General features: G+C 34.2%; 13 protein-coding genes across 19 annotated transcripts in view; 7 read left to right on the forward strand and 6 right to left on the reverse strand.

The window, feature by feature from the left end:
- Positions 1–8,165: 8,165 nt before the first annotated feature.
- Positions 8,166–20,449, forward strand: LOC111043613 (prostaglandin E synthase 3). 2 transcript variants are annotated; one of them, XM_022328606.2, is made up of 4 exons: positions 8,166–8,425; positions 14,037–14,223; positions 17,140–17,331; positions 18,814–20,449. In XM_022328606.2, the coding sequence occupies exons 1-4, from the start codon at positions 8,409–8,411 to the stop codon at positions 18,925–18,927; spliced, it is 510 nt and encodes a 169-aa protein (XP_022184298.1). In that variant the 5' UTR covers positions 8,166–8,408; the 3' UTR covers positions 18,928–20,449. The 2 variants fall into 2 exon arrangements, with proteins under 2 accessions (XP_022184298.1, XP_022184296.1); XM_022328604.2 differs by lacking the exon at positions 8,166–8,425 and adding an exon at positions 8,529–8,883.
- A 17,574-nt stretch (positions 20,450–38,023) lies between these two features.
- LOC120350568 lies at positions 38,024–38,631 on the forward strand. Its single transcript, XM_039424514.1, has one exon. The coding sequence runs from the start codon at positions 38,216–38,218 to the stop codon at positions 38,570–38,572; it is 357 nt and encodes a 118-aa protein (XP_039280448.1). The 5' UTR covers positions 38,024–38,215; the 3' UTR covers positions 38,573–38,631.
- Positions 38,632–43,332: 4,701 nt separating this feature from the next.
- On the reverse strand, positions 43,333–72,450 carry LOC111043612 (protein FAN). Its single transcript, XM_039422888.1, has 17 exons — positions 72,011–72,450; positions 69,023–69,259; positions 68,558–68,654; positions 67,960–68,073; positions 66,807–66,992; positions 65,962–66,033; positions 64,929–65,137; positions 62,544–62,706; positions 62,045–62,199; positions 60,998–61,176; positions 60,736–60,867; positions 58,941–59,123; positions 57,168–57,441; positions 48,130–48,368; positions 45,848–46,119; positions 44,603–44,762; positions 43,333–43,608 (listed from the first exon to the last, which is right to left on the reverse strand). The coding sequence occupies exons 1-17, from the start codon at positions 72,022–72,024 to the stop codon at positions 43,514–43,516; spliced, it is 2,781 nt and encodes a 926-aa protein (XP_039278822.1). The 5' UTR covers positions 72,025–72,450; the 3' UTR covers positions 43,333–43,513.
- Positions 72,451–74,554: 2,104 nt separating this feature from the next.
- LOC111043621 (protein EFR3 homolog cmp44E) lies at positions 74,555–108,406 on the reverse strand. Its single transcript, XM_039424515.1, has 17 exons — positions 108,155–108,406; positions 107,856–107,929; positions 106,749–106,876; positions 105,763–105,913; positions 105,180–105,332; positions 103,734–103,840; positions 103,196–103,339; positions 102,406–102,484; positions 101,869–102,004; positions 92,463–92,743; positions 91,528–91,700; positions 89,766–89,997; positions 88,727–88,858; positions 86,023–86,240; positions 84,316–84,418; positions 77,475–77,633; positions 74,555–76,188 (listed from the first exon to the last, which is right to left on the reverse strand). The coding sequence occupies exons 1-17, from the start codon at positions 108,162–108,164 to the stop codon at positions 76,000–76,002; spliced, it is 2,469 nt and encodes an 822-aa protein (XP_039280449.1). The 5' UTR covers positions 108,165–108,406; the 3' UTR covers positions 74,555–75,999.
- Positions 108,407–108,699: 293 nt separating this feature from the next.
- LOC111043611 (TBC1 domain family member 20) lies at positions 108,700–120,432 on the forward strand. The gene is made up of 7 exons (XM_039424522.1): positions 108,700–109,198; positions 111,130–111,258; positions 112,648–112,892; positions 113,394–113,587; positions 115,152–115,368; positions 116,228–116,337; positions 118,216–120,432. Exons 1-7 carry the CDS (start codon positions 109,141–109,143, stop codon positions 118,439–118,441), a joined length of 1,179 nt encoding a protein of 392 aa, XP_039280456.1. The 5' UTR covers positions 108,700–109,140; the 3' UTR covers positions 118,442–120,432.
- A 306-nt stretch (positions 120,433–120,738) lies between these two features.
- Positions 120,739–160,771, reverse strand: LOC111043608 (tubulin-specific chaperone E). 2 transcript variants are annotated; one of them, XM_022328598.2, is made up of 11 exons: positions 160,550–160,771; positions 134,633–134,822; positions 132,976–133,173; positions 131,893–132,081; positions 129,815–129,968; positions 128,905–129,035; positions 123,814–123,928; positions 123,321–123,446; positions 122,777–122,933; positions 121,569–121,768; positions 120,739–121,222 (listed from the first exon to the last, which is right to left on the reverse strand). In XM_022328598.2, the coding sequence occupies exons 2-11, from the start codon at positions 134,815–134,817 to the stop codon at positions 121,133–121,135; spliced, it is 1,545 nt and encodes a 514-aa protein (XP_022184290.2). In that variant the 5' UTR covers positions 134,818–134,822; positions 160,550–160,771; the 3' UTR covers positions 120,739–121,132. The 2 variants fall into 2 exon arrangements, with proteins under 2 accessions (XP_022184290.2, XP_022184291.2); XM_022328599.2 differs by lacking the exon at positions 160,550–160,771 and adding an exon at positions 135,749–135,768.
- LOC111043609 (glycerol kinase) lies at positions 135,852–148,033 on the forward strand. The gene is made up of 11 exons (XM_022328600.2): positions 135,852–136,294; positions 138,928–139,021; positions 139,655–139,913; positions 141,344–141,561; positions 142,052–142,161; positions 142,357–142,459; positions 142,843–142,953; positions 143,890–144,143; positions 146,485–146,690; positions 147,419–147,556; positions 147,676–148,033. Exons 2-11 carry the CDS (start codon positions 138,947–138,949, stop codon positions 147,738–147,740), a joined length of 1,539 nt encoding a protein of 512 aa, XP_022184292.2. The 5' UTR covers positions 135,852–136,294; positions 138,928–138,946; the 3' UTR covers positions 147,741–148,033.
- Positions 160,772–176,313: 15,542 nt separating the features above from the next.
- LOC111043625 lies at positions 176,314–190,206 on the forward strand. Of its 2 annotated transcripts, none has more exons than XM_039424525.1 (7): positions 176,314–176,577; positions 183,164–183,264; positions 183,718–183,770; positions 185,581–185,670; positions 186,324–186,459; positions 188,053–188,255; positions 189,962–190,181. In XM_039424525.1, the coding sequence occupies exons 1-7, from the start codon at positions 176,498–176,500 to the stop codon at positions 190,061–190,063; spliced, it is 765 nt and encodes a 254-aa protein (XP_039280459.1). In that variant the 5' UTR covers positions 176,314–176,497; the 3' UTR covers positions 190,064–190,181. The 2 variants fall into 2 exon arrangements, with proteins under 2 accessions (XP_039280459.1, XP_022184313.2); XM_022328621.2 differs by lacking the exon at positions 176,314–176,577 and adding an exon at positions 178,232–178,507 and having other exon boundaries at positions 189,962–190,206.
- A 3,918-nt stretch (positions 190,207–194,124) lies between these two features.
- LOC120350570 (sentrin-specific protease 1-like) lies at positions 194,125–203,491 on the forward strand. Its single transcript, XM_039424524.1, has 7 exons — positions 194,125–194,303; positions 194,544–194,754; positions 195,546–195,668; positions 197,555–197,692; positions 198,271–198,408; positions 199,694–199,780; positions 201,540–203,491. Exons 1-7 carry the CDS (start codon positions 194,140–194,142, stop codon positions 201,699–201,701), a joined length of 1,023 nt encoding a protein of 340 aa, XP_039280458.1. The 5' UTR covers positions 194,125–194,139; the 3' UTR covers positions 201,702–203,491.
- LOC111046878 lies at positions 202,218–206,886 on the reverse strand. The gene is made up of 5 exons (XM_022332519.2): positions 206,656–206,886; positions 205,696–205,887; positions 204,959–205,177; positions 203,670–203,933; positions 202,218–202,920 (listed from the first exon to the last, which is right to left on the reverse strand). The coding sequence occupies exons 1-5, from the start codon at positions 206,858–206,860 to the stop codon at positions 202,571–202,573; spliced, it is 1,230 nt and encodes a 409-aa protein (XP_022188211.2). The 5' UTR covers positions 206,861–206,886; the 3' UTR covers positions 202,218–202,570.
- A 2,530-nt stretch (positions 206,887–209,416) lies between these two features.
- On the reverse strand, positions 209,417–218,980 carry LOC120350569. The gene is made up of 2 exons (XM_039424516.1): positions 217,839–218,980; positions 209,417–211,935 (listed from the first exon to the last, which is right to left on the reverse strand). Exons 1-2 carry the CDS (start codon positions 217,903–217,905, stop codon positions 210,080–210,082), a joined length of 1,923 nt encoding a protein of 640 aa, XP_039280450.1. The 5' UTR covers positions 217,906–218,980; the 3' UTR covers positions 209,417–210,079.
- A 3,900-nt stretch (positions 218,981–222,880) lies between these two features.
- Positions 222,881–277,315, reverse strand: LOC111046877 (gastrula zinc finger protein XlCGF57.1-like). 4 transcript variants are annotated; one of them, XR_005570897.1, is made up of 6 exons: positions 277,150–277,315; positions 274,917–274,994; positions 274,429–274,530; positions 272,830–272,977; positions 227,405–227,482; positions 226,980–227,000 (listed from the first exon to the last, which is right to left on the reverse strand). XR_005570897.1 is itself a non-coding variant. In XM_039424519.1 (5 exons), the coding sequence occupies exons 1-5, from the start codon at positions 277,159–277,161 to the stop codon at positions 223,758–223,760; spliced, it is 1,365 nt and encodes a 454-aa protein (XP_039280453.1). In that variant the 5' UTR covers positions 277,162–277,315; the 3' UTR covers positions 222,881–223,757. The 4 variants fall into 4 exon arrangements, 3 of the variants coding, with proteins under 3 accessions (XP_039280453.1, XP_039280454.1, XP_039280455.1); XM_039424519.1 differs by lacking the exons at positions 226,980–227,000; positions 227,405–227,482 and adding an exon at positions 222,881–224,782; XM_039424521.1 differs by lacking the exons at positions 226,980–227,000; positions 227,405–227,482 and adding an exon at positions 262,018–263,473.
- A 4,080-nt stretch (positions 277,316–281,395) lies between these two features.
- LOC111046892 (cyclin-D1-binding protein 1 homolog) overlaps positions 281,396–288,358 on the forward strand; it is a 14,622-nt gene continuing 7,659 nt past the window's right edge. Inside the window, exons 1-4 of the mRNA XM_022332536.2 lie at positions 281,396–281,579; positions 283,490–283,552; positions 283,879–284,140; positions 285,688–285,841. Of these exons, the coding sequence (XP_022188228.2) occupies positions 281,507–281,579; positions 283,490–283,552; positions 283,879–284,140; positions 285,688–285,841 (552 nt within the window). The 5' untranslated portion in view covers positions 281,396–281,506. The remainder of the gene's footprint in view (positions 281,580–283,489; positions 283,553–283,878; positions 284,141–285,687; positions 285,842–288,358) is intronic.

The following is a 288,358-nucleotide window of genomic DNA, read 5'->3' on the forward strand; positions in this document are numbered from 1 at the left end:
GAGAAAACCTTTGATGGTTGATGAAAACCCATCTTTCAAAACATTTGAAAGATGAAAACCCATGCTAAAAAACGCTGGAAAATTGCGTTTTTGGGCGTATCTTTGACGAAATATCTATGTCCTTCTATCACAAAATTCCTAGATCCTACCTAAACCTCTGCACCAAGTTTGAATGTTGTCAGTCTTTTCTCGAAAAAGCATAAAAACACATATTTTGACGGATGTTTTGCGTTATTTTAAAGCTATTTCAATACAATATTTGTATTTGAACAGATGAACCTGATCCGGACACCCCCCATCATGGGGTCTGCGGGGGTGTATGCTACGCCACTGACATGTTGACGTCTATGAAAATGGAAAAATTAATAAAAAACCTAATCACATTAGTGGCTAAGAATATGCTTACCTGGATGGAACAATTTATCAACAGGATTTCGCGCAATTCACAAACAACAGATAAGACTTGACTCGGTGACAAGACACATTCCGCACACAATGTAAATATAACGGTTTTTTATGTAAAAACAGTAAATTTGGAAACGTTTTTTACGTAAAATTCATATAAAAGTGAAAAAGTCTTGAAATAATTCATAACGATTTTCAAAATAAAAGAGATGATCGTCACAAAAAGGGTTTGCTGATTTCGGTTGATGCCATCAATAGAATTTCAGATAGTGTATTTGAGGTTAAGTGCGATACTAAAGAGGGAATAAAATTATTATGTTACTAGGCTTTCCCCAATATGCACTCTAACTGACCATTGTTACTACAGGTGTAGTAATTTGTCTTGCGCAGGCCTCTGCTCACACCTTTTCAAGTGCTCTTGCAACGATGCTTTTAGTTTGTGCAAACACGTACATAGGGTCTATTCACTGAGCATGCTCAATGTTCATTGTGAAGTGGGTATTGTTAAAAATAATAACTGTAATAGTAATAATAATAGTAGTAATAATAATAACAGTGTAATATGCAATAGAAACGAGCACAAAGTTCCATTCATGACACCCATATTTTCACCCAACCAAAAGATGACTTGTCAACCAAGACTGTTCAAGACACTTAAAAATAAAAGTAGAAAGAGAAGTCTCGAATTGAAAAAAACAGACATTCTTGAACATTTAGATTTGAAGAGAAAATGGTTAGGAGTTATTTCAGAAGATGAAATACTCATGGATGTAGGATATAAGAGTAGTATTAATCGCGTCCAGTCGGTGACTCTGACACCAACCGCACATGAGAATACTAGCTTCACTGAACCTATTTCAAATTTTGAGAGACCCCAAAAACCCCTCAGTGTAGATAATAAGAGTAGTATTAATCGCGTCCAGTCGGTGACCCCGACACCAACCGCACCTGAGAATACTAGTTTTACTGAACCTATTTCAAATTTTGAGAGAGCCCAAAAACCCCTTAGTGTAGATAATTTTTATGTTACTCCACTGGAAATGAAATCCATTAATTTAAATATTTCAGTAGATGAAGAGAAAACATTAAAGGAGATCGACCCATTATTCGTTAAAGGATGGTTATTTGATTCAGTTATTGATATGTTTATATACATTCAAGTGAAAAATAATAGTAATAGTTTCTTGGTAAGTAGTTTATATTCTCAGATAGTTGCAGAACAATTAAAAGTTGCATCCGATTCTCAAATTAACATTGAAATGTGTGTTGAGAGGTTCCCCAAATTAAACTATAAGAGTTACAGTAATATTTTAATTCCTTGCTGTATTGGTTCACATTGGATTCTTATTCTTGTAAAAGTAATTGAGAAGAGAATTCTTTTCTTTGATCCATACAACACAACTATTAACGATGTACAAAGGCGTCTCTTGGAACTTTGGATGAAAGTATTGAGTAGTAAGCAGATTTTAAATGAAAACATTTCTCACTGGGCTCCCCCGTTCTCTCCACCACATACACTCCAACCTAGAGAAGATGCCGTCAATTGTGGCCCTTTAATTTGTTTTTATGCCTACAAAATTTTATTGGGGGAAAGTCTTGAAAGTCCTTTTGATGCTAATTTTTTTAGGAAATTCATCTTTCACACAATTAATTCACATCTCTAAATTCTTAGAAAATCACTGTAAAATATATGTGAAAAGTGCCCCTATGTAATGCTGTTTTCGTTATCATAGGAAATTATTATTGATCCCCAGGGTCAAAATAATTATTGGGATTCATCCTTGGACTATGAGGAACTTGGCCTTAATTTTGTAATTTAAAGATTTCACATAACTGCTGTTCAAAAAATGATTATATCTCATCATTCATATTGCAAATTATTTTAAAAACTCCTTGTTCAGTACTTACAAAAAAAGTTTTAATTTTACTTTCATATGGATTTATATAACTCCTACAATTAAATATTTATCTACAATTTGTAGAATTTATGCAAGTTTTAATTATCATTGTAAGATATTGTTTGAATTCCTTCAATATATAAATTGGGTTGAGAACTCGTTGATTTGTTTCATTTTTCCGCTGTTGAATTATATTTGTCTCCAATAGTAAACGTATTACTGTGGCCAGTACTGCAACGATGGACTACCGCAGAACGGCAATTAAAATATTAATGTAGACAGCATTCACTAACGTGTCAATTAATAAATTATTTGCTTTGAAATACAATTCCCAAGTTGAAAATTATGTTACTAAAATTTGAAATTCCAAATCAATTACTTTATATAGAACGTTAAGGAAGGTGCTATATAGGATGGAAAATATTTTTGAAAAATTATTAGAGCAGTGCCCGGGCTGCACCGCAACATGAGATTTATAATAATCAATTATTAAAAACATACCCGACTTGAAATTTTCTTCATCATTTGGTCACTTGTAATCTAGTAAACTCTTACAAGCTATTTTTTTATAATTGCCAATCATTCGTCTTCCTCACCACCAACCACGTGCCAACCAACCACCTACAGGTGGATTCGTCATCATAATTGTTATAATAGTTCTTTTTCCAATTTATCTTGCTTTATTGATATCCCTTTATTCGAACCAGCTTTCTATATATCATGAACAAAATTTTATTGTTTCATTAATACATGCGAAAAAATAGTGTTAAGAATGCTCTTGTATTGGGAGAGAGCAGATTGCAATAATGTGTAGCTGAGGTGTTACATTCCATTATTAACGCATTCATTGTTTGATAGCAGGGGTGCCCACAAGGGGGGGGGGCATGGCGCAATTTGCGCCATCAACATTTTTGGGGGGGGCATGATTTTTTTATATTTTATGTAAACATTTTGAATCATGGCTAAAAAATCAAGGTATTAAATAGAAATATTATCCTAATGTAGTTAATTTTAATACTTTTTCCCACCTTTACAATGTTATATTTTACTAAGTGTAACTCAATATACAGCATAAAAAATACAATTGATAATATTTTGTATGCAGGAATTTTAGTAATTCTAAGCCTATGAGTTTGAAGGTAAATCTTTGACAAAAATAAATTATAACTTCAACATCCACTATTATTCTGATTTCCTATGCTTAATTAATTTTCAATGGTCCTTTGAGTTTCCTTGCTGTTGCAACTTAATTTTCTTAAAAGCACAATGATAAGTTAAATTGTAATGTACATCTCAATCTAATAATTATTTTAATCTCGAAGGCGTTTCATGATGATATTAATGTCTCTGAAATGGGAATGCAATTATAAACATCGCAAACTCTAGTGAATTTGACAGGAGAAAAAACTTCTCTTGTCAAAAATTTGTGGAAAATATCAAATGAAGCAAATTTCAATCTTTCAAATTTACACCCTATTTACAATTTGCTGACACGCCAGAGGGCGGCTTCACCCTCAAAATTTTGGACTTATTTAAGTTTTCCATTTAATCTCGAGAACCTTGAATTTTTCGAGAAAAAGCATTCTCTATATAACATTAAAGATAATTGAATTTATATTTAAAATAGAAAACATAATAAAATTTTCAATAAATTGAGTGGTCGCGCAGGACTCCACGATTTTTGATTCCAGAGCTAAGAGTTTTCAAAAAAGGGGTATTTTTTTAAGGGGTTTCCAAAATTATGCAAACCTACCACTTCTACCCTATACAACTAGGATCTTTTTCTAGTAATGATAGAAATCCACACATCACGTGAATTAACAATATTAATTCTGAACAGAATTCCTTAGGTATTTTTGAATTTAGTAGTGGTGGGAGGGGGAATAACCCAAAAATAAAAAATCATGTCCTACATCCAAAATTCAAATTTTCATTATAATACTTTTTCATGGCCTTCCTAACAAAAAAGAAACACATTTCGGCTGAAATCACCTTACGAGGGTTATGTTCTATGAGAATCACTCGTAAGATTTCAGTATTTCCTAGTGGGGGGCACACATAAGGATACGTCCAGGATCAAAACTTTAATCACTTATGACTTTTGACTGAATGATCACATCTCCTCGTACTACAGCTCGTTCATATCAGCACGTCAAGGCGGTTAAAAATCATGTATCATGTCACTAAAATTTGTTAAGAGAATAGGAAATTCCTCCTTTAGTGTATTTCAGCCCATATTTCAATGCATAGAAAAATGACCGATTTCTATACTCAAAACTGTGTGTCTCGGTAACTCAAAATGATACTTGGTCTTGATTTGAAGAAAAGAATCTCCTCTTTTATGGGATGTGAATGATTTTTGTAAAAATATAATCGTGAAGTAAGATACGTTTGTTTCAAAAATCAAGAAATTTGCGATATTTTTCTTATTTTCACAGTCTTGACAGTTTTTCGATATAAACAATAATAATTATTATTGAACGAAAATCCCAAATAAATGCTGCAAATCACCCCGAAGACCTCTGCTACTGCAGACATTGACAACAGGGCTAACAGCTAGATGGAAAAATAAATGCATTCTCTATTTAATTCCATCTAAACAATAATTCAAGATCAATTTAAGACAACTCAGCTTATAGAGCATGAAATTTTCTCTCATTTAAGACCAATCGCAAGTTTCTATCATGTATTGTACTCATTTTAGAGACTCTTTAATAACAGTAAAATCGCAAGAAAAATTAGAAGATAAAGATACCTAATCATTCAATTGGCTGTAACTTTTTAACGGTATTGGAAACAGAAGTATAATTTATGGGAGTGAAAAGAGGAGAAAATTCATCACAACATCGACTACTTTTTGGATTTTTTATCTGATGTGTTCCACAAGATACGCACCGTTGCATATGCGAAACTGTGAAAATGGGGGAAATATCACAGATTTCTAGCACATTTAAAGTTGCGTATCTTGGAACACTTCAGATAAAAAATCCAAGAAGTAGTCCTGCGCTACCACTCAATTCATTGGAAATTTAATTATCTTTAATGTTATATAGAGAATGCTTTTTCTCGAAAAATTCAAGGTTCTCGAGATTAAATGGAAAACTTAAAAAAGTCCAAAATTTTGGGGGTGAAGTCGCCCTCTTGCGTGTCAGCAAATTTCAGATTAGAATTCAGCGCCCCAAAATACATATAGAACCTTAGAAAAAAATCCTTTCGGGGCTGGTTCCTGAAAAACGACCATTTGACTGGACTATATAAGTTGTTATCCTATTATATTAAGCGAGCAATTTATTGGGAGATGAGATATCGTGTACACAGACGCACATACACTCATACACACACACATACAGACCAGCAATACCCAAAAACCACTTTTTTGGACTCAGGGGACCTTGAAACGTATAGAAATTTAGAAATTAGGGTACCTTATTTTTTCGAAAAGCAATACTTCCCTTACCTATGGTAATAGGACAAGGAAAGTAAAAAATATATGACCAACCTATGTAACACTATTTATAGCATTATGTGTTATATATAGCACTTTATAAGTGTTATATATATAATAACACTATATAACACTATTTATAGCATTATTGGCTCTTTTAAACTTTTATTTAAAAATGTTTTTACATTCAAACTTCGTTGTGAACCTAGTAGGTAGTTTAATAGATTTTTTTTAATGAAAATCTCTGATTGTGTTGAAAAAAGGCGTGTGAATGACCATTGCCAATATAGCCTAAGCCTAGGTAATAACACCCAATCCATGAAATTTAAGCTTACATTCTACACTCAACTTCAGGTAGGATTTATAATATTATGCTGATATTTTGTAGATGGATACATGATTTTGATGACTATGTCGTCAAGAACGTTAATAATTATTACAGAAATTAAAAAGATTAAATCATTGTTCATACATTTTCTTATTTTCAGAAATGTCAACACAGTAGTAGGCTATTTATAGGCCGTTTACGGTATGGTATTTTATTTGAATATTAAGGTACTGTACACACCTCACCAAGTATCGATCAAAAATGTGCTATAAGACAAGAATAGAACGTATCCAACAATCAAAACTCAAGCATCATTTGCATGTGAAAATATTACCGGTAATCAATTTTTAATGTGAAATACTGAAACAATCTTATTCGAAGTGAAGTTCATAATTGGCGGTTAACGTGTGCAGTGCATGTCATGGTTGGAAACCTTATAAATAGCTAAGGTATGTTACACCAGGTCTGGTGTTTTTTTCAAAAATCATAACGAAATAAAAGTTAATTTATTTATTCAAGTGAGTAAATCTTTGCTTTATAGTTATTGGTTCTAGTATAGACGATAGCATCGTTGCATTTACTTGATATTGGGTAGGATATGTGGTAGCAATAAAAATACGTAAAAGATAGACATTTTAACTGTAAATATTATATAAATATCATAAAAATATTATAAAATAGATTTTATCAAGAATAATAGGATTATAATCGAATAATTTATTTTCATAACCTGAAAATAGCTAAGCCGTTGGGTTGGTCAAGCTGGTTACGAATGGTCTATTTGGTTTTTCTCTATATTTAGGTAATGTCAACGAAAGGAGAACGACGAACGATGATGATTGAGGTGATGATGATGATGATGATGATGGTTTCCTTCCAAACCATGCAGATGACAATGCTTGTTAAGACTATCAAGATGGCATTACTGAGGTGTGCCCAGTGAACTCTAAACTAACTGGAACGGGCTGTCCAATGCTTAGCTACAACCAAATGTATATTTATCATAATATTTGTATACGGTATATTATGTAGGTACAGTAGGCGTATCATACATTTTATGTATAATGTATAATATAAATTTAGTGTAAGTAGCAGCATATAATACTAATAGAATCTGATAGTATGATACTATAATCTAATAGAATCTATAAGTACGAAAAAATAAACATATAATGAATTTTGTGTAAACACAGCTTTACAATAATGATTAATAATTCTGTGTTATCATCATGAGATGACATAATTTATTTTAGGTACCTACTTTTATTTTGAAAAATATGATATTGCTATCAGCTGAATTGTAATTAATTTTTGAAATCTTCCCATTTCAAATAAATTTAATAATCGTTCAATTTACAATTATAAAATAATTCTATGTGTATTATTGTTTATATAATTTATAATTATAAAATAATTATTATTTAGCATATTTTACTGTTGGCTTATCATATGGTCATAATTATAATAAAATTGATATAATGTTTCTTCATAGATTTCTTTGCATCATTTCTGAAACTCCCACACTGATTTGAAATGTTATCAGAATACCTAGTATGTTGCTATCATTACATAATTTAATAATCCTGTGTTATTGAATCATCATAATTTATTTTATTTACCTACTTTTATTGTGAAAAATATGAGATTGGACTATGAGCCTGTTTTTTTATTCCCAATCATTTCATGACAGTTTATATTTGTCCTTTTTAAATAAATAAAAATAAATCAATAATACGCTTCTCTTAAATCTGGCCCAAAGTTATTCCCGTGCTTGTGAAAAGTTAACAATACTAAAACTACTGCAGTCACAAATAAAAAAATTCTTCTCTCTATTAATATTCAACCTATATCATTATTTTTGCTCTCAAAAAGTTAACAATGAACTGCTTAATGAAGGAAAAATAACGCTTTCGTGGAATAAGACATACAATATAGAAATAAAATAGAAATTGAGATTGTGCAATGCATTTTCCCATAAGAGCCAATGCGTAACAAAATGAACGAATCCCACAGCAATGCGGGTTGCCTATCTTTACCAGCTGCCTCACTTTTTTTGTGTTGCTAGTCCAATCCAGTTAGTTTAGAGTTCACTGGGTGTGCCAAGTTTAGTTTTCAATTTTGTAAGTTAAAAACAATCAAAATTGGAAAAATACTATTTTGAATTATATCTTTTGATAATTTGAATATAAATCAATATTGATTGAATCTTATTATAATTCTAAGCATGAATATCCAAAGCAGGGATATTTTATTATCTGATTATGGCAATGGCCGGTAAACCCTGCACTTTCAGCATTTAGTTTTTTGGAATTATTGTTGTTTTCACGGAATCATGTCAGGCGATAATAAGTAAGTATATTTCTATTGTTTTTGTTTCTAACATAATTTCATTGTGAAATGTATTACACTTATTTATTTAACTATTCCTAAGAACCTTGAATTACATAATTTTTGTTATTTCATCCACCCGTTCCTACCAATACTATTCGCCGCCATCTTGTGATTTGATACTTCTCATATTGATTTACCGAAATAATAATTAAAATCTTCTTTATAATTTGATAAAGAGTGCCAGATAACATTATTTAATCATGTTATTTCTTGAGATTGATAAATAAGCATCCTACCCTCTATTAGTTTGATTTCAAACTGTCGAACTAGCCAACCTCCTCAGTAGCGTGTTCCTTGCTGTTGAAATCGGTTCATTTTATATTCTTTTTCTGAGAAAATAATTGAATAATAAGTTAGTCTTTACGTTAATTGTAATTTCACTTTTTACATTTTATAATGGTGCAACTACACAATATGTAAGTCTCAAGTTTATTTTCTTTGTTCTCGTATAATGTTAGTGTGCTTTGCAAATTCAAACCGTTACTTAGATTTATTTCTCTTCACTGATTAAACGTGTAATTTTCTTTTCCATTCTAATTAAACTTCATCCAATTTTTATTTGAAATTTAGGATTTTAAATTAGATTCTTGAAATTGATCATGCATTCGCCACGTGCGTACCTATTTTTTTCTTTAGTTTTAGAGCTTGCCGAGATCAATTGAAATTTAACTAGATACCGTTTATTTACGTCTCAATTCAATTATTTTGTATTTTTGACTAGAATTAATTTGACACAATTAGTCAAAATAATATGTTCATATCAGTCACTTACTGATATTTTTATATCGTTCTCAACACGTTCTAATACATTATTTTATTTCATTTTTAGTTGGGAAATACTTGAAACCTGAATTTTGATACTATTGATTTTGTTGCTAAGAGCTAGGGTTTAAAGATCGGCAGCTATGCTAGTTACTAGTTTGTAAATTAGATTTAGTTATTCCAGTTTTATATTTTTGATATTCATCTATCTATCTATATATATATATATATATATATATATATGTGTGTATATATTATATATATATAAGCGAAATGGCCCTGACTCACTCACTCACTCGCAGAACTAAAAATCTACCGGACCAAAAACGTTCAAATTTGGTAGGTATGTTCAGTTGGCCCTTTAGAGGCGCACTAAGAAATCTTTTGACAATATTTTAACTCTAAGGGTGGTTTTTAAGGGTTAATCAGAGCTATTCCTGGGAATATTATATTACTAGCCGTCAGGCTCGCCATATCCGTTTAGCCAGACGTTTAGTCCGGGGCGGAGCCCCCTGGCTAGACGGATATGGCGAGCGAAGCGAGCCTGACGGCTAGTGACTACTATAAATTTTAAATAGGTATTGCTAGAACTGTTACACTTGTACTAAATCTTGAAGTCTTAGACACTTGAAGTCTCCAAAATGTTTTACAAATATACTTTACTTTTACTCCCGATGTAATGATTATTAGACTTAAAAGCTGTGATAACTCTTGAATAGGCTTCTATGTTAGGCAATCTTCTGGGTGCCAGTGGGAGATTGGATACCAACCACAATTGATGGTCAACTTTGAAGCAGGCTACCAGAATCTGTAGTTGTAGATGGCAACTCTAGTGTAATGAGCGCCAGAAGAACTAATGTGTTTTGCTCGGACACTTGGTCCTTGTTCTACTATTCTATAATATAGATATTGCTATATATTGCCATCTACAACTACAGATTCTGGTAGCCTGCTTCAAAGTTGACCATCAATTGTGGTTGGTATCCAATCTCCCACTGGCACCCAGAAGATTGCCTAACATAGAAGCCTATTCAAGAGTTATCACAGCTTTTAAGTCTAATAATCATTACATCGGGAGTAAAAGTAAAGTATATTTGTAAAACATTTTGGAGACTTCAAGTGTCTAAGACTTCAAGATTTAGTACAAGTGTAACAGTTCTAGCGATACCTATTTAAAATTTATAGTAGTCACTAGCCGTCAGGCTCGCTTCGCTCGCCATATCCGTCTAGCCAGGGGGCTCCGCCCCGGACTAAACGTCTGGCTAAACGGATATGGCGAGCCTGACGGCTAGTAATATAATATTCCCAGGAATAGCTCTGATTAACCCTTAAAAACCACCCTTAGAGTTAAAATATTGTCAAAAGATTTCTTAGTGGAAGGCTTAATCGGACACTTGGTCTATGTACCACTATTCTACATGAGGAAGGCTCAATAATATTTTGGAAGATTAGTATTTTTTCTTGGAGTACAGTTTCTTATATTGGGCATCACTTGATAACATCTATTTGCCTCCTTAACCTCCTTAATTTTTTACTTGAAGTGTTACGGGGGATTACAAGTAGAAAAACTTATCTACATTCAGCAAGCTTTAAAGCTAGTAAAGAGCTAGTGATATGTGTGCCCTGTAGTTCTGTTGAGTCTAGTTCTAACGATTTTGTTATTATTACTTTAAGACCTATTACTAAAGATAAATTACTACAATTTAATCGGTCTCTAAATTTAGTGAATTGCTGTGCTGTCATGGAAAAGTCAGATGCAAGTGATATGTTCGAATCCTTTCTCAATACAGTTTTATATTATTTCAATCTAACTATCCCTAGAAAGACCTGTAGAAAAAAAGTTTCCCAAGTTAATAATAGAAATAATTTCAAATGTAAGACTGACTGGTACACACTTGAACTTAGTAAGATTAAGATTCTACTCACTCTCTTACATGAAAACTTCAAAAAACCGAACATTCGAAAACACTTAATTTTAGATGCAGAGCACTGTACAGAAATTCATTAGATGAAGCCAAGAGGGATTCTGTCGCATCAATCATTGAATTTCTAATTACAAATGCAAGAAAGCATGGAAAATTATCAAAACTTTTTCCTCCAACAAGAATGTTGTAAACTTATCTACTCCTGAACCAAACAAACTGAATAATTATTCCATTAAGTGGTTTATAATCTTGAAGTTTCGAAGAGTGAAGATTTCTATGGTTTATCAAGCTGTCTTCTCAAAAATATTGCTCATTCTGTAGTGCCAGTACTGACCATTTGTATAAATAGGTGTATTACACAGGGTGTTTTCCCCAATGTATTAAAAGTCTCAAAAGTTGTTCCCGTTCATAAGAAGGGCTCAAAAGAGGAACCTTCCAATTATAGACCCATCCAAATAGTACCTGTCTTCTCCAAGGTTCTAGAGATTGTCATGTATAAACAGGTTTATGAATACTTGGTAATCTTGGGTTACTGTCGGAGCATAAATTTGGTTTTGTGAAGAGAAGATCCACTTCTGACGCCTTTGATGCACTAATAAAATTTGTAATTGAGTCTTTTGAAAACAGGTGCTTTGCTCAGGCCGCCTTCTGTGACCTGAGCAAGGCATTTGACTGAGTGAAACATGATATTTTGCTTGACAAATTAGCTCATTAAGGAGCCTTAGTCTTTTTAGATCGTACCTTGGCGATCGCCAGCAAGTTTTTTGTGTAGGAAATAAGAGAACCGATCTTGTTAAAGTAAAGTACGGCGTCCCCCAAGGATCAATATTGCGACCACTCCTCTTTGTATTGATGATAAATTATCTTCCTCTCACAATCAACAGCACTGATGACACCACTTTTCTTAATTCTCATTCAGATGCACACACTTTACATAATATGACAGTTGATACCTTGGCGGAAGCTTCCAAGTGGTTCACAGCGAATGGCTTTAAATTGAACGAGGATAAAACTCAGCTAGTTACATTTTAGTATCAGGGATTACACACACAACAATAACAATAGTTTGAAGTTTTTGGGCTTAATATTTGATCACAGGTTGACCTGGGAACCCCACATAAATTTCGTTTCTGCTAGGTTATCTAGGGTTATCTATTTGTTGAGGCAGTTGAAGAATCTTGTACCGGGAAAATACCTGAGAAACTCATATTTTGTTTTTTTTCCAAAGCATAATTGCATATGGAATTTTAGTATATATGGAAACAGCTGCCACATCAATAAGGTCTTTGTTTTGCAGAAAAAGGCTATCAGAATATTGACAGGTGTAGGGTATCTAGATCACTGTCGACCTCTTTTCAAAAAACAAAAATATTGATGGTCATAAATCTCTATATATTTCAAGTAATCATGCACACTAGAAAGAATCTCCATAACTTGAATAAAAGATCCAATAGTCGTGCTTATGACACTAGGAAAAAAACACCACATTGATATTCCATATCAACGTCTTGTCATAAGTATGAAACACTATGACAGCATAGGCTTGAGAATGTACAATAATTTGCTATTGGATAAAAATATTTTTTAAAAAATACTTTTTGAGTGGCTGGTTTTGAGACCTTTCTATGGTTTGACGGAGTTTTTCGATTCTACTTGATGTAATTCTACTTTGTGACTTTAAACTATTGCTTTGACGTTAGTATTTTGTAATTGTATTACCATGACTTTGTCAATCACCTATATTGGTCTACGACAATAAAATCTGTTTATTTATTTAGTGAGACTGGTCCAGAGATCATGAAGATTGTCTCTTGATAAAAAGCAACTTATCTGAGCATTTTTAAATAAAAAATGGATAATACAAAGCAAAAAATTTAGTTAATAATTAAATTTAAGAATTATAAAGTGATTAAATAATGATTTCCGGTTATATAAAATGTTAAGCTTTCCTTTAGGTTTAGTCAAATTACATGTCCCTTCTGCTAATCATAGATGATTCAGTATAATTTATGCCCTAAGACAGTTTTCAGAGATCGACCGACCGTCAGTGCTCTAGCGGAACACTGACTATATAGACAGCTCTGATCTATCCACAAAATATACGCAAAATGATAATCAGCCAGGCTTTGTAACTGGCCTAAACATATGCTAGGTGGTTGTTTACTGTCAAGTAACATTGAGTTTTCCAACTGAATTAAACTGCGTTAACACCAAAGTTATTAACAAAATGTTTTTTTCGTCCTTATAGATTCTATTAGATTGACATACGGTAACTTATCATACACATGATGTGAATATATATATTATGTATGTGAAGATCGTTTTAATCTGATAGAATCTAGAAGGACGGAAAAATAAACATATTGTTTAAACTTAATCCTTATAGACTCTATTAGATTGAACTTAACTTATCATACACATGATGAACATATAATATGTGTTTGTCAAGTTCCGTTCAATCTAATAGAATCTATAAGGATTAAGTTATTATAATTTTGTTAATAACTTTGGTGTAAACGCAGCTTTAGAGTACCTTATGTAGCGTCTGGTTTTTGCATCTCGTTAATTTGATAATATATCATTTTATCAACCAAATGCTTTGTATTAATATTTAAAACAAATCAAAATCAACTTTAGACTGAAATAACTTTATTGATTTCGAATGTGAACAGATTCATATAGATAAACATTCCAACTACACTAATTATACAGGCTCTTTATCACTCCACATGTTCATGTGCATTTATATGCTCTCAGCTAAACATTCCTTACTCTATAGAAAAGAGATAGTTCTTAAAAATGCATTAATTAGTTGAAAGATGATATATTTTAATTCTTCAGACGTTTACCAAAAAAATCAACTTGAATGTTTTACTTTTCAGTGCGATACCTCCGCCCGTGCTGTGGGCTCAGCGAACGAACTGTGTATTCCTGACTATTTGTTTGGAAGATTGTAAAAACCCCGATATAAAGATGGAAAACGACAAAGTAATTTTTAATGGGGTGGGTGGAACCGAAAAGAAACCTCACGAGTTAACCATAAATTTGTTTAAGGAAATCGACCCAGAGGTGAGTCAGTTTTACAATTTGTCAATAAATCTGATTTATTTCATGAATCAAAATACATGACTGTAATCAATACAAAATTAGTTTCGACTTTGAGGGATATGCGGAGCAGAGAAATGAAGGGAGATCAGCCAATTACAGTGATGAATAGAGTCATAGGAAGAAGCGCAGTTGCCAATTTGTCGATTAGACTCGGTCGTCTTAGTGCTTTCAAAAAGGAAATTCATATGCGTATTAAGAGCAGTTGAACACTCACTATATTAGATTAGATATAAGGGCAAATCAAATATGAACGGTAATTTTGCTATTGACTGTACCAAACTTGTTTGGACGTGATGTGGCTGTGTGTGATTAACAGGAGTGGGGGGAACTGCTCGCATCACAGTAGCATTGTGTTCTGCCTTCAGTACAGCCATGACCGAGCAAAAGGTGCATTCATCTGTTGCGCAACACATTGTCATACAATTTTTAACAAACGAAGGTGTTAAGCCGTCGGAAATTTTCACACTCGATTTTGGACAGAGTAGTGTTTCCAAACTATGCCTGCAAAAGAGTAAAAATTTCCGACGGCTCAACACCTTCATTTGTTAAAAATTTTATGTCTATGCCGTTGCGCAACGGAAGGATGCAACTTTTGCTCGGTCATGGCTGTACTGAAGGCAGAACACAATGCTACTGTGATGCGAGCAGTTCTCCTCACTCCTGTTAAGCAAAACAACAATCACACACAGCCACATCACGTCCAAACAAGTTTGGTACAGTCAATAGCAAAATTACCGTTCATATTTGATTTGCCCTCGTAGATTAGAGAACGCTGGCCGCTTTAGCACGGCAACATCACCGCCGCTGTATCCCTACTTTTCTCTGCTTTGCATATCCATCCAAGTCGGAACTAATTTTGTATTGACTTATAATAAGTAGTATTATTGTAATTATTCAAGGAGTTTGAAACATAACTTTTCCTTGTTTGTCGGATGTAGTATAATATTTTCTCAGATGAAAGGTCCTCACAATCTTTCAATTGAACAAACTTGTTCAGTTATCTCTGTATTTATGAGGCAACAAATTTCTGATTAACATTATTTTGAAATAAGATGGATGATATCTTCTGGTTCTATTGTTGTATTTATGTGAGATCTGTGTAAAATATAAGGTTCGCTTATTTTATAGTTGTAAGGCGTTTTTTATTTAAATAGAAAAATACATCATTGGAAATCTTCTTTTTTATCTATTTTCAACATAATCTCCAGATTTTTCCACGCATTTTTGTTGACGACTAATCCACTTTTGAAATCTCGCTTCAAAGAAGTCCGCCGCCAGTCCGTGGTGGAATTTGGTGACCGCTTCTTGCAATTCTTCATCAGTCTTGAAACGTTGTCCACCCAAGTGTTGCTTTAATTTTGAAAACAAGTGAAAATCATTCGGAGCAAAATCAGTTCTCCAGGGAGTATGTTCAACAAGATCTCAGTCAAAACTGTCGTCGATTAACTCGTTGGTTTGGTTGGTGCGTGCGGGCGCGCGCATTGTTACGGTGCTGTCTAACGCCTTTTGTCAATCTTCCTCTCCGGCGATTTTGGATGCTTCTTTTGAGTTTTTTCACGGTCTCGCAATAATTTTCTGAATTTATTGTGGTCCCTCGAGGAATTCAATCAACAAGCAGGACGCCCCTACGGTCCCAAAAGATCGTAGCCATCACTTTCCCTGCGGACAGCGTCTGCTTGAATTCCTTCGGTTTAGGCGATCCAGTATGGCGCCATTGTCGCGATTGTTGTTTTTTTCGGTATAACATAATGACACCACGTTTCATCACCATGAACTTCACACAACTGTCTATGAATATCAACCAGTGGTAGCTTTTCAGCGTGCAAAAATCGGATTACTGCAACTTGGCACATGGTGGTGACGGTGATTGTAGGTTCCATCGCAGATGGCTGTCAGCCCGGCATTGACTGAACGTCGCAGCGATCTCTACAATGGCGGGATCTAGAAGGGGAAAACCAGCGCACAAGGCGGTGTTGCCGCATTTCGTCGAACGTACAGCGTATGGAACCTTATTTTTTTACACAATTCTCGTACAAAAGTCATCTCTATATGAGAGAGATATAAACATTTCCTATTCGAATATTTCGATAGTTATTGGAAAGTATTTGGTTACATAGTAAGTCACATATTAATTACCATATTATGTTGAAATTAGGGGTTTGATTATGGTATGTTACACCGATGAATTTAATATCAGTATAAGTAAATCAGTCATTTCTTTAATGGCAATTCTTCTTCAAAACCTGTTTTCCAAACACCATATCAAAAGAAAACTTGAAAAAACACTTCATGTAGAAAAGGATTACGAACGAGCACACTACGATGAAATCTTGCAATCAATGCTTGAAAAGATAGTATAAGAAGATATGTCATGGAATAGGGCGTTTTTGTTGCAAATTGCTGTGTTAACTCTAGCCGATAGTCGTAGTAAGTTAGTTGTTTCTTGTAAAGCTATGTGTCGCTGGTAGTCTCTCATACTGTGCCGTTCTCACACTCTGTCCCCAACAAAACAGTAATAATAGACAGTAGTCGTCAGTTATCGGCTTCACTTGGAACAAAAATCTCGACTTGAATTTGAAACACAAGCGACCTATACCATGGCATATCTTCTTATGCCATCTTTTCTCTATGCTATAATACTGTATCATGTTTGTATGCTATGGATATAATAAATAATAACTACGAGAGGGAAAAGTCACAAGGAATATTTTAGAGCGATTCTAACCGGATATTCCAAGAGAAGAGCTGAAAGAATATCGGCGCCACTTTCAGCGAATATTTTAGCCGGGGGGTTTCCTAGTAAGATAATTTTTCATATGAGGAAGTGTGTATAATCTATTCAAATTCAATTATTAAATCATTCCAACTTCTTTCCAGAAATCTGCCAAATTTGTTAGAGATAGGAACATAGAAATCATCTTGAAGAAGAAAGAAGAAGGACCATACTGGCCCCATCTGACGAAAGAAAAGGAGAAGCATCATTGGTTGAAAGTGGACTTTGACAAGTGGAAAGATGAGGATGACAGTGATGATGAATTTGGAAGCGGCCAACCAGATGACCTTGATGAGGTAACAAATTTAAGTTTCTAATCTCATATTCATCTATTACATTAAAACTAACCACCACTTCCCTCATTATTAGACGAACTGGTTGAAAATTATACGAAACTCAACGTAAATACATTTTACTGTAATGGAATTCTCGCTTAATGCTAGAGTTATCTTGAAAAGAACCTGTCTGATTGATAAAAGGGCAATTTAAAAGCTGTCTTTTAAACTACTGTACTGTTTAACAAGTTCACAAGTAAATTTTAATCACCTAACTCTAACTTGTACATTCAATATCAGTTATGTCTTATGTAACACTATTATAGTGAGGTCCACGTTATAATGGCAGTGGATAAAGATAGGAGAATAGCGATGCCGATTTTCTGCAATAATTATATTTCTACACTGTCAAAAACATAATTGGCATCGTTGTGGACCTAGAAAAGGATAGTACCACCGGCTTTGTCGAATAATAGACAAGGATAGCAAAACCAAAGTTGATCAAATACTGTCATTATAACGTGGGCCTCACTATAGGCCAATTCAATCTTGTACAGGGACTGTTCCGAAAGTAATGTCAATTATTTTTTTCCGAAACGACTTTACATTGCTGAGTGCTGCGTCTGTGTATATTGCATTGCATGCCGCAGCTGACAGTTATGACCTTGATGAATTTAGATCACGTTGTCAACTCGTTGGGCATATAAAAGGCCGTTGTTTGTAGTAATTATTAACTGGAAATGATATATATCTAGTATTAGTAGATAATTTCCAACTACAGAAAGTCTGTACTCACACTACCGCGACTCAAATTGTATGACTCCAGTCGCGAGTACATTTATATGACTTATTTAAAATTGTCTAATTAAAGGCTTTATTTTAATTAACCTTTTTTAATGGTAGGCCTATAGCATAAGAAATGCTACTACTTTTTTAAAAAAATCGAGCGTTTTCTCGTTTATATTCAATCTATTTCACTTCATAACTTCACTTTATTGTACATGTAGGATACTCAAGTCTCACTTCTCTTGGCGACCAGCCTGTCGAGTCGGTGAGAGACGTGCGACTATCCTATATGTTCAAAAAGTGAGGTTAGGATTTGAAGTGAAATAGCGTGAATATGAACGAGAACTCGTTGAAATTTGTTGAAAAGTGGTGAAATTTATCATTTTATGTAATTGAAATTAATTGATTGAAATAAGCCTTTCATTACAAAATGTTGAATAAGAAAAGTTGGAAGGTCTGAAAAACTGGTACTCGCGACTAGAGTGGTGTGATTTGAGCCGCGGTAGTAGTGCCAAAGATTCACTTTAAACTCTTAGTGCTGGTTGCACAACAAAATTTTAACCGTGATTAATTCCACGAGAACCAATCAGAGAAGCCGTCTTATAAAAACCGCGTTCTCTAATTGGTTCTCGTAAAATATTAATCACGGTTAAAATTTAACCGGCTGTTGTGCAACCGGGCCTTAGTATTGAATGTAATACTGTAATTATTGCGTAGATGGTGCGATCGATGGGTGGACTGGGCGGCGGCGCAGGCATGGGCAAGGAGTCGTTAGACGACCTGGACGTGGAGGAGCCAGACTCGGACGACGATCTGCCCGACCTCGAGTGAACACTCCCAGCCGACCGCGATACTATGGTCTTCGAAAGACATTCTATTATGTGTTTCCACGATTAGGTTCGACATTGTGTTTTTTTTATTATAGCTCTTCAATTCAACAAGGACGATATTATTATTATTCACGATTTAGTGATCATCCCAAAGGTCTGTCAGAAAGGATTTCTTCTTTCAAACGCAGAAATTGAGCATTCATTCCAAAGTGATGTGACTTTATCCCTTTTACTATCTGAAATCACCTTAACGGTTCTGTCTCAACTAATCACATTATTGAAGCTATTTTTATTCGATAGAAATAAATTTACTTTGAGTGTCTTGAGAGTCGTAGTGTAGCAAGCGTTTTTGATATTATCCGCCATTTGCATTCCCTACAAATAAAATGAATTGTGGCCTTTTTTGGATTGCTGGATAAATTCATATTTAATTGTCTCCATTGCTCTATATGATATTAAAAGCATAGCAATATTATTAATTTTATTTACTTGTATGAGTATTAGTACCGAAAATACGATATTAGGCAACTTATAATGTAACCTTTCGCATCACAATCTAAGTATATTATGGAGTTTTTTAAGTCACCGAATCAAATATCAAAATATCTAACCCTTACTACTTTTGTGGTTTGTCTATTTATTTTTTTAGTTTTACTAGTTAAATTTATCCCCTGAGATATTACATTTTGTACCTCAAAATATTCACAGTTATTAATGAAGTAAGTTTCAATGAAATTCTTTTTTAGTAGGGAGATAATCTGCAAGTTATTTGCAAGGATGGTCAGGTCTCCCTGTTCTCTGGTTACTTTTTGAAGCTCATGACATCTGTTATTATATTTTAATGAATTGAGTATAATTGTTAATTTAGTTCAATTCTATGATTTGCAGTAAGTTTCTAATTTGGAGCTTTTTTGTACAATCAATAAAAATATTATAATTCTCGATTGGTTGGTTCTCATTTTATAAATCTTGATATTAAAGAATTTCTCAAATTTATTAAATTAAATATAATTTGTAGATTGTTCACCGACATTTAGAACCTGCACCATTAGGAATTTGTGATAATATATGATCATTTATCGCTTTTGTAGGAAATTCGAAAAAGCATAATCTGGTGTAATAGTTTTTGAATGATTGAATCTGTTCAACTTCTAGTAAAAAACATGAAAAATATCTATAATTTTATAGGTGACATTCCATAGTTTACTCTTTCTTGATTAAGTATTACGTTGTTTAAAACTCGTGATATTTTTATATTCATATAATTGAAGGAATGTTTGAAGTAAAATAATCAAGAAATTGAACAATAATCGGATATTGATTCAATCATAATATTTATATCACATCTATGATGTGTTGTTACATTCATATTTATCCAGTAATGCAATAGTGTTAAGCGATTCTAACGCAAAATATTTAAAAGCAATACATCCTTTTAAACTCTGTTATTCTCATGTATATATCCTGTCTTGATTTTGTAATTGAATTAATTTTTGAGAATAAAAATGTGATTCGCATTTAGACCAATAGTTATTCAACCTCTACTGAGTAGAACAATTCTTCCTTTTTTCCGAGTGCCAAGTTGTTTTCTTCATCACTTCATTCATAGATTTTCAATTTACAAAATTGAACTTACTTATTGGTTGTGATGCTCCTCGGTGAATTAATTATGCGATTATAAATGAGTTTTAATAGAATAAGGATTATCAGTAAACTAATTTAATTAGGTACTGTCAATCATCATATCACATATTTTATTACAGTAGAATTAACCGTTTTGAGTGCAATAAAACTTGAGTATCTATTAATTGATTTAGTCCAATCAACAAAGGTTTTTGGAAAGAATAGTTTGGAAAAAAAATTTCACCCCGCAGTTCTGTTAGGAAAGTAGGGAGCTAAACATAAATCAAAAGTCCCCTACCCGCTAAGGGGTTGGTTCAAAGGAGTACGCGACTAGGTGCCACCCCGACTACTTGTCCCCTTTTAAAACTTGCCCGTCTACTTGTCTCCTTTCTGAGGAGGTGACAACTAGTCGGGGGGACACCCTGTCGCGAGGTGTCAAGTAGTCGTCTACGGTCACAACAACCTATCCCCTCGACTCCACTCCACAAGAAATCACCATTCCGGCTGGCTCTTCATTTGAAAGTTGGAAAATGAAGCCAAACTATCAAGTTATTATATGAAAAGACATTAAGATTCCTAATTTTGATATAATATAGTTATTTGTGCAACTAGTGCGCAAAGTGACAGTTTGCTGCACCGAAAGAAACGTTTACGCCCGAGCCGTAGGCGAGGGCGGAATGGTTTGTTGAGTGCAGCAGAGGAACTTTGCGCACGTATTTCACATTAAGTTTTTCCTACAGTTACCATTGAATATGAAAAGTGGGTAATTATGGGTAAAATTCCCTGAAATGCATCAAATGTATATCTGTGTAATTTTATTTTTAATAAATAAAATAGAATGTAGTATGTGTGTTTGAATGGCTGTGTGTTGTGTGCTGTCATCTACTGTTGTCCACCACTTCAAGATTCTTATAACGTGCACCACAGTTACTGTTACCAACTGTAATGGAATTGATTAATTGAAAGGTTGAACTAATTTGATTTATCATGTAATTTAAAATTTGTAACAAAATAATTAATATTGATTGTATTCAACAAGAATTACAGGTCCTAACTCTCTAGGAGTTGGATACAGAAATTAATAAAAGATAATGCTGTTATATTATAATTGATAAATAAGATGTACTGATCAAATAAATGAGGGGTTAAATATCGCTTGGCTAACGAGAGGTTAAATTTGGATCTTACTCTTTATCTCATGAGAAAGGTTTTAATTGTAAAATAATTAAATGTAGAATGAATATATAATATTTATTGATAATTAAAAAGAATCATTTTCAAAAGATAAAATATGATTTCAAATAATATTGACAAGATATACCCTCAGATAAAAATAATATAATTAATTTGGCACTCACTCTACCCAAATGGGAGACCCTCTCAGTAGGGAGAAGTCGGGCTGGTTGATCTGCTGTAGATGTTTCCAGGTCCCGTCCTTACCACCGACTGCCAGAGCCTCTCATTTTTTCCATAATTTTACTTGTCATGAATTTTCACCGTCGTCAGCAATTTATCTATTCATTGTGAAAATTCATGGCAAATAATAAAAATTATGTAGTTCTATTACATCCCCGGGTCCCCCTAACTTCGGCCCGAAGTTATCGAAAAAACGGCATCTCTCTAAGTTAATTTTTACACATTTCAATAATATTTCAAAATTAAAGTCAAAATTACCGCAAGCTAAAATTATTATTATTATTATTATTCACAATATTATTCTAATTGGATATTTATATGTAACATAACTTTCAATGAATACCTTAAATCTATGTGAGTGCCAATTCATAAGCTAAATGCAAGTGATATAAATTACATTATAGTGAACTAATTCATAAAAAATCAAACTTAGCCTAACACATCAATCAACTTCAAATCAACAATTCAATACATTCATATCTGAATAAGAATTGAATGGAAAAAATTTCAATTATATTGATGAATAAAATTAAACCTACAAAATCTACGAAAGTAATAAAATTGAATCATAATGCAAAAATTAAACATCAAGTCCGAATAGTATTCGAGTAAGCAAAATAATATTGTGGAACCCTTGAAAATAAGAATAATAATAATAATTGAAATAGTTTATCTTCTAATCTGGGAAAATATTTGAATCGATAGCATAAAAGAGTAAATGGATATAATAATAGTGAATAAGTAATTATTATTTGCATAGTTTCCTATATCCTAACCCATTATTTTAATGATTTCATTACATACTACTTTACTAAAACACAATTATATTCTTAAAGATCCTGTGGGTAGTCCACAATTGGAGTACGTTTCGGGACTCTCAGTTGATTTGCTTTCTTCTTAATATAATTTTGAAGACATAAATACAAGAATATAACAGTTATCAGTGTTTGTCAGACAATAATAATATAAAATTTATATTTATATCATTTAATGATCAGTTTATTGTTCACCCCTAACAAATCAAAGTTATTTGGCATTTCAACATGATGGAAAATGTCTTCTGAGAATGAGTTGTGCTCTTCAAATTTTGAAAAATTCAAGTGCCAATTTTCATTTAAGATTTCTGAAAGGTTTAAGTACTGGGGCAGAGTCTCATGTTTAAAAATTGGGATGCTCAATTTAGATAAATTTGTCCACATGTGAGGAATTAAGTTATTAATAGCTGGAGAAGGATGGGAACGGGAGTCGCAAGGATAAAGAGTGCTTATTAGTACGTCGCCGTTGTCGTCTTGAAGTTCGCAGTTGCAAGGGATGTGGAGTGATAGGGTTCCTGGACTGTTGCTTGGGACCTCAGTTGTTGAGTTTTTACAGCGAATTGTCGTCTTTTTGCCGGTGTTGTGGAATAGGAAGGTGTCTTCTCGTAGGCGAGTGATTAGGGTTTGATTGTCAGTTGCTTTACAATCAAATTTGCAGACTTCTCGTAGCTCCGATACGTCTGCTTCTGATGTTAGAAGGTGGAGACAAGTGGCTTGGGTGGCGGAGTTCGACATCTTTTTCCTCGGAATCAAGCAGAGGCCTTTCTGCTTGAACTGGCAATCGTCTTCTTCGTCATCTGACAGGATTTGCAGTTTATTTTCTTCTCTAAGTATCAGGTGATGTTGGGAGGTCAAACGGCAGGTATGACCATTCCAATGAAGCGGGATAGATTGCAGGTGGAATAATGAAATAGTTGAATTTTTCTTCTTTATTGGTATTTTGAGGGTAACCAATAGTTCGTTGTCGGATTTTCTGCAGGATGTTAGTTTCAAGTTTCGAATTTTATCGTTGTCTTTTGTTGATATGGTGAAGTTTCTCTTGTTTATTTTCTTTTCGAGTTCTTGAAGTCGATTGTTTAGGTCTTCTTTTGAAATGACGTGATGAGAAAGTTGTTGATTGTAGCATCTCATGTCGATTTCATTGTAGTTGTTAGATAGAGTCATCATATACATGAAAATAGTAGTCCTCAGTTGTGTTTTCAGTACATCGGTTGTAGTATTCCCTTTCTGAAACTTATTCTGTTGGGTGAATGATTCTTGCCAAAGAATAAGGTCATGCTTCATGTTGTTCAATACTTTCTTCACGTTCTCTGCCATGCCGTTCATCTTGCGTGTGTTGTCTATCAATTCGACATGTTCAGCGTGAACGAAGTCTTGAAGATTACTGAGATGAGAAGTGATGTCGGTTTCGGTTTTCACGTATGCGCCCAATTCTTCGTCGGTAGCTACTCCGCAACACCAGTTTAGGACCGCCCCGATCGTATCGATAGAGCGTTCGCGGCGTGGTAGTCGATTTTCGCTCTCAGCTGGAGTGTTGTCGTCATCGCTGCCAATGTAAATGCCGTCTTGTAGTTGTAGAAGTTGCAGCTCCGTTCGATGAATCTGATCAAATACTGCACACTCCGATGGGAAGGGAAAGGACATGAGTCAATTTTTAAAGGAGTACTCAGAAGGTTCCTCATAACAAATAAAGGATTTGACCTAGGAATACTGAATGTTATTGGAACTGTGGACTCGTAAAATACTACATTGTGAATTTCTTTAAATAGAGCTCCGTGAAAAAGAGAAATTTCTTGAGACAATACCGTACAACATATTTCTACAAATGCTAAGGAACAAAGTATTATGGTATTCATTTTAAAAATATTATATCAGTTAGTACTCTATATTAATCTATCAATGAACAGTTCGTATAAGATATCAATTTTATAAACAATAATTACTAGTAAAATCCCCAAAAACCCTACAAATAGATTATGTAAATGGTCAAATTAATAGCTATTTCTTATATTCCAATCGTAATCACCTACTGGAATTGATTATTTCATTAACATCAATACAGATAATATTGTTATTAAAATATACGTTTTCACATAAATAATCTTATAAATAAATAAATTATTATATCAAGAATCATCCGTTTCTGAAAAAGAGAAACATTTTATTACATACGAGTCAAGAAAATAATATTCAAGCATAAATCGTATTTGATGATTTTCAAATAGCATTCATTCATAAACAAAAACGTGAGAACAATTCACATCTTTTAATAATGAATCATCGTTAGAATGTCTAGTAAAATTGTCTATCAGAGCTCAATTATATTTCATTGTTTCATCGAAGTAGAAATCCAATTAATATTTTGATTGATTGAAAACTGCATACTATTGTGATTTGAGAATCATCTCGATATCTAGTCGTGAGAAAATGGATTTGATCGCTTCACAAGTCAATACTGATCTCGCAAACAAAATTCTCTAAAAATTCAGTTGTAAGCATGATATTGTTTTTCAATGATTTGGAAAATAAATAATTACATGAATGTTTCATCTCGATTTCTTCTCATCAATTGTCTTTTTATTAATGTTAATTCTATTTATTTTATTTAAATAATTTTATTTATTGTTAATTCTTTTAAATTAATGAAAGGCAAAGATTTAGGATGAGCGAGGTGTAATTGCTAGCATAAAGAAAAGTGCTGGAATAAAGAATACAGTTAGACAATAAAACAATAAACACTTAATTGATGGGATCTCGTATGAAATATTTTTTCAATTTATCTACATGAAAAGCTACATTTTTATAAGTACCTCGTAGCGGAAAAAATATCTCATAGACTTCATCTGTTACTTTCTTTACTACTTCATATGGGCCTGAATATTTTTTGACTAATTTCCTAGACTGTCCTTGTCTTACATCAGGATCGTGGACCATAACTAAATCTCCTGGTTCAAAAATGCAATCTGTTCTATTCCTATCGTAATAGTATTTCTGTTTTTCTTGTGCATCTGATAAGATTGATGGTATCTGTTCTCGCACTTCTTTAAGATTTGCTAATCTCGCGTCTAAATGATAAGTGACGTCGTCATTTTCGGGAAAGATTTTCAAATCTAAAGGAGTAGTGGCTTCAAAACCGTGCAATAAGAAAAAAGGTGTATATTTCAAAGAGCATTGTTTCGAAGTATTGTATGCGAATAAAACTTTCGGCAGCATTTGTACCCACAATTTCCTATTATCGGCTACGTAAGCTGTTAGCATCTCTTGAATTGTCCGGTTGGCTCTTTCGGCCAGACCTTGACTTTGGTGGTGACTTGATGATCCTAATATGTGTTTGATTCCAAGCTCAACCATAAGGTCATCGACTTTTTTATTTACAAAATGTGTACCTCTATCGGATCGAATTTCTTTTGGAACGCCAAATCGGTATATTAATTTCCATAAGCATTTAGTGGTATTATTTGCGTCGGCGTGTTTACAAGGTTCAGCTAAAATATATCGGGTCGTTAAGTCAACAATCGTTAGAATGTATGAATAGCCCATTGAGCTCTCTAACGGACCGATGTAGTCCATCATGATACTTGAGAAAGGCTTACTATCACACTTGATGGGTGATAAGAAACCTTGAGGCTTCGTAGTAGGGGTTTTTCTCTCTTGGCAATTTTTACATGATCTTACATAATTCGCAATGTTTTCATACATATTTTCCCAATAATATTTCGATGATATTTTCTCATGGGTTTTATAAATGCCGGTATGTCCACCTGTTAAGGAATCATCATGGAATGTTTCAAGGATTTTATTGATAAGAGATCGGGGTACGAGAAGTTTCAATTGATTGGTATGCCCATCAAATTTCTTCAGATAGACAATGTCTTTTTCGATCGTGTATTTTCTCGCCTTTCTAATCGTAGCTGTATCACTATGATTAGGGTTTCGTATTGCATCATATATTTTTCTTATACTCTCATCATTTTTCTGTAAAGTCTTTATGTCTATTGTGAGATCAGTTATATCCTTCTCTAGTGGATATCTACTCAGGGCATCAGGTACGTGCATTTGGGCTCCTGGTTTATATTTCAAATCGAACGTGAACTCCGTTAATTTCATAAGTAACTTACTGACTCGAATACTGGGGTTTTTCCAAGTTTTATAGTATTGCAAACTAGCATGATCTGTGTAGATTGTAAACAATCGGCCAATTAAGTATTGTCTGAAATAATTTACACAATACACTATTGATAGAAGTTCAATCTCTCCTACTGCCCAATTTTCTTCATGTTTTGTCAGTTTTCTGGAAACAAAAGCTACTGGATGTAATTTTCCATTGTCATCTGGCTGCGAGATAATGCCCCCTATTCCAACTCGAGAAGCATCTGTGTGTACCACTACCTCCTTATCATTATTAAAATGATGAAGTACGGGTTGTGATAAAAGTTTGCTTTTTATTTCCGAGAATGCGTTCTGCTGATCTTCTTCCCAAGTGATTGGTTTATTCTCGTTATTTTTAGATATCAGATTTGTTAAGGGTCTTGCAATTATAGCGTAGTTTTGAATGAATTTTCGGTAAAATCCACTAAGACCAAGAAATGCTCTGACATCTTTGACAGTTTTGGGTATAGGGTATTTTTCGATAGCTTCCAAGGTTTCGGAAGCGGGTTGTATCCCTTCCTTTGAGACAGTGTGTCCAAGTACTTTAATTTTTCGGTAGAAGAAGTGACATTTAGATGTATTCAATTTTAGTCCTACGTCTTGCAATCTTTTCAAGGTTTTCTCGAGCTGTTGATATTGCTTATCAAATGATTCTCCATAGCTAATGATATCGTCCAAGTAAATCAAAACTCCTCTATACAAATAATCATTGAATACTTGGTTGATTGCTCGTTGGAAAGCATTTGGAGATGTTCTAAGACCAAAAGGTAGTCTTTTGAACGTGTACAGCCCTTTATGAGTTGCAAATGCTACATATTTTCGACAATCTTCGTGTAATGGCTGTTGGAAAAATGCTTGTCTGATATCTAGGGTGGAAAAGTAATCCGAATTGTCAAGAGAATCAAAAATTGTTTGAAGAAGGGGAAGGGGATATCTATCCGGTAATATTTTCTCGTTCAACATTTTATAGTCTACAACCAATCTGAATCCACCGTCTTTTTTAGTAACTAAAAATGCGGGAGAAGCATAATGACTCTGGGTTTCACAAACTATTCCTGCTTTTATCAATAACTCTACTTGTCTGTCTATTTCTGTTCTTTGAGCGATAGGTAATCTGTACGGTGACTTAGCAATGGGTGTGTAATCTGTAAGTTTGAACTTGTATTCGGGTAATTTCGCTTCCTCGAAATCAATTTCGTTTGTTGAAAATAGGTGTTTGTATTTATTGATGAGTCTTTTCGCTTTGGAATTTTGCTCTGGTGTAAGATCTTTATTAATATCTATTTCACAACCTCCTCCATCGAATAGTACAGAGTCTACTAATGAAACAGATTCGTCGTAATTACAAACTTCTCCTTCAATTTCACCAATAATAGTTTCATGCAACAATCTTATATCTTGCCTTCCTAGATTCAAAATTCTAATTTCACTCATGTTTGTTTCAAAATCATCCTCATTCCAAAGCACATGCAATTTTTTATTATGTAATAACGATTCATTTGGAGTAAAATGGGATACTTTGAGCAATTTTTGTGTTAGATTGACTTTGACATTCACGTCTTTTTGAGCGGGGATTATTGTTTCAAGAGCACATTTGACGAAATTTACGGGATTGGGTATGCAGACTTCTTTTGTAATATTTGTTTCAGAATCGTTGTGTAATCTATTTAATGTACAAATCCACTCTTTATCCATGTCTAATTCGACTATTTTACCATTATCGTTCATTGAAATGATGTTATTCTCATAATCTAATTTCATTTTATATTTTGAGAAGAAGGAATTTCCAACAATAATATCGGCCTGTAAGTCTTCAGAAATTACTAAATTTACTTCGAATTTCCTGTCATGTATTTGAATTTCACTCGAGATCATTCCTGTGATCGGCATTAATGAACCATTAGCTACCGATAAAGCAATACTACTATTTTTCAAATGTTTTAGATCATCGCTACTTAAAAGATTTTTTTGAACTATGTTTACGTTCGTACCGGTGTCAATGGTAATTGATACATCTTTTCCTTTGAATTTTCCATTAATAGTAAGTACTGGGACTTGAATTCTTCTCTCTTTAGTCAATGATCCATTCATTCCAAGTTCGTGCTGAGCATGCATTTCGGAAGACAATAGCTGTTTGAAGTTGGTTTCACTTTCTATTTCGTTAGAGCAATTGTTTTCACTTTCATTTGAGTATAACTGATTATTATTGGCATTGAGAAAAAACTGCCTGACAAATTCTATCGCTTTGGATTGTTCATCTTTCATTGATACAGAAGATATTATATTACATGTGATTTCTTCTTTATCAATTGAATTTGGAGAATAATTATCAAATGGAAATTCAGCGCTTTGTTTTTCAAATCCGGATCCCAAGTTCATATCCGATTCGTCTAGGCTTTGATAAGAAAAAACAATCATCTTTCCAGTGATTATTCCTCTTACAGTATGTACAGAATCTAGTCCTATTAGGGTTGATTGGTGTCCTGTAATTGACTGATGTTGATTGTGTGTAATTATTGTTTGTATAAGGTTGTCTTTGGAAATTGTTCTGATTTGTTTCGTGTGGGAAGACGTTTCCGCTCCTATTTCCAAACTGTCTATTAGGATTAGGATTATGTGATTGTGTGTTTCTGTCGCGATCATTGTAATTATTATTGTTTGAATAAGGTTGTCTTTGGAAGTTGTTCTGATTTGTTTCGTGTGGGGAAAAGTTTCCGCTCCTATTTCCAAACTGTCTATTAGGATTGGGAGTTTGTGATTGACCTACATTTCTACTCAATTTTTTCACAACAATACTCAGATCGTTCAATTTCTTTTCTAAAGTATCTACTACATTTATTTTTTGGACAGGCTGTTCGATTGAAGCATTATGCATTCCTAACTTTTTGTCTAGAAGGAAGCGAGATCTTTCATATTTGGCAAGATTTTTCTCTAAATCTTCAACTGATGCATTGTCCATGAAAGCAACATGTTGCAATGCTCCGACGTCTAAGCCTCTCAAAACATATCCTACTATTCTTTTCTCTGACATTTGAGGCTCAAGAATGTGACAAAGTTTTATTATATCTGCTGTGTATTCTGTGTATGTTTCTGTTGGTAATTTGTTTCTGTTTTCGAGTTTTTGTCTGGTTGTCTCTTCATGAACAGGGTCTACAAGTTTACTTTTTAAGTGGCCTACTGCATCAAGAAATGTCGCGTTTTCATTTTTATCCGAAAATATGTCGAAAATTGCCAATGCTGTTTTCTTGAGGTAGAGGGGTAAATACAAGATTTTATCATCCTCATCCCACTTATTTATTTTTGCTGCCCTATTGAAGGTTTTCAACCACTCGTTGAAGTCTTCACTCTTTGTACCCCTATAGCTTTCGGGTTTCGCAAAGGGTCTTTTATCATTCCCTGCCATATTTTTTCTGGAATTGGGATTTTTGCTAAGTTATCGGGAGCTACTGTGTCGTAGATGGGTTCTTGATTTCTGCCTAGCTTGCCTACTATTCGCTCGTAATCGGCTAGCATAGGGAAGATAATACGATCGCGTTGAGACAGGGACCCTAACTTAAGTAATCGACTTAGAGCATCTCTAGCTCCTGAATCGTGGTCCACATAAATACAAACTTTTTTTGCCAAGTCAACAGCGAATCTCAAGTATTCAATACTAACAGATTGAGGGATGTGAATACCTAACTGTTTGCCTAGCTCTAATAATTCTGATTTATCCAGAGATTTTACTTTTAAATCAATAGGTAAACGTAATAATGAAACCTCGAATTCACTAGGTGATTGTTCAGAGTCACTAGAACTAGAGCTACTCATCTCAATATAACAATAATAACAATTATCATATTTACCCTGTACGTTGAGAGAATAGAGGACATAATTATACGAGATCAAACACAGAATATAATAATTATGATAATGACCTGAAATGAAAATGTCAATAGATAATTTGAAGGCTAATCTTGTCAATTAATAAACTCTTTCTCATGAGAACGACGCCCAACACCATGTAATGGAATTGATTAATTGAAAGGTTGAACTAATTTGATTTATCATGTAATTTAAAATTTGTAACAAAATAATTAATATTGATTGTATTCAACAAGAATTACAGGTCCTAACTCTCTAGGAGTTGGATACAGAAATTAATAAAAGATAATGCTGTTATATTATAATTGATAAATAAGATGTACTGATCAAATAAATGAGGGGTTAAATATCGCTTGGCTAACGAGAGGTTAAATTTGGATCTTACTCTTTATCTCATGAGAAAGGTTTTAATTGTAAAATAATTAAATGTAGAATGAATAATATAATATTTATTGATAATTAAAAAGAATCATTTTCAAAAGATAAAATATGATTTCAAATAATATTGACAAGATATACCCTCAGATAAAAATAATATAATTAATTTGGCACTCACTCTACCCAAATGGGAGACCCTCTCAGTAGGGAGAAGTCGGGCTGGTTGATCTGCTGTAGATGTTTCCAGGTCCCGTCCTTACCACCGACTGCCAGAGCCTCTCATTTTTTCCATAATTTTACTTGTCATGAATTTTCACCGTCGTCAGCAATTTATCTATTCATTGTGAAAATTCATGGCAAATAATAAAAATTATGTAGTTCTATTACACCAACTTAATTTTGATTTTCCTGCACTGGTGCTCCATATAACCTACTAACTATTTTGCGTTGTCAAGCTGCAAATCTGGAGTACGCAAAGTAATACTTCGCACACTAGAGCGGAAAGGTGATTCTTTGCAGCTTGCAATCAGTGCAGAAATGGTCCCTTTTCAAGGTATCTGTAGGAAATAGTTATTTTCAACATCATGTCTTTGTGAGTGAGCCTCAATTTCTATCTCATATTTACTCTCATTGCCACTTATTATTTACTATAATATGCCCAGGAATTCGAGAAATAATTTCTTCGTTTCTTCAGAATTTGCAGTGATAGATATGGCAACACGTTACTCTCCTTAATAATCATATTCATATAATTTGTTTGAACAGTGTCTGTGAGTGTAGAAGACACAGACACAACTTGAAGATTCTCATTGGCCTTCTTATGGTCTGATTGCAATCTGAGCACAAGTGTATATAAATAATTATTTATCCTCATATCAATTACCAGACTTCATGTAATACCTCAGTTGATAACCAGACTGATAGCTTCATCTGCCATATCATTGATGGATGGAAATTTGACTGTCCTAGCATCAGGCTCAATTTACTCGTAAACGGTGCGTCTGACGGGAAAATATAACTAAACAAGATGTGTTTAGAATTATTTTCTAAAAGCCCAGATCGGTCATCAAAAGGGCTTATTGAACCAAAAGTGCTTAGAATTCAATTCCACATCATAACCAGTAATAAAAATTGCTTGATCCCTCCTCCCTACGCCGCAGGGGCGTAAGTTGTACCAACTGGTGCTCTGTGGGTGACAAGTAATCGGGGTGACACCTAGACGCCAGTGTGCAAGGTGTCATGTAGACGTGAGCCATCCCCTTGTCTCCTTTCTAAGAAGGTGACAACTAGTCGGGGGGACACCCTAACGCGAGGTTACGAGGTGTCAAGTTGACGTTTACGGTCATGACTAGTTGGCACCTTTGGTCCAGTAGGTGTCAAGTAGTCGGGGTGACAACTAGACGGCTACCCGTTCAAAGTTACCATCTTTTGGTTTCTCGCATGTAACTCGAAAACTATAGGACTATTCCATACAAAATTATAGCTTACATGATTTTCAACAATATTGCTGGTTGCTATCTAACAACTTCAATCAATCAAATCAGATTTATTTTGCCAAAACATTAATAAATCAAATTACATACAATAAATCCAGAACAAGAAAAAAAATCTGGTGTGGCACACTCACACAACTTTCCTTGCCGTTAAGAAAATTGATCACCTAACGCTAGTGTACTCGCGCATCTCAAGACTACTATTCAAAAGATATGAGACAGCTGGTGATAGGTCAATATCGCTGGAAACACACTATATCTGCTATCTCTTCGTAGTGAATGATTTAATAGAACCAACAGTTTGCAATTTAATAATCACATTTTCTCGGATTTCAAGCTTATTTTCAATAATTCTAGGTGGAAATGTTACTGGACATTAATTGCAGAGATTTTCATGCTCAATCTTTTCCACTTGAAATTTTTTGTTTAAATTGTATATGAAGGCTGATAATTGAGAATCTAAAATCAAACTTTGCATAGATGGGGCAAAGCTCCTGAAATTTTTACAGATATAGGACTAGTTGCAGTTGATAGTGCTTATCAATGACTATTCCAGGTTCAAATTTGATCAAAATCGTTGGAGCCGTTTTCGAGAAAATCGCGAAAAACCCTGTTTTTGGCAACATTTTAGCCGCCATCTTGGATTGCATTTGATCGAAATTGTTCGTGTCGGATCCTTATAGTGTAAGGACCTTACGTTCCAAATTTCAAGTCATTCCGTTAACTGGGAGATGAGATATCGTGTACACAGACGCACATACAATCATACACACACATACAGACCAATACCCAAAAACATCTTTTTCGGACTCAGGGGACCTTGAAACGTATTGAAATTTAGAAATTGGGGTCCTTAATTTTTTTCGGAAAGCAATACTTTCCTTACCTATGGTAATAGGGCAAGGAAAGTAATATAAAATTTCACTTACTAATTATAATACTGGATTAAATGAAATCTTTACTCTGAAAGAAACAAAAGCACCACTTGCTGAATTGAAACTAATTCGTATACAAGTGGGAGCATTAGAAAAATATTTGGAGATGCTTCATTTACACAGTTTTGTTTGAATTAATTTTTAATTTAACAAAATAATATCAAACAAACTCTCAATTTATTGTTAAAGGTGTTAATGTCAAAAGCCACTCTAAAACTTGTTTCTTGAAAGTGTTTGCTTTTCCAATTTCTCTAGAAAACTTTTGGGCCAAGGAAAACTTTTTTATATCATATATAGTTTTCGAGATACCTATCCACTCTGGGATATCTTTTTATCCATGGAATTCTCAGTTCGAACTGCTCAAGAAAATACCGCAATACAATAAGAATAGAGTACCTTCTTAGAATAAGAATATTCTCCCCCACTATGGTAATGATTGCAGATATGGTAGAATTTTCTTTTTTTCTACTTGGAATTTAATGAATAAGCAGTTCAGTACGTTATTTTAAGGTCTCTTACAGTTAATAATAAAAGGCCTTGCCCATGGCCATCTAGAGAATATACTGTAACTAAAAATATAAATCTGAGTACCCTTTTAAATTATTTTGTCACAAGTTTCGGCTACTAATCCCATATTCTAAAAAGGCACCAACTAGAGAACTATAGATGGTCGTGCCTATTGCCACGCCAGTACCGTTGACGATATAGTGATAGTGAGCTAGTGGAAGTCTTTTGGCAAGCATTTCACACTGAGCTCGCGCCTGCGCCTGTACTCTCGAGTAGTTGGAGAAGCAGATTGGCTCACTCACTGGCTGAAGGTAAGAGCACGGAATAAGCATAAACAGAATTATGACGGCTAGATTCTCAAGCTTCTCGATAGAGCGCGCTTGTGTTCAGATTTTGATCACATAATATTATGATACAGGCGCAGACAGTTGACACACTAACACCACCTTAGCACTATTACATACTCAGGCGCGTTAGTGGTCTTTCGCGTACAATCATCGCATGCTTGGATGCTTGCCAAGACGTGCACTGTTGCCAAGCTGCCCTGTTGCCAAGTCACAAGTGGAATGTTTTTAATTTTCCAACTCGATTCTGTCCACTGGTGCGGTGTTCAATCACTATATTAGCGTGCATTCATAGTTCAGCAGCAACAGCAGGCCTCTGCTCCCGGCATCCTTCAGTCTCCCTTCTCGGCTTTAGGGGTTGAATTTTCCAGCGCTCTCTAAAAGTTGTTGAGTAGTTATTTTTAAATACTGGATAATTTATAAATAAAAATATTTTAAAAGTACTGCAGTTATTTTTAATGAGAATTTTGTTATGAAAATACTTAAATTGAGGATTTGGGTGGAAAAATGACCTGAGTCAAGGAATCAAATTTTGTGTAAATTGAGTTTGAAATATTTAGTACACATCTTCATTATTTCATCAGAATGCAATATTCTTGCAAGTATTTGAACTTTATTGATCTTTTTATACTATTTTCAATGCTATTATTCAGAATTAGCCAGTATTTCAAGGCTAACTGATATTAATTGATATAAGGTGTGTTGTCTCAGGTCGTTTTTCCATAACCCTGGTCGTTACATGTTCAGAGGTTCAATAAAATGATGAAAAACCTGTATCAAGAGTAGTGATAATGATAATATATTGCTCATGATATTGGATACGGTAATTAATAAGTAGGTAATAAAGATCTAAAAAATGTCATTTGGAAGTGAACAATTAAAGATGATATTTTCTTCTTGAACACATTTCTTCCCATAATCAAGACTCTGGAATGTTACATGGTACTGTTCTGATTTTCGGGAAATTCATACATCACCCCAATGTTTTTAGCATCGGATTCTTCTTCAGGGGTGTCTTCTTCATTATTTCCATCATCTAGAGGATAATTGGTTCCCTTGGATGTATTAATGATCTTCTTATACCATTCATTTGGTAGAGAGTTAGTTGGGAGGATATTTTTAATATTCTTTCCGAAGAATGGACATTGATATGTCCAAAGCTTCGCCAATTTATGTAGATGCATTACAATATAATCTTGCATAGTTATTCCAAATTGTTTTTTTCATATCATATACAGTTCAATAATTATTTTCTTAGTCTATATTATGTAAGTTCGTCTATAATTTTGCTGTATTGTAAGCTATTGTATATAAGTGTATAAGCCAGTATATACCGTAATCTACATAAATAAATTACTCAATCAATTAGCTTCTTCTCTTGTAAGAAAACAAAATAAGTATTTCACTGGCTGCTGGCTCACTGCTTGTCAGCTGAATAATTTCAGGTTTGCCACACAAACAAAAAATTTTCACAACTCAATCATTTTTCAAGATACAACAACATTTTATGTACCAATCTGTTCAGAATTTAATGGCGGATAGAATAAAGCGTGTTGCGGAAAAACGACACGAGTGGCCTCGGGTCGTTTTTCTACCCAGCTCCTCAATTCTGAATAAGATTATGAAAATTTTTTAATTTAAATGAAATAAATTATATTTTTAATCCAATTGAAAGTTATTTTAGTTATTATAGCTTAGTCATTGATTTTCAAAGATTTATTAACTTTAATTATGTAGGCTTCCCAGAATTTGAACACACTTTGAATAATTATTATAGTAACTAGTTTAATTAAAATAAAATAGAAAATCATGTCGGGAAATAGATGCACATTGTTTCTTTCCTCTGTGGTAAGAGCGACTAGCGAAGGACTCAACAAAACGTAGCTGCATGCATGCGCTTGTTATGAAAATCTCTTTCCTTATATTCAAATATGAAAATGAGTCACACCGCTACAGTATGTGAGCAAGAAAAATCTCTCAGCAAATATGGTAGTGCGCGGTACTCCTACCTGCTAAGTGAGCTCTGTGTGACCTGTAGGCTATATGGTAACACAGGGAGAGATTTTAAAACTGCTTCCGCGGCGGTAGCGAAGTCGGTGTGACAGGGCCTTTATTAATAAAAATCACACTAAAGTCCGGGCTACCTTTATTATACATGAAGAAAGAGCTTTCCAATTTGATCACATAATCAGTGATGACAACAGCCTGTAACTGTGCATGGTACACATCCGTCATAATAATAATTACCAAGTGACCTGGCTGGTTCAGGTCTCTACTGCTTTATTTTAGACAGCCGGGACCGACGGTTCAACATGTTCATCCGAAATACGGGAGTGGCTCAAAAAAAATTACAAGCCCAGCCAAGCCTGGATTATGAAGCCAGCATCTAATAATCTACTCGACTACGGCAACTCCATAATGTCCGTCATGTGATCACGTCATCAGTCTTTGTAACCTTTGAAAAGACTTCTCTTGGATTAAAAAAATGCATATTTAGAGTCATGGCTAGTAAAGAAGTAGCCTACCCGCCCTAATAATTGAAATGTGAGCTTATTGTTCTATTGCTCACTGTTCAACATGCGTCTGCTATAGTTCTATAATTAGCGTATAATTCTATTTACTACAACAAACCACCTTTTATTATGGTGAACTTTCCTCAGATCAGCCAGATTTTAATTTGTCTCCCCTGTAACATTTTTTTTATTGCAAATGATGCCCACGAGAGCTTTTTGCTTTTGCTTGTGTGTGGGTATAATAGGAAGTGCGAGGGTGAATTATGAGATGATCAAACGTCCATGCCCATATCGATGGGATTCGGCGGGACTTGAACCCGCGAGCAGGTAGCACTAGCAGACTGCAACGCCTCAGTTGACCAACTCGGCTATTATATCTGGCCGACATTTCATGAACATAGCCTAAGGTTATTGCTTTTAAATTGCATTACGTTGATATCATATCATTTGAAATGTTTTGATGATTTCAAATAATAAACACAAATAAAAGAAAGTTACAATACTAATGTGCGAGATAAATTACTTTCAACATGAAGAGGAGAAACCCAATTCTCTCTCCACAGTTTGTAGCATAGTCACAGACGGACATCCTGCGCACAATTGGATGCGCCGTGTCATTTCGCTTCAGGTTCTTGTGATGAACACATCTCCATAACATACACAAACATATCACTTTGGAACATTGCCAGTGGAGGGGAGCGAAGCGTTACAAAACAAAGCTCTCTCACACAGACACGAAAGAAGGAGAATGCTGCTAGGTAGTGGGAGAGATTAGTGGAGGATAGAGCATCGGACCTCTCCGTCTTTGAGAAAGAGCCGTGTTAAAATAAATTTATCTCGCACTTTAGACAATGTTAAGTACATCAATATTATTCCTATTCCTTACAATATTGGTTATTCATGTAAAGTACATTTTTCGAACAACTGATGAATTTGCAACTTTCTAATATCGATCAATTTAACCTTCAATATTTTGCATACAGACAGGACACACTCTATCGCAATCTACAGTACTGAAGAGTAGACATCGATGTTTGTAGGAGGAAATTATCGATGTATCGAGAGTCGACAGTCAAGAATCGAAACTGAGTTTTGGATTTGGAGTATAATAAAATATGATAATTTAGGTTAGAATTAGACCTGTGAAAGTGTAAAAGTGAATAAGTAAAAAGTGAATTCCAAAACAAATAATATTTACTAGTAAGTGAAATTCTTAATTCAAATATTTAACAAAAATTTATCTTAGCTCGCCATGAAAAATACAGCGACTGTTCTTAAAAGAATCAACTATCCGACAACTCCTGTGCCGTTTGAACAATATCTTCCCTTGAAACTAAAAAACTACGTATCTGGTAAAGGAGAAAAATCTGAATCACGGAAATGTACTAATGAAATGTTTATTCTACTTGGCTGTTTGAGGAAAAACGAATTTGAAAATAAAGAATGTCTGAAGGAGGCCAAGCAGTTTCAAGATTGTGTAAATTTTTTTGCTGAAGAAAAAAAGAAGCACATCGAACTAGTCAGGACTGGATCTTTGACTCCTGGTGCCAAGAAACTAACCCATAAGCAACTTAATATCCTACTAAAGAGATACCCAAATCCGCAATGAAAAATTGTAATATATTGTTAGTGTTGTTTCTTCATTAAAACAGAGGATTATTGTAGTAGCGTTTCTGTCTTGCTTTGTTGTTTGAAACCGGTACGGGGCTCAAGTTGAGGGCCTAATGATATTTGTTATATAATATACATATTATGTATATGTAATGATAATTATATGGGAATCTAGACCCTACAATATCTTGACTTATAGAATGATTTAATAATAATTAATGTTCTTTAACTGACTGCACTCAATATATGGGCCGCGGAATCAATGAGACAAAAATCTGGTGTGGCGCATCACACAACAGTTCTTTCCGTTATGATAATTGATCACCTGACGCTATAGTGTTCACGCGCATCTAAAGTCTACTTTTAAACAAAGATCTGAGCCAGCTGGTGACAGGACAATAACGCTGGAGACACACGAGGTCTGCCATCTCTTCATAGTGAATCATTTACAGTAATAGAATCAACAGTCGCCAACAATATTTGCAATTGGATAATCACATTAATTTTTTTCGAATTTCAAGCTTATTTTCAATTGTAGGTGAAAATGTTACTGAACTTGTAGAAAAAATTGTAGAGATTTTCATGCTCAATCTTTTCCACTCGATTTTTTTTTTGTTTGTTTAAATTGTATCTAAAGCCTGATAATTGGGAATCTAAAATCAAACTTTGCATAGATGGGGCGGAGCTCCTGAAATTTTTACAAATATGGGACTTGTGGCAGTTGATAGAGCTTATCAATGACTATTTTAGGTATAAATTTAATCAAAATCGTTGGAGCCGTTTTCGAGAAAATGGCAAAATCTCTGTTTTGACAACATTTTCTCCATTTTAGCCGCCATCTTGAATTGCATTTGATCGAAATTGTTCGTGTCGGATCTTTATTGTAAGTATCTTAAGTTCCAAATTTCAAGTCATTCCGTTAATTGGGAGATGGGATATCGTGTACACAGACGCACATACACTCATACACATAAAGACCAATACCCAAAAACCACTTTTTTGGACTCAGAGGGGACGTTGAAACGTATAGAAATATATGGGGTATCTTATTTTTTTTCGGAAAGCAATACTTTCCTTACCTATGGTAATAGGGCAAGGAAAGTAAAAAGTGATTACATGGTTGAACCCGTCTTAACCTCCTTTATTGATCTTGATCTATGTATCGTAGGTCCCAATGCTGGATTCCGCGGCCCATATAAAGTAGCCCTATTCAACATCTGAATGTGTTAGAAAGATTAATGACAAACATCAGGTTGGTATTTTAGCCTATTATACAACCCGTTCAGCTATAGTGTGGTCTACGTTATAATGGCAGTGGATAAAGATAGAAGAATATCGATGCCGATTCTCTTCATTAATTAATTATATTTCAACACTGTCAAAAACATAACTCGTATCGTTGTGGACCTAGAAAAGTATAGTACTACCGACTTTGTCGAATGATAGACAAGGATAGCAAAACCAAAGTTGATCAAATACTGTCATTATAACGTGGAACTCACTATAGCACAGCCTTCTCTTAAGACATATTCCCACATACCGTACCTGGATTCCATTCTCGCAAACAATGCTAGATTGGTATGGCATTGTAATATTCTATGTCACGTCATACATGCTATATTCCCATATATCAGTGAAAGTGGCCGGCACAGTAAAAATATAATTTCTATGGCCCGGTTGCACAAAAGCCGGTTAAATTCTAACCGTAATTAAATATACGAGAGCCAATCAGAGAAGGCCTTTTTGTTAAGACGGCTTCTCTGATTGGTTCTCGTGGAATTAATCACGATTAAAATTTAACCGGCACTATGAGTTTTAATTGGACTATTCCTACTCAAGCAGGATGAGCAAGTATGAATAGTCTAATTAGATCTTATGGGAATAATAATGAGTAGGTTCTGGGAGGACCAGATCCACTGCCCCTGGTGCACCACAAAATGGCTGCCAAACCAGCTTTTTATGGTGCACCAATGGTGTTCCCATGGGATGGCTGACATGAATCGATCCATGCAGTTTGGCGAGCACTTTTGAAATCTATTTTATTGTGTGTAAACACTGGAGCTTGTTTGGTCTCACACAAATGTATGCTATGTCTTACAAAACACAAACATGCTTATGCTCTCAAACAAACTTAGCCTATGCTCTCTTCTATTCTACAATTAGTGTGAGTAAATTAATTTATTTTATGTTCATGTCCTTATGTAATATTAACAAAGCGTTAATATTTACAATTTCCCAATCAACGCCAAGGCATTTTTGGATAGATCCCGTAATGAACACATACATAACTTATTTTAATAAGATAGTCATACCAAACTGAGAGTTAATTATCGATAATTTCATACAAAATAAACTTACCCGCCAATAATGAATTTTCTTCCTCGTTCTTTATAATGGGATATAATATATTTTCAAAAGAATAAAGTACCTCATATTTCCTTTGTTCCTCCATTCTTACTTTTACCTTTTTCGTAGGCACCTACTGTTCACTTCCTATGACGCTAAAACTTTTGACCAATAGGAGCTCTCCGGTTCCGGTTAGCTTTTTGTGGATCATATGTTTCCGACCGGTCCATGAATTCTGCACCGGTGCAGGATAATCAAAGATGGCGACCGGTTTATGAACTGTCAAAAGCTCCCATGGAACGCGGTTAGTCTGCCCCGGTGCACCAGGGGCAGTGGATCAGGTCCTCCCAGATCGTACTCTCTCACGGTACCGGTGACTGATACTGATAGAGGTTGTGAGAGTCTGCCTTAATTCAACGCCATGCCTACCTAACCAGTTGGCAACAGCGTAAACTTAGGTCTTAGTTTGTTATGGCAAAACGAGTAGCAAACTACCGCATCAATTCAGCAGCGGATTGCAGTGACAGAAAACGCCGCACATGCAGCAAATTGCAGCGGCAGTCTAACGTTGCAGATACGGACTTTCGCTACAGTATGCAGCATGTGAAGTCACGTATCGGCAGTGAAAATGAGCAATAGAAGAATACTGTCATTCATTCTATTTCAATTAGCCTATTCTGCCGCATGGCACGGCGTAATTCTGCTGCAGTTACGTGCCCGTCAGGAAGGACTTACCAGCTAAACTCATTTTAACCCTAAAATGAAGAAACAATGGAAAAATGTCTGAAGCAATTTTAAACTATTTTGGACTTCTTAACTTCTCGCTTTTCACTGTTTCTTTCAACTCTCGCTGGCAGTTGACTGAATCAACATTACTACGGTGGATATAATGTCCTCATGCGATGCCTTCCTGGGCAGGACATTCTTTTTGAGGTGGCTATGTTAAATAGACTTGTAGATTATTACTTCGCTGTTACTAGTTTCCAATAATATCAAATTTAAATGTACCAATAATCATTATTCAAACATGTGTAAATTTCAAATTTGCTCATGAATGAGCATGTTTTATTGTCAGATCCGACTGATTTATAACAGAAATGAGGCCCATTAACGGGTTAAGGTGTAATTTCTTAGATTTTATATTCACGTGATGACTCTAAACACGCGTCTCAAAACGCTTGACCACACGTCTGTTTTAGCAGCGCGTCTAGTCACGCCTCTAAGGAATTGCATCTTTAAATTGTATATACGGGTGAGGTGGAACTTCCGTCTGGGACTCCCAATCAATAAACGCCATACGAATATTATTAATGGATCATGATAGAATAATACTCTATGATAAAACATTCAAGTTTTCAGTTTTGAAAAAATTAAACACCATCAATACAAAAAAATTAAGGATCAAATTATAGTAGCGGAGCGGAGAATATTGAAAAATAATGGATGTATTCATAGTGGAGTGGCGAAGAAAGAAGGAGGCAAAACACTAGGGTATGTGAACGCAGAGTGCGGTCAGGTGTTCTGAGTTCCGCGTTCTTGGAAACTGAGTAGGCCTATTTGAATTAGTACGAATGAGAGATAGAGAAACACTTATCACATTATTAAATTGATACTAAAGCTACAGATACTAGCTCTCTGTCTAATAGTATCTTGTTTATCTTCAATTATTGAGAAATCAACCTAAAACGCTTTAATTTGACCACCGTCATGTTGTTCATATAAAGAACTTGGACCGCAGAACTCGGAACTCCTAACCATTCTCAATGTGCACACACCCTTGGATGCATTATTTTGAACACTGTCAGCTATCTTTTCCGCTCCATTATGCTTTGACCCTACGGTCCCAACCACAGGCCAGAAGTCTCAGTTGGCACGTCAGAACAGGAAGCTCTCCGATTGGCTGATTGGGTCGTCGAATCAAGAGAAAGTTGTCGACTCGTGTGGCTTGGCCCTAAGTGTTAGGATGAACACGATGACAGGGTGTGACTGAACTAATACAGTTTGAATAAAAACGTGTGACCTATTCCAGACAAATATTATTAGCGTGTCTTTATTCGGATGTGTCTCAAGGTGCAATTCCTTAGCGGCGTCTGGAGACGCGTGTCTAGATCCGCCGCGGCTACAGTGCATAACCTATAAATTTAACCATATAGGTTGAGAATCTAACCATAATAGATTCTATGATTCATTAGATATGAATCGTAAAAGCAATATAGTAGCCAACACTTCTTGTTCATTTGCTGCCATAACGTTTGTAAAACATAAAAATCCAATTAATCATAGAATCTAATGAATTTATCAGTTATGTGCTCTAGCCGTGGCGGCTCTAACTGCGCGTCTCGAGACGACGCTATTGAATTGCACCTTTACAGTAAATACCAAAGAAGTAAAAGTAGAAAAAATTATTCATGGTTTAATATTGAACATTTTATTAAATAACTGAGAAACAAACGTCTCGATAAAATTAAAATCTTCAAGATGATAACGTGTACATTATAAAAAATATAATATCAACATAATTTAAAAAATCAACAGTAGATATTTCATTTAAAATACGATATGCCTAATGTTAAACTTTCAGATGGCCTTCGAATTAGTTCTGCCATAAGATTAGCCTGCGATCATTGCTTCCAGTAATTATATTAACATTTTCGCCTTTATCAAACACTGCCACTGCAGAAATTGCATCTGCAAAAAGTAAATCAAAAGTTTCAAAAACTAACTCTGAAACATCACAAAAATGTTTTTAAGCTCGGTATGTTATGTTAGTCATTGTTGTTCATATACACAACATTCACATGAAATTGGTAATTTAATCAATTCTCATTGTTACCTTACTATATGAATTTTGGTGATAGAATATCACTTCTCAACCAGCCCTATCTTCATAAACATTTTTGTGCTTGTGCTAAAGGCCGCCAGAGTTCAAGACAGAAAGAGGTAGATGATAATGCAATTTCATTTCTTGAGAACATTACTGTTTAAATGGAGAGCGTTCTTGAGACCGTTTAACTGGAGAGTCAGCTCCTGAGTTTAAGTTCTAGTCTGCTATAGGAGGTCCACGTTATAATGGCAGTGTTTGATTATTTGATATAATTGATTATTTTAAACGAGAATGAACCGTTAATATTAAATCAATAAACCTCTATTAGCCACCGTATATAGAAGGCATTGCCAAGACAGAGGATCGGTAACGTTTTTCTCCTATCTTTCTCCACTGCCATTGTGACGTGGACCTCACTATAGTTTGTAGGTTCTTTTTCCAGACAATCAAAAAAGAAGTTGAATTTGAGACAATTTGCTACTTCTGGAACGAGTTTAAAATAGTGATGAGATGAATATGAAAATTATGAAAAACCAAATTGATGTTGTCACTAAGGCTGGCCACCAACGACAGGACATGCATGATGAACATGTGTGTACATCATGCATGTCTTGTCGTTTCTGGCCAGCCTAACACTTTTTAGTAGCAATGAATAATTGCTAAAAAGTGTGACACACATTTAACCTTAAGTATAACTGATAATATAGCTATTGAAATAGAAAACTTCTCAAGTTTTATTAAAAACTTATTGGAAACAAATTGATTAAACCCTGAAAAAACAATCTATAATAGGCCTGGATACCAAATTAATCTTCAATAGAAGATTTAAATAAACCCTTGTCAAATACGATTGCTTACCTTTATGGGCATCGATTTGCTGCATTAATGACATCCTTACAAAATCCCAAACAAATAGTCTTCCCCTGCTTCCACCAACAACGAATATGCTCTCACTTAGACAAAGGCACCTGAGAAAGTTCAAAAAACGGTTACAACTCTGTGAAGATTGAAGTGAACAAATTCAAGGTTGACATCAAAATACACGTAGTAAATAAATACAGAGGAACGAACATAAGATGAACTCGAGCTTTTCAATGGATTTTCGCGAAAGAGAAACGTTTATTGAATTATCACCCCCTGGGAAGGTTGCTTCCCTTGAAGTTTCCAAGTTACAATTCAGGGTTAGTCCTGAAGGCATGCATTGATGATGCAGCTGAAAACTTATAACTTTCATTTCACTCACGTTGTAGAAAAACTGAAGAAATACACAAATAATATTGGATTATACAACAAATCGGGGAGTCCGATCTCACTATGCAACAAACCTGCAAAACTATAGAAATCAATCTAAAAATACAGGAACATTATAAATTTCTAGTTTTTATAATGTAAGTCATAATTGATGATAAAATGTAAATAATTGATTGTGCAAATGAATAGAAACAATGACCAATCTAGAATCATTTTTACATAATTTTTGGATAGTAATAATAAAAAGTAGGCAGAAGAGACCTCATTTCTGCCACGTTATTTGAATCACTCAATAGATTTTTTACAAAAGACCAATCTATTCCGACAGGTTTGCTATCGAATTCAGCATTTTAAATAAGTGGAAAGCTGCTTCAAGTTGAAGCATAACTTGACGCGACAGAATCTCTGAAGTAAAAAATCTCTTATTCTAATAATAATAATACCTTTATTTGAACAAATAGACAAGTTAGAACACATCTAAATATACGAAATAATAGTAGGTTTTTAACGTGCAGAATGACAGCTCAAGGCCTTTGTAAGTTGCACAAGTCAAAAATGAAAAGAGAAAAAGTTCAGGTACATTGAAATAAATGTCGTTGAGTTGCTCAAAATAACAAATAACTTTGTGTCGTGAAATTGTGACGTGCAAATGAACAGTATAGCAATTTTCCAGCATTAAAAAATATACTCTGTAAGAGACTTAAGATTTGCTTTAAAAATCTTCACTGGCACGTAAAAGTCCATTCTTTTAGAAAGTTTATTTGCACTTCCAATGCTTCTTTCTACTGGCGCTGTGTAGCTTCGTATAACGAGTTTGAACACATGAAACCGTCTAAAATGTCGAGTCGGTACAATCAAGTCGGTTCCACGTTCACCAACGGTAATTTGACCATGGAGGCAAGCATGTATAAACATGGCATCGATCTTCTTCCTCCGCCATTCCAAGTTTTCCAAGTCTATGGCCAAGCACAGCTCCCTGTAGGATAAGTCTTCTGAGCCTGGAATGAAGTGTCGCATCGAGTACTTAACGAATTTCCTCTGTATCCCTTCCAGCATGACAGATTTGCAAAGTCTATCCCGGTTCCAGATCACCGAGACGTATTCCAGATGACTTCTCACAAGTGCTGTGAGACACATCAGTGTATTGGCATTTTGGAAATCCACTCGAAATCCACCTCATGATGCCAAGCTTCTTTCTAGCCTTGGCCACAACTGTGAAGTGAACAGTAACTTGGGATCAAATTGAACTCCCAGATCCTGAACACTATTTACTCTTCTGACATCTTCCCCTTCAATCTTGTATGTAGTATAAGTGGGACAGTTTTTCTGGTGAATGTCATTGCCAATGTCTTTTTAGTATTCATGGACATTGAATTTTCCCTTGACCATTTGATCACCTGATCAATATCCTGCTGAAGACGTTGTTGATCTTCACTAGAGTTTATATTCCAGAAGACTTTCAGATCATCTGCATACAGGAGGGTTTCACATTTTATATCATCCACTATATCATCTATGAAGAGATTGAAGAGCAGGGGTCCAAGATTAGAGCCTTGGGGAACACCAGATAAGGACTCAAACTCAGTAGACTTGCAACCGTTGTATTTTACATGAAATTTCCTGCAGTTGAGGTAAGATGAAATCCATGTTGTGAGAGCATGGTTAAATCCAAAACCAGCCAGTTTATTGATGAGACGATCATGTGGCATCTTATAAAATGCTTTTTCCATACGAGATAGATTACGATAACCTGCCCACGTTGTTCAACAAAAGGGCCAGCACTTGAAAGAAAATTCGCCAAATTGGTCACTGTTGAACGGCCTGATATAAAACCATGCTGATGTATACTTATGAGTCCCTCAACATTCCGATAAATGTGTCCATGAACTATCATTTCCATAATTTTGGCAAAATTATCCAAAACTGAGATTGGCCGAAAATTTGAGATATCATTGGAATTTCAGACGATGGCACAATAACAGCAGATATAACACATAGAACAACATCTGCATGGAACAGATGGCGCGAGCTAACAGGTGTCCTTTGTGATCCAAGAATGCCCATTAGAACAAAAGGCAGGGTCTACAAAATATGCATACGACCGGTTCTACTCTATGGAGGCGAAACATGGGCTTCATTGAAAACACATGAGCAAAAGCTTCATATCACGGAAATGCGCATGCTGCGGTGGTCAGGAGGAGTTGGCAGGGTGATGCACTCTCGGCAGTTATATTTAACCTGGCACTTGATGTTATTCTTAAAGCATTGCAGACAAGCGGCAGTATTGTAACAAAGTCCAAGCAAGGATATGCGTACGCAGATGATGTGGTGCTTATATCAAGAAGCGAAGCTGGTGTGGTTGACTTGCTCCAAACTCTAAATAATGAAGGTAAGAAGTTGGTAAGGCGTATCATGGGATCAGTCAGAGCAGAATATGGGTGGCGCATTAGAAATAATGAAGAGATTGCCAATTTAAAGGGACCAGAAGATATAGTACGAGTTATCAAGGCGCAACGGTTGAGATTGTTGGGGCATGTCCAGAGAATGGATAATAATTTGTTAAAAAGTAATATGATTAGTACGCGTAGAAGAGGAAGGCCCAGGAGGAGATGGCTGGAGGATGTGAGGGCCTATTTGCGTGTTTTGGGCGTCAGAGGATGGGAGAATGTGGCGGAGAGGAGAGACGATTGGAGGCGAATTGTGCAGGAGGCCAAGGTCCACATTGGACTTCAGCGCCAATGAAAGTGAAGTAAGTAAGATGAATATAGGACTGAGTTTATATATCTAATCGTATATCAACACAATAGGCTTATTTATATGAACATATAAAAGTTTATCATGCACATTCCTTATTATTTTGTCAGTTTGTGCATTAAAACATTAGCTATTTATCAATACTGTAACTAAAAGATTGTTTGAAATCACTATGAAATGGATGTCAAATTCAAAACACATTACATCTACTAAATCAATTTTCTAAAGTATTGCTTGGTTTCAATTAGTAGTCTCCATATATTTTTTCAAAGGCACAAAAAACGAATTTTCATACATCATAATCCTTGATGAATTAGAATTTGAATGATTGTTTACTGAATGTTCAAGATTAAAGCACGTTATAAAATAGATTAAATCTTACCAAGAAACTGCTACTGCAGTAACTTTGGAGTCATGCTCGAGCTGAGCTACTAGAGCTGAAGCTGGCTTAAGCGTTTTATATGGATTGATGTCGGCAATATGCCAGATTCTCACGCAGCAGTCCCACGACGCTGAGATTAGATAGTTATTGCGCTCGCACCACAGCAGACAACTGATTGCATCCTCATGCCCGTTCACCTGGTCGATGGTTCTACCACATTCGAAGTCGTACACCAAACTGCAAAAATTTTACATTCACTAAGAGATTCCAATAAAATTATCATTATCGGATTGATTCAATTAATTTTAACACATACATTTGAAAAAAACAATTACAAAATGGAAGTCATAGTGTGTTCCAAAAAGGATTGGGTTTCAAATAACTATATTTTCTCTATTTCTAGTTAAATTCTATAACTTCAATTTTCAACATAGCTCTTTTTTACATGACTAAGTTTGTCAAGTTAAACTTAAGATGGCGTCATATTTAATACAAGTAGTACAATAAAGATCAAGGTCTATGCATGAATCAAGCCACCTTATAGAAAGTTCGAGACTCAATCAAGATTTACAACAGGTTGGCACAGAGAATCAGGGATTTAGAAGCAGGCAAATTTGCAAGGACCATGAAGACATGGCTGGAAGAGAATCGTCTCTATTCCTTTGATGAGTTCCTGGGAAGCTCATTTGAGGACTTGATATAACACTAGCAAGATGTGACACTACCAATCCAGGATCCTGGTCATAGTCAAAGCGAGGGGTAATAAAGCACCGATGATTGATATAGTCTTCACTTTTGTGAATTTTTTCACTGTGAATAGTAATTGACTGGGGTGTCTTATGAACACACCCAGTTGTAATGACACTGTTAATGTTAATTGTCAGATTTTCATACAACGACAGAATATTAAATCAAGTACTGGTCCTTTTCTAGTACTTACAAGTTCGACGATTATTCTTAAGATATTATTAAAATATTTTGGTGAAAAAACCAGCTATTTAGGTGAATCGATATTGAATAGAAAGAATAGAAAGAGTCCCTATGCAGAGGAGAAAGAATATTATCATCCCAATTCATAAGAAGGGTCCCACCACTCAATGTGATAACTATAAATCTGTATGCTTAACCCAGGTGGTCATGAAAATGTATACAAGCATACTTGAGAAAAGGCTGCGCAAAGTGGTGGAAGAAGATTTGGAAGATGAACAGGCGGCATTTAGACCAGGCAAACAAACTCAGGAGCATATCTCCTCCCTTAGAAGTATATGTTCAAAATTTTGGAGAAGGGAAGGAATGTGTATTTGACCTTTCTGGATTTGAAGGCTGCCTTTGACACAGTTCCAAGGAAGCTAATATGGAATGTGCTCAATAAGAAGAGAGTACCACGAAGCTAATTAAAGCAGCTATTATTAGTGTGAATGAGGGAATGGTGGCAAGGGTCCGCACGGGTGGAGGAATGTCGGAAGAGTTTGCAGGGTGACAGCCTCAGCCCACTGCTATTCATACTGGTAATGGATGAAATACACAAAATATGTAAGAGAAGGACACAAAATATGTTGGTGAGATACTGGAATATGATGCCAATTGGAACAATTCTCCTGACATGCTAATGATATTGTCCTTATTTGCGACACAAGAGAAAACTTACAGCTGTCTGTAACTGAATGGGCAGAGGAGTTGAAATTGAGGCAAATGATTCTCAATGTAAAGAAAAGCAAGGTCATGGATTCGTCAAAGGGAATGAGAGATAATGTGTAAGTTATGGTGGGGAGGATATGGAACAGGTAGTGAAATATGAATACCTTGGTACAGTTTTTTCAGAGGGTGGGAAAATACATAGGGAGGTTCTCAACAGAGTGAGAAGGGAACTGCCGCCTATTATGCAACAAAAGATTGTTTATTTGAAAAAGAAAACTTGATAGAAAGATTGAGAATCAAATAAATCGGACAGTTATTGAACCTATCTTGCTTTATGGAAGCTGGCCAATGAAATCATCTCATGAAAACAAGATAAGGACAGTGGAAATGAAGTGCCATAGAAAAACTGTTGGAAAGACAAGATTCAAATTTTCAAATTCAAATTTATTTTTTATTTTTTCAAATTCATTTTGTCAATAAAAACAATTAAAATTTCAAAGAAAATAGTATACATCACAGAAAATATAATCAGAAAAATCCTTAATAAACAAAAAATGAGAATTAATCATATAACATGAGCTTAGTTTATCAAGAATGTATAAATAGGAAAATATATATAAATGTATACAATAATACTTATAATTTAAAAAATGATTTGAGAAATTTTACTAAGCGCAAAAAAATATAATATTTTCGTCCGCGCTCAGGAGTTAAGATAAGTCTTTATGCAGTGTTATAAAGAGTGCCCATGGGAGTGTTAAAATCCCAATAACCAAAAAAAAAGGAAATGAAATTATTATTAAGAAGAGAAATAAAGAATAATAGAAACTGAGAATTTCTGTTTGTAAAGGAAAAGAAAAAAATCTGGTGTGGCGCACTCACACAACTTTCCTTGCCGTTATGAAAATTGATCACCTGGCGCTAGTGTTCCCGCGCATCTCAAGTCTACTATTCAAAGAACTGAGCCAGCTGGTGACAGGACAATAACGCTGTAGACACACGAGGTCTGCTATCTCTTCATAGTGAATGATTTAATAGAATCAACAGTTTGCAATTGAATAATCACATTTTCTCAAATTTTTAGCTTATTATCAATTTTAGGTGGAAATGTTATTGAACATTAATTGTAGAGATTTTCATGATCAATCTCTTTTGTTTAAATTGCATCTGAAGCCTGATAATTGGGAATCTAAAATCAAACTTAGCATAGATGGGGCGGAGCTCCTGAAATTTTTACAGATATGGGACTTATGGCAGTTGATAGAGCTTTCCAATTACTATTTTAGGCATGAATTTGATCAAAATCGTTGGAGCCGTTTTCGAGAAAATCACGAAAAACCCTGTTTTTGACAACATTTTCGCCATTTTAGCCGCCATCTTGAATTGCATTTGATCGAAATTGTTCGTCTCGGATCCTCATAGTGTGAGAACCTTAAGTTCCAAATTTCAAGTTATTCCGTTAAATCGGAGATGAGATATCGTGTACACAGACGCACATACACTCATACACATACACACACACGCATACAGACCAATACCCAAAAACCACTTTTTTGGACTCAGGGGACCTTGAAACGTATAGAAATTTAGAAATTGGGGTACCTTAATTTTTTTCGGAAAGCAATACTTTCCTTACCCAAGGAAAGAAAAAAACAGCAATGAATGATACATTAAGTAGTTAGTTACTCATCATTATCCAGACAACAATCAATCAACCACCCTATACCAACCCTCAATCTCATCAATACAATGAGTAAGCAAAACCCTCCTAAGATTGATTTTGAAACGATGCCTCAGGAATGCTGAATCAATGATGTCTCGAGGCAACCTGCTGTAAAATCTGCCTTGCAAGAAGAGGGAAGATTTTTGGAAAAATGTCAAAAACGGCCTTGGAGTGCATAGCCTCTCCATTACTCTTGTACTGTAATGCCTTTCTGTTGGATGAACGCGCCGCGCCATCTTCAGAACCACTCAACAACTGAGTGATTACTTTGAAGACATACAAGTATCTTAGAGGCATCACATCCAATGATGACAATGATTCAACAAGTCCCCACGTCTACATCCTCCATCAATGAGGCAGATCATAGACTTCTGAAGACTGATGAGTGATTTCAGGTGAGTCATATATGTGCTGCCCCAGCACACCAGTCCATAAGAGAGACGAGATTGAGACAATGCAAAATAGATATTCCTTAAAACGAACCTTGGACACAATCTTTTCAAATGATGCAATCTGTGTAGTAGGCATCGAGAATATTTCTTCATAGAATCAATATCATATTATCATCAACCGATAGGCCAAGATATTTGATTACCTGGGATATCTTTATCCCACATCCATAATGATCATCAGCACATCCAACCCTGTGGAATTTCAGGGCGCTGAGAAGTCTAAAAGGACAAGTTATTCCAAAGTTCAGATATGAAATCTTCTCGATATTGAGACTTAATTTGTTGAGACTGAACCATAGAGACAATAGTTTTAAATCATGGGACATGTCTCCATATAGCTCAACATCTGATCCAGCTCCATAGGATAGGGCTCATATGCAAATACTGTGAATTTCCCCTTGAAGGGGCCTGAGTAGAGGTCATTGATGTAAATAAAAAACAAAATCGGCCCCAAAACTGATCCCTGGGGAACTCCACAGGTCATTTCCTGAAAAGAGTTCATTTTGAAGCCCACCTTCACAGCTTGAGAACGTCCATGTAGATACGAATGGAACCACGCCAAGGGCAAGCCACGCACGCCAGCCAGCTTCAGTTTTCGCAGCAGAATCTCATAATTCACAGTATCGAATGCCTTCCGGATGTCCAAGAACATTCCAGCAACTCTTTTCATATCCTTTCTGTTGATGTTGTTTGAAATATCTGAAATGAATTTTCTCAGAGCCAGCTCAGTGCCCAAGCCCTCTCTGAAACCAAACTTGTTCTTTGAGAAAAAATTAAATGAATTCAAAAAGCACATCATTCGAACCTTTATTAACTTTTCGAACAGAATTGCAAAAATGGATAACAGTGATATGGATCTATAATTCTGAACATCCTTAGAGTTTCCCTTCTTTGGAATTGGTATAACCTTAGCCATCTTTAGTTTACTTGGCAAAGTGCCCTCAGAGAGACTCAAGTTGAATATGTGAGCAAGAACTGGACTATTGATATGGCAGATATTTTTCAGATATGAAATCTTCTCGATATTGAGACTTAATTTGTTGAAACTGAACCATAGAGACAATAGTTTTAAATCATGGGACATGTCTCCATATAGCTCAACATCTGATCCAGCTCCATAGGATAGGGCTGTGTCATATGCAAATACTGTGAATTTCCCCAATGAATTTTATCCCAATGATTTTTTTTATCTGAGCTATATCCATCAATGCCTGGGGATTTTGAGTTCTTCAAACTACGAATAATTACATCAATTTCCATGGAGTGAATTGGAGACCAGTACAATGAATACAGCGATCATCCCTGAATGATACAATGGTACAGCGATCATCCCTGAATGAGTTGTAGTAATCATCAATTGATGATGATGGGAAAGGTGGTGGGGCAACTGACTTGGGAGAATCAATAAAATAATTATTGAATAAATCAGCAATTTCCTGTTCATCCTCTACTACTTCATTGTTGTTTACAACTTTTGAAACACTTTGCTTTGATGAACCTCTACCTACCAACACATTTATCAGTCTCCATTGCTTTTTGGAATCCCCCTTTGTGCGTTCAAAACAATCAAAGTAGTACTTCTCTTTGGTATTTCTTATCCACTGCTTAATCTTACATCTGAGTTTAACAAATTCATGTCTCAGCCTAACATTACTTGGATCATTTTTAAGCCTCCTATATAACCTATCCCTCGATGCTATCGCCTCACACAGACCCTCCCTCATCCAAGGCTTCAAAAGTCTACCCCTGTGATTTTTAAAGTTGATTTGATGCTTGGATGTCCGAATAGCATCATCTAATATAGAGCAGAAGCTGTCATAAGCCATGTCGGTGTGAACAGATTCATAGATGGCCGACCAACTCTCATGCTCTAGTACACTATTAGACGTTCCCAGTCGATCCTCTCAAATATTTTTTGCTCGGAATTGGCCTTTGGCTTGGCGAGAGCAGTAGAGAGATCAATTGCTCTATGATCACTTATAGCAGCCTCAACAACTGCAGACCGCACAGATGAAGATGGCATACCTTTGAACAGGATATGATCGATGCATGTTGCAGAACGCACAGTCACACGAGTATCAATATTGATTAAATTTTCAAGACCTACCGAGGCTATTATTGAATGAAAAAGACTAAGAAATTGTCAAAAACCACAGATTTATTGATACTTAGAAAGACCGGTTTTGGTTATTACACCATTGTCATGTCTCTGTTTATCAGAGATTGACAATGGTGTAATAACCGAAACCGGTCTTTCTAAGTATCAATAAATCTGTGGTTTTTGTCAATTTTTCAGTCTTTTTCATTCAATATTAGCCTCGGTAGGTCTTGAAAATGTAATCAATATTGATACTCGTGTGACTATGCGTTTTTGACAATTTCTTAGTCTTTTTCATTCAATATGAATAATTGCCACAATATCAACTTCTCAACTACACAAAAAGCGAGGCTATTATCTCAAGATATTTTTCCGCAACCCTATCAGGCCTATTAGGATCGATGTTGAAATCACCAAGACATATCAATATATCACTGTTTATGTCCTGCAGAAATGTATCATAGCTATCTAAAAACGGTCAACTGCGACTCTATGCCATCTATAAATTCCAACAACAGTAAATTTAACATCATTGTAAGCACAATTTAAGACCAAGGAACCAGATCCTTCAACATTACTCTATACTAGGTTACAAGAAAACTCATTTTGTTTATGATAAATTATTTTGCCACCGCATCCATCATCTGCACAAGCAGACACAGAGGCATAGCCCTCAATTTCAACACATCAATATTCTGATCTGGCTGAATCCAAGCTTCGGAGAGAATTATAAAGTCCGGTTTCCTTGACATATTATTCAAATATAATAATAACTCGTCATAGTTTCTATTCACACTATGGATATTCATATGGAAGAAAGTAACTCCATCTTTACTACACATGTATTCATTATACTCATCCACTGATGAAATATATTTACATTCAAAATCGGGATTCATGATTTAGTATTTGACATAAAAAGAGTTTGCGCTCTATGACAAAAAGATTAATGAGAAATGGGTGAATACGCTGAAAATGGAAAAGGAAGGCAACATATTTTTGTTGTGTTACAAATGAGACGAGTCAAGTTTAAGTGAAACGTTAAGAGTTGTATAGAATCTTGAACACATAAAAGATTGAAAGAGAGCAAAATTGGATTACAATACTCTAAAGAAGAGAGTCCTAGAAAAATGATAAGAACAAAATAAGCAGGTACCGTCCCTACGGTTAGGAAAAAATAAGATACAATCAATGAAGATATTGATATTAAGAAAACATTATTGACAAAGAACACAGCATCTTATCGTTCACATATCAAGTAAATAAGTATTAAGTAAGTAATCACATATAAGTAATCAAGTAAGTAGAATAAATAATTAAGTGAAGAGTCAAAGAATTCAGAAAAATAAAATACTTGTATAGAGAAATTTAAATTCAATGCTATAAGGAAGAAAAAACTTCATACAGAAATGAGAGAACAAAATAAAGCAAGGAAATGATAAAAATATAATATTAATAAAAATAAAGATATCAAAGAAACGACATTGTAAAAGAAAGCATCATATAATTATTAATAGTCCAGTCACTGAGTCCTCACTGTTTATTCAATGAACATCCTCAACGAAACCTCGAACGGTAGATCTTCTAGCTCCGTCCCCATCAATGTAATGGATAACACCGTCCAAAGTCCAGACTTTATTTCGACCGAACATTTGAATAGCCTGCCGATATACGTTCATTCTTTATTTAGTGAGATCCTCCCTAACAACGATTGAGGTACCGCTTAGTAATTTTTATTTGCAAATATATCTTTCCGATGGCGATAGCTAGAGAAGCGGACGATGATCGGTCGCGGACGAGTCAAGGGATTGGTGTCACCAGATACAGGCATTGGGCTTTCTCCCAAGTCGATGTGAACGCTCAATATGAGATTCATTGATATTGAGCTTCAATTTCCGCTTAATAATGCTAATAACAACGTTGTCGGTGGACTCCCCCTCTCCTTCCTCTCTCAGGAACGCCGAATATTTTCAAATTATTACGGCGGTTGTACTGTTCATAGTTATCCAATCTTTCGTGAAGAATCGAATCACTTTCCTCGATGCGCTTTTTCAAAGTCACCACTTCCTCCTTCTAATCATTAATAGTTTTATTAGCAGCTTGGAGTGAGGCCGATAACCCACCAGTGAATTCGTTGATCATTGTTTTAACAAGAGCAGATACCCTTTCCAACAATTTGTCACTTTCAAAATACGATGCTAAAGATAGATCGATAGACTTCAATATCGCCGGGCTGATATCGGCTGTTTCCGAGATATTACTCAGGAAGAGGAGTAGAAGCAGAAGAAAAAGAATTCGATCTGAGCTTTCTGTCCACGACCTTATCTTTAATAACAGCCTGTACTTGTGTCAACCGAACCTGTTTGCTTTGGTGTAGTAATTTCAGCAACGAAAAATTGAAATAGTAAACTATTAAAAATACCTACTGAGTTCAGAGTAAGGTTGAATAATACAGAACCACAAAATCCTACAGATTGCCAAAATTCAGGAAGATACTCTGCGAAATCACCACTAGAAACTGTAAACTTTGCAGAGCACAAACTGTCGTGTCTTTCACTCACAATTCATCTTATCGCAACGAAGGGATAGAGTAAGGAATACTAGAATAAGGGAAGAAATGGGCTTGAAAGATGTCAATGAAAGGATAGAAATGAGGCAGTTGGGCAGGTATGAACATTTACAGCGAATGGGGGATGATTGCAAAGCAAAACAGTATGTGAATGAGAGTGTGCAAGGAAGGAGAGCAGTGGGACGTCAAAGATGAGAACCGGATTGCGGAGATAAGACGGAGAAGAGGAAATACTGTTCCAGAGATGAAGAGAATGGCGATGGATAGGGAATCATGGAAGAAATGGACTGAGGCTACCCCAACGCTTTAAAGGCACACTCGGGAGTGACAAAGAAGAAGATATTGAATACACAACATTCTTCAAGTTGAATGATCAAAGCTGACATATTATTATACATGTCAAGATTTAACTTATCAAAACCGTACTACTTAAAAATGTAAGATATAAATGTCAAGTTATAACTCATCAAAGCCGTACTACTTATAATTTCACCATACCAACGTAATTTTATACGGTATAAAACGTGAATTAAAATGGTATGGAAGTAATAGTTACATTGACGAATCCCAGGATCCAAGAGCCAAAGAGCTGGTACCATGCAGAAGGGCAATGGAAGAGAGAGCCATACTCGACATAGAGAGAGCAGCCGACATCAGTGCGTGGCTCTCTCCGTCTGCAGTCAGCGAATGTATCTTCAGAATGGCATCTCTACCAGCAGAGAACACATTCAACGTTGAATCATCCTGTTTCGATACCAACACAGCAGTCACTGCATCTTTATGTGTACATATCCTCTGTTTCAAATCGAAATTTAGAGTTCTTCTTACAACTGAAAAAATATACGGTAATTAATTGTACATGAGTACCTAAACATTAACTAATTGAGTTTGTTTATTAAATGATTCGAAAATACTCATCAATTAATTTCAATAATACATTACAAAATTTGAATGGCAGTTATGAATAAGTTTGCTATTGTACAAAACTTAGCCATACTCCACATCAATATTTAGACTATTTGATGAGTGGATATGAGATGAACATGGAAACTTCAATACTCAAGGCAGAGTTGAATGGATTATTGTTTAAAACGAGATCAAAAAACTCTAACAATCATCCAACACGGCGTTTACATCATTTGGATGATAACACAATAACTTATTACACTGTACGAAAACTTTGTTCAAAAACAAAGATTTGTTCAACTGTCGCCCCTTATTAACAGCATCTACCACTCGAACCGTTATTTTAAAAAGCCACCATTAATTTTCACCCAATTAACGTAATTTTATTAAACACGCAAATAAAACTGTACATCCGCAAACTTATGAGACCACTAACATTTGTTTTGTAACAAACAGCATTTTAATTCGTCTAGTATAAAATTTGCAAAACTGAACATTGGCTTTTCATAAGTCGTGTGATACATTTATGAACCTTTCCAGATTAACTATTTACTTGAAAATTACAACTCTCCTCAGTCTATTTTCACTGTCTCTATTCCAAAATGTCCAGTTCGCCTCATTTGCCAGCTTTTAATGAAGTTGAGATGTCCTCACTTTGACCATTGAATTTATTTATTATTGATATTTAATATAAACTACAGAAAAATATACTCCTTAAGGATGTGCAAAGGCTAAAAAAAACTTCCTACTGGTGACATTTTTCGAAGTTTTTCGATTTGTATACCGTACTATCAAGCTATCAAAATGAAAAAGTTTTCACATGAAATTTTTTTTCTCCAATCATTACTTTTTGAGATATGAGCGCATAAAATTTAAATTTTTGGGACAGGTCATTTCAAATTCGGTAAGAAATAAATCTATGAAATTTTGAGGATAAATTCTTCTTGGTAGGCTATTGTTGATTGAATCAAATTTTTTTTGAAAATATCAATTTTTGAGAAAGTTATTCAATTTACCAAAAATGAACAAAAATAACTTTCTCAAAAATTGATATTCTTGGAATATTTTTGTTTTATTCGATCAACAATACAATGGAGAATCTATTCTCAAAATTTCATGGATTTATTTCTTACCGAATTTGAAATGACCTGTCCCAAAAATTTAAACTTTATGCACTCATATCTCAAAAAGTAATGATTGGAGAAAAAAAATTCATGTGAAAACTTTTCCATTTTGATAGCTTGACAGTATACAATTCGAAAAACTTCGAAAAATGTCACCAGTAGAGAGTTTTTTCTAGCCTTTGCACAGCCTCAATGAATACTACTTCATGGTAGTCTAAAACAAAACATATATAAATACAAAATGTCTGGAGAATAATATGTTGGCTAGCTAATTGTTAAAGGATCTAATGGAAGCTCACCTTTGTTTTCTGCTAAAGGTTTCGGAATTCCACTTTTCGGATTCCTTTGCGGGTGAGGCTTATCAAATATTTGCTTAGGAATTTGTCCAAATTCCATAATTTGAACTTCCAATGAATGTTTCTCATTACAGTCAGTTACTGAGTCCAAGTCAACGGCTCCTTCATAGCAAAGATAATAGAACACTGTAAATTGAATTGGCATTATAGACAAGTTATACAGACATACCATACTAAACATAACTAACAAGGTCAATGTTAGTTCATAAACTTAATACTTATGCATATAAACTCAATCGATCATATTCATGAGCTTATTATACCAGTTAGATGGAAAGTAAGGAAATTACTTATAAAACAATGAAATACAGGGTGTGGTAGCGAAACTTTAAAAAGTAAATAAAACTCTTTGTATGGATCAGAAAGTTTGTATCTATTTTTTGTAATGTAGACATATATAAAGTTTTGCTTCAATTAGTTTTGAATATCAAATCAGGTAGATGACGTCCCCCATTCTCCATAAAACCTATTTTTGGCGTTTGTCATGACTCCTGCCAGCATTGCAGGCGTTATGTTAGCAATTTCTTCCCTGACATCAGTTTTCAAATCTTGTAGGGTCCTTGGACGGTTCAAATAAACAAGGGATTTCAAAAATCCCCATAGAAAAAAATCACAAGGGTTCAAATCGGAAGATCGGGCTGGCCACTCCAAATCGCTCCTAATTGAGATGAGGCGTCCTGGAAAGTGTTCCCTCAATAATTTAAGTCACATTCTTATGTTCCTGCACAATTGTCATCTTGTATGGGTGGAAATTAAGATCATCATGAAGAATTCGTCTCACAGAGCGATCGGAAAGTCCAAGATCAGACGCATGTCTGCGCTTAATACGCTGTAGTGATCGCAACATTGAAACTCTCACTGTTTCAATGTTCTCAGGTGACCTTAACGGGCCGAGGGACTCCAGTTCTTCGTCTTGTCACACTTGCAGTTTGTCTAAACGTAGTAACCCACGTAACAATTGATTTTGGGTCCGGGACAGTAGCCAAATGGGCTGAATTGAGTAATTTCGAGAAATGCGCGATGGGTTGTGATCACAGAACATCCGCTCGAAAAATCAGTCTCAACGGCAAATGCACGCTTCTCATTGTTCTAATGTATGATGGAGACTAAACATGTCGGGAAGAAAAATTTATGATCTGACCTCTCTAACAAGACCAAATTTGCTCTACTATGACATCAGTTGACTGAATGGCGTTCACTTTAAAAAAGGAAGTTTTGCTGCAGCACCCGGTATAAATAAACATATAAACATAATTAAATAATCTTTGTGGACCAATATGTAAAAAAATTTAATCCTTCAATGTTGTTTTTCATCACGAACTGCTTATTATTGAATCATTTTTTTGCTATTAAAATGAACGACTAGCATTCTATTTTTTTCAATAAATGAATTTATTGACTTACTTATGACAACGAGATTTTTCTCTGGTTGTCTACTACCAGGAAGATGGCTGACCTGCCGAAAGATTTCGTTGTCATTAGTAAGAAATGAAATTTATTGTCATAATAAGACAATAAATTCATTTATTGAAAAAAATCAGACTGCTAGTCGTTCATTTTAATAGCAAAAAAAAAAACATTTAATCATTTAAAATTCAATTCCAAACTTCAATGACTGAGCTTGTTTACGATTGAGAAGCGTTCAAGCTTCAATGGAATACCCTATCACATTTTCAAACTAAATTCAAGTTAAATTTGGGGCACGATAGAAACATAGTATTGTTAAATACCACCTTACAATTATCCGCTTCTTCTGCATTCTTTCCAGATTGTTTGTATCCAAATATAAGGTCAATCCAATGGTGCAAGTTCTTGGAAACGTAGTCCGACTCCAGAGCATCTCGTAATTTGCAAACAAAATCCTTCGAATCTGTAAACACATCAAAGTTACACGAAATCAAAGATAATAATAATCTAAATATTTGACCAACATCGATTGAAATAAGCAAAGGATTAGAATAATATTAACTAATATAACTGGAAAAATATAGGAAACATACCTTTAGCCCAAGGAGGTAGGACAACGTCACCAACCCTTGATCCATTTGACATGGTTCCAAAGTTGACGCCAAATGCATTTAGCAGGAAATCACCATTAGTATTAGTGTCATAAAACTCAGGAACAAGTTCTTTGAAATCGGAAGAATTTGACAATACGTTGCGCCAAACACTCGCTACACTGCAAAAGTAATTTTAAAATAATTTATGGAAACAACATATTTCCACCCAATTACTCATTACATTATAAAAACTTGAAAGCTATAAACGATTAAAACCGTATAATTGTTTCAAGAATGAAAATTAGTAATAATTCAAGAAGTAGTTGATAACACACAATAAATCTACGCAAACACTTGATGACTATCAATTGCAAAAAAACGATTGCTGGTTCAGAAAAGAATAGTTTACAGAATAGGAATCGAGTGGATCATGGACCACTATTTCTAATGCAAACTGATTAAATTATCACTTATTAAAAAACCTCAAGAGGGAAAGGTTAGAATAATTATCCAATTTCATAGTAGGATTATAAATTACCTTTTTTGTTAGGGCTACTCTTAATGATGAAGAATCAAAGATAAAAATCTATAAATGATGATTACAAAAAGTAATAGTTTTCTACACTGGCTAACCAACAGCTAAGTCGAATGATGAAAATCCATCAAACCTCCACCTTTAAATTATCATTGAAAAAATTTCAATTATATTTGATTCACTCATATGATATAACAAACATATAACATATAACAAAATAAGAGTTTTGAAATTTTAGCCCACTTAACATTTTCAGAAGACAAGAGGTTGTAACAAAGCCTAATCAAGAGTTCACAAATCAAATGAGAAACCTCAAACACTAAATAATTCATTTTCAATCTATGCAGGGTTCACCAAAGTCGTAATGAAACGATCTAATAGTAACACAGTAGCTCGTTGAATATTTCTATGTAATTACTGAATTTATAGATAATCAATTGAAAAATAAAATTAAAAGGAATCTGAAAGGATATTAATGATAGATGAAGCCTAATAATACATGCTAAACGTACCAGTTGAACATTCTGTCTGGATGATCAAATCGTCCATTCTGTAAGCACAGCATGAAATGAGGATATTTTCTGACCAAATAAAAAAGGACAAATCCTGGGGTAGAGTAGTGAGATCCGTACAAAAACCTCGGATGCGGCATATCCTTGAAGCGGTCCTGTCATTGGAAAAAGCAAAAAAATAGGTTGGAATAAAACAATTCAAACTGTAGTTTAAATTTTACTATTTAAAAATAAAGAGTATAGATGTGTTAGTGGCTCGAATTCAAAGATAAAATTATCACACCTAAGAGGCAGATTTCCAATATTTATTATAGATTTTTCGGTATTGATGATTATTTAAAGTCCTAATCGTATAATCAAAATTTGGTATGTTGAATAGGTCAACAACATGACCCCTGGATAGGGAGGTTGCAGGTTGAAATCCCACGGCATTAGCCCACTGGTCCAACCTTGACAACCAATAGCTGTTCACCAAATATACTGATTCAATTGCACCAACCTTGAGCCGACCCAATCTTTCTTCATTCAAAGCTCCAACAGGTTTTCTCAAATCTCGATAAAGGCTTTCATCATTCAAGTCCAAGAATTCTTTACTGTAATCAGCAATCACCCAAGGAAACACTGGATATTGGGTCAAATCGTTGAAGGTTCTGTCAGCTAGACTAGAAAACGAATAAAAAATAAACATTAATGGAAGTATTGTAATCATTATGCTGCAATCAGATAAGATTCATACTTGATTATGATGAATGAGAGGGTTGAATAAAGCTGGTTCATAACAAATAGAAATTATAGGGGTATTCATAATGTTGTTTTAGCCAGCTTAAGTGCTATTTGATAACTCTGGATTGTGAACGCCGCATCTAAAACCAACTGCTATAAATAATCTAAGGTCTATAAATACAGGTCATGACACTCATGTTCCTTATGGAGCGGCCATTTTATGGGGTCTTTATGGCGGTACATTTGAAAACCCAATCTAATTCAATTTGCTCGTAACAAAATTGTGCATTTTAAAAACAATATTCTAGTTCAGATAAGTGAATTCAGGTTTCCAATTTTCTAATAATGAAATTTCAATCATAATCCTTGAGTTACAAGAATAAGAACAATTTTTAATAATAAATAAATGGATAATTGAAGCATTTATTATTGAAATTTCATTATTAAAAGATTGAAAACCTGAATTCATATATTATCTGAACTAGAATATTGTTTTTAAAAAGCATAATGCATGATTTTGTTATGAGCAGATTGGAATATTTCAAATGTACCGCTATAAAGACCCCACATAATGGCCGCTCCATAAGGAACACGAGTGTCATGACCTGTATTTATAGACCTTGAGTTAGTGGACTCAAACCAGAGCTATCTGCTATCTCGTCTGCTATTTTTTTCTAACGTACTACTATAGCATTGAGTTAACACAGACTTAGCAAATAGCAGGAGTTAGCGAATAACTCGACTTAGCCAGCTAACTCCAACATTGTGAATAGGTACCCCTAATATATAATACTATGTAGGGTATTGAAGATACAAATTCAGCTTAACATGCAAGTATTTGTATACATTATCTATATATTTAAATTAATGTATGTTTGTGTGTTTGTTTGTTCCCCATAGACTGGAAAACTACTTGACAGAACTGCATGAAACTTTGGGAATATGTTGTGTCAATATTGGGAATGGTTTCTGACCAGACATTTTTATAGGAGAGCTAATAATAATGATTTATTAATCCATTTTACAAACCTATGTTTTCGAAATTTGGGCCGAGCGGCTACCGAATATCGGAAAGATGATCATGATTCAAGATCATATTGTGTTAATATGATTTATCATCTAAAGTTACCAGCTGTATAATAAACATGTCACCCTGTGATAAATTGCGTACTGGTATTTAAACGGTAGTTTGGAGTTGAAGTTAGTGTAGTTGATTGGTACCAGCTGTAGATATAATCGTTCCTTAGAAGACCTATACAAATAATTATCAAAATCACTTCCCTATCATTGAGAAACTGGAAAATGTTGGAAAAAAATTATTCACCTCATGAAAGAGAGTTGTTCATATCGCATTCATTAAAATACTGAAGAATGAAAAAAGACCTTAAAGACCTTTATGGTCTTTGAGAATGACAGACTAATAAATAATTAACATTATGTTTTGAATTTATATTAGCTTATATTCATCCTAAAATGAGAGACGGAAAGAATATGGAATTCTGTGTAATTCATCGTACATCACATATTTCCTGAACCATCTATTGACAATAAACAACTATGAAAACATTAAATTCATCTTTCAAACACTGATTTAACCTATCTATTTTCTTTTTATTTCAACACTTTACTGATAGATATTACTACCAATTGATGCATGACTAAGCACATAGGAAGTCCGTATTGAGATGTAAATAAAAATATTGATTGTCAGATAAATTTTATGATTCACAAAATAAAGTCGAGTGTGACATGAGATACATTGACTTTTTGGCGGTACGAAGTTCGCCGGGTAAGCTAGTTTTAAATAAATTGTTGTATTATTTTTTTGCAATTGAAGTAGCTGTTCTAGATCTTTATTTACAAAAATGCAAGAAATTTTTAATCAGATGAGTAAAACTAAGTCTAATCGGTTGAATGGTAGGAAACGCACAAAATTCAACTCTCGTTTCAAATTTCTAGTTTTACACAATCAATAACAATAATTTGACAATCCAGTGTTTTATACTAATCAACCAACTACTGTATAAATGTAACAACTAGCACATTACCGGATGAAAAATTAATTTTGTATTTGAAACACAAAAGCTTCGAAATACTTATCAAAATCAATCAACACTGGATTAAGATTCCTATTCAAGAATCGAGTTCAGTTGATCCCTACCTATTCAGGAACAGAAGATAATCATAGTTTGATAAAACACCATTCTGCCACAACAAGGTCATTCTGCCTTGATCTGAATCATCCAAATTAAGGCATGGCTGGTTCATAAGAACTTCATAGAGCCTGTCTCTTTCTATGGGTGTATTGAGAGCCAAGTACAAAACTTCCAACCCAGAAGGAACTGCATCTTTACAACATAATTCCAGTCCCTGAAAAAAAATCGTTCCAAGTAAATGTGAAATTATTTATTAAATTATTTGATTTATTATGGAAGTTATTCCATGCGTTGAGCTAGAAAAATTATTATTTTTTATCAAATCATTTTACAAATTTAATGGACTAATTATATTGATGAATAACATTGATAGTTATTGTTAATTATAAAATACGACAAACATCTAGCTCAAGTAAGCACTAACCAGATTCGGATTTGGAGTTCTCTCCAGGTTCAATTAGATTAATAAAACTTGACATATTTCTGAAGTAGTAGTAATGAAATGAATATCGTAGGTGGTTTATTCATTTTTTAATCTGTTACTAACAAAACTGCAGTGTAACGCAACTTTATATTGCAGGTTAAAAGCTAAATAAATAGCTCACGGTATTAATTCAAGTGTAATAATCGCATATAACATGACATATATAGAAATGAATTAGTAAAGAAAGAGCTTAATCTAAGATAAGAAAAAATACATTTTATAAATATTGAATGAGTTTGCTAAATTTCATCATTACCGAAATAGGCTGAATATACAGGTAAAGAATTGTTCCATTTGGTAAGGGAATGATGACTCACAATGAACACAGAGTATAGTTGAAAACGGAGTACAATAATGCTTAGCTAGTGGAAAGAATAAAAAGAATAGATTGAATAGTAGTTAAAAAGTCAATATTTTTATATTCAATTTATATTTTTTTTATATCCATGAACATTCTTACCTCATAACATGAGGAATAAGATTGGTATTTTTTCATATGATAAAATATCGAAAAATATTCTGTGGTGTGGGTTATTTTTATGAGTAATACTCACCACCTGACGAAGTAGAAATCTTCGTTTCGTTATTGATTTTATTCCTTTCAGAGGTATTTTCAGAAAAAGATGCTGAAAAAGAAAAGAAATACTTGTTTATCGTCCCCATACTATACTAGCAGTTCTGTGATCAGTATACCTCGCGCAGTTATAACTCACATACTCCTCTTATACTGTCCATCAGAATAAATCCAGTCTGTATGTCGTGTCGGCGAGATATCGGTGTGAAAACGGCTAATGGCTGTTGGGGTTGGTGTATCAAAAATGCTAACATCAAAAGCTAATCTCCTTCAAGACATACTGGCAACAGGACAGCCCGAGTTCAAAGCAGAGAAATTTCGAGAGACAATACTATGTTATTTTAGTTATTAATTGCATGCAATCAATAGTTCATTTAATAGTGCATAAAAATTGCATTTAATGAGGCATGCAATTAATAGTCCAGACAGCAGCCGATTTCTCACCAAGTTACATTGAGATATTGAATTGCATGCGTCATGGCATGCAATTTATAATCCACTCGACAGCTGATTTATGATGAATATTTCTAAAGACTGATTTTTACTCTGATATTGGCGTATGAAGGAGGCTCCTTTTCCTTGTATATTATTCTTGAAATTAAAAATTTCCAAAAACCTTGTATATACGTCGACGCGCAATTTAAAAAGGAACATACCTGTCAAATTTCATGAAAAAATATTGCTGCGTTTCGCCGTAAATGCGCAACATATAAACATTTAAACATAAAGAGAAATGCTGTTTACGTGGTCGCACTGATAAGTTATCGATAAGTTACGATCAAAAATTAGAATAGCGTCGAATAATTTTAAAGGCATCATACATACCGGTTCAATTTTGTTGAAAGGCTGAAAGTATAGATTCAGATTTGAAAGAATTATTCTTCCTGGATTCACAACCAATGGAGTGATTCTATTCCCAATTATTTCTAATACAATTTTTTCAGATAAGTCTTCAAACCACAAGGGATTGAACTCAATCAACAGTTGTCTCCCTCTCTCAATAGCTGCTATCTGGAAAATGATAAGTAATGAATTTATTTATTCATTTTTATAAAATCAATTATCATAAAATTTAATGATAATATTTATTCAAGGATTGTTATGAATCGACATAATTTATAATATAAGGGTTGAATTAATTGAAACAATGGGACAATCTCCTTTGTCTTATGAGTAATTTTGTTGTGTGCTCTCTCTAATCTCTCTCTCTCTTTCTCTCTGTTCCTCACATCTTTTAGACATGCTTTTGACCGCCAAAATAGACTTGATTGGTAGTATTTGAACATTGAAAAACTGTTTGAGCAACTAGTAATTATACATTGAATGAAGGGTGAATCTATTGAATGATTTTTTATCTTGTTATCATCATTATTGTTCATGTTAAAACACAGTTCGTTCATAGAGGAAGAGTGTCAGTAATAATTTAAAGCATTGACATGCTCTATTTTATGATAGATCGTTTATCAATAAAAATTTTACTTAATGCCGGTACCGCATAAATAAACCAGTAACACGTATTGCACGTTTAAAATGACTACACGAATGATTGGAAATACAATTCACTTTTATTTAGTGGAAGCAAACATGTTATAATTGAAATGTGGAGGAAGGGAGGCTTCGTCTCATTATTATACTGAAAAGAACAGCACGGCCGCGCAACCTCTTATTGCCTGCAAGCTTAGTTGCCAACCTGGATATTAAATTTATTATAGAAAATTATAAATTCCAACAAAAAACCATCAAATAATTTATACTGTTGTTGGTTAATCTCTAATTCACATTTGAATGTAAAAAATCATACCGTTCATAAAAAGAAATTTGCTAACAATTATTAAGAACATGAAATATATAATAGATGTTGAGAAAGTACAAAATTGATTCAATGTGTACTATTATTATCATAATTGGATAAATGATTAGTATCTTATAAATAATGAACAATAATTGATGAGAAATTCAAATATTTGAAGTTACAAACCATTTGGTTCTGCTCAGCAAGCGGTAATGTAGATGCACTATGAAGTTGCGATATTTGACGAACACACACATCAACATTTGTATAATTCAGGAGAAATATAAATATCCGTTTAACCTGTAACAAAAAGAAATTTAATATTGAATAACAACTAATTGTACAAAGCATGTTGAATACTCAATCTAAAGTTAAAAACATACTAACTAAAATCAGGTGTGTTTAATATCTCAGAGGATACGTCGTTTTATGAATGAATTTTGGTTAATTAATTACAATATAATCTTGAACTTGGGTAAATTTGTAGTTCTATTGATTTTCTATGCAATATCTTTTCTCAATCGATTCAATCTCATTCATGCAAATATCACAAATCAATTGATTTTAAATCTACAACAATGAAAAGAAGAGAGTCCTTGCAAGTACAAGAAAGAGGAATATGAATACTTTTTTGATAAAAAATGTATGATTCGCGGCTCCAATCGAATTTCAACATATTATTTACATTGTATCTAAGATACATATCACACCATTACAAGAATTACTATATATGATGATGTAAGAATTGAATTATTTTTTAAATCTGCACATGAAGAATACTTACGTTTCTGAATTTATAAGGAGCTAGAGTATTGCCCTCGAGCATCTCAATATATTGATTACACGTTATGGTTAACGCATTTTGTCCTCTTGATGTAAGCCTAAAAAAGAAAATAGAAAGATTTTCAATTGAATATTTTGTTGTGTGCTACTTCAGAGTTCAAAATATATTTGCAATTATTAGGAATATTATTAAAGTTAGATTAATGGAAAGTTGTATTCAACAATGAAAAGAGATTTTCCAGAATCTCATGCATTAATGGAATCATAATGTTGTTTATTAAGTTACCCCTACCTCCCATTCAATAAATTTACAAACGTATTTTTTTCGTAAAAATAGCACTATAAAATAAAGTAATGCTTTTTAGTGTAATTGATAGGTAACCTGGATTTGAAAATAATCTACTCTATATAATGTACCTGTAAATCCATAAGATACTGCATGCAGAAAAATAGCAAAATAAATTACCACTTGTAATGGCTCTCATTGTGTTTCTTTATATCAGAACAATCTTTCAACGGAAGTTTAATCAACGGCTTGGTCAAGTCCTTTGATTCAAAAACGAGTGATTTGGAGCACACCTTCAGCCTTCCAAGTTGATTTTTCTCGTCATCAATCAATTTGTTAGTGGTAGTTTCAGAGCAGAGGAATACACTCACATCTTCAAAATACACCTCTCCAGGTTCTAATAGCAACAACGAAAATCTGTAGAACATAATTTTATTGTATTAATAAGAAATTACACCTTTGCAGTTTGTGAATTGAAATATTTTGGAATTTGAAATTACATTCACCAATAATAATAAACTTCATTCTAAACTTCTTTCAAGTTGCCACTACTTATAAAATATAAATACGAGGGTGATCTTTCAAGTTTCCAATACTTGTAAAATATAAATACTAGGGTAAAAGGTTTCCGACCAACCATAATCATGAGAAATGACAACTCTCCTAAACAAGATTTGTAACTTGATACCTAAGGCCCGGTAGCACAGCAGCCGGTTAAATTTTAACCGTGATTAATTCCACGAGAACCAATCATAGAAGGCCTTTCTGATAAGACGGCTTCTCTGATTGGTTCTCGAGGAATTAATCACGGTTAAAATATAGCCGGCTGCTGTGCAACCGGCACTAAGTCTGTCAATTGAATTTCTCGCTACAACATCTTTCTGTGTTATCTAAGATGAAAGTTATTGAAACGTTTTTCATGTTTTCATACTTTCCTCAAAAATGTTATACAGAAATTACTTTTTTTGTCTTAATTTAGCAGTCACTCACTACAATTTCTGCCAATTTGGACTTGTGGTATAAACTACTTAGAGTGGTTTGAATAACTTGTTGTCTAGTGTTGAGTGCTGCTTCTGCTCACGTCAGACAAACACCAGATGGCGTGAAACCAGCTAAAACTTCTTTGCTTTTTTTAAGGCGCCCCCCTCAACAATTCATTGAATTTTTAGTTGTGAGTGGTTGATAATTTAGCCTATCAAAATATAATCTTGAGTGATTAATTAGTGCTGAAAATTTAATTATTTGCGCCAAAACTGTAGCATTGGTATTGAACAAGTTTTGGTGTGACTTGCGCAGCCGCGGCACTCGGTATCCGACATCGACTTACTTAAACGACTCTAACATACATATTACATAGCACTCAACTAAATGGATAAAATTCTAGTACATTTTAAAATATGACCAAAATGATAAACCAGCTCTTGTCCACAGAATTGTCATCTTCACGGTAAGGTCGGAAACTTTCCAGACTGCCGTCATATTTTTGTTATTGCGGATAATGCCCACAGGAGCACAGGGTAAGGGTAAGAACGGCGGTGATTGATGAGATGATCAAACATTCATGCCTGACGGCGAAATTTGAGCCCATGAACAACTTAGCAGACGCATCTGGGGTGCAACGCCTAGTCGTCTTGGCTAACCTGGCTGACCATATAGATGCACTTGGTAATTGAAATTAATGTTATTAGTTGAATTGAAAGATATTTCAACCTTGATTCCTGAGTCTGTCAATTGAATTCAACGATATACTACCTTATTTTGTTATCTAAGAATTAAGTTACTTATTGAAATGATTTTTATGTTTTCATACTTCCCTTATACAGTTGGTACAAAGAATACTTGAAAAAAAAAATATGTACGACAAATATTATTAAAGTACGGGTATTGAAAGATAGACTGAAAAATGTCATCACGGTAAATGATAACACATCAACGCTTCAACGAGCTTATCTACTTCAATCAAATGCAAGATACAAAATGTTTATTGACAGAGCGAAGTGACGTCTAAAGCTGCGTACACATATACGCTCTTCCAACCCGCACCGAGCACGCTCCTCCCTCGTACCGCCCTCGTTCCTCCATCGAACTACAGTCGCGCCGCCCAAGCACCCATCATGAACGTTACGGAAGATGTTAGATCTTCTCGCGTTCCCCGGTCGAACCATTGTTGCTCCCCGGTCGATCATCAATCGCTCTGCTGGAGTGACGTTCGGTTGCGGAGCAGAGCGAAAGTCTGTACGCACCTTAAGATTCAAGTCGACGATTTGGCATTTCTCTTAATGTTTATATGTTGCGCATTTACGGCGAAACGCGGTAATAGATTTTCATGAAATTTGACAGGTTTGTTCCTTTTTTAATTGAGCGTCGACGTATATACAAGGGTTTTGAAAATTTTGCATTTCAAGGATAATATAAAAGGAAAAAGGAGCCTCCTTCATAAGCCAATATTGGGGTAAAAATCAGACTATAGAATAATTATTCATCATAAATCAGCTGACAAGTGATTACACAGATGTGTGGAGAAGCCAGTCTATTGCAGTATTAATTTCTATAAGGTCTATAGTTTTAATCAGGTACTTGTGGATGAGAATACTGCGTGAGGTCTACTGTTCACAGAACTACTAGTACAGTATTATTTGAGTTTTTGTAAATAAAGTTAAAAATTTATTATTTTTAAATGTTTTATATTTAGCCTTTATGCTATGTTTGTCCAAGTTAACAAAAGTAAAAAATTGTAATTTATTGAAATAGTTTATATGACAACCATACGACAAGGACAAATTCAAGTACCATCCTGACACACTTGACAGTCAATCCAGGTATCTTATCATGACTAAGGAGAGAAGTATGAAGAAACAAGAAGAAAAGATAAAATGATATTAGCATGCTAAAAATGATCTAATTTAAATTACGGACCAATGGTTTTATTTGAATAAAAACCTCAACACTCAACATCAAAAACCCTGAATGATTCATTCATTGCAACATTGAATTTTTTGCAATCCATTTTTCTACAAGAAAATAAGCAAGGGAACAAACCCTAAAAAACAAGGTGTAGGTTATCGTATTGCTGTTTTCAAAGCTTATCAATTAATTTATGCTTATTGATGTTATAATAAATTGAACTGCAACTAAACTAAAATTTATTGATTAGATTATTAGATTTACCTTTCCTTGTTCATGTTGAATGTTTTCAAAATATAGTTTTCTTTCAATCTAAAAAATTCATAAGCTTACTTTTGCAATATTACGAAACATTTCTCTAAAGGTTTGGAAATGAGTGACCACTTTACGAGCCTATGCAAAGATGTAATTAAGTTTTTTTTAAACATTAGGGCCACATAATAATTATTATGAATTATGATTAAATAGCAGTACAGTAATCAGTTATGAATACAATAATATGTTTATAAGTAATGCAAAAAATGCACCTATTTTAACAAATAATCTAATTTTTAAAGATTGGACAAGATTTACTAATTACAATGCAATCAATTAGAACAATTTTAATGACAGTCATTCACTAGCAAGATAAAAAAATATTTGACATTTCACTTTCACACTTCCCGATCAAAATACCGTAGCGTAGTAGAACTACACATAACCTCAATATGCATTTTTATTTTTTAGAACAGTACTGTCTAACGGCCGCAACTGTGCACTCGTAGTGAGCATGTGCTGGAAACGTTTTCGTTGGAGCAGTTCCTTTTTGTGTGATAACTGATACTGGAGCTGATACATTTGTTTTGGCGACATTAATATTTTTATGGTTGAGTTTTGCTTTTAAAATTGCAATCTTCTCATAATATTTTGAGTTTTTAATCTTTGTCATTGAAGTGCTGAATTTGAATTTGTGTAAAATTGTGTGTGTGTGTGTGTGTTTTTAAGAGGGGTCATATGGGGTGCATTGTGCTCAAGCACAACACGAAACGGGGAGCGGTAACGAAACGGGATGCACCCGTTTCGTACCTCAGTGTAATAGCCTACTATAGATAGAAGGCCGAAACATGTTCAATATGGCAACATGTGGTTCAGGCCGACCATGCTTTATTTGATATGCATAGTGAGGTCCACGTTATAATGACAGTATTTGATCAACTTTGATGTTGCTATCCTTGTCTATCATTCAACAAATCAGGTAGTACTATCATTTTCTAGCTCCACAACGATGCCAATTCTGTGTTCGACAGTGAAGAAATATAATTTATTAAGGCAGAGAATAGGCAACGCTGTTCTTCTATCTTTATCCACTGCCATTATAACGTGGACCTCACTATAGATTCATTACACCATTAGAAAAATTGTATTTTGTAGAATCATTTGTATTATGTTATACTGTGAAATCATTTGTATTTGTTAGTACGGATAGTAATTATTTGATTCATGTCAATAATGTGATTATAAACCCACAGAGATATGTAAAGATAGATTAAACTATTGCTATTGATATCAATTCTTCTGTGAATTTTGTTGTATACTATTATGCCTAGATATAATCGAGTTATTGAACAAAGTTGAATGAATTATCATTATTCCAACAATTTATTCTTTCAATAACCTATTAATTCATTATTAATAATATGAATTATCACTACTCTTTATAAGGCTACTTTGAAATTATTAAGACATGATATAAATCTTCAATACCGTACTCTTTGTATTTTTCTTCCAAAACACGACTAGTTCCAACTCATTTAAAGCCATTTTTCCTTAGTAAAAAAAGATGAGTTGAAAAAAGTCTTGTTTTAAAAGAAAAAATAATAATAAAGGGTAGGGTACTTGATGATGTGTTTTAATATAAATTGACGGATATTATTACGAACAAAAACTAAATGGTAGTAGAATATATTCCCTTTGATAGATATTATTGAACTATCGCGATTATCATTACCGGTGTATAGTTAGTTATGGATGCACAAAAAGCGAATGCATTAAATTCAGAAGTTTCTTAAATAGAAGACAATATGTCAATATTCGACCTTCATATTTTTATTTTACATTTAGAAGGTACTAATCAATACTTTCATCTATTAATGAAATACATTTGATCATTAAAATTTCTCGTAGGAAATACAGACACAGAGAGTAGGTACAGTAAAATATATTGCCAAGCTAGGCATTATACTTGAAACTCCTAGAGCTAAAGTTGAAATTAGTCTATCAGTTAATATTTTATATTTTGTTACTATCATTGAATTGAATTTCTCAGTATTGGTATTTGATAAAGGGCATAAAGCTGGTAGTTAATCGGGATGAGTCTACCCAAGTGAATTCAATTTGATCGGCCTGAAGCTGAGCTTGACTGCGACGTTGCCAAGTTGTGCGCTCCAGTCTTTATCTAAAGTAAGCCATGTCAGTGTGCATTCACTTGAAACGACTTCTAGGACTGTTCTGAATCCGAATTACTACTTTACACACTTTTTCCAAAATCGCCCCATTTCGCATCAGTTCACCCCATTTCATGAGTTCACATACTTACGCTTACAGAAAAATTCACAGAATCTGATTGTAAACGGTTCACAACGTTTAAATAAAACTTCTTCGCGAGGATAATGAGAACTGGAAGGGTTGAGAATTGTGCACCGGCTGTAATTTAAAGTAACTAAATAGAAAATTTGAAATAATTACAAGCTAGTTGAGCGGTATGGTGGGTGAAATAAGGGAAGTTTTATAATACTAATAATAGAAAAATAGATAGCCCATAACCACTTGAATGGTTTCCAAATTCATGATTTATTAATCTGAATATAACAATCGAAAACAAAACAATATATTATGGCTATATTTTTGCCAAATATTTCAAACAGTATGCATAACTAGTTCAACATGTGTTATGTATAACTATAGATAAATAGTTCAACAATAATGATACATAACATTTATACAACAAATCATAAAGTATAGGTACAGTAGCCTGGTGCTAGTTGATAAACACCATTCACCAATCCCAAATTGATCAATATGGTATTTGAGCTTCAATCTAGAAAAAAACCAACATACAAAAATACACCCAATAATCAAAAATATTGTCAGGTATGGCAAGACCTGACATTGCTGCCTAGCCAAAATTTGAAAACTTGGCTGCTGCGAACAAACTAAATTTCAGGTGATAATAATATTATTGCTATTCTTCAATGATCACATTTTTGTAAAAATCATACAAAATCGAGAAGTATAATATACATGCAATTCAGGTCAAATTTTAAAAGTTTGCTATTTTTCAATTCAATAAAGAATTGATAGTTGAATATAATATTTTCTAATAGTTAAGTATCTCATAGATGGTAAATGCTCCGTCAAATTTCACGATACAAGATTTCTAGAACATTTAGGGTGATGAGAACGCTAGGCTATTCTCCTAATGTCAACCCATTCTAATATACTGCAATCGGAATGAAGGGTCTAGTAAAGTAGAGATATTTGTTCCAATACAAATTTACTTGAAGGAGTGGTTCTCTAGTTGTCAATAAACATAAACTATCAATTAATTAGGTCTATTGTCAGACCTAATATCTCACATATCATCAATCAGACTTCGTTTCTAGATAGTTGAGATTTCAAAGACCTCCTTTTTCCTTATAAATATTCTACTTCTTACAGAAGCACTGTAAGAACGTGTAATAAACACGAAAACCTTTTTTGGTTACTTGGATCCCTGTCATACTCGGAAACCTAACAATTAAATGCAACAATGAATTGATAGATTTGATTTTAGTTTCGAGTTATAATGGTCTAACTAACTGAAAAATATCATTTCAACAATTTCCCATTGAAAATTATGAAAACTATTCCATGTTATCCTGAAAAAACCAAGAACTAAATGCAACCATGAATTGACAGATTTGATTTTAGTTTTGAGTTATGATGGTCCAACTAACTGAACAACGTTTCATTTCAATGATTTCCCATTAATAAGTATGTAAACTGTTCTGGTTATCCCTATAAAACCCCACAACTAAATGCAACAATAAATTGATAATACTTTTGGTTTCAGCTTGGAATTATCAAGGCCCAACTAACTGTAAAACATTCTATTTGAATGATTACCAAACAGTCGAGCATAGTTTTGAATGATTCAAGACAATCCTAGTGAAATAAATGCTAAGCTTGGTAGAGAGTTGACTATGTAGCAACGGATAGATAGCAGGAGATATTGGTTAGTAGGCGAATAATTCGGGGAACAGGAGCTCGTAGACGGGCACAGGGGTCGCTCCCTGCTGATGCGGGTGCTGGTGTGTGTGCGTGGAGGAGTGACTGGAGGCGGGGGAGGGAGTCATGGGTGTCGAGAGGCCACTCGCCATGCGCGAGAACAGATCGTTCAGCTTCGCCTGCAAACTCTCCTCCTCCTGCAATACAGTTGCGCCGTTTATGTATTAAATTCTTAACAATACATAAAAAAACAACCTAAAAGATTAACAAATAAAGCAATCTGAAATGGCAATGAAATAATAATTATAATCCTGCAGACTGTCCTATTACTGAAACAACACATCCAACGAGTTGCGTTTCGGGCACTCAGTACTATACATCACAACTAAACAGTCTTGTAGATTGTAATTATTGGAAAAGCAATATAAAATGTGATTTAATATTGAAATAATAATCAATAACATGTATTGAAAAGTACTATAATAAAATCATAGTCCTGATCGTACTGAAAATTGATGAGACCTTCATTTTATTTGGTATAACGCTAAAATTTGAACTTTTAAGCACTACAGAAGTGTTATACACTAATCTAGATGATAGTGACCAAGGACCAGTTCTGTCAGTGTAAACTGTCGTACATAATTCTTATATACCGATAAATTGAATGATATGGTATGACAAAGGGATATCATTTGAAATGATTCACAATAAAACAAGAAAACGTTTTGAATGGCTTCATTGATATAGAGACCGAGAACTGTGTTCTACCTAACAGTAGAACAAAACACATGCACATAAATTATTGAAGATTGACCTCGAAGCTCAAGGCATGAGCCTTGAGGCTCATTATTAGCAAAAACCATGTTCTACTAAAAGCTAACAGAAATTTAATAGTATTGAGCTCAGTCTTGAATTCTATTTACTTTATTATATGAAACCTACTTGATAATACACCGTTTATAACCACTGGTTTATTAGAATAATTTGAGGTAATAGTTTCGTTTGTTACACCATTATCAATCTCTAGTAAACTGAGATTACTAGAGATGAAACCAGTGGTTTTGACAATATCAAGTCGTTTTCATTTGATATGGATATTTACAACAACTCAGAAAGTCTAATTAAAATTCAATTAATGTATGCCCAAAGGTATTCAAAAATATTTATGTAAATCTAATGTAAAATATTAGCCTTCCAAATCTTTGCCTGTGTACAGACTTAAGCGCCACGAACACGCGCATTTCGCTTCTCATCAACTGATGCTATGCTTATAATATCTGTATTTGTACAGAAACAGTGATAATTATAGCAACAGCTGATGGGAAGCAAAATGTGCGTATTCGTGGCGCATGACTGTACGCACCTTTATGTAGAGACTTTATTTAGCCTCACATGAAATAAATGCATAGAAGAGAGTTATGAAAAATGAATAGCTACTGTGAATTGGGATTTGACAGTTGTGTGGCCTTGCTTTATCACTTACCGAAGTTGTGTTATTGGTTATCAACTCAGAGAAGGTGGTGGCTCGGAATGCCTCGTTCAGCTGCTTCTGACGAAGCGCTTCAGCTTCGCGCTTCACCTCGCTGCTCTCAGCCAGCACGCGCTTCATCGCCTCAAATGTCAACTCTTCTTCAGGGTATTTCTGCCAACAAAAATGTAAAATCAACAATAGTTGATGCCTGCGTACGATCATCATTTTATCATCTTGAAGTAGAATAGAAGTCATACTATACTGAATATAGAGTAAATAGTAAATTTGTATGGCGTTTGTTGGTGGGGAGTCCTTTGCGGGAAGGTCCCACCGACTGAATATACAATTTATATTATATTAGTTTGTCATAATAATACAAAGATAATATTTTAATCGTTTACAATAATTTTAATCTTTCCATTTCATTCCATGTAAAATTATCTTTCTTATATTCTATAATGAATTTGTTTAATAATAGATTAAATTTATCACATTGTTCCATTTTACATATAGAATCCAGGTTCAGTCGAATACGTTATGAGTTTTGATCTTGTGAAGAAATGCATCAATTATGTAATGTACACAATACGCAAAATAATATGCAATAAGTCTTTTTAGACGCACAACACAGTTTGACTTCCGTTCAACAACTGTGAATTTTACAAAAGATTGATTAAGAACAATGATTAGCATATTATACATATGATATGATTGATTTCTCTATTGGTATTGAAATCGTGGAACATTATTTAAGGACCTGAAACTATAAACTTATATTATATTCCATAACTTTTAGGGTCGTTTGCACAGTCAAAGCTTAAACTGAATTTAATCAGATGGTGGTTTGAACTATTTTCCTATCCCGTACGTGTATAAGCCAACTCTTTATTTTATTATAGATATGGTTAACAACTGCAAGAGATAAGAGTGTGGAACAGAATAGTTGTGTAACTATGATAGCGCCAGAAGTGTCTGAAACAAAATAGTAGGTACTACTTGAACTTTTTGAAAGTGATTTGAAAACAAAATGTTAAAACAACAGAACTGAAAGTTTTCAACCTTATCATTCCACCTCGATTTAGAGAGGCTTTTTTTTGAGCCGAATGGAATCTTTTATCTTATATATATATATATATATATATATATATATATATATATATATATATATATATATGAATGTCTGTTTGTGTGTTTGTTCCCTATGACATGAAAAATACTTATAAAAAGACATAACGGCATGAAACTTTGGGCATATGTTGTGTGAATATTGGTGATGGTTTCTGACCAGAAATTTTAATAGGGTGGCTAATAATGATTATTTATTAATCCATTTTACAGACCTATGTATTCGAAATTGTCGTCCTAGCGGCTACCGAAGAACGGAAAGATGATCATGATTCAAGATCATATTGGGATAATAGGCCTATGATTTAGCATCTAAAGTTACCAGCTGTAATAAACACGTCACCCTATGATAAATTGTGCTGAATCACAATAAATTGCGCTGAATCACTTTATGACAAATATTTATAATAGTTTGAATACTCGTGGTAAGATGAAAGTTTCAGGGCTCTTCCTTGATATTGAAAAAGCTTTTGACACTGTTGATCATGATATATTGATAAATAAGTTGTTCATGTCTGGGGTTCGTGGAATCCCCTTAAAGTGGTTTAAATCTTATTTAGAGAATAGGAGCCAATGTGTTAGTATAAATGGTATTAATAGTGAATTGGTTGTAAACAGCAATTGTGGAGTCCCTCAGGGTTCAGTCCTGGGGCCTCTCTTATTTTCAGTATATATAAATGACTTATTCTCATTGAATTTTCATGGATCTGTAACATCATTTGCTGACGATACTGCACTGGCCTATTCAGCTAATAGTATAAATGAATTACAAATGATGTTACAGTCAGACTTGAGCAATTTGAGACTCTGGTTTGATGGGAGCAAAATAGTGTTAAATGCTTCTAAAACTAACTTCATTAATTTCTCCCTATCAACGGTTTTTGAATTCTTAGTCCCTTTAAAGTACCACGAGATAGATTGTCAAGCAGAGTCATGTAAATGTAATAGTATTTATCAAGCTAATTCCTTGAAGTATCTTGGTATGACTTTGGATGACAGATTAATTTGGACAAATCACATAACAAATTTGAAATGTAGACTTCTTTTTTTAATTAGGAAATTTTATAATCTTCAACAATTCTTACCTAGATATATTCTCCGTCAATTGTATTTTGCATTTTTTCACTCAAAACTAGATTATGGATTATCTTGCTGGATGTCAACATATGCTTGTCACTATAATCCAGTTGTAATTCTACAGAAAGCCATAATACGCATCATTTGTGGTGTTAAAAGAAGGATTCACTCGTTCCCTTATTTCAAAATTTTGCAAGTTCTGCCCTTGAGAAGCATGTATGTGTTCAAGGTGCTGTCGTTGTTCTTTAAAATGAGTGGAAACCGAAATATGGGGATTGCGCCTGAAACTCATCCAATGGGTGAAGTGGTAACACGGCAAAGAACAAGAGAGTTGCTAGCAACACCAAGGCCTTATTGTACCAGGTATAAAAAGAGTTTTGTATTTTTAGGATGCAAATATTACAACTTGCTCCCTACTGACATAAGGAGAATCAATTCTTTGACACAATTCAAAGTGAAAGTAAAGAAATGGCTTTTGAGTTTATCATTTGAAGATTTGATGATGTTTAATGAACTATAATACTTTTATTTTTTACCTTTATTAATTTATTTTTTATTTGTTGTACTCATTGATGAGTTCTACGACTTTGTCTATAATTAAACACCATCTCAGTGGTGTTGATGAACTTAAATATTTTTGTGTACTCATTAATTAGGTTTTTTTTTATATACAACCTTGTCTTTGATTTGATATTATTATTATTATTGCAATTTTTTCACAATTTTGTCTGTACTGTGATACTGTTGTTGTAATGTCTTACTTCTAAGTGAGGAATTTATTTTTCCTTGTTGACAGTCTGTATGTTATTTTTAAAGCTAGTGTTTATTATTTTTTGCTTTTTTCTTCATAATGTCATCTATACTTGAGCAATCTAAGCCTTGTTTTATTACCATGGAATGAATAGTTTAATCAAGAATTAGTTGTTGGTTGTGACTATTTATTATTGAATTGTATGGTAAAGCTCAAATTGATTCCCATATGCATGTGTGAGAGTGTGTGTGTCTGCGTGTGTGAAAGTACATTTTGATAAAAATTAGCAGTGTTGTCAGCTCCTACTAACGGGCAAAAGACTTTGTTCTTTTTTGTTAGTAGTAATTTTATTTTGCTCTGTGAAAATCATGTTTTTTTTCTTTTCTCTTATTATATTTATTTTTTAGTTTTAAATTACAGTATGTTATTATACTCAAGAGAAGGAACTTGTACTATAATATGTTGTATTTGTTTTGATGCAAAATAAAAATTATTTGATTTGATTTGATTTGTGTAGGCTACTGGTATTACAACGGTAGTTTGGAGTTGAAGTGTAGTTGATTGATACCAGCTGTAGATAATGGTTCCTTAGAAGACCTATACAAATAATTATCACTCACCTATCAATGAGTAACCGGAGAATGTTGGAAAAAAAATTATTCACCTCATGAAAGAGAGTTGTTCATATTGCATTCATTAATGGCAGAATAATTTACAATTTTTTTTTTATTTAGCTTAGTTTATATTCATCCTAAAATGGAAGATGGAAAGAATATGTAATTCTGTGTGATTCATTGTAAATCGCATATTTCCTGGATCATCTATTGACAATCAACAACTATGGACTGCATGACTAAGCACATAGGAAGTCCGTATTCAGATGTAAATGAAAATATTGATTGTCAGATAAATTTCATGATTCATCAAATAAAGTGAAGTGTGACATGAGATACATTGATTTTTTGGCGGTACGAAGTTCCTAGGTAAGCTAGTTGTGAATAAAGCTTTATTATTAATAGTCAACGCTGAACAAAGTCAGGCTCAATCACCAGGAATACTATAAATTCTATGAAGGACCAGTAAGCCATTAATTTTGAGTAGTTCAATCACTTCCATTATGGACACTGGGATACATTATGGACAATCAATACGTATGAAATTTATTAGCTACAAAATAAAAAACTTTGATTGAAGTGACCTCGACTACTACAATATTAATAACCATTTGGATCAAATATAAGAAATTACTCACATCTCTCATCAACTCGTACTTTTTGTTCACAAAATATTAACACAAAAATATAAGTTATATTGAATGAACTCACGGCTTGTGCCGTACTCAAGTTTGTCCTTTTCTGGCCGTGCTATAAATAAATGTAGGTTTATGTTTGGCATCTCGTTTTTGTAATCTTGTTGTTTATTAAGAAATTTTTCAATGTGTGATTTTTGTTTGCAATAAAATTTAAATTTGAAAAAAGAATTATCAACAAACTCCTAACCAAAGAAAATCTCTGTGCTCTGGTCTAATCGGAATGTAACAATGGAACAAACACGTAGCAAGCTCGCGCTTTCGATCCAAAGAAAATTAAATTCGATCAGCTGCTGATTGATAAAATTATTTTAAGCTTTCCAATGATTACAACATATGTTAGAATATCATGTGTCAATTTATCTCAGTTACATAATATGGCATTCACCTTACCATGTTCATAACCTTACTAAATAGGATCCTTTTTCATCCTTTGAAACCCTTACGGGCAAAATATCTCAAAATCCGTTCTTAGTGTGCGTCTAGCATGTTTGAAGAATATTTGTGCAAATTTTCAAATCTGTAGGACAATTAGTTTGAGCTGTAGTGTGATTTCACATCAAAATTTTCGAAAAATGCCCTCTCCTGAACCCCCCTGTGCTCCTGATCGAAATTTTTCTGCATAGATCTAATTTTTTTTTCGTAGCTAAACAAAAAAGTTCCTCATGACTTTGCTGTGCAATGAGCGGTTAAAAAGTACAAAATTTTTGGGGGGCCCAGCTCCCTCAGGGGGGTAAATTTCTGAAAATCCTTTCTTAGTGGATGTTTTCAGGCTACCATAAACAATTGTGCAAAATTTCAAGTTTTTAGGCTCAGTAGTTTGGGCTGTGGTGTGATTTCAGTCTGTCAGGGCTTAGCCTTTTATAGATATAGAGAGAGAAGAGAAGAGAAGAAGATAATTACCTAGCAGGCCTATTTTAAAACCAGTCCTGACCGGGTTATGCCATTGCAATGTGCATACAGACGTTTCAATTGGACGGCATAATTATATGGATAATTGAAAATTTAAAATAAATTGGTTAATTTATTCAAACAACTACCGTATTGAAAATCCCTAGAAATAAGCATAAAATTATACCATAAAATTATACACTGTGTCCCACGAAGAGGTTTACACGTTTGATTTTATATTACGTGGCCATTCATGCACCGATCTTTTTCAAATTTAAAACAGTTTACAAAGTAGGTTCTAAAATATTCAGGGAAAATTTCAACTCCCTAACCTTTGTAAAAACAAAATGGCGGCATATTAAAAAACGATACTTTAAGAATATTAAAAAGGTGTTTTCTGGTTTTATTAATTATGTTTATTGTTGAACTTTAGAGCAATATGACTTTTGAATAAAAAACTAGAACATAGCCTAATGAAAAACCTAGCCAAAGTCCAAAATTATTCAAATTGAAATCCATCAACAGCAACACACTGATAATAGCGCTTAAGAAATGATTTGTAAGCTTTTACAAAGAAAATGTTTTTGAAGGGACGGATTCAAAGATCCAAATGTTCAGAGAGAGAACCTCACACGTCCATCGAAGCTTATTGTGTGTCCCAAAGCATGTTAGTTAGGCAAACCAACTCCCGTGTCCTTTACAAGGTCCAGGAGTTTTTTTCTCTATACCAACATCCCATTCCTCACCAGGTTGCTTACAGCCAAACAGAGCCCTTTTTCTAGCTCCGAGACTTTCGCAATCCAGTATGATATGCTTAGCAGTCTCTTCAGACTGATTACAAAGCCTACACATCTGACTTTCATTTCTGAGTCCAATTGTGTGGAGATGTTTCCTGAAGTGGCCATGTCCAGTAATCAGGGCAATCACCTGCTTGACCTGACCTCTACCCTGAGTCATCTGGTGAAGCGAGGGCTTGCGTCTGCCAGCAGCCTTTTGCCAAGTGCTTGACCAGGGTGACCCTGCCATTGCTGGTGGTGTAGGTCCCTGGACCATTTACTTATTAATTGATCGTTTTAGTTCCTCATAATTATTAAAGCTATGGGTATAAACTTTTTCTTTCAAATAACCCCATAAAAAGAAATCACAAACAGTTAAATTTGGTGATCGGGGTGGCCAATCTAAGAAAAATCACTTCCACAACCAATCCAACGGCTATAAAGTTTGTCATTTAGTAATATTGCTAGACATGATTTGCGGAATGAGGTGGAGCACCATTTTGTTGGAAGGTTGCTTGATCCATTTCTGGTACCATCAAATGAGTCAAGACTCAACGAAGTAAACAAATCATGAAAGTAGTTTTCATAGGGAGCGAATTGGTAAAATTTTCAATATGCCGCCATTTTGTTTCTATGAAGGTTTTCTAAGGAAGGAAGCTGAAATTTTTCCAGAATATTTTCAGAACCTACTTTGTAAACTGTTTAAAATTTAAAAAAGTTCGGTACATGATTGGGCACGTAATATAAAATTAAACGTGTAAACCTCTTCGTGGGACACTATATATGTATTGGAATAGTAGAGAATATTATAATAGCCGACAAACTGTACACTGTACAAAATAAGCTTCAATCGACAGGAGCTAATAGATGAATAATATTATAGATAAGTGCATGACATAGTATATTTGAGTGAAAATAATTTACCCGTTGGATGCCTGGAGTTGAAGATGCACTATCCAATTCCATATTAGTGAGGTCGGTGACACTACCTTTCAAAGTAACACCTGCACTTTCCACCCAGCTGTGCCTGAAAAAAGAAAAACCTCTCAACGATAATTTTCAACAATAATTCTATAAACCTTATACAATAAAGAAGTTTGTGTTTCGAATGTTTCATTTATTATCCTCGAACATGATACAGTAATATTATCTATTTATTAATGGAAGACTTTGATTGACAAAGGCTATCGGTATTGACAAATACAAAGACGGGTAAACCAAACTGACTAATACTGACGAGTAAACCAACTGATAAAACGATACGGTCAAATAGAACAATTCAAACATATTTGAGGACCAGAGTAGAAATAAGAAGAGTAATCCAATATTGTAAAAATTGTTGAGTTTTGAAATATATAATAATATTGATAAGTGAATGAGTTTCAGCTTTCTAGAATATAAGCTACTCAAAACTTGACCCGGCACAGCTTTAACTTGGGGATTGCTTAATTTTTTTCCAAGCTTCATAGTGATTTTTGATACCGATTATGTTTTGTTTATTTCGAAAAATGAATTATTCTATATTCTTCAGCTAATAAAGAGATAACATATATTTAAGTAAAAATATTTGCAAATCAAGTAATCCGTTGTTAGATGGAAGTATTATAAGTTAACTGTATAGGAAAGATAGCGAATAACTATAATTGAAGAATAGGTACAACGTGTTGCCTCTCTTAGTATTAAACCTATAGTGAGGTCCACATTATAATGATAGTAGAGAAAGATAGAACAACGTTGCCGATCCTTTGTCTTGTCAATGCCTTCTATGGAGGGTAACTGATACCGATTAATTGATGTAATATTAAATGTTCATTCTCGTTCAAAATAATCAATTATATTTTATCAAGCAAAAAATTATATTTTTCAATGATTTCATAATGAATTTTTATAATCAAGATTAAATATTTTGTTAATTAATTATATTTCTACATTTTTAGAAAACGATCTGGCAACAGAGCAAAGCGAGAGAGAGATAGCGCTATCCGCTTTGTTGAATGATAGACAAGGATAGCAATACAATTGATAATCAAACATTGTCATTATAACGTGGACCTCACTATAGAAGTCAATCTTCAAAAGTAAAAGTGAGTAGGCAGATTCATTCAACAGAGCTGTAGACAGAGCAATGATAATCCATTACGACAGGTCTTCGGTGAGTCATTGTGGGTCCATAATAAGTTTCACATAGAAAACGAAGCTTCCAGAACTCCATACAGAATAGAACATAAGAAATAAATTTATTATCAACTTCTCAATTCTGTGAATAGCACGATCTGAATGGACTCCATATGGAATGAAAACTGAATTTAGTGAAATATCACAAATTATACGGACAAAATCCTTCAATTCAACAGTTTTTTGAATTGTAAACAAAAGAGTGGAATGTGTTCAACTGAGAAGTCGACTCAATGTGGTAATCAAGTGAAGTTGATACCGTAGGTCCAGTAGGACGTTAAATTTCAAAAATACAGAAGATATGGAGCAAGGCTACAACAGAACCTGTAGGAAAAGTTTCTCAAAATGGTGCAGTGTACATAGAATAGGAATCACCATTCCTCAACTCTTCCAATTCTTGTGAATTTTATGAATAATATTTGAATTGTTGAATATGGTGATTGGTGGATGACAGACCTGTGAGGCGCGACACTAGCGCTGGTGATGTGACCCGAGTCGAGGCCAGCGTCCTTGAGACAGTCGGCGAGCGCCTGGCGGTCGATGAGCGCCGCCTGAGGCACGGGCGAGCGAGCCGCGGCTGCATCGCTCATTGGCGGCGGCTGCTTCACCTCGTAGTGGACCAATAACTCGGGCAACAGGTGCGTCAGGTCTTGCTCTTGTCGAGCTGTCACCACCTACAGCACAAGTTTATCATCAGACCATGGTCTCAATTCAATCCCATTGGATAGTGTTATATCCTTACAGTTGTGTTGTGAGTGATGTTTGGTACATTTCCATAATGAAAACACAAATTTGAAATTGTCAACCACTTTTTATTATTATAAATGATTATAATATATACAGAACCAGGTTTCGTAGCTTTACCAGCCACATCTAGTTGTAAACAAACAGCTGAAGATGTGGCTGGTAAAGCCACGAAACCTGGTTCTGTATATATTATTATAATCATTAATAATAATAAAAAGTGGTTGACAATTTCAAATTTGTGTTTTCAAGTGTTATATCCATAAATCTTAATATGAAAACAACGACTTTCACTTGAGGGAGGAGAAAATATTTTCCCAAGTTCACTATCAGACCATTAGACGATTCTTTGATCTCCTTGATTCTTTCAACGAGAGAGGAGAAAATATGTTCAAAATCAGTGGCCTATTACAAGAGAGAATACAAACTAATAATATTACAACTCAGCTGGTTATTAGAATAGGAAATTACAAAAATATTAGCTTGTATTTTCCCATGCGACAGGGCCAAAATAGTACGTTATTGCTAGTCATGGTCATGAGAATTTATTGTTTAACTTCGTTCGTGCGTGTCAGGTGATAGATGATTAAATGCCTAAATTAAAATAAAAATCCACTGTTTCAACATCTTCGTCATTGAATATAAAGAGGTCTTGTCGAGTACATACTGGTGCAAGACAGCATTTTAGGAGGTGATCATCTGACTGGATATCGCCACAGTCGCAGTGCGGGTCCTCAATCTGCCTCCAACTTGTGCGATTTTCTTTCGTGCAGGCACACTCTGCTCTAAGGCGGTTCAGAGTTTTCCATTAGCCATATGACAGCTCTGCTCCTGTTGGAAGTTGCTCCCTCAACACCAAGTCAGTGGCATCTGTACTCTTATGCCATAATCTCATTCTTTCCTGTGGTGCCGAGGAGCCCAGCTCCTGTGTGTCAGAAAGCTGCGTCGAGACTTCAGCCGGTGATTTGCAGGGGTGTGGCCAAACATTGGGTGTCTGTTGTCATTAACCTGTCGAGTTCACTCAGCCCTAACAGCTATCTCTCTTCGGATTGATGGAGATTGTTCAACCATCCTAAAACAAATAATTCTCCATTCTCATTGTTTTTGTTGTATTAAATTTTCGGTTTGAGAAAACCTCTTCACGAAAATCAAAATCACATCAGAACAACTTCCACTTGAGGAAGTTGTAGACTTCAATCAAAACAACAACTTCCTCTTGAGGGAGGAGAAATATATAAGAAAATATATTCACAATAAGGGGTCTATTACATGATAAAATGCAAACTAATAGTATTAAAAGTCAGCTAAAATATTAGCTATTTTCTCATGCAACAGGGTCCAGATAGTACGTCATTGCTAGTCATAGTCATGAGAATTCATTGTCTATCTTGAAACAAATAATTCTTAATTCTCATAGTTTGTATTACATTTTTTGTTTGAAGAGAACCTCTTTACGAAAAAGTGCAGTGTTGAATTAATAACGATTCTCATCTCATGTTTAAACTAATTCTCATCTCATCTTTAAACAGTTTTATTACTTACTAATAGATGATTTAGCTCAATGGAGAAACATCCAGTGGCGTCTACAGCAGGGAGGCAGTCCAGTGGCGGATCTAGAATTTTATTTTGGGGGGGGGAGCTGAACAGGGGAAAAGGGGGGGAACCAGCGCCGACGCCTCTAGGGGAAACCGCTAAGTCACTGTATGTGCGTCCTCTATAGTGCGCGTTTGTTTCAATGAAACCAGATAAACAGAGCGGGCAGGCAATGTAAATGTAACTAAGATATTATACAAAGTATTAAAACGTTAACGGATATCATACAATTGAAGACGTAGTAGTGGAATTAGGTCATTCTTGCCAATGAATATACTTTACCAGCTTCAAACTAATTATATTTGTATAAAATTTACATTCTTACAAAAAAAAATTTTAGGCGTTTTGGGGGGGGGGGGCTTGAGCCCGAAAGCCCCCCCCGTAGATCCGCAACTGGGAGGCACTAGGACACTGTCCTCCCAGTAATTTTAAAAGAAATTCAATAACTAAAAATATTCAATATGTTTCATATTGCTATATTTTATAACTATTTTCAATAGTAAAAAGTCAAGACAAAAGATATCAAACGGGTGAAGCTATACGATCGATCAGCTGAGCGAGCATCGACATGGTTCGAGCAGAGTTGATAGCGCGAGAAATAAGTGAATTATTCTAGTGAATATTACAATCTAGTGTATTATCATGAGTGAGTAATTATTTTCACTATAATAATTAATATAAATAACACCATGGAGTTCTCTAATTCTATTATTATAGGAATAATTCTTCTAAGGTCATACATAATCAAATTAATAAAAAAAGCACTCTTATTATTGATTAATTTTATACTGATGTCTATGTATAAATTGAATATATAAATTACCTTTTCGGCATATTCGCTAAGAGGCGATATGATGACAACGTGAGGCAGCAGCACCAAGAGGCTGATGGCAACTGCATGCAGGCTGTAGCGTTGAGCAGCTGCCAGTCCAGTCGTTTTGTCCAGAGCACTTGACTGCAACACCACCCACACAATTATTCGTGTTGAACAAAAAATCGACATTGCGTCCGATGATGCACGTGATATAATTATTGTATTATGAAAAAAACTTTATCATTGTCAAAAAAAATTCTAGAATTTGTCTTAGCATTTTGAAAGTCAGCAATACTCATACCTAAGACTGAGGTACTTACACTGGCAAGTCAGGATGGTGTTACCAATACTAAATACTTTGTAGCACGGTGATGAATTATGTTTGTTTAGTGTTTGTCTTAGTCATGTTGCATAAAATAATCTATAGTTCGTTTTTAGTCATTTTTATACAAACAATATAGAGAAATAAATGTGATTGTGCTTAATATCGACCATAGAGTGTAAACACTAAAACGAGATTAATCGATCAAAAACAAAAATAAAAACTGATCCCCAAAATATAAAAACTGACTCGATGAACTTTAAAAGAATATTCTGGAGAAATTAAAAATAAATTTATTTTTTCTTCATATTAATTAAATCATCATATTATGAAAACATTTTAAAACAACGATTATAGTACGATATACAGCTAAGCAAAAGCGATTAGAGCGTCATATTGTAGTTTGCAAATTCGTCCTGCAAATTTGATAACAAAAAACATCAAACTCTGAGTCGTGGGATCGATTTTTATAGTATCATCTCTCATCTTATTACTCAAGCATGTCACTAACCTAAGTCATAAGAATAATATCAAACACTACACTGGACTGTGAGAGTGTACTAAAATCTACGTTCGGGAGCTTAGCCGTCTTTTTAGATTTTTCTAAACTTTATGCCTTGCCAGAGTAAGTTCGAACTTGTGTTTGGGTGGACAGTAAAATTTAACCCTAGAACAGAGTTGAGAGAATATTCGCACCTGAACCTCGTATTGAGAGGGAATTCGTACCTGAATATCGAGTATCATGTTGAGGAAGTCGGGAAGCACGTCATCGCAAGCGAGCTCAATGGCGATGAGTGCCAGGGTAGTGTAGACAGCTTCGACGTTCTCGACCGAGTTGTTCTCGAGCCGCAGACCCTCGACCAGGCAGTGGAACAACTCGGGCACATTCTTGCGAGCGAATATCGCGTCCGGGCGAGAGCACTTCTCAACCACCAACTCAAGGTCACTCACGCAAACACTGTAAATTAAGCCAAACACCGAATTAGTAAATGCGACAGTCAGTTTTTAGACATTCAATCTTTGATGGTAATGTAAAATATTGGGCGACATTCATATATTCTACTTTTAAAAGTGGAAACTGGAAAGACGATATGTAGTTATTTGAACCCTATGAGGCAATAACGTTTGAATCCTAGCCCCAACAATGTGTACTTCGAAAACCAGTACATTCTTATTAAACCATTTCAGTGAAAAAATTATAAGATTGCTACATCCTGCTACATTGCTAAATTATAAGATGTTACATCCCAGGATTATTGAGATTTTAACCTGTTTTTATTTTATAAATACAGGAGAGACCCACAACCTGTTACAAAAAATGTGGACTAGAAGAGGTCGAGTTATAGGATTGGCTTATTTGTTAGGAAAGAGGGCGAAAATGGTAGTCCAAGCGTTAAAATAACTAGAAAGCATAAAATAAGAGATCAGTATATTACACGAGAATTACTTCAATTACTTTCTAAAACATCCGAATGTAACCTTCAAAAGAGATTTTCCATAAGGGTGACCAAAAACTCCTGTCTTCAAAGTTTCGAAGTCCGGTTTTCAAGACACTACTTCAATCACTGTGTGATTACACTTCAATCACATGTTAAATATTTGTTGTTCTTATACAATGACGATTAGTACACTACTTGGGCCAGTCACTAACGTAACGTTTCACTTTCAACGGAGACCATTGTTAATACTGTATGTCGAAGCAACTGGCACTAACGTTCAGTTTACGTTGCTTTACACTCGAAAATGCATGGTGAAACGGTAGTGGCTAAACTTAATAGGACGTAAACCCTGTAATGTTTTATATGCCCGGTTTCTAGGACACTTATTAAATCATTCATTAGCTAATGGACATTTAAATATAATCCTCCACTAAGATTCAAGTGCTTCTAGGACCATTCTAATGCCCAATTGGTTAATAAAAGCATTAGAAGGGGAAAACGAAGATGAATTCAATCTCTGATGTAATATATATTTGGCAATTTCTGGAAATGTGTTCAAGTTGAAAATTTCCATTCACTGTTGAAATTTGTGCATCAGTAGCATAATAGCATAAGAACTTATGCTATCTTTTCTCTGTCAATAGTTTCTCAACATGGCCGCCAGTGCTCTTCTCGTGATGAACTGACTATAGGCTTAGTTACAGAGTACCTAAAAACCACCTACTGTTTATAACCAAATTTTTAGTATGGCATTAGAAATTTAATGAACCCGAGTCGGTTCATTAGTCTAATGAACGATTTAAAGCCCATTTAATGGATGGTGAAGGTGGTCTAGAAATTGTAATGGAATAATAACTGTGATATTTATTAAAACTAGTTAATAATCGTTCTAAAAACTGTAGTAGAGTTTTAGTTGTAGTAGTTGGTCAGTGGAGTTTTCAGTTGGAGTTTAATAGAACTATAACTGTGAGTTTTATTAAATCTAGTTTATAGTAGAAAATAGAGTTGTTTTAGATGGGAGTTTTTATGTTAATGTTGGCATCACTGACGTGGGCTTGGTGAGTTTGTGGCGGTTGTCGTGGCGGTCGAGCAGCGTGTGTAGGATGCGCTGCACGAGCAGACGCAGATCTGCGTCGCGCGCCACGGACATGCGCATCAGCGGCTCCAGGAACGACGCCGGGAATGTCGTGTTCATCGACACCGAGTTGTAGCGACGCCCCACCTACACACAATTATAATAATACATTGAACAGCATTACAATTATGAATCATTACAAAACGCTTCTTGTTGCTGATGTACTGTGTAATTTTGTATTTCAAGCGAGTTCTAAAATTTATTTTATAAATATTTCAATTTATAGAAGGCATACTACTTCTTTTTGTTGATATACGATACAAATGACACTGATGTAATAACAGTGGTAGATGGATTAATAAGGTTGTCCTTGTGCTATTTTTCTATTTATATACTATTTTCAATTTTTTATTTCACGCGTGTTCTTAAATTTATGTTATAACTATTTCAATTTAGCATAAATAATTTCAGTTAATAGAAACAAGAACAATTTAATACAAGACCTACTTCTTCTTTTTGTTCATACTCTGTTTTTAAATTATGCATTTCATGCGAGTCCTTAAAATTTGTTTTATAGATGTCTTGTTTTGTTTAGTTGAACAAGCCCACTAATTTATTCATTTATTGACATCTGTACTTCTAACAGTATAAACGAAGACTTATTCTTTTTTTTTTTAGTTATCAAAATTGAGTGACTTTCTCGTTAATAATTATAATTAAGTACAATAGTGTAGAACTTCAACCACAGCTATTAAGCTACTGAACTTCTTTTTTCCATATTTTTGATATTCATTATCAAAATTTGGGAGTAGAATAGTTCCTGTTGTTCTTTCCCAATCATATTCATATGATCTGCAATTATTAACGTATTCACAAGTAAATGAATAAAAGGAGTGTAGGCCTACTAACAGTGAGCAGAGACTTGAGCAGCATGTGTTGTAGGAGACAGTCGTCCATGGCCCTGCCGCCATGCTGCTTGATGTAGGGCACTTTGCTCATGATGAACATCATGATCTCGATCTTCTGGTAGTCGGGCAGGTGGGCGGCGAACTCGCCCAGTGCGTTGATCAGCGCCTCCTGGTAGGCCTGCTCTTCACCGCCCCCACCGCCTCCAGGCTCACCCGCCCCCCGCCCCACCGACGTCCGCAGCTGTGTCAGCAGCGAGTTGATGATCTCCAGCACTGATGGACCTGCACCAAACACCAATACAGAACAATATTAACATAGCATTGCAGAAACAAACCAGTAAACCAATTAACTGATCATCTCTATTGCCAAAAACCAAAACATTAAATTTCAAAATAACATTGCAACAAAACTATTTCAACAAATCACATGACTCTTGAAAATCACATGGCCATGGAATTGAATCGATTCACACTCATATCATTTCTTCAATTTCTCTTCTTTCTCTTTTTTAGAATTGAATAAGCTTTTATTTCATTTTTCCTTATTCTTTCTCATCTCTCTTATTCTTCTCCTTATTTCAATTCTGTCCTCTCTCTTTTTCATAACATTATCTTTATTACGGTATCAACTTATAATTAATTATCTTAATTTATATCTAATTCAATTATATTTTTACTTTTCACAGTTAACTGTTTTTATTTGAAATACTTATATCTTGTTTGAAGGTACGATGTGTTTATTTTGTTAATTTGAATACTGTAAATGAGATAAAGATTAAAATATTTAAAAACCATTGAAGAAGTGATGATATCATAATTTTAATGAAACTTTTATAAACGATTTATTATATAGCACGAGATTTATGCTAATGGGAGTCGAGAAAAGATGTCGAGAGTTCAGTCGTCAATAATAATTGCTAATAAGAAATTTGATGGGAATTTGTACATAAATGTAAACAGTATTGACTCGTGAATAGTTCTTAAAGTGAAATGTGAGGAAAATATCGGGAAGAATTAAGCTCTGTTGAAAAATGATAGTAGTTTACTAAAAGTAGAATGGAAAGTTAATTGAAAAATCGTATATAGGCTAACAAATTTTAAGAATTTATATTACAATGTTTGAAAATATTAAAAACGATAGTTAAAAATAAAAATTGAAACTCTCAGTGTATTCGGTTTCTATTGAAAAGCAAAAGGCAAACGTTGAATTGAAAGAGGAAAGCTTGAGACAATTCAGTAAATTAATCTATTCAAAATATGTTTTGTTTACTTCCTACAAAAAAACGATGACGCTGTTTGTGTATACACCATTTAGATTGAGCAACAGCAAGTACTCATCATAATAATACAGAACTATTCCACTTGATTCCCTTCATGTTATCGTTGTCTTTCATTATCTGAAGATATTAAGATGATTTTCAATAAATTGTGTAAAAATTGAATGTTGATAGTATATGTATAAAAAATTGACATCATTCGATTACATAGGTAGTCTTGAAAAGAACAATAATATAAAAATCATAATAACAGTGATTTTCCCACTCCATTCCCTAACTTGGGAAAAATCATTGTCAAACTAAAAAACCTTCTTCGGGGAGTATACGTATTTACTTTGACAATACACAATTATGAGAGAACTGGGTTTTTCACAGTCGATTCCATGTAACTTACAAGTGATCTCACAAACTTGTTCGAATCAATTCATGATTTTTTTTGAGTAAAATATTTGTTTGGATTCCTATTGTTGCATTTTTTAATCAAACAACTGCTAGCATGAATGAATGAACTTGAACTTAGGATAGAATTGAATTACATCTTGAATGTTTAAGATGTAAACATTTTCGATGATAAACTCATCCACATTATCAAATTGTTAAGATTTTAGATTAATTATTAATCTTCTGTCTGTAGTAGTTCACTCAATTGAATTCTCAAAAATCGAATTGAAATCATACTCTAAAAACCAGCCCAGACAACACAGCCATTATGAACATGCTGAAGAATATTCAGGATCAAATTGAGGCGAATAAGAAGGAATCTGCTAATAACTTTGCATCCCTTCAGTTGACGCTGACGGCGCTGAAAACAACATTCGACGGCTTTGAGAAAAGATTATCTCGGGTGGAGAGCGACAATTCGGAACTCAAGGCACGGTGTAACAAGCTGGAGGAGGCGAACCTGAAGGTGAACAAGGAAATGAGCGAATGGAAATGGGTGAATATGGAAGCTGAACAATACTCCAAATTACGCAACATCGTGATCCAGGGAATCCCTGAAACGAAGGGAGAAGACATTTATTCTCTACTGGACGCAGTCGCCAAAGCCCTGAAAGTGACCTATCAGCAGGGAGAAATATCGAATGCCCACCGATTAGCGCCCTCGAGAAACAACTATCCAACAGCTATAGTTGTTGCGTTTGTTCGTCGTCCAGTAAGGGCCGAGTGGCTGCAGGCAGCTCGAACAATTAAAATGAAGGCGTCTGACGTGAATGCCTCCTTTGGTGCGACTCCGGTATTCATAAACGAACACTTGTCCAAGCACAACAGTTATCTTCTAAAGCAGGCGAAGAATAGAGTGAAGGCAGGGGAGCTGTCACACGCGTGGGTGCGAGAGGGCAAGGTGTTCGTGAGGAAGACGCCGGACGCGAGAGCACGTCGAGTCTACTGGGCGCTTGACGACCTGCCGACGCCCTCCCCTACGCCACTCAGTGAAAGTGCTAACTTAAACGCAAATAAGTGAAGGTACTGTAATCCATATCCTTTCGTTTTCTTATTCATTTGTTATCTCTGAACTATCTTATCTGAAATTTATTGAACTGATTTGAATTTATTTAAATTTATTTATAATTTATTTGAGTGTATTGATTTTTTTTTTTTTTAAAGTCTTATTTGAATTGGTGATTTCTTATATTGGATAGTAGAATGCAACAGAGTCCCGCTTGATCGAAATTTTAATTGTATAAATACTGTTCCAAAAATCTAATTAGATCTATGAGTTGAAATAATTATGATTTAATACTGTACAAAATTATTGCTCATAATATCTGCTCTAATCATTTATCACCAGCCAATTGAATACGAATATAATTATTATTCGATTATACGATTATTATACAATTATTTTTGCGTACCATAAATTTGCTTAAAATCAATATTATCCCTTTGATTAATCTTCATATTTAAAAGGGAGGTACCTGAAGTATGAAGCTTTGTTCAATTTAAAACTTAAAATAATTAAGCCATTTTCCGTTTATCGTCTCAGTTGATTAGTTATTCGGCTACAAATTCTTCTGCTTGGTTTTTAATAATTAACTTCAGCCTCTTCTGTTAATAACTAGAGCTATAACATTGTTTCTTCATAGATACTCCAGTAAAATTTTCGCACTTATATTAGGATATGTTTACTTTATCCTCCATTCTATGTATTGCTTTCATCTGGATTTCAGGAACCTATTTCAGGTACCTATCTCATTTGATCACGATTTATTGTCACTTTACTTTTATAGGATAATTAAATCATTCATTTCATATGACAGTAAAAAGATCATAATTAATTGAATATAGTATTAATATGAACACTAGATTAATTTATGTGATTTTCTTATGGTTTTCAGTCCACAAGCTATAATAATTTCTAGTATGGTAATAAACTATAATAATAATTTATTAATCTCAGGTAGAACGGTTTTCATTATTTATCTAGACAATATATCATTACTCATAGTATCTCTTTTTCTATTTTATTTTCCAAATTGATAGTCATGAGAGAGGATAATATTTCTTAATAAGTTGTAATAGTAATAGTTTATTAATGAATTGATTAGTATGATTAAGTGAAAAATTGATGAAAACTTTCTTCAAGAACTATTTTACAATGAAGTGTATATTCAGTAGAATACGGTAATTGATAGGGTTTGTGACACGATTATCTCTGCTGTAACTGTTCCAAGAATTGAAGTGTCTCTAGAATTGATAACAAGAAATGTAATACCGAATCGACAACAAAAACTCTTTTGAAATTTATCTTATTAGTAGCGATAATAAACAATATAATCTAATTTTGAAACTAGCTGTTAATACAGCAATATCATTATAACGATATGTCGATCCTTCGCAATGGCATTCTGTTTATTCGGTATGTGGGTTCTTTTTTCTCAATTCATTGTATGTAATAACTAGATAATCTGATCTCTTAGATACTATATACTAAAATTAATTAATTCAAATTGATGCTGGTCTCCACTTCTCTTTCCCTTATTATTTCTTTATAATTATGTTATTCTGTTCAAATGAGATTGAGCACGGCTTATGTGCATGAACTATATCTAAAATTGAGTAGGTTTTAGGCTGCAAAGAAATACATACGGCTTTCTTTTTAAATTGAGTCGGTGGGCTGGCCATGTCTTGATTCTCTCTTATTTTTCTTTTCTCGGAGAACCGATAATTTTTTTTTCTTTCTTTTTTAGTTTTTTCCTTTTCAATTTAATTTTTCTTATACTTTCATAATTACTGTATATTCCATTTTTTTTCCTTTATAGTTTAGGTTGATGGATGATTTCATTGACAATGTTGTTGACCTGAGAAATGTAAATACTAGTGTTTATAATGATATAAGTTTATTTGATTTTTTCATTGGAGAGCAGGGTGAGATTGATAACATTAGTTTTTTGAGCTTGAATATAAGAAGCTATAATAAGCATATCGATGAATTGATGGTAATATTAAACAGTTACAAGAAAAAATTTGATATAATAGTACTTACTGAAACGTGGACGGATGATTGTTGTATACCTGTGTGTATGAATGGATATGATGTTTTTTTAAATAAGAATAGTCGAAATCAGAACGATGGTGTGATTGTATATGTAAATGAATGTTTTGTTGTGAGTCAAGGTGATGTAAGTTTGTATGGCGCCTCAAGTGTCAAATTAGACATTTCTTTGGGTGCAGAACGATTGTGCTTAGTCGCAATTTACAGAAGCCCTTCTGCTGATATGGAACAATTTATTGATGATCTTGAAGTTCATCTCACTCATAGAGATCGAGATCGTATTCATTATATTTTGGGTGATATTAATTGTTGTATTTTGCCTCATATAATTCTTGATCATGCAGCTCAACGATACCTTGATGTTCTGTATGCAACTGGTTTCGTCAGTTGCATAAACGTGCCTACCAGAATTACTGACACATCTGCCACCTGCTTAGATCATATTTTCACAGATATTAAAAATACTAATATTCTAAAGGCAGCCGTGATAAGATGTAGCATAACTGATCATGACCTTACAGTTTGTCAAATCCAGTCGGTTAAGAGCGTACGCTCACAAATTAATCACAGCAAGCAGATAATGTTTTTGGATCGAGTACTAGCAACTCAGCTCATTTCAGAGTGTGACTGGTCAGATGTAACCTCCGCACAAGATGCGAGTTCCAGTTGCGAAATTTTTACCGACAAACTTAAAATGATTATTTCTCAATCCACAAAGTCGAAAACAATCTCTTCCAAAAACATTAAATTAAAACCATGGATCTCCAGTGGTCTTTTAAAATCTATTCGACATAGAGATAATTTAAGTAAAAAAGTGAAACAACAGCCTTTTAATGCCACTCTAAGAAACCAATACAAGCTATACAGAAATCAACTTACTAAATTATTAAAGACATCCAAAGAATCTTATTTTAAAAACAAAATAACCAACGCTGGTAGTAATAGTAAAAAACTTTGGTGTTGTATCAAGGAAATCACTGGTTTATCTAAAAATTCTGACAGTTTCCCTTTCCAAAATTTCATTAATAGAGGTAATTACACTATTGAGCCGGATGGTGTAGAGGATGTGGCTGATAAATTTAATCAATATTATGTGAGTGTAGGTGCTAACCTTGCTGGGGCTTTACCAAATATCACTGAAGGACCAGTTAATGATGCAGATTTCAGTGTGGACTCACACTTTGAACTGCTGCCAATTACTGATGCTGAATTAACTAGTATCACAGGTGACCTTAAGGGAGGATCCGCGCCTGGAATTGATAAAATTCCAGCTCTTCTAATAAAAGAAAATATTGATTCATTGAAAGTACCATTACTACATATTATCAACTGCAGCTTTTTGCAAGGAGTATTCCCTGATACCTTAAAAGTAGGAAAAGTTATCCCCATATACAAGGCTGGCCCCAAAAATGAATTCGTTAGTTACAGACCCATAAATTTAGTCAGTACCATATCTAAGATTATTGAAAAAGCAGTTAGAATTCAGTTAGAAAAATATTTAATAAACAATAGCATACTGTTCGAAAACCAATTTGGCTTCAGAAAAGACAAAAACCTTAATGACAACCTCTTTCTTCTCACTAATCAAATACATAGTTCTATTTCTGATAACAAAAAAGTACTTCTCTCATTCATAGATTTATCCAAAGCTTTTGACTCGATTGACAGAGGACTGCTTTTGAAAAAACTGGAATATATTGGTATTAGGGGTACTGCCCTGAAGTGGTTTGAGAACTATTTCTGTGGAAGGTACCAAGTTGTCTCTATCTTGGATAAGGAGAGTGTACCACGGTGTAACCACTTTGGCGTGATTCAGGGAAGCACTCTGGGCCCAATACTGTTTTTAATTTATATAAATAATCTAAGCAGGGTGGATATTGAAAATGGTCGTCTATATCTTTATGCAGACGATACAGCTTTGTTGTTTGAGGGGAAGAGCTGGGATGACGTGTTCCGTTCGGCTGAGCTCGGTTTGGGTGTTGTAAAGGATTGGTTCGACTTCAACCGACTTACTATCAATATCAGTAAAACAAAATACCTCCCTATTTCTATCAGAGCCAATGGTGACCCAATTGGTCTAGAGCTGAGGTTACACACCTGTGGCGCACCGAATGTTAGTAGGACAATGCAATGCCAATGTGAGCATATTGAGCGGGTGCAGGAGTACAAATACCTGGGTGTAATATTTGATAGTCGGCTAAAGTGGATAAACCATGTAAATTATACGAGAAACAAGCTCAGAAAATTTATTTATGTGTTCTCTTCCTTGAGTGGGATACTCACACAGAATATAATAAAACAAGTATATTTTGCCTACATCCAATCAATCTTACAGTACGGTATCATAGCATGGGGAGGTGCGTTTAAAACTATTTTATCTCCTCTATCTATAGTACAGAAACTTATAATGAAAAGTGCCCTATGCAAGCCAAGAACATTCCCATCAGACGCACTATTTGAAGAATTTAAGGTATTCAATTATATATAAGAACTCTAATCCTGTACATCTTTAAACAAGATCCAGCTTTATTTCCATATATTCAACACAATTATAATACACGAACAGCATCAAACGTAGGTATTGGTAACCCTAGACTCACTTCAACTTTCTCTTCCACTTCCACATTTTATAAAATGCATTTCCTCTTCCAAAAATTACCAGTGCACTTGAAAACACCTGGCAACAGGAGAATAAGCCATTATAAAAAGATGGTCAACAATTGGGTGTCTTCTCTGAACATTGAAGAACAGGAAAGAATCCTAGTGTCACCCTACTCTCATTGAAATCTGAGTCACATATTATTATTCATGACATTCTGCACAAATGAAGATATTCTTTTGTGTGTGTGTGTGTGTGTGTGTGTGTGTGCGCGCGTGTGAGTGTTGGAATGGATAGTTTTTTCTACCACAGTCTAGTAGCCTGTTAGTTTATCGCCTTTTTTTACATGATTAGCCATCGTTCATCCTTATCAATCTCATTATGCTGCCCATAATATATTTTTCTTTTCTCATATGTATATAATTTTTAGTTTTCATTTTCCACGTAGATTTACTTATTCATGTGAAATTAACTTGTATTATTTTACTTTTTATTCGGTTTTATACTTTTCTTTAAGTTGGTTTAAAATAAGATTTTTCACAACTCGCTTCTCTATCACAGGCATGTGCCCATAAGAGAAGCCTCCAAAATTGTTTACCATATGTACTATTTTTTGTATTGTAAATTTTGGAGAATAAAGAATTTCAATTTCAATTTCAATTTCAATTAATATCTAATTTAATTATATTTTTACTTTTCACAGTTAACTGTTTTTATTTGAAATACTCATATCTTGTTTAAAGGTACGATGTGTTTATTTTGTTAATTTGAATACTGTAAATAAAATAAAGATTAAAATATTTAAAAACCATTGAAGAAGTGATATTATAATTTCAATTAAACTTTTATAAACGATTTATTATATAGCACGAGATATATGCTAATGGGAGTCGAGAAAAGATGTCGAGAGTTCAGTCGTCAATAATAATTGCTAATAAGAAATTTGATGGGAATTTGTACATAAATGTAAACAGTATTGACTCGTGAATAGTTCTTAAAGTGAAATGTGAGGAAAATATCGGGAAGAATTGAGCTCTGTTGAAAAATGATAGTAGTTTACTAAAAGTAGAATGGGAAGTTAATTAACGTAAATGAAAAATTGTATATAGGCTAACAAATTTTAAGAATTTATATTACAAAGTTTGAAAATATTAAAAACGATAGTTAAAAATAAAAATTGAAACTCTCAGTGTATTCGGTTTCTATTGAAAAGCAAAAGACAAACGTTGAATTGAAAGCGGAAAGCTTGAGACAATTCAGTAAATTAATCTATTCAAAATATGTTTTGTTTACTTCCTACAAAAAAACGATGACGCTGTTTGTGTATACACCATTTAGATTGAGCAACAGCAAGTACTCATCATAATAATACAGAACTATTCCACTTAATTCCCTTCATGTTATCGTTGGCTTTCATTATCTGAAAATATTAAGATGATTTTCAATAAATTGTGTAAAAATTGGATGTTGATAGTATATGTATAAAAAATTGACATCATTCGATTACATAGGTAGTCTTGAAGAGAACAATAATATAAAAATCATAATAACAGTGATTTTCCCACTCCATTCCCTAACTTGGGAAAAATCATTGTCAAACTAAAAAACCTTCTTCAGGGAGTATACGTATTTACTTTGACAATACACAATTATGAGAGAACTGGGTTTTTCACAGTCGATTCCATGTAACTTACAAGTGATCTCACAAACTTGTTCGAATCAATTCATGATTTTTTTTGAGTAAAATATTTGTTTGGATTCCTATTGTTGCATTTTTTAATCAAACAACTGCTAGCATGAATGAATGAACTTGAACTTAGGATAGAATTGAATTACATCTTGAATGTTTAAGATGTAAACATTTTCGATGATAAACTCATCCACATTATCAAATTGTTAAGATTTTAGATTAATTATTAATCTTCTGTCTGTAGTAGTTCACTCAATTGAATTCTCAAAAATCGAATTGAAATCATACTCTAAAAAATACGTCTATTAGTGCTTCAATGGGGAACATATAATATACTAATAGACTTACCGACACTTTCTTCAGCAGCTATGGCGATTATTTTTGAAAGTACATCAGCAATACTCGTTCGAATCTTCGGCTCTGCTTTTGAATTTTCATCCAGATGCAGCATGAGGCTTTCAACCACAGCATAAGAGTATTGAGACTGAAAAGAAAAACAAGTACAGATTATAATGCAGTATAACAATAAATAGTTTTGAAGCAGCAATAAATACATGAAAAATGAGACTGGAACTACAAACCAGTATAGAATGTATAAACAATTTATAGTATTAAAATCGCAATACAAGATATTATGAGAAACAAAAAATCACATGAAGAAGTAAAATTTAACTTTACACGATTGAAAAGATGAAATAATGGACTGCGTTGTGATATTGCACAAAATTGATAGCACATGATTACAGTACTTATAATAATTATTATAATATGCTTAATAAATAATAGCACAGATTAAATAAGTAATATACTTCCTTTATGATAATAGTAAACTAAGGTACAAAGTAACTAACGATAAAAAATACTGAACATGTTCAAGATTATTACCTGGATTGAAAACATGATTATTCTGAAAGTGTGAATCGCAAACTGGTTTGGAGCCCACAAATTGTGAAGATCAAGGTGCCTGAAAAATGGGAGGTGAACAAATATTGAAAGGATAGAATATCACAGAATTCACTAAAATAATGTAACTATAAACCACCAATTCAATATGAAAAATCCTCAGATAGAAACTCTCAGCCTTATCTTACCAAGAGATTATTATTTATCTGCTGGTGGAAGATAAGTGAACCGTTATCAAAAAGGTATAATTTGATAGTGTTTTGACAAGGTAATAATATTGAAAATTCAACATTTTGAAGATGAATATTGTTTATCTGGAGATATCTAGTTTATCCGTGGAATTATAATATTTCTCAAATTATCAAAAACAACATCAGTCAAGATATGGAGTTCTTCATTATTTCGCTACACTGCCTAATGAAACAATAATTTGTAAATCTTCTTATACGTAGGAAAATATTCACTTTTAATCACAGGCATCACAAGAGTAGTCTCTTTACACCAAGGTAAATCTCGTGAATAACAATCTTTATTCAATTAATTCATTTTTTCAAATGAATAAGCAATCACACAAATACGTCCCAAATAGCAATTATACAGGGAAATAATATCGTGACAAACTAGTGGTTGAATATTTAACTTCTTATAAGTTCTGTACATGAAGTGTTCATAAGTATGTTTGTATATTTAGGCCTATGACATTCGATTATAAATCATCTCATTTGTTAATATTGAATAACTAATGTTCGGAATTGAATAGATGTTTACTGACCTGAGCACAGGTTTCAAAACAGATCGGACGTGTCCGAAAGAGGCCCGCCCAACCAGTTCACGGATGCACGTCTCGGCCAGCTGAGGTGGTGAATTCTTCTCCTCGCCCGGTTCAGGGCTGTGCGGCTCCATGCCCTTCAAGTACCTACAATTACAAAAATTACATATAATACCTAAATATTATAGAAATGACATTCTGAATAACAGGGAATATTGGGGACTGATGAGCTGCTACACAATGACAATCTCTCAGTTGTATTAAATGTTTTTAGCAAATCGAATTTTTATAGATGGAAAATGAAATTATTGATGCTTTAACCACCAGTTGGTGGTTTCGATTGCTACTCTTTGAATAAAATCGTATTTATTTCATCGATTTATCTACAAATCCGTTTGTACAATTTACATTTAATCCGTTTTAAAAGTTACCGAATAGAATTACAAAAAAATCAGGGTGTATGAGTCATAATCAACTATTATTTATAATAAGAATTCAGTTTTCAAGAAATTGAAAAAACTTGTGTTTTTATATTAATTACCTTGAATCTTGCATATTGTAGAGAAGTGAAGGAACAATTTTGTCCATATGCACAGGCTCCCAAATATTCTCCACAAGATCATCTGATACTGTTTTCCGGATTACACCCTGAAATTTATTAGAAATAAATCCATTGAAATGCAATACAAAAGTAATTGAGTTTTGACATGGACTACACAGCCATCAATTACATAGGATTTGAACTTGTGATTTATGATTAATCTCAACAGATCAATAGTTTATTTACACAGTATTAGTAGCTTTGAAGAGAATAACTGCTATGTTATTTCAGTAAAAAGCATATCACTGTTTTATCCTAGCTAAACTAGGCTGTAAAGCGTAATGTTTTGACTATCTCGAAAATAGAACTGGTCAATTACCTAAACGTCACAACCCAGCCACGACAATGATCATCAGACAAAAATCCTTACACTTATATAGGCTAATTGAAATAGTTTTCCTAAGCTAATGACAGCCGCTAAGACTGTTATATTGAGCCAATTTAAATGCGTTTTATTTCATTCCACAATCACAATATCGAATTAACGTTTGGGAGAGAATCAACAGGATAAACCCAAAACTATTTCTCTCCCTAATTTTGATTGAAATATTCCAAATGAGGATTTTGTGTCAGAGCAGAGGTTAGCGGTTCGATAAAACGTTACTTTTTTCCATACAATTAATATTAGGATGGCAGAATGAATTTTCGCACAAATATGAGCTTATCAATCTAAGCTGACCTTGTGTGGAACTCTCAATTCCTAAGCTGAGACCCAACCATGGAGGAGGTATTTATTTATTTATCTATTTCTTATTTTTCATCACATTACATCATAAATTGGGAATACCCCCTATTGATTTGTCGAATAATTGCATCCTTAGAACTAAGTAAGATTTTTAACACTATCGTGCCCTAACACTATCATGCACTAACACTATCATATTCAACACTGTCGTGCGTCCCCAGAATGGATATGATACTCCATGTAGGAGGCGTTGGGCACTATTATGTGTCCTCGGAATAGACACTCTCAACACTGGATTAGTGTTCCCCGAAAGAAGAATTACCATAGAGAATCATGCTGCAGCCTACTCATGGTATACGCCATCTTGAGTACAGATAGCCTGCATCCTCCAACCTTGGTGAGTCACCATGGAGAAGAGGTATCTCTCCTACCCATAAGGCTGTGCACAAGGCTTCCGGAAACCCTCCACCATTGATCAAATCCACTCCTACAAACTCAACTCAAATCAGCTCAATTCAAATAAAATCAAACCACTAATACATCACTTGGATCAAAACAATTGCTTCTAGTTTTAATAAATTGATTTTTTATTAATATTCTTCGAGAATATGATTGTCAGCGTTCCTATATAGGTGATCAAAACATAAAAAAGTTATTTTTATATAGTTCTCAGGTCTTTATTGAACTGATATTATACAGACCTGCAATCCTCTTATTCCTGCCAGCCGTATCATATCCTTTGTGGCATCATCTCCGTGGTTGTTGTGGCACATTGACGAAAACTTCGATACGAAAAAGTCGTATCGACGATGATAGGATGGCGTGTCCTCTTCTATATTGGCAAATCTGACGAACTGGAATTTTACAAATTATTTGTCAGTTTTTCTTATAAAATTGAATAATAAAAATTCAGAAGAGTCGCTATCAGAGCGTATAGGGTATTTCAAGTAACGGGATTTTTTGATAATTCACTAGAGAAGGCCAGGAAAGCAAAACATATCTCATGGTAAACTGAAAAAACTTCAATAAATAAATATAAACTTTATTCCTAGGCTTAAACTTAATTTAATCTCACACAATAGAAAAATTAATAATTCAATAAAAAATAAATTTCAATTGGTGGAAATGCATGTAGTTGTTCCAAATATACGATTTCAAGCTTAGCAATGTAACTTTTAACAGCCTTGGATGTCAGCCGAAGCGCATTTCCATCCCCAGTGGCATATCAACAAAGATTAATTGAATGACATTATAGCGCAATATTAATGGATGATGGTTACTCACACTCTGAGTGGCTAGAACTTGCAGATCTGGTTCGGTTGATTCCAACAGTTTCTGCACAATCTTGAGAAAACTCTCGACGAAGAGATTCAGAGTCTGTGCGTGACAAGCCACAAGCAATTGATCCATTGCTTCCATTGCAATAAGTACAAACCTATGGAGAAAAGATGAATAAAAATCACATCAACGCAATTTAAAAAAAATATACTTAATACTAAGTACCAGAAATGTCAAACTATTGACGAGATAAGAGTGAGACATCTAAGTTGAGTGACTCAGGAGACGTAAAAAAGGTCTTCAGAAACAACCCATGAGGGAGAAGGCAGAGAGGAGGTCTGCGTAAGCGTAGGCTGGAGGATAATATTAGGAAGCTGGGTGTCAGAATATGGCTGCCGATAGAGACGAGTGGAGAGGCTTTTTGAAGAAGGCCAAAGCTCTGAATGAGATGTAGCGCCAAGGAGTAAGATATAAGTTAGTACGTAACCCTCAACAGGGTTAGAACTGCCACGGGAGATTTGGGGCTTCTCTTAATGACTGGGGCTTCCCTTCTTGTGATTGTGGAGAGGCTAGACAGACGATGAAGCACATCATCAGAAATTGCAATATACATGCGTACCAAGGCGATTTAAATTATTTTATCTCAGCTTCTCCACACTGACTACACTACATTGACAACCTCGACATCAAAATTTATTGTATTAAATCGACAGTATTTTATTAACCTGACAACGGTCTCATAACCAGATTTTTCTTTAACTATGTATTTGTGTGCGTCTATAAATGCCATACGCTAATAATAATAATGATGAATGAGGATGAATGTTTGTTTTCAAATTATTTGGTTAGTTCATGAAGCACAAATCATTGAAATGTATTGACAATACGAATAGAAACTCTGTATCGATAATAGGTTCCAAAAATAATGTATTGCTTTATTCCTTACAAACTGTTAATACCTTACAAAAATTAATCTATGAAAATGATCTAACCCATTGCGCTTTCTTGAGAGATCACGGCACGCTCGCTGGTAGAGATATTCACCAATACGGTCTAGCTTCTCTGGCGAAGAGAGTGAGTAGAATGTCAACTGCTCCATATTATTTTTTACAAGCCCATCCTGGAAAAAAGTTATGTTAAAGAATATTTAATAAGAAATTTCTCTACAAAAATTATATAGAAAAAAAAACAATTTAGATTCTCTTATAAATAGAAATATATTATTTATTGATTTCTAAAGTTGGCTTTACGGGAGTTAGGTACTGTCATTATTCAAGAGTAAAACAGCTTTCAAATAAATTACAAATGGACAGTTGTTCGATAGTAGAGTCAAATCCAGTTGAATCAAGCATCTACACAATCAAAGGCGAAAATTCGGAGCTACAATTTGAAACCAATTACAATTTTCTATCGTAAAGGGTTTCCGAGATGGACATTATTTAAAAATTGTCATTTTGAATGGGTAGATTTGCAAGTGCATGTCAGATCATGCATAAGCGAAAAAACAAAATTTGAAAAGCGAAGCTGCTCACACTGAACTTAACCAGCAAGTGCAAGCGTTAAGTGTGAGTTTTCCTATTGTCATTTCTAGATTTACTTTCTTATCTGTACACTTGATCATGCATAGCCAAGCTTGCACTTGCATACATAGGCCTTAAATGTGATCACATCCTCAACTTAATTTAGCACTAATTTAAGATAGTGAGATGTATTTGGGCTCATTTTCTTTGAAAATTTATCAACTAAAGTGGAGGTACAAATAGGCATCCTGCCTGATAAATGTATTTCACAAAAAACTAACAGAAATGTTTTTTCTCATCTTTTACTTTTCGGGGTAAAGCAAGCCTCTGGCGTTTTAGGAATTTGGATTTTAAAATTCAGAAAAAATATTCCTCGTGATAATTCTTTCAGGACTCTTTGCTAAAAATTTATCATTTGACTGGATTATTGAACCAACAAAAACATTTTATGATCAACAAAAAACTTTTAGACTATCAAATATTATGAACTCTAGGCCTTCACCATTTCACATTATTAATGTAAACAATACAGATAACTATATTTGAATTGTTAATGATGCTTATTTTTAAGCATCTTACCTGAGGATTGGGAGGGAAAATGTTGTCTACTAGGCGCTTGTAGCGCGGACGCATACAAGCACATGTGAAGCAACCTGCAACAAAAAGAATGGTAATGGTATTGCCTTTGAAAGCAGCAAATTGAAAAATATGAAAAACTAGAAGGAATAAACTATTTTCAATTACTGATGTACATCTTAAACATACTTCTTTAAACACTTAAATCCTCACAATTGATTAAATTGGAATAGCAATATCATTTAATTTTAAAAAAGAAACATATTTAATTAACAAATTAATAGTTATGCTTAGTCACTTACTCATACACATCTTTTGCTGAAATGTGGAAACCGATCCTCAATTTAGAGTTTGATAATGGCACGTAATAAGCCTGGATTCAATCCTTATATTGAAAAAGAGATACATGAGATAATACAATTGTATAGAAACAATTCTTAACGATATCAATAGCCAAATAACACAAAACCTTGATCAATATTAAATGCTTACGATTTTTGACATTTGACAAATTAACCTCAATTTCATAAAATCAGCTGTTTTTGAAGCAGCTGACATTGACAGAAAGCAAGTTAGCCAACCTGATCCTGAACTATTTTTTAGGTTTGACAAGGCTCTCCCAAAACTTTTATATGCTTATAAGTTACTGAGATTTCGATAAAATTTTTTTATAGGATATGATGAATGAATTCATAGTCGCACAACTGAACGAGTCATTAAAATTCTCATGAGAAAGAACCGCTTGTATTATTATTATTATCTTGAGTATCTCTAGTATTCTTATACTCGAAGCAAGGGAACAGCTGAGAAAGATAACGTGATAACGCCACTACGTCGTCTTGTCGTCTGTCATCCACAAACTCGCACCTCAAACGAGAACTGTTTGCTGTAATGCTTTGATAAATTTCAGTAAATTTCATTATTTCAAGTGTTGATAGTAGTAAAATGTCAGTTGATGTAAATAGTTTCGTGATCTTGAATTGAATAATGTGTGTTCAGGGTTTATACAATTAATAGTGCTAGTAAATGTAACGAAAATTGCATTGCCTTGCGTAAATAATGCTTTTTAAAGTATTAATTCTACAAATTAATCATTAATATAAATCTACTCAATTTTAATTAAAGTTCATTCATTCTTCTCTATCAATTAATTCTTGAAGTTGAAGAAAATGTGATCTTTTGTAAATTCAGTTCATAGTATTCTGTCATTTAGGTTAGGTTGCTTGAAAATAGACTATCATTATCATAATCAAACAAACCTAGTTATATAAAACATTCATAGTTCATCATGCCTGGATTGGACGATATAGCTAATGAAGAGGAGAATGAATTACTTTTTATTGATGGTGAGTCACAACATTGAATCAAGATAACAAAAATATTATGTTTATTTTATCAGATAGGATAAGTTTTGTAAAAATACTTGGAGCTTTGGATGCAATTTTAGAGTACTATTTTTGTTTGTCCAATAATAACACAATTATCAGTTTTATTATCTTTGATAGATTTCTGATGAGTCTAATGGGCCAAAGTGCAGTCTAGGGGTGACTGCTTATTGTTTTTCATATAGCCTACCGCAATACCGTTATATGGAAATATGGGTTATTTTCTCCAAGGTTATTATGCTCAAATTATAATTTCCATTGCTGTAATCATTTTTGAAACTTTAAATGTGTTAAGTAACTGTTTCAATTTTGAAAGTGTTAGGAGCCAAGTTTATCAGCTGTGCCAGTAACTGGGCCTACGTGTGGGCTATGCATGAAATTAAATTAATGTGAAATCAACCAAATTAAATCCTTAGTATGGGTTGAACGGCTTATGTACATTTCCTGAGTTTTTATGCTTTAAGCTTACCAACAATCGTAAAATATTTATCAAGTTTATGATCAACTATAGTGATACTTACGTTTTAACGTCACCATCCTATTAACATTGGTTAATATTCTGTGACATTGTTTGATGATATCCTTGTCTGACGTTTGACATATTGACAAAACAGATAGATTTATTCATTTCTAGCTGAGAACCGCTTTCCTAGCTTGCCATATTGTTTGCAGGCTATGAAGAAATGTAATGAACTACCTACCAGACTATTTAATCTCAATCATGAAAAGATTATATTTTCTTTGTGAATGTGATATGTTTGAGATATAATTGACATTAACTAAAATCAATAATTAATATTACATCAGATATACCAGGATGACTTGAATCACAGCTATAATATAATAATATATATAATAACAGCTATCTACTATAACTTGAAAGGCAATCGAAAATAAACTATAGTGACGTGCACGTTGTAATTGCAGTAAAAGAAAGGAGAACAGCGATTCTCTGTCTTGCCACTGACTCCTATAGAGGATAGCTGATACCGGTAGGCCTATATCTCATGTAATATTAACTGTTCATTCTTGTTTAAAATACCGGTAGTCAATAATATTTTATTCGTCAAGAAATTATGTTTTTAAATTATTAAATAATAAATTTTCATCATTGAAATTAGATATTTTGTTAATTAATTTTATTTATACATTGTTAAAAAAGGTTTGGCAGAGCTAGAAAAGAATAGCGCTATCTGCTTTGTCCAGTGATAGACAAGGATGGCTACACCAATATTAACCAAATACTGCCATTATAACGTAGTTCTCACTATAGCAACTATGTCGTCCTATCATTTCACTGACTTCATAACGTGAATATTATTTATAGTTCAATATTCTGATTTCCACAATAATGGTAAATTGTATTTTTCACCAATTACATCATTTATGTACTTTCATAACTCCATGCTATTGCTATTATTACATTTTTAAATCTCAACTTCATAGTAAGTTTTTATTTTTTGCCGAGGGTGATGCTGAAATGAACTCCAGGCTTGTGCTTGGGTAATGAGCTTTGGGTGGGTTACGAACCACCAGGAATTGTTTTTATATTTAATTATATTTGTTTTTTTATTTTTCATATTCTATACTATTTAGAGTACCTAGTCAGCTCTTAGTTATCCTTTCAACGGGAGCAGCACGCTCTGGAATCTCAATTTATCTGATCTTATCAGCTCGACGACGTTATTTTATTTTCCAATATTATCTTACTCTTAAGCTAATCTGAAAGGCGATGATCAGTTCATTTTTTCATCTAAAGTTGATTTTATTTATCATGAGTTATATCTAACTCATACCAGCGTCACACCTTTTTATAGGCAAGATTTTGATGACTTGCACACTTCGACCAGACGACCTTATGAAAATGTTTCTAATCCAAGGTATCTTTTCAGAAATATTGACCGATGATTTACTCGAGAAGGTTACAAATATTGAGAAAGTCTTGGATAGCTCAATAAGCGATGAGGAAAAATTTGATGCATTGACAAACTTTGCTAAAACAGATGGAGGACTTGTTAAGGGTAAGTACATTCTCAGGTTATTAAAAGTACTTCTCCTCCAGTTAGTTGAGTTGTATACCATCAATACAGTCCGAATGTTGAAAAAGATGAAAAAAATGTAGAATATGGTTTTCGAGTTTTTTCAAATGATTTCGGGTAACGGCAAATAACTGGCTGTTGAGAGTGAACGCAATATTAAAAATTGGTATAATTTTTCATACATCGCGATAGAGATATTTTCCATTCAATGCATTGGCCTAATTTGGGAAATCATCGACAACTAGGCACAGTGAATGGATTTGAATTTTAATTGTTATTAAACGAAAGAAGTGAGATAGATCACATTGATGAATTGACTTTCCCAAAGGTTGAATTTCAGTTCAAAAAACTTATGTTTTAAATCAGTGGATTAATTGAATTTTATCCTCATGAAGGCGGTCAAGATCATCGAGTACATCGCTTGCATTATGTCGAATTATATTTGACCTCCTAATTTTACACGTAGCCTAGCGTCAAATTTCATGTTACCAAAATTTGGTAACATATTATAAGTATTGTCTATGAAATAGTTATATGCAGGATATTCAACTGTTTATAATAAACTATCTTTAATTTTTCTTCCTTTTTATATAATGTATTTTTTTCTTATAATTCTATGCTGACCAAATAAAATGATGACATTGCGCATTCCTGATGTAAAAGGAAGACAAAAACATGAAAAGTAATTTATACTACTAATCCTGTGAAACCATTATAATTCAAAAATTTCGAAACATTTCTCCATTTATTTCTTTTATTCTGAGTAATTCATGTCTTTCTTAAAATCTATGTACAGGTGCGGGATTATAACTTTTTTTCAAATTGATAGAATACATTGTATGAGTCACAAAAATTTATATTGGCTTTTCAATGTAACTACGTACATAAGTTTTGTTTTACGTAGTTTTCAAGGGTGAATCATGTATAGGTGAAGCATCCCACTCTGGAAGCATAGAGTATACAGATTTCTGGTGTTCGTACGAAGCTGGATTCCTACATATCATATCAGTATCAGTGAACTGTTTGGCACAGTGAAAATATTATTTTACTGATTTCTAATGGAACTATTTATACTCGATTGGCGGGGATGAGTGGGATTAATCCCATTAAATTCTCTTCAAACTACGCTACGCTGAAATTCGTTTTCGTAACACGTAGCCGTCCTATCTTACAAAATTAAAAGCTATGCTACGCTGGTGGATTTAACTTTCCCCACGGTCCCTTGAGATTTGATCAGTAACGTCTCACTTCAGTTTTATCGTCATATTTATTGATTTTTTGTATAGTTACCTACTTGATTGATTCTACTCACCAGTTTTCTACTACTAATGCCTTCATTTATTTGGTATGGTCATTATCTATTGATTTCAGATTCGGTTCGTAAAAAGGTTTGGCCGAAATTGCTGGGCGTGGATACGTCGAAGATAGAGCCCTTCCGCGACCACTCGTCACTGGTCGAGCACGCGGAGTACGAGCAAGTTGTCTTGGACGTCAAGCGCTCGCTCAAACGGTTCCCACCCTCCATTCCCTATGAGGAAAGACTTGCCCTGCAAGATCAGCTCACACAGCTGATTATGCGAGTAATCATCGAATATCCTCATCTCAGGTATTACCAGGTGTGTATACAATTCACATTGTCTTGGTTTATTGGGCAAATTATCATTGAAATACAAAAAAAATCAATTCAGTTTAAATTCAATTAATTTCATTCAAACACCATAAAAAACAAAATTACAAAACAATACAATAAGCAATTGCATAATGACATACTATACAAAAACAACATGCTTCATGGTGTGGTGAAGAAAATGAATTGAATTGAATAGCTGCCTTTATTTAAATCGTAGGAGGGCGAAGTGAGTTCGCAAATAAAGAGAATGAAAGAGGAAAAATAACTAGTCAACTATAGCTTTAGACAAAATTTCATTAGTTATGTTATAAGAGAATTGAACAAAATAACCCTGAAAGCATTGTCGTTGCATTAGCAAAGTATTTATACAGACACATACTTTCGTTTGCCGCTATGAAAATCATAGAGAAAAGAAGTTTTTGAAGTGGTATTTTTTCAAGTTTCTTGTTAGTTATTGTGATGATTTGACAATTGAATGTTGCACCAGGGCTACCATGATGTGGCTGTGACAATACTGCTGGTGGTTGGCGAGGATGCGGCCTTCCAGATCATGAAGGTGCTCTCCACAAACCATCTCAAAGACTTCATGGAGCGAACCATGGAGAAGACACAATACCTGCTCAATCACATCTATCCCCTTATCAAGAGACGCAGTCCCAAGCTCTACGAGTTTCTTGAAAAGTAAGAAATTTTGATTCATTCATTGATAGAATTTTCAGCCTGTAGCTTGATATTCTGAAATGTAAAGCATATATTAATGGCTAGGCAGTCGTGCAGAAGGAGAGAAGGACAGAATGAGCAGTAATTTTCTGCATTTTACCATCAATAATAGACATACTTTGCATGGTTGGTATCCTTAATTAGGTAATGATTTGATTATCTCAAAGTAGAAATATTCAACTTGGACGTTTCAACTTTGGTTGGCTTGTCTTTGGGGTAAATTTCAATTGAAAATTTGAATATTTATTCACATCGTTTATTTTCTGTACATATATACTTTTTTTATTTTATTTATTTATAATTTTTACAAAGTAGCACTGATTGGGAGAGAAAAACTAAGGATACTCCTTGTACTATTTCTCTCCCAAATTTAGATAAAATTTTAAAAGTTCGAGATAGGGACCATAACCCTATCTTTTCTAAAATATAATCCATATTCACTGAAAAAACAACGAAAACTAAGAATTTTAAATTTTGATGGTTAAAAACAGAATAAAAAAAAACAAAAAATATCACACTCAAATCACCATTAATTGGAACATTTTTGTGTAATTTGACAAAATTTAGAGCCAGAAAAAACACAACTCACTATTCAGAACAGCTCTTCCAACTAACATCGAGTAATAAATAACTATTTATCAATCATATATTAATCACATATTTGTTTACATAAATATTTTTTGTTATTTCATCAGCTTTTGAAATACCAATAGTAATGACATCATACAAGAAGTTTTAAAATACAGTTTCATAGTTTTTATTTACTAAAGTTTCATAGTGGGTTATTTAAGAATTTTACTTTTTGAATTGATCAATATTAGCAAACTTTTAATAGAAGATTTGGGCAATAGCCTGTTTTTACTTTATTACTATTGTATTGTTGTTCTATCCAATAAATAAGCAAATACAATTTTTACATAGACTGCATATCATCGAAAATCTTTCAAGTGTTTAGCCTTCACAATCTCAGTTGTAAACATTTATTATTATTATTATTATTATTACTTCCATTAAAACTAGTCACTAGGACTAACCATTAATTTTGTTCTCTTATTTCTTATCCTAAAATATTAATTGTTAATACCTAGTTGTAACCTATTGATCTAATTTTGTTGAAAATTGAGTCTGAATCAGAAAGTCGGTTGGCTTTTCCATCTATTTTGGGAAATAATATACCTAATAATTTTTCTTATTTACCCTATTTCATTGTATATTTGTTTTGGAAAAATACAAGATTTTTGTTAATTAATATAAGTGAACAGGTTATCTTGAAGACCACTCTCCATCGGGGGTTAAGTGGAAGGGGGGGCTCTTATTGCCTCAATTTCGCCCACATCACTTCTTATATTGTAAAGTGTAAATAAAATACACTATTTTATTGTAAATAAATAGGCATTTATCTATCTATCTATCTATCATCATTTATCACTTTTATGAGATACTTTGTACACCTTGGTGCACATGTTTGTATGAAGCGTTTTGGAACGTTTTATTTCAAGTTTGTTACAACTGGCATTGGTGTTAGGGCCGAATTAGGAACGATGTTCTGCCTGCCTTGGTTCCTGACGTGGTACGGCCACGACTTGAAGCACTACCGAGATGTTGTGCGCCTCTACGACTTCTTCCTCGCCTCCCCGCCACTCATGTCATTGTACCTGGCTGCCGCCATTGTGCTCTACAGGCAGCAAGACATCCTCTCAGTTGAATGTGATATGGCTGCTATACACTCCTTGCTTGCTCAGGTAACATTACTTCTATCTTACCTATCACAAACTCTAGTATTTACACTACCGTATTTACTCAAGTTTCATAGTGGGTTATCTAAGAAATTTACTTTTTTAATCGATCAATATTAGAAAAACGTTTTATTTTTCGTTAATTATTATTGATGCTATTATCGGGGAGTCCGATCTCCCTAAGCATCATTGTAGAAATCAATCTGCTTTCTATTGTTTGTTTTATATGTTTTCTATTCCAAACAATTATATTATGTTTTTCCTCGCTTGCTCAGGTAACATAATTTATGTTTCCTGTTATAACCTTTAGGATAAAGATTATATAATCTATTTAATAATTCCTATTTAAATAATCAAAAAGTTTCACAGTGGTTTATTTTATAATTGTACTTTTTGAATTGATCAAAACTAGTAGACTATTAATTTTTTGCCAATTATTGATGCAATTTATCTGTTTTTCCTCAATAATTTTAGATTATTTCTTCTGACGATGTTTAACCATCTAAACTGGCCAATTATTTTTAGATTTATTTGATAGTGAGTTTTGTGTCTAGTTCTTACTCAACCATTATTGGCTGAGTTTCTTAGACCACCTTATCTTGGCTGAGTTCATATGCAGTCTACAAACCCAGAGAAGAAAGATTCTTACCCAGAAATCAATTGTCTTGAAACCAAACAAATGATATCTGTAATAGTAGAGGAGGAAGAATGAATCCCTAGCCAATTGTTTCTCTGATTAATAATGGTGATTTAATGAACTTGTAATCTTGCTCCTCTAGCCAATGATCAACTTTCTGAGAATTAATGAGTTTAATGTTACATGTTTCTGATTGCAATGTCAAATAATTGTTTTATAATTTCATAGCTTCCTGATGAAATGCCGTTCGATAAGTTGCTGTCGGAAGCATCGAAATTATATTCCGAGTATCCTCCAAAGAGTTTAGAAAAAGAAGTGGAAGAACGATTTCAATTAGAGTAAGTATAAGTTGAACTATTTCGTACTATTACTGCAATATTTGTTTATACAAAACTATTGAAGAATTAAACTTAGAGATTAAAGTATGTTCCTTAAAGATCATTGGATCATTTTTATATTAATGATCCAATCAGTAGTTCCTAACAGATGGTCCGCAGAAGCTTTAGAAGTGGTCCTTGGCTGGTCGAGGGAAATAAAAGAAAAAATATGGAATTGACAATAAACCATGCCAAGTTTAATGTCAAGAAAAATTTTGTATAGTAAAACTGCTGAAAGTGGAACTTGAATGTGGTAGAAACTCGCCCAATCCGTTTCTACTCAATGAAGAGTCAAAAATGCGGCTTGACAATATTCTTCTCAAAAATCTCTTAACTTGATAGCCTAAACTTTTTTCATAAGGAGCCTTTCAAAAGGAAATTTCATGCTAGAATGATTTTTTAGTTGATCGTTTTTTCATACACTTTCGTATCTAGTATTATGAACATTCTTGAACATTTAAATGTAAACCACCTCAATATTCAAGAGATGAAAAGTGGGAAGGTCGATAATAATCATCCAATTTTAGAAGATAAACGTCGTATAATATATATATTTCATCTTGTAAATTGACATAATAGCCTACGATCTGTTTAAAAGTAAAATAACCAGCAATAATCGGGTTTTCCAAATGATGACAGTCTTCATAAATATTTTTGAAGTGTCAACTGAACAGATAATTTTAATTTAGTAAAATAAAGCGTTTAGTAGATCGTATTTGATGGTTTATTTATTGAATCATTCAGAATTACACAACTTTCTGAAAAATACCAGACTCAAACTCAAGTGGTACGGTACGTTTATGAACGTTCTGTAATCATTTGGTTCGGTAACAACCTCAAACTACATTAGACTCTAAATAGACTTTCTTCTATCATCACATTAACCAAGCTCAAGCATAGAGCTCTCATGGACATCATCATCCCGAAAAAATATTCTTAATGGAAATTATCAATAATAATGCCAATTATGACACTATTTGTTGAGTTTAGGAAAATGCCAATAATAATCATGCCAATTACAATGGTACTATTAGCTCTGTTGAGGAAAACATCAATAATAATGCTAATTATAATGGTACTATTTACTCTGGTTAAGAAAATATCAGTAATGATGCTTATTGTAATAATATTGTAGTAATACAGTATTACTATTTGCTCTGGTTCAGAAAATATCAATAATAATAATAATGCCAATTGTAGTAATACTATTTGCTCGGGTTAGGAAAATATCAATAATAATGCTAATTATAATGGTTCTATCTGCTCTGGTTAGGAAAATGTCAATTAAAATGGTACTATTTGCTGTGGTGAGGAAACAGTATCTTACGTCACATGGACGGGAAGGGGCCTTTTGCAGGCGAGAATGATGTTTCTAGTGGAGGCGTTAGCCGAGACTAGAATTTCATTCGAACACTGCAAAAGACATTCACGTCCAAGTAACGTACACTATTTTTGTCATAATAATCTAAAGAAGAATAATTGAGAAATAGAAAACATTACTTGCTTGTGCTGAAGTTACTACATGCATTCTATAAACATAACCTAGTTCACAAATTCCAAATCAGGAATTATGTGGAAGTTGACAAAACTTCCACCTGGAGCGCTAAAGGTGTTTTTTGTAGCAGTTTTGCTGTTCCTATTTTGGAACTAGGAAACATACTCGACTGTAAAGAAAACATACGGTTTCATTACAGTAGAGTATGCTATAATGAGAATCATATGCTTATTTGTTCTGCAAACAGCTGTTTACCGGCTTGATTTCATGCATGGAGAACAGGTGAGATTGAATGACTATGACGAAAATATCGTTAATGATGATGATGGGTTGTGATTTGTTAGGTTGGAGATGCGTAGACCAGTGTCGAAGCGAAGGGCAGCGGCTAGAGGAGGGGTGGGAGGGAGAGGGAGGGTTTCGCTGTGGATCGTGCTGATGGGTGTGAGGCGCATGGCGGCCAGGCAACCCGTCAAGACTCTCCTCTTCACCGTCTCATTGGCCGTCGGCTTGTTCGCCTACCTGCGCTCCGAAACTCTCGACTTCATGCTGCAATTCTATTCAATCAGATAGTACATACCTGTCTTTATTGCTGCTGCAACTCTGTGCGTACAAATTGTTATGCCTTAGAATGTCTTACTGAAAAACGCGATGCATTTTGTCTTTCATATGGTTAATAATTTTAACGCGAAATCATTCGAATCATTCAACCATGAATGTTAGTCATTTTCATCAAAACAATGGATTCTTCAGCCATTTTGAATGACTACGGCCAGGTTGCATAAAAGCCTGTTAAATCTTAATCATGATTAAATTCCACTAGAACCAACCAGAGAAGGTTTTTCTAAGAATAAGGTTTCTCTGATTGGTCTCGTGGCATTTAATCGGGATTAAAAGTTAGAATTTTGTTTTACTGGGTGTAGGCCTATGTATGTTGAGCGAGAATTCATAGCGTGCAATAAATACTCTAAATTCAATTGTTGTTGTACCGTCATGAGGTATACTAAGGCCCGCCGCAAAGTAGACCCACGCTAATCCACGAAGAGCAACCTACGCCGTGGCATGTTTTGTAAACCATTGCTAGGCTTTTCCAGACATATCTGTGGAATACATGCAATCAATGATTCAATTGTCAGCTGATTGATTATGAATAATTCTATAGCAATGGTTTACAAAACATCCCAAGGCGAGAGTTGCTTTTCGTGGATTAGCGTGCGTCTACTTTGCGGCGGGCCTAAGCGGTGTGCGGTTTTAAAATAATAGAATGTATCATCGAATTATATGATTTTGTACCCAAATGTAGCTTCATTTCTTTTTATCTATAGATTCAGTTGACTCTCCAATTTCTAATTGGGAGTTTTTTGTTGAAATGAATGGAAGTAAAATTCTTTCATGGTGCTAGTTTATAAGCATTGTCAAACTTGACAATCGTATTTCAAAAGATTAATAAAGGATGACAGAGGTAGATACTATAATATTCTAAACGCAGTTTCAATAGTACCGTAGACCGCATTGAAATTTCAGTTTTTTCTTTGGAATTCAAAAAATCTTCTGCAAAGATTTCATGTTCTCACGAATGGAGTTTAGTCATGCCTCATGTTAGTTAATCGGTTCATCATTAACAACTAACATACGATCATTTTGGATTCGACATTTATGTCGTATTATATCCCCTTATCTACTAAAACATTTGTAGGTGTATATATTTCAAGGAATTTTCCTTTATTTACCACGAAGCAAAAAAGTCATCTAATTTAATTTGTTGGTTACTGGGTACGGTACATCTACTAATAATACTTCAAGGATGATACAAAGCTATTCATGAATAATATTTTTTTTCATATTGAAGACTAATTAGGATATTATGAATAAACAATCAGTAGTTTTCAATTTTCTGAACCAAAAATTAGTAACAGTAATAGTAAAGGATTATAGTCCACAAGTTGTTAATTAACAAACTTTCATCGTTGTTAAAGAACAAAATTTTATCTCAACCACTTGTGATGTCATCAAATGAATTGATTTGTATTAAATATTATTATTCCTCTCTTTATCTTCAAGTAGTGATAGCCTGTTCAATAGTTTATTTTACACATATTTTTTAATTAATATTGTACTTCATTATTTACCGTACCGTACTGGTACATCATCTTTATTTCTGTGATAATTGAGTAGTTTTTCACATTCCAATGAATTGATAACAATACTTTATGTGTTCTCCATTATTTCAATTCATATTTCATTTACTCTCGATAAATTTAATTAACCCTCCTAATAATATCAGAGCCGCTATTTATTCGCAAATTCTATACTAAATACGGATTGAATGTAAAAATATTATAGGGGAATCAAGATGCATTGTCAATTAGATATATATTGACTAGTTTGTTGATCAGAATAACAATAGGCTCAGAATTTAAATTCAATTGAACCGAAATGCCTTTCCTAGTGTTTAATTTGATTCTAAATGTAAGCTTGTACTATTTCGAAGATTAATTTATGTGAAATTATTGCTTGTTGTGTTTGTAATATAATATTTTATTAAAAAAAATGTATTTTCACTAGTCGTAAGATTCATTTTCCTTCTAAACAAATCATAATATTTAAAAAAATATATAACAGATTAGCTTATTAGAGAAAATTAACGTGAAATTCGATGATGTTTCAATAATACAACAATGCATTAAAATGGGCTGTTGACCAACTCGCGCAAAACCATGGTGCTTGGATGAAAGTAGAAAATAATGATTCAGTAAAATAATATTATTTTATTATAAAATTCACTTCTACAAAAATGTGTAGCCAGTTTTATGAAAAAGTATTGTTAATTCCTATTAAAATTCTTGCTATAACAAACATAATTAATAAAAAATTATATTTTGAAACTTAAAAACTATTTTTACTAGTTTTGAAAGAAGAAAAATCACAGCCATGAGACAATCTCCAGAATATATGAGATTAATGTGCTCTAGTTTTAATAGGTGGGTTTCGATTCAAGTGAATTATGTTAGGTACCCAGAAATTAAAACGTTTCACAAGCATTATAGAACGTACTGCAATAGTTTAAGAGAAAAAATAGGATATCTAGAGATTGCACTCAATAAAAGTCTCATAAGAATCATCAAGGCACAAGCACGAAACATGCCATACAAATATTATTACTCTGGATGACAAAGTTTAATTATTATTTATAAATAAATTATATCGATTCCATTGTAATAATAATGACTCATTATAATGTTTCTTGCTATCCGGACGGCAGAATTATTCAGCAATTATTACATCGCCTTCCTCCAAAGAATAAAAATCTAAACTTCTCAATTGCTCATCAAGAGGTATTTTCAGTTCCCGATTCTGCAAAAAACATGAAAATAATTCGATAAATGAAAGCTTACAAATCCTATTCTTATGAATAGGAAAAATGAACTATTTTAAACTACTTGTGAAATGATTGAATCAGAAATTACCAAATTGATGTATTTTGTAATTTCAAATCCAGTCCACTTTCATAATTCATATAATAGGGATGGTTGATTAACACTATTGAATGCATTCAACATAATACCTGCTGTTGAGGTATCGCAGATAATTCGCATTTCCATTCTGAAAAGATCACAATACGAAGATTTAAAAAGGATCAGGATCATCGTAAATGACAACATGAGTAATATAATAGTAATATAAAGAATTTTGAACTTACCTTAGTTGGTACTAAATAGAGGGTTTCAAACTCGAATACTCTTTTAGCAAAGTTATACACTTTTTGAACATTCATAGTCAGAGGAAACTTCTTTTTCAAAACTTGTGGATTGTGTGACGATTTTATTTCTAAAAGGACGAGTTTAGATTCCAGTTTAGAATTGGCCTTTTTGTATTCACTCATCTCAGCTTCTCCGTGCTCTGAAATAAAAGAAATCTAAGGTATTATTAATTCCTTCGTTACTGAGTCTAATCCTATACTATTAAACAAGCAATTTCTGTTTATATGCTTGTATGTCACCGGATCTCGAAAACTGCTCTAACGATTTTCACGAAATTCAGAGCATAGTAGGTTTATAATATATAAAAATCTGGTGTGGTGCACTCACACAACTTTCCTTGCCGTTATGAAAATTGATCACCTGAAGCTAGTATTGAAGCTATTGATCACCACCACGCGCATTTCAAGTCTACTATTCAAAGATCTGTGCCAGCTAGTGACAGGACAATAACGCTGGAGACACGAGGTCTGCTATCTCTTCATAGTGAATAATCTAATGAAATCAACAGTTACTAACAGTTTGCAATAATTGAATAATCACATTTTCTCGAATTTCAAGCTCATTTTCAAACATTCAAAGGTATATAACACCTCAATCAAATCTTTCAACATTCAAGTGGAACGCAGGAATTGATTTATTCATTCCTATTTATCAATTTCTTTATTGATTCATACAATAAGTATGAATAAGTTCACTCAAATATCGTTCATTTCACAATGTATGATAAATTAATAAAATTTCAATTTCTAAAAATAGAACAAATTTTATTATAGAATTTCAACTTTTGCTGAGTTAATTAAGCCACAAGTATTTTTCCCTCACTTTGAAACCACTGAAAATTCGTCTAACAATTTGAAGGTTTTGAACGTATAAATTCCAGCAACTGAAATAAATAAACACAAGAATCGTACTGTGGTACTATTTTTAGACATTTTTACGCCTAATTTCTTGATGATTATGCATCACGGTGGATAATTATGATTATGCTATGCAGATTATGATAAAATTACAAAAAAATCTGTCCCAAGGCCTTTATAAAAGCAGTCTGGGTTCTACTCGGTGAACCAGAGTGCTAGTCTCATTATTTGTAATTTTCTTAAGCTTCAATTTCTGAATTTAAGAATTGAAATGACTGAAATATACCTACTTGATACCAATATCTGATAACGAGGATGACTAGTCAGGAATTTAGCTTTTAAATCCGGGTCTTGTTTTGAAGTTTGCCATTCTTGACCAAACAGTCTGATGTAAATATATTCGGCTCCAAGTCTTTCTTCTCTTGTAATCTCTTCTCCATTCAATCGCTGATGGATAGACAATGCATTGAATTAAAAACCAACACTCATCGTAACAATTCAAATTCAAAAGAAATTAGTAGCAAATTGAATTGATCTTCAGGGAAAATATATAGGTTATTAATAAAATATTAAAAACAAATAAAAAATTGATACAGTAGAAATAGAAGTTTGATAAATAGCGTGGAGATTTAAAAGACTTCAGAAAAAATAGTTATGTTATTCATAGAATTTAATTCAGAAAAATAATTCTGTTGTAGATTAAATTGTTAAAAACTCATAAATTCACATTGTCCTCATAATGAAGAAAAATTGAGTTGGAAATAATAAAAAATAAGATTCAAATAAGATAATAGCTGGATGAATTAATAAGTGACTAATATAATAAATAATTACCTTCATGGATCCAATCTTTGCTACCATCATTTCAAACCAACGTTCCGGATTTTTTTCATTTATAGGATTCGATTTTATCCTCAATTCATGCAAATTAAGTTTTTCGAGTTCATTTATATGGGACCACTGGAACAATCGGTACATTTTATCAGCACCAAGTAGCCTACATGAATACATTATAAAACTGTGAAAAGCAAAGTGAAGAGCTATCCAAGGCTGGAGAATAGTATCAAAAATGTCACAATCACAGGTTTCAAGCTGTTTTCCAATTGTAAAAAATTGCTTCAACTGAGGTACTAAAATGAATTATGAAACTTCAGAGTATGATTTATAAACTATTCATCTAGTACATAAAAGAGTTCTCTACATACAAATATTGAATTCAGTTGAGTAACAAAACTCATCCTAGTATAGGGATGAGTCATCAACACAATGATCAATGAAATTATTATTGTTTAAAAAAAAAAATAATAATAATAAGAAAAATACTTACTTCATTTATACGATTATTTGTAAGCAAAAGGTATTTCAAAGAGTGAAATAAATCATTATTCTCAGGGAGCGTTATGTCACAGAGCTTATTGGAGCTTAAGTTTAAAGTTTGTAATCTGAAACAAAACATAGTTATTATTATTTATAAAATGACAAAACAAATAAATAAATATCAAATGATGTTTTTTTAGAAACAACAGTAACTATTATTAATTTTTAACTATTTTAATCTATAGTGAGGTCCACGTTATAATGGCAGTGGAGAAACATTGGAGATAAACGTTGCCGATCCTCTGTCCTGTCAATGCCTTCTATAGACGGTAGCTGATACAGGTTTTTTGATGTAATATTAACTGTTCATTCTCGTTTAGTCCAGTCAAGGAAATGTTATAGAGGGAAAAGTTTGGAAGACAATTTTCGACCCCGCAGTTCTGTTAAGGGTAGTAAGGAGATAAACATATCAAAATTACCCACCCCTACCCCCTGTGCTAAGGGGGTGGGGGTGGTTTAAAGGTGAATTTTTTTGTTTCTCACATAAAACTCAAAAACTATGTATCCTAAGGACTTGACTGTCATATAGCAAATTAAATCTTACATAATTCCCTACAATATTCATTCTAAAAGATTTTTTTATATCTCTTCTTGTTTTCGAGATACTCGCTCTTGAAGGTGTGACATTTTGAAAAAAAACACGTTTGCCACCAATTAGTTTCTATTTTTGCTCTTATAACTTTTTAAAAATCGATTGGGAAAATCCATGTTGATTATGAGCTTATAAAGCATCAAATTCTCTTCAATTTTATGTATAATTTCACACATTTACAAATTTCTCTACACCTTTTGCAGCAGCTTTAGTGTTGAGTGTGAAATCTCCATTTTTGCAGCAATAGACCAATTGACAAAGGCATTTGGAGGGAATGTTTTAAACAACATTTTTGACTTTGCAGCTTTGTTGTGACTAGTTAGGAGGAGAACATATCAAAAGTCCCCAATCCTAACTCATGTGCTAAGGAGATGAGGGTGGTTTAAATGTTGCATTTTCCAGCGTTTTGCTTCCACGCTCATATCTTGAGAACAATGCGTTCAACCGACATAACTAACTTTTTGTTCAGTGGAATTATGTGATATTCCCAACAGTTCCCGAGATATTCGCTCTTGAAGGTGTGTAGTTGTTAAAATTATAGTTTTTTAACCAATGTTTTGCTCTTTCAGGGCTTATAACTCTCCAACAATGCATCATAGAAACTGATGCTCATCGTAGGTTTGTGGAGCATTAAATTCTCTTTGAAATGATGTATTATTTTACTATTCCAATTTTTCGTTTCATTGTTATAGCAGCTTCAATGTAGGGGGTGAAATTTTCATTGCTGCATGTAAGATATAATTTGTTATATGACATAATCAGTTATAATATTTAATAGTTTGTTGATTGGAATTCACTCTATCCTACATGTTTTAATAGAGATTACACACGTTGAGTATTAATCTTTGAGACTTATTTATTTCTAATATTCTACATGGCGCAGTCGGTAAATAAAAATCACAGCAAATGTCAACCATTCGACGGAACAACCGAAGATTGGATATATTGGCACGAAAGGTTCAAGATTTTCCTACGAAATGGAAACATCAAAAACAAGAAAAAAAACGAGACTTACTACTTGAGAATCTGGGACCGCAACCATTCAAGATAGTTTTCGATTCTATGCATCCGACCCCCATAAACAACATTGGATTTAATGATGCGATAGAAGTCTTAAACAAATACTACACGAAACCACAAGCACCTCTATCCCAGAGAGTTTGTTTTTCTCGACGATTCCGGAATGAAGGTGAGACCATAACTCAATTTGAACTAGATTTAAGGTTTCTCGCAGGAAATTGTAATTTTGGTGATAACCTGGATGAACGTTTAAGAGATCAGTTCATATTAGGCATCAACAACGATAGTTGGCAACTTGAGTTATTGAGAATGCATGCATCAACACAAACAACTTTTACAAAAATAGTAGAATCAGCAAAATTGCTAGAAACCGTTAACCTTCAACAGCAAGAAATTAAAAACAGTTCTACAAATTTGAATAGAGTAAAAATTTCTGATAAACATCAGGCAATGGAATCTAACCCTCAAATGTACAACGAAAAATATGAAAAGAAATCGACTCTAAAATTGAACAAAAATACACATTGTCTCCGTTGTGGAAACCGGCGACATTCTGATGGTGTCATGTGCACTGCAGATAACAAATTTTGTAAAGCTTGCGGAGGTAAGAACCATTTTGCTAGAGCATGTCTAAAAGTAGGGAACGCTACAATTGTAAAAAACAAACAGATAAATCAGGTCCGCGAAAATTTATCAATAGAAGATGACAACCTGTCACTTTCCGATATTGACATATAAGACATATGACATATAAGAACTCTGGAAAAAGGCTGTAAAGTAATGGTGAACGTTAAACTCAACAACAACACAGTGAAAATGCTGTATGATCCAGGTGCCGCTTACAGCGTTATTAACGAGAAATTATGGAAAAAATTGGAAGTCCTATTTTAAAACCAACAAGAAACCTCACGGCATACACAGGGATTGACATTGAAACACTTGGAGAAACACATATAAATGTCAATGCTTTTGGTGACTCCAGGAAATTACCAGTAATTGTTATAAAGAAAGATGACATACCTTTGTTTGGACTTAATTGGGTCCTCAAATTCAATCTACCCTTACCTCCCGGTGCTGAAATATGCTCAGTAAAAAAACGATAAGCTCTCCACAAAAAAGAACTCAGTTTGGTAAATAAAATAATCACAGATTTTTGTGATGTTTTCAATCCAAATCTGGGAACAATAAAGAACTGCAAGGTACTTTTCCACATGTCAAAAAATGCCATACCAATAGTTGCAAAACCACGTCCAGTTCCGTTTTCCTTAAGAAAAGCAGTAGAAATGGAACTACAACGTTTAGTAGACAGTAATGTACTATCACCTGTAAACACAAGTGAAGAACCTATCACATGGTCCTCACCAATAGTTATTGTGGTGAAACCTACAGGAGCAGTCCGGATATGTGCTGATTTTAAAACCACCATAAACAAGTTTATAAGTCCAGACAACTATCCCCTACCTAGGTTTGAAGAAATCACTTCAAAACTTACAGGAGGGAAAGAATTCACAATTATTGATTTGAAGGATGCATATCTACAAATGGAAGTTGATACTTCTGTACAAAAGTATCTCACTATTTCTACTCATAAAGGATTTTTCAGATATTCACGCCTTCCTTTTGGGATAAAAATAGCAACAGCAGCTTTTCAGTGTAAAATGGATCAAATCTTGGCTGGCTTGGAAGGCGTTGCATGTCTTTTAGACGATGTAATAATAACAGCTCCCACAAGAGAAGAACACATTAACAGAGTCAGGGAAGTGTTAAAACGTTTTGAAAACAATGGACTTCGAGTACAAACCACAAAATGTAAATGGTTTGAGGAATCAGTAAACTATTTGGGACACAGAATAGATCAAACAGGTATACACCCCACAACTGAACACATCAAAGCCGTAGAAGATATGCCATCACCGAAAAATGTCAAAGAACTAAGATCCTTCTTGGGATCAATCAACTACTACAGTAAATTTGTTCCACATTTACAATCACTGTGCGTTCCGTTACACAAATTACTTCAAAAAGGAGCAAATTGGCACTGGGATAAAAAACATGAACAAATCGCTACAAAATTGAGACATTTATTAACAACATCAGATACTTTAGCTCATTATGATGAATCACTTCCTCTAATTCTTGCCACAGACGCAAGTGAAGTCGGATTAGGTGCAGCTCTTTTTCACAGATATACTGATGGTACTGAAAGGCCAATTTTGTTCGCATCAAGACGACTTGACAAAGCTGAAAAACGGTACAGTTTGATTGAAAAAGAAGCATTAGGTTTAATTTTCTGTTTCTGTTTTCTTGACATGCGGTGCAGTGTTTTACATGTTCCTCTAAATCTTTGTCCAGTCCAGGCCACCATACTTAGAATCGTGGTTTTCCTTTCATTGCTACAATTCCTGGATGACCTTCATGAAGAATTTGTAGTACTTTTGTTCTTAATCTTGTGGGTATGACTAAACGACCCGACCAGAGGAGTATGCCATTTTCAAATGATAGTTCTTCTCGTTTATTGTAATATGGTAGTAGTTCTTTGTTTACATTTGCATCTGTTGTCCAACCACTTCGGAGATAGTTTGTAACTTTTGCAAGTGTTGTTTCATGTTTGTTGTTTCTTGTAAGCTCTTTGTTGATAATGGTATATCTTGAAATCGAAGGTGGAAAAGATGTGCTCTATTGTTTTCCCCTAACTTTTCGTTTTTTGACTTCAATACATTTTCCAAAGGAAACCTTGATAGCATATCCGCCGTTGCATTATCTTTTTCGTTTCATTGTTATAGCAGCTTCAATGTAGGGGGTGAAATTTTCATTGCTGCATGTAAGATATAATTTGTTATATGACAGTCGAGTCCTTAGGATACATAGTTTTTGAGTGTTATGCGAGGAACCAAAAAATGGTTCCTTTAAAGCACCCCCACCCCCTCAGCACAGGGGGTAGAAGTGGGGACTTTTGATATGTTTACCTCCTTACTACCCTTAACAGAACTGCGGGGTCAAAAATTGTCAAACATTTCCCTCTATACCCTTTTTTGAGTATTCATTGCCTGGACTAGTTTAAAATAATCAATTATATCTTATTAATCAAGAAATTATATTTTTCAATAATTTCATAATGAATTTTCATAATTAAGATGAAATATTTTGTTAATTAATTAATTATTAATTCTACATTGTTAAAAGAAGATCTGGCAAAAGAGCAATACCATTGCTAATCAAACACTGCCATTAAAATGTGGACCTCACTATAGCAGCTGAACAGTAGGGATCATACACAGGTTTTGGAGTAGACCTAGATACTACAAAATGATTCAATAAATTATTTTCCCCTTCAATGGAAAAAGTGACTCTAGAAACAAACTATTCAGGCTAAATGATCATCTAGTTTATTCCAGTAATGGAAATGGATTAATAAAGAGTTGGACTTACAATGGCAGTGATCCTAGTTTATTAACTTCAGACCAATACTGAATATGGTTGCCAGTCAAATCCAATGACCTCAAATTGTGAAGTACATTCGATTGAGGAGTATCCAAAGTTGATATGCGATTGAGGGCCACCTGAAATATATAAAAAATAATTTATGAAATATAGGATGATATTTAATTAGATAGATTGATTATAATCCGTCTTTTGTTGAGATACAATACATACATTTCCTTTATAAAAAAAGGGAAAATGTTCCAGTATCCCTAAAAAAAATAGATCAGTCTAGTTCTAATGACGGAAAATTTTCAGACCTTTAATACCTGTCATGATATCATTATTTTCAGCATTCAATAAGAAAAAACGGGAAACATAATTGATCCCTGTAAAATTGTAGATATAGATCTCTGTTTATGCTGTAGCAAACACAATTGATTTTTCCTATTAAATAAAAATTGACTACACTCAACATCGCCATAAGCCATAACTATGATGTATACAAATTTTAGACTGAATTTTTTATAGTGAGATTAATTTCAAATTGACATCCTTGATGTTAATTATAAAGAATGCTGACAGTTTAAAGTGAATCTCACTATAGAAAAATTCAGTAATTGATAATTATTTTATTAGACTAGATAATAGCTTGATATTTTCAAAATCCAGATCAGTATTAAAATCACAATCATTCACTTCTGAATATTGTACAACCACTCAAGCTAAATTTATAATCTTTCCAAAACATTTTCTATATCTATAAGTTTTCATCATTCTATTTTCAACATCTATCATTCGAGGAATCATCCAATGCATACTGAAATAGCTAAAATCACTATAAATTATATACACGGCTTTAATAAAGCAAAGGAAATGAACTAGGTGGAATGTATTATCGAACGCAATATTTATTCACCTGGAGGTTCTGAATATTTGGCCATAACCGGGCACAATAGAGTACATCTTCCCAGGAGTGATTTGTTGAATTCAGATTGATGTCATCCAGAGTCAGCGATATATTTGATTTGTCCTGAGTTACTTCTTCATCAGGTAAGGCTAATCGATTGTCGCTAGAAAATTTCAGAAAAATTGTAAAAGACTACAATATTGTATTGCACTGAATCCACGAATATAAGTACTCATACTTTGTTTATTTATTTATACACTCATAGATACAATATCATTCGTAAATAGTTATGTATGATTGGAAAAGGAACAACACGCTTAAAGCCCAAAACTGTTCATTTCCCAAATTTTGATAGAAAACGTTCAAAAACATGTTATGTTTATCACTATTTTTGTCCAATTTTGAGTTGTTGAAATGAATAATAATGAAATAAATGTACATCAATCATGGCACAGGAGAAAACAAGTCTATAGTGAGGTCCACGTTATAATGGCAGTGGAGAAGGATAGGAGAGAAAGACGTTGCCGATCCTCTGTCTTGTCAATCCCTTCTTTAAGCTAGGCGGTAGCTGATACAGGTTTATTGAAGTGATATTAACGGTTCACTCTTGTTTAAATAATCGATTATATTTTATTAAGCAAGAAATTATATTTTTCAATAATTTCATAATTGATATGGAATATTTTGTTAATTAATTATTAATTCTACATTGTTGAAAGATGATCTGGCAACAGAGCAAAGCGAGAGAGAGATAGCGCTATCCGCTTTGTTGGATGTTATGCAATTCCATTGCTAATCAAACACTGTCATTAGAACGTGGACCTCAATATAGAGCCTGAAGAGCATCTACAACTGAGTATTCTACAGATTATTGAAGTTGGCAAGGTTTATAAGAGAGCTGAATAGTTGGACCAAGCAGTAGCAGTGCCTACATTATAAACGGAGTTCTTCCGGATCAAGCTGTTATGGAGAAAACAAACACTTGAACTTTCTATTCTAGAGATGGTCTGGATGAAACAAGCATTTTTGCTTACTCTGAAACATACCAGACCCTGAATTACACCAGTAAACAGCCAAGCACTTCGGAAGAAATCGAAAAAAAAATTGTTAACAATCTGTTACAAATGCTAAGTATGAGTTGGGACAGATAACAAAATATTTCAACAATATATTCCAATACCATAATTCAAATTCAACCAAAGGGATAACATACAAAAACAAGTAAATGCAAAATAAGCCGTTATTATAATGAGCTGCTCTCATTTAAGGCGTAATAAGTAAAGTTGAAGCTATAAGCATACACCTATTTTATGGAAAATATTTACACGTAAATCATAAGACAAGTATGGATTATGATGAGTAATATGTCTAAAAACTGAGAAATAGTCTAACTGAATCAAACGATTCCCTTTTTTATCAATCCTGAAAGTTCAAAAACTGTAAAAACAGGCACTGTTGATGCATAAAACCGGAAAACAAAGCAAAGGTTATCAAACACTAATTAGCCTTAAGTTGAGCATCAGCATTCGGAATCCAATATGGATCCGTGCCAAGTAACCCAACAAGATACGATTAAATGATTCACTGCCGAGATTTAATTGAGGATTTAATCTCCAAGTAAGAGATTCTCTTTTCAATTCTAACATAAGCCATGCTTTTATCATGTACCGTAATTGACTCCTATTTTCAGTTCAATATGAATGTAAACGTTTGCAAAGTTACTTTGAATTGAATAAGCAGGCACCTTGAATCTACAAAAAAGATTTAAAACGTAAGAGATTTTTTAGTGTTTTTTGACAATAAATACAACTCCATACACTTTGTAGAATGAATAAATAATATTATTCTCCACTGTCATAATATCAATACAATATCCATAATATAATTTCAGCATTGTCGCATAGCAAAAAATATATTGTTGGGGAAGATGTTTTGATGAAACTTCTAATTCAATTATCCTAACAATCATTGTAAAATGATAAATTGCTAGCATTTGTTTTGTTTTAGGCATAATTTTTTCCAAACTGTGATTTTTCAAGTACACACATAATATAGTAGGCTAATATATAGTGAAATCGATGGCGTACCTCAAATCCAAACTGGTAAGACCATGAAATTGACTAGTGATGGCTGTGACATCCTGCCATTTGGATAAAAGATTGCAAGACAAATCGAGTTCTCTTATATTCGGACACATGCTCTCCAGTTGGCGAGGCGCTCCAGCACTGCTGACATTGCAGTTTTTCAGCGAAACCACCTCCAACGACGTGAATGAACTGAAACATAGGAACCGCAAACAATTATTGAAACACTCAACAAAAATAGGAACCGCATACAATTTTACTCAAACACTCAACAAAAAGAAGTTTAATTTTGTAATCAATTTAGATGATTCTTGATTGGTAACTCACATATTAATTGTATTTTATCACTGAAAGTATTCAAATAGTTTATGCGGTAATAAACTTTTTGATAGCTGTACTGTTAATATGTCTGTTCTATGGATTCTCAGTATTTTTCCTATATTTGTTCAAGAGACTGGATACTCAAACATCTAATGTCAATAAACTAAGATAAGTATTTTAAACCAATAAACTCTAAGTTCAGTTGATTAGTTCATAGAGAAGAAAATCGATTCTCAAAAATAAGGATGCTTTTCATTGAAGTTAGTTGCTTATTAATAGAGCAGATATTTAGAAGAAGATAAGAAGTCAGCATACTGTTGATACCAGACACGTAAATATTTTTAATGAGTTATCATTATTATTATTTTGATTCGTTGGTTTAAAAAATAGGAAGATATAGATTGAGTAGGACAGAAAATCAATGAGTTAAGTAATTCACCAGCAGTTTGGTGCTATAAGCCCAAGATGACATCTATTCATTTCATATCTCATTTTGAGTGATCAGTTGCGACCTGAAAACTCTGACACCAGACCTGAGCCAGCCAGGTCACACGACATTATCATTATTTATTCAATTGAAATACAAATACAAATCATATACAATGATTCTTAGGACAACAGCTGAGCCCAAAACTGTCCCTCTCTTTGACATGCAGAACGTTTCCAGAAAGAAGCAAAATGAATGAATGCTGAATTACGCAAGCAGATGCATAAGATCATGAATAAAATAAGATATCAGTGATAGGAATGAATGGAAATGGATACCTCATTTTCTTATTGACTTGCTCGAATCCGACCATCATGATGAAAGGCGCATTGAGTGCTTTCTTGACTTGACGGAGGCGTTCATCGACTTTCTCGCTGTCCTGTTCGTTGGTGCCATACCGCAGTGCAATGGCGCTGGCCACATCCACACCACAGCTCACCTTTTCTTCTCTCACAAACGAGCCAGATGTCGGCTCTCTGAACACAATTTTTTTTCATTCTATCAATAATTATGACAGAAAACCAACTGTTCAACAACTCTCATTATTACATTAATATTTCTCCGTAGATACGTTACTTGAAGTCTACTTTGATATTAAAAAAACTATATTTATTGCAGACTAGCAGGTAACCCGTGCTCCGCAAGGGTCTAATTGGAACTTGACAAACTGAAAACTTCACCTACTGAAATCTTGAAGAATTTAAAATAGGCCTATACCCATCATCGGCAAATTAAGAATCTATATGCAAAATTTCAAGTGAATCAGTCCAATAGTTCAGACGTGACGATGCGTCATTCGTGAATTTCCTATCCCGTACTTGTACTTGTATAACCCAATTATTTCCTTTATTATATATCTATTGGTGGAAGTTCATTGTATTGAAACAATGTTTTACAAATGATGATGATTGGTGAATGTGGAAGCCCACGAGACGTATTTAAAACATTTGAGTGTAAAGGTATTTTGAATAACTTATCACTTCTAATATCAATATACAATATACTCCTATCTAATACTATTCTATATACCCTATAATACTATAATACTATATATATAGCATATACTATACTATAGTACTATATACTATAATACTATATACTCCTATCTAATATCAATATACTCCCTTTATTCTAATATCAATTAGGATTTGTCAAAAATATTTAAATAAATAGTTGAAATTGCAATAATCTATATTTTTCCAACTACATGTAGGGTACTTTCAAACACACACAATTCACATGAATAATGCAGTCAAGATTTACAGTCTTAACAATCATTCATGAAAAATTAGTGAAAAAAGTATGAAAGTTGAAAATTGTTAAGATAATGATGACGTTTGAGGAATTCAAAATCTGTAATAAATCACATTAAACCAATGACCATATTTGATATTATTAATCGAATCATTCAGAATTACACTACTTCTAAAAAGTACTACAAACTACAAGCCCAAAACATAATACAATGTCAATAATGACCAATATTCATTTGTTTGACAAGATAATGAACTGTCTTGCAATTTTTTTGCAATTAAAAGAAATACAATTTATAGATTTTGTTCTCTGATCTCACGTAAGTATTGGTGGCTCCATTTCCAAGCTCTAGGTTACTATTTTGGTGACTTTTCTTACGATTATGCCCAAAGCATACACGAGATGAATGTACCTACAAGTTTGGGAGGGTTCCGAAACACAACTTTGGATTCTACTTTTTTTTTATTCAACTTTACAGCTTTGTTATATTTTATATGAAATGGATAAACATAGTCATATTCAGTTTATACTATTTAATAGCGGTTGCTATAAACCGTTATTAAGAGATTAAAATAGTTTATCATAATTGAAGTTTAAAAACTTGAAAAGTCAAATGAAATGCCAATTAATGTGATTGTGATTTTGTTATCAATATGATTGTTTTTACTGCGTTCAACTCACTTGGTGACAAAATACTGAACACCTTGGTAGACTCCATTGTGTTTGCCACGCAAAGGAGAGTCCCAATCAATTCCAAGCCACGAGCCTTCAGTGGAGGGGAGTGGCCCAACGTACTTGACAGTGCCAATATGACCACTGCAAACTACTCTCTGCCCAATCCAAAACTCTTGCGGAATTTTAACCATTTTATCTGAAAATAAAATATGAAAAATCAATCATATTTAAAGACAAGAATGAAAATTGAATGAACAATTGAAAACAGTAGAGATTAGCAAGTTCCAGGTCCTGTGTAAGCACTTCTGCTCACACATGTCATTGAACCCAATTTTACAAAAAATTGAGACAAAAGTTTCATTGATCCAAGACAAACATAAAATTGTTTGCTGTTCTACTTTTATTTAATAGAAGAACAATAATTATTGAAACGTTCAATAGTGAAATAGTTACACGTGTTAGTATCAAAATGAATGTTATATTGTTTTATTTTCATTATTTGTCTTTTTATATTTTGCTTGCTATAATACTCATAACTCATATTATAAGACAAACACGTTTATTCAACTTCAAGACAGTTTCCACTTAATAATTTACTTCAAACGTTTTATTGAACTATTGAAATATATATTTTAAAGTTCAGATATAAAATGTTATTAGATTGATGGATTTGAATAGATGAGAAATTATTATAAGCTATGATGTGATAGTATTAGAACTGTAATTCATACGATTACTCTAACAGTTTTTAATACTAATTAGAGAACCCAATTTTTTGAAATATTATAAATAAATATAATATTAATTTTTTTACTGAATCTATTATAATTGAATTGAAATAATTTAAAATCAAATTAAATTGATTTGGCTTGAGAAATTGATTATACTTGAAAAAAAAGATTAATTTGGTATCTTATTTTCAAAAAGAGGAAAACCTGGACAACTTTATAGATGGAATCAAATATGACGTGTGTACGTCTTATCATTATCATTTGGAACTAACTGACTTCCCAATATACGTATTAACGCGCTATTTTCATGTACTTTCTAAATTATTGGCAGAAAAATATTTGTCAATTGGGTTTTCACTGATCATAAAGCATTCTTGAAAAGAAGCATTACTTATCAATTTTTTCTAACACGAATAAGGAAACCTCAACCAATGAAGTAACTGATAAGCCGTGAGTAGATAATCAGGTCAAATATGTTCAGTTGGAAACACTACTGGTATGGAGAGACAGAAACCATTCTATGTATTTTGGCATTCTCGTTTCTTCTACTATTGCCAATGTTTAAAAGTGTCTTCAAAGTTGCGATTGACTTCCCCCACCACTGCACTCGGTTGCCCTCTCCACCTGCTCCTCCAAATCCCACTCTCAATCATACGATTTCATCAAATACACACGCAACAGTCCATTCACAGATTCTGATTCAGTCACTACACATTAGTTGACGCACAACAGTCCAAGTGCTCGTGTGATGGATACGGTCACATTGTGTTTCAACAGCCAAACGGATTACAGTTTACTACCGCCAATTTCATAGTTCCCTAGTGATAATATTTAGTCTTTCCATATACTAAATAACAAAAACAGGATTAATTAGCCTTTGAAAAGCAAACTTTGACGACTAAATTATCGCTCAAACCACAATTAACAACAAGGAAAGGTGAGCTCTAAGTTTTTCCTCAAGTTATTTTCTTAGCACTTTGCCGGTTTGAAAAAAATCATTTCTTTCAAACAGAGAGAAATATGTTTTAATGTTTGGATTATATAATACAAATAATAATTAAGTTGATGATGTTGTTATAATGCAATTGTAGGACATCTCCTGTCATAGAAAAGATTAACAAATTAAGTTGAATATTTTTTCAAATGCAGTAGTTTCTATTGTAAGAATAGTGGTGTTTCTATCGATAAAACAACAGAAACACAGTGAATAATAAATTATCTGGATATTGTTCAAGCGCATTAAAGCCAGAATATAGTGAATGGTGCACTGATTAAACTGTCCAATATATCAACAATAATTTCACTTGGTATCGCAGCAATCAAAGTTGTTTTATAACCTTTGTACTTGGAACACGTTCTACTTTAAATAATCATAAACAGATTAGTTTGAGAGAGTTAAAGTCGAAAATGGAATTCTCATCTATAAACGTTTGAGTAGTATCTGTCTTGAACCAACTTTTGGTATAGTACTCAATTAATTTGGTATAGTAGGCTACTCATTTGAAATGCTCGTAAAACCCAACACTTTCCTTCAAATATTCACTACAAGAAATACAAAGCCATTATATGGATTAAAATGAACAATGGTTTCATATCAATAATTTCAAGAAATTGTACCCAAATAAACCCTATATTCAGATACCGGTACATTAACATTAACAAGTTTCAAACATTACCGTAGTATATAAAAAGTGCATAATAATTACTATAATTGTGATAGAACAAAAAAATGACTAAGTAGAACAAAAAAAAAGTTAAAAATTGATTGTTTCATAAACACTACATCAGGCTACTATTTTAAAAGACTGACCACCCTTTGATATCATTCAAACTAAAATGAACCCATCAATAAAGAAATGATCATACCATACGTCAAAAGACAAGGACAGCCCAACTACAAAAAAGGAGAAAGACCCTATTTAGGTTACATTTAAGTCGATCATCAATGGACAATAGTGACAATTTAAAAATTCTCAAAGGGTTGGAAAGCTGAATCAAGTCCCCTAACATGATGGGCTGTGTATTAGAATTATTGATAATCAAATTGAATAATAATATTGATAATTGAAATGTATAAAGTTATGTTGTACAGAATGAAATTTTGTGACATAAAATAACATAAATGTCTCACAGAGAACAATAAATTACAAATTATGTTTTCTGCAGGTGATTATCAGATTAAAGTAATTGAATTGAAGATTGAAGTAATTGAAAAAGGCGCGGTTGCACAAAGGTCTGTTAAATTTTAACGGAGATTAATTTCCGGTTAAATGCCATGATAATAAATCGGAGAAGAGGAAGAAGTATTTAATTAGCTCTTGATCCTAGTTACAATTTAACAGACTCTCGAGCAACCGGGCCTAAAACAATTATTAGTCTTGCTGTGTTACTGAATGAGCAAGCCAAGCGTAGGTCAAAGGTCCATCGAACAATTTTTTGCTTGGAAAGCAATTCAGTTGCGATTGTGTATTTGTATTTCTATATTATAATAGTAACCGTAATATTCTACTATTACAAAATAATATTTCAACAAGTACAGCAGAACCTTTAAAAATTTTCAATCATTTCTGAAACAATTATTTAGCTAGGTGAATAAGACATCATTCGCTTGAAATTTTTCAAATTCTACGGAATTAAAGTTCTTGGAAAATATGAATGTATGATACTTTAGGACATAAAATTACAATAGTAAAAAATTATGATACATTATGGATTTGATGTAATGATCACTGTGATTGTGAGTCATTTTATTAATATCAAGTATTATTTTAAATTATCATTCATATTATAATAAACAAGCATGGACAACAGAAATTTCCCCAGATGATCAATATTTTGAAGAGATATCAGCAAAAGGATTCCTTAATTTATTAATCACTCTTAAATTGAACAGTGGAACAGTGAACTGTCTATTCATGTAACTTGGATCAGTTGAGGAGATGACCGAAAGAAGATTGTCCTGTCATGCAGGACTCGGGCCGGCCAAGGTCTCAAATGTTTGCAAACAAAAACAGGTTTTCAAGGCATTCATTTGATTCCCTGCACATTCCAAATCAAGGCAAAATACAGGTGTAGCACTTAATAAGGACGACGAATAAAAATAAAAATATTTTTCTACTATAAGCCAATCTTCATCGAACAGTGTGCTTTAGAGTTTTTCTTGAAGCAGGAAAACTGAAACTTTTGATCGAAAAAATGGTACATCGCTAATCATGTAAAAGATGTAATGGAATTAAATAGTTCATGTAAAATTAAAAGCATAAATAACACGACTCGGCAATCAGATAATTCACTTCAATACTTGAAATGTTCATTGTCACGGTCGTATCAATACTTAAATTTCTCAATGTCAATGCGATAAGAATGACGTTATTACGAAATAAACTTATTGATTCAAATTAAGGGCTTACAAGAAAAAAATAACAGTACTAAATCAATATTGAAATTATTGAATGCATTTTAGTTATTGATTAGATTTTCTTTGGAACTAGACATTGAAGAAGGCAAAGTGACAAATAATTTAACTGGTAATATGAAATATTCCCTTAAAAAAATATAAACTATTTTCAGTTTCAACTGACAGAGAAAAATGCCAGTTACTAGAGGATCATTCGGACCACTAGTGGGGGCCATTGATGAAGGAACAAGCAGTACGAGATTTATAGTAAGTATTATCGAATGAATTGTTTTTAAAACATGATAATTAATTGATAATTTGCAAAAATTATTGATTAACACTTGAATAAGAATGCAAAAGTTTGAAAATTAATTAAGCCACAACTATGAGTTAAATATGGATGATTATTAGGTAGTACTTTACTAATCGTAATTAAATTCTACAAGAACCAATCAGAGAAGCCTTCTTTTCGAAAAGCCTATTTCTTGTGGCATTTGATCATGATTTAAATTTAACAGGTTTTTGTGCAACCGAGACTTAGAATTTAATATTAACAATCATGATAATTCTTATGTTAATTCTATTAATTTCTTTATGTACGGTACGTATTTTACAATTATAATAACATTCACTCCTAGATTGTAGAATTACAGATTGACTCGTTCAAGTTATTAATTATTTAAGCAGACTAAGGCTATTTTCTACAGAGTATGAAATTCATTTTTGTGAAGTAAGGAGTGAAAATTCTTGCGCACACAGTTACGAGTCGCAGTCCGCAAAGCAAAAGTGGAGTAAATATTTCTATTCAATGAGAAGCTCCGATATTTAATGTTGTATATAGTAGCAATATATTGAGAGATGCTAATTTAAAAATTGAAATAATGAATGTTCAACTTATAGGTGTTTTCTGCAAACACATCGACAGTTGTAGCATCACATCAAGTGCCCATCAAACAGATCTGCCCGAAAGAAGGATGGGTGGAGCAAGATCCGAACGAGATTCTCTCAGCAGTATTGGCGAGTATCGAAAAAACCAAAGACATCCTACAGACGAAGGACATAGATGCACAGGAACTGGCGGCTGTCGGAATAACAAATCAACGAGAGACAACTGTCATGTGGGACTCTATCACTGGACAGCCACTACATAATGCAATAGGTAGTACACAGGCAGTAATAACAAAATAGATACAGTCTAACGTCACTCATCGCTTAAGAGGTCAATGCGATTCTGAATTCATTTTCTTGGAGATAATCTATCGTGAGTGGAATCTTAATATTTGAAATTGGATTATTGAACAACAGTTCAAGTTGGGAAAATGACTTGGAAGAAATTAAAATTCTTTTTAACCATTGTTTTTCTATACAATCATGTGAGTTGCTAACTAAGGACTCCTAGGAATATTATTTTAAACTCACTATATATGACGTGATCCGACTAAGATTATTAGAAAGTTAGTAAATTGAAAAAAAAGAAGAAACGTTAATCGAAGAGAACACAAATAAATAATTGTAATCACCCAATTGAAAGGACATTTTTTTACTTGAGAACTAATACTTTCAATTTTTATCAGAGTACAGTATTTTTTATTAGATTGTAATAGGTAAGTGAAGATTCGCTTGATTTTTTCAATAAGATCACTGACTACACGTAGGAGAGCTTTTTGAACTCCTTGCTACGATAAATAAAAAAATAAAAGGGGAATTGGCAGACTGGTTATTGAACAAGTGCTTTTATAGCGTAGATGAGTTCTTCGGTAGACATTAAAGATTACAGTTATTTGGTGGAAGATTGCTGATTGATTTTAATTGTATAATATGGACAGTCAAAGGTTTTTATCTCGATGTGATATATTTGTATTGTTTTTTTTACATTCTGTATTGACGATTGCAAACAATATAATATTGTACATGCAATGATGAAGTAAATTCAAATTCATACACTCAATTGATAGGGTAGAAAAAAATATTACTAGTAATGAACAGTATACTCTTATCAAAATTGAAAATTTGACATTTTTGATTTTTCAAACACTATTTCATGAAAAATTGAAAGTATTTCAATTAAATTCTAGATGCATTAGCAACTGCGATTATTTAATTAAATTTGCACCACGAATCTAGTCATTGCTGTATGATGAACTCTACAATTTAATAATTTGAATCGCATACGAGTGTAGATTGAAAAATTTCGGGACAGACCATAAAGATTACAGCTCTAGTGAACATAAGCTGGTGTATCTTTTTAGCCATATTTTAATAGTTACTCTCTAAAATTTCAGCTTTCTTGACTTTTATAAATGTGAAAACATAGTGGAGCGGCGAAGGTAGCTTTAAGCTTGAGAGGGTTGTGAATAATGTTTTTATTTCGATGTAATATATTTGTATTGGTTTTTTACTTTCTGTATTGACGATTTCCAAACAATATATTATTGTGCATGCAATGATGAAATAAATATTTAAATTGTGGCGCACACAGTGACGCGGTTTGTTCTGACCCATTATTTTCAACACTCTCAAGCGTGAAGCTACCTCCGCCGCTGCACAATGTGTTCACCTCAAGTACGAGTATTTGAGTGAATTTTGCAGTGTGGCTGGATGCTAGGACAGCGCCTACAGTCGACCAACTGCTCGACAAACTGCCAAACCGTCTGAAAAGCTACCTGCAACCTCTCTGTGGCTTGCCGCTGAGCCCTTATTTCAGTGCACTGAAAATTCGGTGGCTTCTAGACAATATTCCATCTATTAAAGAGGCGGTAGAAAATAGAAGATGTCTATTCGGAACTATTGACACTTGGCTCATTTGGGTAAGTAATGTGAATAAAAGTCATTTTATAATTTTGAAAAAAGCTCAATTCAATTGCGAAAATAATGAACGAACAGCAATTACCGTACGAACTGAGCTCAGATAAACAGGAGATCTTTCGATTATTCAACTATACTTCAAATACTTGTTTGTTCAAAAATGAAAAAGTATGGTAATTAATTTGCAGTGTAGTGGAAGTTAATACGATCATAATATTAATTGTAAATAGTCGATTTTACTAATGAACTTTTAAAATACATAATTGTTTGTAATGGACGATATATAAGAATAAACTAATTTTCAAATCAGAGAAAAATTAAAGTAAGCTTGTCACTTCTCTATTGGAACAACTTGGATATGAATTGTAAATGAAAACGAATATGTCATTATGTGAATAATAAGTATTCTGATGTTATCAAACTTGAATAAAAGTACTGTATTTTGTATTGCACAATCAAATTTATGAGATAAAACGTATGCTATTTTTTTAGAATCTGACAGGAGGTAGAGAAGGAGGAGTTCATATAACAGATGTAACAAATGCTTCCAGAACAATGCTTATGAATATACAAACTCTAAAATGGGACTCGACGCTTTGCAGGTGATTATTAAAATGTGTATTTAATATATAAATACAAAACATTAGTCTATAGTTTACATCAATAATGTGAAAAAGGGAATATCCAATCCAATATTTTCAACCATATCTCTACTGAATCTCATAGAAAATAGAATATATGTTCTAGTTGAACGTGTTATTGAAAATGAATTTACCCTTTAATTTCAAAATTTACAGATTCTTCAACATTCCTTTGGATATACTACCAAAAATTTGTAGCTCATCTGAAATATATGGATACATCAAGAAAGGATCTTTAGCGAACATTCCAATATCAGGGGTGAGTCGAATAAATGAATAAATAATGAGTTTTTCTTGAAAAAGAGCGTAATTGATGGAAACCACTGTGGATTTCCAGTCCACAATAAACCTGAAAAGATGTTATGCAATGCAATGTGGCGAACGTTTTCTGAAATTGTTTTTCAAATCTATTCAAATGATTCGCTATATTCAAGACAAGGAGCAATTGAATGCCCATGTTGTTATGTTTGTCTTGAGAGGAGTCTTTGCACGTAAATGAGAAGTGTGAATAGAATATTAGATCTAGCTTGTATCAAGGCAAGTGTAATGTACTGTAGATTTGTATTAAAACTCGATTGACCGATGTAATTGATTAGGCTATCATTTGAGTAGCCTATAAAATTCTATGCTCAATTTTTGCAGTGTTTGGGAGATCAACACGCAGCTCTTCTGGGGCAGATGTGCTTCAAACAGGGTCAGGCAAAAAGTACCTATGGAACAGGCTGTTTCCTCCTCTACAACACCGGACACAATGTAAGTAGGCCTACCATGCACTAATTATTCTATTCGACATTTCAAAATTTATCAAAAGTACCGGTAGGCTATGAGTAATCTCTAAGAATAACGAACTCAAGTTGGAGCTGAAGTAAATCATTAATAGTGATGGATAATGATTAATAATGATCTTTAGCCTACGTTTGGAATAATGATCAGAGATAACCATTAATTTATAGAAACAAAAGATTTTTTAAAGTATAAAATTGTGTAGTCAACAGTTTAAAATCTGCTGATGAATGTAATTGAACAGCCTATTATTTCCATTCTACTGTGCGTATTTCACCTACAGCGGCTACAGTCGTCTACAATTTCCTGAAGAAAAAAATTAAAGATCATAAAATTAATGACCTAGGCCAGACTTCGCATGTGTAATGATTTGCATGTGTAAATAAAATGCTTTGCGAATAGAATTATCATGTAAGTGATTGATTGATACAAATTTACAAAAACAGATCAATATTTTGAAATATTCGAAACATAATCGTGTTGTTCTCAGTTCTTCAATCGAATTCAGCATTCAAATTAATTTACCATGCTTTAGTATGAAATTTCATAATTTTATCAACAATTCAGTTTGGCGATGCTTATATTTTTGTCAAAAGTGTGTACTGTGGATAACAGTAGTCGTTTTTCTGATCTAATCGTAATATAAAATTGATTAGAAATCATTCAACATTGAATTATTTGAATAATTTCAGATATGTATTTAATAAAAAGATTTTTCTCGAATTAATTATGATTTAGTAAATGATCATATAGCTTTTCAATCCCATTACCAATTCCAAGATAAATATCAAAGGGACAAACTTTTTGGGAATTATTTCGTACGTCAATAAATTTGAGCAGAAATTTAATAAACATATAATACTATTGTAATACAATAAAATAATTTTTAGTAACTGTTTTGACCAGCGTGTAGAATCAACTCACGGCCTGCTGACAACTGTGGCATGGAAATTGGGAAACGCGAGTGCCGTGTATGCGCTGGAGGGTTCGGTGGCCATCGCGGGAGCTGCCATCAGCTGGCTCAAGGACAATGTCAACCTCATAGACGATGCCTCCCAAGTCGAGGAACTAGCCAATCGGAACATGCACACGGCCGACGTCTACTTTGTGCCTGCCTTCTCCGGACTTTATGCTCCTTACTGGAGGCCAGATGCTAGAGGGTCAGTTCAAATTGGAATTGATTGATTAGCTGCCTTTATCCTAGGAGGGCGAAGTTAGGGCGCAGCCGGCCCTCTCTTACACTTGACCCTCCAATACAATAATTCTAAGTAAAGCTAGAACACTGTAGAACAAAGATTATAAGATAAAGTAGAATCTTAGAGTTTACGACAGAACTTGAGTTTGTGGTCTAAGACCTGGCGTGCCTTTGAACGCCAGACTCCTCAATTCCAGTACTGGAATCTACAGTATTCTACCACTTTATGTTGGAAACTTATCTCAAAGGGAAAAGGTTGAAATTATTTTCTAACCTTATCTAGCAGCTAACCTTCACTTATTTCCAATATATAAACACTCATTCCTCATACAATTACTCAGTCGTTATTATCCTACATTATATTATCAGATCCTAAATATTTGATAACTTTGGTAGATCCGTGTTAAGGTGCGAACTACTCGAGAAAGTCACAGAGTAGATTTCGGATTCTAGTAGATTTGTACCACTAATCGGCTGTTAAAGATAAAAACATTTGAATGTCATTGTGCTGAACGGAAATCGAGACGTAACCATACTTTTCACACCCATGCTTTACAATGTAGGCCTATTTGTGTTACATGAAGGTCGATCGCGACTTACAATGAAAGCTAAATGAATATAGATAGACCTGACCGTTCAGTTAAAGGTATCCTTCTCACTGATAAATGTTTGATGAATTTAACGAGCATACTAGGACAGATTTCAACTAGGAATCGAATGATAAACATTTAAAATGGCTTATCATTTTGAAAAATCGAAACACTTCAATTTCTAGTTTGTGTACATATTTTTAATACTAAGATGGTTTTCAAGACTGTCTTTCAATTCTCAGTTCAGTTCAACAGCATTCCTCTACATTGATAAGTTTTTTTTTTGCTGGAAAATACTTGATTTCTATACTTTTTACTGTACTTTTTTCTTCTATACCATTCACTGGCTGAAGCCGTAAAAAATCTAATCATCTTAAAAACGTCATGAATGATAGTGTTGTGTTATTTAATATCCATGGACACTTTACAAATATTCGTGACAAATACTGTTACTTTGAATAATAAAGAATTGATCAAAACTGTGATATAAATTGGAAAGCCTACTTATATAATACGTATAATAATTTATTGTATTTTTATAAATCACCATAGTTTTTTATTTGAAAAAATCATTATACACCACAGAAGACTAGTTCAAACTTACTAAATTTCTATGTGTAGCAATAATGTGAGTCGAAATTCCTCGCAAAAATTTCAACAAAAATTAGTTTTTCTACAACTGCGCGTAAAAAAAGAATTTACATACTCAATTCTCCTCGTAAAACAGCTTATTTCTGAGGAGAATCTACTTTTTCGCTCGCTAACCATCCGCGCATGCGCAGTAAATTTTCTTTACGCTCGCAAATAACTCGCGCATGTGCAGAAGAGTTTCTTTACGCTCGCCAATCAGCTGATGGTAAGCAGCTCGCCAAAAGGTCAGATCTTAACCTAAAAAGTCGGTAATTGTAACTCCGCCGATATAAGTAATTTAACAGGTTTGGGCAGTTGTAAAAAAAATTTGTATGTAATTCGCGCATAATGCTTCTTTATCTCTCCGCTTCGCGTCGCGTGAAAACTGTTTTTCGCGAGCGATAAAGTCGCGCATTACGCTCTTAATACATAAATAGATATTTTCTACAACTGCGCATAAAAAAAAGAATTTACATACTCAATTCTCCTCGTAGAACAGCTCATTTCTGAGGAGAATCTACTTTTTCGATCGCTAACCATCTGTGCATGCGCAGCAGATTTACTTTATGCTCGCTAATCATTCGCTCATGCGCAGAAGAGTTTCTTTACGCTCGCTAATCAGCTGATTATAAGCAGCTCACCAAAAGTAGGTCAGATCTCAACCTAAAAAGTCGGTAATTGTACCGGTTCTACAGCCATGATGGATATCAGTGTAGACGAATTATTATAAACTCCGCCAGATATAAGTGATTTAACAGGTTTGTGCAGTTGTAGAAAAAATGTTGTATGTAGTTCGCACGTAATGCTTCTTTATCGCTCTTGCAAAATTATTACGTCGCGCGTAATGCTTCTTTATTGCTCTTGCAAAATTATCACACCCCGCTTCGTGTCGCAAGATAACTGTTTTGCGCGAGCGATAAAGTCACGCATTATGCTCTTAATACATAAATAGCTATTCATGACATGATTTAACTGAAGGTTTGGACAGTAATTTTCCTCTTGTAAAGTTATTTACACCAGAACTAAGTGCTTTACGCACTCGCTCATTATTAATATAAATTAAAATGTCATCCTTGACATTTTCAGTGTAATATGCGGAATAACTGAGGATACTGATCGAGCTCATATAATTCGAGCTACACTGGAGGCTGTTTGCTACCAGACAAGAGACATTCTGGAGGCTATGTACAAAGACTGTGGAATTGCGCTCAATCGACTTAAAGTAGATGGAGGCATGACTCAAAACTCTCTTCTCATGCAATTACAGGCTGACCTATGTGGCATCCCAGTAGGTGAGTTATTTATTAGCGTGTTGGTTAGTGTTATTCATATAGTATTGCTTCACTAGATGATATTTATGTTACAATGAAAATTAGTTCCATGCTCGATTAATATGTAAATTTAAGAAGCCTTGTATTTTGTCCATTTAATGGGCATTAAATAATCCCATTTAAATAATTTATCCATTAAGTATTTTGTCCATTAAATAATTAAGTTTATATTATAAAACTATTTGAATACATTACAACTATATAATGTATTCTTGTCGATGGTACAACTACATTCCATCGAGAGTAGCATAATTCAGGAGAGTTTGATCCCAGGAGTTAAGCGGTAAGAACACTACAAATCATCAAGCTATTGAATAATCACTACAGATGTACTAGCAGTTATAAACCAGTTAAACCAATTGATTAAAGTACAATATTTATCTATTACTTATAATGTACAAATGGATTCCAATGAACAATCAATCAAAACCTATTGAACAAAACACATTTCATATTTAATGTTTTGTAGGCTCAAAATCGCTAATTTGGGCAACTTGAATAATGTATACTTAGTCCACATAAGCATCCTTATCCATGTAATCTGGATTATCCTTGAAATTAAATGAAGATGTAAGTTATATATTTTTGGAAAAATTCTTTCTCATAAGATTTTTTTTCAATTGCTTATATGTTATAAGAACAATAATTATTGTTGCATATGTTTCATATGAATAAATGTTTATCCACAGCTAGGCCCAAAATGGTAGAGATTACAGCGCTCGGAGCGGCTATGGCTGCTGGATTTGCTGACGGAGTTAAAGTTTGGGACATAGAAAACACTCAAGAAACATTCGTCGATACATTCCAACCCGTAATCACGGAAGAAGGTAATATAGTATTTCTATTCATATATTATTTATCCAAAAAGAGAAAGTTACATACTTAATCTGAAATAAAAATATGTATTACAAATTTCAATTAAATTAAATATCAATTCTTTTTTCAGAGCGAGACAGCAGGTACGAGAAATGGAAGATGGCAGTGCAAAGGAGCTTTGGATGGGATACATGACCATTCAATTATAGTTCATGTTTTAAAATTGATTTTAATATGATAAATAATGATCAAAGTGAAGTTGTAAAATTGCACCATACAATAAGTGACAAGAAATTAAAAAGACAAAAGACAATAATATTGGGCTGATAATAATAATTTGAAAAATTCTATTCTGCACAAATCATATCAAGTTGTCACTTTCTTTGTTCAACATTTATCAGCATTAGAAGTTATAATGTAATACTATTCATTGAAGAATGAATTTTCTAAAATAGCCTCTGAATGCAAATACAAGCTGGGATGTGAAAGCTACTTTTATTTTCAACACTCTAAAAATGAAATGTATAAGACAGACGAGTTTATATACCAGGACGTAAATTACCTTATAAATTTAAAAATTAAGGCCGGTTACAGATCTCGACCGACCGTCAGTGCGTACGTCAGTCGCGCTTGTCTTTTCCATAGATATTCCATGTATCCGTACAGAGCAGGACTGACGGCACGCATGCGCACGGTCAGGACCATTCGTTTTATACAGCGTACGAAGTCCATCGGTCGAGCTCGTGCGCATCCGTTCCATCGGTCGACTGACGCGCTATTGAAGCAAATAGAAGCTTTCAGAGCTGTACTGATCAGTAGCCCGATAGCAACATAACCAATGTGCTGACACCTCTGCCCGACAATCAGCTGATATTGAATTGAATAGCATAATGAGTGAATTCAAGTAATAGTGTCATATTTGAATTCAGAGTTTTTCTATAAATTTCTTCAATCATTTCTAATTTTTTTATTGGAGAAATCATATATTAATAATATTATCTACATTTATTTGATCCATAGCTTAAAGTGACTGCAAGTATTCCCAATGGTGATACGAGCTCGAAATCACTCATCAAAATTTCTGATGGACATTCTGAGGTAGTTGAAAAATGTATCTTCACCCCAAGCAATGATGTATATAATGGTACTAAATTCCCTTTGAAATGCTCTTTGGGTGACCATCGGGTGTACTTGATATCGTTTACGAAAATAATAAGCTGCAATAACAATCTGTTAAGACGTCCATTTTGAGAGTCAGAAAAACTGATGTATGGTCAGGATGGTGCATACGCACTGACGGTCGGTCGAGCTCTGAATGTGTAAAACTGATTCATCGATGCGTACGGTCAGGATGGTACATATGCACTGACGGTCGGTCGAGCTCTGTATCCGGCCTAAAACGTTTACAGAATTCATAAACTGAAATTTATTCATTAAATCTACAACACAATCCATTAGCAGCTGTTTTGCACAATATAATACCTCGTTCATTCGTCACCGTGAACTGCAACCCAGGAGCTTACTCCAAATACTAATATATTGCTCCTTATTAACAAAAACTGATCTATAACCATATTTAGCAGATATGGGGACAAAGCACACACTCAAATATCTAATCTCATATTCATGAATCATGTTCAGATTCATATCTGAACACATCTATTCATAGTTCAGTTCATATCCACAGTAGCATTATATACTATCATTGAGGTACACGACCCTCCGAACTACAACCCGGTCAGTGCTTCCCATATCTATAACTCCCGTTCATGGAATCAATACCCGACATAGGCATGACATCAACTTTCCTTTTGTCCATCTGGAGAGGCTGAGGTCCAGTCATCTGATCATGAGTAAGATGTTTATTTAATAAATTGTCCCTTGCCAGATAATTTCATACTGAAGAGAAAATCGAAAGATAAGATAATAAACGGTAAAAGGAGACATTTTTGGAACTATGTGAGGATTTTGGATTAGTATTGTTAAATGGTAGGACTAAGGGTGATGAAGATGGGCATTTTACTTTTATAGGAAGTATGGGTGCGTCTGTTATTGATCTGGTTGCAATGTATAGTGGTAGTTTGAAATTTTTTCATGACTTTTTAGTAATTCTACAGGTGTACTCTGATCATTTACCAGTAAAAATGTAGTTGAAAAAAGTTAGAGTAGTTGAAAGAGTTGATGATACACACATTAATTTGCCACCAAAACTTATTTCTGGTAGAGCTGATGATAGATATTATAAAAATAGAATTATTCGAAATATGAGTCAAATGAATGTAAGTGAAAGGATTGATGATGTAGAACAGTCAGTTATCGCTGTTGTAGATTGTATCAAGAGATCGTCGAATGAATCACTACAGTTAGGACAGCATAAAGCCAAGTTCAAGCAGGTGTGGTATGATAAAGATTGTGCTAAACAGCGTGATAAAGTATTTTCTCTATTAAAAATATTCAGAGAAAGAAGTTCTGATTTTATCAGAGAAAGGCTATCAATTGAGAGAAAAAATTACAAAGATCTGTGTACTGCCAAGGAGAAGAGTTATTGCACACTAATTTGCAAGAGCTTAGAGACGGCAAAAGATACAAAAGAAGTTGGGAGGCAGATAATAAATTGAAAAGACGGGATAATATATCTGTTAATGATATAAGAGCACCAGAATGGACCAATCATTTCTCCGAATTACTTGGACCATCCCTTCATACAAACTTTTTCCATTTGCAGAACCATTAATAGCGAATGATCAATTAGATAGAAATTTCACAATAGAAGAGCTCAAAATTGTATTAAAAAAAGCTAAAAATAATAAGGCAGCTGGAAGATACTGCATTCCTTATGAATTTTATAAAAATGCTCCAGATGAGTTATTGATAGAAATAGTTGAAATGTTTAATAAAATGTTTCAGGAAGCAGTTGTCCCTGAGAGTTTCAAGCATTCAATTATTTATCCTTTGTTTAAGAACGGGAATATAAATTCAGTGTCCAATTATAGAGGTATTTCGTTTATTGACGCAATAGCTAAACTGTTTACTAGTCTTCTTCTTCTTCGACTGGAGTCCTGGGTTCATAGTAATAAAATTTTGAAGGAAAATCAGGCAGGTTTCCGAAAAAGGTACTCGACAGTAGATAATTTATTTAATCTTATTTCATTGGCGGAATTGAAAACAGCAAAAATAGGTGGTAAATTATATGCCTTCTTTGTGGACTACCGGGCTGCATTCGATACAGTGAATAGAGGAGCTTTCGTATATAAATTATCATCTATGGGACTGTCCACTAGGTTTCTTTCAGTAATTAAGAGCTTGTACAGTGGCACAAACTCGAGTGTGTGGTATAAGGGTGGCGTAACAGAGTCATTTAGTACAGATACAGGTCTCAGACAAGGCTGCTTACTCAGTCCTTTGCTGTTTGCATTGTTTTTGAATAATATTGAGGAGGAATTGAGAGGAGGTGCCACTACGGATGGTGTTAAGCTCGGTGTACTCATGTATGCCGATGATATTGTGGTGCTGGCCACCATACTCCAACAGAATTACAAGGCATGATTGAGAGGTTAGAGCAGTATTGTGAGAGGTGGAGACTAGAGGTAAACCTGGAGAAATCGAAAATTATGATTTTTAGAAAAGGTGGAAAGGAGAGGTGATGAAAAGTGGGTTTTTAATGGAGAAGCTATAGAAGTTGTTAAAAGGTATAAATACCTAGGAGTAACACTCACGCCAAACTTGAGTTCCAGCCCGCACCTAGCTGATAGATTGAAAAGCGCAAAGAGAGGTTTGAATGCTGCATGCAATCAGGTGATAAATAATGGAAAGGTGCCGTTAGCTTCCACGTGGGTATTGTTTAGAACGGTAGCAAGAGCGATAATGTGTAATGGAGCTCAGATATGGGGATATAGAAAATTCGAAGAAGCAGAGAAACTCAAACGATATTTCATAAAAAATATTGTTTGGTTTACCCTATAATACGCCCAACTATGTCATTTTTCTGGAAACTATGGAGTCGTCAATATATTATTTCACTCTCAGTTTGCAGTCTTCGTATATTGTAAAAGTTTTGTCTTAAACGAATGATAGGTATCCGAAAAATTAGCGTTACAAATAATCAGTCAGAGATTGTCATGGTATAAACATTGAAATGATATGGTCAGAGATTCAGAAATAGAGATAAACTTGAATAGACAAAGCTTTGCCAATTGGAAAGGAGAACTAAAAAAATTGAGAGAAGGCGTGAATAAGTGTTAGATGGAACGATTTCAAAGTAAGGCGGCAGAAGCAGGATACCACAAAATTTTTAAAAGTTTAAATCTAAATTTAGGAAATGACAGTTACCTTAAAAGCGATATTGCCTACTCTCAGGTCAAATGGATCATGAAGGCTAGAGAAGAAGCAATAAACCTGAATTAAGCCCTGGATGATGGATAGAAATTTTCTGTGCTCTCTGTGCAATAGAAAAGAAGAGGAAGATGTGTACCACTTTATTGCAAGATGTCCAGTACTCAAGGAATGGAGAGTTAAGTGGCTGGGTAAATCTATTTTGGGGACACAAGAGTTTACAGTAATTATGAACGGTAGTGATTGGAGAAACCTCGCGTTATACTGTAGATATGCGTGGAAATACCGATGGTTTTTGATAAATAACTTCAATTATTGAGTTACAATTTATTAGTATAAGATGTACATAAGTTGGAAAAAGTTGTGAGGTATACATTTTTATTTTCAGTCTTAGTCAAGCAGCGGTGACGAGCGGACGTGTTTGTGGTGACAAGGAGTGAATTGTACTATTGTTTGCAGCTTATCTATTATTGAGTGTACTGACTTGTTTATCGTGACCGTCTACTCATCAAACTCGTGTTCTATTTAGCTCGCATATTATAGATACGTTTGAAATATGAATAACTGCAACGTTTGCCTCGGCAATTTCAGTGATGAAGACTCAATAATTTGTGCTTCGTGTAAACAAAAATGTCATTACATCTGCCACTATTTAACCGAAAAGAACTTCAAAAAACTTTCAAAGGATAATCGGAATAAATGGAAGTGCAGTGCTTGTAAACAGGTGTCTGTGTCACCAGGACAAGAAGAGAGTGAAATGGAAAGTGATGTTTTAATGCGAAAAATTTTATTTGAACAGTTTTCAAAATCGTTGAAAAAATATATTGATCAACAATTAAGTGAACTAACTCACTCAGTAAAATTTGTTTCGGATAGTTTTGATAGTTTCAAATCGGATATCGGAGAAATCAAAAAAGCTAATGAACAATTAATCACTGAAAACCAAAAATTGAAAGAAGAAGTGAAATTTCTTTCTAAGAGAAATGAAATATTAGAAGAATATACCAGGAGGGAAAATTTATTATTAACCGGTATACCTGCAACAAAGAACGAAAACATGGACGAAATCCTACAAGGCGTAGCCAGTGCTCTCCAAGTGTCTGATTTTTCATCAAACGAAATCAGCGTCGCTCACAGACTGCCATCCATGAACCGAGAGACTACACCGATGATTGTCGTCAGGTTCGTGAGAAGGAGTATGAGGGACAAATGGATGACGGCTTTCCAAACCATAAGCAGAGAAGATAGGAGCAGCCCCGGAATCGACGTGAAAAAAATCAACAGAAACCTGCCGAACGGACACTTCAGGCTAATGAATCAGCTGACTGCCAAGAGTGCTAAAGAACTGAAAGCCGCTCGTGAGTTAGCTAGGGAAAATGATTGGAAATTCGTCTGGTTTCGTGGTTCACAAATGTGCGCTAAGAAGTCGGAGGGCTCACCTGTATTCAAAGTCAAGGGACTGGACCATCTGAAAAAAGTTATCAACGGAGAGGAATAAAGTATTGCTACAGGTTTGATCAAACATTTATTATGAATGATCTCACGCAATTTGTAGATAGTATTAACAGTGTTAGGGAATGTGAAAGTACCGATGAATACTTGAACTATATCCAGCCCCTTAATTATGAATTGAATATTTTTAGTTTAAATATAAGAAGTTTGAAAAGAAATTTTGATCAAATTCTCATTATTTTGAACAGCATGAGAGCAAAATTTGAGGTTCTAATTTTTACTGAAACCTGGACTTCTGAAGAAGAAAAATCACTGTTAAACATTAATGGCTATAATTTATATATAAAAAGTAACTCCTTGAATCGTTCAGATGGAATTGTCATGTATGTAGCTAATAGTATTTCCTCGAAAAAAATTGATAGTCCAAACGAATATCCTTTCTTAGCTGTTGAGCTGCAAACTAAAAATAATAAATATTTAGTAACATCCGTTTATAGATCTCCTAGTACAAGTATACCTTTATTTATAGAACAACTTGATAATTATATGAATGGTTCATGCTTTAATTTTGATTATTCATTAGTGATAGGTGATGTAAATATTGATTTGTTATGTAACTCTAAAAAAACGCATGATTATTTGTCTATTATGAGTTCGCATGGGTTTGAGTCCTTTGTCAATAGAAAAACTCGTCCTGCTTCAAATACTTGTTTAGACCATATTTTTTCTAAATCCAAACATAATGACTCATTAAAAACTGCTGTATTAGAAATGTCAATTACTGATCATTATGCGACTGCTCTTCACGCATCAATTAAAAAGATGTTTGTTCTCGATCTAGTAAGCCATGTAAGTTTATTGAAGTGAGGAATGTTAATAAAGAAAAGTTGTTAGAGGAGAGTGCTTTAATGAATTGGGAGATTGACGCGAATAGAAGTATTGAAACATTAGTAAATGAATTTGTAAATAATGTAAAAACGTGCATCAGTAGAGCAACAGTTATTAAAAAGGTTAATTTAACTAAAAAACATTTGAAACCTTGGATGTCCAATGGAATTCTAAAGTCCATAACTATAAGAGATAGATTATATAAAAGATTGAAAAATGAACCATTTAATGTAGAGCTGAGAAGGAAATTACTGTCTTACAGAAATAGAATAGTAGATCTAATTAGAAAAGCAAAAGATTTATATTATCAATCAGAAATAAATAAAGCTCAAGGTCACCCTAAGAAGATATGGTCTGTGATAAATCAAGCAATTATTGGGGTAAATAAGAATTCACAATTACATGTAAATCAAGATCTTAATGCTTTGAATGACTATTTTGTGAATGTAGGTATAAATCAAGCGCAGGAAATTGATATACATGGACAGAATGAAGATCAATATTTGGAACAAACAATAGATATTGAAAATGCATTTAATTTCAATTTTGTTACTGAAACAGAAATCAAGGAAGTAATCAAAAGTTTGAATGATAATAAGGCACCTGGATGGGATAACATATCCAACAGCGTGCTAAAACTATTAACTGACACAATCTCTAAACCTCTTTCAGAAATTTTCAATTGTTGTTTTTCATCTGGATACTTTCCCTTGCATTTCAAGCATGCAAAAGTTATTCCTTTACACAAGGGGGGGAGTAAAGAAATACCTCAAAATTATAGACCAATTAGCTTGCTAAGTTCTATTTCTAAAATTTTCGAAAAATTGGTAAAGAAAAGATTAGTTGAATATCTAGATGTTAATAAAATCCTTGATAAGAGGCAGTTTGGTTTCCAACAGGGTAGAAGCACAGAGGATGCATTGGAGTCCTTAACTGAGACAATATACAATGGTTTCAAAACAAATAAAAAAACCTAGGTAATGTTTCTGGACCTGGCCAAGGCTTTTGACACAGTACCACATGATAAAATGATCCAGAAACTATCTAATATTGGTATTCAAGGAATAGAGTTAGATTTCTTTGAAAGTTATCTGAGGGGTAGAAGCCAAATCGTTAGCTGTGGTGGTAGTAATAGTGAGATTAGAGATGTGACATGGGGTCTACCTCAAGGGACTGTATTGGGACCAGTTTTATTTTTGATCTATTTTAATAACCTGCCTAGTGTACTGGACTCAGTTGGGTCTAAGACAATTTGTTTTGCTGATGACACAGCACTTATCTTCCAAGAAGGTTCCTGGGAAGATGTTATCAAGCAAACAAAAGTGGGTTACTATAAGGTTTCTCAGTGGCTAAAATGTAATTATTTGAGACTAAATCTTGGTAAAACAAAATGTATGACCTTCAGTCCAACAACAAGAGGAGATCTAGATATGAACAGGCTTTGTTTGAATAATGCTTGTAACAGGTATCCATGTGATTCTTGCAATGAGGTTATTGAGAGTGTAAACAATTACAAGTATCTTGGTATTTTTGTTGATAAGCATCTACGCTGGTCACCTCAGATTAGCTACCTTTGTAGAAAATTAAGGGTGGTCAATTTAAAAATGTACATGCTTAGAAGTATTTTGAGTCTAAAATTACTAAAATCTGTTTATTTTGCTCTATTCCAATCCTTAGTTCAGTATGGTAATTCTATATGGGGAGGAACTTTTGATTCAACTTTAAAACCTCTATTTGTTTTACAAAAGTTAGTTATCAAAACAATAATGAGGTATCCGAGAGATTTCCCAAGTGTCACATTGTTTCAAAATTCCAATCTGCTCACTATAAGACAATTGTTCATTTTAAAGACTATTAAGAAACATGTGCTCAAATTAAAAAATATTCAAAATTTTCAAAAAGTAACTAGACAAGTCGCTCAAAATTTAATCACAATTGAAAGAGTTGATAGCACCCTATCCCGTAGAAGTATTTCATATTTGAGAAATAAACTCTATAATGAAGTTCCAAGAGGATGGTTGATAAAGAAGCCTAAAATAAAAGATTTCCATACCTGGGTGAAAGAAAATTTTTTTTATTCAATTAATGATTTGGTTTAATATTGATTGATGTTGTATGAATCTTAAATTCAGCTTTATGTATATCTTTAATTTATTGTTATTTCTTAGAATGGAATATTTAGTTGGTTGAATGTTAATTACTGTTAGCCCATATTATAATATTGTAGGATCATTTTATATATTAATATTAATGTATAAGTGAATAAGTTATATTAAGACTCCACGTCGGCGTACAAGTTTTCTTTTGCCGACGTGTAGCACAAAGTTGTCAATTTCCTTTCAGTTGTATTCTGTATATATTTTTGTGCAATAAACGATTTGATTTGATTTGGTATACTGATAGAACCAGAGTTCAAGTTTTTGACATTTTTATCGAATCTTTGTTGTATGCCTATTTACTCTACTTTCTTTGATGATATTTCCAATTCATGAAGTTTCATTGTTGAAATAATTGTTGGAATCGAAGTTACTGAATTTTAAGTTACTACTATTGTTAATTTAAGCGAATACAATGCTGAAATATTACAGTATTACTGTATAAAACTCCTTATGAAACTCCTTCTTCAGCTGACGGCTTAAAAGCCAAGCTAATGATTTTGTTTGATAATTTTATGCTTGTATTCAATTATTCTCAATAAATCATTATTCTATTCTAAATTGCCCCTCAAATTTAGAAACATGGGAACCAGAGAATTTCAAGCTGCCTGAATCCAGCTTAGATCTGCAATGCTCTACAACCTCTGAAACTATATAGGCACTATAACTTATTGACAATATCATTCACTAACTTATTGACTAGGACTCTATTATGTGTGTAGGCGTTCTAATATTTGACGTGATCTTATGCATCATACGATGTTCATGGATCAAGAACGATATCTATCCATCCATCCCGCACTGACTCTCCCCTCCCTTCATTCTCCACTCCACCCCCTCCCCCTCACAATCTGTTTCTGTCTATCTCCAGTAGGCCTCCTGACTGCTTCAGTTCTCAATGAACCTATTCCGCACCATCACCTTCTCTTATAGCCTTGAAACCCTCACAGATCAACCTTTGTCACTAAAACATTATCTTAAATCTCATACTTCATCACTTCAGAATTAAAACAATGGACAATAATGCACCATAGCTTACCGGCAACAACATCTACCATCATAGGACTTTATAAGATAAGTCTTATGAGTCGTTCATTCGGGGTAAAGGTGAGGTGGATATCAGCAATGATCAACCTGGATCTATTATTTGGTGAATTTTATAAACTGTGCAAAGTATAAAAAAAGGTGATGCTCTCAAAATGAGCAGCAACATGGTACTGAACGCCGCTCTTTGGCCTCCCGGCAGTAGCAGTGGTTACCGGTTACCGGCAGTGGAATAAGATATTAAACCAGGAAGCTGCTTGAACCAAATGACAAGGCCATATTTTGGCTAAACAATTTAAGTTTACAATTATTGGTACTGAATGTATTTCTCCTTGTAATGGTTACAGTAAACGATTCATGTATATTACATTACATACGTACACCTCTTCACTTTACATACTCCTGCCACCTAACCACACGACATATAAATATCTACACAGCCATCTCTAGTAGATTCTAGAGATGACTGCAATAGCTCTTGGAAAATAAATACCTACATCAGTAAGAGCAAATCACATTCTATCGTACCCGTACCTTTCTTTATTATTATTATTATTATTATTATTATTATTTCATCCACTGACCACCTGTAAAAGGGGTATAAGGATTTGTCAATTTGTCATTAATGAAACAGTAACATGTTATCTATCTTCTTAAACCTCCATCTTGAGGTTTGTAAAAATCTTTATATTCCTCCACTGAGTAGGCACATATGGATAGTAGCTCTTTTTTCAATGAAAGTCTGAAAGCTTCACCTGATGTTTCTTCTATGTGAGATGGCAATAAGTTGTGCATCCGGAAACCGTAACTCCTTACCCCTGGCTCATACATAGCACTTCGGTGTGCATAATCTCTAAATTATTTCTGTATCTCGTCGAATATTGGTAAAATATTTCTCCTGTATTGAATTTATTTATATGTTTTTTTAAAAAGCAGATTGTTTCCAGAATATACAGGCTTGGGAGTGGGGGAATTCCAAGTTCTTTGAAGTAGGGCCGACAACTAGTTCGAATTGACTCTCCTATCATCACCCTCAATGCCAACATCTGTAGTCTAAACACCTCCACTACACTGCTAGAATTACTAGCTAGAATCACTGCTAGAATTTGAGGACAACCTAGTGATAGCGACGCAACGAAAACTCAAGTTGCTATTTCACAACTTGAAAAGTTGAATGGGTTATTCATAATGAGGAGATAGAAACGTAAAGAGCTGTTTTAACCCCGATTTTGCGACGACACTTGTCGTCTGATTGTCGGCAAACATCGTTGAAGCCTTCACACGTAACGACACCGACATGATTTCTGTAATTTAGCACACAGCAGGGCTTTGACTATTATCATGAGAAGAGAGTTAAAAGGTCATATACGAGCGTGAAAATCATGTTCAAAAGTCTTGACAACAGAGCAATGTCGGCTAATTATCGGCCAACATGAGTGGAAGCTGAGGATTTACAACGCCTTACCTGGCAGGGTGAAGAACTTGGACGAAAGGAGTTTCAGGACAAAAATAAAGAACTGGTTGATCCACTGGAGTCTCCATTTTATTCAGTCGAGGAATACTTTGAGGCTAACATCATACATAGAAAACATCAGCTGAACGTCGCGCGATAAAATGTGATGCCAACAGGTAAGGCCATTTTGATAAAGTTGAATGTTTAATATTTTTAAACGCTTTATATTTAAATATTTACTACGTTAACAAACGTAAATAAGTGTATATAACTGACCAAGTGAGGTCCACTTCCTGACAGTCAATCCAAATATCTTAAACGACACGATATCTGTCGGCCGACATCTTTGGTGCTTGAGACAGCACTGATCAACATGCAATTTCGAACCTTACGACACCGGGCCAAGAACGTGTTGGTGTGTGATCAGTGTGTGAAAACAGGCATTGACAAGTGATGAGAAAAAACTGAAAACTATGATGGTTGCAGTCAAATTAGGTTACCTACATACAGAGAGCAACCTTTTGAAAGTAACTTGAACTTTGTGTTGTGTTGTTCATAGTGAAGTAATAACAACCCAACTACTGTAGCAAGTGGAGTATAAAGTATTGAAAATGGTATGTAGTCCAGTCACTATATACATTGGTGCTTGCAATATACAGGGTGTCCCAGATAAGGTGTAAACCCCGGCTACCATAGATTCTACATGCAATTTGCAACAAAAAATGTTCAGTAAAATTTTCTCCTATCAACCTTCGTTTTCGAGATATATCGATTTTTCAATATTTTTCAAGTAGGCGTACTTCCAGTCATTAAATCGTCAATATCTCAAGAACCATTGGTCTTAAGTGAATTTTGAGGACATCGTTAAAAAGAGGACAAAATTTCACATTGATTTGATGTATAAAACATGCCAAAGTCGATTATTGAGAAGTATTTTTTAGCGGTCAAAATTGAAAAAGAGTGATTTTTGAAGTTTTTTTGAAAACTTCAGACACATTTTTCTCGATTTTTTTTCAGGGTACGAAATAATTTTTATAGCGAAAAAACTTCCTTTTTTGATTATCTTTCGAATGAGACCAAATACAGGTGTCTAGCTCAAATCCTCGAATCAGAATTTCAGTTTAAATTCGATTTTTTAATTAAAAACGAGACTTATCTTGTTTGAGTGTGAATAATTGTCTACAATTTGATAGCTTTGTGTCGAGTGATTGAGGGCGTAAAAATACTTTTTCTATAGGAAATTTGACTGAGAAATTCAATGAAACTGGTTAGAAGTTTGTATCTGCAATTGTTATTGAGATACAAGTTGAAAATCGTTCAAAGTCGAGTTAAAATCTAAACTTTTCAAACAGTTTTTTCTTGATTTTTTTTCACAGTAACAATATTATTTTTCCAATAATGAAAAAGCTTTGCCATTTTATAAACTATCGAATTAGTATAAATTTTCCAGGAAAATTTCAAAACTAGAGTGTTAAAAAATGAAAATTTTGAAGAAGAGTCAAGTCTGCTTTACCACAATTTAGCCTAATCCTTCCTAATATCAAAGGAATAAATCAACAATCAAAACATTAATTCAATAAGCAAGTTTTACCAAACCCAAAATGGCTAGACACGTTTCTTTTAGTGAATTTAAACTGAAATCTAAAAGTAATGGATCATGGTAAAAACAAAAAACTTACCACACACTTTAAATTAAATTTCTAGCAAATATAAGTTCAGTGCCACTCATTAATAACTTTAAAAAAATTCAACTGCTCGAAATTATAATATTATTTAAGAACTAAAACTCAAAGCTACACAAAAATATTTTAAATCTGTAAAACTACAGTGAAACTGTAGGAACTGAAGTCACAAAATTGGGCCGTTCTGTCTGAACACCTGAAAACCTAAACAGCAGAAAACCTAAACATATGTTTAGAAATAACATGTTGCCAACCATGCACAGGCACACGAGAATTGAGAAATAAAAATTATTTGATTTTTTTATAAAAAAAGATTTAATTTTTATAAAAAAATTCAATTTTCTATAAAAAAATTCAAATTTTTTTATAAAAATAAAACTTGTTTGAATTGAGAGCAGCCGTTTCATAAGCTTTCTGATTGTGTATTTCAAACCAGAGACAAAATAATGCAAGAGGCGATGTAAGTGATGACGTAAGCCGTTGCTACGCCGCCATTTTGGTTTCTAAACAGACCGTTGCTATGGAGAGAGAGCATGTTATTCAAATGGGACTAAAACATCACCTTACATTTACGAGTATATCAATGAAATAATAGATTTCTAAGAGTTGAGAATATTTTTTTCAAGTTCTACACATTCAAATCATCAATTTCCAGTATTTATTCAGATCGAATAAATTTTTTTGGGACAGCCAAAGCAGAAAGTCTCACGAAGTAGAGCTTATAGTACCATGTCTGTAGTCTGCTATGGAAAACCTACCTGTAGAGAAAGATGAAGTGCAATTTGAATTATTACCTAGAATTTCATTAGATTGTTATAAAGTTGTATAATTTAAAAATTCATATGAATATATTCTGTTTTCCTATTGTTTAGTGTAACTGTTAGAGTAGATTAAAGCTTAAATATATAGGTTAGGTGTTTTGGTTTAGCTCAGGTACTTACTTATAAGTTTGGTGTTGAGGTTTTCTGAAGTATATAATTGTTTTCAATTTACGTGAAATAGTAAGATATTGAATGAACTCAACACAGTAAAAAGATGGAGATGCTGTGACCACTAATCATGTTGTATAGGTACTTCCTACATTCTAACTAAACGGTGATGATGTTTACAAGAATTTAAAATGGGTAAGTGAACATGTAAAGTAAAGCAAATAATTATGTATTTTATGTGCTACATTCACTGTAAACATAATTGTATTTGAATTATTGTATTAATAATTCCACTAATGTAGTTATTCTAGATAAATTTGATTTTTATCAACAATAACATAACCTAAAAATGTAGTACAGAACTTATAGAGGCGAGCTAGACCTTGGGATTTTCAGGAAATCTAAAAAAATGGTATGTAGCCTGCCTTTTCACTGTAATGTTTACAGTCAGGAACAAAGAAAATGTTCGTTTGCTTCAAACCATTTTCATTTGTCATCGAAATCAGACTGTGTATACCGTATTTTCAAGTAAACATTTCTAATGTGAAACAGCAGACTAAAACTTCCAGCATAAATGCTGTGAAAGTAAACTTTTATTGAAAACAAAATAATAATTAAAAATTTCATGTAAGAATTCATGTGGCACTCTAACTTTCTCTTCAACAAGGCTTACCATAGCAGCCTACATACATAGTAGGCCTAATAATATGCACTACTTCCTGAGACTTTCTGCTTTGGCTGTCCCAAAAAAATTTATTCGATCTGAATAAATACTGGAAATTGATGATTTGAATGTGTAGAACTTGAAAAAAATATTCTCAACTCTTAGAAATCTATTATTTCATTGATATACTCGTAAATGTAAGGTGATGTTTTAGTCCCATTTGAATAACATGCTCTCTCTCCTTAGCAACGGTTTGTTTAGAGACTAAGATGGCGTCGTAGCAACGGCTTACGTCACACTTACATCGCCCAGTGAGTAGCCCAGTTTCAAAACTCGTTATCTCCATTTTTTTCAAATTCGAGTCAAGACCAAAGTCCTTGAAGAGACCTTAAAGAGAGATGCATTGGATGCATCTTTAAGGTCTTTGGTCAAGACCGCCATTTTGTTCTCTGCGTTCATATACAACTATTCCAACTTGTTAAATGCTACGGAACACGTTAAAAAGGTATGAAAATGGGCGTCAAAGTTTGGATACTGCTGCAAAACTTGCCATGTGTACCCCACATGTGTACCCCACCACTATTAAATTTTTACACTTGGAGAGATTTTAAGTTGACTTTAGACTTTATTTGGTGGATCATGAAATTTATCTGATAATCAATTCATTTGCATGTCAATACGGACATCCTATGTGCTTAGTCATACAGCATTTATTATTCCGAAAACAGGCTATTCTTCTCAATCAATTGGTAGTGATATCTATCAGTAAAGTGTTGAATTAGAAAAAAATAGGTCAAATCAGTGTTTCAAATCAATGAATTTATTTTTTGATAGTTGTTGATTGTCAATAGATGGTCCGGGAAATATGTGATGTACATGAATTACACAGAATTACATATTCTTTACATCTTCCATTTTAGGATGAATATAAGCTAAGCTAAATTCAAAGGATGAATGAATTAAAAGGTGAAAGTAAATTAATGAGGTGAATAATTTTTTTCCAACATTTTCCAGTTTCTCAATGATAATTATTATTTGTATAGCTCTTCTAAGGGTGGAAACAAACCAGTTAGTCAAGTCAAGACTAGTCACGATTAGTCACAATACTTCACATAGTTGCTTATGAAACAACACACACCGATTAGTCATTGCAATTAGACATGTCTTCATAAGCAACTATGTGAAGTATTGTGACTTAACGTATCTTGTCTTTTCTTGACTAACTGGTGTGTGTCTAGCTTAAGGAATGGTTATCTACAGCTGGTACCAATCAACTACGGTACACTAACTTCAACTCCAAACTACCGTTATAATTCCAGTACACAATTTATCACAGGGTGACGTGTTTATTATACAGCTGGTAACTTTAGATGCCAAATCATATGATCTTGAATCACGATCATGTTTCCGCTCTTCAGTAGCCGCTCGGCCGAAAATTTCGAAAACATAGGTCTGTAAAATGGATTAATAAAAAAATATTATTGGCCCCCCTATTAAAATTTCTGGTCAGAAACCATCCCCAATATTCACACAACATATACCCAACGTTTCATGCCGTTCTGTCAAGTAGTTTTCGAGCCTATAGGAAACATACAAACCAACAGACATTCATTATAATAGATTGGTTTGATTCATTTTTATGATGCAACAATTTGGTTATGTGTGCTTGGCTACCGGTATGTTTGTTAGTTGATAAACTTCTTTTTTATAGCTTAATATGCGTTTTTATAATCCCAGCCAATAAAAAGGTCTGAACAAAATATAAAATTTGCAAATTCAGTTAAATTCATAGTGGGATAATAAGTTTTTCTCAATTTAAGAATTACTGGAGCATAACTCATTATCTTTCATAACGGTGCAAAACCTTTCATAATGCTAATACTGCTGCAAAACCTGTTATGTGCAAATGGTTTTTTTTTAATTACAGAAAAATTCCAAATCAATGATTTATGACCTGATACATCAATAAAATTATTTTTTTTTTACATTTTTTCCCCCTTTGTGAAAAAAATGCTTGGTTGGAGCACAGATAAAATAATGGTTGGAGTTAACGAGTTTTGAAACTGGACGACTCAAGTATAGTCACAGAATAGGTACAGAATGGAAACTTGTAATCAAACGCCTATCTAACCAATGCTTTTTACGTGACGCAAATACTACACACGTCACATGACCTTGGGAAGTTCCAATCCTGGTCTTCTGATTGGCTCGTGGCAGTGAACGAGATCAATTGATCCGGATCATTAAAGTGATCTGAACAATACTAAAGTGAGGTCCACGTTACAATGACAGTATTTGATCAACTTTGGTTTTGCTATCCTTGTCTATCATTCGACAAAGCTGGTGGTACTATCCTTTTCTAGGTCCACAACGATGCCAATTATGTTTTTGACAGTGTAGAATATAACCAATCAACGAAGAGAATCGGCATCGCTATTCTTCTATCTTTATCCACTGCCATTATAACGTGGACCTCACTATATACAATGCGGCGCTTCCTGACAAGATGGCGGACTTTTGCGTCAGGGTACTAGCCAAGTTTCCATACTGTATGTATACAGTGGTACAGTGAACTCTAAACTAACTGGAATGGACTAGCAACACAAAAAAAGTGAGGCAGCTGGTAAAGATAGGCAACCCGCATTGCTGTGGGATTCGTTAATTTTGTTACGCATTGGCTCTTATGGGAGAATGCATTGCACAGTCTCAATTTCTATTTTATTTCTATATTGTATGTCTTATTCCACGGAAGCGTTATTTTTCCTTTATTAAGCAGTTCATTTTTAACTTTTTGAGAGCAAAAATAATTAAATAGGTTGAATATTAATAAAGAAAAGAATTTTTTTATTTGTGACTGCAGTAGTTTTAGTATTGTCAACTTTTCACAAGCATGGGAATAACTTTGGGCCAGACTTAAGAGAAGCGTATTATTTATTCATTTTTATTTATTTAACAAGGACAAATATAAACTGTCATGAAATGATTGGGAATAAAAAAACAGGCTCATAGTCCAATCTCATATTTTTCACAATAAAAGTAGGTAAATTAAATAAATTATGATGATTCAATAACACAGGATTATTAAATTATGTAATGATAGCAATATACTAGGTATTCTGATAACATTTCAAATCATAGTGGGAGTTTCAGAAATGATGCAAAGAAATCTATGAAGAAACATTATATCAATTGTATTATAATTATGACCATATGATAGGCAAACAGTAAAATATGCTAAATAATAATTATTTTATAATTATAAATTATATAAACAATAATACACATATAATTATACACATAAAATTATTTATAATTGTAAATTGAACGATTATTAAATTTATTTGAAATGGGAAGATTTCAAAAATTAATTACAATTCAGCTGATAGCAATATCATATTTTTCAAAATGAAAGTAGGTACCTAAAATAAATTATGTCATCTCATGATGATAACACAGAATTATTAATCATTATTGTAAAGCTGTGTTTACACAAAATTCATTAAATGTTTATTTTTTCGTACTTATAGATTCTATTAGATTATAGTATTATACTATCAGATTCTATTAGTATTATATGCTGCTACTTACACTAAATTTATATTATACATAAAATGTATGATACGCCTACTGTACCTACATAATATACCGTATACAAATATTATGATAAATATACTATATTTATTATATGCTGATGCTTAACACCAAATTTATATCCATCAATTACATCATACATAGAATGTGTGATAGAATGAATGATAGTCTTTGTAGGGAAACATTCACAATTTCTGCATCAGATATTATTTATTCTTTTTTGAATAAGGATTAATTTGTTCTTCAACTATGTTTTTTATTTTAGATGCTATAAAGTAGGCCGAAATTTTCAATAAACATAGAAACTATCACAGTACGGTATAACTTACTAGGAATATAACCAAATTTGTTGTTTTATTTTTGGTCAAATAAACTGATCAATATAGAAAGAAGTATTGGAAATGTATGTAAAACAAAAAGATTTCTTCAAATTAATTAACAGAATAAAAATGTTTGACTTACCTGTGAAATGGTATTCCATTTCCTTTAACATGCCCATTCTTGCATCCAAATGCAACACAATACATCACCATTTTTTGGTCGTATTTTTATTCAATTCTACGCATTTCACTACAAATACATCACAATATTTAAGAGAAAATGTTGTGATCTAATAATAATAGCCCTAATACTCATTCAAATCCGTTTTTAAATTTTAAAAATGAAAAATCGTACTCAAGATCTGCAACAGCCTGCTTGAATGTATGAGTACGAGAGAGAAGGGAATCCCACACGATATGCCTGTCTCACTCACTCCGCCTTACACACTTTTGGTTGTAGCTAAGCATTGGACAGCCCGTTCCAGTTAGTTTAGAGTTCACTGCAGTGGTATGGTAAGGTCTATGCTTGGACCTTAGACCAGTCATAGAATAGACACGCTGGGAAGTCTAGCTTCTGAAGCCAAAATCTACTGCCAAATCCACCCATCTCGACGTCACAACAGTGACGTCACGCATCCTATTGAAAACTTTCAGATTGTGTCTATTTCAGATTCATGGTGTTTTTAGGTTATTTCTAGCTATGGGCAAAAACGATATCGGTTAAGTTATAATATGTCATGTAATATGGGCTTCAAAGTTATAATGTGTTTTGAAAATAATAAGGTACGGTAGCCTACAAAGCTAATTTATTGTTATGCTGCACTTACATCATAACCAAGGATAATATTACAGTTACAACTTACAATATTTATGTGTATAAATTTCAACTTATGCATGAAAAGATATTCCACTCTTTTTCCTAAAAAATTCAGTGCAATTATATGCTGAGCAGGAGATTACCATTTTCATAAATAATAATTACATAAATAAATAACAATCTGCTATGGAGAACAAGCTATGTTTAACAACAATGTAAGTTAAACACCACAAACACTTACACAACAAACTCAAAAAAGTTTTCTATAATTTCTATATGATGCGTGACGTCAAGATGGGTGGATTTGGCAGTAGATGTTGGCTTCATCGACTTTCAGTATGAATATATTTTTGTATATTCATACTGAAAGTCGATGAAGCCAACATCTATATACTGCCATATCGCCAAATTGTGACGTCATAATCGTATGGAAAACTTTTATGTGTAGTTTGTTTACATTGTTTTCCATAGCAGATTGTGTCTATAGCTGCGTTTACACCGGAGTTAATAACAAAAGTTTTTAACATTTTTGTTATCAACTGATGTTAATTACAAAAGTTAATAACATCATGTTGAGTTGCATTTACACCGGAGTTGATAACATGAGTTATTAATAAAAAGTTGTCAACTTGACTGAATCGACAAAAAATTATCCTGAAAAAAGTTGATAACTCATGTTTTCAACAGAAAAATCCTTATTATTAACAAGATTCATGTAATCCATCGAGAGTCAGTAACTTTTGTTAATAACAGGTTACTATCTTCCCTGCAACACCCTCGCCCAGCATCCCTACCCTACAACTACAGCTGTTCCCTGATAACTATAGCTGCAGACAAAACATGTGACAAAGTTATTAACTTCTGTTGATAACAAAACTAGCATCCAAAAAAAATGTTATTAACTTATGTTGAAAACTTTTGTTTTAAACTCTGGTGTAAAAACATTATAATTTATTTACATTAGATCAGATGATTTTAATGATCACACACATGTTTCAATTCAAATTTGAAGACCATTTTTTGCTTTTTATTCCAGCTAATATATAATATGAATACTCTCGTTAAATGAAATCATATGGAAGTCAATTATATTGATAACAAGATATTGTTAATAACAAGGAATTTTCTGTTAGAAACATGAGTTATTAACTTTTGTCAAGAGAAATTTTTGATGATTCAGACAAGTTAATAACTTTTTAATAACTCTGGTGTAAACACAGCTTTAGGTTATTGAATGAAGCGATGCAGGCCATTCAAAACTTGAATTTTTTGTTTAAGTTAATTGAAATGAGGTTTTTGTAGGCTTGAAGTATGTTAGGAGACAAGATTATAGTAAGGTCCACGTTATAATGGCAGTGGATAAAGATAGGAGAACAACGTTGCCGATTCTTTTCCTCAGTTAAATGTATTTCTACATTGTCAAAAACAGATCGTTGTGGAGCTAGAAAAGTATAGTACTAGCTGCTTTGTCGAATGATAGACAAGGATAGCAACATCAAAGTTAATCAAATACTGTCATTATAACGTGGACCTATCTATATTTGGCTAAACAGTTCACAGGACAACAGAATAAAGCATAGACCTTTTGACTGAGGGAAGTGAGGTCTAAAGCTGGGTTTAACAAAATGTTAATAGCTTAATCTTCATAGATTCTATTAGATTGAACATATCTTATCATACACATGATGAACATATATGTGTGTCAAGTTCTGTTCAATCTTATAGAATCTATAAGGATTAAGTTATTAACATTTTGTTACTAACTTTGGTGTAAACCCAGCTTCAAGTCGACAGTCTGGCATTTCTCTTAATGTTTAAATGTTTATATGTTGCACATTTATGGTGAAAAGGCTGTAATAGATTTTCATGAAATTTAACAGGTATGTTCCTTTCTAAATTGTGCATATATCAACATATATACAAGGTTTTTGGAAATTTTGCATTTCAAAGATAATAAGATCTGTTGTGGCACACTCACACAACTTTCCTTGCCATTATGAAAATTGATCATGTGATGCTAGTGTTCCTGCGCATCTCAAGTCTACTATTCAAAGATTTGAGCCAGCTGGTGACAGGGCAATAACGCTGGAGACACACGAGGTCTGCTATCTCATCATAGTGAATCATTTAATATAATCAACAGATGCCAACAGTTTGCAATTGAATAAACACATTTCTCAAATTTTGAACTTATTTTTAATTCTAGGTGAAAATGTTACTAGACATTAATTGTAGATATTCTCATGCTCAATCTCTTCTACTCAAAATTTTTGTCCAAATTGTATCTGAAGCCTGATAATTGAGAATCTAAAATCAAACTTTGCATAGATGGGGCAGAGCTCTTGAAATTTTTACAGATATGGGACTCATGGCAGTTGATAGAGCTTATCGATGACTATTTCAGGTATATCTTTAATCAAAATCGTTGGAGCCGTTTTTGAGAAAAATCGCGATTAACCCTGTTTTTGACAACATTTTAGCCACCATCTTGAATCGCATTTGATCAAAATTTTTCGTGGTGGATCCTTATATTGTACAGACCTTACATTCCAAATTTCAAGTCATTCTGTTAATTGAGAGATGAGATATTGTGTACACAGCCGCACATACACATACACACACACACACATACACACACATACACACACACACACACACACACACACACAACACACACACACACACACACATACAGACCAAAACCCAAAAACCACCTTTTTGGAATCAGGGGACCTTGAAACATATAGAAATTCAGAAATTGGGGTACCTTAATTTTTTTGGAAAGCAATACTTTCCTTTCCTATTGTAATAGGGCAAGGAAAGTAATAAAAGGAAAAAGGAGCCTCCTTCATACGCCAATATTGGAGTTAAAATCAGACTATAGAATTATTCATCATAAATCAGCTGTCTAGTGGACTATAATACTGTACTAAAAACATCAAACATCTTGAAAATGTATCTTTCCATCAACGTTGTAGATAGTTGCAGCCAGACCTGACAACAGCGCTCACACTCACATTCCGGGATAACACATCACATCGCAATATAGGACAGAAAGCTCTATGTTTATTTAGGATTTTTTCTAGACATTTTAAATTGATAAATTTTTTATTATTTTTTGAGAAAACATAACAGGTCAATGTCACATACTAAGCATGAGGTCTACTGTTCACAGAACTACTAGTTTAAATTATGGAAGTTTACTTTGGTTGTGCCTACATCTTGATTTTAAATTAGTGCCAAAATTACTATTTTTGAAGATGGCTGCTACGATCTTACAAATGGCGTTTACTTATTCTTGGTACCTAATAAGTAAATTATTTCCACTCTGTGGTTTGTAGTAAGGACACAGTATACATAATATACAGTATGGAAACCTTAGACCAGTTATAGAATAGACACGGCCAATTGTATATTCATACTAAAAGTCGATGAAGCCAACATCTACTGCTAAATCCACATCACAGACGTGATGTGGCGTCACAGCAGTGACGTCACGCATCGTATAGACATTGTTGTTAAACAATGCACTGTTGTTGAACATAGCTTGTTTTCCATAGCAGATTATCATTTATTCATGTAATTATTTTTTATGAAAATGGTAATCTCCTGCGCAGCATATAATTGCACTGAAATTTTTAGGAAAAAAGTGGAATATCTTTTCATGCGTAAGTTGAAATTTATACACATAAATATTGTAAGTTGTAACTGTTATATTATCCTTGGTTATGATGTAAGTGAACTCATTGAAGCATGACAATAAATTAGTTTTGTAGGCTACCATACCTTATCATTTTCAAAACACATTATAACTTTGAAGCCGATATCACATAACACATCATAAATTAACAGATATCGTTTTTGCCCGTAGCTAGAAATAACCTAAAAACACCATGAATCTGAAATAGACAAATACCTTCAAGATGCATAGACTCACATGCAACACTAGTGTCATACTTGAAATTGAAATCCGCCATTGAGGGGGCAACCCTCAAAAAAACAAGTAAAAAGTTTAATCTTAAAACAAGTAAAACATGAAAAGTGATTATTGGTTAAAAGTGATTATTATTAACCCTCAACGTAAAAACAAGTAAAAAGTTTAATCTTAAAACAAGTAAAACATGAAAAGTGATTATTGGTTTTTCTCTTAAAATAATAGTAAAAGGTAACCTCAAAATGGCTATGATGGACAGGGAGAACTATGTGCATAAGCTGAAGGATGCAGATTCATTCACTATGTGGGGATTTGAAATTAAAATATTACTTAAAGCTAAAGATCTGATGGATGTGGTAGATGGAACTGAAACTTCTGAACAACAGGGTGAAAGTGCTGATAAGATTAAGATTTTCAAAAACAAAGATGCAAAAGCTCAACATTACATCTTGATGACACTGGACAATGATGTAAAAATACATATTATATCATGTAATAGTGCCAAGGAAATGTATGACACATTGAAAAATTTATTTAAACGTGACACAACTCAACAAAAATGTGCTCTTCTTCAAGACTCTTATACATGCAAGTTCTCTACAGATAAAGACATGATGAGTAACCTAACATACATTCAAAACATCACAAACAAATTGAACATACTTGACCAGAAAATTGATGAAACAATGGTGATTACTAAAATACTGAGTGTACTCCCAGAACAGTATAAACATTTTTCAAGTGCGTGAGATTCTACAGTAAACACAGAAAAGACTTTGGATAATCTAAAGGCTAGACTTCTCCAAGAAGAAATTAAATGGTCAGGTGAGAGCGAATCTCTGGCGTTTAAAACAGTAAGACACGAACGAGGTAAGATCAAGGCTTTTACTTCCAATAGTAAGACAACAAAATGCTACTCCTATAATGAATATGGACACATTCGTAATAACTGCCCAAATAACAGGTCTAAACAAAAATTTTGTACTTATTGCAAAAAGTCAAATCATTACAAAAAGGATTGTTTTTTGAAAAACAATAGGTCTAGTGATAACAAGTCATGTAAAATCTGTAAAAAAACTAATCACAATGAAAAAATGAAAAAGACTGTTACTTTCGTAATAAGGCTCGAAGTAAAACATCTTTTCTAACTCAAGTAAATAGTTCAATAAGTCATAGCCTGAAAGCAACTGAGGGTCAGGATGTCTCCAATAAAGTATTTATCATAGATAGTGGTTGTACACCAAACAACATGACTAATGATGTCAATATTTTAGATAATGTAAAAACATGTAAACAAACGATATCTGTTGCCAAGAAAGATCAAAGTATGGTAGCATTAGCTTCAGGAGTTGTAAACTCAGAACAGTGTATACTTAAAAATGTTACATATGTCCCATATCTCACTAATAATTTAATGTCAGTAAATGCAATTACCAAAAATGGTGGAAAAGTTTTGTTTACTAAAAGTAAAGTCAAAATCATGAAAAACGAAATTGTTATTTTGGAAGGGAATAAAAATAAGCAAGGTTTATATGAAGTTCAACTAAAAGAAGAAATTAAAAATAATGTAACTATTGCAGAATATGCCAGTAAAATAGGTAATCATGACAAGGCTATAGTGAATCATATTTCTAAGAAGATTGACAAATATTCTGAATACAGTTTCTCAAATCATTCAGAAGCAATGAATTGGCATAGGAAATTAGGTCATAGTTTTTCAAGAATCTTGAAAAATTATCCAAAATTTCAAATAGGAATTCCATCAAATGTATTGAATATTTGTGAAGAGGAATTTTGTAATATTTGTCCAAAAGCCAAACAAGTAAGAAAACCTTTCAATTCCATAAGAAATAGAGCATCAAATTTTTTGCAAGTAATTCATTCAGATTTATCTGGTCCTATTGATCCACAAACTCATGATGGTAAAAATTATTTTTTGACATGTGTTGATGATTTCAGTCATTTTTGTAAAGACTATTTGTTAAGATCTAAGAATGAAACTGCTACTTATTTGAAAGAATATGTATATGAAGCTGAAGCTCATTTCAATCTCAAAGTTGCTAAAATCAGGTGTGATAATGGTGGGGAATATGTATCTAATTGCTTTAAAAATTGGTGTAAATCACGGGGAATTGTGCTAGATTATACTATACCCTATTCACCCCAACTAAATGGAATTGCTGAACGAATGAACAGAACATTAATGGAAAAAGCAAGAGCACTAATTTTTTATTCAAATTTACCCAAAAGTATGTGGGGAGAGGCTGTATTAACATCTGCCTATCTTATAAATCGTAGTTCAACTGTTAGTATTGATACAACACCTGCTGAAAAATGGTATGGTAGAAAACCGGATTTGAGTAAATTAAACATATTTGGTTCTAAAGTACATTCAAAAGTATTAGGTCCACTTAAAAAACTTGACAGCCGTAGCAAAGAGGCAATTTTTGTAGGATATGCCCCAAATAATTATAGATTATGGGATCCAGTAAAAAGAAAGATTTTTATCTCGAGAGATGTTTTGTTTAATGAGAAAGAAGAAATGTTCTATTCAAATGAAACTGTAAAAGACCAAAATGAAATGCTTGTAAAATGTAGACAAAATAGAAATGATTTAGAAAATCAGAGAGAACAAGAAAATGTACAAGAAGCAGAGATGATGAATGGAAGAGAACAAGAAGTAGAGATGATGAATGAAAGAGAACAAAAAGCAGAGATCAGGAATGAGATGAATGAAAGAGAACAAGAAGCAGAGATGGTGAATGAGGATCAATTAAAAGAAGTGAATCAACATTATAGTTTGAGACCAAGAAATAATATAAGACTACCTGCTAGATACAATGATGGACAAGAAATGTTAAAATTTATGGAATGCATGGAGAGTGAGGACAGAGAAAAATGGAAGGAAGCAATAAAATAAAGAGGAAGTATCTTTGGAAAAGAATAATACTTGGAATATTGTTGATGAAAAAGAAACTACAGGAAAGGAAATTTTAACAAGTAGGTGGGTATTCAAAGTAAAAGATAATGGGATATACAAGGCTAGGTTAGTTTTTAGAGGATGTCAACAGAAAGAAGGTTCAATCGATTTTAAAGATACTTTTAGTCCTGTTGTAGACAATACATCATTAAGAATCTTGTTTTCAATTGCAGCGCAGGATAATTTGAAAATCCAAACATTTGATGTAAAAACTGCTTTTTTGTATGGGGAATTAGATGATGAAATTTTTATGAGAATTCCAGAAGGATTTGGTGATGAAGAAGGAAAGGTATGTAGATTGAAGAAAGCCCTTTATGGATTAAAACAAGCCCCTTCTCAATGGAATAAAAAACTAACATCTTTTCTAAAGCAAGAAGGTTTACATCAACTAAAATCTGATCAATGCATTTTCAAAGGCAGTTCAAATGAACTTTATTTAGCCATACATGTAGATGATGGAATTTCGATGAGCAAGGATGAAACTAAAATGAATAATCTATTGGAAAAATTAATGAAAAATTTTGAAATGACAGTAAATGAGAATCCAGCTAGTTATTTAGGTTTGGAAATAAGACAAAACAAAGAAGGCATTTTTGTAACACAGACAAGCTATTCTAAGAAAGTTCTTGAAAATTTTAGTATGACTGGCAGTAAATATCAAAATACACCCATAGTAAAAAATGACCAAATTGAAAAGCTTAGAATAGATTTTCCCTATAGAGAGGCGGTAGGTAGTTTGCTATACTTAACTAACAAAACAAGACCTGACATGTCTTTTGCAGTCAACTATGAAAGCCGGTACTTAGATAACCCTAGTGCTAAAGATGTACAAAATGTTAAGAGAACCCTAAGATATCTAAATGGATCAAAAGATGTTGGTTTATTTTTTACCAGTTGTAAGTCAAATGTATTGAAAGTTGAAGCATATTGTGATTCAGATTATGCTGGTGATCTAAATGATAGAAAAAGCACAAGTGGGTATGTTATATTATTGGGAGGAGCACCCATTATTTGGAGCTCTAGAAAGCAACCAATTATTGCCTTATCCACAGCAGAAGCTGAGTATATTTCTGCTGCAGAGTGTTGTAAAGAATTGAAATATTTGAAGACTATTCTTTCAGAATTGACTAACAGAACTATAAATACAGTACTTAATGTGGACAATCAAAGTGCTATCAAGCTAATTAAATGAGGTCAAATGAACAGGAAAAGTAAACACATTGATGTCAGAAACCATTTTGTAAGTGAACAATTTCATAATGGCATGTTTGAAATAAAATATTGTTGTTCAGAAAAACAGCTAGCTGACATATTTACTAAACCATTATTGAGTAACAAATTTTCGAAGTTTAAAGATATGTTGGTAACTATGTAAAACAAGTGATGACTTTCTAACAAGTAATTCTGATTAAAGACTTTCTAACAAGTGATTCTGATTAAAATCTTTATTATCATTTAAGAAATAACAATTCAGATGTAAACTGATTTTTTGTTGAAACATTTTGACATTAAGGAGGAGTGTTGGAATATAATAATTCATGTAAAACTATATTTTGTATTATTTCTATTGTAATGTCAAAATTATTTATGTGTTTGAACAATTATGGTGGCAGCACTGTCATGGTGATTAAAACGCAGTCGGTATGTAAAATCGTTTTCTTTGTGAGTTTCCCTCCTCAACAAACTCTTTATTCTTTAAAAGTAAAACTAAAACTTTATCATTTGGGTCTATATCTCTTTAAGGTCTTTGGGAATAGACACAATCTGAAAGTTATCAATACGATGCGTGACGTCACTGTTGTGATGTCAAGGTGGATGAATTTGGCAGTAGATGTTGGCTTCCTTAGACCAGTTATAGAATAGACACGCTGGGAACTCTAGCCTCTGAAGCCAACATCTACTGCCAAATCCACCCATCTTGACGTCACAACCAAGCTAACAACAATGTAAGTTCAGTGAACTCTAAACTAACGTTAGTTTAGAGTTCACTGTGTAAGTTAAACACCACAAACACTTACACAACAAACTCAAAAAAGTTTTCTATAATTTCTTTACGATGCGTGACGTCACTGTTGTGACGTCAAGATGGGTGGATTTGGCAGTAGATCTTGGCTTCATCGACTTTCAGTATGAACAAAGACCTTAAAGAGGAAGACTTGCATCTTTAAGGTCTTTGAGTATGAATATACAATGAGCCGTGTCTATTCTATAACTGGTCTAAGTTGGCTTCAGAGGCTAGACTTCCCAGCGTGTCTATTCTATAACTGGTCTAAGATGGAAACTTGGCTAGTACCCTGACGCAAAAATCCGCCATCTTGTTAGGAAGTGCCGCATTGTAAATAGTATTGATGGTACGTTCGGATCACTTCAATGATCCGGATCAATTGATCTCATTCTCCGCCACGAGTCCCCAGAAGACCAGGATTGGAACTTCCCAAGGTCACGTGACGTGTCTAGTTTTTGCGTCATGTAAATAGCATTTTTAGATAGGCGTTTGATTATAAGTTTCCATTCTGTACCTATTCTGTGGTTAGGAGTTAGGAACTGTTCTTGGTATTTCGTTATTCGTTTTATGGATTTAGGTTATCTGAAGTGAAGATTTTAAATTATATCAAATAATATCAACAAATGCGTACTATTCAATAATCTCTTAGTGAATCGGCTGTTATTATTGAGGTTTAATGAATTATGCTATTATTTTATTTTCATCATGATAGAATATATGAGCTGTATGTATACAACTTTAAAACGATGGATGAAACGAGAAGATGTCACTCCCAAACGTAAAAGGCAAGTATAAACTGGTATCTCTTATTTTTTATCCTCTCTTAATTATCAATTAATATTTCATTTTAATGGATTTGTTGATTCGAATTGTCATAGGTCTATTTTCAACTCTTTAATTATTTAAAACCCCTAGATCTTTATAACCTATTTGATAGGGTACAATAAGAAAGTTTGGTACCGTACTAATAATATTATTTTTTAAGTTAACACCTTTTTATTTACTATATTTAGATTGAGGTGTTGATAGTCAATTTTTATTTTATTCAATATTTTTCGAATGAGCCAAATTAGGCTTAATTATATAGTTTAATAAGTTGGATAATAATATTTTTGGCTAAAGTGTAAGCCCAGTGCCAACAAACATGTCATCAAATTTTTGGTTGGGATCGATTTAGTATGTTATTTTGAACACAAAATCACAAGAGATAAACGGCGGTCACTCATCATAATTATATTGAAAAAAAAAACAATTTAGTTTTACTAACCTCACTTTGTTCACAACATTTCAAACACCTCTAATGTATTAGTTTAGGAAAGCTAAGGTTAGGAAAAGCTTTAGGATAGGGAAGTTTAGGTTAGGAAAACGTAGATTAGGAAAATCATAATTTGATGATTTTGATAGTCAAAATTATAGGTTAAATGCAAGTAAAATTGTGCTACTTTGAACTTAGTTTATTTTAATAACAATAGTGACCGCCGTTTAATTTTTGTGATTTTGTGCTCAAAATAACATACTAAATCGATCCAAACCAAAAATTTGATGAATTGTATGTTGTCACTGAACGTACACTTACACCTCTTTTTTAAACAAGTTAATATACAAGTGGATTTTTCCTAAATAGTCTTTATCAGCCTTGTTAGTTTTTCATATTGATATTGAGTTTTGATGAAAACGTTATTTATCAATCAGCCTAGTTAGGTTGGATACGAGCATACGGTATTTTTGGCTAAATTGCAGTAACGCCCAATGCTTACACATGAATAGCGCCAGATTTTGTATGGTTGGTTTGCCAGCGCTTGCCATCGTTGGCCTTTGTTTGCTATCGCTCCGAGTTTTGTCACATTGCAATGTAGATGGCAAGACAAACTTGGCCAAGCTTACAACCTTCACCAGTGACTGGGCGATTGTGTGAATTACAGTAACTATATTCCCCACAGTATGGCCATTGACTGTCACGCTTCTGATTGGTTAACTCGGTCACATGTACAAATCCGCCATTAAGATTCCAAACAAACTTTCAAGTCCTATCTTATAGCATTAGACATTTGGAACTTATCACTTATTTTACCGATTAGAAACATATTATGAACTTAAGATGAGTTTGATATATCATTTTCGAAGAGAAATTCATTATACTTCAATATAGACAAAAAATATAACTTTAAAAAACACTAATAAAGCTTAAAACATCAATTTTCCTTCCCTCGGACTCCTCGCGGACCACTTCTAGAGCTTTCGCGGACAACTTATTGGGGACCAGTGATCTATATAAATATGTAGAAATATTAATTTCATTTTTTTTACAATTTATTTCATACTCCGCCACGAGTCCCCAGAAGACCAGGATTGGAACTTCCCAAGGTCACGTGACGTGTCTAGTTTTTGCGTCATGTAAATAGCATTTTTAGATAGGCGTTTGATTATAAGTTTCCATTCTGTACCTATTCTGTGGTTAGGAGTTAGGAACTGTTCTTGGTATTTCGTTATTCGTTTTATGGATTTAGGTTATCTGAAGTGAAGATTTTAAATTATATCAAATAATATCAACAAATGCGTACTATTCAATAATCTCTTAGTGAATCGGCTGTTATTATTGAGGTTTAATGAATTATGCTATTATTTTATTTTCATCATGATAGAATATATGAGCTGTATGTATACAACTTTAAAACGATGGATGAAACGAGAAGATGTCACTCCCAAACGTAAAAGGCAAGTATAAACTGGTATCTCTTATTTTTTATCCTCTCTTAATTATCAATTAATATTTCATTTTAATGGATTTGTTGATTCGAATTGTCATAGGTCTATTTTCAACTCTTTAATTATTTAAAACCCCTAGATCTTTATAACCTATTTGATGGAATACAATAACAAATTTAGGTACTAAATATTAATTTTTTTAAAGTTCATAACCTATTTGATAGGGTACAATAAGAAAGTTTGGTACCGTACTAATAATATTATTTTTTAAGTTAACACCTTTTTATTTACTATATTTAGATTGAGGTGTTGATAGTCAATTTTTATTTTATTCAATATTTTTCGAATGAGCCAAATTAGGCTTAATTATATAGTTTAATAAGTTGGATAATAATATTTTTGGCTAAAGTGTAAGCCCAGTGCCAACAAACATGTCATCAAATTTTTGGTTGGGATCGATTTAGTATGTTATTTTGAACACAAAATCACAAGAGATAAACGGCGGTCACTCATCATAATTATATTGAAAAAAAAAACAATTTAGTTTTACTAACCTCACTTTGTTCACAACATTTCAAACACCTCTAATGTATTAGTTTAGGAAAGCTAAGGTTAGGAAAAGCTTTAGGATAGGGAAGTTTAGGTTAGGAAAACGTAGATTAGGAAAATCATAATTTGATGATTTTGATAGTCAAAATTATAGGTTAAATGCAAGTAAAATTGTGCTACTTTGAACTTAGTTTATTTTAATAACAATAGTGACCGCCGTTTAATTTTTGTGATTTTGTGCTCAAAATAACATACTAAATCGATCCAAACCAAAAATTTGATGAATTGTATGTTGTCACTGAACGTACACTTACACCTCTTTTTTAAACAAGTTAATATACAAGTGGATTTTTCCTAAATAGTCTTTATCAGCCTTGTTAGTTTTTCATATTGATATTGAGTTTTGATGAAAACGTTATTTATCAATCAGCCTAGTTAGGTTGGATACGAGCATACGGTATTTTTGGCTAAATTGCAGTAACGCCCAATGCTTACACATGAATAGCGCCAGATTTTGTATGGTTGGTTTGCCAGCGCTTGCCATCGTTGGCCTTTGTTTGCTATCGCTCCGAGTTTTGTCACATTGCAATGTAGATGGCAAGACAAACTTGGCCAAGCTTACAACCTTCACCAGTGACTGGGCGATTGTGTGAATTACAGTAACTATATTCCCCACAGTATGGCCATTGACTGTCACGCTTCTGATTGGTTAACTCGGTCACATGTACAAATCCGCCATTAAGATTCCAAACAAACTTTCAAGTCCTATCTTATAGCATTAGACATTTGGAACTTATCACTTATTTTACCGATTAGAAACATATTATGAACTTAAGATGAGTTTGATATATCATTTTCGAAGAGAAATTCATTATACTTCAATATAGACAAAAAATATAACTTTAAAAAACACTAATAAAGCTTAAAACATCAATTTTCCTTCCCTCGGACTCCTCGCGGACCACTTCTAGAGCTTTCGCGGACAACTTATTGGGGACCAGTGATCTATATAAATATGTAGAAATATTAATTTCATTTTTTTTACAATTTATTTCATACTCATCCCATTTATTGGATCAAACTTCAAATAATCCAATTTCAAAATATTTTTTGTGGCTTAATTGAATATAACATTTTATGAAATATTTAACCATTATCAAGTGCTGATTAAAGTCGTCTTAACTTCTCTGATTGGTTCTCTTCAGTACTGACTACCCTACCCATAACATGTTGGTACAATAGCTATTGATATGATTTTCGAGTTGCATTACCACGAGCAGTAGTTAAGATTAGAAATATCACTAAATATAAACAATAATGGTTATGTGTGTTATTTTTCAATTTCTTATATGTTTATTAAATTCATCAAGTAGTACTATGGCTAGAATAATTGGCTCTTCCAGAGTTTTTATTCAATGTTGTGCTTTACAATATTTTCGTCAGACTTATTGGCTGAATAAAACAAACTATTTAAATGTTATGGAATCTATTGAAGAATTCCATCATGCTTCTAGAAATAGATAAGGGAACTTTATTATTTGTCAATGGAACAAAATGTATTACAATATCATGTTACATTTCAAAAGTTTTATGGTATTTTTTTGGAAATTCAGCTTTCAGGTTACGTTACCTACCTTTCATTTTTACTCGCTATTATCTACAAATTACTATTTCAAGTTCCAAAACTATATTAGGAATGTAGAAAAAACAAGAAAGAAATTATATCGAAGTTAATAATCACAAAAATATACTTTAATAAGTAAAAGCAAGCGATTCTACTTATAATCCCATATAAGCTTCATTATAAAATTCTAATATTTGTAATCTTCATGGCGGCGGCGGGAAAAAAATTTCCAATGGCCATACTGTGGGTAATATAGTTACTGTAGTGTGGACGAGGCATGCTGTAGTCTACCTTTATCGCTGTACTTCGGATATTAAAGATATCCACTCATATTGTTTTCAGTGAGTGAGGAGAAAGAAATGTAGCCTGATTTTATATTGATTATATTTGGCCTAATAGTTGATGACACGAAATAACAAAATGTAAAAACTCTTTAAAAAGTGGAATAAAAAAATATTGTCTTTTTAATAACGATTAGAATTTTTAAACTTGCTACTTAAAAAGCATATATTTGCATCTACTATTATCTATTAGGCTACTTGCTCCTGCATTGTACTACAGGAATAGGCTACATTCTAAAAATGTAAGTTTGGAGATTTGTCAATATTTATCACTGTAACATCTCATTTGAATATTTTGATCCCATCTCGAGCTCTGATTCAATCAAACCGCAGTTATTGGTAGAATTTCGAGCACGTTTCGTTCGAGATCTACAAAAGAAATTCACAGGCAGACAGATCTGGCGATGTAGTTGGCCAGTGAACGTTACCTAATCTTGAGATGATTGAGCACTGCACGATACCCTTCACCCAGTTCAGGATACTTATAGTGATCTCATTATATTATGGCATCCAAGAAGCTACTATCCTGGCCAGGAATAGTAGGAATATCAGTAATTAATGTTGCTGATGACACTAAATTAATAATAAATGGAATACCCTTGGAGGAACTACAGTCACATTATAACACAACAATAGCCTCAATAATAAAATCCTTGTTAGAATTAAATATAAACAGTGCAAAGAGTACCATAGTAAACTTTCAAAAACAGGCAAGGACTATCATGAATGCCGGTAGCCAGTTGAGTACTGAGGAGGAAATTTCGGATCCAGCAAGATTCCTGGGCATAATATTGGATAGAAACTTAACATGGCAGGAGCACATTGAATATTGCATCACTGTGTAGCAAATTATTCACATCACTATGGGATAAGAAGAATAAGGGGTATAGCTGATAAAAGCACTGCTATTATGGCCTATCATTCACTAATAATAATAAAAATAATAATAATTGCTTCACACATAAGTTTTGGCATAATAGCCTGGGGAAGCGCACCGCACACATACATAGAACAAATACTGATCTTACAAAGGAAATCAATAAGGATTATGAACTGTTATATGCTGTTCACTGCAGACCTTATTTCAGAAAAGACAGAATTTTTACAGTAGTATCCCTCTATATCCACTAGACAATTCATGTATAAAAAAGTATGTAACAGTTAGGCCATGTAGACACAATATACATGAACATAATACAAGAGGAAAAAACGATTTCGACCTCCCATACAGTAGACTGCTGAAAATGCAGAGACAGCCACAAACACAGGGTCTCCGCTTTCATAATTGCCTGACACATTATATAAAAAGTATACAAGAGCCTAAACAATTTAAGCAAGCTCTAAAAATACCTTATAGACAATCATCCACTCTATTCACTGAAGTAATTTCCAGTGAAAAGTGTGATTGACAAGTAGCGACTTCCTTGACATGCCCCTCATCCTTTGTGATGTAGGTGGTGAAATAAAAATGAAATGAAGGAAAACCCAATCCTGAGGAATGACAAACACGACCATAATACGCGAGATAAAAAATACTATTATTTCCAGCCACACAGGCTAAAGAAATTTGTAACTTGCCAACTTATTCGGGGGCCTGCCTCTTTAACCTGCTGTCTAAAGAACTCAACGTAATCTAGGACGATGGCGTTTTCGCTCGCAAACTTAAATACTACCCAACAACAAGTCCTTATTACACATTGGCAGAATATGTATATGAGCATACACACGAACATAGGAGACTATCAACATGAATCTCCAAATCATGGAAAGATTGAACGATTCCCTCCTCGTTGACTATGGTGAAGACAATAACAAGTAACAATATGACACGGTTACCAAACAATAAACGCACAGCTTCCATTAACTGACGTGGAATGTGCGATGTCGCACACAACTCTACCACCAATAGCTGTAGATTTAATTAAAACAGAATTCGGGATGAAATCCACAATATCTCTTGAGATGTTGCAGCAATCAATGAGTAATCTCTAACACAGATTTCAACAATGTATTATTTTCAATAATTTCTTGGTGGCGTCATTGGGTACCAAAATACTTATATTTCAAATTTGACGAGGAATCTAATGAAACTAACTTTAAGTTTGTAACTTTTCTGAGATCCTTACTTTATTGAGATTTGTTTATTTCCAGGTTATTGGACAATAATGACAATTTTGATCATGCTAAAAGATTGAAGCTTTCTCTACATCAACCTTCCAATGTAATGGATCCATCTGAGATAGATGCGATTGGTATGTGTGAAACAACATTATTTCAGTAGCAAATTGTATGTTTCCTGTTTATTATTAATTCTTATAGTGTCTACTAGCAGTCTGGTATAAATCCTATTATATTCTCTTCTGTATACTACTTTGAATTATTGGTCAAAAATGGATACCGTATTTATTCTTATAAAAAGTAAAAGGTATCACAGTAAAAACAATGTCAAAGATATTTATCAAGTTATACTGGCAAGTATTATAATTACGGTAATAAAAGTATTGCTTATAATTACTTCATGCTAGTTCATTATGTCCTTGTTTGATGCTGAACCTTTCGGTGCGAAAAACTGTTTTCTTGCTAATAATGGTAAGACTATAATAAATTTCTTAACTGACTTGTAGCTAAACAACATTCTGGATCTTAGTATTCAAACTCTTGTGAATTATTATTTGCATTCATGATGAAAATTCTTTCTATTTCAGACGTCAATCCTTTCAGTAGCAGAGGGCACATGATGTTATCCCTAGCCAGAAAGGTATCTATCCCAATAATATTCCTTCAAAAAACTGTTTTTTTTTCTAATATTGGTTTGATGAAGAGTTTCAAAGTTGGAATAGTCTTGTTGGTTGCTGATCAATGCACAGCCAAGAACTGTACCGATTTAGAAACTATAGTGAGGTTTACATTATAAAGTAACGTTTACGTTTGATTAGCAATTGTATTGCTATCCTTGTCTATCATTCAACAAAGCGGATAGCGCTATCTCTTTCTCGCTTTGCTCTTTTGCCAGATCGTCTTTTAACAATGTAGAATTAATAATTAGCAAAATATTCCATCTTAATTATGAAATTATTGAGAAATATAATTTTTTGCTTAATAAAATATAATTGATTTTTTTAACAGAATGAACAGTTAATATTATATCAATAAACTTGTATCAGCTACCGTCTATAGAAGGCATTGACAAGACAGGATCGACAACGTTGTTCACCTACCTTTCACCACTGATATTATAACGTGGACCTCACTATAGATGGAACGATTTTTCTATTCAATCAATTAAATAGTTTTATATAGTTACTTTAAAACTATTCATAGTGTGAATATTATTTTTTTAATAGTTGTATTAAATATTTCTGAATTAAAAGATATTACAAAATCATATTACTCCATTACAACTACATTTGCATGAATTATTTATCTATATGCCTATTCAATTGAATACTCCTTACATAAGTTGAAAATGAAAATGCGGAGAATTAGAATGAGTCGAATCGGAACGCTGCTTGATAGGTGTTTGGTCTTTAGAAAGGAGATTTTGTAATTGATCCCGCGAATTCTTGAAATTTCTAAAAATATGTTAATTTCAAATTTTCTATGTAGTGTTGCAATATGTGTAAGCCTATCCGATCTGCGGTAGCTTCTCACATTCACTATCTGTAGTCTACTTTTTTCATCTTAATCCTATTGCAACTCGGTGGGAAATTTGTCATTTCCCAAGTCGAGAAGTAGCTCTTTTTTCAAATAGCAACACATGCTATATAAAGACGTGTAAATAGTTTTATTGACCGAGCGAAGTGAGGTCTAAGATTCAAGTTGACGGTTTGGCATTTCTCTTAATGTTTAAATGTTTATATGTTGCGCATTTACGGAGAAACGCGGTAATAGATTTTCATGAAATTTGACTGGTATGTTCCTTTTTTAATTGCGCGTCGACGTATATACAAGGTTTTTTGGAAATGTTGCATTTCAAGGATAATATGAAAGGAAAAAGGAGCCTCCTTCATACGCCAATATTGGAGTAAAAATCAGACTATAGAATAATAATTATTCATAAATCAGCTGACAAGTGATTACACAGATGTGTGGAGAAGCCAGTCTATTGCTGTATTTCCATAAGGTCTATAGTTTCAATCAGGTACTTGTGGATGATAATTCTTCGTGTGGTCTACTGTTCACAGAACTACTAGTATGTTCATGTTCATATTATGATGAAACCAATTTATGTAAAAACGTAATTCAATTCTGATGACTAACAAGATAGGTAAGAATTTTTCATGAATTTCCAACAACTTTATCTTGTTTGAAGAGGTTGAGTTTATTAGTATGTTGGCCAAATATTTTTGTCTAATAGTGATAGTTGGATTTTATTTAGATAGCAATCATTCTGTCAATACCATAGTCACTCTATCGAAGTTTTAAGAGTATTTGTAATTGAGGAAAAATCAATCCACGTATGAATTATAAAAACTCCTAGTAGACTTTCAAATTATTTATTGTACAAAAGACATTGAACTTTTTGCTAATATTTGGATGACTTAACATGGATATTTTCAAATTTCCAGAAAGACGCTAAACAGGGTGAATCCAAGTCTGCTTCGTGGAAATCTACGATGAAAGAAAACTGTCTAGAAATTTCCAGTGATGAAGATGACGTGAGTATTAATTTGACAACATTTTATGAGAAATTTGTCAGATATGTTTATTTTAACTAGTTTTGTTAATTATTCTTCTTGTCATGATTATTATTCTATGCAAGTGATTAAATCAAATGCATCAAGATTTGCACGTATTTTATTATAATAATGGTCTCATTATTCATTTTTATTGATTCACAATTCATTTATTGATTCACAATTCATTAAAATAATCAGTACAATGAATACCTGTATTTTCATTGAAGGGAGCGTAAATGTTGCAAAGAAGCTAGTCGTTTTCTTTACTATAGTGAGGTCCACGTTATAATGGCAGTAGATAAAGATAGAAGAACAGCGTTGCCTATTCTCCGTCTCAATTGATTGTATTTCTACACTGTCAAAAACAGAGTTGGCATCGTTGCGGAGCTAGAAAATGATAGAACTACCTGCTTTGTCATATGATAGACAAGGATAGCAACATCAAAGTTGATCAAATACTGTCATTATAACGTGGACCTCACTATAGCTATTTAGTATGTTATAACTCACATAATGCATAAATTCTAATTTATTTTCAATAAAAAAGTAGAAGGTTTCAAGATTGGTGGCTTCTGCTTCTTCCAGGATTTAGATCGTTAATTCATTATTTTGTTCAATTTGTCGATTTCTAGGATGTAATTGTAGTCTCTGAAAAGAGAAATCGTCCACCTCTGATGCCTTCCACCCAGTACGTCGAAGGCAATCAGTCACAGAGTAAATCAGAAGAAGCCGACATTGTACAGAACAACATATCTACTAGACCAATAAGTAAGTGGAAATTTTTTAAACTGAACATATTTTAATTGAGTTGAGCATATATTTTTTGCTCCTCGCCTATTATTCTATTCTACCATCAAGGCAGTAGAGAGTGTGATATCTTACATCATCAATGGATTTGAGAGTAAAGAAGAAGTGAGTGCTTTGCTTTTAGACCTGAGCAAGGCTTTTGACTTGGTGTCCCATCAGAAATTGATTTAAAAGTTGAGCTACTATGGAGTGCAGGATACTGAACTAGAAGTGTTCAACTCATACCTATCTGAAAGATGTATGCTACTTGAAATAGCTGATCAGAAATCTGATCTCAAGCCGGTACCAAGAGGGGTCCCTCAGGGATCAGTTCTGGGCCCGTTCTTGTTCACAGTATTCATAAACGATTCACCAAAATTTTTAACAAATAAATGTGTTCTCTATGCCGATGATACTACTCTTATATTCTTCAATTCACTCTCAGATATAAACTCTGTCATTACTAGCTTTATGAAAGAAATGTCCTACCTCTGGTTCTCTGCCAATGACTTGATTGTAAATGAATATAAAATAGAGCATATAATTTGCAGCTTGAGAGCTGGTGGTATTGGTGTCAATAGCCAGACGGTAAAGCTTCCTGGAATAAATGTAGATTCTGGTTTTACCTGGAGTTCTCATACTGATGCCCTATGCACATGTTTAAGTAGAGTAATTTTCCTGCTGAGGAGATTCAAAAGTTGTAATAGTTCTGGCTTGGTATTAAAGGCTTATTTTGCTTTATTTCATTCACACCTTTTGTATGGAGGTCTTCTTTGGGGAAACTCTAGTGGAGCTGGGGAGGTTTTCCTGTCAAAAAAGAGCCTTGAGAACTGTTTTCGGTATGAGTGTAACAGACTCATGTAAGCCAGTATTTATGGAGCATGGTATACTTACTCTGCCTAGTATCTTCATCTTACAAAGTTTAATGTATATAAAGGGAAACCTTCCATCACTAAATCTCAGGGGTGCAAAGCATAGTCATGACACCCGAAACCGAAACAGGATAGACTTAGAGTATGCTAGGCTAACAAAGACGCAAAACTCCCATCTCAACACTGGAATAAAACTTTTTAATAAATTACCGTTGAGTGCTAGAGAGGCAAATGGGGAAAGTATTCAAGGTTGCCACTATTAAATGGTTGAAAAAGAAAGCATTTTACTCGGTGGGAGAGATTTTAGCTGGGAGTACTACTGATGTAACATTTTGAAGTTGTTCCCTTTTCTTATAAAATAAACCTATAGACTTTTAATTATCTGAACTTACTGATAAGTGACTGAATGTTTTATGTAGCCTACAGTGTATGTAGACAATAACCTCCATTAATTTTTCTACAATATTATAAATAATAAACACTAATTTTAAATTGACTTTCATTGATGCCTCACAATATAAAAATATTAACGTAGCATTGAACATATTATTATAGATCTTCTTGAAATCATGGTTAGTAAAGAGCTTTTGTTTATAGTTTGGAAGTAATAAAGTAATGAAGTTTTGACAGTTATTCAAAACATCAACAATTCTGTGTGCATATTCACTATAGATGTTTGGAAATGTTTAATGTGTTTTTGCAGATAATTTACCATTGCACTGTTCAACACCTGCTGCGTGCAGCCAGAAGCCGATCAGTCGCTTTTGCCCGTCAACGAGTCGGAGAGTGTTGAGCAGCAACACGAGCAGCTCCATAAGCAAAATGCGCCAATCCTCCGCTAGTCGAATAGGCAGAACCAGTTCCGGAACTTTCAATTTACTCTCAAAAACTCGAACTATAACCGCCGTCAGTACCCGTCTATTATCTATCTGATTTGAATTTACTTCTCTCTCATTTAATATACAGAGTGAGTCATATGAGTGGGAACCCTTCAATAATTTGAAGACTGTTGTAGATATAATACTTTAACTTTCAGAACAATTTATTGGTCATATACTCTACCTTTTGACATACAACTGAATTTCAACCCCTCATAAGGGGGTGACTTAGGGGTTGTAACTCGAATATTTTAAATGTAAACACCCATTGAGTGGTACATCATTTTAAAGGCCTTTTTAAAACAAGAAATATGGCATCGATAAAAATGTTTTATGATACTTGTATCCAAAATGGCGGCTGATTGAAGTTTAAGTTTTTAAATAAATGAGGGGTTGTAATTCAAATATTTTGAATGTGAACACCCATTGTGTGATACATCATTTTAAAGGCCTTTCTATAAGAAGAAAGATGACATCAATAAAAATGTTCTATGATACTTAAATCCAAAATGGCGGCTGATTAAACCTTATCAATTCTATTTCTTTAAAAACTCAAACTTCAATCAGCCGCCATTTTAGATAAAAGTATCATAGAACATTTTTATTGATGTCATATTTCTTTTTTCAAAAAGCCTTTAAAATGATGTACCACACAATGGGTGTTTACGTTTAAAATATTCCAGTTACAACCCCTAAGTCACCCCCTTATGAGGGGTTGAAATTCAGTTGTACGTCAAAAGGTGGAGTATTTGGCCATTAACTTATCCTGAAAGTTACAGTATTATATCTACAACAGTCTCCAATTTATTGAAGGGTTCCCATACCTATGACTCACTCTAATATATTATTTTTTCCTCAAAGCCAAGTTAGAACGTAGTGTGCTATCTATTACTTGGCCCAGTTTAAATCTAATTGACCATAAACCTACATTTAATATAGAATTAATGGTCCATTTGATATAAAAGTGTCCTAGAAAAAACTGGGCCTGAGCTAATTCAATATATTTAATTAAGTAATATATTTATTAACTTATATTTTGACCCAATATTTGAGAGAATCGCAAAAATAATAAACCATCTGAAAAGAACGTTGGAATTTTTATAATACTGTGTATGATTACTTTTAATCATGTCCACATTGCACACGGATTAAGCAAGGAGTATTATTTATTTATTTTAATTGTGTTATATTGCCTAATTTTTATAATAAATTTCTATTTTGCATGTATAATTCATCTGTATTTTCTTTATGTAATGTATATATTGTTATTGAATGAAATTGATTTGAATTTGTCTTGATACTTGGCAATGACATTATAGGGTACTGTAAGTCGAAACATGTCATGGCAGAAAACAATGATAAAAAAGGTCACTAGCGGTTTCGTTTTAAAAAATATTGAGTAGCCCTAAAAGCTACTTATAAGTTTCATAGAAATGCGATTTTCTACTGTGATAGTTTTATCTGACGTGTATTCATAATTTTTGAATATTGATAGTTCTATTTTGAAGCTTAAGAATATAGGTGGACTTTCGGTCCACCAAAAAACAACTATCTATGAGGTAGCCAGGTTGGTATACAAGAGAATAAAAACTGTCTTTTTGACAGTAAATTGTTACCATCTCGTAGGATTGAATAAGCTATAAAGTCGGCCTAACCATAAATTAGATGATGTTGTGTTTTTCAGCCCTCACCAATTTATAAATATTGAAGTATACATATTTGTTTACGTTCCAGGAAATAAATATGTTGGATAAAGAAAAGTACAGAGCCTTGCTGAATTCCATCATCCCTACTCATACCAGGCCAAGCTTTCCTAAGCCATTCCTCAACCTGTAAGTATGGAGAAAGAATCTCTCAGAATTTTACTCAGGCAAATTGTTTATCAACAATTAACATTACTGTATCGACTAAATAAATGTAAGCATTAATCAATATTTTCAAGGACTGAGGCTGAGTACTGAGGAGTTACATTCCAGCTAGTGACATCCTCACTTGCTCCTGTTCTTCTCATTTATGCATACCCTAAAGCATGTCGTAACCACACACCCTATGTGTGACTTCCTTGAGGCACCAAACAATGTTGCTTCCGACGGTCTGTTACTTCCAACTATTTATCTGAAGGGTATTATCTATCTCTCGACCTAGAGTATAAGACAATGTCAGCTTTTTCATGTACAGGGACTTTTCATGTCCAGAAGCAGTTTGAAGTACAAATTTTCTTTCTATCTGTTTAACTTTTGAACAATGAATTAAATCTGGACAAATGATTGATAATGTTGCTCCTGTGTCAATTGTTACCAAACTCTCTTTCCCTTCAATTGTCCCATTCGTGTGTAAGCTGTCCCCATTCCTTTTAATCATAGTAACACTACCAATTGCTTCTGAGGTCTCATTGGTAGCAGCTGACATTCGCCTCCCAATGTCAGCTGAATTTAGTTTTCCTTCTGTTCATTGTTGTTTAGTAATTTTGCTACTGAATTATTTTTCGTAGGTACAAATTTACAATATCTCTTCGAATGTCCTACTTTTCCACAGTTCCAACATCGATTTTCACGTTTTTGTTGAGGACACCATAATTGTATATGTCCACTCTCTCCACACAGCTAACATTCTACATTGTTGTTATTTTGTGTCACCTCATCCGTATTTAGTACTCTACTCTGGCGAGTTGGTAGTACAGCATGAACTGCTCTCTTAGCAGCATCCAATGTCAGAGCTGTAAGATGGTTCCCAATCAACAATGACCTATTTATTTCGTTATTACGTTCTGTAAGTGGCCATCGCCATAGCGTTGTTCTAATGCTAACATTAATTTATCAAAATCTAATTTTTCACTTGATAAAGTTTTCAACAGGTTAGCAGCTTGCCCTGTCAAGGCTAACATCAAATGTACAGTTTTCTCTTTATTGGTCCAATTATTAAATGTAGCCGCTGCTTCGAATTGTATTTTGAAAATGTTCCAAGAAGAATGACCGTCGTAATTTGGTGGTTTTACTTTTTCATTATTTTTCTCTACTGTATTGTTAGTAGCTAATGTTGGAAGGTTACTCTCATCATTTATAATGTAAGTTTCCTCATTATTGATGCCATCATTGAATATGTGTCCATCAACATTAATCTCATTCACCAACCTACCTAATTTTGCATTGATTGTTGAAATTTGTTCATTTGTCTTATTAGACAAGACCTCGACTGTATTGTTTATTTTAGCAATTTGTTCATTTGTATTATTAGACAAGACCTCAACTGTATTGTTTAAAAGATTCATATCTCCCCTTACAACTTCTAATTCATTTTCAATTTGCTGCCTTTGTTGAATTGAATTATTACTCAAGTCTTCTATTTTATTGTTCACAGCATTCATATCTTTCCTTACTAAATCTATGCCTTTTTTAAATCCCTTTTTCAAGTTTTGTCCCATATTAGATATAGATTCTAGCATACCTTCTTTGAGCGAATTTTCCATCTCGTTGAATGCTTCCATCTCCATTTTTGATCTTGCTCTTGTTTACATGCAAAACTTTTTTTTGTGTAACAAAATTTTAGCACAATTCTTTTTTCTAATGATTCTATCCCACTTCTGACACCAATGTTGTAAATGTGCTTTTGTAATTGACACTTTATTTATTAAAAGTTTACATCGAACAAGATAAAAATAAAAATAACATAATCTTTAAACATCTCTCATCAAAATCCTTCATAAAACTCTAACTTCAACTAGTTATTTACTTGCAAACGTCCGTTGCTAAAACAGTCACCTTGACAACCGTGCTCACATGATATCCACGTAGGGCTAGCCTACATCATTATTGACTATTTTGACAACTAGATTGAATACCTTTCAGTAACGAATGGCATTGTTGTGAATATTTATGTTTAAAATGAATAAAATACTGTAATGCATAAAGTCAAATTGCTCTACAGTTTCAGTGTATTACTGAATCATCTCGAGTTGATAGTTGGAATCGTAATGTATTTGCTTGTTAATCCATAAGAATCTAATAAATACAACATGAAGTACTGCATCAAGTCAGAAAACTGCATTCTTAATGCAACTTTAAATGGCTCTTCAAATGCAACTTCAACGTCATTATGGCTCTTCATCTTTTTTATCCTGAGAGAATGAAATGATAATATAAGAATTCAAAAAAATATGAATCATACAGTCTGGGTGCGTTATTGCTGACAAATCTCTAAATTCAAAAACTTGCTATTTTAGTAAAACTTTTAAGTTGAAATTTGTTTTTCAAACTTCTCTTGTGAGCTATATTTAAAATAATAATAATAATAGTGGAATAGTTGAATAAACTTAAAAGTAGAGCATTCTTAAAATGTAAAATAACAAAGATCTGTTGGGAAATAAATACAACATTTATGACGGAATATATGGATAGGATCTATAATGGAACATAGAAGAGAAAAATTTGAACAAAGTCCAGATTTTATGGGGATGAAATTTATGAGCTACCTCCCGTGTAGAAGCGAGACTGATAGGGCAAGGTTCAAAATCGAGTTGAAAAAGTACCTAAGAGTTAGAAACTTATAGTTTTGAAGAATTTAGGGATACCTACCTTGGCTGTTATTGTTTCTTTCTTTTTTTGTTGTGTTTACTATCACTTTTTGTGTAGTTGAGACTTTTAAAAGTTAGTAAGTTAGACTAGTTTATCAGAGATTTACAATGGTGTAATAACCGAAACCGTTCTTTCTAAGTATCAATAAATCTGTGTTTTTTTGACAATTTCTTAGTTTTTTTTTATTCATTGTTTTTACTATCTTTGTTGGTTATATCTGTTTTCGGAATGATTGTAAGTATTGTTTAATGTAGATGACGCATTCATGTACAATATGCATTGTACATCTTGAATGAAGAGATTAATTGATTGAATTGCAGTCTCAGAGGACTAGGGTCGAGGCAAGGAAGCGAGGTTCGAGTGGATTGGTGGTACTTCGCTCCTTATTATTATTCTTGCTCGGTCAAAAGATATGTTGGCGGGCGCCCTTGTCTTCCTCTGAACGTGGCGATTTTGGTTTTAGGTTAGGGACAGCGGGGAAAGTTGGCTCTGCTTCACTGAGTGTGGTGCCCTTCCCCCCTGCCTAAGTATAGGATTTTTGGGTACAGGATATAGGGCGGTAGGGGAGTAAAATGTGTGTTGGCTGGCTCAAGAACCCCAGCGACGCAGAGGGATAACACGGCCGAGAAGCTGACAACTGTCTATTCGGCGGTGATTGTTGCCCCTGCTACTGAGACTATGTTAAGGGGTATAGGAGCAACTGCATATTGTAGAGTAGGGAATGGTTTGCTCGCTTACCGGGGAGTCAATCACGGTCCATGTTACGAGTAAAGTCTAACTATACGCGTTGGCTTCGTAGTTCGTCGATGTGCTATTGACTCGAAAATGGCCTTCTCCACGTTCACTATAGGACTAGCTGCGCGCTGCCCAGCTTTATTCCCCAGAAATATGAAGGAAAAGTAAGAAGTGGTGGAGGGTGGGGCCGCTTCAAGATCTACTCCTTCGTTTTAGATTTAGTTTGGAGATAACCAAACGTTTAGCTCTCCTTTCCGCCAGTCACAAACTTTTTATGACAGCATTAAAATGTAATCAAGGGGAACATGCTCATTAATTCTGAGTATTTTGTCGGTCCCTTCTTTTGAGGGCCTTGAATCTGTATTGGAAATGATGGTTCCTTCAACTATATATTATCCATGTTCTCCAACCTCTAACCTTGTAGTTTCATTTATATTTTTGAATGAAATGAATTATCTACCGTTATTATAATTATTATCGTAAGACTTTCATATAGGTATCATATCATGCTGATAATAAGAATACATTTAAATATACCTTATTGAGTAAATTAAATGTTCAACTAAGGAGCAAATATATTCAGTCAATCATTCTCGCAGTTATGTGATGTCTTTAATTCAATTGATTTTTTTTCTAGGCGACGATGGCGGCTCAGATGTCGAAATAGTATCAATTACACCGGTCAGAAAACCGATTATTCCAAAAGTAAATTCATTTGAGGATAAGATAAAAAGCAACAGATATGTTGATCCTGATTGGTTACAGAATTTGTAAGTATTGTATTCATTTTATCCTAGTTTAATAGTATTTCTCCAAATACAATGTAGCCTAATTAAAATTTGTTTGTTTGTTTGTTTGTTTTTAAAGCTTCCCAGAGACTCTAATCAGAGTATAGGAATTGTCAAAAATTCAAATATAATTTTGTTTTTCCATTGATGACAATATTTCTTAGATTGCTTCTAAGCTTTCATTCCATGCAAAATCAATACTAACTCTGCCTAACCTTTCAGATGTGATACCTATAAAAAACTCTCGAAAGAAACCGACCAGGAATCGCAAAATCAGAAAATAAAAAAAGACCTTTATGCCAAACAAAATGAAAAAGCATTGGCTCCTATTGAAGACAGGATTAAAAGGCATATGGCGATTACTGAAACAGTTATTCTGGATGAAGCAGTCGAAGAAGAGCCCACTTTGCCAGAATTAACCCCGGCTATGTTGGTGAGTTCTGAGTTATGCTAACAATAGTGATTATCCATACTTCCTTCTTTTAGTCATTGATGACAGTTAATCTGATGAAGGTGGATTAAATCTGAAGTGATGTTCATAAACCAGTTTGTACGCAATCAAATCTCCATAAGATAAAAAAGCCCTCAAATAATGTTGAACAATAATTGGTCAATTTGACAATACTTTTGAAGTAATTAATTTGATAATAGCTTGAGTGTTTAAAATAACTTTAATTTAGATAATTAATTCATTTTCAATATAATAGTTTTCCTTTAAGTATAATATAATCCAATTTTGTACCAGTAGAGGAGAACGAACTCCCTTTATTCTAGAAATTTCAACTGTTTTCATAGTATTATCGCTGTAGATTCTCTAAGAGTCAACTCTTTCATTTCCACATGGGTACATTCGCCACAGGCAAGTATAAAGTATTGTTCAGGTCCTTGCGAATTTCAAATCATTTTTATTATTAGCAGAGGTATTCTTGTTATACTTCTACATAAAAGTTAAATTCCCCTGATTCATTTTCTTATTCGTCAGCTTTCGCTGAAAACTACAGGACTAAATAAGTTGAAATTTTTTATGGCTTTTTTGATGGACATCAATAACATCCATAATTATTATAAGCAATGCTAACTTTCATGTGAATTTGTAGATATAGAGTAGGATTTAAATACACTGAAACTTGATTGGATGTTATACCTATACCTACCCATATAAAGTATTACCATATTAATAGAGTTTATCATAGCTATTATTATATTTGATTGTTTGATTTTTAGGAGAGAATAAAAGCCGCTCTTGTACCACGTCCACCCAGTGCGGTAGTAGCTGAAGGATTCGGACTGAGAATAACCCGGAATGACATTCATACCTTGGCCAATTGCAATTGGCTTAATGATGAGGTATGTACAGTAAAGTGCTTAAAACTCATGGAGACCTGTTGCTTCATTTTCACGTTAACTTGACAATTTACATAACATTTCTGTGACAGGTTCGAATGCTGATAATTCTAATATATTAGAAGCTGTATTTATTCACTTCACAAAACTCAAACCAAATACTATTTAGTGACAACCTGATTGTGTTAATTGCTTTCTATGGACTGTTAGTAAAAAATATCGGGGCACCGAGCTTCGCTCGTTATTTTTATTTATTGATAAACAGAACACAATTCTTTAAAATGATGGTGTTTATATTTCACAGCTGGCTATACGTCAGCTTATGAATTTCGGTGATGCGATATTTTGATTTTCTACAGAATCACTCGCTCACTTTTTACTATATCCACAGATGACGAAAGTCTCAGCTGTTTCATCCAAGGATGTATTATCCTTTTAATGTCGTTCAGCGAGTTTTCCCAAGGATGAGACCTAGTTCAATCGAATTTTTATATCATAAACCTACTATGTTCCAAATTTCGTGAAAATCGTTAGAGCCGTTTTCGAGATCCGTTGAACATAAATATCCAAATATAAATAAATAACCAGATATAAAAATACAGAAATTGCTCGCTTAATATAATAGGATGTAATTGTATTTGAACATACTAAACTCTGATATAGTATACAGTGTGATTTATTTTATTCAAAAGATTCCTGTATTGAGATAGTGATTGATTAGAGTGTTATCTAATAATTATACAAATATTTATGATGTATCTAGGTCAGCTCTTCAAGCTGACAATAAGAGCTTGAAAGTGCCTGCCAGTGGTTCGAAACCAAACTTAATTCCATGCTCTATTCGTCTCTCCTATTAACCAACTAAAACCATGGAGCTCATAATATGGGTATTATCCTCAGAAAAATCCAAAACTCGAGAGCCTCTATTCAGATGTTGGTATTCCTCCTTTGATCCTGATTGCACAGAACCAGCGATTCAAAAACCATAAAACTTACCAAATACTCTACGAAAGTCACAAAATCTGTCATTAACTAATGTACTGCTTATAGTAAATCACACTATTGAAAGATTGTTTATCACTGCAACTGACTAACTTAATCTCCCATCAAATGTTGTCAAGATTCCTCATTAAATTGACGGATTGTTGTTCCATCTAAATCTAACGGCTAAAATATTATTAAGAATTTGAATAATGAATGATCCAGTATTGTTATTTGATAAACTGTTATAGATTATTATTAACGTATGGCTTTGAGTGGTGGGGAGACCCAAGGGTAGTTCCACCTCGCCTTATATAGTCCAAAGTTCCCTAATGGGAAACCGGACACTAAGGTTATAGTGAGCACAATACTTTAAATGTTATAAATAATGTTTATTTCCCCCCAAAAAAAACTAAAAATAATTCACCAATAACAGAAAATATTAGATAGTTTACAATTACATACAATAGTAATTAGTTTCAGATATCTCTTATAACCTATTTTTTGGACATGTAATCAAAATTTGGGAATGGAATAGTTTTGGGCCAAGCCTGTTGTTCCTTCCCAATCATATTTATATGATTTGTTATTGTATCCACGTATAAATAAATAAATAATGTGTCTTCTATATGTTTAGTGTTTTCTGTGTGGAAATTGACCTATCCCACTATGGCGTATCATGTTCTAGAGTAGGTTTTGTTTCATTTGTTATTTATTTTCACCTTGACCTTTTAAAATTGTATGATACTGAAGTAAATTCATAATTTGTCATTGAAAATGGCTCTAATGAGTCGAAACATGTTGGGAATTAATTAAATATGAAAACTGTACTTGATGATATTAATTTCATTTCGATACTGGAGTATTATGGTTGTGACAAAAAATGAATCCTTCTCCGTATTTTCCAGGTTATAAATTTTTACATGAATTTGCTGATCGAACGCAGCAAAAAAGAAGGTCTTCCCAAGGTGTATGCCTTCAACACCTTCTTCTATCCAAAGTTGATGGAGTCGGGCCATGCGTCCCTCAAAAGGTGGACCAGAAAGGTAACATTAACATTTTAGTTATCGAATAGTTTATGGCCACTTATCTTGACCGATGTACAACAAGTTACGTATCCTGACTAAGAAACACATTTTTTAAGTTCCATCCATATTTTTTATATATTTAATTAATTTGGATTTATTACAGGAAATATAGGGATTTGTTTGTTTTATAAATCATCACATCTGATTTACCGAACTGATTGATTTGAAATTTTATATAAAGATTCCGAATAAACTGAGGATGGTCATAGGACTATTTTTTTATAAATTAATCTTCCATTCTAATGATAGTGTTATTCAAATAATAACAGTATTTTTCGTATGTGAGGGGAGTTAAACGCAATAGGTCTCAGGACAGGTCTCAATAGGACAGGTCTCAAGGTAGCGTGCTTTACTCTGGTCGATTCTGGCCTGGGCCAATTTGTTCTCTGGAGTGGAAAATTATTTTCAGGGTAGGCCTAGATGAAAAAAATTGCACTGCGTTTCTTAACTCTTGTGATAATTGACTAGTTTATAAAGATTCTTTTTCAAACTGATATTTTTTTATTTTGTCAAGTTATATAATCTTTGTTTTGCAGATAGATATTTTCTCGCAGGACTTGATCATTGTTCCTGTACATCTGGGCGTGCACTGGTGCATGGCTATAATGGATTTTAGGAGTAAAAGAGTTGAATACTATGACAGTATGGGAAGTCATAACAATAAATGTCTTACAGTAAGTATAAGTATACTGTACATTCAAAATAAAATTTGTTGTACCTTGCATCTGTAATTTTTTTGTGTGTATTGTGTCATTCAAATGTTTCAATTTATAAAACCTGAATTCAATCAAAGAAACATTGTGAGAAGATACTTCGTTCATATCCACTCTCATGCAAGTTATACTATGCATAATTATACTGTACCGTTTTAGAGTATTTAATTGAGTTTTAATAGATAACAAGTTGACCACCCCCATACACTAGCGATATCAACTCAAACTAGCAACAGCTGCTGTGAATTCAGATTATCGTCACTAACTTATAGAAGGCCGCGATCACATCGGATGCGTTTTCGTTCATACAAATATCTACGAGAACGCACAAACAATCCTAAGGTTTCAAGGTAGATGTCACACGCTGCATATATTGATGAACCTACTGCACTTATAAACACCTGAAGTTCATCCAACACTATATACTTTCGTTTACGCACCACAGATATTATCAAGTAGGTATTCATAAACACTAGTCGCAGTCAAAGCTTGGTGGATCTCAGTGTACAAAGCCATAGCTAAATTTTTATAATCCTTGAAATGATAATTTTTTTCAGTACATTATGTGACCACGATCAAACCTACAGAAATCGGACCAACTTTAGAATTTTGGCCTTTTCTAAACTCTAGAGTTTCAGATTTTTCAAGTTGTGGTATTCTTTTAAAACCACCTATTATTCAATACTATATATACTAGTATACTATTTATATGACGATTGAAATTATACAATACTGCATAATAATTGTTTGGAATGATGTTTATTTTTTCAAATCTAATATTATTTCTTGGCTTGAAAGTAAACAATCGACAAGAAAGTAAAAGTGAATGAATATTAATTGGTTGGGTGTTGCTGGTGAAGATAATTGGCTTTCTATAATGAGAATACTTACCTTGATAATATTTCTGTTATAAAACGGTACTTGAATATTCTAATCAAAAATAGAGTTGTTTTTACTTATTATAATCAACAGATAAGTTTATTCCATAATTTATTAATATTCAATTTTAGCGTCATATATTTTTTTTAATATATATTACATTTGCATTTAGTGAAAGTGTTTTATCCTGTTGAATCGTCCGATATTGATTATAAAGTTTCAAAATTCTTTTATTATTCGTAGAGATTTCTAATTTATTTTTATTGAAAGGAATGTTATTTCTTTATTCACACAATCGTATTGTCAAGCTTCTGCAGCCCATCAATCAATTTCCATACTCTGTATTAAACAATCTCTTCTGCTTTAGGCTCTTCTCAAGTATCTGGAAGAAGAAAGTAAAGATAAAAAGAAAACACCTTATGACACATCGGATTGGAAAGCTGTGAATATGGAAGTGAGTATTTTTTTGTGGTAATTTATCATAAAATTTTCAAGAAATTTACCTTGTAGAGTCCAAATCTTCTTAATATACCTCATATCTCTCTTGCCACCAATAAATATGTATGTCAGTTGACAGTTTTTCACTGAACCCCGTTTGTCATATTAAATCTTAAATGTTGAAAAGTAATTCTTACGTAAGAAAGTAGAACTATCCTTATACAGTATATGAAATAATTGGAAAATTTATTTATCAAGTGACTCAATATGGTATGGCCTTGTATGTCCTGACCTCTTTCTATAGACCTTAGGTTTAATATTGTTCTCATTGTTTGAATGTAAGAAACTTTGAAAATCATGAGGTATAGGTGAAATTCTTGTTACTTTACGTAGGCGCCACCTAAGGTCAGTCTAGTTTATTGAAAATTGAATGGGTGAGTGAAGCAGGATAGCATACTATTGCCATCCGATATTATGAAATCTCTAGAGGAGGATACGAATACCGGACATCTGTATACATTGAATACATTATACAAAATTTAATTTATAAAGTTGTATAAAATAAAAAATGACGCAATCTATATGAAAAATGCATATTAATATTTCTAATTAATTTATAACTATTCTTTTGCCTTCTTGTAAACTCCAATATGTATTACTAAACCAGGGGTTTAATCTAGAGGGACATAGACGGTGTAATATGTAATAAGTAGCTGACAGTGTGTGCATATTTCATGTTTCTGATAAAAACAATATAAAAACTTTTAGTACTCTTTTATTAAAAACATTTTCACTTGAAAATTACCTATGGTCGAAATTAGTCGTTAATAGCTATTTATGTATTAAGAGCGTAATGCGCGACTTTATCGCTCGCGCAAAACAGTTATCACGCGACGCGAAGCGGAGCGTGATAATTTTGCAAGAGCGATAAAGAAGCATTACGCGCGAATTACATACACAATTTTTTCTACAACTGCACAAGCCTGTTGAATCACTTATATCTGGCGGATTTTATAATAATTCGTCTACTCTGATATCCATCATGGCTGTAGGTACAACTACCGACTTTCTAGGTTAAGATCTGACCGAGAGTGGTTTGTCTTTTGGCGAGCTGATTAGCGAGCGTGAAGAAACTCTTCTGCGCATGCGCGAATGATTTGCGAGCGTAAAGAAAATCTACTGCGCATGCGCAGATGATTAGCGAGCGAAAAAGTAGATTCTCCGCAGAAATAAGCTGTTTTACGTGGGGAATTGAGTATGTAAATTCTTTCTTTACGCGCAGTTGTAGAAAAAATATTTTTTAGTTTTTAATAAAAGGGAACTAAAAGTCTTTATATTGTTTCTATTTGAATCAAGTAGCCCATATAAGTGAAGTGATTTTATGTCTCTGTTATAAGCGTAACTCATATTATATGAGTTTATTCTCTGGAATAAGCTAAAACATGTGCTTATGAATTTATTATGCAGTATGCCGCGATATGCACGTCTATTGGTATCCTTTCCATATACCAGTGGTCTTTTAAAACGACCCTATGCTCGATTTTCGATCCTAGTTATTAGAGACTAATTCGAGTATGATAATGCAATCCTAATATTTTATGATTTCTAATATCTACGAATTATATCTATTGAACTGATTTATTTTAAAATATTTCATGAAGTTAATACATTATTGAATCATGTGTGTTCAACGATAATATATCAATTCAGTCAACGGCATCATAGAACAAGCATTTTTCATTTTTAATCTTGTGTTTTTGTTCATTCTTGCATAGGATATTCCGCAGCAAATGAATGGCAGTGATTGCGGTATGTTCGCGTGCACGTTTGCCGAATACAAATGTCGAAACGCTAAGATCACATTCAGTCAGAAGGAAATGCCTTACTTCCGTCGGAAAATGGTGTACGAAATTCTAACGGGCAAATTGATGATGTAATCTTGTGCAAAGTGGTGAATGTAGCATAACTACCAATCCGCACTGATAAAAACTATTGTTAATAAATTTTAACAATTTTTGTATTATTATTGGCTGATATTAGTTTTGACAATGTAATTTATTAGTTTTGACAATGATGTAAATTATTTATTTAAAATCTGTGAAATGATATTTAAAAGTGAAGTGATATTTTCTTCGATGTTCATTTTTAATAATCTTGTAGGATTGATCTTTATTTATTAATAATCTTGTCTAATGATCAGTTAAGCATTAACAATAGTAGTCATTAATTTATTCAAACCCTTCAATTTTCTATGTTTTATTTTCAAGATCTTTGTTTTGATTTTCAATCATTTCAATGTTGATGAAAGAGATAACCATGTACAATTTCTCATAGAGAAACCTAACAGATAGAAAATTATGCTGAATAATTCATTTTTCTACTTTTCCATTAAATTTATTCAGCTTACAGGATGCCACTTACTCTTTGTATGTCTGAGACTTGAGACCAAATGCTAGTTATAAACGCCATCATTTATTGTAATTCACAAACTTTGTCATTTTTATCACTTATGAAATGTACAAATGTAATTTATGATGGAGGATTGATTTATGTTCAAATCAGGTTCTACGAATTAAAACTATTTCTTCAAAACTACTCTTTTTTATTGAAACTAGAATTTTATAAGAAAGCTATCTTTTTTAAACATACAAATTCCAGTACGAGCCTTAATGGCATATCTACTAGCATAATAGTTCAATAAAAAAGGAAAACAAAATAAATTGAATATAGCACTTCTTTAAATATCCACAACGATTCAGTATTTGATTTATATTGTGAGGATTATTGTATTGCTAGGACTAATGGCTCAGAGTTGCTCGCCTACCATATCGGTGATCAAAAATTCACGTGATCTCAAAAAAAGGCCAGGAATAATGCACGTGTTGCCGGAAGTTTGAGAAATGTTGGGAGTGTGCTCTTTGATGGGTGTTTCGCAAGATTTGACAGTGGCTTCGGGCTCGCACAACTTGGTGAGCGGGCTGAACGCTGATCCGGGGGGGCAGGTGCCGATTTTGATGTCGCCGGCCGCCAGGCACATGACAAAGTAGCGGCAGTGCCCCGGGTAGGGGTGGCGCGAGTGGTCTCCGAACTCCAGCAGGCCGTGTGCCGGGCATTGGAACCAGGAGCAAGAGCCGTGGTTCGACGAGGCATCGCCGCCTGTGTGTTCAACGCAACGGTCCAATATTTAGCATACACACCATTGCACTAAACAAACACTGTATTTGATTAACAACAAAATATTCCTACAAAATTACATTTTTTTATTTTCATGACATGTCCGTTTTTCCAATCGTAAACATCGTCATACGAAAACTGAATGACTTTTAAATTATCGGTACACTTGATATTATTAATGGTGATTGTGAATCTAGGTTGAGTGCAACGTTTCCTCTCTGAGGAGATAATCTGACGTCATGAAGAGAAATAACGTAGTTCAGTGATGTCCACAACATTATTTTTCCCCATCTGAATACTATTTAGTACTTATTTAATAAGCTCGATCTTTAGAATATTGTTAACGAAACATTTGACAAAATTTTCAGAAGATGTTCAATGATATTATATATCTGGTTTCAAACTATGAATAAATAAAATTGTAAGCCCTTAAGTTAGTTGTTGTTGACTTAGTTAATTGTAGGCTACATCTTGGTCATTGTGGTAAAGTCATTTATAAACTCTCATAAATTGTAAGTTTTCAATTAAAAATTTGTTTATTTTAGAATTTTTATAAAGTTGTTGACTGAATTATTCATTATATCCGAATAAATAATATTTGAGTAATTGAATATGTCGACAGTGTTGTCTGAAATTTATGATTGATATGGTTTCAGTGAATGTCAAGCTGTAAAAGTGAAATAGTGTCTACTAGGTAAATAATCCGGGAACTACAAATGTGTTGGAAGTACCGGACTGAGCGACGGCGGCGGTGGAAGGCGGTTTGGGCGGCTCGCACGCCTTGACGCTGGCCTCAGGCTCGCAGACGCGCGACTGCGGACTGAACGCAGACCCTTCTGGGCATGCGCCGATCTTGATGCTGCCATTGGCCAGGCACATGACGAAGTAGCGGCAGTGGCCCGGGTACGGGTGGCGAGAGTGGTCGCCGAACGGCAGTGGGTTGAACGCTGGACACTGGAACCAAGTGCAAGATCCGTAGTTCGAGCCATCCGGTCCTGAAACATCATAAATAAAATAAATAATAAATAATATATTTATTTCCATTTGGTTTACAATGAATATTGGTCATTGTTACAAGTATACAAAATAATACAAAATAATCAACAATACAACGTTGCAAACAGCCTGCTCAAGAAATTGATGGGTTGACAACATAACATAAGCATAGAGGAATAGCAAATTTGTCACCATGATCACATAGGAGGACAGATATTTGAAATGCAATCATGTAGACTCTGTGAACTTCTTGTAAATATGTATGTGCTTAACGGGGTCCTCAATGGATAATGATTCGGCTCTTTTGACTCTAACAGCAACTCAACAAAAAATGAGTGACATGAGTCCAGTTTATGAGACTTCCTGTGGAGTTCTTTAGTGTAGACTATCAGAAAGAACGGCCACCCGTGATGTTTTCCATGTTGCCAAACCGTTAAACTTTTTAATATTTCTCTGAAAATCTGCAGTGAAAGAATATGGATAGTTCAACAACATGTCCTCATTTTGGAGACCTCTTACATAGTAACCGGCTCGTAGTTGTTAGATAATTTTTTTATTTTTAGCAAAAGAAATGGATGAGAGAGGACATAAGTTACAGAACAAAACTATATTCCTGTTTCTTGAGTGATCGGTTCTGTAATGATCTGATGTAATACAGGCATATATAGGAATAAATAAATGGCTCATGCTCCCTCATTCTTTACAGAATACAGAGGGATGCAAAAATAGGTGTAGGCCTACAGCAGTGTTTTTATAGAAACAGTGGGGTTTTGCTTTGTTTTTTTTCGTATTGGTTTCTTCGGGTTTGCAGATTTGACGCCTAGTGAGATCGTACTGTATATTTTTTCAAGTAGAATGACTGCAATCCTTGTCCTGTAGAATGAGTTACAGGTTATAAGATGGATGGTGAAGGGTGAATACCATTTTTTGTGGGTTCCGAACCACCAGAATGGATCTTCTTGAGTTTTCAAGAGTGATTTCTCCAACCTTTCTCTAGTGTTGTATAGTAATTGAGTGATCTTACCTATTGTGCAGCCAAGAAGAGCAGGTGGCAATAAACATTTTTGCTTTTCTTCGTCAGTTGCTCCTCGACATATTTTCTCTTTGTCATCAAACATGAGCGAATGCAAGCACTGATCTGGAATACCGGTGCCATTGATGCACTTGAAAAATCTTCCACAGCCTTTGGGGTCATTGAAAAGCCCATAGAGACGTGGGCAGTCTCCTTTTCCTCTCGGCACCTCTGCATGAAAAAAATATTGAATTCAAATGAACACTTTTCTCATAGATAAATGCTAAACAAGAGAATCTTGGAATATGAAAAATATTTTTCAAGATACACATTGATGCATCTTAGATATAAATATGTGGAAACCCTGTTTTTAATTCTGATTCATGTATTTTCTGTACGAGAATACAAAATATCAATCAGTATGTTTTTCTAACTGGGGAAAAATTGAACATCGTAAACTGAGCGAATATCCTTCTGTAAGTGATTTTAATAAGAAAGAATATTTTCCATAATTCCCTGCTTTGCTCCTGGTGATTTAATGACCATTTAGAAAATTGTGGATTTAAGAAATTTCCTGAAGAAGCATTAAATTATTAATGTGGGCCTATTCAGCTAGGTACTGATTCAAGTAGGTAAATTTCTTGATAACATTTCAATATACTTAATTTTATTTATGTTGTCAATTAGTTGTTAACTTATATTATGAATTTGAAAACTTGTACTGACGTAGTTTCGTAGATTGTACTTACGCAGTTTCGTCCTATTGGTACAATCTACTAGATGCAATAGCTTACAGCCTCTGAATGGCATATAGGCAAAACCATCTTCACATTGCATCAGATATGGAACTCCATTGTGGCATGCGAAGAATCTATCACAGTATTTATTATGTTGAATGGAGTATTGACCACTCAAAAAATCTGGTTCACAAGTAGGCCATTCTGAAAGGTTAAAGCATATTTTAATTTAGGTTTTAATTTTTTAAGAGACTTGTTTTATTTTTCTATAGCTGAAAATACCTTTCTTCACATCTACGATAAATTAAAAGGAATTCATACCAAATAAGAATTTCTATGTAGGTACCCAATTACGTTAATTACAGTATGTGATCTTGTAAAATAAAATTTTATTACTTCTGTAATTAATTACAAATACGTGTATTTATATTCAAAAATTATAATTCCTCCTTATTCTATAGTGTATGATTTCATGATTTTTACTACCACTTTTTGTATATTTTATATTTTAAATAATTTATGCCAGCTAACATATTTAAGGCTGATAGGATTTTAATTTGTCAACTTGAATTAAAATTATTTTACGGTACACAAACTTGTAATCAATTTCTATCCAGTTTATTTTTTATATAAGAGATTGTTCACTTACTGTTAATTTACTATACAATTTACGTTTGTGTAATAGTTATTCAATAGGATATTCAAATTAATTTTATTTTCAGAAAGTACATTTTACAATATATTTCCCTGAAAATTACTCCCCTAATATGGAACAAGTCCGTGATTAGAGGAGGAGTCAATACAACAATTGTAGGTACAATACAAGAAAGAAGTTGACTTTCTACAGTTAAATGTTTATTCACAGTGATAATCTTGAATACGAAAAAAATAAGCTATATATTAACTTGAATTGAAAAATGATCAATTTAATTTTGAAATTAATTTTTTAAAATGTCCATCGATTCACATTACCTTCTCCGTTTACTGCTGCTTCACCATCGCTACTACTTGTACCACAGTCCACTGCAGTCATAAGAAACAGCACTGTCAAACCTTCTAGAAGCATTTTGACAGCGTCTGTATTTTTCTCACTCTTATTTAGAAATGAGTATTTTTCGTTTACGAAAAATATTCTACAAAGAACTATCTTTGAGCTACCAATCTTCGCCCAACTCATTAGCTAATCGCATCCTGTGATTGAATGGCAGACGCTAATGTGCCATTATCAATGGAAGCTTTTCGTTTCCCCATTATTCTTGTTGATATTTCTAGTACGATATCTTGCTCATTTTTCCTAAAAAAATGTATTCTCCTTATTCAACGTCACTATCGAATTAGTTACCTACTATATGCTACATCATCAATATTTTCTTTATTTCAATAATGTAGGCTTACATGATTAGGCTATACAACGTTGAATTAATTGCAAATAATTATTGAGAGAAACTTTTAGAAATTTGTTTTCTATTGAAGTAATAGATACCATTAAGCTTGTAAAAAAGGTCTTTAAATTTCTTGTTGACCGAGCGAAGTGAGGTCTAAGATTCAAGTCGACGGTTTAGCATTTCTCTTAATGTTTATATGTTGCGCATTTACGGTGAAACTTGGTAATAGATTTTCATGAAATTTGACAGGTATGTTCCTTTTTTAATTACGCGTCGACGTATATATACGGTTTTTGGAAATTTTGCATTTCAAGGATAATATAAAAGGAAAAAGGAGCCTCCTCCATATGCCAATATTACCGTAAAAATCAGACTATAGAACTATTCATCATAAATCAGCTGTCGAGTTGACTATAAATTGCATGCCATGACGCATGCAATTCAATATCTCAATGTAACTTGGTAAAAAATTAGCAGCTAGTGTAGACTATACATGGCATTTCTCTTAATGTTTATATGTTGCGCATTTACGGCGAAACGCGGTAATAGATTTTCATGAAATTTGATAGGTATGTTCATTTTTAAATTGCGCGTTGACGTATATACAAGGTTTTCGGAAATTTTGCATTTAAAGGATAATATAAAATGTATCTTTCCATCAACGTTAGTAGACAGTTGTTTACTGATTCTAGTTTGAAGTTAATTATAGAAAACATTTTTTTTTTACATTTTTCGTTTTTAATCTGATGATAAAAATTGCAACAGATATTATTGAAAAGAAATTGATTTCTAAAATCATGAAAAGTGAGAAATGAAGTTTGTAGCAAATCAGCATTATGGTAGTTCATTTTAGTTAATTTCAACACACCGATTTTTGGCCCAACACGACAACACACAGAATGTTCTCTGATGGGTTGATTGGATTGGCGTATCGACGGCAGCCAGACCTGATAACAGCGTTCACACTCAGATTCCGGGACGACACATCATGGTACGATAGGACAGAAAGCTCTTTGTTTATTTAGGATTTTTTCTAGACATTTTAAATTGATAAACTATTTATTAATTTTTGAGAAAACATAACAGGTCAATTTAACTTACTAAGCGCGAGGTCTACTGTTCACAGAACTACTAGTATATACATGATTTATGGTACGGTACCCTGAATAAACTGGGCTATTTCAAAAAGTGTTATTGATTAAACATTAATGTATATAATGCTGTAATTATTGACCGAGCGAAGTGAGGTCTAAGATTCAAGTCGACGGTTTGGCATTACTCTTAATGTTTAAATGTTTATATGTTGCGCATTTACGGCGAAACGCGGTAATAGATTTTCATGAAATTTGACAGATATGTTCCTTTTTTAACTGCGCGTCGACGTATATACAAGGTTTTTGGAAATTTTGCTTTTCAAGGATAATTGACCGAGCGAAGTGAGGTCTAAGATTCAAGTCGACGGTTTGGCATTTCTCTTAATGTCTAAATGTTTGAATGTTTATATGTTGCGCATTTACGGCGAAAAGCGGTAATAGATTTTCATGAAATTTGACAGGTATATTCCTTTTTAAATTGCGCGTCGACGTATATACGAGGTTTTTGGAAATTTTGCATTTCAAGGATAATATAAAAGGAAAAGGAGCCTCCTTCATACGTCAATATTAGAGTGAAAATCAAACTATAGAATTTTATTATTCATCATAAATCAGCTGTCGAGTTGACTCTAAATTGCATGCCATGACGCATGCAATTCAATATCTCAATGTAACTTGGTAAAAAATTAGCAGCTGTGTAGACTATAAATTGCATGCCTCTTTGAATGCAATTTTCATGCACTATTAAATAGGATGCAAAGAACTTATAACAGCTCGTCTGGGTGCCTAGATGTCTTCTGGTTTTCTCGCGCTAAATTCCGGAAAGCGTTATATGATAATTAAATCTTGTGTAAGCATGATCTTATCAAATAAATAGTTAGTGTATCAGTGTGGATGTGCTTATGGTTTGGGACGTCGTTATAACTGCGCGAGGTCTACTGTTCACAGAACTATTAGTATAAAAGGAAAAAGGAGCCTCCTTCATATGCCAATATTATAGTGAAAAATGAAAATCAGACTATAGAATTATTCATCATAAATCAGCTGACATTAATATTAATAAAGGAGATTGCATAATCTATCACCAAACAACTCTGTCTTGCACTGGAAAATATTCTCTATTTCGATCGTATTGTAACTGTGGCGTGCGTGGCGAGCATGACAGTGCTCTCCAGTAGAGCTGCTACCACCAGGTTTTTTGGGTCCTGGGCCCTGCTACTTTTATAGGATAATATTATTAAATAAATACGCAAATTCACCAAAACAATCTCACTCTATTGAAAAAATCCCATAACAAACATCTATACTCTCTCTCTCTAAACATATCCACTCCTCAATCACATTACTAAAAACTACATCTCACTATCTCAAGCACAACCTTCCTCTAGCGCGTCTCGGAACGTTCTCCCTCTAGTTTCGCCTCTACGCGGTCATCACTCTCTCAGCTCACCAGTTCAAAAGTCCAATTTGGTGGCCTGAGTGATGACTCCGCTATTCTAATAATTAATATCCTATGAGAGCGGGGTGTTTGAATTGTTACATCACCCCTCCGCATGAAAAAGATGTGGCATATACAATTACTGGCACATCTTTAAACTAAGTTGAAATCAAATAAAATTTAAATCTTGACAATATCGTTAAATATAGTTGATACATTTCCATATTCATTACATTTTAAAAATTTATATAATAAAATTCAAGGAGAGAGAGTATCATACTTATACATTTGAATGATGAATCTAGTCTAATTTTACAAACAATAAATTATTGGCACAGAGCAAAGCAGAGTCCATCTTAACACATTAGGCTACCATAAAGTTCTCCCACATAAAGTTTTAAATTTCTAATCATTATAGTCCCCACCACACATTGGTCACTTTTGAACACCCAGCGATTTTGAAACTGTTGAGTTGACTCTTAGGCAGTGTCGTTGCCGAATGTTGTCTCCTGCATTATCTTCTCGAGGTGACCGCCTCCTTCAACTCGGATGGTGGTGTGCCTGTGGCTCTGTTGCTCTGGCCTCTCTGTCCGTTCGCAAAAGGCACTCCTGCGAGACAACACAAAAACTACGACCAGTATCAAGCTTATACTTATTGTACATATCACTAAATAAAGTAAGAAATGAGAATTTCCTAATACTAGACTTAGACTATTCTTGTGCTCAAACATTAATAGTTTTTCTAAACCAATGCTGATGTGACTATCAGCAAGACTCTCCCTTATTTCTTTCAACGTTTCGAAAGTTAAATTTTGTTTGATCAGTTTCTCTTTCTCGTGTTCTAGCATCATATTTGTGATTTTTGGTATATGTAAATGTGTTATGTTACGTTGGTATCTGAGATTGCCCTTTATTCTTGAAAATATTCGACCATTTTTCCCAAAAACGTCGCATTTTGCAATGTTTCTTATTATTCCTGATTGATATAAAATAACTTCAGAATTTTCTTGTTTGGGGAACGATAATTCATTTAATTCGAAACAATTTAAAACTATCTTATACGGCTCTGAAACGCTGTAAATCCAGTCATTTCCGTTTTGAATTAGAAATGGATTTGTTATGTTTTTTACCAGTATTCTAGGACATACGGTTACAGCAGATTCCGAAGACATAAACAAGGAAAATATACACCCATTAACGGTGTGATGCAATACAGTTATAGAATTTTGACATAAATAGAAGAAACTTTTCCTACAGAAATTCAGAGTATCAAGTGTAACTGGTGCATAGTATTGTCTATCTTTAGATATGAAAACATATTCATGTTCGACTTTCCACTTGAGCCAGTGTTTCAGCTGCGGCTGATAAAGTGGAATCACATCGACTTTATAGGTTTCGAATTGTCTGTCCATCGAACTCAAGGGAACTGTAACAAATAATCTTATCCCTGATGGGGTAGCAACAGCTTGTGCTGTACATAAATCATAGTACATAAAAAGATCTTCCTCATTTACAGGAATCACAAGTTTCAGATGAGGTGGTATAACATTCGAAATATTACCAAGTATATTTACAAAATCATGGGGAGCTAACAGTTTACTACTAACTCTTCCTGCACTTACTAATTCTAATGCTTGTCTAAATTCAATAACTCGAAGCTTTGCCTCGTCGATAGTTTGATCTAAATGTCGCAGCATAGTAGTGAACTTTAAAACGAAGAGAAACTGTGACATCATATCATCAGCAAGTTTGCTATCGTCTGAAGGTACAAATTCATTATGTGCAATTGACAATTTAGTCATTATCTCATTGATTGCCTTAGTATTTAAAATAAGTTTTGAGTTCATGTCCTTCATTAATGTTAGCTGTGTTTGCCTAGAGCTTAGCAAAATTCCATTAAGCTCTTTTAGTTCTTCAACTTTGGAATTTACATGGTCCAAATCATCAGTAGTAGGCGTTCCAAAGAGCCATTTAAGCATGTATCCCCCAGCATTAACTAGTCCTCGTTTAGTTCTATCACTTTCTGGTAAGAGCTTGAACAAATCATTGACATCAGTTTCATATGACTTAAGACTACCGTACACCCTATCGTATTCGAACTCAACATTTTCTACACAAACTTTTTTACTCATATTCTTAAAAACTAATAAATTATCGTACATATTTCCCATAATCGTAATTTCACTTTGCATTTCGGACATGTCAAAGTCTAACACAATCCTCCATTCGTTTTCAGAAATAATAGTATCTTGTAGTTTTTCAAAAGCTATTCCTTGATCCATACTTTCGCATTTTGTAGTTTGGATGATCAAAAGTGTCCACACCAGAATATTTCCTGTAATATCAGTATCATAGGCTAGAGATAATCGTAGAATATGTTAAAGACTAATTCTAAAATGTTACATTCATAATAATTTTCAACTCCTAAATTAATTTTAAAATAAAATAATAGCATAAGGTATAAATATACTACAAGTTTTCATAGTTCCTTTGGTGTGAATTAAAGCAAGACATGAAAATTCTTCAATAATAGAATATTATGCATTTCGTTTTCATTCACAAAATTAGTGAATCAACATTTCATTAGTTTCCCCATGGACATGTTTAGTTTTTTATTATTAGTTTCAATCACACACATCATTCTTCCACAATCATCAACATTCACTGGCCATCACTTTCACACTCCATACTTACTCAACATACTAATCATTCACACCTTGTTTTAGTTCTTTATTTTGTTCCTGTCTCAAGTAAACTTGCTTTAATTCTTTCTCACCAACATTTAAAGTTATCATCTTGAAGTAATATAAAATAAATATCCATAATAAAAATAAACTTCGACATATATAAACTTCCTACTGAATATTCTAATTGAATAAATAAATGAATAATCTATCATATGGGGTCATTCTTTTACATTCAATATACAATATATATTTATATCTCAATAATCATGGACATAATCAATACACTACATAATCGTTATATCTTCTTGGTTTTTTCCTTTTTCTCTTGTGTTTCGAGTTTGCATCGTTATCTGATTCATTTTCATCATATGCTTCCTCTTCTCTTACTTCGTCATTGTTATCGTCGTCGTCTTCATCTTGCTCTTCTTCGTTTTCCTCATTGACTTCTATTTGTTCTTCATCTTCCTCCTCTTCTTCTTCTGGCTCGTTTCCTTCTCTAACTTCATTTGCAGCTTGCTCATAGTACAACGCTGGTTTTATTCTGTTTACATGTACAACTACGTTCTTTCCTCTTACTCTCAATACTACATTCAGTTTCGATTTAATTTCTACAATTCGATACGGTCCTCTCCATAGCTTTGACAATTTCTTCACTCTCTTTCTTTTAATTTGTGGTACATAAAGATAAACTTTTTGTCCTACACGATATTCACTTGTTTTAGACTTTTTGTCGTACTGCTTCTTCTGCGTTTTCCTTGCCTTCTCTTGGCACTCAACTGACATTTCTTTTATAGTTTGTAGTCTACTTCTAAGATCTTCTATATAATTCGAATAAATCTCTGTATCTTCAGTTAATGTGAGATCAGCTTCAAGCGGTGTTCTCATTTTCTTTCCGAATACCATCTCATAAGGTGTGTATCCAATTGATTCGTGCTCTTGCGAATTGTATGCCATATTCACCATGGGAAGCAACTCATCCCAGTCATCTTGATTTTTGTTGACATAATGACTCAACATTTTTGGTATAGTTCTGTGAACTCTTTCCGTTCTACCATTACTCATTGGGTGATAAGCTGTTGTTTGTAATTTTCTTATTCCTAGAAGTTTGCACATCGATTTCATCAGATCAGACGTGAAATTAGTTCCTTGATCAGTAATTAATTCCATTGGTACGCCGATTCTTGTTATCACTCTCTGTATTAGTGCTTGTGCAATAGTCTCAGCAGTTTGATCCGGTAGGGCGATAAAATCCCCATATCTAGTAAAATGATCAATTACTGTTAGGATGTATCTGTTTCTTGACTTTGATAACGGAAGTGGACCTAGAATATCACATGACAGTCTGTATCCAAACTCGGTCACTTCTTTAAATTCTCCTAAGGGTGCTTTCGATTTTCCGTAATCTGTTCTTTTACTACATTCTTCACACGCTCTTATAAAATTAGTTACATCATTCTTCATTTTAGGCCAATAAAACTTTTCTTGAATTCTTACAATTGTTTTCTTAATGCCCCCATGACCGGCAGAAGGAAGATCATGGTGGAGACTAATAACTTTCTCTCGAAGGCTTCTTGGTATAACAATCAACTTCTTATCATGTTTCTTGAAGTGAATGATCCCTTCTGGACTCAATTTGAAACTAGGATACTCTCGAAGGCGCTGACACTCTTCGTCTGCTCTCTGCTTCTCTCTTATGATTTCCAAGTCTAACAATGGAAGATTCTCAACTGTATTCTTGTATATAACTCTGCTTAAGCAGTCTGCATTTGAGTGTTTAACACCAGGCTTGTGAATTACTTTATAATCGTACTCAGCTAACTTCAAAGCCCATCTGGTTAGTCTACTTGATGGATCTTTCAGTGATAAAAGCCACTTGATAGCACTATGATCAGTATATAAAGTGAATGATCTACCATAGAGGTAACATCTAAAATATTTAACAGCCCACACAACTGCTAATAGCTCTCGCTCTGTTACACTGTAATTTTGTTCAGCTGAATTGAGTTGTCTAGATGCATATGCAATAACATGTTCAACTCCATTGATTTCCTGAGCTAAAATTGATCCAATTGCGAAATTACTGGCATCTGTGCTAAGAATAAATGCTTTTGAGAAATCTGGATAAATAAGTAGCGGTTCTGTGATTAGTTTTTCTTTCAACTTTTGAAAAGCGGTTTCACATTCTTCATTCCAGTCAAAATGTTGATTCTTTTTAGTTAATTTTGTAAGCGGTTTGGCGATTTCGGCGAATTTTGGAACATGTCTTCTGTAATAACTGCATAAACCTACAAAACCACGGATCTCTTTTTCATTTTTAGGTCGAGGAAACTCTTTGATTGCTTCAATTTTCTTAGGACATGGCTTGATTCCATCCCTGTTGACTATGTGACCTAGAAAACTTATTTCTGGCTTAGCAATTTGACATTTTTTCAATTGAACACTCAAATTGACTTCTCTAAATCTATCCAATACTTCGGCAATATCTTCAGTGTGCTGATCTATTGTAGGGCTAAATATTAAAATATCATCCATGTACGGTAAGCATGCTTTTCCTTTCAATCCTAACAAGGTAGAATCTACAAGTCTTTGAAACACTGCTGGTGAATTGATAAGTCCCATTGGCATTCTTGTATATTCATAATGTCCATCAGGAGTACTGAAAGCAGTTTTTTCTTGACTCTCAGGGTGCATTTTGATTTGGAAGAATCCAGAATTCATATCAAGTGCTGTGAAATATTTGCTACCTCCTAATGAATCTAATGTCTCGTGGATATCAGGTAAAGGCCATACTTCTGGAACTGTAATTTTGTTAATTTCTCTAAAATCAATACACATTCTGTATGTAATAACACCATCAGGACCTGGTTTTTTCGGAACAATAACAACTGGTGCTGACCAAGGTGATGAACTGGTCACAATGATTCCTTTGTCTAGCTGTTCCTGAATAAGTTTCTTCAAAACATCTCTCTGTGAATGTGGTACCCTGTACGGTCTTTTATTAATAGGGGGGTGATCACCAGTATTAATTTTGTGTTCTACTGTTGATGTGCAGCCTAAATTCTCAATTCCTTCAAGACTAAAAATGTCAATATATTTGCAAAGTATATTTCTCATCTTAATTCTCTCTTCATTATCCAAATGACTCAACTTTCCTTCTAATTTAGCTGCAAACTCCTCTGTTCTGTTTCTAGTTAGCTTCACTTCTTTATAGTTAGCATCGTGTTCATCATTGCTTGATTGAGACTCTTCAACATTACAAATTAATGTGTTCTTATATAATGTTAAATCTTCATTGGTTACATTTGTTACTTTAGTCCAACACATACCATTCATTACTTTAGAAAGACTTCGAGCTATTAAAATTCCATGAACTTTGACTGTTACAGGCTCTGTTATTATTACTTTGTTTTCTAATTCATTTTTCAATTCTTTATTGTTTTTTCCCAATTTGATTTGTACTATTCTCTCCGACCTAGCAGGTATTGTGAGATTGGTTCTACAATACGCATTAACATGAACTGTCGATTCTGAGGGTAATTTTGAAGTTATCGGTTTTGATTGGATATAATTTTCTTCTATCTTTGAATTTGTAAAATCTGTTTGAGTACTTCCTTCACTTTTCATACTTATAGTTTTTGATTGAGTATTTTCTTCTTCAACCTTCATATAGCCACTCTTTTTGTAATCTTCATTGGAACTGTTTCTTTCATAAAGTCGCGCAACTTGCCTTCCCTCCATAAATAATATACTACGATCAAGGTCTATGACTGACTTTTTAATTTTGAGAACATCATATCCCAGTATTGCAATATAGGTGTCTGGTAAGTCAACTACTATTAAGTCGCATTTTACCTCCATCCCATTCAGTTTTATAACTTGCCTCACTGTCCCATGCACTCGCATAAGGGCTCCAGCGATGCCTCTAATTAGGATGTTGCTTGGAGTGATTGTGCCAGTTACGATTTGTCTTGTGATAAGGGATACTTGTGCTCCCGTATCAACTACAATCTTTCCTTCCACTCCTCCAATACTACCATCCACAACTAGTTCTTCGGCACTATTTTGGCATAATGTAGTTACAATTTTGGGCTTACTTCGTCTCGCCTGTCCAGACCTATTACAAAACTGATCTGAATTTACTAATGTTTGGGGTTCCCAACGGCGGTCTTGAGCTCCCCGTTGTCGTTTAACAACTTCTCTTGATCTTTTCGGTTGTCATTTATCTTTTTCCCACTTCCCCAACAATTGTGTGCAAGATGTCCTCGCTTGTTGCAATTGTTACAAATTTTATCTGCGGAATATTGTTTCATTCTACATTCAGTTTCTAGATGACCCTTTTTCTTACAAAAGTTACAAACTCTAATGCCCACTTGTTGGGTGTCAGTGTGTACAACTCTCTTCCTACAATGTCTAGCGATGTGTCCAATCTTCCCACAGTTATAACAATTTTTTTGAGTTATTGTGCTAAATACTTTTCTAGATGGCTCCTGTTCATTTTGGAAGGGTTTTCTATCTAGGTTGGAAATCGCTATGGCTGTTGTTACTGCTTCTTTAAAGGATGTTGGGAATTTGATTCGAGTTTGTTTCCCTATTTCGCCAAGTAATCCTCTTAGGAATGACTCCATGGCTCTCCTATCAGCTTCTTCCCTTAGTATTTTATTAGCTTCATCACTTGCTGTTACTCTAATCGTCTTCCTACTAATGTTCATGACTCGGTCTGCATATTTTTCAATTGACTCTCCTTTATTTTGTTGGATTGATGCCAATTGCTCATAGTAATAGCGACTTGGTAGGCTATCACCAAAACGCTCAACCAAAGCTGCTCTAATTTCAGCTGCAGATTTTGCATTCCTACACCTATCATCTGACTTGAAAAACAATAATGCACTTCCGGTAAGTTTTAATCTGATAATTTGTGTCTTTTGAAATTCTGACCAGCCACACAAGTGAGAGATTCCATCAACAGTGTCAAGAAAAGAATGGATTTGATCTGACTGCTCTCCATCGAATGTTGGAATACTGCTAACTAGATCGAAATTTGGTTTGACATTTTGCTCAGGGGGTGTAACAAGTTCTACATCTACTAAATTTGTATCTGTTCTATTTAGGTCTCTGTTAACAGTTTCGTTTAGTGTGATACTAAGTTGATTTAATCTAGCTGATAGCGCTTCAAAAGCAGCTTGAACTTCTACTTCCTGCCCTTCAAAATTAACTCTCTCAGCCATTTTAAATTTTTATAATTAACCTTTCATTTGCATAAATAAATAACTCTCATAAAACAATAAATTTAATCTATCAGCTTTGTGTGACCTAGATAATTTCCTGAAATCTTTTCATCTTAAATTATTTTATAATAAACAATATTGATATCTGACCTGATCGATTCAGCATAAATGAACATTAATAATTTGATATGAGCTCTAAATAAACGAATGTAGACCTATCATAAAATGAATTCATTGGGAAGTCTATCTCCAACATAACAATTCTATAATATTTCTAATATTCTAATAATATTTTCAATATAGAAAGAGCTGTATAAATTGCTCACCAAATTTAATTGATGTCTTCATCTCCATTGTAGAATGCCGCAAACGTTGCCCCAGTAGTAGATCCATGTTATTACAGTTGTCATCCGCCGAACAGCTGGTAGAATGACAGCGACAGTCTCTATGGAGTCGTGTAGCCTGAAGAGCGATGAACCTGGTGACGTATTCGCCAACACCCAAAAGTTGGAGGAAGCCCACGTCACACCTCTGCCAATCCCCACCTCAACGTTTCGCTGGTTCGCTGCCCGCGTTCTGCTGACTCAGGACACTTCCGCTTTCCAGAGTTCAACAATCGCGCTCGGTTTCATATTTCATCCGAATAATTTTCGAACTCACTGTTCAACAGTCTTTAAAATTGAATTTAATAATTTTTTTAGCTGCATCATTTTTGAGACGTCAACGTTATTTAGAAAATATTACTGCACGGATTTGATATATTGAACTATGAATTGAAGAAATTTCACCTTTTGTCCGAATTCATGTAGAAATAAATTTATACTGATCATTATTTGGTAGTTAATAAAGTTCTCTTCATCTTCACAAACTAACGAAATACATAATACACATAATCAAGAGTTCAACACAATCACGTACACACATTCAAAAACGAATTAAAATTTAGTAATGCTTAACAATGAACTTTGAAACTATCACGGCACCAATATTATCTTTCGGAGACAATTTTTACTGTTCTTTCACGGTTGAAATACTTTTAAAAAGTTTTCAGAGTTCGGATCCCACCGCCAAGTCACCACTTGTGGCGTGCGTGGCGAGCATGACAGTGCTCTCCAGTAGAGCTGCCACCACCAGGTTTTTTGGGTCCTGGGCCCTGCTACTTTTATAGGATAATATTATTAAATAAATACGCAAATTCACCAAAACAATCTCACTCTATTGAAAAAATCCCATAACAAACATCTATACTCTCTCTCTCTAAACATATCCACTCCTCAATCACATTACTAAAAACTACATCTCACTATCTCAAGCACAACCTTCCTCTAGCGCGTCTCGGAACGTTCTCCCTCTAGTTTCGCCTCTACGCGGTCATCACTCTCTCAGCTCACCAGTTCAAAAGTCCAATTTGGTGGCCTGAGTGATGACTCCGCTATTCTAATAATTAATATCCTATGAGAGCGGGGTGTTTGAACATAATTTTAGTTTGATGATGCAGCACACAACGAAACGGTCGTCACTAACATGAGCTTTAAAGATATTTCTGATTTAAAGTTTACATGTGTGATATATAATAATAAAATGTATTTGAATTGAAATTAAGATATATTTTTGGATGAGGTTGCCCTTTGTATTTACTGTACATGGTAAGCCTTATCTACACCAAGTGCGCAATGCAACTGTGAAAACGACATTATAAACAATCAGGTACAGCAGTACATACGAAGGCTAGTCAATATGTAAGGTTTATTACCTTGGTCAATAAGAGTAATAGGGTTTTTGAAACTCAATTATTATTCTGAGTTTTTGTTTAAATCCTCAGTAAATTCTATACATGATGATAATACTAAAAGTTATTAAATGTCAAAATTTGAGGCTCGATTTTTATTTATATAGATTATGGGTAACTGTAAGCAAAACATCTCAGTTATTGAATAACTAAAATTTATTGCAAATGCTCTCTATAACAACATCAATAAACTTAATTTATATTCATTTAGAAATGAAACTCATTTTATCAATAATTACATTAGTAAGTATATCTTATTGTTTATTCAAAACCAAATAGAAGCTTATTTTATAAAATGACATTATAGTATATAATCCTGCGCACAGGATTTTCCTTGCCGGTGATTGGTTTCTTATATTTTTGCTGAAAGTTTTTATTTATATTTATTATGAGAAAACAAATAACAGTTTTTAAGAGTAAATTATGATTCAACTGAATCAACTAGAACAGGTGACATCAGATACTTGTGGATGAGAAAACTGCGTGAGGTCTACTGTTCTGTGAGGTCTACTACGGCAATCTGTGAATTGAGAATTCAATGAAAAGCCCTGCACACACACATCGATTTTTGTTTGATATTTTGCCGTCCTTATAAATTCTATATGATTAAACAGATGTTATTTGTTCCATTTAATCAGATAAAATTCATAAAGACGGCAAAATATAGTACAAATAAAATCGATGTGTGTGCAGGGCTTTTCATTGAATTCTCAATTCACAGATTGCCGTAGTAGACCTCACGCAGTTTTCTCATCCACAAGTATCTGATGTCTCCTGCTCTAGTTGATTCAGTTGAATCATAATTTACTCTTAAAAACTGTTATTTGTTTCATCATAATAAATATAAATGAAAACTTTCAGCAAAAATATAAGAAACCAATCACCGGCAAGGAAAATCCTGTGCGCAGGTGAGAGTTGCTAATACTAATTCAATATGAGTCATTAAGAACTCCCATAAGATGAAAATTTCAGGGACTGAGCTTCGCTCTGGAGTACAAAAGCATAAAAACTTTATTACGAAAGAAGAAATTATAATAACCTTCATACAGAAATGTTCTATCTAATCACAGTAAATTGAGGTTAATTCCCAGAGGAATGCAAAAATTTCCCTCACAAAGGCCCAGTTGCACAAAAGCCGGTTAAATTTTAATCCTGATTAACTTCACGTGAACCAAATCAGAGAAGACAATTTCAAAAAGATGAATCTACCAAAATTAATGACTGGAAATAACCCGGCTTTTTGCAACCGGCACTAAGTACCTGATTGAATGATTACAAAAGTTCAACAGCTGAGTCATAATTTTGACACAGTCCCACACACAAACTCGCTCACTCACTTAAAGTAATAATAATTCATTTATTTGATCCATAGATTCATATACATGAATATAAGATCTTGTCAAACATTCATAAATATAAAAATAAATTAATTCAAATCAATTTGGGCAGGTGCAGGTACTATACACTAAAATGTTATATCACAGTTGGAATTCAAAAATTCTTCTATAGAGTAATAGGGCCTTTCTACTAAATAACTAAATAATTTCATTTTCAATGCTTTATTAGAAACATTCTTGGCTCCAGCAGGACGCTTGTTGAATAAATTGACACCACCTACAAAGCATGTTTTATATGACCTACATCTTGGAAGATGCAACATAACAGAACAGAGCATAGTATATACAAGTTGAATACAGTTAATACTTTAAGTCGAATAAACAGAGGTCTACAAGTCTCTTGCTGACTCTTATGGTAAATAGTTGGAATTGCTCTCTTCTGGTACAGCAGTAGATGCTTGTGGGCCGTGGGCTGTGTGATCCTACAAATGCATGCCATGAGCTAGATGACTCTGAACTAGAGCAAAATACTCCATTCTTAAGATGCTGGGTTGATAGCTGGTCTCTAAGTCTTCTAAGAACAAACGTTGATCTTGTACACAGATTGTCTACATGAACACTCCACGACAATTTTGGGTGTATGTTGAAACTGAGCAGTCTTCCTGCAGGTGCTTGGGGCTCATCTACAGAGCGCAAACTGCATATAATTCTTGAGGTCTTTCCAATATTAAGTTTCAATCCATTGGCTTCAAACCACTCCTTTGCTTCATTAAATATGATTCCATAACCAACAGACGACGAAATAATTATCATCAGCTGTTTTTACAAGGATGAATAATAATCATCCTTTTAATGTCCTTCAGTGAGTTTTCCCAGGGATGAGAACTAGTGCAATCGAATATTTATATTATAAACCTACTATGTTCTGAATTTCGTGAAAATCGTTAGAGCCGTTTTCGAGATTCGGTGAAATACAAACATATGAACAGAAGTTGCTCGTTTAATAGCATAGGATAAGAAATTATAAAATAATTATAATATTTAATAAAAGAAGATGATGAGTAAGTGGAATAAGGGTGAAAGAAAGAGAGAAAGGAGGAGAAGAGAAAGAATGAGAGATGGCAAACATATTATTGAAACAAATATAAGAGCCACTCTAAAAGTATGTCCTCGATTTTACTGGTGATTATCCATTCAATAGTTATTTTTTCAAGCAATGTGACAGAATTTCAGCAAAATATGTGAGGTTAGGTTTTTGCATCTCCAAATTTATATTGCTCATTTTTTCTTTGCTGCACTATTTGAGTTTAAGTTTTCATTTATCTAAAAAAAAACAGGTCAGGTGACCTTTGGTGACCGGTAGGGGTCACTAAGAGGACGAACCGAACACCACTTGATCTGGAGGCAGACCGGAGTCAGTGACAAAGGCTCGTCTGGAAGACACTAGGAGACCATTTCTGACAAGTTTTGACCTGTTGCCATGCACTACAACGACGGTGATGACTGCCACTACTCTCCCACCACTCCTAGCGACTCCCCTCCCTCCAGGTAGTGCCAAAGCATGGCCTATCACCTCTTAGGGTACAACCACACTGAAAGCGGAGCGTGGCGTGGCGTGGTCAGAGCGTTCATGATACACACAGTAAGCGTCTAGAAAATGGCGTTGTCCAATTTTGCACGGACATTACTTTGTGAAAACAATTACTTAAAGTATTGGATTTTATCTAAGCTTGCTAGGACAGAGTGGGTTAATGGAATTAACTTGAATCGTAGACTATTTGTTGAATATCACCATCTGTTTAATGTTTTAAGAAAGCATGAGTCCCGATTTTTTGAGTAGCCTACAACATGCAAATGTAAACACTTCAACCTTTGATTATATTTTGACGAGAGTGAAGCCTGATTTGGGAAAACATTCACTAATAATTAGAATTTTAATTCCAATTATTGAAGGAATCTAATATCTGTTGAACAAAGATTTTTAGTCAAAAATCAATTACAAAGTTTAAAACTTTGTGTTTCTTTAATGGTTCCAAATTTTTTTAAAATGACTCAATATTATTTGAAAGAAATGGTAATTGAGTGGAATATTTGTAGTAAATTTATTAATTCAAGCTCTCTAAATTGAAATTTTTTTGTTTTCATGTTTATTTTGGACTAAAATTTTATAAAAATTGTAGGCCTACACGTGAAATTCTAACCTTATCTTGGAATTTGTCACCTATAATTAATTTGGAAGAAAAATAGCACAATTACCACTTTATTATTTTATCTACCAATGTTATTACATAAATGTCATTTTCATTGTAATTAAATAACAGTAAGGTAACCATATTTCATAGAAATTTGAATGAAATGGATTAGAATAGCCTTACATTTGATTTCAAAGTGCAATAGATGAATGTTCTCTTTTGAATAAGCAAATAATACACATTACAGGGGAATTTGGGCAAACATTGAATTTAATATACTAGTGTACTAGATGGTAATAAACAATGTAGTAGAACAAGTGCATTACTATGTACAAGAGTAGACCACTAGTATGTACATGAGTAGGGAACTCGCACTTTGACACTCCGCTCGTAGACGCTCCAAAAAACAAACCAGCTTGTTCCAAAATTTGACGCTCCGCTCTGCGAGTAGAAGCTTGCAGTGTGTTTTAACTCATTACTTAACATGATATTGTTCACGAGGCTCCTTGACGCCATGCCTCGCTCCGCTTTCAGTGTGGTTGTACCCTTAGAAAGAGAGAATTTCAGTGTTGTGAGATGACAACCGTGGTGTATGTGGAGGACACCCAACACCGCGAGGAGCCCAGCCGTCCCCAACCACCCGCCGGCACACACCACACTGTGAGCAGCATCCCCCACTCCGCCCCTCCACAGACGCCAGCTCAGGGCGACCCTGGCAATATAAATAAAGGAGGGGGGGGGTGTGAGCCGATACTTACTCAGAACATGAAAAAATGTTGTTTGAAGCCTTTAGCTGTGATGACACAACAATGTATGGACATTTGTGTACACACACATGTTCAATACACTTGTCCTGTTATTAGTGACCACCTTACTAGGAAACACAGTAAAATGAATTTGAATGAGCACACGTAAAGTCACAAATTTTCAGCTAGTAGTTGTTTCTCCTTTATGATGTGTTCTTATATGTTTTTTCAAATTACTTGATCCAGCACATTTATAGTCACAATACTTGCAGCTGAAAGGTGTTTCTCCTGTATGTGTTCTGATATGTTCCTTCAAATTACTTGATCGAGCACATTTATAGTCACATAACTCACAACTGAAAGGTCTTTCTCCTGTATGTGTTCTGACATGTTTTATCAAATCACTTGATCGAGCACATTTATAGTCACAATACTCGCAGCTGAAAGGTGTTTCTCCTGTATGTGTTCTGATATGTGATTTCAAAGCACTTGATCGAGCACATTTATAGTCACAATACTCGCAGCTGAAAGGTGTTTCTCCTGTATGTGTTCTGATATGTGATTTCAAATTACTTGATTGAGCACATTTATAGTCACAATACTTGCAGCTGAAAGGTGTTTCTCCTGTATGTGTTCTGATATGTTCCTTCAAATTACTTGATCGAGCACATTTATAGTCACAATACTCGCAGCTGAAAGGTGTTTCTCCAGTATGTGTTCTGATATGTATCTTTAAATTACTTGATCGAGCACATTTATAATCACAATACTCGCAGCTGAAAGGTGTTTCTCCTGTATGTGTTCTGATATGTGATTTCAAAGCACTTGATCGAGCACATTTATAGCCACAATACTCGCAGCTAAAAGGTCTTTCTCCTGTATGTGTTCTGATATGTTCCTTCAAAGTACCAGATTGAGTAAATTTATAGTCACAATACTCACAACTGAGAGGCTTTTCCCCAGTGTGATTTCTCATGTGTCTCTTCAAATGAGTTATCCGTGTAGTTTTATAGGTGCAGTCAGCACAGCTGTAAAGCTTCATCTTTTTGCCAGCCACAGATGGCTCAGTGCACTCTTCCATGGGAGAGATTGAATGTGCATTCAGTCCACCCACTTCTGTTGCATTGGCAGTTTCAGATGTGCTGCAGTTTGAAGGCCACATCTCCGGTTCACTCTCCACTGAACATCCTTCTGCCTCTTGCTCAACTGCAAACACCAATAATGCAACTTGTAAATGATTAAAGCAGAATAAAGATAATAAAGTAATGATAATTTATAGTGTAAAACACTCACACAATTTTCCTTGCCTCACCTCAATCATACTGCATTAATTATCATAATCATTATTCATCAATTGATACAATAGTTTATACAAACCAAGAGTTTTGCAGCCGATTGTAGAAATAGTATAGGAAACAAATTAAAATAATTGTTTTTGTTAGATGGTGGTCAGTCAGAGGGACTAAAAATTGAATGCTAATAACGTAGTTATAAACACATTTTCCATGAGCAATTTCTTTTATTGATATAAATGAGAAAAATTATTTATAATTTTTGGTCCAGACCATGGAATTTTCTCAATTGGCATACAAATAGATTAAATTGGAATAGATTGAATTGTTTGAAAATGATGCAGATAACCACACTCGCTCTAATGGATATGGCCGCCTATCTTTATTGTTTCAAAACATTTAAATACCCTCAAATATATAGGGATCTTCACCTGTGTTTTGGCACAAACTTAAAATTAAAACTATAAACTGGCATGAAATTGTGAGCTCTAGTTTGATGAGTGGGGCATCCACTATTCATCGACTACTCAGAAGAGCAACATGGCTACAATTGGCAAACACAGCACATTATTGCATATCAGTTGTACTGGATCTTAATAATAATGAAATTTAAAGCTAAGGCCAGCCATTCACGTTAAGGTTTGCCAAAGAGCTATAACTGTACAGATATTCGTCTGCACCCTGCAGTACACCTGGACAGGCAAGATATACTACTGTGCACTGGGTGAGTGAGGGGTAGTTGAAGTTGAAATAGCAGTCAAGTTCTGCTCTCTAGATCTAGATAAACTGATTGCTAGTTTGGTTGGTATAAACAAAAAATATACAAGAATGCAAGTCAAAATACTCACAACTTACTGCATAACAATTAAGTATGGACTTTCTTCTGTATTCATACACTTGTAGGTTCAACTCACACTTACGCGACTCAGGTCGAGAAGAGACTCGATTCTAGTCGAGAGCATGTGTTTCCAAATGGTGACACTCAGATCAGTCGATTCTAGTCTCCGCGATTGTCACCATTTGAAAACACATGCTCTCGACTAGAGTCGAGTCTCTTCTCGACCTGATTCGCGTAAGTGTGAGTTGCCCCCTGTGGGTTGGGGGAGCTTTGAGTCGAACATCGTACTCAAGAATGTGTTGAAAACCAGAATTCACCCACAGTATCCCTGCTTGTCGTACGAGGCGACCAAAAGGGACCCCAAGCCAACTCCAGAAGTTGCCTTGCCTTCAAACTCACGGGATCTGCCCCATCAGGGCAGTTTCGGAGGGGCAAAAAGAAAAATCCAAGAGACCAGAGATGGGTGAAACTCCAGCACAAATGCGGGTCAAGAGGCTGAATCGAGGACTAATCAGTCTGAACAGACTGCCAAGCATATCACATTGGATTGCGACAGGCAACCAGGTGATGAATTAGATGTTAGTATAGGGAAAAACGATAAACAAAAAGTGTGAGTTGAGCCTTATTGTTAATGACAATTTGGCAATATAGGCATTGATTGTGTTCCTTGAATTTGAAGGAAATAGAATTCTATCCTTCTATTCCAAACAAGCTGGTCTTCCTGTGGGACTCCACACAATTCAAGCCATGCGCTAATAATAAAAACCTCAAGCTGGTGACCTGTGCTTTAAACTTGACAGCCTAAGATCTTGAAGAACTGAGAAAGGCCTATAACCATACTAAGTAAATTATTTATTTATTCTAGTCAAGATGGAATACATGCCTGATTGGAAGTTATTATTAAAGTAGAAATCTATATGCAAACTTTCAAGTAAATCAGATCAGTAGTTGAGACTCGTGATGTTGCATCATTCATGGTCATAAGAGCCGATTCTTTCCATTATTATAGGCCTACTAAAGATTACTCTGGTTATTTGATAGAGCTTTTTACAATTTTCAATTTTCATACTGTATTTCTGCCGTATCTAAAAGAAAAGTTTTTATTCAGCAATAAGTTTTAATTATAATTTGATGAGAAAATCTCAAACTAAACTGTATCATTTATTTATTCTAGTCAAGATAGAATACATGCCTGATTGGAAGTTGAACCATTGTGGGAGGATGACTCATCTTTGACGTTGCTAGTTGCTAATTCATATTCTCCAAATTCATTCTCCTGCTTCTCGATCTTGATCTGTAAACATAAGAGATTCTTGTGTCACTTGAAAACTAGACGAAGAATATCAAACTCTGCAAGTAATAGTGCTTAGTTATTAAAATATGGGTTGTAGTAGTTGATGTTTGTTTATTTCTATTGTTAGAATAGCAATGAATAGATTCAAGAATGTATCTTTTTAAGGATGGACCTTTTTCTATTGTTCCCATTGATGTCTACTCTACTTTTTTTGCATGATGCATGAAAGGTGATCAATAAAAATATCGCATAATTATAAAGAATATTGAGACTGAAATAATCTTTCAACTATATACTTTCATTACATACTATCAACAGTAGAAAAGTTGAAAGAAAATGGGATTCAACTTTATTATATAGCTGTAGTCAGTAAATTTCAAGGTGGATTGTTCAACAATACATGCCTGCTGAGTAGCTGTATCACTACGTGCAGCTCCAATCCAACTGTCATCAAAAGCACTTTCCTGTTTCTCAACTTTAACCTGCAACAAAGAGACAAAAAATCAACTTGAATCCTTCACAGTAGAATCTTGTTGAAACACGTTTTCTGTTTTAAGGTTATCTTTTTCAGATACCCTGGTAAAGTACTGTACTTGACAATCAATAATTTATCAATTAATCAGGTAACACTCTGACGGTGTAAATTTTCAAAGCTTGAAATCCCCATAGATCGAATAATGGTGTTTTTTCGAATGATTATTCGAATAATAGCTGCTACATAACGAAGCTCTCAAGCAACAGACCCCCATTTTACACATTGCACTGTAGATGAGTGGGAGATGCTGGGCTCCTATCGGGCGCCTCCCCAGGTAGCGGATCGGGAAATGCCCTCTAGATATAGGGGGTACAGAGGGAATCCAATACCCGGGGTGGACCAAAACCAGCAAACTGCTGCTTTGCAGATTAGATTGGAGTTCTTTATTTATGTATGTTACAATATCTACTGGCTTATACACTAATTTACATTAAATGACGGTAATGCTAATTATTCAACGAATTATACAAACTATAGATAATTATAATTAATCAAACAGAATAAAGATTGAATACAATTAGAATAACGATAATATAGAATTGTAATATAACTTCATAAATCGGTGGTGTTTAAACGAATAATTGTCGATTCTTTTCTTTATTTATTTATGTATTTCAATATTACAATAGTGCGATAGTATCCCTCTGGCTGTAAGCTATTTGAGGGATAGGCTATATAAAAATAATCCTTTACATACAATAAAAAACAATCAATAACGAATTCAAATTTTTTTATTTTGTCAATCAAAACAATTTCAATTTCAAAGAAAATAGTATACATCACAGAAAATATAATCAGAAAAATCCTTAATAAACAAAAAATGGAATAGAATTAATCATATAACATGAGCTTAGTTTATCAAGAATGTATGAATGGGAAAATATATATATAAATGTATACAATAATACTTATAATTTAAAAAATGATTTGACAAATTTTACTGAGCGCAAAAAAATATAAAATTTTTGTCCGCGCTCAGGACAATAATTATATTTCTTAATTAACCTGTTTATATTTCTTCATTTTTGTAACTGTTCTCTTTTGTCCATTGCACCATAAATTAACTTAACTAAACGAAATAAGACTTATAGAAAAAGACTTTACTTGGTAAGCGACAATTACAAGATAAGCACTCTGGGATATTACCTAATCTTACTCACTCTGAACATAAATATTTATTAAATCATAATATAATATCTTCATTGAGAAACTAAAATTATTTTAAACTCAAAAAATATAATAGATAGTCAATAAAAAATACATAAACTCGAATAAACACAACTCATTTCCTGAAACTAATTAAAATATTTTCTTTAAGAAGGATATGAAATAATATCCTTCTCAGCAACATACAATCGGGTGGTCAGTGGGCACAACGCACACGGAGATCAGTGGATATTCAAAGGAAAGAAAATCTTGAAAGAATATTGACTGCTGCCTTGTAGTTTGGTATTGGCTTACCAAAGGCTAGGGAGGGACTAGCCTTTTCTACTCCATATAATTATAATTGGCTTTAAATTTGGAGGCCACTAATGTCTTTGTTTGTAGCGTGATTATAGCTTACATTGGGACAACAGTAGGTTTTCTACAAGCTCAATTTGCTGTTGCAGGAACACAGAATTACAAATGTCTTCTATGTATTCAAGTATCGGACAATCCCACATTCCTAAAAAGCTAGTGGCAGCTACTATTGCTCCTGTGTGCAGGCTCTTACCAGATTTTGTTTCTCATCTGCCCACTTGGTCATGCATAAAAATATGAATTCTGATAAAAAACCTTATGCCCGAAAAAATTATATGGAATAAGAAACAATAAATTGTATGAATAAATAAGCGTTAAGCAATACTGTTTTTTAAGGTTATGTTGAGGAATCTCTTACCTACTAGAACATAATAAAATGCTTTAATTTGATCACACCCTTATATAGACAAGATAAAAAAAAGAATATGAATTCTGACAGAAACCTTACTTCTAAATAATTATATAGAATAAAAAGCAATAAATTGTGTAAATTTTATAATAATAAGCTATACTATTTTTTAAGGTTATGTTGTAGAAAATCTATTTCAAAAACTCACCTCTTTATCCATTTTTTTTGAAAATAGGACAAAATAATAAACCATTAAGGAACAATGAAATTTAAATATTCGTTTTCTAAGTTTAATTTATTGGAATGATTTAACGTATATTTACAGTTTTCCTTTGTTATTCTTTGAAAATCAAATAGACCATTGACTACCAGCTTGACCAACCCAACGACTTAGCTATTTTCATATACTTTTCAGGTTATGAAAATAAATTATTCGATTTTAATTCAATTTCTCCTGATAAGTTCTATTTAATGATATTTTTATAATATTTCAAGTTGAAATGTCCAACTTTTACGTATTTTTATTGCAACTACATATCCTACATAATATTGATTAAATGCAACAATGCTATCGTTCATACTAAAACTAATAACAATAAAGCAATGATTTACTCACTCAAATGCATAAATTAACTCTGTTTCGTTATGATTTTCAAGAATTAACACCAGACCTGGTGTTAAATACCTTTACCTACAGTTACCTTGAAAAGTGGCCATTGCTGCACTGATTACAGAACGCAAAGAATCACTTTTCCGCTCTAGTGCGGGAATAGTTATTTGTGCAACTAGTGCGCAAAGTGTCAGTTTGCTGCACCGAAAGAAACGTTTATGCCCGAGCCGTAGGCGAGGGCGGAATGCTTTCTTGAGTGCAGCAGAGGAACTTTGCGCACGTATTTCACATTAAGTTTTTCCTACAGTTACCATTGAATATGAAAAGTGGGTAATTATGGGTAAAATTGCCTGAAATCCATGAAATGTTTTTCTGTGTAATTTTATTATTGATAAAAACCTTAATCCTAAAATCCTAAAGTCCTCGTTGTCCTTGGTTATAATATATAATGAATAATAATTAGCGCGTTGTGCTTCGTTGCACCTCTGCTCACTATAGCAGCCCAGTCACTGTTACCAACTTCATTTTGATTTTGCTGCACTGTTGCTCCATATAACCTACTAAGTATTTTGCGTTGCCATGTTGCAAATCTGGAGTGCAGAAAAATTTTTCCCGCACTAGAGCGGAAAAGTGATTCTTTGCGGTCTGTAATCAGTGCAGCAATGGCCACTTTTCAACGTAACTGTAGGAAATAGTTATTTGTGCAACTAGTGCGCAAAGTGACAGTTTGCTGCACCGAAAGAAACGATTACATGTTATGGAATGGTTTGTTGAGTGCAGCAGGGGAACTTTGCGCATGTACCATATTTCCCATTTAATTTTTCCTACAGTTACCATTGAATATGAAAAGTGGGTAATTATGGATAAAATTGCCTGAAATCCATCAAATGTTTTTCTGTGTAATTTTATTATTAATAAAAACCTTAATTTATTGTAAATACAATAATGTATTGTAACTTACTTGAATAAATAAAATTTGAATTTGAATTTGAATTTGAATTGTCAAATTGAATAATGTAGTAGTGTTTGAATGAAGAGGCGGCTGTGTGCTGAATGTGTGAGCCGTTGGCGAGGGCGGAATGGTTTCTTGAGTGCAGCAAACGAACTTTGCACACATATTCCACATTAAATTTTTCCTACAGTTACCATTGAATATGAAAAGTGGGTAATTATGGGTAAAATTCCCTGAAATCCATCAAATGTTTTTCTGTGTAATTCTTTTATTAATAAAAACTGTTCTGAACAAAGCTCAGGCTAGAGCTACTAGAGGACTGTAATTTACTATTTATATAATCAAATACAAACAAGGGGCAAAATTTAATCTTCAATTTGAGCCAGGTTATTTGTACAGTTAAACTCTGCATTAATGAACAATAAAAAAGAGCAAAAACTCACCTGATTTAATCCAATTTTGTCTACTTGCCCTTCGAAGCCTTTATTAGGTGTTTTGGTCAGATTCAGGGTGGGATGAAATCTGGGAAAAAGACAGGTTTGCTTCCGGGCAGCCTTTTCACGTTCAACTTGCAGGCTCTGTACTGTGTTTTGAACAAAGCTCAAACTGATTCTTTATAAATTCAAATCCGATTCAAATTAATTCAATTTAACACTATTTACGCTGTTATACTCATAATTCACACACACTACACTCAAACAATTATATACAAGAAATTTCCGATCAAAATTACATGACAAAAATACAAACTCGGTCTTCACAACAATGGGGACGAGACAAGACAAGAACGACTGAACTAGGACGACTCACAAAAAACATCCAGAATGCCAAGCAAGCAGGATGGTTTGCACATGCGCAAACACAAGCCTGCTATTCGCAGAACCAGTCTGGCATTTTGGCGCTACAGTTCGAATTCTCTGGCCAAACCATACCCCCGCCTCTGAAAAACTATTTTTCAGCCAAGTTACAAAACTGAAAAAACCAAGGAAAGGAAAAAATCCAGACATGCCAAAAAGAACAAAAACACCAACACCAAAAAACAACACAAAGAAAAAATGCAACAAGCACAACAACTATTGAGTTGGGAGTGGATACAATTTTGTTACTGGTCTTTTATAAATACCAGTTTTTAGGCGAACACTCGCCACTCGAACCTCGCCGTCACTTCCCGGAAACACTTGCTCAATGACACCCAGTGGCTACTGCAATGGAGGTGTGTTTGGTTGGTCTACTACCACAACCGTTCCCACACTGATAGAAGTGGGTGATTTCAACCATTTTTTATGACTTTGAAGTTCATGCAGGTACTCTCTTCTACATTGGTTCCAGAACGACTGAATAAGTTGACCAATCAATTCATACCTGGTGAGACGATTCACAGGGACACTGTCCACGTCCCGCATGGGAAATGATTTCAACGGTGTTGGAGTCAAAAAGTGCGCTGGGGTTAAAGCCAGTGGTTCACATGGATCCTCACTCAGTACACACAGTGGGCCGGAATTCAGGACACCTTCAATCTGCACCAATACAGTGTTCAGTTCCTCATAGGTGAGAAGTTGATTGCCAATTACTCCGAACAGATGCAACTTTACAGATTTGACATTTGCCTCCCACAGACCTCCAAAATGCGGTGAACCAGGGGGAATGAATTTCCAATCAATTTTGTGTTCGGCAAGTTGACTAGTCAATGTGGTTTGAAACTCGGACGAGTTCAAAAGTTGAGATATTTTTCGCAACTGTTCCTTGGCACCTACAAAATTAGTACCACAATCGGAATACATCACACGACAGGGTCCACGACGTGACAAATAGCAACAAAACGCAGCTAAAAACATGGGCGTTGATAGATCTGATACCAACTCAATATGTACCGCCTTTGTTGCCATACACACAAACAGACAAATGTAGGCTTTCAAAACACAAGGATTACGACGTCTCGTCATAGTAATACGCAAAGGACCAGCGTAATCCACACCACAATTTTCAAATGGTTTGCATTTTGACACTCGACAAGCAGGCAGGTCACCCATTTTTGGAATAATTGCATTATTACTGGGTCGAACACGGGAACAACGATTACGCTTAAAAACACAAATACGAATAATAGAGCGAGCAGACAGTATCCAGAATTTCTGTCTGATCAAGGACAACAATAACGAAGGTCCAGCATGACAGTTCTTCTTGTGATGATAATCAATCAACATCGATACGAAAGCGTCGGATTTTGGTAAGATCATCTGATGACAAGTCTCAAATTCCAGTCCAGCATGAGACAAACGACCGCCGACACGAATCACACCTTTATCAATGAATGGAGACAGGCAACGTAGGCGCATAGAACAATCTTCTCCCTTCTCTAATTGCACAAATTCAGATGGAAAATGTATCTTCTGTACCACTTTACATAGATACCTCTCAGCAACATCGAAATCTGATTCTTCTGATTGGGGTAAGATTCGTAAGAATTTGAGAACAAGAATTACAATTCTCAAAAGACGACCATAATCCGAACAACGACCAATCAATGAATATACTGCATTGCTGTTACAATCAGGGGATTTTGTGACTGTCAACACTGACGGTTTTTTCGCCTCCGGTGGATCCACTATCTCTTCCATTTCAGTTCGGACGGGCCAATCGCATTCGTCCTCTGCTATCCATGATGGACCTGAGAGCCACAACGGAAAGTTCACAAGCTCAACTGGTGATAAACCTCTAGACAAACAATCAGCGGGATTTTCAATTCCGGCGACATGCTTCCACTCCTGTATACAAGAATCCTGTATTTTTGCGACGCGATTACCAACAAAAGTTTGCCATTTCGCGGATGGAGCATCAATCCAACACAAGGTGACTGTCAAATCAGAGAGTGCGACAATATGAGACACATGACAACGTTCACTAATGATAGTGACTACTGAATTCATGAGTTCTGCCAACAAGAGTGCCACACACAACTCCAAACGAGGTATTGAAACAACTTTAGATGGTGCTACCTTGGACTTTGAACACAATAATACAACTCTTGGCTCCTCGCTCTCCTTCTGCGACTTCACATAGATAACTGCACCATAACCAGACAATGATGCATCACAAAAACCAATCAAACTGATGTGAGAATCCTGAAACAAACCAACGTGACGTGGAACAGCAAATTTCAATAATAGAGGCAACTCTTTTTGACAATTCTCCCAAAGAGTGCATATAGACTCAGGTGGCTTCTCGTCCCAATCCACTCCTAATTTCCACAGTTTCTGGACAAGACATTTTAGAAATAATGTAAACGGTGACAAGAGACCAAGTGGTTCATAGATACGAGCCATCACCGACAGAATAGAACGCTAAGTAGTGATGACCTCACCACACTTGACGGAAAACTGAAACAGATCAGTACTAGGTTGCCAATTCAATCCCAAGATAGCCAAGGAGTTGTCTGCTTCGAAATCCTTGTACGAAAACGATTTCTCTTCCTCCGAGAATTTCTCCAACATTGATGGTGAATTTGAAGTCCACTTTGTGAGCGAGAAACCTCCTCCCTCAAACAGCTGCTTGGACTGACGATACAGCTCTGCGGCCTCTGACTCTGTGGCGACAGATGTGACTAAGTCGTCCATGAACATGTCTCTTGGTATTCTCGCCTTGGCTGCTGGAAAACGATTTCCATCCTCCTCTACAAGCTGGTGGACGGTGCGAAGCGCCAAATATGGAGAGCTTGAAACACCAAAAACAACACAATTGAGCTGATAAATTTCGATCGGATCCTCCGGCGAAAATCTCCACAATACACGCTGATAATGATGGCAGGAATCCTCCACTAATATCTGTTGATACATTTGTTTAATGTCGGCAGTTAGTGCAATTGGGAACAAACGAAAATTAACTAACAAAACAAAAATGTCAGTCTGCAATTTGGGACCAGCATGAAGAACCTTGTTCAATGACAAACCCGATGATGTTCTGGAACCAGCATCAAATACAATTCGGATGGGCGTGGTAGTGCTGCTTGCTTTCATGATGGCGTGATGCGGTATGTAGTAACCACCTCGGTCTGTCTGATCTGCTACAAACGACATGTGACCCTGACGTAGGTAATCGATCAATATTTCATGATATGAAATACGAGTATTGCTGTCAAGCTCTAGTCGTCTCTCCAAAGTCAGCAGTCTGCGTTCGGCGACAGCATACGAATCTCCCAAGCTGCTGGGCGGCTCCGCAAATGACAAGGCAACAACAAAACGACCAGAATTCACAGGATGTACAGACTTCCGAAAATTTACCTCACACTCCAACTCTTCCGGTTTCAGTTGACAGCTTGGTGCAGGGCACGATTCCAACTCCCAAAAACGTTCCACGAAACTATCCAACAATGGACTACTAACAAATGGACTACAGATGGCTGTAAAACAATTCCACACATTCATTGTTGAAGTGAGAATCGGCGCTCTCCTCATCAGAATCTGACCAAAGACACTATTAACAGTCATCAATTCGTGCGATTCACCTATACTAGGACTCCCATGTAGCAAGTGAGGAACTAACTCCGCACCAATGATGCCATCTATTCTACTAGGAAGGTAGAATTTGTCGTCAGCCAGTGTGAGATTTTCAAGATGATGAAGTTTGGATCTGTCGATTTCACAAGAAGGCAACTTGTCGATGACTTTATCTACCACTGTGGCATCCATCAAAAATTTGACGGTAGGATCCAACTTCGACTGAATCGACACACAAGTACGACCTCGAACTTCACTAGTACCACCACTGAATCCACGAACAACGGTTTTCATGGGCTGGAATGGTAGTCTCAAACGCCGACACAATTTGGTTGTAACAAAATGACACTGACTCCCGGTGTCAATCAAGAAACGAACATCACAAAGCTGATCATTACAATCTCGAACATGTGCAGTGACGGTCGACAACACAATGGTCGAATTTTCTACATCGTTGGATGTAGAACAACAAGTAATAGGTGATGTGCCACCTGCCTTGGAGTTCGACGAGGACGCAACACCTTCATTGGAACTTGATCTGGAAAAGTGCAATAAAGAATGATGAGATTCTTGACATTGAGCACACTGAGTTTTACTACAACAATCTCTACTCAAATGATCCACATCAAGACAACGAAAACAACAAAACATTCCTTTAATCAAACAATAACGATCCCAAGGAGTCATTTTCAAGAAACTAGCACAATCTACTATCCGATGACCCGGTTTTGAGCACTTCAGACAATTGGGCTTTTTACTAGATGCATCATTAGATTGAACCACAAACACCTTTGATTTATTATCCTTTTTGTGCCTCATATTAAACGATTCAGTCTGTTTCTCATCAGAAGGAAGAGTCTTAATTTGCTTTTCAATGAATTTGACATAATCGGTATAAGTTGGCATAGCCTTGTCACGGACGGCCGATTCAAAATTTCTACGAGAACTTGGATCCAGCAATCTCAAGCCATGATAGAGGAATATCGAGTCTGACAAATCAGTGAGTCGCAATCTCTTCACTGCATTGACTGAACTGCAAACCCCATCCAAAATCGCAATACAACCTGCCTTTGATTCTGATTTTATTGGACGAAATTCAAAAATTTGTTTGAAATAGGCATCGACTTGCGCCCGTGGATCGTTATAGTGGGTCAATAATCCCTGCCAAATTATTTGATAATTGTTAGCCAATGGTGGCAAATGACGACAAATATTTGCTGCTTGTCCAGTAAGTCTACTTACAAGATATTGGACCTTCTGCTGATCGTTCAAACTCTTGTTGTCATGTACCAATGCCTTAAATAGTTCATAAAACACCGACCATTGAGTCTGGTTCCCATCAAATTTCGGAAGGTCAATTTTAGGCAGTACCGACTCGGACACGACCGGCTGTGCACTAGCTGCTGAAGCTGCCGAAGATTGAGCAATAGCATCAGTCGCCTCACTCTGTTTGAGAGTGTTAGCCGCTACTTCAATATACTGAAACAGATCTAGATGTGAGTCATTGAATGCTACAACATGGTCTTTATTCAACTCAAGTTCCAACTCATTAACCACTAATTATGTCTTTTCATAATCCGAAATGGTCTGAGACACCCGAGGATACAAGATTAAAAATTGCTCAGCAACCTTTGGATCAGAGACATTTTTAGACAGTTCATAAATTCTTTGCAATCTGGCATACAATTGTTCCAGTTTAGCGCGATGCACCCTGAGTAGATACAATATAAGATTTCAGACTGACTTTTTTGCTCCAAAACCCCCTCCCCCCTCTCCCCCCTCGTCCATCCCGCCACCCCTTCCCCCCGCCTGTAGGGGGGGGGGTGTTCTAAAAATAGATTTCCCCTTCCCCTTGTCCAGTGGAGGTGAGGGGGATGAAAAGAGAGAGATATATCTTTCTCTCTCTCTCTCTCTTTCTAAAAATAGATTTCCCCTTCCCCCTGCCCAGTGGTGGTGAGGGGGTTGAAAAGAGAGAGATATATCTTTCTCTCTCTCTCTCTTTCTAAAAATAGATTTCCCCTTCCCCCTGCCCAGTGGTGGTGAGGGGGTTGAAAAGAGAGAGATATATCTTTCTCTCTCTCTCTCTTTCTAAAAATAGATTTCCCCTTCCCCCTGCCCAGTGGAGGTGAGGGGGATGAAAAGAGATATCTCTCTCTCTCTCCTCTTCCCCTTGCCCAGTGGTGGTGAGGGAAAAAAAAATTTCCCTTTTAGGAGGAAAAATTCCCTCTCTATACTGACAGATTAAAGTGAATCCATATTTCTACATCTAATGCTATACTGTCAAATTAAAGTGAATGCTAGATGAGGGAAAAAATCTCTTTGAGAGGGAAAAATTCCCTCTCTATACTGACAGATTAAAGTGAATCCATATTTCTACATCTAATGCTATACTGACAAATTGAGGTGAATGCTAGATGAGGGAAAAAATCTCTTTGAGAGGGAAAAATTCCCTTGGTGACAGATTAAAGTGAATCCATATTTCTACATCTAATGCTATACTGACAGATTGAAGTGAATTGAGAAATTCTCTCTCTCTCTCCCAGTATAGATGAGGGGGATATAGAGGGAAAATTTCCCTTTGAGGGAAAAATTCTCTACTGACAAATTAAAGTGAATCCTTCACTCTATACTAGTGAATCCCTATCACTCTATTGCTTAATAATGGTTTGCTTTCCACCTGACTAGCTGCAATTGAGAATTCATTGAAACTTGTACAATCAAAATTCTCACTCATTTTTGATCTTATTAGCTTGAGCGATTAGAGGCAAGTGTGTGTGAAGAACGCGTGCTACGAGGGCTCATGATGTTTAATGGCAGACTCAAGAGAGAGAGGAGGATACGCCCCCCTCGCTTCTCACAACCAGCAGACGGCTCTAGCCAGATGCTGCATCTGCTTTCTCCTTCTTTTACTCGCTCCATCTCTTACCCTCACCCTTCTAAATTCCTTCTCTATTACGAAAGGCGAGTAAAGGAGACAAGAGTTAACTAACTTCCATTTTGATCGAGCGTTCCTATACTGCCAGATTAAAGTGAAACGCTTCTCTCTGGCCCAGCATTACGAAAGGCGAGTGAAGGAGACAAGGAGTAACTAAGTTCCATTTTGATCGACCATTCCAATGCTGTACTAGTGAAACCACATGCTTCCCTTTGCGATCTTTGCGTTATGAAAGGGGAGTGAAGCAGACAAGGAGTAAGTTCCATTTTGATTGAGCGTTCCTACTATACTAGCGAATCCTTCTCTCTAATGATATACTAGTGAATCTAGTATAAGTTCTATAATGCCTCATATTATGCTTGCTTTCCAACTGACAGTGAAAATTTCAATCCCAATTGCCTTGTTGAAACTCGTTGAAGCTTGTGCAGTCAAATTTATTGTCAGTGGCGCATGCGCTCGTGAGCGTGTCCCTCGTCGTGCGCTCTGCAAGCTTCCCCTAGAATAACTCCTGCAGCGAAAACCGTTACATTCCATTACATGAAAAAATGTCTAGGTGGATTTATCATCTGTGACATGTGTTTAAAGTTCATTATAGTTCACTCTCTCTCTCTCATAATATGTCATCCTTTTACAAGATTTATGCAATCAATCATAGTCAAAAATGTCTAGACTGAAATTTGAAGCAGCACATGTTTAAATACTTCACTCTCTCTCATAATATGTCATCCTTTTACAAGATTTATGCATGTATCAGATTGCTATGTGCTTATAACATTGCTTGAATGATAAGAATATTATTTCAAATCTGAAAAGGTGAATGCAATTTGAAAAGGGGGAGGTGCGCCCACCTACATCTGCAGGAACACGTGCCAAAACAGATGTAGGAGGGAGCGAGCGAGAAGCCAGCGCCGCTTGGGTGTGCGGCTGTGTGTGTGTGTGTGTGTGTGTGTGTGTGTGGTGTGTGTGTGTGTGTGTGTGTGTGTGTGTGTGTGTGTGTGTGTAGCGGTAAAGACTACTGAGCATGCTCGCAACAAACTATAAAAGACGCAGTCACCTTATTTAAATATCATTCTACTATTCATTACAAACTTATCAACAACAACAACAACAGGTAAGAATTGAAAACAATTTTTATAGAAACAATATTACAATTTATTGATCTATTCACACATACATACATCTATACAATTCGTAACACATAGGTCATATGTATACAGATATAAAAATTGTTAAGCAATAACAATTTTTATATCCGACCAATTTGCCGACTTATGTGTTACTAGCAACACATAATTTTTACAGTTGATGTTAAAATGTTCTATTTTTTCTCTGCTAATGCAGGAAGCAAATCTTTGAGGTAGATACACCTCACATTTGCTTCCTGCATTCCTTATTTTTAAAATTACACGTCGACCGTGTTTATTGGTCTCCTCTCGAGCTCCAATGATGCGGTACACTAGATCCTCCTTCAACTCCCTCAGTGGGATCCACGGTTTGGGTAGAGGTTTGTTTATGAGTTGGACAAAGTCCAACTCTCCCGCACCATCCACCTCCTTCATTAACGGCACGAGTGAGGAGTCCTCGTCCATTACAGCTCGTTTCTGTTGAAAAATATTTGATTAGTGTCTTATTTGTTTCAGATCATACTACAGATCAAGATCTCTACATCAGATTATCATCAAATTGTCATCATCGAATTCTCTGCATAAAGTGAGTTATATCAGTTATTGAAATAACATTGTTGCATGATCGAGTACTTTAAAGAATAATTTCTAATCAGTTCAAATAATATTCCCTTTGCATTCTAATCAGTTCAAGGAAATATTGCTAACATTGTTGCATAATCAATTACTTTAAACAATAATTTCTAAGCAGTTCAAATAATATTGGTAACATTTATGCATGATCGATTACTTTAAACAATAATTTCTAATCAGTTCAAGGAAATATTCCCTTTACATTCTAATCACTTCAAGGAAATATTGCTAACATTGTTGCATAATCGATTACATCAAACAATAATATCTATTCGCTTCAAATAATATTCCCTTTGCATTCTAATCAGTTCAAGGAAATATTGCTAACATTTATGCATGATTGAATACTTTAAACAATAATATCTCATAATTCAAATTCCTTGCATTCTAATCATTTCAAATAATATTCGTATCAAATAATCAAAGACTTGTATGTGCACAGATTTTTTAACAATCAATCACGGAAAAAATCTGTGCATACACAAGTTAATAATATTTGTTGAAACTAACCTTTGTTTGTGAGCAGATTGACTCCTCCTCCTCTTCCCCGCTAACCTCAGGCTCGTCCCCAAACATCAACTTCCTCTTCACCTGCTTCTTCCTCTCATCATTTTCCTCTCCCTGCATTTTCCTCTCATCACTTCTGTTTATATAGCATACGTTTCTCTCTCTGTTCCAGCCTCGTGCGAGTGAGAGCGAAGTGTGCTACAAGGCAAAAAAAAAATTCAAATTTCTCTCCAACAACACGTGCTCCCACATCGTTATCGGTTTGTAAGTATTCTCTCTCCTATAAGACACTCGATCATTTTTCAAATAGCATCCATGTGTTAGAAGACGAAAAAAAAAATCTCGTCTAGAACTCTGCATGGGACAGTGAAAACACCTGCTAGAAGCTGAAATCCCCCATGTCAACTCACTTAAACATTCTCGAATGATTTCTAATATTATTAAATATTTCACAACATTTCAAGATAGAGGCTCACTTTTTTGAATAGCATTCTCGAATGATTGATTTCAGTTCAGTTATTAAATATTTCATGGCATTTCAACATACAGGAATAGCATTCTCGATTGATTTCAGTTCAGTTATTAAATATTTCACAACATTTCAAGATAGAGGCTCACTTTTTTGAATAGCATTCTCGAATGATTTCAGTTCAGTTATTAAATATTTCATTGTTTTCACAGCATTTTCTCACCTCTCAACTCGAGTTCCGAACCTCATAACCAGTTGAGCTCTCGTCGAGACAACACAGCTGAGAGGAATCAATCTGAAAGGAGTCAAAGGCGGTATCTACACCTGAGAGGAGTCAATCATAGCATAGACCGCTATCTACACCTGTACCATAGGCCACTATCTACACCTGTACACTCGAGGAGATTCACGCAGCATCAACCAGTACATGTAAGTACATTTTTACTTTGATTTTATCCTCTGAGGAGGAGAGGAAAATTGTGCTCCGAGGACAAAAACTGTCCTCCGAGGACAGTTTTTGTCCTCGGAGCACAGTTTTTGTCCTCAGAGGATAAAAAACCTTCTACAATATACTGCATGCATGCGATTTTACTTCATCTTTACGATACGGTATATCCGGAACATCCAACCCCCGCTCTTCTTTCTCACACTCTTCATATAAACAAAACGGTAAATGTATTACTTTTTCAAATGGATTTTCGATAATATATTTGCAATAGACACATTGCAGATAGAATGGATTTTTATGTAAGAAATAACCATTTCTCGCAAAATACTCTGCTTTATTGGATAATGATTTACAAAAGTCACAATGTAGATGATGATGCTTTTCAAAATACTCTCCTTGAATGGATGAATCTTCTACACAATTAAAAGTTGAATATCTTTCTTCATATTCTCGTAGAATATTATTATCGAAATTCTCCTCTTCAATTGTTATATTATCTTTTCTTCTACAGTTCGGGCTGTACCTTGCATGTTCTATTGCTGGTATGTCACTTTCTTCCCATTTTCCCAAACAAATTGAACAAAATACACATCGCACAATGTCTGGTGCAGATGAGAATATAAATCCCTCTTTCGCCATGTTTTCTGCGGACAAATGCGGAGAAGATTTCAACCATCTTTTATCAAAAGATAATAATCTTAATCTTTCATACAACATTATGTGATCTTGAGATATCATTTTCACACACACCCTTCTTCTACCAATGACAATTCACAACTAAACATGCTGTTGTACTCTATCTCATCCTGATCGTTATTCTTTTGTTTTTCAGAATCATGCCGAGGGAACGCAGACTACGTGGCGTGAATTCCGCTGCAGTCCGCCATCGCATCACCCTCGATGACGAGGCTGAGGATATCGACATCACCAACGTGCTTGAGAGGTCGAAACGTCGAGTTTTCAATATAATTAGGGAACATGCGGCACGCCATGATGGGAATGTTAAGTGGTTTATAGTATTAAATGTTTTGCTGTATAAATTAGTGGTGATGGATGACAAGCAGGTTGGTGAGACTGTCTCATCTCTAATAAATCTACATAGTTACTCCAACATAGCGCTAAACGTGCTTGAGAACTATGAAGATTTTAATGAGCATTTTTTCTTGGCTGTGAAAAAAATCCTCTCATCTTTCGAAAATTTCGTAAGACATGGGAGTGGATGGGTGCTAAAGAAAATTGAATCACTGGATGTGAACGTGATTAAATTTAATCCTATATACACATCCAGTTTCATTCAAACACCCCAGTTTTTGAAAAACAAAAAATGTATTATAAATGTCAAAAATCTCTCTGACGAAAAATGCTTTTTATGGTCAGTGCTCACGTATTTCCATCAGAAGCCAAGGAACTCCAACTTGAGTGTAAAGTATTTGAGCAAGTTTGCTCACACACTTAATACGCGAGGAGTAAATTTCCCGGTGACGACATGCAATATTAAGAAATTTGAAATACTCAATCCGGACATTGCAATACACGTCATCACGTACGAGAACAAAAAGTTTTTCCTCTTCCATACAAGCATTTTCCGCACTCGTAAACACCAAATTAATCTTTTAATGCTAAAAGGCGATGCAGGAAAAACTCATTTCTGTTTAGTAAATACCGCAAACGGGAAAAACGGGCTATCGCATCTTCTCTCCCACCTTTCAAAATGCCACGGTCAAGTACACATTTGCAATTTTTGTTTCCATAGATTTACATCAGTCAAATCTAAAAATTGTGATGGTAAAGCAAATTTGTTGAAACATGTGGAACTTTGTTCCAAGTTTGAATCTCAGCGCGTTTCATATCCTAAACGTGGAGAGACAATTAAATTCAAGAAACTAGGCGCGATGTTGAAGAAAAAGTACACCATTTACGCGGAATTAGAAACTTATGTTGTTAATATCACAGATGATGATGATTCCGATTCTGATGAAGTTACTCGTAGTTACACAAAGAAAACGGCGCGTCATATTCCCTGTGGCTATTGTTTCGTTGTTATAGATGTTAACGGGGAAATCGCCTACGGACCTGTACTCCATAGATCGAGTAGTTTAGACGAAAAAATCATGGAGAAATTTCTTCAGGAAATTACAGATCTCGGCGACATTTTGTATGAGGATATGAAACGAGAAATTCCGATGCAAGCTTTATCCGAAAGTCAAGAGCGTGAATTTCAAAATTCAGTAAACTGCGGGCTTTGTGCTGAACCGTTTTTAGACAGCGATATTAAATGTCGTCACCACGCGCATGAAACCGGTAATTACTTGTGTGCGGCACATGTTTCTTGTAATTTAACAGCTCGTACTCCGGAGTACATATCGTGTTATTTTCATAATTTCTCCGGTTTTGATTCGCATTTTATTCTGAAATCGCTCGGTAAATGTAAAAAAGAAATTTCCTGCATCGCAAATACGTCAGAGAGATTTTTGACACTTTCAGTAGGCAAAATTAAATTTTTAGATTCCTACAAGTTTATGTCTGAATCCTTGGAAGTATTGGTGCGTAATTTGGTAGAAAGTACAGACATGGAAAAGAAGTTCGAACGATTATTTTCGGTGTTTCATGATCCACCTCGCGAACACAGACAGCTCTTGTTGAAAAAAGGAGTATATCCTTACTCGTACATGAGCTGTCCCGAAAAATTCGCGGAAACATCGCTTCCTCCCATCGAATGTTTTCATAATGATTTAACTGATACACCTCTGTCTCGCGAAGAATATGAGCATGCGCAAAGAGTGTTCTCAACATTCAAGCTGAAAAATCTGGGTGAATATCACGATTTTTATTTATGTTTGGACGTAATGCTATTAGCGGTAGTTTTTGAATCCATGAGGTCTACGCTTTTTAGCTCATACGGCCTTGATGTGACCCATTTTCTTTCTCTCGCGCACTTCACCTGGAATTGCATGCTGAAACACACTAAAGTCGAACTAGAATTGATTACTCATCCTGACATGCATCTTATGTTTGAGGCAGGGATGAGGGGTGGGGTGTCATTCATCGGTAAACGTTATTGTGAAGCGAATAACAAACATCTACCCGAAACATACGATCCTTCAAAACCGTCTAATTATCTCCTTTATATCGATGCAAACAGTTTATACTCGGAAGCTATGAGCCGAAGCTTACCTGTTGGAAATTTCAAATTCCTCTCAGAGGAAGAAATTTCCAAGCTTGATTTCGCGAATTTGGACAGCAATTCAGAAACCGGATATATAATAGAATGTGATCTCAAGTACCCTCAAGAGTTACATGATAAGCACGCCAGCTTCCCACTCGCACCTCTCCACCAAACACCGCCGCGCGAATTGCTGTCGAACTACCAAACAAATGAGAACGGTCAAACTGGAACCAAAAAGCTCATGAACACACTTTTCGACCGTGAAAAGTACATTGTTCACTATATCAATTTAAAGCTCTACCTTCAGCTTGGTTTGAAATTATTGGAAGTGCATCGCGTCATTAGCTTTTCCCAATCTCCCTGGCTGAAAAGCTACATCGACTTCAATATCCGGAATAGACAGAATGCAAAAAATAAATTTGAAATATCCTTCTTTAAGGCCTGTTGCAATCTGATATTTGGCAAGACGATTCAATCTAGTCGTAAGCAAATCAATGTTAAAATTATCACGGATGAAAAACGGTTAGATAAGTACATTTCAAATCCACTATGTAAACGCTGGCAAATAATTAGTCCGAACGTGATCGCGGTTTTCTCTCGCAAGTTGGAACTTAAAATGAACAAGCCTGTCTATTCCGGCTTTTCCGTACTGGAGTTGAGTAAATTCCATATGTACGATTTTTTCTATTGCAAATTACAAAAAATTATACCGTGGGATCGTATAGAACTCTGTATGACTGATACCGACAGTTTTCTTCTAAACCTAAAAGTCGAAGATGTGTATCAGTTGATTAGAGAAAATTTGAGCCTTTTCGATACTTCTAACTATCCACCTTGCCACCCTTGCTTTTCCATGGAGAGAAATAAAGTTGTAGGAAAGTTCAAGGATGAGACTGCCTCAAAACCTGTCCATAAATTTCTTGGACTTCGATCCAAACTTTACTCCTTTTTAGTATGTAACGAGAATGAAGAACCTGTAAATAAATGTATAGCAAAGGGTGTACAGAGCGGAGTGAAATGTAGAAAACTTAATTTTAATTTATATAAGAAATCATTGTTTGAACGTAGTGAACACATTGAAAAATTTAATATGTTAAGATCCTATAATCACACCATGTATCAGGTTGAATGTGCAAAAATCTGTTTGAGCCCTTATGATGATAAGAGGTACATTGCTGAGAATGGTGTTGATACTCTCCCATTTGGACATTATAGAGTGCCAACTCTAACTGATTGCTCAGTATGTTCCGTGACAATCATCCAACACCACTGATTTGACTGTTGTAAATATCATGAATATTATTAGATCTAAGCTAGCTTTAGAGCTTCATAGCGTGCCGCGTGTGAACTATCCCACTCGCAAATATGAGTTGAAAAGTGAAAAAGACTTGCTTCAAGCCGATCTCATTGAGATGACGAGTTTATCGCGTTTTAATAAGGGTTATAAATATATCTTAGCTGTTATTAATTGTTTTTCAAAATTTGCATATTGTGTACCATTAAAAGACAAGGCAAGCCAATCTGTATTTAACGCTCTCGAGCCAATTATTTCTAAAAATAAGGGAGTTAAGCTGTTCCAAACAGATCAGGGAACAGAATTCTTTAATTCAAAAGTTAAAGCGTTATTAGATAGATATAGTATTAAACATTATCATGTTTTTACCGATAAGAAAGCCTCCATAGTTGAAAGGTTTAATAGAACACTTAAAGCAAAAATTTATAGATATTTAACTGAACATGGAACCAAAAACTGGATATCGCAACTAGACAGTTTAGTTCGTGATTATAATGCAACAATGCATTCATCCATTAGAATGAAACCTAAAGATGTGGGGAAAAAAGATCGTAATCATGTTTTAATGTCTTTGAATTCTGCATTCAATAGACGATATAAATTGAAAAATTCAAAACCGAAATTTAAGCTAGGAGATGTTGTACGAATCTCAAAGAAAAGGGTTCTTTTCGATAAATCTTATAACATAAACTGGAGCGCAGAGTATTTTGTAATTCATTCTATATTTCCTTCTAAACCTATAACCTACTCACTGAGAGATCTAAACGGAGAAGTAATTAGTGGTAGGTTTTATGCAGAAGAAATTAAAAAAACACAATTAAACGAATCGGAGAGACAAGTGTATTTGATTGAAAAAATATTAAAACGTGATAAAAAAGGATTGCTAGTGAAATGGATTGGGTTTTCAACACCTAGTTATATTAGTAAAGATCAACTATTAGATGAAAAATAATCTTTTGTAATCTATTGTAAATATCATGTACATTTATTGTAAATAATCTATTGTAAATACATTCCATTAGGGACAATGCAAATATGATTATAATCTTCAAGATAGATTTATTGAGTCTGAAATTAATTCACAGAGATCATGTTGGAGGAGATATTTCTTATAAAGATTTCGTTAAACTTTGTCATACAGTTTGGAATCGTAAACCTCATAATTTTGTAACTATTATGAGCGAGTGCGGAATTAATAGCGGTAAGTACCGAGATTCGCTCGATACGTTTCTTACCGTTCAGTAGAGATTAATTCTTTGTGCAGTCATGTTGTCATACAGCAGCAGAAAACTGAATAGAAAGAACGTTGGTTTAATCGAAAAGATTAAGAAATTGAGAAAAGTAATTAGAGACAAGCATAAAAGCTTAGTCAATTTTGAAAGGCGATCGGAGGAATACAATAGGAAAACTCTATCACCATTGATAGAACCTATAATTGAATTGGGAAAAAACAAATTCTCACACTCTAGTGTAAAACCAAAAAAGGAAGAAGTAAAAGAGGAACAGAGTATGGAAATTGATGATAATGAGGAGGGGGATGAGCAGAGTTATGAGAGTTCAACAGACAATTTTTTAAGCTCGACTAAATTTGAAAACAGTTTACTTGGTTCTAGCAGAAACGATGATGTGCTGTCACAATATCTAAAAACGTTTCATGCGGAAAAATTGAATAATTCAATCAGTTATGGAATTTCATATAATTCTAAAGATGACGTGTATTATATTGGAAATCAGCAAGTAATATTCGATAACGGTTATATAGATATTAATAATGAAAGATTTCGTTTAACACATGGCCTACTTGAGTTATTATTCAGTGCGAGACCAAACTCGAATCTTTATAATCAGAGATCTGGATAAGTATAAAAAAATCTTAACACTTACAGGCATACATTTAGATCAAAGAGGCTATGTTAAACGAAATCAGGGAATTAAATCGCAAATGATTCAAAAGTTATTTCCCAGTAAAAAAATTAGTAAAAAGAAGGGGTGGGGTTTATTGAAATTTGCAAAAAATAATTCTCATGATAGAATTTATCAATACTTTGATAATTTTGACGAATTAGTGGAAAGATTAAATTTACTCTATTCCTCAAAAGCTACTGGCAACACCGGGCATGATATTGAGATCGCGTCTATAATTGAAGAGCTAAAAGAAGCAAAACTAATTGTTTAGTGTTACGATGACTCTACATCGATTCAGTCAAATTGATACAGCTAGTGCTAGCGGTGCTGTTGCTAATCTTAGGTGTGATATTGACTCAATAACACAGAAAATAATCGAATCGATAAATCAACAAGGAATCAGTGAAGCTGTGAAATTTTATTTAGATTCGCAATTAACCAAACTCGTTTCAGAAAATACAAAGAATATTGGAGTGAGCATAATTGAAAGAGAACATATTCTAAGTTCATTACAAAATTTCAGTGCTAATATCGATAAAGCTATTGCAGAGAGAACTCTAACTTTAGAATCTGCTCTAGGAGAAGTGAAAACTTTAACAGACAGCTTTTCATCTCAGTTGCTCAGTATTAACAACGATAAAGTTGATAAAGCTTATTTAGATGAGAAATTAAAAGCCATATCATATAAAATTAAGAATTTGGAGGTGTTTGCACAGAAACTATCTCAATACTAAATTAAAACAGCTTAGTACAGAAATTTTTACTAAAGTAAATGAAACACATCCATCGTCAATTGATAAGCAATATTTAGAATCTGCTTTGCAGAAATTGACTAGTTCTTCATTAACAAAGGAAGAGTTTGAAAAACGATTATCTGAAATGGCGAGTGCAATAAAAGCTAATATTATAGAGGGTATTGAACAATTCATTACAAAAGATGCTATTGCTATTCTAATTAAGCAAATTGCAGAAAAGTACGCAACTAAAAATGATATAGGAGATTTTATTAAGAAAAACGAGATGGGAGTCGCTGTGAAAAGCGTTCGTGATGAAATAGCTGAGGCAATTAAAAATTCGGAAGAGGGTACTGTCATGAGACTGCAATGTTCGGCTCCATTCATAGACTATCTAAATTTATTCATCCACAGAGTGGCCCTGGACATTGTATCCAACTACGCCCGGGTTAGTTTTCACATGAACTGGATTGAAGCCAAACAGCATAACCTTACAGAAAATCAGAGTGCAAATTATTACAGAAAAAATTGACCTAGCCCAATATAAAGACTTTATATTGGGGCCGAAAACATAAAATCTTATAAACACTTGTGTGAGAGAGAGTGAAGTAATTAAACACATGCTGCTCCAAATTTCAGTCTAGACATTTTTGACTATGATTGATTGTGGTGTGAATTCATTTCCAACTCGATTGAAAATTAAACCAATTCAATTCAATTCAAGTTGGTGTATTGATTAATTAACCTCAGTTAATGTTCAACCATTGAGTTGAAAGGTAATGAAAAATGGTATGTAGGAGAAAAAAGCAGAGTTCGAGGAAACGGGGTAAAGGAATCTTGAGTTCAGCGGCAAGAGTTTTTAAAGGTGTGTCAGGTTTGGCAGGTAATGTGACATCAACTATTTTAAATAAGGTAATTGATAACCTGGGAGAAGAATATCATATTCCGGGATACAAGTATTGTGGCCCGGGCACAAAGGTTAATGAAAGGTTAAAGAGGGGTGATCAAGGTATAAATTCATTAGATAGAGCTTGCAAGATACATGATATAGCGTATACTCAAAATAGCGATAATAAAACTCGAGCGGTAGCTGACAGAGCTCTAGCAAACGCTGCATGGGACATTTTCAAAAATCCTCAAACACCCCTTGCCGAGAAAGCACTTAGCTATCTTGTTACAAACGTCATGAAAGCTAAAGCGGCGTTTGGTGGGTCTTTGAGAAAGAAGAAGAAGAAGAAGAATGAGAGGAGAAGTTATAGTAACGATATTAGACGCAAAGCTATAGCTCAGTTGAAAAAGCATATTGCAGGAAAAGGGTATTTTTTGAAGCCTTTTCCTAGTATTAGTGGAGGGAGAGTTCCACCCCTACCCCCATCATCATATGGAGTGAGTTTATTCCCTCAAGTTAAGAAACGTAGAACAACAAAGAAGAGTAGGAAGAAGACAAAGAAGAAGGCATGAATATTGAAGGAGAATTGAGTAATTATGATTTGATTGATTGGTCGAAATTATTACAGATTCAGCTAAGAGGAATATATATGCTAGATGCATTACCCAAAAAAATTCTAAAAAACGAGAATGCCATTGTGAATTTAGCAAGGGAAAGCGAGGATGGGACACATTGGGTAGCATATAAGAAAGTTGGCTCTAATGTTTGGTATTTTGATCCAATTGGAAATTTACAACCTCCATACAAATTGGACAAATATTGGAAAAAAGAAAATGGAGTAAATATATTTTATAATGTGGAGCATATGCAACCATTAAATAGCGATTTTTGTGGTCATCTTACATTATTGTTTCTTGCAAATCAGTTGTAATTAAGTGTTTGTGCTGAACACACAAGATGGTTGTTATTACATTACGATCTAACACGAGTAACCTCTATGAACATTTACAAGAAATTATAGAATTGGATAAAAATCGTGAATGGGAAATTGGATTGATTAATTTTTCTAGTTACAATAGTATTGCAAACATTAACAAAGGAACAAATTCCAGCTTCAAATATGGTGATAGATTAATCGAGTTGGATACTGGTGCATATGAAGTTGAGGATATTATAAAATCTTTAAAGAATAAATTGAATATTGATGGGAAGAAGAATAAACTTATTATACGTGCAAACGCAAATACTATGAAGATTGAAATTCATTCTGATAAACCCATTGATTTAACACGTTCTGATTCGATTGCTAAGATACTTGGTTTTGATAATGTTGTTTTGCAGGCAAATAAATGGCATTATTCCAAACATTTGGTTAACATAACAAGCGTTGACAGTATTGTAGTTGAGTGTAATTTAGCATGCGGCAGTTACTCTGAGGGAAAACAAAAACATATAATCTACGAATTTTTACCAAAGGTTCCTAGCGGTTATTTAATAAACGAAGTACCATCACCGATTATTTATGTACCTTTGAATACGCATCGAATTCAAACTATTAATGTAAAGGTAACGGACCAGAACGGATCGTTTATTGATTTCCGTGGAGATACAATTACAATTAGGTTGCACATACGTGAAAAGTAATGGGTTATCTTATTTTCAACCCACGTTCGAATACGTGCATGCACAATCAAGTCATTAGAGAAAGGAACGCGATAGCGTCAACACCTAAAAACAAACGTGCTTTGTCGGCTAAAAGCGCGAGAATATTAGAAAAGTTGGGTTTTATAGTTGATTGGCGAAATGTCAGGAGGTCCCGCAGCAATTAGTGGAATTCTGGATGTGGAGACAGACCTTCAGTTTTATAATGATATTACTAAATTCCAATTTCACACTCATACAGTTTATTCGGGACAGGAAATAAAAAACTCTGACGAGGCACGTATTGGCATAAATTCTTTAGATGTCTATTCTTTACCTTGTAAATCATTCATATTGATTGAGGGAACAGTTAACTGTACAAAACCGGGAACAGAGCCGAGCGATGCACCAGTTGCAGCAGACTATAAATTAAGCAGTAACGTAATCGGCAACCTTTTTGACGAAATACGATATGAATTAGCAGGTCAGCAAATTTCTAAATCAAGATTGATTGGATTAACATCCACAATTAAAGCTATTCTAGTGAAGAATACTCTCGATAAAAACACATATCACTTGGCTGGTTTTGACAGAGCAGGATATGAGCTAACGGATAATAAATTCACTTTCTGTGTACCGCTGAAATTAATCCTCCCGTTTTTTGAAGATTTTCAAAGAATAATTTTAAATTTGAAACAGGAACTCGTCTTATTGAGGTCACCGACAGATCTAAATTGTGTTGAGTCTACAAGTGGAACAAGCGTTAGTGTGAAAATTACAAAACTACAATGGAGAATGCCCTACATAACTTTAGAAGATCATGTAAGACTGAAATTTTTGAGACTGCTCGATGCTGACACTCCACTGAAATTAGGTTTCCGGCATTGGGAAATTTGTGAATTACCAAATTTGCAAAATTCACTTAACCATTCTTGGGCAGTTCGTACCACATCGAGTTTTGATAGTCCAAAATACGTTATAATTGCATTTCAAACTGATCGTAAGAATAAAATTAAAAAATCAATATCTAATTTCGATAGCTGTGGTATTTACAATGTTAAAGTATATTTGAACAGCGAGTATTATCCATATGAAAATCTGCTAGGTAAGAAGGAGGTATTATACCGCATGTTCCTGGATTTCGCGCCCTCGTATTATAATCATTCAATCAATAGCGAACTCGGAACAGAAATTGACTTTAAAACGTTTTGTGAATCAACACCGCTGATTGTTGTAGATTGTTCACACCAACCAAGTCATTTGAAATCATCGACAGATGTTCGTATTGAAATGGAATTTAATAGTGCAGTACCTGCAAATACTTCCGCGTATTGCGTTTTAATTAGCGATCGTGTGATGGAGTACACACCTCTCACGAGCATGGTGAAAGAAGTTCAGTAATTTTATTGATAGAGCGCACCGCCTATATAAGGTGTGCATTCTGCTCAATTTAGTTCATTATCAGTTTCACCTTTGAACAGACAACATGTCCTATTCTTTGTGTTCTGATATTTTGGACAAGCCACAAACTCGCTCTATTGGTATTCAGTGCGATCTTGATAGTTTCTATTATGAACCAAGCTGCGGTACACCGATCCAGAAGCCGCTGCAGGTGGAGGAGGAGGAGAGGGAGAAAGACGAAGGATTCGAGGAGCCCGCCGCCGCCGAAGATAAAGAAGTGGACAAGCAGACGCCTACGAAAATTGCTACGGTTGATCTTCACTGGTTTAAACAAGATTGTAATCAAATTATTGTGAAAGAACTTGCCATAATTGATCAGTTTAATAATTATATTGTGTTCCATTTCAAATCACCATTTGCAAAGACAGAATTGAGTGCAAAATTGTATAACGATGTAACATGGTTAGAACGTCACTATCATAAAATAAAATGGGAAGATGGAGATTTAGAATACAGTGACTCATTAATACGTGATTACCTTGCAGGTTATGAGAAAATTTTCACAAAAGGAACTGAGAAAGCAAAGTTTTTAAGAAGATTGCATAGCAACGTTCAATGTATACCAGAGGATTTTCCAAAACCTGATTTCAGCTTTTTCACTAGTTCATGGTGTTATGCTGTGTGTAACATTCATAAAAATAGACCACATTCTCGCTGTGCTTTATTCTCTGCCCAACATTATAATTCTTTGTTGTTTAAAAATATGTATCAAACAAATAATTTCTTGTGCGAAAACAATCGAATGCAAAGTATGAAAATGGCTCCGATGTACACGAATTCACAGAAAAGAAACTTTGCTCGTTATGGATTCTTCTACAACGGAAAGGATTTACAATGTGTTTATTGCCTGCATGCATTGAGACTGCATAAAGCGCATACATGTTGTCTCTCGTCAATTAATGAAGAAAGACCACTTAATTACTCTATAATAGTTCCTGCCTACACTTAGTTTTCTTCATTCACTCAACAACATGGATCCGAGAAAGTGGTTGGCTGCTGACAACGAATTGGAAGTGAGGTTAAAAAACTGTATTGATTGGTACGATGAGTGTGAAAGTGCAATTAGGAAATCAACTCCTGAAAATTATAGTTTGGCGAAACAATTGAAAGACATTTTTCAAGCACGGTTAATTTAAATGACATAAGAGACTATCTATGTTATTATTGTCCTTATAATTTGTGTATAGATAAGCTAATTAAAATTGAAGATGAAATTATGAATAGTTGTGCTGAAATGTGTAAATAAACGTTTTCTGCCTTCAAATGATTTTTCATTCCAATATCCCATTCACGATTTTTAGTTTAGTTGCTGCTTAGAGCTAGACCTGACAACACGTGTGGGGTGATCTTTTTTATACAGACACGAGCCCCTATAACACGTGCATCTCATCAATTTAGAAAGAGAGATATATCTTTCTCTATTCCCCTCATTTGAGACATGTCAAACATCTGCGAGATGCAGTGTTATGGTTTTTCAAAATTCAAAAAATTAACTCGTCTCTTGATGTCAATTTCATTTAACGAATTTGATTCAATTGCGAAGAATATTAAATTTTCAACAGGATGTCAAGATGTTGATTTACCATTAACAAAAACAGAAAATGTACACTTTTTGATTTTATCTGAGATTTTCGAACTGCTCAATATTCTAGACAGCAGTCATCTACATTATGATTGTACAAATGATTCAGCATTATCTGTTGTTAAAAATTCCAATGAACTTTAGAAATGCTTGTATGATATTGCAGATAAAAAATGTAAAAGAACTTAGATCATTGTAGAGATTCACTAGTATAGCATTAGATGTGAGAGAGAGAGAATTTCTCAATTCAATTAGATGTAGAGAGAGTCATTGACCTCACTCTGGATTCACTAGTATAGCATTAGATGTAGAAATATGGATTCACTTTAATTTGACAGTAGAGAATTTTTCCCCCTCAAAGAGATTTTTTCCCTCATCTAGCATTCACTTTAATTTGTCAGTATAGCATTAGAAATATGGATTCACTTTAATCTGTCAGTATAGATGTAGTAATATGGATTCACTTTAATCTGTCACCAAGGGAATTTTTCCCTCTCAAAGAGATTTTTTCCCTCATCTAGCATTCACTTTAATTTGTCAGTATAGCATTAGAAATATGGATTCACTTTAATCTGTCAGTATAGATGTAGTAATATGGATTCACTTTAACACTATTTACGCTGTTATACTCATAATTCACACACACTACACTCAAACAGTTATCTACAAGAAATTTCCGATCGAAATTACATGACAAAAATACAAACTCGGTCTTCACAACAACGGGGACGAGACAAGACAAGAACGACTGAACTAGGACGACTCACAAAAAACATCCAGAATGCCAAGCAAGTAGGACGGTTTGCGTGTGCGCAAACACAAGCCTGCTATTCGCAGAACCAGTCTGGCATTTTGGCGCTACAGTTCGAATTCTCTGGCCAAACCAAAAACCTTAATTTATTCAAAATTGAATAATAATAATTGAATTATAATGATTAGTAATTCAATTGAAAATTTATGTGACTGCTTGAAGGGGGTTTATCTTATGTAAGCATTGAAATGACTATAATCAAGGCACATTATGGCAAGGCAACGCTGTTCTCCACTGCCATTATAACGTGGGCCTCACTATGAGTGTTACCAACTTAATTTTGATTTTCCTGCACTGGTGCTCCATATAACCTACTAAATATTTTGCATTGCCATGCTGCAAATCTGGAGTACGCAAAGTACTCACTTTGCGCACTAGTGCAGAAAAGTGATTCTTTGTGGCCTGCAATCAGTGCAGAAATGGTCACTTTCCAAGGTATCTGTAGGAAAATTTTTTTTCTGCACTCCAGATTTGCAACATGGCAACGCAAAATACTTAGTATGTTATATGGAGCAACAGTGCAGCAAAATCAAAATGAAGTTGGTAACAGGGACTGGGCTGCTATAGTGAGCAGAGGTGCAATGAAGCACAACGAGCAAATTATTATTCATTTCGTTATTATATCTAATTAAATAAATGTATATATCTTGGTTTAAGTGCAGTAGCATATACTTATATTTATTTTTTGTAAAGCTTTTTTGTATTTGGTTTTTGGCAAATAAATTATATTTTATAACAAAGGACAACGAGGACAGCGACAGCACAGTGCCACATTCAGCACACAGCCGCCTCTTCATTCAAACACTACTACATTATTCAATTTGACAATAAATTAAGGTTTTTATTAATAATAAAATTACACAGAAAAACATTTGATGGATTTCAGGCAATTTTATCCATAATTACCCACTTTTCATATTCAATGGTAACTGTAGGAAAAATTAAATGTGAAATACGGTACATGCGCAAAGTTCCCCTGCTGCACTCAACAAACCATTCCATACCATGTAAACGTTTCTTTCGGTGCAGCAAACTGTCACTTTGCGTACTAGTTGCACAAATAACTATAGTTATTTAGAAGGTTTCCAACCATGACATGCACTGCACACACTAACCGCAAATTTATTATAAGGTTTACCTAAAATAGTTTCAATAAATATGAGCAGCTAATGGAAAGTGAGAGGTTGATTTCAGAAAGTGCGAAAGCTTTTGGAAAGTGCGAGGCTGGCCACTAACGGTGAGACATGCATGATATACATATTGTCATAGATTGTTGAGTCATCACAGCAAAAGGCTTCCAGCAAAATTTGTTGAGGTTAGGTTTCTGCATCTCCAAATTTTTATTGCTTATATTTTCTTTGCTGCACTATTTGAGTTTAAGTTTTCATTTATCTAAAGAAAAAAAGCAGGTCAGGTGACCTTTGGTGACCGATAGGGGTCACTAAGAGGACGAACCGAACACCACTTGATTTGGAGGCAGACCGGAGTCAGTGACAAAGGCTCGTCTGGAAGACACTAGGAGACCATTTCTGACAAGTTTTGACCTGTTGCCATGCACTACAACGACGGTGATGACTGCCACTACTCTCCCACCACTCCTAGTGACTCCCCTCCCTCCAGGTAGTGCCAAAGCATGGCCTATCACCTCTCAGAAAGGAGATAATTTCAGTGTTGTGAGATGACAACCGTGGTGTATGTGGAGGACACCCAACACCGCGAGGAGCTCAGCCGTCCCCAACCACCCGCCGGCACACACCACACTGTGAGCACAGTGCCACATTCAGCACACAGCCGCCTCTTCATTCAAACACTACTACATTATTCAATTTGACAATAAATTAAGGTTTTTATTAATAATAAAATTACACAGAAAAACATTTGATGGATTTCAGGCAATTTTATCCATAATTACCCACTTTTCATATTCAATGGTAACTGTAGGAAAAATTAAATGTGAAATACGGTACATGCGCAAAGTTCCCCTGCTGCACTCAACAAACCATTCCATACCATGTAAACGTTTCTTTCGGTGCAGCAAACTGTCACTTTGCGTACTAGTTGCACAAATAACTATAGTTATTTAGAAGGTTTCCAACCATGACATGCACTGCACACACTAACCGCAAATTTATTATATACTTCACTTCGAATCTTCATTTTTGTAGGACCATTAACCAGCCAGATGAGCTAGGTAAATGTCATCACACCTATGTGGTGAATAAGATTTTTTCAGTATTTCACATTAAAAATCAATTATATATTTTACATGCAAATAATGCTTGAGTTTTGATTATTGAATGCGCTCTATTCTTGTCTTATTGCACATTTTCGATCGATACTCAGTCAGGTGGGTACATTCATATTTATTTAAAATGCAATATCTATACTGTGTTGACATTTTTCTGAAAATATCTTTAAAAACAAGAAAATGTAGAACAATGATTTAATCTCTTTAATTTTTATAATGGTCAACGTTCTTGACGATATAGTCATCAGAATCATGTTTCTATCTACAAAATATCAGCATAATATTAAAAATCCTACCTGAAGTGAATATTAAACTAACATAACATGGATTTGGTGTTATGGTACCTAGGCCTATATTGGCAATGGTCATTCACACGCCTTTTTTCAACACCATCAAAGACTTTTATAAAAATTTCTATCAAACTGCCTACTAGGTTCACAACGAAGTTAAAACATTTTCAAAATAAAAGTTTAAAATAAACTAAAATGCTATAAATAGGTAGTGTTAGGTTTGCCGCATATTTTGTTATTACAGCACGCAATAATATTTTCAGTGTTTTTTTAAACACTTGATTAAATGGTTTGAAGTAGAAAAAAACTAAACTTTTCTTTGAACGCGGCTTTCAGTGTTGATGGGACTAGTGAAATACCAATAATTTCATCAGATTTTTATTTGAACGTTTGTATGATTCAAATAATTCTTGATTATTGTATGATTCGTTCAGTTCACAATTTTATGCTTACCGTATATATTTATTTGTTTCTATTTTAATCAATTATTTGTGTTTTTCTTTATTGAATATCCATTATTTTTTTTACTTGTTGAATAGGCTATATCACAAATGTAAACTTTAAAGTATAAATAGGTACCTTATTTTTAAAACTCATTTATATGGCTGAGCTCAATTCCCCCACCACAACCCTAAAATTTTGAGAGTCTACTGTTTGAACATAATTTAGTTTGATGATGCAGCACACAACGGAACGGTCGTCACTAACATGAGCTTTAAAGATATTTCTGATTTAAAGTTTACATGTGTGATATATAATAATAAAATGTATTTGAATTGAAATTAAGATATATTTTTGGATGAGGTTGCCCTTTGTATTTACTGTACATGGTAAGCCTTATCTACACCAAGTGCGCAATGCAACTGTGAAAACGACATTATAAACAATCAGGTACAGCAGTACATACGAAGGCTAGTCAATATGTAAGGTTTATTACCTTGGTCAATAAGAGTAATAGGGTTTTTGAGACTCAATTATTATTCTGAGTTTTTGTTTAAATCCTCAGTAAATTCTATACATGATGATAATACTAAAAGTTATTAAATTTCAAAATTTGAGGCTCGATTTTTATTTATATAGATTATGGGTAACTGTAAGCAAAACATCTCAGTTATTGATAACTAAAATTTATTGCAAATGCTCTCTATAACAACATCAATAAACTTAATTTATATTCATTTAGAAATGAAACTCATTTTATCAATAATTACATTAGTAAGTATATTTTGTTTATTCAAAACCAAATAGAAGCTTATTTTATAAAATGACATTATAGTAAACATTATATAACTAAAATTTATTGCAAATGCTCTCTATAACAACATCAATAAACTTAATTTATATTCATTTAGAAATGAAACTCATTTTATCAATAATTACATTAGTAAGTATATTTTGTTTATTCAAAACCAAATAGAAGCTTATTTTATAAAATGACATTATAGTACGGTATATAATCCTGCGCACAGGATTTTCCTTGCCGGTGATTGGTTTCTTTTATTTTTTATTATTGGAAGTTTTTATTTATATTTATTATGAGAAAACAAATAACAGTTTTTAAGAGTAAATTATGATTCAACTGAATCAACTAGAACAGGTGACATCAGATACTTGTGGATGAGAAAACTGCGTGAGGTCTACTGTTCTGTGAGGTCTACTACGGCAATCTGTGAATTGAGAATTCAATGAAAAGCCCTGCACACACACATCGATTTTTGTTTGATATTTTGCCGTCCTTATAAATTCTATATGATTAAACAGATGTTATTTGTCAAGTTCCATTTAATCAGATAGAATTCATAAAGACGGCAAAATATAGTACAAATAAAAATCGATGTGTATGTACAGAGCTTTTCATTGAGTTCTCAATTCACAGATTGCCGTAGTAGACCTCACGCAGTTTTCTCATCCACAAGTATCTGATGTCACCTGTTCTAGTTGATTCAATATGAGTCATTAAGAACTCACATAAGATGAAAATATCGGGGACCGAGCTTCGCTCTGGAGTACAAAAGCATGAAAACTTTATTACGAAAGAAGAAATTATAATAACCTTCATACTGAAATGTTCTACGGTATCTAATCACAGTAAATTGAGGTTATTCCCAGAGGAATGCAAAAATTTCCCTCACAAAGGCCGAGTTGCACAAAAGCCGGTTAAATTTTAATCCTAATTAACTTCACGTGAACCAAATCAGAGAAGACAATTTCAAAAAGATGAATCTACCAAAATTAATGAGTGAAAATAACCCGGCTTTTTGCAACCGGCACTAAGTACCTGATTGAATGATTACAAAAGTTCAACAGCTGAGTCATAATTTTGACACAGTCCCACACACAAACTCGCTCACTCACTTCAAGTAATAATAATTCATTTATTATTTGATCCATAGATTCATATACATGAACTAGCCGTCAGGCTCGCTTCGCTCGCCATATCCGTCTAGCCAGGGGGCTCCGCCCCCTGGACCCCCGGCTGGATCATCCAAGGATGAGATCAGCAGGCTCGCTTCGCTCGCCTGCATTTTTCATTTGAGCATTTTTATCATATGTTAGGACGATCCAGTCGGGGGTCCAGACTAAACGTCTGGCTAAACGGATATGGCGAGCGAAGCGAGCCTGACGGCTTGTAATATAATATTCCCAGGAATAGCTCTGATTGAAGTAGCAGTGCCCAATCAATTTTTCCGCGATAAATGCATTTCAATCTTCAACTTGGTGCCAACCTAACAAAGTCAACTCAACTTAATGCCAACCTGACAAAATTATTAATTTAGTTACCAGTTAACAACTGTTTTGAAGAGGTACTCTCTCTAGATTATAGTTCTATATTAACATATGCATTTATTCTAATTATAATTAAGAGAATAAGAAGAATATACATGCCAAAAGACGAACTTTAAACCCTTAAAAACCACCCTTAGAGCTAAAATATTGCAAAAATATTTCTTAGTGCGCATCTAAAGGGCCAACTGAACATACCTACCAAATTTGAACGTTTTTGGTCCGGTAGATTTTTAGTTCTGCGAGTGAGTGAGTGAGTCAGTCAGTCAATCAGTGAGTGAGTGCCATTTCGCTTCTATATAATATATAGATATAAGATCTTGTCAAACATTCATAAATATAAAAATACATTAATTCAAATCAATTTGGGCAGGTGCAGGTACTATACACTAAAATGTTATATCACAGTTGGAATTCAAAAATTCTTCTATAGAGTAATAGGGCCTTTCTACTAAATAACTAAATAATTTCATTTTCAATGCTTTATTAGAAACATTCTTGGCTCCAGCAGGAAGCTTGTTGAAAAATTGACACCACCTACAAAGCATGTTTTATATGACCTACATCTTGGAAGATGCAACATAACAGAACAGAACAGAGCATAGTATATACAAGTTGAATACAGTTAATACTTTTAGTCGAATAAACAGAGGTCTACAAGTCTCTTGCTGACTCTTATGAAAAATAGTTGGAATTGCTCTCTTCTGGTACAGCAGTAGATGCTTGTGGGCCGTGGGCTGTGTGATCCTACAAATGCATGCCATGAGCTAGATGTCTCAGAACTAGAGCAAAATACACCATTCTTAGATGCTGGGTTGACAGCTGGTCTCTAAGTCTTCTAAGAACAAACGTTGATCTTGTACACAGATTGTCTACATGAACACTCCACGACAATTTTGGGTCTATGTTGAAACCGAGCAGAGCAGTCTTACTGCAGGTGCTTGGGACTCATCTACAGAGCGCAGACTGCATATCATTCTTGAGGTCTTTCCAATATTAAGTTTCAATCCATTGGCTTCAAACCACTCCTTTGCTTCATTAAATATGATTCCATAACCAACAGACGACGAAATAATTATCTTCAGCTGTTTTTACAAGGATGAATAATAATTATCCTTTTAATGTCCTTCAGCAAGTTTTCCCAGGGATGAGACCTAGTGCAATCGAATATTTATATTATAAACCTACTATGTTCTGAATTTCGTGAAAATCGTTAGAGCCGTTTTCGAGATTCGGTGAAATACAAACATATAAACAGAAGTTGCTCGTTTAATAGTATAGGATAAGGAATTATATAATAATTATAATATTTAATAAAAGAAGATGATGAGTAAGTGGAATAAGGATGAAAGAAAGAGAGAAAGGAGGAGAAGAGAAAGAATGAGAGATGGCAAACATATTATTGAAACAAAGATAAGAGCCACTCAAAAAGTATGTCCTCGATTTTACTGGTGATTATCCATTCAATAGTTCTTTTTTAAGCAATGTGACAGAATTTCTATTAATATGCTCTGTAAGGTAATCCGGAATTTTATTAATTAATTTATTAGCTAGGTAAAAGTATTGTCTCCGGCAAACATTAAGATCCATTCTTATATTTTCAAACCTATTTCTGGAAGGTCGAATTGAGGTTTGATTCACGGAATAGAAAAATATCTTTATTATTTCTAATGAAAATTATGAGGTTTTTAATATATAATTGACGGACTGTTAACACTTTAACCTTTTTGAATAAATATTTAGTTGGATAAAGACAAGGTTTACCTAAAATAGTTTCAATAAATATGAGCAGCTAATGGAAAGTGCGAGGTTGATTTCAGAAAGTGCGAAAGCTTTTGGAAAGTGCGAGGCTGGCCACTAACGGTGAGACATGCATGATATACATATTGTCATAGATTGTTGAGTCATCACAGCAAAAGGCTTCCAGCAAAATTTGTTGAGGTTAGGTTTCTGCATCTCCAAATTTTTATTGCTTATATTTTCTTTGCTGCACTATTTGAGTTTAAGTTTTCATTTATCTAAAGAAAAAAAGCAGGTCAGGTGACCTTTGGTGACCGATAGGGGTCACTAAGAGGACGAACCGAACACCACTTGATTTGGAGGCAGACCGGAGTCAGTGACAAAGGCTCGTCTGGAAGACACTAGGAGACCATTTCTGACAAGTTTTGACCTGTTGCCATGCACTACAACGACGGTGATGACTGCCACTACTCTCCCACCACTCCTAGTGACTCCCCTCCCTCCAGGTAGTGCCAAAGCATGGCCTATCACCTCTCAGAAAGGAGATAATTTCAGTGTTGTGAGATGACAACCGTGGTGTATGTGGAGGACACCCAACACCGCGAGGAGCTCAGCCGTCCCCAACCACCCGCCGGCACACACCACACTGTGAGCAGCATCCCCCACTCCGCCCCTCCACAGACGCCAGCCCAGGGCGACCCTGGCAATTTGAATAGAGGAGGGGGGAGGTGTGAGCCGATACTTACTCGGAACCTCAAAAAATGTTGATTGAAGCCTTTAGCTGTGATGAAACAACAATGTATGGACGACATTTGTGTGCACACACATGTTCAACACACTTGTCCTGTTATTAGTGACCACCTTACTGAGAAACACAGTAAAATGAATTTGAATGAGCACACGTAAAGTCACAAATTTTCAGCTAGTAGTTGTTTCTCCTTTATGTGTTCTTAAATGTCTTTTCAAAGCACATGATCGAGCACTTTTATAGTCACAATACTTGCAGCTGAAAGGTCTTTCTCCTGTATGTGTTCTAATATGTTTTTTCAAATTACTTGATCCAGCACATTTATAGTCACATAACTCACAACTGAAAGTCTTTTCCCCAGTGTGTTTCGTCATGTGTCTCTTCCAATGAGTGATCGATGGAGTTTTATAGCTGCAGTCAGCACAGCTGTAGAGCTTGATCTTTTTGCCAGCCACAGATGGCTCAGTGCACTCTTCCATGGGAGAGATTGAATGTGCATTCAGTCCACCCACTTCTGTTGTATTGGCATTTTCAGATGTGCTGCAGTTTGAAGGCCACATCTCCGGTTCACTCTCCACTGAACATCCTTCTGCCTCTTGCTCAACTGCAAACACCAATAATGCAACTTGTAAATGATTGAAGCAGAATAAAGACAAAAAAGTAATAATAATTTATAGTGTAAAACACTCACACAATTTTCCTTGCCTTACCTCAATCATACCTCATTAATTATCATAATCATTATTTACCAATTGATACAATAGTTTATACAAACCAAGAGTTTTGTTGCCGTTTGAATAGTATATACATAAAACAAATTATAGTGTTAAATATTGGGTTGGATTATGAACAATCAGAGAAATAATAATAACAAATGAATTATGCCATGAGCTATTTTTTTATTGAATAATGATCCATTATTGCTAATCCAGACCATGGTTTTCTCTCAATTGAGATACATATATAGGTTGAATTGTCTGAAAATGATTGGTTATGTACATAGCTGCCCATCTTTATTGTTTCAAAACATTTAAATACTCTCAAATATATAGGGAACTTCATCTGCGTTTTGATACAAACTGTAAGTAATGAATATTAAAGCAATAATCTGACATGAAATTGTGAGCTCTAGTTTGATGAGTGGGGCATCCACTATTCATCGACTACTCAGAAGAGCAACATGGCTACAATTGACAAACACAGCACATTATTGCATATCAGTTGTACTGGAAATAGGATGATAATCTGTAGTGAACACAAGAAATCAAGTGAAGGGCAATTTATTGAAAGAATAAGACGTTGATGTTGGCAATACCACTATGTATACTGAGTGTCCCAAAAGTAAAGTGCCAAACTTCAGGAATAGGTTCTATGGGTCAAAACATAGGAAAAATGTGGAATATTTTTTTCCTAAAACGCTTCGTTTACAAGATATTGGCCATTTTTTATTTTTTACAAAATCATTTTTATCTTCAAAGTTTTCCAACCGATCGCAATAAAAATCGGTAGGTATGTTCAAATAAGAGAGATGAACTGTAGAAAAAATATTCAACTTTGACAAATTCGAAAATTCAAAATGGCGGCCATTTTAAACTTTCAATCCAAAATTGCGAGAGAACGGTGATAGATAGAGAAATTTAACAAGAGAAACTTTTTTCAGGAAATTTCATTTACAATCATTCAACACCAAAAAAATAAGAATCGGACAAAGTATAACAGAGATACAATGAAATGTGTGTTACTAGGCAGCAAAACAGGAGTACATCACAGTAAGCTATTAGAAAAAATCTGGTATGGTACACTCACACAACTTTCCTTGCTCATTAAACTATAAGCCTCTTTCTTGAACGAGAATGTTTGAGGGGAATAGCATAATGACGATTGGCGGCAACATATTTGAAACTACGATCAGACTTCTGTATATGTGTATAATTGTTTTCAGAGTACTTTTTCCTTTGTGTGAATTGTGAAATTCGATGATATTTTTTAAAAGTCGTCAAAACAGCTGTTCTACAGATGAAATATCTCGACCATGTGTTCTTTTTATGAACTGCTCTACCTACCTACCTCATGCACGAGAAGGAGGCTACAAAGTCCATTTCTCAAGGATGAGGTGCCCCCCATTAGTTTCCCAGGAAGGAGACTCATTCCAGTTAATAGAGCTGATAAATAACTATACAGGGTATGAATTTGAAAGAAATCGGACGAGTCGTTTTTGAGAAAATCGTGAAAAACATGGTTTTTTAGTGATCATCCGCCATTTTTCTCAATAATATTACGGAGCTCCTGAAATTTTCCCAGAAATGAGACTCATGTCAGTTGATAGGGCTTATAAATAGCTATCCATGGTATGAATTTGAAGAAAATCGTTAGAGCCGTTTTCGAGAAAACCGTGAAAAACATGGTTTTTTAGTGATCATCCGCCATTTTTCTCAATAATATTACGGAGCTCCTGAAATTTTCCCAGGTTTGAGACTCATTTCAGTTGATAGGGCTTACAGATAGCTATCCATGGTATAAATTTGAAGAAAATCGTTAGAGCCGTTTTCGAGAAAATCGTGAAAAACATGGTTTTTAGTGATTATCCACAATTTTTCTCAATGATATTGCGGAGCTCCTGAAATTTTCCCAGAAATGAGACTCATGTCAGTTGATAGGGCTTATGAATAGCTATCCATGGTATAAATTTGAAGAAAATCGTTAGAGCCGTTTTCGAGAAAACCATGGTTTTTTTAGTGATTTTTATCCGCCATTTTCCTCAATAATATTATTATTATTATTTTTTATTGCATCCCAAACATCTGAATAATCAGACTGGGGATAAGTCAAAAAAGCAACCTAAAGGAGGTTCTCAACACATATCATGATACATTAAAATACTGTAATTATACAATAGTCACATGAAATATTAATAAATATATATATATATACAGTATATATAAAAACGCAGTTAGTCAAGATTACCTATGTACAAGGACCTGGGAAGAATCAAAGACAAGGAACAATAATATATCACTCCTGCAGAAACTCATCCACAGAATAGTATGGCCTTTCAAGTAACAGCCTCTTTAACATTCCTCTGAATCTTCGTAAGTCCGCCATGTCTCTAATATCCTGAGGTAATCTATTATATATTTTTGGGCCCATATATTGCGGAGATTTTTCAAACATGGCGGTTCTATGAGCAGCCACTGATAGGGAGGCTGAGTGCCTTGTATTGTAACTGTGGATTTCATTATTGCGGGTGAAGTTTGGTAGGTTTTTGTGAACGTATGAACAGATCTCCAAGATATACAGTGACGGCAGTGTAAGTATCCTGCTACTCAGGAATAGTTCTCGACAGGGATATTGGGGGGGTTTACCAAAAATAACTCTTAATGCTTTTTTCTGAGATCTAAATACTTGGATGAAGAATTTTGATCTTCCCCAAAGGGTTATGCCATACTTGAGGAAAGGAAAAAGATAACCGTAATATACCACCATTAGGGCTTTGAAGCTCAATGTGTTTTTGAGCACTCGCAGAGAGAAAATAGCCGAGTTAACCCTGGAGCATATTTTTTGAGTGTGTACTGACCAGTCCAATCTACTATCTAGTGTTACTCCTAGAAGATCAACAGCAACGCTCTGCTGGGGTACACTCAAATCGGCCAACTCATTAAAGTTTCTGGATGCAAAATGGGGGGGTTGGAAGGTAATGAACTTGGTCTTACTTGAGTTCATAGACAGACCATTTGCAGCAAACCATTTCTTGATATTCAGTAGCTCTTCCTGTGTTTGGGTGACTACAGCTCTCAAACTTGAATTAGTGGCTTAGTAGAGCAAGATGACAGATCATTTACGTATATAATAAATAATGTGGGACCAAGAATGGAGCCCTGTGGTACACCAGCATTGATTACAGCCCATTTTGATTGATAATTTTTATTGTCATGGTTTATTAGGGTGGCCTGCATCCTCTCTTTCAAAAACGAATTGAACCACCACAGCTCCCTTCCCCGAATGCCATATTTTCTCAACTTTTCAACAAGAATATCATGATTTACGCAATCGAATGCTTTTGACAGATCGCATAGCACTCCACATACCTGCTGGGAGGCGTCTAAACTTGCCGACACAGTATTGAAAAATTTTATTAGAGCTGCTTCTGTATCAAGTCCCCTTAAGAAGCCAAATTGTGTTTTTGAGACTATATTATTCACTCTCATAAAATGAAGAATTTGTTCATTAGCTGCCTTCTCAAAAAGTTTGGAAAAGGCTGTGAGGATGGCAATGGGTCTGTAATTGTTCAAGTCCTCTTTGTCATCTTTCTTGAAAATAGGTCTTACCAGTGCATACTTCATTTTATGAGGGAACTCGCCAACAGTAAAAGACTGGTTGAGGATCCTGGACAAGGGTTCAGACAATATATCAGCAACCATCCTGAAAACTTTCACTGGAATTTCATCCCATCCAGCTGAATTTTTATTTTTAAGTGATTTAATGAGCACCTCCACTTGCTTGGGACTAAGAAGTTTAAATCTCATCCTAGAGCTGCAGTTACCTACCACGTTTCTTGTTGAAGCAAGCAGATTGTGAGTACTTCCAACACGGTTTGGAACATCGATGAAAAAACTGTTAAAATCCTCTGCTACTGAACTAGGATTGATTCTTGCTCTGGATGGGATTATACTTGCTTTATTCTTGTGCTTACCTAGCTCAAATTTCACTATGTCCCATGCGGCCTTTACTTTGTTGTTGGCTATCTCTAAGTACTTTTCATGATATTTCCTTTTGGCAAGTTTAATGACACTTTTGAATATTCTATTATACGATCTGTAATAATTTTTAAAGTTTTGATCCTGTGTTTCCATGTACAGTTTATGTAATTCTCTTTTCTTCCTACTTGACGTTACAATTCCAGCAGTAATCCAACCCTTTCTATTATTTTGTTTTATAGGAATGGCACAGAATGTTTCATTGAATATAGGCAGGAATTTTCCTAGAAAGCAATCAAAGTTCTCATTGACTGTGAGAGACTCATTGAAATCCCAATTTACAACAGAGAGCTTGTCTCTGAATACCTTGAAGTTGTTAATAGAGAAGTTTCTCATTTTCACACTTTTTCGAACTTTTGACTCAGGTGTGACTCTCTCTGACATGGGTAAAAACAACCCCTTATGGTCAGAGAACCCCATGCTGAGGACAATTCCGTTGCTGACTTCCACATCATTTTTAGAAAAGATATTGTCGATGCAGGTAGCAGAAATTGATGTTACTCTGGTTGGGGTGTTGAAATTGGGGGATAAGGCATATGATGCAAAAATGTCAACCAAAGTTTTAGCATCATCGCTGTCACCAAGCAAGTCCACATTGAAATCCGCTGCAAAAAAGACGTTTTCATACCTGACTCCAACACCAATGTGATGGAGGAAAGAGTCAAGTATTTCAAAAAATTCTCCTACATGCTCTTGTCTGGGGATCCTATAGAGGGATATTATTAGTACCTTAGGTCTGGTAAGCTCAATGCACGATGCCTCAAATACCTTTTCTTTATTAAATACATGTAAATCACCTCTAACTTTATATTTAACATCATTTCTCACGAGGATTGCTGAGCCGCCATGATTATCTACTGCCCTAGAGAAACTATCAGCACAAGAGAAACCAGGAATCGAGTTAAGTAGGCTGACATTTGAAGTGTTCAACCAGTGTTCATTAAGACATATTATGGGAATGAGTGTGTGGAATTCAGAAAGGAAGACTTGCAGATCATTTCTATTGCTTCTCATTCCACGGATATTGATATGTAGCAGATAAGGAATATCCTTCTTCAAGCTACTTGATGTGTCCCTGGGTTGCGGACCACTCAGGTGAGAGATCATGCCACTGCGCCCCCTCTCAGCCACTTCATTAAAAAAGTCTCCCTTACAGCAGTATTTCTGAATGGCACCCTATCTCTGATCAATTCTGAAAATCTGTTACACAAAATGTGTTTTCCTGACTTGTTTAAGTGTAGTCCATGCCTTGTGAAACCTCCCCTACTTAATCTCTCATTAATGAAGCAGATTCCCAGGTTTTTGACATTCTTTCTTTCAATTGTGTTTATATATTTATGGATGAAATCATTTGCCCTGTCTATTGCCATGTTCAGTTCGGGTTTGTCAAATCGATTAGGAATGGTGGTCACAATCAAGTTGGTTCTTAGACTGATAGGGATCAGGTAATCCAAATTCTCTCTAAACCGGTCGAAGTTTTGGGATTCAGTGTCGTCAATGTCATTTGTACCTCCCATTACTATTAAGTAGTCCTTGGCTCCAAAATTTGATGTTTGTTTGTCCGCTCCATTTATCACCTGGCCAAACGTAGCATTTGGCTTATAAAAGACTTGTACATCAGAATTAGGGATTCGAGCTTTGACAATTTCACAGATATCGCGTCCATGACTATCAGCTAAGATAAGGATTTTGTTTTTTTCATTTTTTACTCGCTTTTTTTTCTCAGTTCTCGGTTCATCTTCCAGGTGTTCCTGCTCTGCAAAAATCGTTTTGATTGTTTTATTCGGTTTTCCGATTGGTTTTGTTGTTTTCGGTGAAATGCTATCAATGCAATTATTATCGTTGGATGATGCGTCTGATATGGAGTCAGCCAATGAATTGTCTAGTATACTATAATAATTTTTTGTTGCAGTGATCATGGGATTAATGGCTTTGTAATTAGTAGCTGTGTCACCAGGAGAGTAGAAACCTCGGAGATTCTTTACCTCTATCTCGAATGATTTATTTTCGCTCCTCAAGGCAGTATTCTCAGCCTCCAAAACCTCAATGCTTATTTTCATCTGCTCTATCAACGTTTTATTCTCCATCAATTCCTTGTCAACATCGATTGAATGATCCACTACATCGCTCCATTGCTGTTTGAGTGTAGTTAAATCCTCCTTCAGTTTACTGTTTTCTTTTCTCAACAATACAATAGTTTCATCGTGATCGTCACATGAATGGCTTAAATCAGAATTCAAAGGAGGCGCAGATAAGTTCGGGGTGCTATGTAATTTAGATTCATTGAACATATTGGGAATGGCCGAGAAAATTTCAGCAGTGTCATTGAATGACTTTTCTAAAGCTACGACATTATCAGTAACCAGGCTACCTACTGAGTCATTCAAAGACAACTTAGATCCATTGGCAGTAGCATTCGGTGGATGATTATGGATAATTGTCAGATTTGACTCTAGAAAGTATGCGTGATCTGTTTTTACTGTACAAATGCACTTCTTATTCAGACAACGCCAAACTATATGACCCTGGGGTGTAGTTCTAGATTTCCTGAATTTATATCCATTATAAATCACCGCCAAGTTTCCCGTACTAGTTGTCGTCATTTGTAGCTTCATATCAAGTGCAAAAAAAAACCTCTAACCAGATCAGAATGAAATTAGTATGGAAATTAAAAAGCCGTAATTCCAATAGCAGTACGGAATCAGAAGAGATGAAAAATTATTGCTTACGTTAAGAAAATATAAATTCAAATGAATGGGAAAATTCGTGAAAAAATTATAAAATGTAAATCATTATTAAAAATATTTATGCTTAGTGATAAGAAAGAAATTATTTACTCGGATTTATTTTATTTTTCTTTTATATATTTTTTCAAAAGTTTTAATGAGAGATTAAATATTTTTCTCGGTATATTATAATTATTCTATAAGAAGGTTTTTATGAAGGAGAGGACAACAAGTTTGAATGAATCAAGATAAATTAAAAAGCTACTATCTATCAAGTAATGAGAAATTGGGAATGAGAGATTTTTGTAAAAGAGAAAATTCTACTTTAAGACAAAGTGATCAATTTAATAAACTGCCTCTAGTCATAGATGACTAGAAAGGAAAAGGAAATGATTTAGAAAGGAGAAGGAAATCTGATGAGAGCTATGCTGAATAAATGGGAACCGCTAAAATATATTAGCATTAATGCAAAGAAGAGTCAAAAAAGGAGGAATTAGCTCTAGTGAATATTTTCAACAGAAAACAAGTCTTTAACTTCCAGTAAACACAGGCGAAAATTCGATGAAACAGTCTGTCCTCAAATCGCTCGTACCCCGTCTGGGTCCGGGCCAAGAGCGACTATAACAGGATGCAATGTTCACAAAACCTTACAGAGCAGCCTGCCGATTCCTCAGATCTGTTTCAAACCGTGTGTCAATAATTATAATTATCTATGATCATGTATAAGCTCTCCTCAACGAAATCAGGAAGTGGAAAGGGATGTGAAAATTTTTCATGAAACAGAAAAAGGAATGGTTTAAGAGACTAGAGAATTTAACAACGTTTTTAGTTTACTGATACAATTTCGCAGTTTATGGTAGGACAAGTTTAGAAAGATTACATTTACAGGAGAAAAATATGTAAAACGATTAAGTGGTAAATTTATCTGGGTTAAGAAGATTGCAGATTGATCAATTTATTCTAGGAATAATTATTGGAAAAGTTCAGAGTCAAACGTAATCAAAGAGTTTAAGCTACTTATGTAAAGGCTAAGGAAAAAGTTGAAATACTAATGATATATGTTAAAATAATATTAGAGTTAAATTAATTTTTTAGATTTATAGATTATTGGAATATTGTTAATAATTTTAAAAATATACTTTCTAGGTTATGAAATGCTACCGAAAACAATGAATAACATTAATCTCTACAGGAAGAATCAGAAACAGTCAAGCTTATCTTATCTGAGCAGAGCAGCTACGAAAACACTCCTTCTATCACCACGGCCTGAGCCGAACTGATTATTGAAGGAATGTGTATAAATGCAACTTATACCTATAACTGTTGCTATGGCAACCACATCTGATAGCTATTACTCTACATAATAAATTATTGACCGAGCGAAGTGGGGTCTAAGATTCAAGTCGACGGTTTGGCATTTCTCTTAATGTTTAAATGTTTGATTGTTTATATGTTGCGCATTTACAGCGAAATGCGGTGATAGATTTTGATGAAATTTGACAGGTATGTTCCTTTTTAAATTGTGCGTCGACGTATATACAAGGTTTTTGGAAAGTTTGCATTTCAAGGATAATATAAAAGGAAAAAAGAGCCTCCTTCATACGCCAATATTAGAGAAAAATCAGACTATAGATATTATTCATCATAAATCAGTATGTCTTGAAAGGAGATTAGATTTTGATGTTAGCATTTTTCATTCACCAACCCGAACAGCCATTAGCCGTTTTCACACCGATATCTCGCCGACACGATATACAGACAGGATTTACTCTGATGGACAGTATAAGAGGAGGCTACGGTTTATAACTGCGCGAGGTCTACTGTTCACAGAACTAGTAGTTCCTTCATTTCCTGTTGTGTTATTATCATTGTGTACGTTCTGTGTACAGTAAATTGTTCCAGTTCCAATCGTAAATTGTTCCATCACGTGACTAGTGCAAAATGTTCCCATGGAACGCCATTTCAAAATCGTTGGTTCAAGATTTTGGCGCGCACATATAAAGTTGATTTACACTAAAATGTGTCGTTTACTAGCTGCCTGAATGAATAAAGGCTGTTTTACAAACTTACCGTCTAGAAAAGTGTACATTTCTTTTATTCCATTACTCTCAAATTTTCTATGGAGAAAAATTCATTAAATGAATGGTTATCAAACATCATATTGTTGGTTATGTATTTTATGGCTATGCTATGGTAAACAAACTATCAGCGCATGCTCAGAGAAGCAAGCAGACTACAATAATCGATCAATGAGAGCTCAGATAGTTGGAACTGTACCAGGTCGGACAATTTACCACGCTTCGACTGTGGGGCAGGAGTTTGGAACTGGTTTCTGGTACAGAATTTGTCAAAACTCTTCCACATGGAACGCGGAACTTTTTACCTGGTAAATTGTGAATCAGACAATTTACCACATTCCATGTACACAGAACGGGCCCATTGATGAATAAAAATGAATGAAATAATAACACGAATCTCACCATATTCTTCCTCTTTGATGAATATTAGATTATAGCCAGGGATTAGATAATGTTGTTGGCTGAAATCATCATCAGTTAGAGAGCATGCAGTGCTGCACTCTGGCGCTGGTTCTTGGCTGCTATCATTTTCCTGCTTAACACTCGCCATCTGCAATATTGACATCACAAACAATGAGAAGACAATCGATTATTGTTACACTTCATGTAAAAGACACAATTATTGGTGAAGGAGCAGCAGCTACTGAATTTGACTGCTGCCTTGAGTTATATCACGATAATTCCAGTTCAATGTCAGTAATTGTACTGGTTCTTAATAATCATGAAATTTCAAGCTAAGGCCAGCCATTCACGTTAAGGTTTGCCAAAGAGCTATAACTGTACAGATATTCGTCTACACCATGCAGTAAACCTGGACAGGCAAGATATACTACTGTGCACTGGGTAGGTGAGGGGGAGTTGAAGTTGAAATAGCAGCCATCAAGTTCTGCTCTCTAGATTAAGATAATCTGATTGCTAGTTTGGTGTGTGTAAACAGAAAACAAACATGAATGCTAGTCAAAATATTAAGAACTTACTGCATAGCAATAAAGTATGGACTTTCTTCTGTATTCATACACTTGTAGGTTCAACTCACACTTACGGGACTCAAGTCGAGAAGAGACTCGATTCTAGTCGAGAGCATGTGTTTCCAAATGGTGACACTCAGACCAGTCGATTCTAGTCTCCGCGATTGTCACCATTTGAAAACACATACTCTCGACTAGAGTCGAGTCTCTTCTCGATCTGATTCGCGTAAGTGTGAGTTGCCCCCTGTGGGTTGGGGGAGCTTTGAGTCGAACATCGTACTCAAGAATGTGTTGAAAACCAGAATTCACCCACAGTATCCCTGCGTGTCGTACGAGGCGACCAAAAGGGACCCCAAGCCAACTCCAGAAGTTGCCTTACCTTCAAACCCACGGGATCTGCCCCATCAGGGCAGTTTCGGAGGGGCAAAAAGAAAAACCCAAGAGACCAGAGATGTGTGAAACTCCAGCACAAATGCGGGTCAAGAGGCTGAATCGAGGACTAATCAGTCTGAAGAGACTGCCAAGCATATCACATTGGATTACGACAAGCAACCAGGTGATGAAATGGATGTTAGTATAGGGAAAAACTCCAGGTTCTTGTAGAGGACACAGGTATTGGTTTGCCTAACTAACATACTACTTGAGAACACAATAAGCTTCGGTTTTGACGTGTAGAGTTCTTTGAACCTTTGGATTATTGAATCCGTCCCTTCAAAAACAATAAGTGTGAGTTGAGCCTTAATGTTATTGACAATATTGCAATATGAGTATTGATTGTGTTCCTTGAATTTGAAGGAAATAGAATTCTATCCTTCTATTCAAAACAAGCTGGTCTTCCTGTGGGATTATTATTATTATTATTATTATTATTATTATTGACTCCCCACAATTGTAGCCATGCGCTAATAATAACAACAACAAGCTGGTGACCTGTGCTTAAAACTTTACGTTCTGAGATCTTGAAGAACTGAAAAAGGTCTATAACCATACTAAGTAAATTATTTATTTATTCTAGTCAAGATCGAATACATGCCTGATTGGAAGTTGAACCTTTGTGTGAGGATGACTCATCTTTGATGCTGCTAGTTGCTAATTCACATTCTCCAAATTCATCCTCCTGCATCTCGATCTTGATCTGTGAACATAAGAGATTCTTGTGTCACTTGAAAACTAGACGAATATCAAACTCAGCAAGTAATAGTGCTCACTATAAAAATATGGGTTGTAGTAGTTGATGCTTGTTTATTTCTGTTGTTAGAATATCAATCAATAGATTCAAGAATGTATCTTTTAAAGAATGGACCTTTTACTATTGTCCCCATTGATGACTACTCTTCTTTTCTATGAAAGGCGATCGAAAAAATATTGCATAATTATAAAGAATATTCAGACAGAAATAATCTTTCAACTAAATTTCACTATATACTATCAACAGTAGAAAAGTTGAAAGAAAATTGGATTCAACTTGATCATATAGCTGTAGCCAGTAAATTTCAAGGTGGATTGTTCAACAATACATGCCTGTTGAGTAGCTGTATCACTACGTGCAGCTCCAATCCAACTGTCATCAAAAGCACTCTTCTGTTTCTCTACTTTAACCTGCAACAAAGAGACAAAAAATCAACTTGAATCCTTCACAGTAGAATCTTGTTGAAACACGTTTTCTGTTTTAAGTTTATCTATTTCAGATACCCTGGTAAAGTACTGTACTTGACAATTAATCAGGCAACACTCTGACGGTGAGAATTTTCAAAGCTTGAAATCCCAATAGATCGAATAATGGTGTTTTTAGCTCTCAAGCAACAGACCCCCATTTTACACATTGCATAAGAGAGTACAGAGTAAAGCACTGTAGATGAGTGGGAGATGCTGGTCTCCTATCGGGCGCCTCCCCAGGTGGCGGATCGGGGAATGCCCTCTAGATATAGGGGTACCGAGGAAATCAAATACCCGGGGTGGACTAAAACCAGCAAACTGCTGCCTTGCAGGTTAGATTAGATTTCTTTATTTATGTATGTTACAATATTTACTGGCTTATACACTAATTTACATTAAATGGCGGTAATGCTAATTATTCAACTATAGATAATCAACATTAATCAAAGAGAATAAAGATTGAATGCAATTAGAATTACCATAATATAAAATTGTAATGTAACTTCATAAATCTGCGGTGTTTCAACAAATAATTGTCGAATCTTTAAGAAGGATATGAAATAATATCCTTCCCATCAACACACGATCGGGTGGTCAGTGGACACAACGCAGACGGAGATCAGTGGATATTCAAAGGCTAAGGAAAGAAAATTTACTGCTGCCTTGTAGTTTGGTATTGGCTTACCAAAGGCTAGGGAGGGACTAGCCTTTTCTACTCCATATAATTATAATTAGCTTTAAATTTGGAGGCCACTAATGTCTTTGTGTGTATCGTGCTTACAGCTTACATGGGGACAACAGTAGGGTTTCCACTAGCTCAATTTGCTGTTGCAGGAACACAGAATTGGAAATGCCATCTATGCATTCAAGTATCGGACAATCCCACATTCCTAAATAGCTAGTGGCAGCTACTATTGCTCCTGTGTGCAGACTCTTACCAGATTTTGTTTCTCATCTGCCCGCTTGGTCATGCATAAGCATAATCAAATTTTGGCTAAAGTGTACATCCATTGCCAAAATACCTGTCATTAAATTTTTGGTTGGGATCGATTTAGAAAGTTATTTTGAGCACAAAATCACTAAAATTAAACGGCGGTATTGTTTTTAAAATAAACTAAGTCCAAAGTAGCACAATTTTACATGCATTTAACCTGAGATAGTTAGCAGCCATAAGTAGCTAAGGTTGGGAAAAGCTTTAGGTAAGAAAAGTTTTGGTTAGGAAGGCTTAGGTTAGGAAAACTTAGATTAGGAATATCATAATTATTTGATGATTTCGATATTCAAAATGACTGCTACTTATAGGTTAAATGCATGTTAAAATTGTGCTACTTTGAACATAGTTTATTTTAAAAACAATAGTGACCGCCGTTTAATCTTAGTGATTTTGTGCTCAAAATAACATACTAAATCGATCCCAACCAAAAATTTCATGAAATGTATTTTGGCACTGAACGTACACTTGAGCTGGGTTTACACTAAAGTTATTAACAAAATGTATTAATATGTTACTATGTAACATAATAAGTAATTGATTAATATGTAGTTAATATGTTAGTAATGATAATAACGGAACTTGACAAACACATATGTTTATCATATGTATGGTAAGTTATGTTCAATCTAATAGAATCTAGTTATTAATTAAGTTATTAACATTTTGTTAATAACTTTAACTTTGATGTAAACCCAGCTTTACACCTCAATCTTTTACTAGCACATAGATGCATTTAATGTGATCACACCCTTAAATAGACAAGATAACAATAAAAATATGAATTCTGATAAGAAACTTTATTCCCAAAAAATTATATGGAATAAGAAACAATAAATATTGTATGAATTAATAAGCGTTAAGTGATGCTGATTTTTAAGGTTATGTTGAGGAATCTTTTACTGGCACATAAAATAATGCATTTAATGTGATCACGCCCTTATAACAATAAGGATACAAGATAACAATAAGAATATAAATTCTGGAAAAACCTTACGGCCAAATAATTATATGGAATGAAAAACAATAAATTGTATAAATTTTATAATTAATAAGCTATACTTTTTTTTAAGGTTATGTTATAGAAAAACTATTTCAAAAACTCACCTCTTTAACCATTTTTCTAAAAATAGGACAAAATAATATAACATAAAGGAACAATAAAATTTGAATATTCGTTTTCTAAGTTAAATTTATTAGAATAATTTAACGTATATTATTAGCCTATACAGTTTTACAGATCTATCCTTTTGTTATTTTCCCTTTGTTACCTTGACCACAGTATACATACAGTAAGGAAACTTTGCTATAACCTGACGCCAAAATCCGCCATCTTGTTAGGAAGCGCCGCATTGTAATAGTATTGATGGTAGGTTTGGATCACTTTAATGATCCGGATCAATGGATCTCATTCGCTGCCACGAGCCAATCAGAAGACCAGGATTGGAACTTCCCAAGGTCACGTGACGTGTTTAGTATTGGGGTCATGTAAAAAGCATTGGTTAGATAGGCGTTTGATTACGAGTTTCCATTCTGTATCTATTCTGTGCCTTGACCAAATGGTTATACAATCATATACATTATTGCTTTAGACCAGTTTGTATGTCACCGTCTTTCAGATCTACGTAGGGACTGGAAAACGCTGCTTTCTGTGCAGTGTGGTGAAATAGTAGATTATCGCTCGCTCCTCACAAAACAACTGTTTTACTTTCCTTGCCCTATTACCATAGGTAAGGAAAGTATTGCTTTCCGAAAAAAATTAAGTTACCCCAATTTCTAAATTTCTATAAGTTTTAAGGTTCCCTGAGTCCAAAAAAATGGTTTTTGGGTATTGGTCTGTATGTGTGTGTGTGTGTGTGTGTGTGTGTGTGTGTGTGGGTATGAGTGTATGTATGTCTGTGTACAAGATATCTCATCTCCCAGAATGACTTGGAATTTGGGACTTGAGGTCCTAACACTATAAAGGTGCGTACAGATTTCCGCGCCGCGAACATGAGCAATTAACTTTTAATCAGCTGACTATATCTGTATTTTTACAGAAACGGTATAAGATATAGATATAAAAAGCTTGGCATCAGCTGATTAAAAGTGAATTGCTCATGTTCGCGGCGCGGAAATCTGTACGCACCTTTAGGATCCGACACAAACAATTTCGATCAGATGCAATTCAAGATGGTGGCTAAAATGACGAAAATGTTGTCAAAAACAGGGTTTTTCGTGATTTTCTTGAAAAAACGGCTCCAACGATTTTGATCAAATTTATACCTGAAATAGTCATTTATAAGCTCTATCAACTGCCACTAGTCCCATATCTGTAAAAATTCCAGGAGCTCCTCCCCATCTATGCAACGTTTTATTTCAGATTTCCAATTATCAGGCTTCAGATACAATTTAAACAAAAAGTTCCAAGTGGAAAAGATTGAGCATGAAAGTCTCTACAATTAATGTTCAGTAACATTTTCACCTAAAATTTAAAATGAACTCGAAATTCTAGAAAATGTTATTATTTCAATTGTAAACTGTTGGCAACTGTTGATTCTATTAAATCATTCACTATGGAGATATAGCAGATCTCGTGTGTATTTCAGCGTTATTGTCCTGTCACCAGCTGGCTCAGATCTTTGAATAGTAGACTTGAGATGCGCGGGAACACTAGCGTCCGGTGATCAATTTTCATAACGGCAAGGAAAGTTGTGTGAGTGCGCCACACCAGATTTTTATGAATAGTTTTCAGTTCGTAAAGAAGAACTTTACGAGCGGTTTTAGAAAAACATTTTTGTGACGACGGCGTTGCACCCTTCAGTCTGCTAGTGGGGTTCAAGTTTAAATCTCCATGAGGTCAAATTTATTGGAAGAAGAAGTGATAGGCCTAACTAGTTTAATCATATGATATTATATAGGTTAGTTTGATCATTATTATTATTATTATTATTGACAAAAATTTAGAATTAATATTATTAGATTCATTGATTGATTGATTGAGTACTTTATTTATGTAGATTACAATATATACTGGCTTATACACTTGTAAACAATAGCTTACAATACAGCAAAGTTATAGATGAATTTACATGATATAGACTAAGAAAATAATTATTGAACTGTATATTATATGAAAAAGCAATTTGTAATATAATAACTATAGATAATAATCATATTGTTATGCATCTACATAAATTGGCGGAGCTTTGGACATATCAATGTCCATTCTTTGGGAAGAATATTAAAAATATCCTCCCCACTAACTCGCTACCAAAAGATCAGATATACCTGGATAGTTTGAGCCACAGGTAATAGGTATGTAGGTGTAACCAAGGTACCGTATCTAGATGCCTTGGGTGTACCTACTATAGAATAATGTAGGTACGGTAGTGAGAATGAAAAAGTGGCAACAATGCGTTCCTATATTATTTCCACTGGCTTTATAACGTTAATTTTACTATATAGGTACCGTACCTTCTTTATATAACAGTACCGTACCGAACTAATTATTTATACTTTAAAGATTGCTGATGTGTTTGTAGATTTTTCTATAACAATATGACTTGTGTATTATCATAGTAGGATATAATATATATTCAGAGTAGGTAGTCTACTGTATCTAAATTAGAGAAAAATTAGGTAATAATATTTGCCCTGCCGGTAAATCGGGCTCACTTTGAACCAATTTTTGGAAGTTGAGATTTTTATACCGTACTCACGTAGCTTGCAATCAATATGCCTACTTAAGTTTAAAAAATCTGGTGTGGTACACTCACACAACTTTCCTTGCTCATTGAATTGTGAGCCTCACGAGAATAATTTAAGGGGAATAACATAATGACGATTGGCGGCAACATATTTGAAACTGCGATCAGACTACCTACTGTATAATATACAGTGTATATATAAAAATTATGTGTATATATAATTGTTTTCAGAGTACTTCATCGTTTTTGTGTAAATTGTGAAATTCCATGATTTTTTAAAAGTCGTCAAAACAGCTGTTCTACAGATGAAATATCTCGACTAAGTTATGTTGTATTCTTTTACTTTCATTGCCCTACTACCATAGGTAAGGAAAGTATTGCTTCCAAAAAAAAAAATGGGGTACCCCAATTTGTTATTCCTCTAAATTGTTCTCGTTTAAGAATGAGGCTCGCAGTTCAATGAGCAAGGAAAGTTGTGTGAGTGTACCACAACAGATTTTTTATAAACTGCTCTACCTACCTACCTCATGCAAGAGAAGGAGGTTACAAAGTCCATTTCTCAAGGATGGGGTGGACCCCTCATTAGTTTTCCAGGAAAAAGACTCATGCCAGTTGCTAGAGCTGATAAATAACTATACAGAGTATGAATTTGAAAAAAAATCGGTCAAGTCATTTTTGAGAAAATCGTGATAGAAATTTAACGAAATTCATTTTTCTCAAGAATATTACGGAGATCCTGCAATTTTCCCAGAAATGAGACTCATGTCAGTTGATAGGACTTATAAATAGCTATCTGGGGTATAAATTTGAAGTAAATCGGTAGAGCCATTTTCGAGAAAACCGTGAAAAACATCGTTTTTTGGCCATTATCCGCCATTTTGAATCGTTTTTCATTGAATTTTTTATTGTCGGATCCTCATGGTATAAGGACTTCAAGTTTAAAATTTCAATTCAATCGGTTGATTAGGAATGGAGTTATCCTGTTCACAGACACACACACACCCAAAAATCATGTTTTTGGACTCAGGGGACCTTGAAACGTATAGAAAACATGAAATTCGGGTACCTTAATTTTTTTGGCCTTACCTATGGTAATAGGGCAAGGAAAGTGAAAAATCACATGCAATATTTTTTATTGTATTCAGCAATGTTAGGCAAAGTATTGTATTCAGCAAAGGGTAGGCCTACCTAAATTTCGATATACTATATAGTGACCCCTGGGATGGAGAACTCGCTTATGAACACTGTTAGGCTATATCTTTGAACCAGCAAAAAATTTTAAATTAAAGAGTTGGTGAAAATTATGAAACAACTATAAATATATATTTCTTTCACAAGAATAATTTGACAGTAGTTTTCATTGGGGATCTTATTTGAAAAATTATACTCTTAAATTAATTTTATAATAAAATTTATGAATAAAAAGAAATAGTGAGGAAAGTTAGGTCTTTGCTTTTAAATGACAATGTTGGTATTATATTATTTGAAATATTTTGATAATGTTATTTATAACAAACACAAATAAAGGAAAGGTGAAATACTCGCACTTTTGAGATATTGCACTTGAGAATGACACCAATTTTCTGAAAAAAAAACTTTAGCTGCGCATGCGCATTACAGAATTTTATTGTATGTAGATTCAGTTTTTGGGTGACGAGTGAATTGAGGTTACAATACAAACTTACAGGTTATGTCACACAGAATAAGTAGTAGTAGTTATGTTTCGTTCTTGAGAAGTTTCTGTGTTGAATTTGAAGTAATGCAGTGAGATAACCATGATTCATGCTCATAGAAATAGAATAACTGAAGCCATAGGCTTTGCTAACAATATTTTTAAAAAAATATCAGGTATTTTCTTCAAATCAATTTGATTACTTATATTTAATGCTATAAATTGAAGTTGGTTATTTTTGTCCATTCTTGTCAAAACTGTGAATAGTGTCAAAATTCTAGTAATCTGTATATTCACACAATAATTATATTCTATAAAGAATTAAATAAAATTCCAATGGCATAATATTACAAAAATAACTTTAAAAAAGTTGAAGAAATAAATTTTGTTTAATAACATGCGGTATTCGTTTATTCGGTTTACGTTTTAGGTTATGTAAAAAAAGAAAAAAGGTTGATGTGGGCCCTACGGTATGTCGGAGAATGATAAATTTGTACCTATGTCACATTTATTAAATTGGTAAAATTTCATAACAAACACATCAAGTATTTATTTTAATGCATCCAAAAACAACATCGATTATTATTCATTACAAGCACATCAGGTAACCTACTTGAAGAAAGTCTCATCCTATTCCTTTCAAACACTAAGTTGTTGATAATCCAAAGAATAATAAAATCCAAGCTTATAATAATAAATATACTAAAGTTAAATATTCTGGCTCGATTTTGGATTTTTTACTTTTTATGAGCTTGCGCAATCATCAAATTTTCTCTACAATTTATTTATATTGAGATTAACCGAGCTAGCTCATGATTGAATAAAACTCAAATTAAAAGAGAATAAAGGAGGATTCCCACATATCAGTATTAGAGTCAATGACCAGTACAGTAAATATTATTCCCATGAATTCTAAAAAGACTATTCCCAAGCAACCCGGCCGAGCAAGTAAAAATAGTCCTATTACAACTTATGAGAATGGTATCTATTTCTTTACCTGATTTCTTCCATAGGAATAGGGCATCATTGGTTGGGGAGGTTCTGGTTCATCTTTGACCCCCATCATTTTGAAATTTAAGAAAATTTTGAAATTATTCCTGAATGGATTTTTAAATTAAATTTGTAGTAGTATGTATTTAAGCGACCTTTAGATCCGGAGTCTCGTAAAGATGTTTAGGCTATTCAGCTCGTCGTCAAATTGAAAAGAACTTGATTAAATGCTTAACTGCATCTGCTGCTAGCCATGCAGCCTTTCAGGGTCCCTGTATGTTCAATGCTTCGCCATTCTATATTAATTATTGACAGTTCTCTCAATATGTATTATCCTTTAAAAGATTGTGACTGTGCTGTCTTTAATGTGATTTTTTTATTCTGCTTCAATAGATTGTCTCCTTTTTACTACTTGTTTTCTCTTAATAGCATACGATATGCATCACGTGATTAATTCTTAACTAGTACATATGTAGAAGCAGTTCAATAATTGTTTTTGTTCTTTTCTTTACCAAATTACTTTATTTTGTAACTCTAAGTGCTGGTTGCACAAAAGCCGGTTAAAGTTTAATCGTGTTTGGTACTTATAGAATTAATCACGATTAAAACTTAGCCGACTTTTGTGCTACCGGCACTAAGCTTTATAAATTATTTTTGTAAGTAAATGGTTTTTATTGCTTAATTTTCTATCGTATAAGATGTTTTAAATGCTACATGATCAACTCTTATTTACCTATATTAAAAAAATGAATTCTTTGTTTTCAACTTTTTATTCTGTACTTAGATGAATAATTGAGCGTTGTATAACCACAATGATACAAACCACTCCTTGCCTAATTTTTTGGTCTCGATTATTCTTATTTTGTTATGTTTTGTAAGAATTGTACTAAGAATCTATGAAATAAGGTAATTTGAGTTTGATTTACAAAAACAAATAATTATAAAAGCCTCTATCCCCTCACACACGCACACGTTACACATTAAATTTAAATCAATACGGTAATTTAATGTATATTGAATTGTGATTATGATTTGAGCATCATAATAAAAAATATCAATTGAGCTATTATGAATTTATAATATTTTTCATTTTCAGAATCTGAAGGAATTGAAAATGCAGCCTCAGTATTTGATTCATCTGTATTTTGGTCCTCATTTCGTAAGTAAATTTGCTTTATATTAAAAAACTTGATATTTATTGCAATATAATGAAGTTATTAGATTATTGTAGGCTTACCTGCATTATGCATTATACATTATTATATTTGCTTGAACTATTTCTCCATTTTTTTGTTGATGTGTAATGTTTTTTAAATGTTATGGCTTGCAACTTTTATCAATTTTTCCAACCGAATCAAAAGAACCTATTCATGACAACAGGACTACATTCTTACAATGGAATAGTGTACTGAAAGAACTTTTCAAGCGTTTTAATTGTAATGAAATTGATCAATAGCTATTAATATATTTTTTCTTCAATTCCAGGGTTGATAACGCAAAGGATATTCGTAAATATAACAAAACTAAGCTTCGCTCTTTCAGTTGAAGAAAATATCTCGTTGGCAAATTTTTCTCAAATGATCTCAAGTATTGAGAATGATTTGAAAGACTTATCCTCAGTTTTCTTCACATTCCCTAAAGAGCAAGGATTAACATTGAGATCAATATTAAGAAAGTGGTTCAAACAAATATTTTCTGATTTTGATGAATATTTCAAGTTTCTTCAGAAAAAACCAGTTAACAGTCAGTAAGTATTATTTTTTCTTCAGAATCATCATCAACCTTTGTTTGTAATAACGGGTGCGACAGTGAATGAGGTGATGAATTGGGAACCCTGAAAGTAGCCTATTTTTGTAGGGGAACGCGACTATCGCCATCTGTAGCTCCTGCTTTACCATTCACGTATTGGGCACCAGAAAATCCACAGAGAATACACGAAAAGTCACAGTGTTATGTGCAATCAGGATTACGAGGTCAACTAATGTTGGAGAAAGTTTTCGATTATGTTAACTTAGTGCATAGTATTCAATGTAACTGAGCATTCATTTTCGAACTCAAAAAATATGGCCCTAGAATAGCAGTTGATGAGACTGTGATTTTGACATTGTGAAGAGACCTTTCGTGTATCTCTGTGGATTTTCTAGCGCCCAATACTTGAATGATGAGGCAGGGGCTACAAACTGTCGGTAGTTGCGTTCTCCTACCACGACAACAGTAGGTTATTTGTAGTGTTGTAAAATCGCCCGATTCAATGCCGCATCCTATACCTTGATCAAAATAATTCCCTCATCGAATATAATATAATACATTTCGATATCACCAAAATTTAATAAAATACAATATTATTTTTGTACAAGCATTTAACAAACAACTGAAATCAAATACGGAACAAAAACTTAGTAAACAGTACAGTACTTAAATAATGCTATTTAATTACAATAATAAGCTGAAAATATTTGATTAAAATGAACTTGATATTGAAAAATAGCACATTTTTGAGCGACAATCATTTCTTGGCTCGGTAGAAACAATGGTAGGGCCATATTGTACTCTTGACAATGTGTACATGTAACATCCCACAATAGCTTCCACCTACAAACGTGTTATTTCTTACTTAATCAATTTATTTTTACGTAAGTGTTATTTTTAACTTGAGATTTATTCAAATCATTTTTTTCCATCAGTGGAAATAATATGAAGCAACTACAAAATAATCTGTATGTCATTACAATAATAATCATTCAATTCAATTTCTATATATTCAATAAAAATACATAGACATGGTAATAATGGAACCCGCATAGAATAAAATAAGTATAATGATCATTGTATTTAGCTTGATAAAAATTTATGATACAGAATTTGTTAATTTATATAATTTTTGAGATACTATTTTAAATAGAAACATACCAATAGATAAGAAGAAATTCAAAGATTCTCAGATCACAAATTTATTGTCTAGGCTATTGAGCTAAAGCTTAATAAAATTATCTTTATACTTGAGCATATAACATTCATATGTACAGTATCAGATAACTTATGATATAACCACTCAGAAAATCTGGAATGCAATCAGCATTGAAAAGAGGGATTGAAAATTATTTATGGGCCTATGATAAGCATAGTCATTCTATTCTAAGAAATATTTATAAGGAGTTCAATAAAATATAAGGAGTTACTATAATACTACTTGAATACATAATAATCTGAGTAATTACTCTATTATCTTCAATAAGAGCTTAAATACTATACAATTTTTACCAGTCTCATCAATATGCTTTTTTCAATTTTCAGGGCGTTCAAGAACGATCTAAAGCACGTTCAAGCAGTTATTTTGAAATCAATTGAAGAAATAGATAATCTTCCTGCAGACAACAAACTAGCCACTATTCAAGTTTTAGAAGAAGAGCAAGCACTGGTCGATGATGCTATCCAGGAATTTGATGAGGTGGGGAATATGATTCAATAATAAAGAAGTAATAACATACTAGTAAGCCTCCTCGGGCTGAAGAACTTGTAATCATTTAATTTCAGGATATTGATAACGTTTTTAAAGCTTGTTCAATTCTATGGGAATATAAGAGGGCCATTTCTTACAATCTCCGATTGGCCATGCATAACAGCCGAATACTCACTTTTCTCTATAGGGCTACTGAGATTATTGAAACACAACAAACGTTATCAGTCAACCTTTTTTTATTATTATTTGATCTAATCACATTTGATTTGATAAAATAAAAAGGGTACTTGGTTCTAACTATTTTTTTTAATGCAATGTTTAATACACGTTAATTCATCTTATTACCAACCAAAAAACCAGAATATTACTTTTTTTTCGAAAATCAGCTTCCAGAATATAATCACATTTGATTTGATAAAATAAAAAGGGTACTTGGTTCTAACTATTTTTTTATGCCATGTTTAATACACGTTAATTCATTTTATTACCAACCAAAAAACCAGAATATTACTGGATAGCCCAAATTACAAACGAGAGTAGAGGACTGTCGATAAATTTAAAGAGCAAAATATTGAATGATAATATGCTAGAATAAAGAGAGCAATAATTAATAGATTGAATGTAGTAAGTAATATTTTCAGCATTAAATTTATACCAGAAGTGATTTATTTGGTTACTCACCAGCAAGTAGTTTTCTTCAAATACTAAATACCAACTTACTCCAGGAATTGGAATTAGGTTTGTGGCAGGACAAGAAGGAGTCGGGAAAAGGTGTTGGCTTCTCTTGTACATCTGCTACCCCTATCCGATGTATGTTAATTCTGGCATCAATTCAATTACTGATCAGTCCGAAAATTGCTTGGAAGATAACTTTACTATATTGACTATTACTTTACATTGCTGTACAATTCTAAGTCCGATCGCACTAGTTGAATATTTCAATATATATTTTCACAAATAACAAGGAAAAACGGTACTTTTCCCCAACTTGGGACAGTTAATATATCGATAATAATTTTAACACAACGACAAACGTGTAAAATTTTATTTCAACGGCAACAATCGAAAAAACAGCCACGATCCTGGTTTTTCTCCGTCCGACACGAGCTGGCGACTTCAAGTGACGATTATGCGATAGAATTCTAAATACTAACTTATCCGCTAGGGCGCAGCAGCTGCCGGCCTCGCCAACTACCGCGAGACTTGAAACTAATTTAAAACTAGACTTAATCTAAATACGCTAAAGGGCGTCACCATTCCCCCCACCCTGAAACGTAGTTTTCAGCCACGACTTTGGCCCAAAACTAGACAAAACAAAACAAACCGAAAGAAAAATAAGACGACACAAGAAAAATGCTAACACAAAAAAAAAACGAACAATAATTCTTATCCTAAGAATTATTGTGTGGGCAATGGAAACAATTTGGTGGCAGGACGTTTGAAACGACCAGTAGCTAAACGTACTACTGCCACACGTATGACACCATCGGCTCCAGGAAACACTTCCTCAATGATTCCTAGAGGCCACTTCAATGGGGGGTAGAATAGGCTGATCCACTATCACAACCGTTCCAACAGTGAGAGGAGGTGATGACTTGGACCACTTTCCACGTACTTGTAATTCATGGAGATACTCCTTTCTCCACCTATTCCAAAACGATTGAACAAGCTGGTCGATGAGTTCGTAACGAGTGAGACGATTGACGGGAATGTCGGTCACATCCTTCATTGAAAAAGCCGTCAACGGTGTCAACTTCAAAAAATGAGCCGGAGTTAAGGCGAGAGGTTCGTTCGGATCCTCGCTCAAAGGACACAATGGCCGAGAGTTCAACACCGCCTCCACTTGAACCAACGCAGTATTCATCTCCTCATAGGTCAATAATTGATCGCCAATCACCTTTATCAAATGCGACTTGACCGATTTTATGTTGGCTTCCCAAATTCCACCGAAATTTGGGGAAGCAGCGGGAATGAATTTCCAATCCACTCGATAATCAGCCAGCTCATTAGTAATTGTATTTTGAAACTCCGACGAATCCAATAATTTCGCTAACTGTACCAGCTGTGCATGCGCACCAACGAAATTTGTACCATTATCGGAATAAATTACACGGCAAGGTCCGCGTCGAGATAAAAATCGGCGAAATGCTGAAAGAAACATCGGCGTAGATAAATCAGAAACCAATTCTATGTGCACAGCCTTTGTTGACATACAAACAAATAGACAAATGTATGCTTTGAGGATGAGTGGATTTCTGCGTCGAGCCATTGTGATGTGTACAGGCCCACCGTAATCAACACCACAAAACGGTTTACTCTGGAGTACCCTGCATGCAGGCAAATCACCCATTTTGGGAGGTGTTACGCTAGGCCGACATCGGAAACACCTATTGCATTTTTGAATACGACTCCGAATGACCACACGAGCAGAAAATATCCAGAACCTCTGTCTTATTAACGACATTAATAGACGAGGACCAGCATGACAATTTTTTCGATGATAAT

The sequence above is a fragment of the Nilaparvata lugens genome, chromosome 3 (assembly GCF_014356525.2).
Source record: "Nilaparvata lugens isolate BPH chromosome 3, ASM1435652v1, whole genome shotgun sequence".
NCBI classification, from domain to species: Eukaryota; Metazoa; Arthropoda; class Insecta; order Hemiptera; family Delphacidae; genus Nilaparvata; species Nilaparvata lugens.

Coding starts and splice junctions, on each gene's coding strand:
- LOC120350570 (XM_039424524.1), top strand. CDS start 194,140: ATGTCTTTAATTCAATTGATTTTTTTTCTAGGCGACGATGGCGGCTCA. Junction 194,304..194,543: donor CCTGATTGGTTACAGAATTT/GTAAGTATTGTA, acceptor CTAACCTTTCAG/ATGTGATACCTATAAAAAAC. Junction 194,755..195,545: donor AATTAACCCCGGCTATGTTG/GTGAGTTCTGAG, acceptor TTTGATTTTTAG/GAGAGAATAAAAGCCGCTCT.
- LOC120350569 (XM_039424516.1), bottom strand. CDS start 217,905: ATGGATCTACTACTGGGGCAACGTTTGCGGCATTCTACAATGGAGATG. Junction 211,936..217,838: donor GAAGACATCAATTAAATTTG/GTGAGCAATTTA, acceptor CTGATATTACAG/GAAATATTCTGGTGTGGACA.
- LOC111043625 (XM_039424525.1), top strand. CDS start 176,498: ATGATAGAATATATGAGCTGTATGTATACAACTTTAAAACGATGGATG. Junction 176,578..183,163: donor GTCACTCCCAAACGTAAAAG/GCAAGTATAAAC, acceptor GTTTATTTCCAG/GTTATTGGACAATAATGACA. Junction 188,256..189,961: donor AAACTCGAACTATAACCGCC/GTCAGTACCCGT, acceptor TTTACGTTCCAG/GAAATAAATATGTTGGATAA.
- LOC111043621 (XM_039424515.1), bottom strand. Junction 105,333..105,762: donor AAGTTCTAGCCACTCAGAGT/GTGAGTAACCAT, acceptor GTAAAATTCCAG/TTCGTCAGATTTGCCAATAT. Junction 76,189..77,474: donor TAACCAATAACACAACTTCG/GTAAGTGATAAA, acceptor ACTGTATTGCAG/GAGGAGGAGAGTTTGCAGGC.
- LOC120350568 (XM_039424514.1), top strand. CDS start 38,216: ATGAAAAATACAGCGACTGTTCTTAAAAGAATCAACTATCCGACAACT.
- LOC111043612 (XM_039422888.1), bottom strand. Junction 66,034..66,806: donor CTTTCAACAAAATTGAACCG/GTATGTATGATG, acceptor TTTCTTTTTCAG/CATCTTTTTCTGAAAATACC. Junction 61,177..62,044: donor CCAGACAGAATGTTCAACTG/GTACGTTTAGCA, acceptor TTACTTTTGCAG/TGTAGCGAGTGTTTGGCGCA.
- LOC111043613 (XM_022328604.2), top strand. CDS start 8,864: ATGGTGCAACTACACAATAT. Junction 8,884..14,036: donor ATGGTGCAACTACACAATAT/GTAAGTCTCAAG, acceptor TTTACTTTTCAG/TGCGATACCTCCGCCCGTGC. Junction 17,332..18,813: donor AACCAGATGACCTTGATGAG/GTAACAAATTTA, acceptor ATTATTGCGTAG/ATGGTGCGATCGATGGGTGG.
- LOC111043611 (XM_039424522.1), top strand. CDS start 109,141: ATGCCTGGATTGGACGATATAGCTAATGAAGAGGAGAATGAATTACTT. Junction 111,259..112,647: donor AGATGGAGGACTTGTTAAGG/GTAAGTACATTC, acceptor TATTGATTTCAG/ATTCGGTTCGTAAAAAGGTT. Junction 112,893..113,393: donor CTCATCTCAGGTATTACCAG/GTGTGTATACAA, acceptor ATGTTGCACCAG/GGCTACCATGATGTGGCTGT.
- LOC111043608 (XM_022328598.2), bottom strand. CDS start 134,817: ATGGTTAAAATTCCGCAAGAGTTTTGGATTGGGCAGAGAGTAGTTTGC. Junction 123,929..128,904: donor AAACTAGGATCACTGCCATT/GTAAGTCCAACT, acceptor GTTTTGTTTCAG/ATTACAAACTTTAAACTTAA. Junction 121,769..122,776: donor TTATCAGATATTGGTATCAA/GTAGGTATATTT, acceptor CTTTTATTTCAG/AGCACGGAGAAGCTGAGATG.
- LOC111046877 (XM_039424519.1), bottom strand. Junction 274,531..274,916: donor GTGATACAGCTACTCAACAG/GCATGTATTGTT, acceptor TTATGTTCACAG/ATCAAGATCGAGATGCAGGA. Junction 272,978..274,428: donor AAGGTTCAACTTCCAATCAG/GCATGTATTCGA, acceptor TCAATATTGCAG/ATGGCGAGTGTTAAGCAGGA.
- LOC111046878 (XM_022332519.2), bottom strand. CDS start 206,860: ATGAGTTGGGCGAAGATTGGTAGCTCAAAGATAGTTCTTTGTAGAATA. Junction 205,888..206,655: donor AGCAGCAGTAAACGGAGAAG/GTAATGTGAATC, acceptor TTAACCTTTCAG/AATGGCCTACTTGTGAACCA. Junction 205,178..205,695: donor TACCAATAGGACGAAACTGC/GTAAGTACAATC, acceptor TTTTTCATGCAG/AGGTGCCGAGAGGAAAAGGA.
- LOC111043609 (XM_022328600.2), top strand. CDS start 138,947: ATGCCAGTTACTAGAGGATCATTCGGACCACTAGTGGGGGCCATTGAT. Junction 142,162..142,356: donor TGGGACTCGACGCTTTGCAG/GTGATTATTAAA, acceptor CAAAATTTACAG/ATTCTTCAACATTCCTTTGG. Junction 142,460..142,842: donor CGAACATTCCAATATCAGGG/GTGAGTCGAATA, acceptor CAATTTTTGCAG/TGTTTGGGAGATCAACACGC.